The sequence below is a fragment of the Macrosteles quadrilineatus genome, unplaced genomic scaffold, assembly GCF_028750875.1.
Source record: "Macrosteles quadrilineatus isolate MER2022 unplaced genomic scaffold, UCM_ALF_1.0 Scaffold_1__1_contigs__length_201487025, whole genome shotgun sequence".
Taxonomy (NCBI): domain Eukaryota; kingdom Metazoa; phylum Arthropoda; class Insecta; order Hemiptera; family Cicadellidae; genus Macrosteles; species Macrosteles quadrilineatus.
The window spans coordinates 71763436-72035929 of record NW_026542594.1 but is presented as its reverse complement, the minus strand read 5'-3'; the positions used below and the strand labels follow the sequence as shown (position 1 = coordinate 72035929).

The 272494-nt window shown below is 36.7% G+C and overlaps 1 protein-coding gene across 4 annotated transcripts; it reads left to right on the top strand.

Moving 5' to 3' along the window:
* The first annotated feature begins 38151 nt into the window (after positions 1–38151).
* LOC128983568 (probable phosphorylase b kinase regulatory subunit beta) lies at positions 38152–269835 on the top strand. Of its 4 annotated transcripts, XM_054402887.1 has the most exons (21): positions 38157–38616; positions 64280–64394; positions 65711–65846; positions 78812–79019; positions 80878–81074; positions 122961–123120; positions 149165–149362; positions 156073–156211; positions 170657–170916; positions 179827–180057; positions 183432–183619; positions 186533–186648; positions 218312–218460; positions 229512–229644; positions 242935–243077; positions 244185–244387; positions 252629–252710; positions 261515–261570; positions 266314–266554; positions 267249–267356; positions 269575–269835. In XM_054402887.1, the coding sequence occupies exons 1-21, from the start codon at positions 38614–38616 to the stop codon at positions 269737–269739; spliced, it is 3231 nt and encodes a 1076-aa protein (XP_054258862.1). In that variant the 5' UTR covers positions 38157–38613; the 3' UTR covers positions 269740–269835. The 4 variants fall into 4 exon arrangements, with proteins under 4 accessions (XP_054258865.1, XP_054258863.1, XP_054258862.1 ...); XM_054402888.1 differs by lacking the exon at positions 267249–267356 and having other exon boundaries at positions 38155–38616; XM_054402889.1 differs by lacking the exons at positions 78812–79019; positions 80878–81074.
* Positions 269836–272494: the final 2659 nt, after the last annotated feature.

Genomic DNA, 272494 nt, shown 5'->3' with positions numbered 1-272494 from the left:
CTTGGCACCCTTGGGCAAACGCCACCATATTGGAAAAATGGCGGCCAAAACTGGTTTTTCGATAAATACTCGAAAACGGTTAGTTTTAGAGATATTTATGTTGAGACATAAAATGTAGAGCCTAAAAAACTATACAGAAATTATATCAACACTTTTTTTGGTAAACCTCACGGTTTTAGCACAATTTTGTGAAATTGAAGTTATTATTAACATAAAGTTGTAATTTAGTGCCAATACCTATGACAAATTACATTAATTCTTCAAAAAACTGAATTATATTAAGCAATACACATTTGTACAAGTAACCTTTGTTAAAAATTATTATTATTAGTGCCTTCAAATCGATATTTGTCAATATCGAAGTAACAAAGTTACCTATCACCAAGGAAGGTAGACCAGTTATACCAAGCTCTTTTAAAAATTGCAACAATGTCTTGCTGATATTAGATTCAAGGCTATCATAATTCAATTTGGTTTCATAGCTGTCTCTGTTAACTGTGCGTGATGCAGTTTCTGATTCAATTTTCTTTTTAATTTTCCAAAACTACATTCTTAATCTTCATCAGATAATGCCAGTTTCATCGCAAATGGCATTGGATTTTTAAACGCAACTATGTTAGTATTTCCAGGAGAAGATATCACAATCAAGCTAGGTCCTACTATGTCTAATTTTTTTACCAGAATTTTGCGTGTTATGATTGACCCCCCCTGCGATTTATAAAACTCAAACAGCTCTATTGAGTTCCAAACGCGTGATGGGTCTTCTTTCATTATATTAATAATTGATTTCAAAATAGTATCTTCATTACCAAGATTTGTGTTTGTGTAATTTATAGGTCTTTGTTTTTGGTGCAAAAAAGCATTATGACAATCCCTATAATAACGTGCTTCGGCTGCATGTAGATCTCCAATTACGCCATTGATTCTAACTTTAATTTATTAGAAAACTCATCTTGTCTTAACTCACATTTTTCAAAAATTAATTGTTTTAGAGTGGACTTGTTCGGTCTATCAACAGTTCGGATTTGGGAATGTGGTTGCCATCGGTCGGGATGTTTTAGATCAATTTTTAAACATTTTTCTCCACAGTACAGGCAATTTAGTCTAAAATCAAAGCTCTTTATATCTTTTCAAACGCTTGGATGGTGGAGGAACTACGGACGGGCTAATGTTTTAACTGCACGCTGTATGTGGGTCTTTGATATCTATGAGGAAGAGGAAACACAAGATTTATGAAAATAATCGAGTAAATTTTCATCCAGGTATATGAACAACTCATCTTGTCGTTCAATACTTGCTGATTTAATTGATCGGACTCTTACAGGGCCTCCACTTCCCAAGTAGCAAGAAAATGTACAAACAATATTGTAAAATATATTGAATCGATATTTACCCAATATTAAAAACTATTGATTTAATATTGCAATAACATTTTACAAATATCGATTTGAAACAAAAGACATTTATCGGTAAATATTTGAGTCAATATTGAAATATATTGAAACAAGGCAAAATAAATATTGTTTAAATATTGTTTCTTTAAGTATTTAACATGGTTTCTATATTGTTTCAATATTTCAGCCTAAACACAAAAACACAAAATAATAAAGATTTAGTATGAAAATCATTATTATCAGTTGAGTAAAGTGATGAAATAGGTCATAAAAACAAAATTTGTAAAAAAACTAGAACAAAACTTTTTTGCCCCAGATGGGGCTTGAACCCATGACCTTTGACTTATGAGCCCGATGCCTTACCTCTGAGCTATCTGTGATTGTTGATATTGTGAGTTTTCAAGTGTTATAAGAGCAGCCGACAGTTGCAATGGTCGCAATACTTGAAATATTTTTGATACTACAGTATAATATGATTCTGTTAATCAGTTTAGGCATCAAGTAGTTAAATTGTTTTTCTGTGAGTTGGAGAGGATACTGGTATTTGAATATAGATTATTTAATTACCATTAGATTAGTAATGTTATTATAATTTATTGTTATATGATTAATTAATCTTTTCCCTTAGTTATAAATAAATCAATTTGTTAAAATGCATTTTAGAATGTTTTATACTTAAATCCAACAAAGGCCCAACGATTATTTCCTTTGTAGGGCCAACAAATGTTTCCGTTTTGCCAACGTTGGCAAGGAGTTAAAATTTCCTCCAACCTTTCCCAACCGTGCCGACCATTTCCCAAAGTTGGGCCAACATTGTGTGCTACGTACATACCCCTAGAGGAACCTTTTTGCTTATTTTAACCCAATAAACCATTATGAAGTTTAGTGACGGACTTTACAGACCAGACACCCTGTATTGTAATAATTGACAGTGGCATATGACAACAATTTCTACAATGATGATAGCTGATAAAAAATCTCCTAAAGTGCACAGTAAAATGTTATAGTAGTAGGTTTGTTTATGCCAATGGTGCAAAACTGGTTTGTTAACTACTACATGATATATTGTGTTGCCGATATTTATCGAATATTTCATCAATATTTAAACTAAGTTGATAACAACATTTTTCTATAGATATTGTTCAATATTGAAAAGGAATTAAAACAATATTGTTTGAATATTACCTTAACAATATTGTTTTACAATATTGAACAATATTGGGAACATATTTAAACAATATTGTTTTAATATTGAATTATAATATTTATCGCCAATATTGTGGCAAAATATCAAAACAATATTGTTTTAATATTGAAGAAATCAATATTGTTGTAAATTGGACAATATTGTTTCAATATAATGAAAATATTTTTTTGCTACTAGGGTTATTAACTGTACATTTTCCACAGTTAAAAAGCAAGAATATTTCCTTCCCTTTGTGGTAAGTTTTCATCCTCTAATACACTTCTATTTTCCGCCATTCTCATATTCAATTCATTGTTCCAATCTAGAACAAAACACATCAATTAGAATCTTCATTAACTTTATAAAGACGTTCCACAAACAGCCGGATCTGGGGGTTTTTTCGTCGGGGTGGTGGTATTTGGGGGAAGAGCAATGTAAAGTTTCGCCACACCATGTATGGCTATATATATATATACATATATATATATATTTTTTTATGTAAACTATATATATTTGTTTGGCAGTGATAAACTCAGACACCGCTGAACCGATTGCCACGAAACTTGGTACATACGTGTAGAATTTCATGGATGGAATAGGTTTATACACCATCAATTTCGTAATCCGTCCAATCGGCTCCGCCCCAGTGTCCCATGTTAACCTTATGAGAAATGGAATTAATGAATCTTAACAGCTGTTTCAATTAAACAAGTTGGTTCTGTTCTATGATGTTCAATAGCATTAAAGTGACAAGGATTACCAACAGGGTGCAGCACTATTATTTATTTTACATTTATGACAACAGCTAGTTTGCAACCAAAAGGTGAGTGAGCAAAGCGAACGAACTTCAACCTGGAGGCGAGTTAGCGTAGTGAACGAGCTAACCTGAAGGCAAGTGAGCTTAGCGAACGAACTTCAACCAGGACGTGATTGAGCCATGCGAACGAACTTCAACCAGGACGTGATTGAGCCATGCGAACGAGATCATCTTGAAAATTAAGAAGTTAAACGGGGCAAAGCCCGTGGGTTACAGCTAGTTATACATATAGATAGATAGATAGATAGATCCTACTTTGACAGGTCTGACAGCTGCTTGGTTGAAATTAGCAACTGTTGTCATAAATTTAGACAATTAATAGTGCTGCACCCTGTTGGTACGTTTTGTAACCTTTTAATGCTATTGATAATCACAGAATCAAATTGTTTAGTTGAAACAGCTGTTAAGATTCTTTAATTCCATTTAAATATGAGTACTCATAAGGTAAACATGGAAAACACCAGAGCCACTCGGGCGAAGCCCTTTTGAAGGATCTGCACCAAACTTCACACAAACCGTAATGTATTTAAAGTAATGAATTTATTTTTCTTGTACTGACTTGGCTAATGCAAGTATTGTCAATTTGGCCCCATAAATGACTTATTGACTTCTTATTATTAACAATCCTTGAATAATGACAAGGGTGATCCCAGAGGGGGGTCATGACCCCCCCCCCCCCCCCCCCAAATATTTTATATATATATAAACTATTATACCAGGGGAACTTTAATATTTTTTATTGCAAATCGTTCTGCCAAATTGAAATTCATTGTAGTCTTTACACTTGTGGCGAATGAAAGGACTAATTACAAACTCTAACTCTAACCTTTGATTTTTTTTTTACAGCATTTATTTCTGGTTTAATGTAGACATTATACACAGAAGTGTTAACAAAATTAATAAGAAATTAACTATAATAACATCGTGGGTTCGCCCAAACCTGAGTCACCCTGTAACATAATTAATTTAGAGAATAATTTAATCGTCTTCAGGCTTCATTCATCCAATAGATCTTGAGGGAGCCTTCGACGTAGCCTCCTGTTCTCAGTTGCTTCACCAAGATGAAAAGTTAAAGCACCAGGAACATTGTTTAAAGATTTTAGAAATTTTGAGGTGGTTTTTTCAATAAAGGCCGAGATTGACTCCACTCCTAGTTCTTCATGTATATGCCTGTTTCTAACAAACCAGGGAGCATTCACTGCTATTCTTAGAATTTTGTTTTGAATCACTTGAATTTTGAAGAGTTTGTTTTTTGATATAGCTAATCCCCAGATATGAGATGCATATGTAATCAAGGGCCGAATTATTGATTTGTAGATTAGAACTGTACAAGCTGGCTTCAGAGTAGATTTCCTATTGATTAAAGGGAAAAGCTTTGCAAGGCGTGCATAACCTTGGGACAGTTTTTGATTAACGTGGTAGTTCCAATTAAGTTTTTTGTCCAGCCATACTCCAAGATATTTTATGGCCTGGTCATCAGGGTTCCAAGGTAGTTTTTTTGTACGTTATGAAAAGTAGGGAAGATCGGCAGACGACGGACGCTTTCAGCCATATACAGCAACGGCAGCGATGCTGACATTCGACGTTCGGCCGCATTCTTCTTCTTATTTAATTTTTCGGCATTTAATGTTATCATTCATTTTAACCTAGATGATTGAAAACTTGAATTGGGTTTGGGTATTGGATAAATAAAAGAAGTTGTATCAATAATCAAAGCTTGAAAGGTAGTTGAATATTAATTTATCTGAGTTGAGCGTTAGGAATTTGTAATTACAGTAATGTAATTCAATGATTACCGTAGCAAATTTCAAAACTTTCAATATTAAATAGTATTCATATTTAGAGCACCTGATATCATATTTAAGTATACCACAACCCAATTGGCATGTTGCTAGCCATAAAACAACAACAAAATAGTAGTGTCTCAGACTTAGATGTGGAAGGGACAGATTTAATTCCCAGCACAACCACAAAATCGTTGCACAAAAACTTTATTCTCACGTTGACCCCTTGTAAATTCCACTGGCACTGGCGTAGAAAAAATGAGAACACTGAGAACCAATTCTCCAGGCGGTACCAGTGACGGGACGCCGACGACAACGTTAGTTGGGTAGTGTACTTTGTGTAGGTTAACTGTTGCATACTGGGCAGGTATAATGCAGTCATTTTGGGTCCAAGTTCTTAAACACTTCTTAGATAAAATAAGTTCTCTGGTTCGAAATCTTGGTCTGATTTTGGACATTTTCCGTTTAGCATGCACATTGGCACCAGTTGAAAGCATGGTGGAAGGAAAATACATCCACCATGAGTTGAAAGGGTGTTTTCGTAAATCAATAATGCTTGAATGTGTTGTAATGTTGCGGTATTCCTTTAATATTAAAACCCCAAGTCTCAATATTGCAAAAACATGACATTATACAAGTTTATTTTTAGAAATTTCTTTGACCTTTAAACAAACTGGGAAGCTTGAACACATTAAACTAGGCCCTCAAAATAGCTTCAAAACCACTCGTTTTAGCACGTTATTTCCAATTTTTTTCCCGGGGGGGGGGGGGAACCCCGGACCTTCTATACCCCCCAGGCCCCCCGGTGACCCCCCCCCCCAAATACATGTCTAGGACCGCCCTTGAATAATGATTGATAATGCCTGAATGTCTCATTACAATCTGTCGAGCGGTTTTTGAGTCCATAACGTTCAAATATATACAAACTTCCTCTTTTATAAATATAGATTTTAATCAAATTTATTTCATAAAAAGCTATCAACATTTCAATAAAAGAACACTCTTCAATACCTTTTTTTTAGGGAGAGGAGGGAAAATGCTTTTACGCACACAGGTAGCCAGCCTGTAGTGTGAGACTCCTGAAACTGTCACAGACTACTCACTAAAAAACCCCCTCTACTCTGTTGGACACAGACCTGGAATTGTTTGTCACATTACTTCAAGTCAGGCCAACATGTGACCTAAGCCCTCAGGGCTCTCACTGTTTTTGGCATTTAGATACTTTATGACCTACACCGCATCCCGGTCAAGGTCGAGCTTCTTGGCGCGGAGAATACCCTGGATGTAATGTGACACACAGGTCCAATTGTCCTCACCCTCCGTCATCATCAGTATGACCGTGTCCATTGACAGCAGTCCTACTAACTGTTGAGCCTCCAGGCGGGGCCTTTCCCAACGCTGGTAGTGGAAAAAGGTTTGTTCCACGTCGTCGGGAATGCCTGGACAATATATGCAATCGGGTGACACGGCTTTGCCCATCCTGAACAGGTACGACCCGAAAAAGCCGCGACCCGTCAGAAATTGGGTGAGGTAGAAGTCCACCTCTCTGCACCGCCGATTAACCCAAGGTTGGACTTGCTGTATCAGTCGCCTGGTCCAGCGTCCCCGAGTCTCCTGTTCCCAGCTCTCCTGCCACAGCTGGAGCTGGTAGGTGCGGGTGCGTTCCTCTGTTCGTGCCTGGTCCTCCCCACGGCGCTGATAAATTGCGTTTCTCTCCGCCGCCAAAAGTTTGACGGTGATGACTCCAACAACCACCAGGACAGCGGGTTCGGACACTGTTTGGTAGGCGGATGCAACTCTTAGTGCTGCCTGACGCTGCACTCGGGCAAGCCGCATCCTATATACCTCCTTATTGAGAGCGTCTGCCCACACCTCAGCACCGTACAAGAGTACGGACTGGACAGAAGACATTAACAGCCTTCTATGGCTGGACCGAGGACCTCCGATATTGGCCATCAGCCGGCTAAGAGAGGAGACCACCTTAGCGGCCTTGTCCGCCGTACGGAAAATCTGATCCTGCCAGCTAAGCTTGCTGTCCACCATAACCCCAAGGTACTTGGCAGAACGAACGGTCTGAACTTCGACGGCCCCTACTCTCAACGGCACAATGGTGTCAATCCGTTTTTTTGTTAATATCACGATCTCAGTTTTGCTCAAAGCAAGCGAGAGACCGTGGTCTGTCATCCATGCGTTTATGGTACGCATAACTCGGTTCAGCTTTAGCTGAGCCAGCTCAACGCTACGTGCAGCTATCAAAACTGCAACGTCGTCTGCGTACCCAGCCAAAGCAGTTTCCTCAGGCATTTCAGACCTCAGGAGGCTGTCATACATGACATTCCAGAGGTCTGGGCCGAGTATGGAACCTTGGGCAGTACCGGAAGTGACACTCATCGTCCGTGGGCCCTCTGTAGTTTCATACATAAGGAGGCGGAACCGGAGATAATCCTCCAACGCATGAGGTATGCCGGAACATGGAAGGTGTTCTCCAGAGCATTCAGCATATCGCACAACCTCGCGGAATTAAATGCGTTTCGCACATCGAGAGTTACGAGTGGCACAACCCTAAGAGAGTAGTGGTTAAAATCTTCAGCTCTCATCACGGCTTGCTTCACCTCCTCAACAGCGTCAACCGTAGATCGCCCCATCCTGAATCCATACTGGTGAGGGGACAGGTCCCTTGCAGCGACCACGGCTGAATTCAGTCGGGAACGGATCAACTTCTCGAGGACTTTGCCAGCCGTATCCAACATACACAGAGGTCTGTAAGAGGATGGCAGGTCTGGGTCTCCCTTCCCCTTCCCAACAAGCACAAGCCTAGCAGTTTTCCAGCACGAGGGGAAAACTCCTTCGACTAGGCAGGCGTTGTACATGCGCAAAAGGATCAAGTGGTTAATAGTCAAAACCTTCTTGAGGACTTCGCCGGGTAACCCATCGGGTCCAGGAGCCTTATTGTTCTTCAGGGATAGGACGGCCGCCTCTATCTCTCCAAAACTGAAAAGTGGTACGTCATCCACCCTTCCGAACTCCCTCAGTGGGCGCAACGTGTGAGCCGGGAAAAGGGACTCGACTATCCTCTCCATAGTGGCCCCATCCATGACGGAAGGTGGAGAGCGGGTGCCAAGTTTCTTGGTTACAAGTTTGTAACCCAGGCCCCATGGATTGGAATCGACGTCGTCCCTTAATGTCTCCCAGCAACTGCGTTTACTCCGGTTGATGGCTCGACGAAGAGACCTCCTAGCCACTCTGTAAGCATCCGACTTACGACGTCTGTCTACAGGTTCTCTGGCCCTGGTAGCAAGTCTTCTGGCTCTCAATGCTTACCGACGTAATTCCGCAATCTCGGCAGTCCACCAGTACACAGGTCGCTTATTGCACCGGGATCTCCTGCGAGACATAGACTCATCGCAAGCCGAGACGATCAGTCCCATCATGGATGTAACTACCGCCTCTGCGTGAGCCATGTCAGATGCGGGAGGAACCACCGGCGTTCCTCGTAAGATGGCTTCATTGAATTTTGCCACGTCCAATTTTTTAAAATTCCATCGAACGGGCACTTGACGAAACGCGGCTACTCGTCCCTGATGACCATCCAGGACATCAAAAATTATGTACTGGTGGTCACTGGCCGTGTAATCCTCCAGGACTCTCCAGGCTCTGATCCTTGGCAAAAGAGACTCAGATGCAAGGGTAATGTCTGGGATCATTCCCCGCATCCCAGGGCGCCGGAAAGTTGGCGTGTTGCCCTCGTTGACGACAACGAGTTCGGCTCTGGCAGCAAAGTCCAGAATGTCAGAAAATTATGTGGGAAAAATCAGCTTGTTACAAATTCTTTCCTTCAACCTGTGTTTTACGACTGTAAAGAAAAATAGACCCTTTTACTTCTATTTTTATCTATTTAAATATTATTTAAATATATTTTTCACTCTCCTTGTTATCACCTCAATATTTCTCTAACAATTTAATATTTAAAAATGTTGGTTGCCCCTGGGTTGGAAGAACTTGGAAAGTAATAATATAAGACAGAGCTTTTGGTAGTGGAAGCTTGATGTTAAAAAATATTTGAGTGGGCCCTGTAAAATAAAAAATACTTCCCAGAGATCCTTATGGGACGTCCCTGATACTGTTTGAAGTTCTTCCAGAATAATATGAAGCTTAATAAATAATCTTAAATTTACACTGAATTTAATCTGCTCACTACCACACTAGTAATTAGTGTTGCACTTAAAAGGTGAATCTTTTGTATTGGTCTTTTATTTACTGTACTATACCAAACTTCTATTGAATGACTATTATTGCTAATAACGAATTACCAAGGTTATTGAGAACTAAAAAGTGAGTAACAATCTGATTTATTGAACAGTATTTAAATGAATGATACACTTTAGTGTTGTCTTTGGCAACTACTTATCAAATATTTGTGATTGTTATCACTGCCTCTCTTGGTGCATAAACGGGGCCTTAGTTCAAATCCAATCAGGCAAATGGAAATTCGCTTAGTCTGCAGGTTTGCTGCGGCGGGGGTATTTATCTTTTTAAAGTTTCTCAAATGCTTTACGCATACTCTATCCAAACCAACACTACACACTGGAAACGGAAACTAGGCTACTACCATAGATGAAGTAATATAATTATATTACTTTACTTCATCTATGCTAATATTATATTAATATTATATTACTTCATTAATATATAATATTAATAATATAATAATATTATTATTAGTAATTAATATTATATTACTTCATCTATGCTACTACCTTTACCTCACTCCACTCTCGCACGTACAGTAACTTACGGGCAACATCGGTTCGAGTCTATACGACGCGACGATAACGAAATCGATATTCAGTTGATAACTGTGTTGAGAAACCTACAAAACAGTCGAAACACAACCGAACGATACGGTAGGAACCCAGCTGCCACACTCGACGTTCCGTACCCACGAGCACCTCAGCTTCCACAAACACAGAAGGCCTTCGAACAGTTCCTGGGATAACAGGTATTTGTGTAATAGCTTCACCTTTATACCGTATATCTTTATTGGACCTGTTTCTGATTAAATAGTAGTTTTTTTCAACAGTTACAGTTGCGAACTGTGCAACGTGATTTTGAAAAGGTGTTTATTCTTTAATCTTTACTGTTTGTTTACTTTTGACTTGAGCTGCTTGAAAAGGTGTTTTATATGGGAGCGTTTCATAAACTCCAAATTTCACAAACTCCAACGCTTAAAATATTAAATGAACAGCGCGTTTCATAATGTCCAAATTTCATAAGCTCCAAAACTATAACATTCAAATAATCACTGGTTCACAATGTCCAAGTTTCACAAACTCCAACGTTTAAATATTAAATAAACAGAGCGGTTCATAACCTCCAAATTTCATAAGCTCCAAATCTATAACATTCAAATAATCACCGTTTCACAATGTCCAAGTTTCACAAACTCCAACGTATAGATACCAAATAAACAGAGCGGTTCATAATGTCCAAATTTCATAACCTCCAACGGTACAGTCTGGGCCAGAAGTCTCTCTAGTGGTTGCCACCTTTTTCGTTTTGAGGTCCCTAGAGACCAAAAAACACCATCAGTTCAAATTCATATATATATATATGGTACAAACGTGTAAACCTACGTTTATTTGACCGAGTTCGCGAAGCAGCATGATCGGACTATGGGAACTCTTAAGAATATATACTTATACTCTTAAGAAAGCAATTACGGAGCAACAATGATACTTCGCGTTGCGCCGCTACAACAGTAGAACGTGTAGCGCCTACATACCGAACCACGGCAACCTCTGCAGCGACTTCTGGCAGAGACTGTACCGTTGGAGCTTATGAAACTTGGAGGTTATGAACCGCTCTGTTTATTTGATATTTAAACGTTGGAGTTTGTGAAATTTGGACATTGTGAATCGGTGATTATTTGAAAGTTATATTTTTGGAGTTTATGAAATTTGGAGGTTATGAAACGCACTGTTTATTTAATATATTAACGTTGGACTTTGTGATATACCCGTTGGAGTTTGTGAAATTTGGACATAGTGAAACGGTGCTTATTTGAAAGTTATAGTTTTGGAGTTTATGACATTTGGAGGTTATGAAACGCACTGTTTATTTAATATTTTTGACGTTGGAGTTTGTGAAATTTGGACATTATGAACCTCACCCTTTTATATGTTATTAGGTATTGACAATTAGCCTAAATGTTTTGCGTGCATGAATTAATTATGTAGATTTATTAATGTTTACTTAACCTATATTTTTCGGATTCCTCAAGAGAGATGAGTGATTGTTAGGTTAGGTTAGGTGTTTGTTTGTGTGTGAATTTGTTAGATTGCAGTTTTGGTAGTGGTAGGTCTAAGTTAGCCTCTAAGGTAAACTTAACTTAGGCATACTCTTATTAATAGATAAGTTATTAATTTAACTTTTTAAAAAGGCAATAACTTAGACCTAAACTCCACTGAAAGGCCCAACTAACTTAATCAGACAAAGTTAGTTGCCTAGTTGTTAACTAGGCCTAGCCCTGAACAAAAAATGAATCAAACTATTGCAATGTACGAAGATAAAGTAAAGGAATATGAGCAAATCATTGACATCTTGATGGAAGACATGAAAACCTCAAAAAACAGCCTAGAAGAAAAAAATAATGACATTCTGAAATTATCTGAAACCATAGCTAAAAAAATAGAAATAAATTATAAACTCGAGGCAACCATACATAGTATCCTCAAAACTACAAAGGGCTCCCTACAAGGACACTTGATAGACGATGCAAAAACAGCTTCAGACAGCGATCCTCTTACAAAACAACACGGGAGTGATGACACAAATTTCAAGAAAAACATAGAAACCTACAAAAAAGTGTGCGGTCCACTAGAAAAAACAAATTGCAGTACAAAAACTACAAGCCTTCCCGAAATAAACACCAGACCCAACTCACAAGACCACACCGGTAAAAAACTAGAAAAAACAAATATGCACAAAGCCCTAATCATAGGAGACTCTATCCTCAGAGGAGCCGTCCACAAAATAAACCCAGATATCCGAGATGTCATCGTCAAAATTATACCTGGTGGAAAAATTGCAGACGTCAGCAGACACCTCAGCTCACGAAGCAAACTCCCATCAAAAGTTATAATAAATATAGGATCAAATAACGCAGCGACAGCGACTACTCCTAACCATCTAATGAGACCATACTGGATTGGTGTGAACCTGGCAATAACTCCAGCCATAAGTAGTGCGCGCGGCCAAAAAAATTTATTGCTGGCCGTTTTGCGGCAAAATACGTCCGCGAGCAATATTACCGATGATGCCAACAGATAGAGGACACTTTAACGGACACGACAGTATCAATATCATGTACCTGGGGGATAAGTTAAGGGGGGTAAAACCAGCAATAAGTTGTGCGCGCGCCCGAAAAAATCTATTGCTGGCCGTATTGCGGAAAAATACGTCCGCGAGCAATATTACCGATGATGCCAACAGATAGAGGACACTCTAACGGACACGACAGTATCAACATCATGTACCTGGGGGATAAGTTTAGGGGGGTATAACCAGCAATAAGTAGTGCGCGCGCCCGATAAAATCTATTGCCGGCCGTATTGCGGAAAAATACGTCCGCGAGCAATATTACCGATGATGCCAACAGATAGAGGACACTTTAACGGACACGACAGTATCAACATCATGTACCTGGGGGATAAGTTTAGGGGGGTATAACCAGCAATAAGTAGTGCGCGCGCCGGATAAAATCTATTGCATTTGCAGGCCGTATTGCGGAAAAATACGTCCGCGAGCAATATTACCGATGATGCCAACAGATAGAGGACACTTTAACGGACACGACAGTATCAATATCATGTACCTGGAGGATAAAATAAGGGGGGTATAACCAGGGTATTGTAACAAATTTTGTTACAATTTGTCTTGTCTGTAGTAAATTTAATGTCACAAACCTCATATTTACTTAGTCTATCATCAAGAAACACTTTACAAACTAAATTTTTAGGCTGCATATTTAGAACAAATGAATTATGATTCAATCATGGAATTTTTGGGAAAGATATTTTTGAAATGTTACAGAAAGTTTAGTTAGGATATTAAAGAACAGCAGTTTCCTTTCAGAATGCTGCTATCAAACGGAATTTTAAAATATTGCAGCAAGTTTGGTTTAGGTTTGTTTAGCACAGTTTTATTTCATAATCAATATAGTTGTGGGCAGATAACGTGAAGTTTGTAGGAGAGGCATTGCCGTTCCTAATATATACTGTACTAGGTTTTCTGGTGTTAAACCTCTTCCCACACAGTTATACAAGTAACTAAGTTAGTATTTATAATATTTATAATCAAACTAAAACCATACTAGCAGAATCGCCTCGCCAATTCACCGAAGTTATGTTCCAAAATGTAAACATAACAAATTAGCAGATGACACTAGTTCAGAAACAGCTGATCTTGTGGTTCACCGCCGGGCCGCGCATCAGTCGCCCGCGCCTGCGCAGGGTACAGCCGGGGTACAGCGCTGGATGTGCGCGGCGCTCGCCGAGCCGAGATACTAGACACTAGACTAGACAGTGAGTCTGACAATGAGTCGCAGTTCGCAGTCGGGGTCGGCGACGGCGAGGCGGGAGCATCGATGTATAATAACTACATCGATGGGCGGGAGTCGACAGCAAGGTGGTTTTTCAAATTCGTTTTGTTATCGCGTAGGTCCGTGAGAACACGGTGTTACCTAAAATAATGTGTGGTGTTTAGTTTGTAGTCAATGTTTATTGTAATCTATGTATAAAGTCAAAAGTACCCATGAACTTTTGAGAAAACTACAAGTCACACCCCCATAAACCATATACTTGTTCGTCATGACGAGAAACCTTGCGCAAAATTATTCATTATTTCATAAACTGCCCTATAAGGTCGTAATTGCTTTCCAAAGGGAACTTTCCATTTACCTAATGTTAAAAATACCTCAGCTGTTATTATTTGTTTGCATTACCATTACTGTATTCTGTTTTGTTTATTTCATCTTAACTTAACCAATCAATAGTTTTATTAATACTATTGTAGTAACAGGGGTGGAGCCCGTGGGTAACAGATAGTTACTGTAGCAGCAATTCAGCTGTGAGATATTTGATTTATGGGAGTACATTAAAGAAAATAGTTGATTTATTAGAGTGATTGTAATTTTTTGCTGGCTTCTTTACTAACTAACACGCTTTCATTTGTTTGTATTTCAGAACTGTACTAACAATTGCTATACCATTGCTGCACTAACCATTAATCATTGTCTGTTATACTAGAACCAGTGCACAGTAGCTATGTTCTATGTAGTCGCTTAGCCGCTACTTATTGCAATACTTATTGCTGGTTATACCCCCCTTTACTTATCCCTAAGGTACATGATATTGATACTGTCGTGTCCGTTAAAGTGTCCTCTATCTGTTGACATCATCGGTAATATTGCTCGCGGACGTATTTTTCCGCAATACGGCCAGCAATAGATTTTATCCGGCGCGCGCACTACTTATTGCTGGTTATACCCCCCTTATTTTATCCTCCAGGTACATGATGTTGATACTGTCGTGTCCGTTAAAGTGTCCTCTATCTGTTGGCATCATCGGTAATATTGCTCGCGGACGTATTTTTCCGCAATACGGCCGGCAATAGATTTTATCGGGCGCGCGCACTACTTATTGCTGGTTATACCCCCCTAAACCTATCCCCCAGGTACATGATGTTGATACTGTCGTGTCCGTTAAAGTGTCCTTTATCTGTTGACATCATCGGTAATATTGCTCGCGGACGTATTTTTCCGCAATACGGCCGGCAATAGATTTTATCGGGCGCGCGCACTACTTATTGCTGGTTATACCCCCCTAAACTTATCCCCCAGGTACATGATGTTGATACTGTCGTGTCCGTTTAAGTGTCCTCTATCTGTTGGCATCATCGGTAATATTGCTCGCGGACGTATTTTTCCGCAATACGGCCGGCAATAGATTTTATCGGGAGCGCGCACTACTTATTGCTGGTTTTACCCCCCTTTTTTATCCTCCAGGTACATGATGTTGATACTGTCGTGTCCGTTAAAGTGTCCTCTATCTGTTGGCATCATCGGTAATATTGCTCGCGGACGTATTTCTCCGCAATACGGCCAGCAATAGATTTTTTCGGGCGCGCGCACAACTTATTGCTGGTTTTACCCCCCTTAACTTATCCCCCAGGTACATGATATTGATACTGTCGTGTCCGTTAAAGTGTCCTCTATCTGTTGGCATCATCGGTAATATTGCTCGCGGACGTATTTTGCCGCAAAACGGCCAGCAATAAATTTTTTTGGCCGCGCGCACTACTTATGGCTGGAGTTATTGCCAGGTTCACACAAGTCCATACTGGCTCACCAATCACCATAGAGGCCTTAAAAAAAGTACACAAAGACACAAGATAGTACATACATAGTCTACTCTACAGAGCGGATGTACCAAACACTTACACCGATCAACTAAACGAAGCACTAAAATTCATGTGCGACCAGTTGAATGTAAACTACATTGATATAACCAGCACATTCGGAGCGGAACTCTATTCAAATGACGGCATCCACCCAAACCCGAAAGGAGACGAAACACTGGCCGGGCAAATAATAAAAACAATGGATTTACCTGAAAGTAACGCATCAAGATCAAACATAGGCCTAATGGGTAACCCCAAATCCCATGGGATGACGCAAAACAAAAGCCCAACAAAACCAAAGTCAAACCAAAAAAACCTGACCACAAACAGAGACACACCAGAAAAAGATGAACAGAAAACCCATCAAATGGATACAAATGAAAGTCCCAAACGCAACGAAATCGAAAGCCAAAAAACAATCTCAAAAAACCAAAATATCCAGATGACCGAATCCCTGACCTAAACATAACTCAAACTCCAACAGCAATCCCACCCACAATTCGAAAAAATGATAAAACCAAAATACAAGATCAAAGACTGAAAATCCTCTCACTAAATATTCAAAGAGGCTTACAAGGCAAACTAGATAGACTACAAGTTGAAATACTGCAACATGAACCAGATCGGAGCATGGACACAAAAAAGAGGAACTACTTCAAATAAAAATCCCGAACTATCAACTGCATACAAATTTCTGTCGCAATATACACATGTGGGGAGGAATAGCACTATACAAAAATAATAAATTAAAAACCACCATAGATGAAATATCACTAATACAACCATATGAACAAGAAGAACAAACATTTGAAACCTTAGCAGTTAAAATAAAATTCAAGCGCCACAACCTAATACTGATTGGAGTATACAGATCCCCAAACCCAAATACAGAAATTATCTTCCTTGAAAAACTTAGTAAACTACTACAGCCATACTCATCAAATAAAAAAAACCAAATCATTGTGGTGGGAGATGCAAATTTTGATATCTTAAAGCCACAAGACCCGAAGACCCTAGTATAAAAAATCTTAACCACACACTCATAGAACATGGATGCCACATCTACGACATCCCAGCTACCCGAATAACACCAACAACAAAAACGAGCATTGACGGATGCTATACTAACATCCAATCTGAAAAAATCAAAACTGTAGCCTGTCAAACCACCATATCAGACCACCACTTCTTAATCTGCAATGTACAACAGAAACCAGATCGCGTCAAAGCCACATACAAATACTCAAGAAATTTCTCCGTAAAAAAACTGGATGAACTAAAAACAAAACTCAGCAATATAAATTGGAATAATGTATACAAGGCCAAAAGAATTAATGATAAATACAACACCTTTTTAACCCTAATAACAGACAAAATCAATGAAGTGATGCCAAGGGAACAAAAAAAGCTAACACAAAAGAAAACTCAGGACTTATGGGATGAAAACATAGCGGCTTCAAAAAGGAAACTAGACGAAACACTGAATAAATATCATTCAAGCGGCCTAGACAAGGACAAAGACATCTATACCCAAGCTAACAAAGATTATGATCAAAACATAAAAAAGAAAAAATCAAGCACAACCATGAAAAAGATAAACTCGTCAGATAATAAGACGAAGGCAATCTGGAATGTAATAAACCAAGAAAGGACCAGTCAACAAAAGACTCATGAACAGATATCCTTACTGAACAACAACAAAATGGTGACTGACCCATACCACATAACAAATATCTTCAATAAATTCTTCGCCCAACAACCTCTAATAGAAACCCAAAACAAAACCAACTTGAACAATACCCAAGGAAAGAACGTCCCACCGCTATGCAAATTTAACAAGATCACAAAAAAAGAACTAGTGCTCCTCATACAAAGGTTAAAATCCAAGAACTCTGCAGGCTTCGACGACATAACAGGAAAAATCATAAAACACTGCAAAGAAGAATTAGTAAATCCCATCCTACACATAATAAACAACTCAATTGAACAACAAGATATCCCAAAAAGAATTAAAGTCTCAAAAATATATCCAAAATTCAAGAAAGGCGATAAAAATAACCCAACAAATTACAGACCGATCGCAAACCTACCAGTCCTATCAAAACTCCTCGAAAGAGTCATCTACAACCAAATCACAGACCACATAGAGAAACATAACTTAATTACAGCAAACCAACACGGATTCAGGAAAAAACTAAGTACCAACACAGCTATAGCTCAACTATGTAATGACATAACCAAAATTTGGGAACATAAAGAATCAGCATCAGGCATATTCATAGATCTGCAAAAGGCTTTTGACATGCTCGATTGGAACATACTTATTCAAAAAATGCAGCAGTTAAATATACAAAATGAAGCTTTAAACTGGATGAAAAATTACCTGACAGACAGACAACAATTCGTAGAATTAAACAACCAAAATAAAAACATGATAACCACAGTCAAATCCTCACTAAAAACAACAGCTAGGGGAATACCACAAGGATCGATCCTGGGGCCCCTATTCTTCATAATATACATAAACGAACTTCCAAATCAACTTCAAAATGACCAAAAATGTATCCTGTTTGCAGACGACACCACGCTAATTATCCCCACAAAATCAAATTCAAGTGTAAACAATTGCCAACAGATAAATAACACGCTCAACCATATAACATCTTACTGCAACAACCTAAAGCTGAGCATAAATAAAACAAAAACCGTCCATATCAACTTCACAACCAACAATACAAAAACTAATGACGACTGGTCACAGCTAGAGATCCCAACTGCAGAAACCACCAAATTCCTCGGCATCACAATAGACAACAAATTAAACTGGAACAAACATACTGATCAACTCTGCAAAAAACTGGCATCAGCAATATTTGTAATAAGAAGAATAAGAAGTATAACCAACCAAGAAACAGCCCTCATAGCATACCATTCATTATTCACTTCACATCTACGCTACGGAATTGCAGCTTGGGGATCCACAGCTCAAAAAAATATGGAAAAACTTTTCACATTGCAAAAAAAAGCAATCAGAATAATAACAAGATCAGAAGAATCAACCAATCACAAGCCCCTTTTCATCCAACTCAACATAATGACATTAATCTCACTCTATATCTGCGAAACCATAATCCTTACCATCCGACCCAATCCCAACCTAAGACAATCGCAGCACAACCACAACACCAGAAGTAAAACAAACATAGACATACCTCAACACAGACTTCAAAAAACAAACAACACACCCACATACTCTGGATCAATGTTCTACAATCAATTACCCCAACACCTAAAATAGAACACACCCAATTTTGAAAAAAAATTAAAATTGTATCTAACTGCAAGGCCGTACGACTCAATAAAAGAATACATAGAGGAGCACGCATACACAAAACATAAAACATAAATACATAAATACACGAAACCTGAACACAGAAAACCCCGAAAAAGGAAGAAAGTTGACGACTCCCCGATCAAACGATTGTGGCGAGGACACCGGAAGTAAGAAGTAAGAAGTAAGTAAGAATCAAAATAAACCTAGACCTACCACAACCTAAACTCCAATCTAACAAATTCACACACAAACGCAACTCAACCTATAGTCAGGTTGGGTAGCAGGAAAATATTTCAGTTCTGGCAGAGAGGCTGCATTTTTAGGTGGTTATAGTATACAAGTTTCTGAACCTAAAACCGCCCAGACCCCAATTTTTAAGGAATTCGGTCGTCCGTAATGACGTCATCAAAATGGCGGCCGTAAGAGGATGCTGGGTCCCCATGAATTGGCTATAACGACCGAATGCCTTAACCGATTTTCATGAAATTTGGCACACAAGTGCTTGAATACATTATCTCGGCCTGGGTTGAAAATGGTCAAGTATCATCAAGTCATTTCAAAATGGCGGCTGTTCAAAACTAAAAAAATTATGAGGAAAATAATTGTGAATTGTTTTATACAGGTTGAGTTTTAAATGAGTTCCCCCCCTAATTTGTTATACATTTCTTAAGATATCAACTCCGAATCACGTCAGATCATTGTAGAGTAGCAAGTACTTCATTTTGACTGGGTTTAAATTTTTGGCCGCCATCTTGGATCCGCCATATTTGATACAAAGTTATTTTTTCGAATGCAAAGGTAGGGTTGTCAAACAAGGCTTTTACGCTGAATAAGATGCTGCAATCCGTTTTAAAAAATGTTGATCCATTCTAAAGTTATGAGAACTTTTTATAACTTTATTTTTAGTCCATTATAACATTGTGCATTTACAAACTAAGGCCATAATATCAAAACCTAATCATACTCATACTGATTATTCTACATATTGTATATTACCTTTAGAATACCTCAAAATTGATGTGATGGGCTTAGGAAAAAGATTTTTCACTTTTTCTGATGCAAATTCCTATCAACCATATACATTTTGCCTTATAACTTCGTAATTTACTGGACTGCCTCATACTGATTATTCTACACATTGTATATTACCATTAGAATACATCAAAGTCGATGTGATGGACTTAGGAAAAAGATTGTGCACTTTTTCCTGATGTCAGTTCCTATCAACCATATAGATTTTGCCTTATAGCTTCGTAATATACTGGACTGCCTCAATCATATTTATACTGAGTATTCTAAACATAGTATATTACCATTAGAATACCTCAAATTTTGATGTGATGGGCTTAGGGTCAACATTGTGCACTTTTTCCTGACGCAAATTCCTATCAACCATATAGATTTTGCCATATAACTTCGTAATTTAGGGGACTGCCCCAATCATATTTATACTGATTATTCTACACATTGTATATTACCATTAGAATACCTCAAAGTTGATGTGATGGGCTTAGGAAAAAGATTGTTCACTTTTTCCTGACGCAAATTCCTATCAACCATATAGATTTTGCCTTATAGCTTCGTAATTTACTGGACTGCCTCAATCATATTTATACTGAGTATTCTACACATTATATATTACCATTAGAATAGCTCAAAATTGATGTGATGGGCTTAGGAAAAAACGTATGCACTTTTTTATGTTCGGAGTTTTAATTGATCGCGTTATGTTAAGCCATAGCTACGTATAATGTACAGTACGGTCTCAAATATGCCTTTTAAAATACTCCTATTAATTAGTTTTAACTTGTATACACGTTTTATCAAGGTATAATTGACATTATATAAATGTAATACCCCCGCCGCAGCAAACCTGCAGACTAAGCGAATTTCAACTTGTCTGATTACATATTTACTAAAATACTTCCATAAAAAAGACATATTTATTCCCAATTTAAATAACATTAGATATAACGAGTGCTTAGGTTTGCTGCAACGGGGAAGGTAAACAGTGTTTTTTGACCAAGCAACAATAGTATAGGATGAAATAAATAAGTTTGCCAAATTTGATCAACATATATCCATAAACAAGTAAACTATAACAGTTTTCATTTTCTCCATAAGAATAACATGGGAATTTTAAATTTGCATTATTTTTATTTTCTCCGTGACCGTTAAGCATACAACAATGCTTCAATATACTAAATTATTTCTTTTTTTAAGCTCTACAATTAATTGGTTGGGAAAGAAATTCTAAAATTTTATGTTTTTAGGGTCAAAAATGGGAAAACCCCATTTTTACCCCATAAAACCCCCCATAAACCCCTGTTCCCATGGTCCGATTATGCTGGATTGCGAACTCGTTCGAATAAATGTAGGTTTACGTGTTTGTACCAAATTTCATCAAAATCGGATCATTATTGCTCGAGTTATCGCGCTAACGGACACATATATATATATAAATATATATATATAAATATATATATATAAATATATATATATAAATATATATATATAAATATATATATATATATAAATATATATATATATCAATTTGAACGGATGGTGTTTTTGGCATCTAGGGACCTCAAAACGAAAAAAAATCGGTCCCGCGTCCAGGTCTTACCATGAGTACTACGGTAATAGCTTATTCCCTATATGGGAAATTCGCTAAAAACATCATTTCACACCGTATTGTCATTGAATTGCGTTTCCGACATCCCTGCAAAACACGTTTGTGGCGTCCGCAGGCGTACCAACCCATCTATTACAATCCGAAAAAGTGCCGATGAAAAGAGCCGCTATAAATAAAGTTGTCAGCACAAATGATCACGACATTTATCTCGAACTAAACAAATTCCTTCATTCTATCGGTCGAAAGATCTAGAAACAAACACATAACTTTCACTCAAATTTCACATGAATGTTTGTCCAATCCTGGGTTTCTTCATCCAAGGCCCACCTTTTTCGGGTTAGGACATTGCCTGATCGGCCCAGGCAGGGAAGACTAAACCTTTTCCCTCCCTCCCAGATACCCATCTACATCAATTTTCCTTAAAGAGATCCTTTCTTTATTATAAACAAAAATATCAGAACAAATCATAGCTCATTGTCAACATTTATGTATGTAAATAACAAAATTAAAGTGTCAACACCATTCTCCTGATTAATATCAAATAAACTAAGAAAAAGACGGATAACCACAAAAAGTGAACATTGGGGCCTCATGAATTTTAATCAAGGCCGTCACATTTGTGACATTTGAAAAAAAAAAAACTTCACGACGGTGTCAGCAGCACTCGACGTTCTGTACCCACGAGCACCTCAGCTTCCACAAGCACAGAGAAGGAGAGAAGGCCTTCGAACAGTTCCTGGGATAACAGCTATTTGTGTATTAGTTACAGTTAGTTGCGAACTGTGCATTGTGATTGTGATTTTGTAAAGGTGTTTATTCTTTACTGTTTGTTTACTTTTGACTTGAGCTGCTTGAAAAGGTGTTTTATGATTATGGAAATTAAAGTTTTGTGAGTGTGCTGAAGCTGATTTGTTATTAGGAATTGACAATTAGCCTAAATGTTTTGCGTGAATGAATTATTTATGAAGTTTTAAATGTTTACTTAACACGACCGTGAAGACAGCTATCGCCAGCTGTCGACCCTACATTTTTTCCCCTCCCACAACGACTTCCCCTCTTCTCCCTCTAAACCAATCAGATACCGCCTAGCTTAGAGTAGTACAGTTGATGTTAAAAAAAAGACCTCGCATATGCAACTACCTACTACGGATAATTTACAGATTTCCAAACCAAAACTAATTCGCTATACTTATTTATTAAGTAGAGAATATACTTAAATAATATACAGGGTGAATTTCAAATGAGTTCCCCCCCTACTTTTTTCTACATTTCTTAAGATATTAACTTCGGACCACGTCAGATCATTGTGGTGTAATAAGTACTTCATTTTGACTGGATAAACATTTTTGGCCGCCATCTTGGATCCGCCATATTGGATACAAAATTTGTTTTTCAAATGTAAAGGTAGGGTTGTGACCCATTGTTTCAAACTAGAATTTTACGCTGATTACAATGCCGCAATTAGTTTAAAAAATCTTAATCCATTCTAAAGTTATGAGGACTTTTTATAACTTTATTTTTAGCCCATTTTAACATTGTGCATTTACAAACTAAGGCCATAATCTCAAAATAGTGCTAGATAAAGTATACACCACCATTTATTATCGACCTATTATCACTTGGTTATGACGGATGTATTTTTTTTCCGCCATCTTGGATCTGCCATTTTGAAATATGATAAATTAATTTAAATATGAAGGTGATGTTGTGACCCATCATTTCAGACTACTTTTTTATGCTGAATTCAATGCCGCAATCCGTTTTTGTTTCTCAGGCTTTCTTGATGAAATATTAAAATTATCTTACTTAAATTTCCAATATTTCAAAAAACAAATAAGAAAATGCAAAACGGAGTGCGGCATTAAACTTAATTAAATTATAATATATTATTATATATTATAATTAATATACATCTATAGATGTATATTAATTATATAATTATATTAATTATATTCATGAATTATATACATATATATAGAGGTAGGTCTATATGTAAGCTTTAATTGTAAATATGTAAATTGTAACCTAAAAGTGTACATATGTTATAACAAAATAAAAAGTGGTGGAAAATAGGTCAAAGTTCCCCTAATCTCTTCCATACCGCTTATGCTGAAAAATCCAGTCAACCTTCGACGGGTAATACAATTATGTTCCTTAACAATTCCCAAACTTTTTATTGCTGAAATTAGTTAAAGTACATGTAACCTTAAGGTGGACATATGTGATAAGACAATAAAAGTGGTGGAAAATAGGTTAAAGTTCCCCTAACCATTTCCATACCGCGTACGCTGAAAAATCCAGTCAACTTTCGACGGGTTATAAAATTATGTTCCTTACCAATTCCCAAACTGTTTATTGCTGAAATTAGTTGAGGTACATATACCCTAAAAGTGTACATATGTTATGACAAAATAAAAGTGGTGGAAAATAGGTTAAAGTTACCCCAACCATTTACTTACCATTCCATCTGTAGAACTCACTCAACTTTCGACGGATAATAAAATTATGTTCCTAATCTATTCCCAAATTTTTTATTGCTGAAATTAGTAAAGGTACATGTAACCTAAAAGTGTACATATGTTATAACAAAATAAAAGTGGTGGAAAATAGGTTAAAGTTACCCTAATCATTTATATACCGCTCACTCTGGAAAAACGAGAAAACTTTCGACGGATAATAAAATTATGTTACATATCAATTCCCAAACTTTTTATTGCTGAAATTAGTTGCATTACATGTAATCTAAAAGTGTACATATGTTATAACGAAATAAAAGTGGTGGAAAATAGGTTAAAGTTACCCTAACCATTTTCATACTGCATACGCTGAAAAATCCAGTCAACCTTCGACGGATAATAAAATTATGTTCCTTATCAATTCCCAAACTTTTTATTTCTGAAATTAGTAGAGGGACATGTAAACTAAAAGTGTACATATGTTATAACAAAATAAAAGTGGTGGAAAATAGGTTAAAGTTCCCCTAACCATTTACTTACCATTCAAACTGTAGAACTCACTCAACTTTCGACGGATAATAAAATTATGTTCCTATTTAATTCCCAAACTTTTTATTACTGAAATTAGTAGAGGTACATGTAACCTTAAAGTGGACATATGTTAAAAGAAAAGAAAAGTGGTGGAAAATAGGTTAAAGTTACCCTAACCATTTCCATACCGCGTACGCTAAAAATCCAGTCAACTTTCGACGGATAATAAAATTATGTTCCTTATCAATTCCTAAACTTTTTATTGCTGAAATTAGTTTAGGTACCTGTAACCTAAAAGTATACATATAATATAACAAAATAAAGTGGTGGAAAATAGGTTAAAGTTCCCCTAACCATTTCCATACCACTTACGCTGAAAAATCTAGTCAACTTTCGACGGATAATAAAATTATGTTCCTTATCAATTCCCAAACTTTTTATTGCTGAAATTAGTTGAGGTACATGTACCCTAAACGTGTACATATGTTATAACAAAATAAAAGTGGTGGAAAATAGGTTAAAGTTACCCTAATCATTTATATACCGCTCACTTTGGAAAAACGAGAAAACTTTCGACGGATAATAAAATTATGTTACATATCAATTCCCAAACTTTTTATTGCTGAAATTAGTTGAGTTACATGTAATCTAAAAGTGTACATTTGTTATAAAAAATTAAAAGTGGTGGAAAATAGGTTAAAGTTACCCTAACCATTTCCATACCACGTACGCTGAAAAATCTAGTCAACTTTCGACGGATAATAAAATTATGTTCCTTATCAATTCCCAAACTTTTTATTGCTGAAATTAGTTGAGTTACATGTAATCTAAAAGTGTACATATGTTATAACAAAATAAAAGTGGTGGAAAATAGGTTAAAGTTACCCTAATCATTTATATACCGCTCACTCTGGAAAAACGAGAAAACTTTCGACGGATAATAAAATTATGTTCCTGATCAATTCCCAAACTTTTTATTGTTGAAATTAGTTTAGATACATGTAACCTAAAAGTGTACATATGTTATAACAAAATAAAAGTGGTGGAAAATAGGTTAAAGTTACCCTAACCATTTTCATACTGCGTACGCTAAAAAATCTAGTCAACTTTCGACGGAAAATAATTATGTTCCTTATCAATTTCCCAAACTTTTTATTGCTGAAATTAGTTGAGGTACATGTAACCTAAAAGTGTACATATGTTATAACAAAATAAAAGTGGTGAAAATAGGTTAAAGTTCCCTAACCATTTACTTACCATTCAATCTGTAGAACTCACTCAACTTTCGACGGGTAATAAAATAATGTTCCTTATCAATTCCCAAACTTTTTATTGCTGAAATTAGTTGAGTTACATATAATCTAAAAGTGTAAATATGTTATAACAAAATAAAAGTGGTGGAAAATAGGTTAAAGTTACCCTAATCATTTATATACCGCTCACTCTGGAAAAACGAGAAAACTTTCGACGGATAATAAAATTATGTTCCTGATCAATTCCCAAACTTTTTATTGTTGAAATTAGTTTAGATACATGTAACCTAAAAATGTACATATGTTATAACAAAATAAAAGTGGTGGAAAATAGGTTAAAGTTACCCTAACCATTTCCATACCACGTACGCTGAAAAATCTAGTCAACTTTCGACGGGTAATAAAATAATGTTCCTTATCAATTCCCAAACTTTTTATTGCTGAAATTAGTTGAGGTACATGTAACCTAAAAGTGTACATATGTTATAACAAAATAAAAGTGGTGGAAAATAGGTTAAAGTTACCCTAACCATTTACATACCGCGTACGCTGAAAAATCCAGTCAACTTTCGACGGATAATAAAATTACATTACAAATCAATTCCCAAAGTTTTTTTGCTGAAACATTGTTGGTATGCAAAAAAGTGGTGAGAAATTATCTAAAGTCACCTAAACCATCGAAATACTGGTCACCCGGTGGAGACCAGTAAACTTTCGACGGATAATAAAATTATTTCAGTAAGGACCAGGCAACTTTCGACGGGGTGGGGACCGTGATCTGTTGTTAAAATAATCAACACAACAGAACCCTGCATTACAGCCCAAATACAATTATAAATTTTAAAAATGGTATATATTATATAAAAAAATTCACTTATTATGATGTCAGTGTATATTTTTAAAGGAAATTTGAACTGGTTTTACATTTCGACAAATAAAATAAACTTTCTAGTGCTAGAAAGTAAATTGTAAACAATTATATGTGGGCTACCCTCTGCATTAATCAGAAAGGGAAATTATTTACAACGAAAATTACAGCTTCTTACTATATAATGAGTAGTTAAGGTGCACTCGCTACTTGACTACACTACACTCCGGCGGCATACGCCAGAACTTACGCTAACCAAACCGCAGCACAGCTGTCGGTCTATACTGAATTTAATTCTATTCGTCCTAAACCAAACTGTCCAATAGATATCGGCCGACTATTTCCATCCCTCTGCTGTTCCAGTGGATCAGGTCTGGTCGTCGGCGATGTCCGGATCCCATTACTCTACAAAATAAATTAGAAACCAATATTGTAGATAATAAGAGTATTGCTATATAAGTTCCAATTTGGATAAACTATCACTATACATTCCTCACCAAAAAGGATCGATTAGTTATAAACTATACAGAACTAAATAAGAAACTCGTAAAAATGGATTACCCGATAGGTGACCTAAATAACCTATACCAACATCTACAAGGAGCCCGATATTTTTCTGTTATAGACCTGAACAAAGCATTTTTACAATGCCCTTTAGGCCTAACAAAGGACAGCCGCCATTTAACAGCTTTTTGCACATCATTTGGTAAATACCAATACAAGCGAGTCAGCTTTGGACTTCAAGTAGGTAGCAGCGTATTATCGAGTTATCTTGATGGTTTATTTCACGACATAAACTTTGTGGTATTTAATAAAATTCCTGGATGACATTGTAATATATAGCAAGGACAAAGAAGATCATCTAAAGCATTTAAAGGAAGTAATAAACCGCTTATCTCAAAACAATCTTACCATAAATGTAGAAAAAGCCAAATTTTTCTGCAGGGAGATAAATTTTCTTGGCCATCGCATAAAAGATAACACTATATGCATTGATCCCGAGCGCACCGTGGCCATTAAAGATTTTCCCGTACCGAACACAGTAAAACAGGTACGCAGATTCGTAGGTATGTGCGGATACTGGAGCCGATATATCCCGAGATACTCAGATATATGCGCGCCATTGCATCGACTAAAGAGAAAGGGTGTTAAATTTAAATGGGATAATGAATGTCAGGAAGCATTTGAAAAACTAAAGCAACACATAAGTAACCCACCGTGATTGCAACTGGCAGATTTTTACAAACCATTTGTACTACAAACGGATGCTTCTAGCATAGGTGCTGGTGTTGTACTCTTACAAGCCAATGACTTAGAAGATTTATTACCGATAGGATATTTTTCCCGAAAATTTACAGATGCAGAATTAAAATATTCCATCTATGAGAAGGAAGCCTTAAGCGCTATATATGCCATGGAACATTTTCACCAATATTTGGAAGTGAGAAAATTTAAACTGATTACTGACAATCAAGCTTTAAGTTATGTCCTAAACACAAAACGCAAGATTGGACGTTTAGCTCGTTGGGTAGAGCGATTAATAAATCTAGATTACAGTGTTGAATTTCGTCATGGTTCCGAAAATATACTGGCGGATTGTTTATCAAGATTATATGCGGAAACTCCTAATGAAGATGATCAAATAACTTCGGAGTCACATCAAGAAATAAATATGATATTAAATAAGTGCAAAACTGATAAGAAGAATGCAACCCAAAATCGCACTAGAACAAAGTCTATGAATGAAGGAGATAACAGATCACCGAAGTCATCCATTGAAGATAAACATTTTTGCAATTTAGTAGATGAAATTCCCTTAGCATTCACACAATTGGAATACCAACAGAATAATGACGCGGACTGTACTAAGATAAAAGCTAGTATAACAAAAGGAGAACATAGTAACTGTTATTTCATGAAGAACAATATTTTTATGTACAAAAATAGCAAAGATAAACCACGGATCTACTTGCCTGAAAAGTTATTTAATCTAATATTTACATTTTACCACAACACCATTTTTGGAGCTCACTTTGGAATTGCAAGAACTACTGCCAGAATAAATGAATATTTTTACCATCCTCAGTTAAATAACTTCATAGCACAAAAAGTAAAAGGTTGTAACATTTGCATGATGTCAAAAAGTACACAAAGAAAATATGAGGGAAAATTAATTTCAATTACTGCTGAAAATGCTATGGATACAATATACATGGATGTATTAGGACCTCTAGTACGTTCCAAAAAAGGGAACAAATATATATTAGCATTACACGATGCATTCACGAGATATACTTGGCTATATACATTGAAGGAATGCAATTCAAAATCCATTATTGAAGAATTGAAATGGACATTTGCCAACTTTTCTATACCAAAAACAATTGTTACAGATAATGCTAGTTATTTCGTATCAAACCAATTTAAGTCATATTTATTTAAACATTTTATCAGCCAAAGATGTACTCCTGCATATAAAAGTAGTGGAAACAAAACGGAACGCATTTTTAGAGACCTAGGAGCCGTATTAAGAAGTTTTTTTTTCATGATAAACAAACTGAATGGGATACAGAGCTGGATTTAATTCAGATTAGTCTCGACACAGCTGTAAACTCTTCAACAAAATCCAGTAGCTTCAAACTGATGTTTAACCACGAGCCTAGGCCTAGCTGCGCCTTGACTAACCTATGGGACATCAAGAGCCTAATTTCATCGGAATTAACCTTAGAAGAAAGAAAAGAAAATCTGAAGAAAGCTATAATGAATGCAAGAAAAAGTATCCAATTCAACCGAAACCGTCAGAGATTCTCCGCTTCAAGAACTAAACATCCATTTAAGCTAAATTGTTTAGTATATGTCAGAACGCATTATTTAAGTAGCAAAGTTAACAAGTTTTGTAAGAAACTAGCCCCCAGATACATAGGAATTTTTCGCATAATACATTGGTTAACTGATGTAACATGTTTGATACAACGAACAAGTGACCCACTTGATGTTAGGAAGGTACATATAATAGATTTGAAATTATATGAACCAGGTTAATTGAAACGAGTCTAAGAATTGTACTTTGTATTATAGTCGCATTACTAGAAAATGTAAATAAGAAAAAAGGATAAGATGCAAAACATTACTGGGAATACTTGGAATTTTAACTTGTTAAGTCATGTAGGGAAAAGTTAACATGAGATAACATGATGAGATTCAGAGATTGAGAAGGGAATTAATTATTTTATGTATGTTATTTAGGGATGATTTAAGGTCGTAATACAATAATTGTGTAACGTAACGATTTGGATTAGAGTTTACAACGCGAAAGATTTCGGATATTAAAAGGTTAAATCACAAGAGGGATGCATGACTTGAGTTAATGTGTTGTATGCTAGATGATGAATGTGATGCGAAAGTTGTATATTTGTGTATAAATGTAGAGAGAGAATGAGAATTAGTATTAGGAGACATTAATTGCTGTACATAACACTTCACTACACTGAACGATTGTATATAAATGAAGTTTAAACACTAAAAACACACGATTTAACACAAACACAACACGACACACGCACACGTTAAACAGATACATAATGAAAAAGAAGAATGTGTAGCTAGGAATAAAATAATATCTGAAATCACGCGACCAGTATTGCCAACGCAACTTGTTTCCTTGTTTGAGAAATACAGAAATGTTGTATTTAAATAAATGTATTACGATTTTAAACTCACAGACATGGTTTGGTTTATATTATAATAATGAAATTTCTTGTAAATATAGGTCGTTTAGTAATTTGAAGGGCAAAATGTATCAGTTATGAAACTCATATCGGTGAAATGGATGCAATTAAATAAGTTGTATGTAAAACATGAGGTTGGTATTACAGTAATAATGCAATGACCCGCCGCCTGGTCAGTGCTGCGCTCAGACAGCAAAGATGTGTACTATTGCAGGTTATCAGCTGTGCAGTACGTTGTCTTAGCATTGTTGATAAAAAGGCACGAATTCAAATGGTAAATGAAGAGAAGGAAATATTATTTTAAGTTATAATAGTTCATAAGTGAAAGTGTTTAGTTTTAAAATAGCTGAAAATTGAGAAGCGTGGGGATATTTTGTACTACTATGTAAATATTTTAATTTTCATCATTTTAAAACAAAGTAAATTAAATGAGCACTTAGGATAAAATACAGTATATGATATAATTTGTTGTTTGGTTAAGAAGAGCAAATCACTCTAACCTGTTGGCTATCCTGCAAATCAGCTGTTATCATCCTTGGTCAAAGATGAGATTCATGGTAAAGTCATTAGTTCAGTTCTAGTTCATGTCTGGGCCCCATAGCAAACACACACTCGTTGTCATGTAAGTTACAAATTATTTAATTATAATATTAAGTTGAACAAATGTATAATGTATTGTATTTCAGGTATCAAGACTCTTATATGGTCAAAAATAATGAATTCATATTTTTGCAAGTCATCACAAAGTGTAATATTGTAATGTAAATACAAAGTCAATTTCCTGTTACAGATTGTATAAAAAGCACATGTTTCACAAATATTGAAAATTAATTAAATATTATTCAAGCTATGCTAATTAATGTTAATATGTTTGAATTAATAATTATGTGATGATTTTATATAACTTCACCTTGAGAAACTGTTAAATTAAAATGTAAAGTAACAATTGTCACAGTACTATTCATGATTGTTTTGGTCAGAAAATCACATGCTGTGAAAGGTATGAATTTATTTTAAAATTCTCTAATATTAAAATAATGATTACCTTTTACTAGTATTTTCTGGACATATTTCCAGAACGAGTTTCAAGTGTGCTGTGGCTATCAATTTGACAACTCGAATCCGAGCCCTGGGGTACCAGTCCGGTGCTATATTTGCAAGTCTACTGACTAAAGTAAGACTGTTCTTATTTATATTAGAAGTAATTAGTTACAAGAAGTAATGTACTTAGAAGGGAAGAATTTGATTTAATTAAATGTCATGTATATTACTATGAAGATCGTTGATTGCTCACCATTTAACCAATTGTAGTATAGCATATGAATATCTGAAGAAGAAAATAATATTTAATATTTAAAAAGGCTAGACAAGGGGAAAATCAAATAGTAAAGTACTGTTTGTCCCAAAATTGGCATATAATTGGGCAAAGTGATACATGGGGAACCAACACTGCTGCTATCTAAAACATCTTGTAAATTACCCTATATCATCAAGTGTTTGAACAAAAAGTGCAAATTATGCAATTAATCATTTTACCATCAAATGCAAGCACTTGGTTCAAGGCTTGCGGTACAACAGTTTATTTTGTTACAGGTTACTTACAAAAACGAAGTGAAGCTGTATGTGTGTGTGTGTAGTTGTAAATAATTTTCCTTTGTGTACAATGCAGAGGGCAGCTCAAATACAATTGTCTGTACAATTTTCCTTCTAGAACTAGAGACTATAAGCTTATTTCATTTGTCAGAATTTTAAATTTGATCAAAGTTTCTTTATCAAATAACAGCCTAATAAACAACAAATTTTCAATTTTAATAATACAATTTTTTCCTATTATTCATAATTGTATTTGGGATGTAATGCAGGGTTCTGTCGTGTTAATTATTTTAACAACAGATCGCGGTCCCCACCCCGTCAAAAATTGCCTGTTCGAATAACTGATTAAGTGGTGTATCGATGGTTCAAGTGAGTTTTGATCATTTTCCACCACATATTTTTTTTTAATACATATGTACACTTTAAGGTTACGTGTACCTCTACTAATTTCAGCAATACAAAGTTTAGGAATTGATAAGGAACATTATTTTATTATCCGTCGAAAGTTGAGTGAGTACTATAGATTGAATGGTAAGTAAATGGTTAGGGGAACTTTAACCTATTTTCCACCACTTTTATTTTGTTATAACATATGTACACGTTTAGATTACATGTAACTCAACTAATTTCAGCAATAAAAAGTTTGGGAATTGATAAGGAACATAATTTTATTATCCGTTGAAAGTTGACTAGATTTTTCAGCGTACGTGGTATGGAAATGGTTAGGGTAACTTTAACCTATTTTCCACCACTTTTATTTTGTTATAACATATGTACACTTTAAGGTTTCATGTACCTCTACTATTCAGCAATAAAAAGTTTGGGAATTGATAAGGAACATAATTTTATTACCCGTCGAAAGTTGAGTGAGTTCTACAGATTGAGTGGTAAGTAAATGGTTAGGGGAACTTTAACCTATTTTCCACCACTTTTATTTTCTTTAAACATATGTCCACTTTTAGGTTACATGTACCTCTACTTATTTCAGCAATAAAAAGTTTGGGAATTGATAAGGAACATAATTTATTATCCGTCGAAAGTTGACTAGATTTTTCAGCGTAAGTGGTATGGAAATGGTTAGGGGAACTTTAACCTATTTTCCACCACTTTATTTTGTTATATTATATGTATACTTTTAGGTTACAGGTACCTAAACTAATTTCAGCAATAAAAAGTTTAGGAATTGATAAGGAACATAATTTTATTATCCGTCGAAAGTTGACTGGATTTTTAGCGTACGCGGTATGGAAATGGTTAGGGTAACTTTAACCTAATTTCCACCACTTTTCTTTTCTTTTAACATATGTACACTTTAAGGTTACGTGTACCTCTACTAATTTCAGCAATAAAAGGTATGGGAATTGATAAGGAAGATTATTTTATTACCCGTCGAAAGTTGAGTGAGTTCTACAGATTGAGTGGTAAGTAAATGGTTAGGGGAACTTTAACCTATTTTCCACCACTTTTATTTTCTTTTAACATATGTCCACTTTAAGGTTACATGTACCTCTACTAATTTCAGTAATAAAAAGTTTGGGAATTAATTAGGAACATAATTTTATTATCCGTCGAAAGTTGAGTGAGTTCTACAGTTTGAATGGTAAGTAAATGGTTAGGGGAACTTTAACCTATTTTCCACCACTTTTATTTTGTTATAACATATGTACACGTTTAGATTACATGTAACTCAACTAATTTCAGCAATAAAAAGTTTGGGAATTGATAAGGAACATAATTTTATTATCCGTTGAAAGTTGACTAGATTTTTCAGCGTACGTGGTATGGAAATGGTTAGGGTAACTTTAACCTATTTTCCACCACTTTTATTTTGTTATAACATATGTACACTTTAAGGTTTCATGTACCTCTACTATTCAGCAATAAAAAGTTTGGGAATTGATAAGGAACATAATTTTATTACCCGTCGAAAGTTGAGTGAGTTCTACAGATTGAGTGGTAAGTAAATGGTTAGGGGAACTTTAACCTATTTTCCACCACTTTTATTTTCTTTAAACATATGTCCACTTTTAGGTTACATGTACCTCTACTTATTTCAGCAATAAAAAGTTTGGGAATTGATAAGGAACATCATTTTATTATCCGTCGAAAGTTGACTGGATTTTTCAGCGTACGCGGTATGGAAATGATTAGGTGGACTTTAACCTATTTTCCACCACTTTTATTTTATTTTAACATATGTCCACTTTAAGGTTACATGTACCTCTACTAATATCAGCAATAAAAAATTTGGGAATTGATAAGGAACATAATTTTATTACCCGTCGAAAGTTGACTGGATTTTTCAGCGTACGCTGTATGGAAATGGTTAGGGGAACTTTAACCTATTTTCCACCACTTTTATTTTGTTATAACATATGTACACTTTTAGGTTACATGTACCTTTACTAATTTCAGCAATAAAAGGTTTGGGAATTGATAAGGAACATAATTTTATTATCCGTCGAAAGTTGACTAGATTTTGCAGCGTACGTGGTATGGAAATGGTTAGGGGAACTTTAACCTATTTTCCACCACTTTTATTTTCTTTTAACATATGTCCACTTTTAGGTTACATGTACCTCTACTTATTTCAGCAATAAAAAGTTTGGGAATTGATAAGGAACATAATTTTATTATCCGTCGAAAGTTGACTGGATTTTTCAGCGTACGCGGTATGGAAATGATTAGGTGGACTTTAACCTATTTTCCACCACTTTTATTTTATTTTAACATATCATATGCATAAACTTGCATTTATCTTTGTTCAATTGGAATCCGAACTCTTTAATTTTATTGAAAGTATTCTCTAGATTTTTGTAGTGTTCTTCATCATTGTGCCCTGTAACAATTATATCATCTAGATAGTTTGCTACGCCTGGCAACCCATTCAACATGTTGTACATAACTTTAGAAAATATAGCTGGAGCGGATGCGATTCCAAAACAAAGTCGCTTGTATCTGTAAAGTCCTTTGATGGTATTAATCACTAGTAAGTCTTGCGAATCTCTATCTACTGGTATTGACAAGTAGGCATCAGATAAATCTATGACTGAGAATTTTTCTCCTCCATTCAACTTAGCAAATATTTCCTCAGGTGTAGGTAGAGGAAATTTCTGAATCTTTAAAGCCTGATTCAATCCTGTTGAAAAATCTGCACAAATTCTTATTTGACCAGAAGGTTTTTTAACAACTACACAAGGTGCAGCCCAATCAGAATAGTCAATTGGTTCTATCAGATCAGCTTCTACAAGCCTGTCGATTTCCTCGCACACTTTGTCCTTTATTGCAAATGGAACTGGCCTTGCCTTCTTGTAAATAGGAGAAGCGTCTTCCTTTAAAATTAAGTGTGCCGTGAATTTTGTACAATGGCCACTTTTGTTACAAAAGAGTTCCTTATTAGAATCAATTAATTTACTTAAGCTCATTCTTGGAAGTGAACTTTGAAACCCTGACCTTGAAATGTCATCAACTTCCTTGGAAACCCATAAAGAATCACTTTGTAATGAATTAAGTGGCAATTCGTTGATTTTAAGCTCCTCGATCCAGTCTCTACCTAAAAGATCCTGAGTGCCACCTTCAGCAACGTACAGCTTTAGCTCTCTTTTAGTTTTCCTGAATGCCACTTTAACTGTTTGTTCACCAATCAAGTTTATGCAATGGCCACTATAAGATGTCAGTTTTGTATTTGAATGTAACAAAGGAAATTTTCCCAATCTTTCCCAAGTTCGTTGACATATAACAGAAACACAACTTCCTGTATCTAGTTGCATATTAATTAAAATACTATTGATACAGATAGAAACCCAAATTGGAGAAAATACACTGACGTTATGACACTGAAGACCAAGAGAAAAAATATCTTCATTTGTCAACTTAGGTGAACAATCAAGTATGTTAGAGTCGATAAAGGTCCTAGAATCTCTTCCTTTTTCATTGTCAGTGAAATTTACTTGTCGGTTGTACGTTCCTTTTCCATGTCCACCAATTTTTTTGTTTTGAAAATCTGTTCTCCTTTTAATTTTGCAAACTTTTGCTAAGTGACCTTTTGTATCACAATTATTACATATTGCATTTCTAAATCTACATTGGTTCCTAAAATGGTTACCACCACAAGAATAGCATAAATAGTTTGAATTTGTATTTAGAACCTCTCCATTGCTCTCATTATCGGAAAATGAAATCAGATTTTTCTTTGCTGAAGTAGTAAAAACTGAACTTAATGTTCTAGCAAATTCAAGTACAGTATTGAAATCTGTGTAATCTTTCTGAAGTAAATTAGCTCTAATAGAATCTTCATTAATACCCATTATGAAGGATGTAATGAGAGCATCTTGATAAAAGTCACCAGGGAAATCACAACTGCTGGCTAATTCTTTTAAGTTACTTGCAAAGGTGGACAAAGATTCAACACATTGCTTTAGTGAAAAGAATTTTACTCTTTCGGCAACTTTAAACTTTACTGGTTTGAAATGTTTTACCAGAAGTTCATAAAGTTGTTCATAAGTGAATTCACTAATTTCTTTTGGCTTGCAAATAGTTACCAATGTTTTAAGAACTGTACTATCTAGGCAGTCAATGAATAAACATCTTTTAATATCATCATTTGTAATATTGCCCAAACATAAATTTGCCTTGAATTTAATATTCCAAACATCAATGTCGCATGAATTAGGGTTAAATTTTTCACATCTAGGTTGACTTACCAGCATAGGATTATTAAGAGTTGCTGGTAATGTATCTTCAGACATTATAATGAATTAGACTGTGGAATTGAATAAACTATCTTGCACTCTAAGTTTTCCATAAAATCATCCTCGTCGCCAGTTTTATGTTTGAAGTAAATACATAAATTGATAGGTAAATTAGTTTAATAAAATAGAACTGAACTTATTCATGAGTCAAAAACTAGAAAACAAAAACAATAATAAAAACAAGTTAAAAGCAACGATATAAACAACTCATGGATCGCTGGCTCAGTGTTGGCCGCGCGGTCGAGCTTCCCCCACCATCTACTGGCAGAAGCCGACGCAGCCCATACATTCACCATTATAAAACACACTTTTTATTTGCTGCACTGTTGAAATTTATAGGGATAAAATATTGCTAACGCTTGTCAAACTCTTTTTACTAGTTAAACCTTTTATGTCTGTTTTGTTTCTTGCAGAAAATAACCCATTTGAATTCTTTAAAACTACAAATTCACTAAACCCGTTTTGTAGAGTTTTTTAGACAACTGATATTGCTAGTTCCAAATTGTACATGGTAAAATAATAAGTGATTACAAAGGAGAAATATAAAGTACAATATTTGTGTTTGAAATTCTATTTTATTAATCGAAAAACTATTACATAAACATTTAGAATAATTTTGCTAAGTTTTTGCCGCAGTGGTAACGTAAATGTTTGACGTAAACGCGATATTTTTTTCTTTCAATGTTTAATGACAATGTATCTTACAAAATAGGTCATAAAAAAGTATGCCTATCACGTTAGTGTCAAGCATAGATTTGCGGTAAAAACTGGACAAATGTAGTAGGGTTTTTAAGAGTTCAAATGTGTTATTTTTTGCACGAAAAGAAGAAGACATAAAGATTAGAATAGTAAAAGTTTTTGGCATGTATTAGCAATATTTTATATCTATATATTTAAACAGAGCAGCAACATAAAAAGGCGCGTTTTACAATGGTAAGTGTATGGGCTGCGTCGGCTACTGCCAGTAGATGGTGGGGGGGAGCTAGACCGAAAACAGCGCCCGCAGTGCTACTGAGAGCGCAATCCAGTAGTTTTTACATCGTTGGTTAAAAGTCAGCTGCAATTTAAACAATGTTAAAACATATCAATAAAACACCTTTTCAAGCAGCTCAAGTAAAAAATAAACACCTTAAAATCACAATGCACAGTTCGCAACTGCAACTGTTGAAACAACTATCTAAACAGGTCCAATAAAGATATACAGTGAAGCTATTACACAAATAGCTGTTATCCCAGGAACTGCTCCAAGGCCTTCTGTGCATGTGGAAGCTGAGGTGCTCGTGGGTACAGAACGTCGAGTGTCAGCAGCCACTAGCCAAGCCAGGCACGACACGATCCGGGGGGGGGGGGGATAGATAACAATAACATAACCTCTCTTGAGTTTGTACTGTGCACGAACGGAACTATTAGAATACTACAGTTAGAGTATTCGTGGTACTGTATATCAGATAATAAATAGATTCTATTATCTAGTGAGTGCGAGTGCGGACTTGGTTGAGTACCCTAGTCCCTAGTGCTTGTTAGGGTCCTTATGTGCCCTAGTGTTAGTGTTAGGTGGTTAGGTTCATGTAATACAAAAAAAAAAACTGCACTGTAGTGGGTAAAGTACTAAAGTAGTGTGAGCACGACAGTACGACGTACGCAACTCGCGTTAATAATAGAATAGACCTAGTCTTAATTTAACCTTAACGTCACTGTATAAACTACAATAAATCTACAGTAGGCTACTTAGGCTAAATGGCCTAAACGACTGCATACTGCTGGAAGAATATATTCTCCCCAAGAACCAGATTAATTTGTTTTATCAAATAATAAATTGCATAACATGGTAAGTTATGTAACCTAAATTGTAGTATAGGCTAAGTTTATTTATTTTATTTGTTGGCTAATCCCCTTTGGGGCTATGCTAATATCGATTGAAACTATCAAATTGAAAATATTAAATTGGTGTAAATAGGCTACCTGCTTCGAGTGTAGGAGTTTTGCCAACGGGTATCAGGTAGAAAGGGTCCCCACCCGTGAATTCCTCATACTGCAGAGTTTTGCCATCGGTTGTGGGTTGCGCGAGAGGGGGAGGGGGAGAGAGAGAGATTACACGTGACCGTGAGGGTGGCTTCCGCTAGGGGTGGACCAGGCAGGATGCTGACTGTGTTCAAAGTAATGCAGTTATGCACCTCTGACTGTGAAAGGAAATGTATTGAATTTTTAACCTAACCTAACGTAACCCACTGCAACAAGCGCATAACTGCTAAGCTTTGACAACCCTGACAATCGCTCTCCCTCCCTCCCTCACACTCTTTCTCCCACCGCCACCGTTGGCAAATCTCCGCAACAAGAGGTGGCCGAAGGCATCTCCCCCATCTACCTGACACCCGTTGGCAAAACTCCGATTCCAGCCTGCTTCGTGGTAATCCTATTGTTGCTAGTGTCGCAACTAGTTTAGACTTTCTACAAAGTCATCTTCTTCCTTGCATCCATCCCGGTCGTGTCACATCATTCCTTAACAGTTACCGTTGTTCGTTTAATCGTGTTAAATGTGCCGTTTTTATGTGTTAATGTCTGTGTTCGTGTTCATGTTTTTATGTACTTTACGTGTAATGACGACCTTCATATGAAGTGACCACCCTTTGACATCCTTGACGCCTTCGCCTGAAGATGACTTTGTAGAAAAAGTCTAAACTAGTTGCGACACTAGCAACAATAGGTGATTACCACGAAGCAGGTATTTACACCAATTTAATACAATCAACGTATTCCGGAGGCTAGCTTCTATATTGAAAATATTGATTGATAATAAATATGTTTAACTCTAGGCCTATCCATTATAAAATTAAACTGTCATAACCTAACCTAACTAACCAAACTTGCTGATACAGTAGAGTCCCGCAAACTCGACACTCGATAACCCGGCAGTCTGGATAACTCGGGCATCACCTGGCTCAGAAAATTTGTGATTTTTTGAGTCCGAGTAAAACATGAACTCAAGCCAGCTCAAGTCAAATAATTCGTAACTCGTACCAAGGATTTGTTGAACTATATCTGAGGACTTAATACTGACTTGTAATATAAATATAAATATAAATAAAAAAAGGCGGTTAAAAAGCTTAAAAACAGTATTGTTCTTATGTTTAACCTTAGTTCCTGATAACCCGGCATTTCACAAACTCGGCACCCTGCCAGTCCACATTACACCGAGTTTGCAGGACTCTACTGTAATAAAATAATTACCCCCGCCGCAGCAAACCTGCAGACTAAGCGAATTTCCATTTGTCTTGAACTTCCATTGGATTTACACTAAAAATCCTCCTTAAAAATATCACATTTATTCCCTATTGAAATAAAATACAATTAGGCCTAGTTTTTAACGAGTACTTATGTTTGCTGCGACAGGGAGGGAAAAAAGTGTTTTTTGTTGTAAAATGTTAATAGTTTAGTAATAAATTAATGTAACTTATTTTCCAAATTTGATAAAAATATGTTCATAAACAAGCAAAGTACAACAGTTGACTTATTCTCCAGAAGAATAACATGGAAATTTTAAATTTACAATTTTTTAGAATTTTCTCTGTAACCATTAGGCGCATAATGACGCTTCAATATACTAAATTATTTGCTTTTTTAAGCTCTAAAAATGGTTTGGAAAAAAATTGTAAATTTTTTTGTTTTTAGGGCCAAAAATGGGAAAACCCTCTTTTTACCCCATAAAACCCCCCATTAACCCCTGTTCCCATAGTCCGATCATGCTGGTTCGCAAACTTGTTAGAATAAATGTAGATTTACACGTTAATACCAAATTTCATCAAAATCGGATCATTTTTGCTCGAGTTATCGTGCTAACAGACATAAGCCTATAGGGTTAGTAAAAAGTGTGGAGACCCCCTGTTATTTTTTTAACGGCCCATACTAGAAAAACTAAACTCGGCACACCATTATGGCATGTTATTAAGTACTTTTTGGGCACAACCGCCACTTGGTGTTCATCCCCAAAATGGGAAATTTTGGGGTAAACTAAAAAATTTCAAATACAAAGACCCATCGAGTGACCCCTCATTTTGAAGGTCCTGGTAAAAGAAAACCAACAACGCAAACTAGAGGTCTCTATCTCAGCTCAGTACAAAATGGCAGCCAATTGAAATTCTCATAAGTTCCCAAACCCAAAATGGGGGATTTTGGGGGGAAACTCAAAAATTTTTAATGATAAGCCCCATCAAGTGACCCCTCATTTTGAAGGCCATAATAAAAGAAAACTAACAACGCAAACTATAGGTCTCTATCTTAACACAGTAAAATATGGCAGCCAATTGAATATAAAAATGCAAGTTATTTCCAATTTCTAAAGATTTCAATCAGCTTCCATTTTTTACTGGATTGAGATAGAAACCTCTAGTTTGCGTTGTAAGTTTTCTTTTACCAGGACCTTCAAAATGAGGGATCACTTGATGGGGCTTATCATTTAAAACTTTTGAGTTTCCCCCAAAATCCCCCATTTTGGGTTTGGTAAGCAAGTGGCTATTATGCTTAAAAAGTACTTCATAACATGCCAAAAAGGTGTGTAGAGTTCAGTTTTCCTAGTGTGAGCCGCTACAAAATTTACAGGGGGTCTCCAGACTTGGAAAGCTGCAAGTTAAATTCAATTTCTGAGAATTTCAATTGGCTGCCATTTGTTACTGGATTGAGATAAATACCTCTAGTTTGCGTTTTTGGTTTTCTTTTACCAGGACCTTCAAAATGAGGGGTTACTCGGTAGGTCTTTGTATTTGAAATTTTTGAGTTTCCCCCAAAATCCCCCATTTTGGGGATGTAGGTACACCAAGTGACGGTTATGCCCAAAAAGTACTTCATAACATGCCATAAAGGTGTGCCGAGTTAAGTTTTTCTAGTATGGGCCGTTAAAAAAATAACAGGGGGTCTCCACACTTTTTACTAACCCTGTATATATATATATATATATATATGAATTTGAACGGATAGTGGTTTTTGCCTCTAGGGACCTCAAAAAAAAAAAAAAAATAAAAATAAATCGGTCCCGGGTCCAAGGTCTTACCATGAGTACTACGGTAATAGCTTATTCCCTATATGGGAAATTCGCTAAAAATCGGATGAATGTTTACTAAGTTAATCAATCTATAGTTGTAATTGATATTAGCATAGCCCAGTTAAGAAACTGTACCCGTAAAGCATGTAGGTAAGTTTAACTTAAATTCATAAATAAATAGGTCCTACTGTAGACTTAATTTTAAAGTAATCATACTTTAATTCTGTATGTACTAGGCCTAGAGGCCGGTAAGTTAGGAGTATGATGGCTCTGGGGAGTGGGAACTTTTGGCAGGGATCTTCTCCCTAATCCTTGTATTTCTCCTAGTATTGGGATAAGACATATCAAACCTCATATACCTCCTCTTTTTGGGATAAAGAAGTCAATGGAATAATCGCCATCCCCCTAACAACCCCTCTATTAGCGAATTTCCCTATAGGGTAAAGCAAAGCCTAGTTAAAAATAGACATTAGGCTTTGTACATTACACTAAATGTATAAATGTTTATTGAATTAAATTAACAAAATAAATAAATGTGATGTGGAAAGCGAAAAGGGACCTCTTGTCGGCGATGCAAAATTTTCAGTACGGCCAATATAAGTAATTAAGGTCAAAAATATCAAAATTCGGGTTTTTATCGATTGTTATACCTCATTTCATAGAACAGGACAGCATCAGTTAAAATATTGAATTGAAGACGTAAAAAGTCGACATAAATCATTTTGTTAGCCTCTGCACGGTCAGCGAAAAGGTACCTCTTGTCGCTCAATGTTATTTCGCCATAACGACAAGAGGTCCCATTTCTAATAGGCCTATTCACTTTATAAACAGACTTTAGTCCAAAAAATTAATTGTCCTGCATTCTAGAGGACATTTAAAGAACTACCGTACAACAAAGTTCAGTGTACAGAGAACAAAATATCGCTCAAATTTTGCGGTCCCGACAAGAGGTACCTTTTCTTAACTTATGGAGAAAAAACATAGGGCTGACAAGGGGTCCGTTTTCTGAAATGCGATTTTTACGACCTGCTTCAATAAAACAATTATATAAATTAAAACTACCGGGAGTTAAGACAAAAATTGGTTTTGACTCCAAAGAGGACATTATAAGCTTTCTTTTGATACCAAAATCATTTTTTAAATACGAAAAAAACTGTTTTTTTTATGCGTATTTGAAATTTTCAAAATGGTTTTTCTCAAAACGACCCTTTTCCAAAATAAAATTTCAAAGTCCTATAACTTTAACAAAAAAAAAAAAACGTAGATGCATGCCAAGGCGTATGAAAGAAGGTGTGTGCATAGTGACGTCAGTGCGAGTAAAACATGTTTTATTTTACCAAATCATATGTTTTCTTGTAATTTTCCAAAGACTTTCGAATGACAATCATTACGAATTAGCATTGAATATATAACACCACGAATACTAGACAAATGTTTTTTTTTCTAGTATTCGTGTATAACACTATTTAGCTATATATATAACACGAAATAATTGCGACGATATTAAGTATACATTTAGTTTTAAAATAATAGACAGTTTTCGTGTCGTGGTATGCTTAATATCATAGCAATTATTTCGTGTTAGGGCTCAATGTTCTTGTTATTTGATGCAGGTTACAAAAATGACGTTATTTAATACACATTATGGTGATATACAAACATTTTACCAACTATGCATTGAGCCCAGTGGGTGACTCATTGCCAAAGCCCCGAGCAGCCGAGCGAGGGCTAATTTTGGGGCTGGGACACCACCCGACCGTCCTAATCCTTCAGCCGCCACGAATCTTGTGTTGGCTGAAGAGGACTAAGTCCTAAAACAGCCTCAGTCCAGTAGGGTTTCAGCTCTCTGGATTGGAACGTCACGAAGAACGAACGAATCTTTGCGGAAGGTATAACTACTCACTCACCCCTACCCCACTCACTATATCACTATGTCACTGCAAATAACCGGTATCCGTAAGTTTTAGTTGGGCTAGCGACCTGTCCGCGCGCACAGAAGTTTTGGCCGAACTGTATGTTTAGTGTATGTCATTAAAATGTTATAAAATCCCTACAACTTAAGCTATATGCCATTTTGTGCTGTTTTTGTTAAATATATGTAAATACAATCTTGCCGATTTATTTGTAGGCCTAACTATTTATTTTCCACTAAGGCTACTTAAATGAGAGATTTTCAATTATATAAAACATAAGTAGGAGCTGAAAAAGGTATTATACTTAAAACTATTTGTATATTGTCACCTAAAAATATGTTGCCTGTTAAGGCAGCCACAGTTACAATATTTACTGCTTTACTGTTTTTAGATTAAAAGGTACTCACTATCAAAATGCTATATACTAATACTACCACCATTGAATATACTGTATAACACTATGACTATATTCAATATTGAATACAACACTATATTGGATATAAAACGCTAAATAGTGTTATATATTCAATGCTAATTCGTAATGATTGTCATTCGAAAGTCTTTGAAAAGTTAGCCTACAAGAAAACATATGATTTGGTAAAATAAAACAAGTTTTACTCGCACTGACGTCACTATGCACACACCTTCTTTCATACGCCTTGGATGCATGCATGGTGGAAGTAAATATTTACTTCCACCTCCACCATGGATGCATGGAATTTGCAATAAGTGATTCGGAATTTAATAAGGAATTCAAATATATATACATACCCTAACTCAAAATATAAAATTCCCGACAAAAGGTCCTTATTCTCTTTCCACATCACAAATAAATAATGATTTTTTTAATATTTGCACATGTACCAGTAGTTGACACATGAATTTTTGGATTTTTTACCAATAGTTTACCAGTGTTCCAGTGGTTGACACTTTGATTCTTTTAACCATTCTTATGAAGGCTACAATATATTTCCAGATATTTAGTTTTAGATACAGAAACCATACTTAACATTTAAAATTTATTAGAAAGTATAAATAAGTAGCCTAGGCCTAATCTGATTTTGTTTTGCGGTAGGCTACTAACACTGGATAAGTTATTTTCCCTACTACTGTAAATTCTTCAACAACCTTCTTTTTTGATCTTGGCTATAGAACGGCATACTCCACTTTTGTAGGTGGCATTTTATTGTACGTAACATCATAAAACTGTAATACAAACAATAGCCTATAATGTAGATATTTTGGGTTTAGTTTGGTTGTTACCTACTTAAATTAAATTACATTAAATGACAAAAATAACTTTAATTAGAAAATAAGAGTTCAGGCCTATGCACCGAAAGTTGGCAGGGTATGTTCCAGTAGTTGACACCCCTGACAAGCATCTTAGAATCAAACATTATAACTGTACTAAAATCTAGGCCTAATATAGGCTATATACAGCCGCTTGTGTAACTGACTCACTAGGGAATACAAATGTTTACCCACTTCTAGATTGGATTAGCTAGAGATCTGAAATTTAGTAGGCTACGATTGTCAGTCTTGGTCCCTAACAACCCAGAAAAATCTCAAAAAGTTGCATTTTCCATTACAACCCCCCCCCCAAATTTAAGAATTCCCCCCCCCCAAGTTATACTCATGGGAAATAACATTGAAAATTGCTAACTTTGATACAATCATCTGAACCATTTAAAAAATTCCAAAGAGACTTGAAACTTGAAGAGGGCGTGGAACGTCTAATTAAATTATCCAGAAAATAACCATTAGTCCCATTTTCAAATTTTAACCCTCCCAAGAATCCAAAATGGCGGACATTTAAAAACGATAAAACAGGTTTTTTTTTAACGGCTATAACTCAAAAACGGTTAGAGCTAGCAAAGATTTGAAAACATTTTCATGGTCAGGAATTAAATTTTCTACAAAATACTCTTTGGCAAGGTACATAAATTGTGATGACAAGCTTTTTACACTTCACCAATTACTCTGCCACCGTGGTATCACTAGGATGTAACACCATTACTCGGTTGAGGATGTAAAAACAATGACAAACAAATGCCCAATGTGTACAAAGATTAAACCTAGTTTCTATAAAGCTACAAATGCTCACCTTATCAAGGCAAAACTATATTTTCCAAAATTGATCTTGTTCGAGGGCTTTTCATCACATTCCAGTAGCTCCTGATGACATTCCAAAAACTGCTGTCATAACGCCTTTTGGATTATTTGAATTTCTAAAAATGCCATTTGGATTAAGGAATGCTGCACAAACTTTCCAGAGATATATTAATTCTCTTTTGCATGATCTAGAGTTTACCTTTTGTTACTTAGATTATATCCTGGTAGCATTCTCCTCAGAAGATGAACATATTAATCACTTGCAAACCGTTTTTGATAGACTTAATAAGCATCACATTAATATTAATACGTCAAAGAGTGTATTTGGTGTGACTGAGATCTCTTTTCTTGGCTACACAGTTTCTAAACAAGGAATTTCTCCTCTTCCGGATAAAGTTGAAGCTATTGTTAGTTGCAAACGTCCTGAAACCATTCTTGAGCTTCGTAGATTCCTTGGACTTATAAACTTTTAATAGTTTTTTCTGACACTTTACAATAGTTTGCGGCACGTTCTGTTGCCTTTTCTCACTTTTTGTTAGTTCACTTCCTAACGCAGCTGCTATTCAGCAACAACTATTTGATTTGTGTAAAGGGTACACATAAATCTGATAAACGAAAAATAAGTTGGATTACAGAATCTAAGAAAGCTTTTGAGGATGCAAAAGGTCAGCTAGTCAATGCCACACTTATAGCACACCCATCTCCTGATGCTCCTTTGGCTCTCATGGTCGATGCATCGAACTTCGCTATAGGTTCGTCTCTCCACCAGATTTGTAATGGGAACTTTGAATCTCTTGGGTTTTTCTCTAAATCCTTTACAACAACTTAAAAAAAAAATACAGTACCTATGACAGGGAACTCCTGGCTGCATACCTATCTGTGAAGCACTTCCGCTATCTCCTTGAAGGGCGAAGTTTTGTTATATATACAGATCACAAACCTCTATCTTTTGCCTTCAATAAACCCTCTGATACATCTAGTCCAAGGCAATTGCGTCATCTAGACTTCATTGGACAGTTCACTACCGACATAAGGTATCTACCAGGAAAACAAAACATTCCTGCTGATTTCATGTCGAGAATACTGTCCGTGAGAGTAAAGAAGTCCCTTGAGCCAGAGCGATACGCAGCTATGTTTGGAGGGTATCGCGCACTATTTGCAGGCGCTAAGCATCTGGGCGCCTCGCCTCGATGTCTGTCTGTAAACAACTGTTGTAAACATATTTACTCATATCTTTGTTTTGGTAAGTGGATTATCATCATGTGGTCACGTCATTTGATTCGGTGCAGTCTCTTGTGTTCGCGTAGTGAGTTCGTTTTGTTTTGGACGGTCCTTATAGCTATGGATTTAAGAAAACGTGGTGCTACTATACATAGTGGAGAGAGGGATTTAATTAGACGGGTGATCGAGTGTTGTGACAACGAATGTTAAGACTAAAAGTTATTAGTGCCGATAGAAAAGGCAACAGAACGTGCCGCAAACTATTGTAAAGTGTCAGAAAAAACTATTAAACGAATTAGAAAAGCTGGCAAACAAACTTCGGATGAAAAACTCTGTACACCCGGGAAAAAACGCAAGATGGCTGACCACCATAAAGTACAAATAAATAGCTTTGATAGGCGTGTAATCGTAGATGTAATACGCGATTTTTACACGAACAAAAAAATTGTCCCTACTTGTAAAAAACTATTACCTGTTTTGAGAGAAAGAATACATTTTAAATGGAGCGAATGGGCACTTCGGCGTTTCTTAAAAGATATGGGGTTCAAACAGAAGAAATGTGGTTCCAAAAGAAAATGTTTGATTGAAAGGCCTGAAATTGTTAATTGGAGGTTTAGGTAATTGCAAGGGATAAGAAAGCTAAGGGAACAAAAAAGAAAAATTGTCTATCTGGACAAACTTGGATAAACAGTAATTTAACGTTTCAGAAATGTTGGCAAAGTGTAGACGTCGATGGTTTGTTACCTGATATGAACGCGTCAAACCGCGTGATTGTCGTAGACATTGGGTCAAACGAAGGGTTTTTGCAGGGTGTCGGCTTATTTATAAGGCAAACAGTGCCAAAGGAGACTACCATGCACTACGCATTAACTGACATGGCAAACGAGGCACTTAACTCTGTTACCCCTACCTTGTGGAAAACATATTCCGAACATGTAGAACATACAGAAAATGAGTACTGGACGACGGAAGGCATAGTGGAAAACGCGGTCGATGAACATGTCATCAATTTGGGAGGCGGAAATGATTCATCGACTGAGGATTCCGACTCTGAACCCCATGATACAGACGAAGAAGATTTGGAGTTAGCCCAACCTTTGCCAATGAACTTCGATTAAACTCTTGCAATATCAGCATTTGTAAGTAACATACTATATTAGCAATTATTTTCTTGATTTGTTGCTTAGGTTTATGGTAATAGGATTAAGAACTTTAATAATAAGTTGTTTATTGATGAATGCTATTGATACTGCTGTACTCGTGTACTTATGTACCGGTAATATGCATTCACCGTAAGTATATTCATGGATCGGCTAATTATGTGGGATTAATGCTTTCAAACTCGGATTTAAAAAGGATTTTATTGTATTGTATTTTAGTGGTATTGTTACATTTAACTAAACAGAAATCATAAAGTAGAAAGGCTATTAATTTGCCTTAGTAACACTAGAAAATGGGTTTCCTTCGATTGTATGACTATGCAAAAAAATATTATGACATAGATTTATAAAAATCATACAGATATTACATACAAAAATTAAGCCTAACAACTAGCAGAGCTGAGGGAAGACAGGTCTAATTGTCTTGCGAAACGTTCAAGCGTAACGCCTGCAAACTACGAATAGGCCGGAGCTCAGGGGACTTCTTTACTCTCGCGGACATTAAGAGCTATTGACCTACCTTCATCTGTATCATCTATATATATAATTCCGTAAGTCAAATTTTTGTAAAGATATTGTGAGTGACTGGATGGCCGTAGAAGGATGGGAGGGGTCTTATTTTAAAGGTCTTGACGTGAATTTTGAGGGAAAACTATTCATTTTTCTTATTTTTCCACCATAAATTCGCAACAGAATAAAACTTTTCCCATTAAAACAACATGGGGTTTAATTTGTTTAATTCTTTTGAAATTAAAACAGCTGTGCCACAGATTTGTATTAGTTGTATCAAAGATTACATATGCTACGCAAAATAGATATTGCAGCCAAGCCATTTTTGTGATATCAATTTCCATGCGAAGCCTAGCGAATGTCTTCACAACCTAAGACTTCATTGCCGACATGACCAGCTGTTATTTACGTATTTTTTGTTGTTGTTTATTGTTATGGTTAACCTTTATTTGTGGTTGTTTGCTTTTGTAAGTAACAGGAGGTTTAATAGAAGATGGATTAGCAAGAGTGAAGAAGTGTTAGTATTATGTGTACTGAATAACAATTATTATGATGTGGATATTATGTACTAACAAACTATGGATGTACACCAGTTGTCACTCAGCAGTCTGCACTCGTTACTGCCTCTACAGACGATCACCCACCGTCTCGCGGCAGCCCCTTCATCACATAGCGATAAATTCACCAGTATTTCTATTGGCAATGTCTCATTATCTTTAGAGTCTGCCTAAAACAGTTACAATAGAGTTCCGAAATATATTATTAACTACCTTCATCATAGTATTATGCAATTTATTGTCAATCGAAAATAGACGTTAAACGTTTTGGTTTAAGTGTTTATCAACGAAGACCACTAAGAGGGAAATAAAGTATCCTAGCCTATATATTTATGGGGCTCAATTTTGGAGAGGGGTGGTTAGGCAATTTCTGCTCCAGTGCGCTCGAATCCAAACCTGGCTACGCCAATACAATGCCTTAATGTTGATTCAGGAACTTACCATGAATATACTGGGTTGGCGAATGAAATGCCTGTTGTAAAATGTAGTTACAAGCTTCCGGTACAAAGTATTCGACCTATTGTTTAATATAATGTTTAAAACTGGCCATACCAGTAAATTGGGATGTCGGGTCACTCGGGTTAGTTCACTTTTGTTTGATCGCGAGTGTGTGACTGACCTCCAATTTCCAACCTATAAACTTATTTCGTTTTTACGTGGTAAAGATAACCTCTTAGTCGTCAGTTGAAAGATTTGTTATATGACACAATCCAAATCTATATTGTATATCTTTACATTTTCTTCAAAGCTCAGTTGCAAACGGCACTTACTAAACACCAATAATGTGACGAGATAATACGTAGTTTGAAAACAAAGTGAACAATGAACAAAGTGAATCTGTGTAGATAAATGTTCTTCCTACAAACTATGTACAAACTATATTGCTATGATTAAAAAGGTCAAGTAGCTAGTGAGTGGTTAGGTAGTAGTTAAATTACCATACATTCCTCATTGCGAGTTATTTTTTTTTTATAGTAGCAAGATATTGTGTGGGTCTAGAAATCCGGAAGTAAACTTTGTGGATAAAAATTCCGAAAACAGAAAAGTTGACGAACTCACAAATAGTCACTAATTATTAAAACTTGTAAGATTTATAAGTTTCTAAATTGTTAAGGGTTCTCTAAATGTACGTTAAAATTTAATACAGAAAAACTAGTATAACATTGTAAGCTTATTATATCACTGTGACTGCAATTTTTTAAGATTTTTATTAATTCATGTTTATATAAGTAAACCTTAAGCTCTTTGTTACGTGGTCACTTTAATTTTAAATTAAATAACGGCCAAGTAAAAACGTGTATGGGGGGCCTTGAAAGGATAAAGTTATGGTACATTTATGACAACAGTGCGCTTTCAAACTAGGGATACGATGACGACGGGTCGGCGAGCGCGTTGCGTACAGGCAAGTTAATCCCGAGCACGCGAACATTACCGAACTCACCCGAATTTGAATGGTAATGCAGATCGAAACTTGATAACAGCGCCTCTGTTGAGGGACCACCCAACTACGTGAAGGTGGCCCCATCCAAAAACGACTTGGCACAAAATTGCCATAAGGTGCAATATCTATTTTGCGTAGCATATGTAATCTTTGGTTGTATTTTTGAAAATCTGTGTACTCATAGTCTATATATACAGGGTGTTCATTTGAAAACTTTCCATATCTGTTGTGTGCAAAGGTAAGGCTTTTAACACTTGTTTGTTCTCATTTCCCCCTAATTTGGACATGCCAAATCCAATAAAATTATTTTCAATTTCGAAAAATGCCCCAAAAGGGCCCAATTTGGGGGGTAGGGGTGCTTTTTGAGAAATTTTCAAATGTAAACATGGGTTGTGTGATACATCAATTTAAAGGTCTAATCACCCCGACTATTTTGGTGCAATAAAAATGTAATTATCTTTAACCATATTTACAGGGTGGGTCAAAACGTTTTTAAAAAGGACTTTGAAGTTAAGTGCCATATTACCCAAACTACTGAACGGAACAGCGCCAAATTTCTTTCCAAGCTTATTCTTGATCTACTCTTTAAGATAACTTGTAATAAGGGCATTTTCCATGTTATCTTCTAATTTTTAAAAAATCTCAAATTTTAAGAATAAAAGAAAGGTGAAAACTCAAAATTCTTAAATAGCAAGGTATAACAAATTTCATACCACGTGAAAGGTCCTTTTTTAACAAACATTTTACGTATTTAAGTTTTCTTTCTATCTCTTACCGTTTAAAAATTGCAGTAGAAAAACTGAATTTTCTATGGTAAAATTATGACTAGTTTTCTAACAAAACACATTGCACTTTGCTCAACGATGTATTATGATTAATTACAAATTGATCAACTACTTTTACTTGTGTCAGTTCATCTTGGACCCTTCATCCTGTTTTTTTCTCATTGGGAACTGAGCCAGTTTCAGAAATTTCTTAACCAAATCATTTAGAGCTTTATGACTTAAGGTCTTACCTGGATATTTATTGTTAAACACTTTGCAGTTATCCTGAAACACTTTTGTTCTGCCCAATAAGTAAACATAAAGTCTATTTTTTAAGTGTACACCATATTTGATTAGATGCTACAGAAAATAGTACTTTTTAAAAATTAGTACTACCGTTGACTAGTCAATGGTACTACAGAAAACAGCCCACATTTAGGTTGTCCTCATCAGCTATAAGACTTGTTTTTCACAAAGTAAAACGTAACGACTAGTTTGTCAATCAGGGTATCAATAATTATGAATTGTTTCCTTCAGTTAATGCACCATTAAATGTGTCTAGAGACGAATTTTGGCTGTTTTATTAGAAAACTAGTTACAATATTACTATGGAAAATTCAGTTTTTCTACTGCAATTTTTAAACGGTAAGAGATAGAAAGAAAACTTAAATACGTAAAATGTTTGTTAAAAAAGGACCTTTCATGTGGTATGAAATTTGTCATACCTTGCTATTTAAGAATTTTGAGTTTTCACCTTTCTTTTATTCTTAAAATTTGAGATTTTTTTAAAATTAGAAGATAACATGGAAAATGCCCTTATTACAAGTTATCTTAAAGAGTAGATCAAGAATAAGCTTGGAAAGAAATTTGGCGCTGTTCCGTTCAGTAGTTTGGGTAATACGGCACTTAACTTCAAAGTCCTTTTTAAAAACGTTTTGACCCACCCTGTAAATACGGTTAAAGATAATTACATTTTTATTGCACCAAAATAGTCGGGGTGATTAGACCTTTAAATTGATGTATCACACAACCCATGTTTACATTTGAAAATTTCTCAAAAAGCACCCCTACCCCCCAAATTGGGCCCTTTTGGGGCATTTTTCGAAATTGAAAATAATTTTATTGGATTTGGCATGTCCAAATTAGGGGGAAATAAGAACAAACAAGTGTTAAAAGCCTTACCTTTGCACACAACAGATATGGAAAGTTTTCAAATGAACACCCTGTATAATTCTGTAAGACCAAATTTTTACCAGAAAATTGTGGACGTCTGGTAAGTCGCAGAAAAGTGGGAGGGATCTTAAATTAAAGGTCTTGACCCCAGGGACTCGGGAAAAATAGCAGAATTCCCATAAAGTTATCAGAAAACGAGATATAACGTAAAATATCCACCATAAGAAATGCATGGGGACTGAAAAACGTCTGCATTCTATCAGCTGTTACATATTTATTTGCAATGTTTACATTTATTCCTAAAGTCAATGTTGGTAAATAATGTTTCAAAATGAATTGTGTTTAATTTTTTTGTTTTCCGTTTTTATAATAAGTGACGTAACTAGACAGGGTAGGGGAAGACCTGCAAGACGTGGAAGAGTGTCCAGGAATTCAACTGACTTAAGAAATGCAAAAGAGAACGTCGTGTAGGGCCTAAATGTGAAAGAAATCCAGAAGCTGTTTTACAACCTGTCTTTAGAAGAACGCTGGAAAATGAGTTGAGTTGTTTCTCACAATCTAGGTCATCTTAAAGCGCTTGCATGCATTGTGGTGCATTTCACTTCGCAGAGAAGGCCACAAATGGACATTTCAACGCATGTTGCCACAATGGACATGCCACAACCATAAGTAAATGACGAACTAACTGTTTTTACATGATTCGAACTTCATAAAAAACACAAGGCAATACAAAAGTGCAATGGAATATAAAAGAGATTCCGGGAAATGGGCCCTACTGTTTTAAAATTCAGGGACAAATTCATAGATATATTTCTGACTTACCACCGCCAAATGGGGAGTTGCCTTCATAATAATTAATAATAATTTTAATCTCTACATTTGGTTCTCAAAGTGGAAACTATAACAGAATTCGTAAGATTACAAAACAAATCTTCAATTTTAAACTAAAAAAGATGTGCAATGTTTGGCTGTATGATTTCAGCTCTGATTCGTCGCTCTCCGGGCTCAGGCCAACCGTGTGCACGTTTCCGTTTGTAATATGTTGTGTTATTGATTTAATCATTATTTTACAATTGTAGGCTATTTCACTGACACATTAGAAGCAACTAATATATGACTCCAACGGAAGGAAAACCAAGATATAAAACAAGAAACACTGTTAATTTTAAGTAACATAAAATTGATAATTTAGAAACATATTTAGAGTATTTGTCTTTTTATATATGGGTTTTTTATTGAAGTCTAAATTAGGGGCTATGGCCCCTACAGGCCACTAGTTTGAACAAGTTTCTGAAACTCAATCTAAAGGTGCTGAACTTAAAAACCTGAAATACTCAAACACAACTTCATTGTTATTCAAAAATATTTTACTTTCTAATGGCTCAGAGCTGTGTTGTGACACCAGTACTGGAAGACTACGGCCATTTATTCCTCAGCAGTTCAGAAAGCAGTTATTTGACTCCCTTCACAACCTGGCACATCCTGGAATCAAAGGATCTCTGGACCTTATTAAACAACGTTTTGTTTGGCCTTCCATGAATAAAGTTGTCAGACTTTGGGCCAAAGCATGTGTAGCTTGTCAGAAATCAGAGGTTTGGAAACATACTACTACTGATATAATATTCTTGTTTTTTGAAACTAATATTCCAACACCACCTCGTAGGCTATATGATGTTTACGGCAGTACATTGATAAAGGTGTGTAACCTTCAACTTGTAAGTATCTGACCTCTTCTTCATGTAGCCAATGTTCACTAACACATAATATAATATATCATATTTGTGCTCTTGGGCTTGAAAGCTCAATATATTTTCTTTGCCCCTCAGTCCCTGAAGATTAATGTGCAATAATTTGAGGACATTTACTTCAACTGGGTTCAACCCACTATTGCACTGAGTCAGAAAACTGTTGTTAACACTACATGTTGATGTACTCAGGCATTTATTAGCTACTAGAAAAGATGTGCAATGTTTGGCTGTATGATTTCAGCTCTGATTCGTCGTTCTCCTCGGGCTCAGGCCAAACCGTGTGCACGTTTCCATTTGTTAATATGATGTGTTATTGATTTAATTTACAATTGTATTTCATTGACACATCAGAAGCAACTAATATACGACTCCAACGGAAGGAAAACCAAGATATAAATCAAGAAACACTGTAAATTTTAAGTAACATAAAATTGATAATTTTAAAAACATATTTCGAAGAATGTGGAAATAATATATTTTACTGTGAAACTTTTAGAATTTGTGTATTTTTACACACTCAGTCTTCAATAAAGTTTCAAATACAGCTGTGATAGTTGCTTGTAAATGGTGTACAAGTGATATTTAGTTGGAACTAGCTGTAACCCGCGGGCTTTGCCCCGTTTAACTTCTTAATTTTCAAGATGATCTCGTTCGCATGGCTCAATCACGTCCTGGTTGAAGTTCGTTCGCTACGCTCACTCACCTTTAGGTTGGAGCTTGTTCGCTACGCTCACTCACCTTAAGGTTGGAGCTCGTTCGCTGCGCTCACTTGCCTTCAGGTTAGCTCGTTCGCTACGCTCACTTGCCTTCAGGTTAGCTAGCTCGTTCACTACGCTAACCCGCCTCCAGGTTGAAGTTCGTTCGCTATGTTCACTCACCTTTTGGTTGCAAATTAGCTGTTGTCATAAATGTAAAAGCAATAATAGTGCTGCACCCTGTTGGTAATCCTTGTAACTTTAATGCTATTGAACATCATAGAACAGAACCAACTTGTTTAATTGAAACAGCTGTTAAGATTCATTATTTCCATTTCTCATAAGGTTAACATGGGAAACTCCAGAGCCACTGGGGCGGAGCCGATTGGATGGATCACGAAATTGATGGTGTATAAACCTATTCCATGAAATTCTACACGTATGTACCAAGTTTCGTGGCAATCGGTTCAGCGGTGTCTGAGTTTATCACTGCCAAACAAATATATATATATATATACAAACATCCTCTTTTATACTTAAAGACTTTTTTGTTTGAGCTACTGGCTTCTTCCGTAAAAAATATCTAGATTTTTCAGAGGGCTCATATCTACCATTACAGGATTTGATAGTCCCTAAAGATCCATTATTCATGTTTGATTCTTCTGCTACTTTCTCGCTTTCATTTTTATTTTCGAGATGGTATATGACTTTCTGTAAAGAATTTATTTGACTTATTTTAGGGGTGCTAAATCCTGAAAAGGGTGTAGTGTCATTTACTGATGGAGAGTCAATTTCATATGGGGTGTCACAGAGCATCGTTTGGCTTGATAAAGTTGAAGGAATGTCCAACTCTTGGAGAGGTTGAGTTGTTCCTTGGGTCTTTGGGGTCTCTGTTTGGTTCTCACTCAGTGTTGAAGATGTGGGTATCGGTAATGTGTGATAGATGTTAACTTGAGTATTACTGGGCTGCAATGTAGGAGTCAACTGTAGAGGAGTAGGTTTTACATAATCACCATGGTGGCTTCTGATAATTTTGACTACTACCTTGGAGATGGCCTTTTTTCCTTTCCGGTTTAAATGTAACCCATGTCTTGTATGGTAACGCCTTTCAAGTGTCCAAAGATCTAGAAGTTTAATGTGTGACTGATTGCTGTAGGTGATTTGTCTGATAATAAAATTAGCCTCTTTGATTAATTGATTTTCTATGCTAGATGCACTCAGATCGTATCGGTATGGCAGTGTAGACAGGATGAGGTTGGTATGTTTGAATGACATTTGTATTTCATTAAGGTTCTCTTCCAACAATTTCAAGAATTGTGTTGGAATTGCTGCAGACTGCTTTGTGATGTTATTTGTCCCTCCAATCAAGATAACAAAGTCATTGGTCGTTAATTCTTTCACCTTTGCTGATTGTCTGATAGGTTTAGTTATAAATTCTAATCTAACAAAAAACCACTAAGTGGTAACACTTTCCCCGCCAAGTCAGCAATCCAAAAAAGATAATAAATCATTACTTTTTCCGCCAAGAAAAACAATGTAATGTATGTAAGTTTGGCAACTTGGCGGCAGACTTTTGATTGGTTTTTTTTTTTCATTAAAGTTATGTTCGTGGATAATTTTACAAATCAACTTCTCTAATTAATTAGTCCAACTAAGTATAATAATTTCGAGGTAATCAGTACACTAACTTATTATGATTTTATGAAATGTGGCACAAATAAGGTCAAATTTTGTAAAATAAGCTCTCACCTAGCAATGTACTAATGGGAGAGATGTTTGCTCAATGAAACTTGTTTTATGGTATTTTTTAAAGTGATCGTGCAAAAGTCTGCCGCCAAGTTGCCAAACTTACATACATTACATTGTTTTTCTTGGCAGAAAAAGTAATGATTTATTATCTTTTTTGGATTGCTGACTTGGCGGGGAAAGTGTTACCACTTAGTGGTTTTTTGTTAGATTTTATTTATTTTTGTAGAAAATTAACATTTAAAATAAAAATCCTCTTTCTCTAATATACAGGGTGATCAACTCAAGGAGGCCACCATTGGGATGTCGGAAACGGTAAGAATTAGAGAAAACTTTAAATGGGGGACATTCCTTTATTTTTTGTGGCAGTTATAAATATGATTTTATTTTTTCAAAATTCAGCCGCCATTTTCCAAAATGGCGGCCAACTTTGAAATTTCTTACGGAACACCCTATATTTTATCATGTTTTCGGATAGAACAGGCAATTTAAAAACTTTTTTATTCTTGACATTTTTTCGATAAACCCACTCGTTTAGGAGTTACAGCCTATGGAAAAATGACTTCCGGTGTACATTTTACATCATGTTGCTCCTAAACAAGTAGGTTTATAGCGAAAATGCGAAGAGTGAATAAGTCAAAGAAGTCTTAATATTGCATCCACATTCCATAAAAACCATAAAATACACAGTTTTCCACTTTTCAAGTTTGCCGCCATTTTTAAAATAATAGATTTAATAGTTTTAACGAATTTTATGGTCTTTTTCTTGTTTTACTGCATCCTGCTGCCCAATTAATTGAACACCTGTTCTGAAAATACCAAAATTCCTCTTCACTGTCACTATACAAAGAGTCCCAATAACATTCTTCTAATGTAGCTGAAGCTTCCAAGTCACTCATTATTTTCTTAGTCATACATAGCAGCAAAAAATCTTTAAAACAGCTGTACATTTTTTTCTTCTTAACATGAATTGGTATTTTCAATCCACTAGCATTTAGAGTTGTTTCATCACGTGAAACACTATATCTCTTATTTCCAATGCAGTAATACAAAACTGGAGGCTTAATAAGCATTTGTATCCATTCTTTACTATGCTTTTGTAAATGCTGAGCTTTATTTTTGAAATAATACAGTTCTCCTCTTGGCATTTTCAGATTGATCACATTAGTTGTATTATTACTGTAGTGTTGCCAACGTATATTAATAAGCTTCTCATTTTTTAACTCATTATTGAGTTTCTCACTCAATTTTTGAATGTTAGAACCAATTATATAACCAATATATGTGTTAGCATAAAGAAAGTCATTTCCCAATTTAACATCTTTGGGCACTTTAGTAAAGATTTCCTCACAAAACTTCAGATATTGATTCTTACTTGTTTTTAGCTCTAAATAATTGCATGGTCTTCTTTTCATAACATTACTTGTAACCACTCGTAACTTATAACCACGAGCTATCTTGTCCATTTCAAATAAATATGATTCTAAATCATTAAACTTATTCTTTTGTACTTTAGAAAAATTTGTTTTTAGATCAGAAAGAATCTTCAATTTGCAGTTCCGCAATTTCTCTAAAACCTCACTTTGTGACATAATAAATAAAATAACAACTTACAGATTCACCACACAATGTCTGCTGAATACAACTGGAATCCCAGACAATGGAGGCCCTTATATGGTATCATTCAATGTGTAATCTATTGTTTTGTTTTGATATCATAGTGGTATCAAGTGTATAGTCTGATAACAGGTTCAAATACTATCTAACAAACTGAATACCTTGAGATCTCATGACAATGACAAAAGAATTTTGCATAACACTAGCATGAAGCTTTCACTAGAGTAGTCTCCATTGCAGTAATTCTTGAGTTTTGTACATATGTTTAAAAAGACACTGTTTATACTTATCAAAACTAATTACAATTGAACTATATTATGTAGATATATTAACATCATTTACAAGTAAATAGGCTTCCAAAACCTTTCTACCCATATGTCTAACCAATAACATTTACATTTCAATTCCTTGAAACCATTAGATGTCCCAAACTAGTTGATTGTTGTAGACTAGTAATTTAAACTGATAAAGTACTTACTTAAGTCAGATTAGTACCACAAATAACCAATCAATTACATGCAATAACAGTCCTGTACTAGCTGATGCCAGATAACAGAGAAAACTCTTGAATCATGAAAGAGCTCTAGGGCAACAGTTATCACTAATCAGTTAATCAATCAATCGATAAAACCAATAATAAACCAATCAGATAATCAATCAATCAGATAAAACCAATAACAAACAGTAAATTCGCCCGATCAACCACTTGAAGCCACAACCCCATCTAGTAGTGGGTGTGCATGGACAGCACATCCACTCTGTAAAGAAGAGATTTTTCCATAGGCTGTAACTCCTAAACGAGTGGGTTTATCAAAAAAATGTCAAGAATAAAAAAGTTTTTAAATTGCCTGTTCTATCCGAAAACATGATAAAATATAGGGTGTTCTGTAAGAAATTTCAAAGTTGGCCGCCATTTTGGAAAATGGCGGCTGAATTTTGAAAAAATAAAATCATATTTTTAACTGCCACAAAAAATAAAGGAATGTCCCCCATTTAAAGTTTTCTCTAATTCTTACAGTTTCCGACATCCCAATGGTGGCCTCCTTGAGTTGATCACCCTGTATAGACCAAGTCACAACAACATCTCATTTAATTTCAATAATATTGTTTGTATAGAACTAAATTCTACATTTTAGGTCTTATCTGCTCTAAACCGATTAAAAACTTGTTGACACACGTACCAAAATTACTATTTAACAAACCCCCTGGGCTTAAACTCAGTTTCAAATTTCATCAATGGTCATCTTGAACAACATAAAATGTGTTGGTGTTACATAAGTGTTCTGATAATTAAACCTGTATATCTAAAGACTAGTGTAAATTGAGCCCTTATTAGAGAAGTAAAAATGTAACCAAACAGATTAGGTTTTTTAGAAATAGCATAAGGCAAAACAAATATTGAAAAACTCATTTATCCTAAATTTACATACCACTTTTTAATTGCTTGTTTAACATACGTAGAGTGATTTTCCCGATTGTTTTATTTGTTTTAGTGTATCAAAACATAAAACAAACCTTAGTACTAGTACTAAGTTTCAAGTTCCTAGGTTTCATATGTTTTGTTAAGTAGTATTAAACTGTTAAAAATGACGAGCTGCTGTACCAGTGTACCATCAGTACACTGCATTTTTCAATGGAAAGTATCGGGGAATATCACTGCTCTAAGTAGTTTTATATAGTAAGTAGTTCAAATCATTCGGTATACCTGAAAAAAATACTTCATAAAAGTTTTAAAATAATTTGTCAGCCGTTCCTATGAATTCCTCTAACATTGAAATTAATTGAGATTTAATCGCAGCTGGTCCTTTTGTTTCGATTTTAATCCCATGTTATTTAAATGGGCCAAAATCGTACTTTGAGGGCTTGCCAAGGGTGTATGGGTCAACGCACCGACTTGAGACCCTCAAAAGGCACATCTACACGTTAAGGGCTTTCAAACAACATAAAAAACATTAAAATTGAGCCAGTGGTTTGGGCTGTAGGTCCGTCAACATTCAAGGGGGAGGAGAAGGAGAACACGGAAAATTTGTGAATTTTCAAACTAGTTTTTCTTGGGTCAAACACAACCGTTTTTTAAATTCTTTTTTTATTTTGTTGAGAATGAGTGCCCCTATCCAGTAGATGAATAATTATTTTAATAGCTTTTGTTTCTTCAGAGCTATAGACGAGTAAAAAAGCCACTTTGTCACGTCATGTATATATACACTGCAGCAGCTGTGTACCGCTGGGGGACTTGGCGGGGCGGAACGCTGCTGCGTTCCTTAATGGAGCACCGGGTTGGCAATGGTTTGTAATATTATAACAGCTGCCACTTGCTTGATTTAGGGAGTAAGCTATATCTTTCCCATGACTGTCACTTGCAATCATAATATTATGTTTGTTGAGTGGCTGCTTTCTTGGAGCATTTACTGAGCTGTTTCCATGGGAGTTCTTACTTAGAGGCTTAGTAAAGCTCTTGTAGGCTATGGAGGATGTGCTGGTAAAGTTTGAAGGTTCTTTGCTGTTCTCCTTTTGAGTTATTTGATCTAGGACTTCAAATCTATTTTTTGTTGTTATTGGCAAATTAGTGAGCTTATGGGGCTTTTTTCCTTTGACTTGTCTGACTTTCTTTTGATTAATTACACTTTTCCTACTGGAAGAGGTGGACTGTTTACCGTTGATACAAGGTCCCGTCTTAAGCTGTTTATTAGAAACTAATTCACTGTTTTTCTTGATAGCCGGTGTTCCTGCATACCAATCTTCAAAGGGAATGCTCAATCCAGTGCCTGCATAGTAGTGATATGCTACATATTTAGCATATGCTAATACATGTATTCCGCATTCAAATAATGTTTCTGTTGTAAACTAGGCATTTCCATGAAACTAGTTTTGTTAATACCTAGATTATTGGCCACATTTTGAGCTGGGTAATTATTTACTGGGCTCAAAGAGTCAAGATGATAAGCCTTACTATTAGTCTTGTCTAAGAATAACAAGCTCCAATGGGAGCCAGAGTCATCGTTTTCACAGTCAGTGCTATTACTGACGCATAGAAATACATATTTACATGTGTGGTAGGAGGTTAATTTAAGACTCTCCAATACTGTCTCTGGGGAACCAAATTTGATTAAAGAAGTAGCAGATGGGCCTAAAAATAAAATTTCCTTATTTACCATGTTACTTTCCATAGCAGAGAAATAGTCATTTAGGACAGAAGAGACCTTAATGTCCTTAATTTTCTTAAACCGTGTCTTGTCACATTGCAAACGCAAAGATCGAGTATAACTGCATTCAGGGCCGGTTCTAGGAATTTTTCAGAGTTAAGCGAACACCCGAATCAGCGCCACTTAGAATTCCCCCCCCCCCCAAACCCATGAACATATAACTTAACCGTATTTGTGAATTTTTTCCCAATGATTTTGGGAAGAATTTTTTTTATAAGTTTAGGTAGAAGAAGTAACTTGCAATAAAAGGCTGTTTATTATTCGCAGAAATGTGACATTTATACACTTTTACTCATCATATAAAAACTATAGCAAAACCAAGGACACACTAAAAAAAACAGGCCGTAATGTAATGCTCGTCAAGCATGACGTCACGATAGAAGACGGCAATGACGTAATGTTTGCCGTTTGTGATCAGCTGCTTGTTTTAATCTTTCCTTGGCAAATAAATAAATAAATACCTACGTCATTGCCGTCTTCTATCGTGACTTCTTTGGGCTGACTGGACTCGTCACCAGGGGCCCATTTCATAATAAACTACATGTTACAAGTTACAACTTGTAACTTGTAATTTCCATTAGATTTGCATTGGGCGATCAGCTGATTTACTAATAATATTAGTTTGTACTTTATTATGAAATGGGCCCCAGATGATTTCTACAAAAGTCTACTCATTGATTTGGCTTTTTTTCTTCCTCTTCCAAATTTGCCTTACGCTTTCTATGATAAGTGCCAGACGGTTTCTTTTTTTCTGCCATTGTTTTCATAGTTTCGGCTCGCAATATGTTTTACTCACTCATTCAGTTTATACTTTATTTTTATTTAATGCGCAAATTATAAATTAAACACTCGTAATAATTCGCTTATCAACAATCATGAATCAAAACAATGCCAATACGATACCGATACGGTGTAGGCCTACGCACGATTACTAGAAAAATACCGGTATGGATCATAAACAAATGACGTTTTTGGCCCGAAAATAAACATTATTTAACATTGCTTAAATGGAACTGCCAAAACATATGTTCAATGCTATTAGTATAGGATTCGGGCCAACAACGTCATTTGTTTATGTTTATGATCCATACCGGTATTTTTCTAGTAATCGTGGGCCTACGTATACAACTAAAAGAGTGCAATACAACGTAGTGCTCTGTTCTAGGATCAGAGGCAGAAAGGAGTGAAAGAAAGGGGAAGTTTCTTGTTGTGACAAGTGGCGCTGCGCGCTTGCTTATCTCGAGCATGAGTGAGGCTGGTACTATACGGACGCTAAATGCGTCGCGTTTAATGCGTCGCGTTAACGCCAAAGTTTGGCGCATAAGTAGTCCAGACTATACGGACGCAAAATGCGTCGCGCTGTTTTTGCTTGACATTTTCAGAAACATTCATATTTGGTAGATCCATTTGGAAATGGGGACCCTATTTGTTTTGCCCGCTAGCTGTTTTCGCCTTTGCAAGCATCCCCCCAAATATACATACATTTCAAACATACAAACATACAAACAACAAACATACATTTCAATATTTAAACCTTTTACGTCAAATAACCACACAATTAAACAAATAACCATTGACTTGAAATAACCATTCATCCTTCATTTGGGGAGTCATTTCCTCCCAGTTGTCGTGCACAGCTGCTCCTACCTCCATCCAGCACTGAGCTTTAACATTTCTGTTTGAATATTCTTTTGACTGAACGTCATAAAGTGGAGGCCGCTTCTCTACTTCTAAGATGAACTTCTCAGTATCAAACATGTTGATGACTCTCACACAGAAGCACAATAACTACTCACTCAAGACTGCGACTGCGGGCCACGCATCTAGCGTCCGTATAGTCCGGCCCTAGCGTTGCGCAGCGCTATCTACGTCGCGCTGCTAACGTTTTTCCAGGGCTGGTGGCGTAAAATGCGTCGACGCCGAGTTTGGAGGGCAGCGTGCCGCGTAGACTGCGCTCGTATAGTCGCTCAAATTGACTTGCATTGCCATCCAAAATTAAAAATAGCGCAGAGTATTTAACGCTAAGTGCTGTTGGTACAAACAGAATAAATGCCTTTATTGTGGTGCTTTGAATACTTGAACTCTGAGCAAAAATAAACAAAATTACGTTGTTCACGTAAAAAAATGTTTCGTTGGCGCCACGGCGCCACTTTTTCGTGGCGCCATATGCGGCCGCGTAGTTCGCGTATGGGTTAAACCGGCCCTGACTGCATTTATACTTATTTTCCAACCCCGTAGGAAGGACAGGTACTCTGCTAGTAAACAATAAAAGAAATGGAAATTAATATTTTTATCTTTTGTTCAATTCCCAAACAATCTAACATAAATTATTAAGTGAATAATAACCCACTGGCAATTAAGTAAAATATTCTATTTTTATTTTTGGTATACGGTAGGGCCTACACTTTTATTATTAATCGTAAAGAACAAAATACCATTTAAAATAGGTAATAGTTGTTAAGCGCAACAACGCGCGCCGGGTAACTGCTAGTAAATAAATAAATAAAATATAAAATTTAAACAGCTTTTTTTTACATTACCTTTGGTATTCTTTGATATTATTGGTCCAGTATAATGTTGTATATTATTTTTCCAGGTCCACTCTACAGTGAGCCATAACCCAAGCATGGGTGATATTGATGTAGATATTAACTTAAAAGCATCAAGTTACGAAGACACAATTAGACAACTAGACATTTACTATGGACTTGGTATGAGTTAATTAACTTTTTTAACAATAGCTTATAGTCCGTCTTTGCCTCTTAAATAAAGACATTTTCCATTTAATTTAATTTCATAGTTTAATTTAGGGAGAAGTACCAGAGAACTGATCATTGATGGTAGTGTCAAATTTATTTGAGAAGTTGACCAAGCCACCACCGTATAGTGTTAGGCCTACAGAAAATGTAATTTTTATTAAAAACCAATCAATTTCAATGATAATTCTATTCTTATAGTAACATAAGAGGGGACCAGTCTGCATATTGCACATTTTAAGTTAACAAGACTCCAAATTTGTCTTAGAGGCATAAAAAATAAAGCAATACCCGTTTACATTTCAAACTAACTAAAACTAAGACTAAAACTAATAACTGAAAAATTTTAATCCAAGAAACAAATAATACCAAGAAAATTATAATAATATATAAATGTTTGTTTGACATCGGTCCTATATGTGCAGGTTTTATTTGTATTTTGGAATATATTTATTTTATTGGGTCAAAAATGTAAATTAAACTTTTCTGTTGGAGATTTAACATGGGGCCAAATTTTAAAGGTTACGACAGCCACCCTGACCATACTAGACCGATTTACATGCAGGTTGTACCAAAAGAAAGTTTATCGGTCCTATATGTGCAGGTTTTATTTGTATTTTGAAAATATTTATGATAATTGGGTCAAAAATGGAAATTAAACTTTTCTTATGGAGATTTAACATGGGGCCAAATTTTTAAGTTTACGACAGCCACCCTGACCATACTACTGGACCGATTTACATGCGGGTTGTACCAGAAGAAAGGTTATCGGTCCTGTATTTGCAGGTTTTATTTGTGTTTTGAGAATAGTTATGTTAATTGTGTCAAAAATTGAAATTCAACTTTTCCTATGGAGATTTAACATGAGGCTAATTCTATATATATTAATAGACAAGTATGTTTATTGAAAACCTTAGAAAAACCTTAAAAACTTAAATTCACTTAAATTACAATACACAATAAATATTTCCTCCCGGAGGGAAAAAGGCATGTACTTTATTTAATTGTAACATTGCAGGAGCCGGAGTGAGAACACTCCAGTCATGTCATAAGTCATACAAAACAAATAAATAGGCTATCTAGAATTATTTTTAGTGAGGCAATGAAAGTAAACTTTGTAATGTTAATTCTAGATATTTTATCCTGTTCAAATGTGATTATTTAAGAAAATTTAAATTATTTTTATAAAGCTAAACACCAACCTGATAATCATGATTTCTTTTGAAGTAGAAATGAAATGCAAATAAATACCGTACCTATCCTGTTTTCAGTAAAGCGCCAGCTACTTCGTTATCAAAGTCCTATCACGGGACTTTTTCCCACACTGTCAAATGAAGAAAAAGTTGCTAGTGTTAGGGAGAGTATTTACTGCGCTGCTGCCATTTGGAGTCTATTTCAAGCCTATAGGTAAGTAGCCTATAAACAATTATTGGCTTTTCAATAATCCTCAGACAATAAATTTGATATTTATCATTCTCGATTAACTGTCAATTAGATATACTACACTGTATGTATACTACTGCAATGCAACCAATTTAGAGTAATCTGGCTCAGAAAATGTTATGTACAACAGTTATGTACAACAGGCAATAGTTTTATTGGCATATTCTTTTAGGGTAGTAGCCTAGCATGTGTTGTATTATAATGTGTTTATTTCTTACAAGTTCTTTCTTTGTTTAATCTATATATTAAATACGTAAGCCCATTCTTTGCATCAAAATTGTGGGCGACGGGGAAGTCGTAGGACGGAAAAGGGCTCGATACCATGACGGCAGGAAAATTAGTGAAATTCCCTAAATTTTAACACAAAATTAAATATAACGTAAAAAGTTCTCCATAAGAATAGCATTAGAAGCCATTTACTGCTGGTTTTTGTTTAATTCAATACAGCTGATCGTGATTTATCATCAAGCCAGTAAGCAATATTACATTGGGATTATTCATTTGCCAGTCAATTCTGCAATGTACTGTATACTATATAAAACCAGGGGAAGTTTTTTCTTTTAATTTGAAGGTTATTGTTGTGTTGAAGGAATGTTTAACATGAAATAACCACCTTGACTAAGTAATAAACTATTCAAGATTATTAAATGGAAACTTTCTGCTTTGTTTTGATAAAAAAACACACTTTATTAACCTCCCCGTAGCAGCAAACCTAGGTACTAATTTAACCTAATGTTATTGAAATAGATTTAATTGAAAATAAAATCAAGCAAACAAGTTACAAGTTTGCATTTTGGTGAGTTAAATGAAACTCACTTAATCTGCAGGTTTGCTGCGGTGCTGGTATTTTGCCTATTCCATGAAATACAGAGACGGCATCACAACCTGTGATTGCAAAGAAAATGAAAAGATTGCTGCAGATCTCTGGAGAGAGTTAAGAAAACAAAACAATGACAAATTTTAATTTTTTAGTTAATAACGGCCACCATTTTTAAATGACTTAATCAAACTCGACCATTGACAACCTGGGATAAGATATCGTATTCAAGCACTTGTATGCCAAATTTCATTAAAATCGGTTCAGACTTTTTGGTACTATAACCAATTAATGGCAACCCAACATCCTCTTACGGCCGCCATATTGATGACGTCATTACGGGCGACCGAGGTCCTTAAGAACCGGCTGGAGCCAGCGAAAATTTCGCCTTTTGGCAGCGCCTGCAATACGTGAGATGCGGTAGCGCCACTATCGGTGGCCACTAGGGGAGTTACGTGCTCTAGCTTTATTGACAGAACTAAACCTAGGCTTCGAGAACAACACACAGTGTAAACAAAACACTGAATAACCGCAAGATAGTAACGTAGCCCTTCCTCGACTCCATATCCATTATAAATCATAACAGCTGAATGTTTGTCGGGTTTGGTGGTTTGGTCGGGTCTGACCTGACCTTCACTACAGCTTGCTATGCCACTTTGAAACAATTGTAGTACAAGTCATTGATATAACTTTGATACAAGATTGAATTATTTTAAACCATTTTTAACAATGCTTCTTAGATATAAGTTTTATTACAGTTATCATTATTTAAAAATCAGTTTGAAGCTTTTTCCTAAGAATGTTTGAGCGATTAAAATTTTATAAAAGATCCTAATAATTATTTCAACCATTTTTAAAATCTAAGATTTGACTAACATACGTTTCAAAACAGTTTTAACAAAATAATCTTTCTAAACAACATATGGACAGTTTTAACATTTGGTTAGTAGCTAGACTTTCAATTGCTTTAAAGAATTTTAAAAATAATTTCCAAAAATGTAAATACGACTAAACCGATATTTACTAACGTAAGTTACAACAAGTTTGACTAATCTTTAAACTAATTTTTAAATATAATTGATATTAAACGACTTGTATGTCTAAGATTGTATAAAAGAACAGTTCATGTAATAAAAACTGTATGTACGTTGAACGATTTCAACACGTGTTGTTTAGTAAATTGTATTGTATTAAAGTGGGTAAGTATTTTTTTTATCCATGAGTTAAATGTTATTTTAATCAAATTCATTACAAATAGGCCCTAATGTGAGGCATACTTGTATAATTGTCTTAAATGCAATTAGGTGATCTTCCCTTTTTAATGTAAAAAGTACTGTTGATTTTTCTCAACTCCATAAATTTTTTTAGGGAGTATATTTTACGTTGTATATTTTTTGTTTTCTCTGTGAATGTTTATTAATACGCAAGCAGTTTTCTTTTCACAGTCATAACTCAATAACGGCTTGATGGATTTTAAAGTTTGAGGTGTCAAATTAAAGGTATTTTCACGTAGATGTGCAAATACGACTCAGAATATTTAGAAAGGGCACCATTTAAGTACACTTAAGGGCTAAAGTTTGGAAGGTGGCGCTATCTGTTGACATTTGATCAAACTCATTTCCCTTTGTTTACCAATAACATATGGGCGTAGTTTGAAATATTTTTTAAGGTTAATCACAGACTGCAGGACTTCAAACTTCCAGAGCAAAGCTGGAATTTATATTTTGTTTCAATCTGTTAACTAAGTCTGGTTCATAATGAAACAAAGTGTTTAAGAATAAATATTTAATTCTTTTTGTCTATGGTTAAATTGATTTACCTTACATCGTATTTTACTGATTATCATGTTACAGTTCGATGAGATGAAGTGAATGTTTAAAAGTGATTATTCACAGGGCAGTTATCCGTTACATTACCATATTATCATCTAATTTACAATGTGTATCAAAATTCCAATTCCTTTTTCATTTTGTTTTCTGTTGTTTGGTTAACTTTCCTCTTTCATTTCAATTTAAAATCAAATGCCGCCAGTACGACGAAGAACTGTCAGTGGCTGGAGGGAATGCGAACATGACCGCTTGCATCAACCTCTCAATTGAAAATTTGATGGGGACATAGTGGAAGTACCACCGTTGTGATAGTCCAATCTCGGACGAATGAACGTAAATGTTTACATTGTAGTGGCTTACATATTATTAAGCAAGAAAAGCCTGGCCGAGACAGTTAAGTTTGTAGGCTACTCTTTGTTGCCATAAATGGAAGGTTCGTTTACCTCATTTGTCCACCAATCATTTCGTTTACCAATCTGAAAATAGGACTGCGAGACTTATATCCAGAAATTATTTGGATAAAGTTTGTCAATTCAGTTCTGCCTTTACCATGGTCAGCTCCAAAGCTCATTAAGATGAGAAAGTTCCACAGGGGATCTACAATTTTAAGATCTGTGACACGTTTTACCACCGAGTGGGTCCTCTAATTCCTCAAGAAGGTGATGATCCTGAATACGCACAGACATTTAAGTAAGTACGACAATGTCACTAGAACCCAAAGGAGAAATAAGCACAATTAAAAAAAAAAATGCGATGAAAAAATATGCGGGAAATAGGGTCACAATGCCAACCCATTTGCAAATCTTTGAAGACCTTGGCAGACATTATGTAGGGACGAGAGCTCCGAGGAGTCAAGTGAGATTCTTAAAATGTACATAATAAGAGACAGAAGAAGTGTCTTCCCTCGCTACAATGGTGCTACCTGTGTAGATTTCGCAGCAATTTTCAAAGCTGAAAACAAAGCACCACCTGGCCAAATAAATCGTATAGTTTTTTCCAATACTAATAATATTAAACGCGTATCCATTATAGATCTGTCGTTGTATCCACTTGCTTACCCTCTTATGTTCCCAACCGGAGACTTGGGTTGGGGCCCCTAATTTAAATACGCCTAAAACAGAACACATCAAAGAAATAATTTAAAAATGCTAGAATAAGAGTAGCGATGGTTGGCGTCAAGAGAGGAATTGAGCTACATTAGGTCAAAAGCTCACTTTACAGTGTGTGGTTGACATCTACGTGCTTATAGAGTGCACCAGCCTACTATACATAAGAGATAACCAAAGCAGTATGATGAGAGTGGTGAATGTAAATTTAAATATTGTAGATTGCTTTTATATTTTTTTACATCATAATATTTTTATATTTCAATAATCAGTCATATAAATTATTTTAGAGTGACTCTTTGATTAAGGTCTTGCTGTTTATTTTTTTATTCAAGTTACAGTTTTGCTCGATTTCGAGCAACAGGTTATCTAGTGTTTATTCATTTTCATAACATTATCACGTATCAAACGTTATAAACAACAAGTATTCGTAGTTTTAATTTTAGTACACCACATTATCATTCGTCACTAACGGCAATTGATAGGGCAGGCCCAGCAGGTAGTCCCATTGTGTCCGTGCGAGTGAGTGGGTAAAGGGTCGCCTATTTTCTAACTTTCACATTTTTGTAGGGATGGACGAGATTGAATTTTTAGTTCGAGACGAGATGAGACGAGATTTTTTATTTCTCATAAAATTTCGAGACGAGATCGAGACGGGATTTCCCTTCTCATACACAACGGGAAATGCACGTTCAAAATTTTTACCTGATTTTGTAACATTGTTAGATGACTGTTTAAATACAACAATAATGATAATAGGCAAGAATATTTACAATCTTTTATTAAAAAACATCAGCATAACATTTTTTTATTAATCACGCCTAACTTATTAAAAATGTCTACGATTAAGAAACATAGTGATATCAGTTAGGATAGAGTTCAACTTATCCTAAAATAAAATAAATCATAAAATAAAAGCAATATTAATTTTTATAAAATAGTTACTTGTTTTGACTTTTTATAGTAATAAAACATTCCTCACACTGCTTACACTTAACAAAACTTCTCAAATGTTATTAAAGTAATATTATTAAAATAATTAAAGTAATATTTACATTTATAGAATTAATTAAATAAGAACGCCTTCGCAAAGGAAACACAACTACAACACGCTCCTGTATTGCGGGTATTGCATTGACTTTCTGCAGGCGTTTTTAATTTTTTTTTTTTTTTTTTTTTTTAATTCTCGTCTCGATAAAAATCTCGGTCAAAAAGAAATCTTGTCTCGTGTAACGAGATTTAAAATTTCCCGAAATTTCGAGACTTGACCATCCCTACATTTTTGCCAAACTGTACAGGCGTGTCTAGGAATCGAACGCTTCCTCTATTCGCATTGTACTAAAGCGTGCGCGGTCCAAGTATGACAAAATATTTGTAGAACCCCATACAGGCAATAATGTCAGTAAATTTGTCTTGTACAGTAAAAAAATATCAACATATTCAAATCCTTCGAAGAACCATCTCGCAAGGCATAGGCCTACTGCTGAAACTATAACATTGTTGTCTGTTTACACAACTAATTTTTATTTTTAAAGTATACGAAAAATGCCACATCAGCCTAAAAAAATGCATTGCGAATCACCCTAAAATAAGTTAGTAGGCTCTCTGTTTAGGTGCAATACATCAAAAAATTGATGTGTTATATTTAAAATTGGCCAGCTACCTGCACAGTTATGTTTGATTTGAAACTATACCATCAATAATAATAAAAACACCGATAGAACTTAATTATAAAATATTATATAATAATGTGCATTGTAGGAATATATAATAAAACATCGTTGGGTTATATTAATCCATTTATAATCAGGAAAGTGATTTTAGTTTCAAATCCAATTTTATCATTCGGAAACATTACAATAACGAATAAAACATATATGAGCCAGTTGAGTAAAAACCAGTTTGATATTTTACAGTTATTTAAAACATAATTTTTAAAAGTTGAAAACGCACACTTAATGTAATGTTTATATGTACATTTTATTAAATATCAGTAACACAACTACAGGAGGGCAGTTCAGTTCTAATAAATGTATATCTGTAGTTAATTAATTAATTATACTCGTACCGGTATGTTTGAAATTAAATAAAAACATTTTGAAACATTGCATAATGAATGAAAAATATATGGGTCAGTAGAGTAAAAACCTGTTTCATATTCTATAGCTATTTACAACATAATTTTAAAAATGAATATGTACACTTAATTGAATATACAGTATAAGTAAAAATAAAACGGTAAGGCAAATCTATTAAATAAATAATATATCTGTAACTGAATATTTAAAAAGTACGAGTAAAACTGTATTAATCAGTTTACTTAATTCACACAAAAGAAAATGAATATAGCAATTATATCAATATGATTTAAAGTATTGCAACCAACATATAGTTTTATATAATTTTACAACATGAATAAACACTTATGTACAATATATTATTTTGAATACAAAGTAAACCAATAACTAATAAGCCTAAAAGTTTAAAAATTGCTTTAAAACAAAATTAATATTATAGATTACAAAAAAAATATTTGAAATTATATTACAATGCTTTCTCGACGTGCTTTGTACAACTATTTACAAACTTCTTTCTTTTGTTCTTTTGTCTGTTCTCTTCTTGGCTTTTTCTTGAGCCTCCAAAATGTATCCAGGATTTCTATATTTTTTAATAATATTTATATTATATTATAATATTTATATTATATTATTATATTATAATTTTTATAATCGGCATAGTCCTACTGTTTTGAGGCTCTATTATTTCTGGGAGGACGCAGTTCTAGACTAAACAATGCTGCCTGCTAACAACCACAAAGACAATCGCCGAGATAGGGTGAGGAAATCTATAAACAAATACAGATATTCTCTTGCACCTTTCCTGGAACTCCTCGCCCAAGAATTTTCTAAAACATGATTTATGGCTAGTGTTTTTTTTTTTTGATGAAATGGAGTCGTCGTTGTATATATTTCTAGACTATACATCAATGCATAGAATTCTTCATTTATATAGGCTAAGGAAACATATTTTCAATATAAACATGAAACAACTTTATAAGGTGTTATATAAGGATACGTGTTATAGTTAAAATTGAGAACTTTTTTAAAAAGATAATGAAACATACAATAGGCTTATAAAAATTAACTGCAATACGTTCTATTCAATTGGTTATTACAATAACGCGGGAAAAGATAGATTTATATCACAATGTTGCAGGGCAGATGTAGTTTTACAATTTCATTACATCTAGTAACAATTTAGGTAGTTAAAAAATATAAAAATAGGGGTTTTTTGCATGAGATAAAACGCAATAATAAAATTAAACTATTCACACATAGTATTGACTAAGATATGGAGGTAAAAAGTATAATTATTTTTAATTATAGTTCAATTATACTTTATACTTTTATTCTTTCTTATGAAATGGCGACCAGTTTTGCCCTATAGACCTAGAGACAAATTGAACTGAACTTGTACAATTTCAGTTTGCGTTAAGATTCTTAACAATTTATTAGGCTTGCATCTGCTTCAGCGAAAGCAATTGGAATATCTGTCATGCTTGGGGTGTTTAGTTTCTCAAGACTGTGCGACGCTAGTGCACCCTAGCGTAGGACCGCTGAACTATAAATAATAATAATTTGTTAAACATTTATTCTCTTAAAATTTTACAAGTTTTTCACGATAAAAGTGTTTAAATTTAAATAGTTTATTTTTATAATATATGAACTGAAGACATAGATGAGGAACTCAATTTACCCATAGTAAGTTTGCAACTCTCAGTAAATTAATAGATTTCAAAGTTTGAAGATTGTCCAAGGTACATTAACCAAACTTTTTTGTGAATAGTATTTGGTTTCTTTTGTTTTGTTTGGTTTTAATACCAAAACATATGGTTCTTATGAACATTGTTATAATCAAGAGGATACAAAATTAATAGTAATTTGAAATCAAATATAAAATGAAACAAAAAAGTATCATTCCAATATTATTAATGTTTTTATTGCTAAAAATGACCCTGGTTTGTCAAGCAAGAGGAAAATTTCTGAAAAAGCAAGCAATGGATCATCATATCTTTGAAATGGATAGAGTAACGTTTAACTATCTTTCCTTTATCTATACACACACAAAATCAAAAACTAAAATTCAGCTAAGTAAACTTAAGTACAAAACAAATAAAAAGTACTGGACATTGCTGCTTAAGAACGAATCATTTGAAGCAATACACTTAGTCAACACAATTGTGCTTCTTATGCTTTTATGTGGTGATATACACCAAAATCCAGGTCCTACAGGAGAAAATATTACAAAAGAACAATGTCCTTTCTGTCTTAAATCATTTACTAGATTAGACTCACACATTAAAGCCTCACATAAGGACCAAGCATCAACTGACAAATCAAAGGTATCTTTGCAAAATGGGTCTATACAAAAAGTCACTTACAGTTACAGTCAAGAACCTGGCCCTTCATCTACAAATGAATTTGCTGTAGTGATACCTCCTTCGCGTGATCCTAAGTACACCAGACCTTGTTTGAAATATTACGATGATAATGATAGTGACTCAGAGTCAGATTTTCACACGTCACTTAAACCTAATAACCAATTGACTGATAACCTTAACAATACAAATAATAATATAAATGGCATGAAAAGCATTGAAAACTTTGCACAAAATACTGACATTGTTCCAAGTAAAAAGAAAAGTATAACATGCCCCCATTGTGGAAAATCGGTAAAAAGTCTAGTTATTCACATAAGCAGAGCCCATGCAACAGTACATAGAGATAAAATAATTAAAAAATACGTTGATGACTTTCAAGAAAAGGTTAGGCCTACCCACAAAGTTGAAACCAAATCAAAAGACACTAACTTTCAAAAAATGTTGTATGATTGGGAAGAAAAATTCGATAAAATAACAGATCTAGATAACATTGAACAGTTGAATAAAAAATGAACGAGTTTACTACATTTTTAGCTTCAGCTGTAAACTATTTGCCTGGACCTAAACACCCTGCAATGAAGTATTACAACTTAAGAAAATCAAACCTAAGTCTGAATAATGGTAAAACCTATCAAACCTCAAGCAATCCAATGCGAACTTCAAAAAGAGAAAAGTCTAAAAGAAAAGAAAAATATTTGTACGAAAAAGCACAATATCTGTATTATAATCAAAGGCAAAAAGCTTGCAGGATGGTTATGGGATCTGGCGATGTATCTTGTAAGATATCTACAAATGATTTGTACAAGGAGTTCCACAATCGTTTTGCTAAGCAAAATACATCAGTTAGAGATCACTACGAAAACACACATTCCACTACTTTTAATGAAGAAGAAGACTTTGAAGAAATAATTGTCACTGCTGAAGAAATGATGAATGCTATGAAATCAATTGCTGTTGACACTTCTCCTGGTGTAGACAAAGTGCTAATGAGAGTTATAAAATGTAAGAAAATGTCGGTTATTTTGGCAAAGATATGTACAATCATGATGCTAAAAGGTTGGGTCCCTGATTGTTTTAAACTTGCAAGAACAGTTTTAATTTACAAAGGAGGTGACGTTAAAGATGCTAAAAACTGGAGACCTATATCTATTTGCTCTGTCTTACGAAGAAGTGTTGAAAGAGTTCTAGACAAAAGACTGAGAGGTCATATACGTTTTAACCCAAACCAAAGAGGTTTTACTAGTACACCAGGAACAACAATCAATGTAGAAATAGTGAACTCAATTTTAACAAAAGCTAAGACAGAGGAAAAAGAAGTTTCATTGGTTTTTCTAGATATTAACAAAGCTTATGATTGTGTTGGGCACGAACACCTGGTTAAAACACTAGAATCACATAACATTCCTAGGAAGTTAAAAACTTTGATAGCAAATCTTCAGTTAGACAACCAAACTATTATTGAAACTGGTGGAAGTAAAACAAAAGCGATTCCCTTCAAACGAGGGTTACTACAAGGAGCACCTTTATCCCCTACACTGTATAATTTGTGCACAGATTTCATTTTAAATGAACTAATTGAACAAGAAGTTCAAATGGCTTACGGATACGAACTTCTGCCGGATTTAGATAGACTAACCATAATGGGATTTGCTGATGATTTAGTTATTATTGGTAAAGACAAACAAAGTGTTGCTACCCTTACTTCAATGGCCATTAATTTACTTAATTCGATCGGACTAGAAATAAACCCCAACAAATGTCAGTCTATCGTGATTGAAAAAGGGCTTCTAGTTGAAAGTAATATCTGGTTAGATGAAAACTTATTCATAAACAGTATTTCAGATAGTGAAAACATAAAGTATTTAGGTGTTAACATTTCCCAAGGGATCGTTTTTAATAAAGAGAGAATAATTAAACAATTCAAATCCCAATTAGAAAGACTAACATCGACTACATTACTTTTATCAAGCCAAAAGTTTAATATAATTAATCAATGTATATGGCCAACGTTAATATATCCATTTCAAAATGCTCCACTCCATAAATTACCAGTAACATTTTTAACTGACTTAGACAAACTGGTTAAAAGTAGTGTTAAAGAAATATTAAGCTTACCAACTGACACTCCAGATTTTATGTTATACTAGCTAGCCCGACAGACTTCGTCCTGTCCTAATGTGGTTTTATGTCAAATGCTCGTTCATTTTCAAGATGAGCTTGTTCGCATGGCTCAATCACGTCCTGGTTGAAGTTTGGTCGCTACGGTCACTCACCTTTTGGTTGCAAATTAGCTGTTGTCATATATTAAAAAAATAATAGTGCTGCACCCTGTTGGTAAACCTATTAAATTTTTAATGCTATTGAACATCACAGAATCAAATTCTTTAGTTGAACCAGCTGTTAAGATTCTTTGATTCCATTTAAATATGAATACTCATAAGGTTAACATGGGAAACTCCAGAGCCACTGGGGCGGAGCCCTTTTGACGGATCTACACCAAACTTCACACAAACCATCCTTAAATAATGCTTAATAATACCTGAAAGTTTCATTACAATCCGTCAAGCGGTTTCGGAGTCCATAAAGGACAAACATACAAACAAACATACATTGGATTTTATATAGAAGAAGAAGATAGCCCAAAAAAATATAAAGGACTTGGATTAATCAAGGCTCAATGGGAAGCATATATTCAACAACTTAATTCTATACAAATACTCAGACGGGTTAAAAATTGTTATACAATAAATGAAGACAAATTTAAACGGATAGAAACAATTTGTTTAAAAAAATTACACCTAGAAGAAATTGATCGTAACCAAACAATAAATACCCAAAAATTAAGAAATGACTTAAGAGAAAAAGAGTTTGAAAATTGGAAAAGTTTAAAACAGAAGGGTAAAGGTGTTGAACTTTTCAAGGACTATACTCCGGGAAATAAAAGTATTATTAATAAAGAAGGCTTGTCGGAATCTGAGTGGAAAGACAGTATAAAAATGATTGCAAATGTGGTGCCAGTGCGTGTTCTCCACGGCAGAAGTCAGGGCAATAACCGCTGCAGGCATGCCTGTGGTGAGATTGAAACCCTTGCACATGCCCTTGGCTTCTGTCCGTTTGGTGAACTTCTAAGAAACACAAGGCACCACAAAATAAGAAGTATCATAGCAAATGCCTTCCGAAAAAGGTATAATACATGGGAAGTGCAAGGAGAAGTACACTGTCTTTCTTCTAACGGAAGCACCAGAAGAGTAGATATTTTATTAATCGAAAGAGATACTAACAAAGGCATAATTCTCGATCCTACAATTTGATTTGAAACAAACATAAATCAAGCTAACGAAGTAAATGAAGAAAAGAAAAAAAATTATGATTCTACCTTTGAATATTTCAAGCAAAATTTTAAAATTTCAAAAATTGAGGTGATTGGATTGTTTATTGGTTCTAGAGGAACATTATAAAAATTTTTTGTGAACTTTTGGAAACAATATGATTTGGACAGATCCTTTTTGAAAATTATTATTCATGAAACATTAAGAGGTTCATTGACCATAATGAGAAATCATCTATATGGCAAACATCAAAATTAATCAGTCTTATAGCTGTATAATCCTTCGATATTTTATGTGTACTATTTTTCTGTGTCATTGGCAACCTTATTTTTTAAGGCAGAGGTATTTATTTGTATAAATAAATTCTTTTCTCTCGCTTGTCCGTGAACCCTTGCGGGACCCTTGATGACAAAGGTTTTTTAAAACGATCAAATTAATTACTCAGAGATTTTATTTTTTAGATGTGGTACACTCAAACAAAAACTGAAATATTGTAGTTTGTGATGGTACCAATTTCAATTACAAATATTAAAATATATGTTAGTTACAGTTGAACTAATTTACCAAAATCCTTATGGGAAATCAAATTACGTATTTCATGTATATAAAATTAAAAAACAACTTTATAATGGTTTATTATACTTTATATAGTAGGATATGTAGTGACAAACATTACTAGTGTTCCTTTTTTTTTAGTAAATGTCTATATATTTCCTGAAATAAGTAAAATGTGTCGCCGCTCCATGTTAAACTAGCAGGCAGCGCTGAGCTCGGGCGAGCTGGCTCCCGCCGCCTCTTAAAAATTGGGGTCTGGGTGGTTTTACATTCTTGGTCTTATATATTATCACCACCCTAAGTTGCAGGATCCCCGCTAGAACTGAAATATTCTGCCACCTTATACAACTATACAACCCCACTATATGGTTATTTGTTGCAGAGAAAATTAAAAAAATGTTAATTTTAAAATTCCCATGATATTTTTATAGAGAATATTGTAAAATGTTGTAGTTTGCTTGTTAATGGATATATGTTTGTCAAACTTGGTAAATTTATTTATTTTATACTAAGCTATTTATATTTTACTAAAAAAACACACTTAATTAGTTTCCTTGTAGCAGCAAACCTAGGTACTCGTTAAACCTAGTGTTATTTAAATAGATTTAATTGAAAATCAATTCGGACAAATGAAAATTCGCTTAGACGGTTGGTATGCTGCTGTGGGGGTATTTGATGATGTTTAGTTTTTGCTATTATGTCATTTTTTTATGGACTTGCAAAAACCTAACTTTTTTATCAAATACAGTTTTTGAATTAAACATGTTAAATTCAAACAGGTGTGTCTTTTTTTCCAAAATACAGCTAGAATATATATCTTAATACATTTAATTTATATTGCCCATTGTCAAGACGTATAGATGATGATCGAGGGAAGTCGTATGAGTTAGGACAGTCAGCAGTGAAATGCATGCGTGGGGTTCTTGAATGTTGGATCAAGCAAGCTCCCCGCATTGAGCAGTTCAAGAAGAACCAAAGCAGTCGTTATGCCCTTCACTGCAAGTTTCACCTCACCACCGGTGAAGCTGTCTTTTCTGACGAGGAATATAATCATCTGCAGGTATACTAGAGAAACATTAGTTATCAATTTTCATTAGAGAGGAGATTGTACATGAATGGGTGTCTGGGTATATATAAATGAGTGTCTAGGTATACATAAAGTTAGTAGACAAATAAAAAATAAAAACATTTTTTCAAATTTCATCATTTTCTATTAGAGTTAACAATCAATTATAAAAAAAAAAATCGTTTCTCTAAGATAAAACCTTTTCAAAGGTACCTATGTTAAACATTATAAAACATTTATAATGTTGTCAAAATTTAAGGAAATAAATAAGAAATTGAGTTTTTATATGGAATATTTATATTAAAAATATGGCTGAAAATTGCGTTTTTGAACACCAGAAAGTCAAATTTTCTCTCAAATTTCATACCCCCCTGGCGCCCCGGTGTTTCATGGGAATGGGCTAGGTGGCGCCCCCCAAACTAAATTCCTGGACCCGCTCCTGAAAAGGGCCACCGTTTTGTACAGTGGGAGGGCCCTCTATGCACATCCCCTTATCTATATAAACATCACTGCCCCAAAAAATACAGGATATAAGGTTTTTTATAACTTGTTTCGAACCTATATCACTTTTTATATTCATAAATATTATAATACACTAGTTATCTTGGGATTAATCCTTTGATCCCAAAACCGTTGGATTGAAAAAAAGACTTCCAGTAGTGAATTAGCTAGTCATGAAAACCAATATTTAGAGAATAATACATGTTTATATTTTTTACTTGAAAAAATATTTTGGCTCATTACAAAATATTAATCAAAATTCATGTTTTCGGCCCCTGGACTATATTGTTAAGACAATAATAAGTTTTTTACATACCTCAGTCAAAAAGTCCAAAAATGATATTGCTCAACAGCTTACATGTTTCGTTGCGAAGACAACATTATCAAAGCTTGCAACTCGTCAAAAACACATTTAAAACACGAACACGAGCACAGAAAACATTAATACGGTACGAATACACGATTGACATTTAGATAGCGCTATCATAATACTGATTTGGTCCGGCGTGGCGCGGGGCTGGTAAGCCACTCTGTAGAAAACAGCCTTAAAAAAGAACTAAATAGGCAAGGCATTGACTTAACGTTCCGAACCACCAACCGCACTAGGAACATCTTGCATAATAAAGGGTCCAGCAATAAATTAAACAACACCGGTGTTTACCAGATCAGTTGCCCAGATTGCCCATGCAAATATATAGGCCAGACGGGTCGGGCATTTCAAACCCGCTACAGAGAACATAGGCCAACTCCAAAAATGGTCAAACAAAAATCAGCCTTTGCACAACACCTGGTTGATTCAAATCACTCAATGAGTAGCATTGACGATGGTTTAAAAATTCTTCATGTCTGTGGGAAAGGTAGCAAACTTGACACCTTGGAGGAGTTCGAGATTTATAAAATTTATAATGACGAACAGTGTAAGGACCACATCCTTAACGAAAAATTACAGTTCCAGTCTCACTCGATTTTTAATACAATATTAAACTCAGGAACAGCTGATCGAAGATCTGATAACATCAGTGATAACAGTAGAGGAGACGACGTGACGTAGACCTCCAGTCTGCTACCAGCCCCGCGCCGCGCCGGACCAAATCAGTATTATGATAGCGCTATCTAAATGTCAATCGTGTATTCGTACCGTATTAATGTTTTCTGTGTTCGTGTTCGTGTTTTAAATGTGTTTTTGACGAGTTGCAAGCTTTGATAATGTTGTCTTCACAACGAAACATGTAAGCTGTTGAGCAATATCATTTTTTGACTATTTGACTGAGGTATGTAAAAAACCTATTATTGACAAAATATTACTTGATTGTCCTACTGTTCCAATAATGAATTGTTATTTTTTTGACAGATTGATGTGGTTTCATTATACCTTCTCTTCCTTGTGGAAATGATCACCTCTGGAATGCAAATAATATACACTCAAGATGAAGTGGCTTTTATACAAAATTTGGTGTACTATGTGGAAAGAGCCTATAGAACACCAGACTTTGGAATGTGGGAACGGGGAACTAAATATAATAATGGAGTTCCTGAAATTCATGCCAGGTAGTATTTTTGGGAATTATTTGCCTAGATCCGGGACCAATTTACTTTTTCATTTTCAAGTCCCCAGAGGCCAATAACACTATTCATTCAAATGTATGTGTGTGTGTCCGTGAATATGATAGCTCGAGTCATTTTGGATTGACTTTAATTAAACAAGGTCAAACCCGTCAAAAACGACGGTTACACTTGAGGTTTAACGCAAATTCAGCTAACACAAAATGTGGTTGAAGAAATCATTGAATAGAATATTACCCGTTCTTTCATCTGCAACAGGTCGTCCAAAAGGATTTGCTGAATCTTACGTTTTCGTGTTCATGAACTTTGTTCATGTTAAATTTCACCATGCAGGAAAAGGAGATGATATGAAATCATTGGGTCTGTTGTCACGTAGACGGAGTTAATATCACTGATAAATAGAGGTGTGTGAGTACTCGAGATTTCGAGTTCGAGTCGAGTACGGCCTTGAAACTCGAGCTTATCTTTGAACTCGGCAGTTTCGAGTCGAGTTTGGTTAAAAATTGTAAAAATCAATATTTGTTCAAATGTAACTTGTGTTTACAAATTACATAAAATGCTTTATAATTTGTATTACTGTAGATTCTACAGTAATACAAATATTTCTACAGTGTAGAAATAAGCAAGAGGCAGCTGTCCTAACCTATTTTCTAGCTGTCACAACATAATAGGTCAACTCAAAGCAGTCGCCAGCGACTGACTGGCAATGTCATAATCTGGACTTGACACAGAATGACATGATCGGTAGTGATTTTGTTTTAAAGTACTGTTTCACAATAGAAAATTCCATTCCACTACTGAACTGTTACGTAAGCAATAAATCTATGTTTAAAAAAGTCAGAATAGAAAAACTAGAAAGGCAAAACATTAGAATGGAGGGATGGGTTGTGCAATGGCCTTGAAAGGAGCGGGCACAGCAACAGCATGGCAACAGTTGAGTGGAGTAGAGGTTGGGGGAAGGGGAGGGTGAGACCTTGGAGCTATATTTAGACTAGACTTTCACCACTTCCCAAATGGCTGGGTAGGGGCAGGGGGATTACAATAGCAGGCCTTTTCCTTGCCTGGTTTGACTTTTGTCTTTTTGTGTAGGAGATTTAAATCATCAAAAATATAATTTGAATTGACCACAATTATTTAGCATTGATAATACAATCGGCAAGGGACCAGGAGAAATATTATTCAAATTAGAGTTAATGCCATGATTTGCATTCTTACGTCAAAATACAACATTGCCCAATCATGATGTTTTGGGTCATTGACCTTAATAACGCATCTGTTATAAGTTTATAATTATAAATTAATGTTCCCGTGGTTGAAAATAATTATTCTGTTAACTTGTAAAACATTAGATAACTCACAAATAAGTATAAAATCATTCATAAAGACAAAAGTAGCAATGCTAAAAAGGATGTACATGGAATACAATAATTGATTACAGTGAGTTAGGCCTAAAGGCTCGTCCAAACCGAAGCGGGAAAGTGGCGGGAGCGGGAAGGGGGTGAGTGACCGGCGGGAACCAGCGGCAGCGATACGTGGCGGGAAAGAGGTAGCCCACACCGAAGCTGCAAGCAGCGGGAACGGGACGACTCCTCAGTTCATTTTTATCTTAGCTACGTTGCCATTCCTACAAATTTGTGCCGGGCACATCAAAACTCCGAATTTGTAGGAATGGAAACAGCCTGGCACAAGTCGCGGCACAAGTGCCCGGCACAAATTTGTGCCCGCCGACTGCGCGACAAAACATGTGCCTGAGTCGCGGGCACATGTGCCCAGTTGGAATGGATACGGCCGGGCACATGTGCCTGCCACTCGCGCATTCGCAGTTCCTCCGAACTACCGCATGTTCATAGATGACAGGTAATCATAACTTCGAATTTCGTTGGAGGAAATAATGATGCCACTTTGTACGCGCAAATCTCTCATTAATGAATTAAATGCGCCTTCCAATGGTCATTTAGCCAAAAAATTCTTATCCACTATCTAGTTAGTTTTCGTCTTTTTCTTCTAAGTTCATTGTATCATTGTATGCACCAGCCATAAATAAAAAAAAACAGAGGCTGTTATGTCATCCATGGCGATTTGTAGAACACAATATAATCAAAATCAGCTACCGAACCTCACCACATCACAAAAAGAGAGAGGTATGGTGGTATTTCGCCAAATCCTTATATATAATACGTGAAGGCGATTTCTACGAAACACTACTCCTCCGTTAATAATGGACGGATTTTTACAAACGACGTGTCAAAATAAAGTATTTTTTGTGTAGACGCCCCCTTTCACCAATTCATGTAATAAAAATCCTCGGGCTTTGCCCCACAGGCCATCAAAGTTGGAGTTTCTCCCATAAGATTTACATGGGGTAATCTAAATATTTAATTGGAAACTTTGACCCCACTAATTTGTGAGAACGGCTGGGTGTAGAAACTTGGTAGAGGTGTCCAAAGAAAGGTCTTGGTCTGTAGACGAGTTATCAAAAGAAAAACTAAGCAAAATTCCTTAGGACTCTGCCCCAGAAGCCTTTAAAGATCCCTCCACAGAGTTTTTTACATTTTGGTCATGTGAATAATACTTTTTAATGAAACAGCTGTTCATTTTTATTAGGGAATTTCCCATAGGGAATAAGCTATTTAAATTGTATTTCAAACAACACACATTTATTTGGAGTTACTGAATTCTACAAAATAAGTATTTGCAATGTTATTTTCTTTGTCGATTTGTTGATTTTAAAATTGATTTTCTTCTTTATCATGTCATGTTTTGCAATATAACGTTCCATTACGAAATCAGTGGAAAATCCTTTTATCAGCAATTCTTAAATCATTTCTCATTGAACTATCTTATATCTATTGTACGGGTTGGTGTCTGCCTTTTTCACCACTTTTGCCTACATTTTATCATATTATTCTACACATATCAAATATTTATGTAGAAATATCTGCTCTTATCGTGTCTAATAAAATTCAAACATAGAAACCTTGCCTAAAATGGTACCCATCTTGACAAATTATTTGCACCTGCCTATATTAAGGACTTTGGCGCACTGGGTTGGTAACATTATTGAAAATAACACGACATTTTGGCTGTAAAATATGGTACAAAGAGAAAATACTATTTAAGCAGCTACTGTCATGACAGAAAGGTCATACTGTATTCCTTTTAAACTAGATCACATAATCCTTTATAAGATACGTTGATTTACAATATGTAAACGTCAATATATACGTAACAGCCAATTTACAGTATTTTTGCTTTTTGGAAATGTCCCATTGCTGCTATGTAATTTGCATTATTTGTTGCCAATGAAGCTGCAAGACCATATGAACCAGGAGGCCCCTATCAGTTCAAGAATAAAAGCCAACTTCGTTTCAAGTATTTTACTACACCTAACATTCCGTAGAAAGATTATATTGACAACTTTATGTTATTGATAAGGCTGAGACAACTAACTGACATCCCCCATGTCAAGGAATTCCAGCTTTAAAAGTAACCCCACAGTCAATTTCTCAAAACTATGCTAGAGGGTTATTCATTGGCACATAAGTACGATATGAACTGACTCTGTAGCTAAGATGAAAATGAACTGAGGAGTCGTCCCGCTTCCCGCTGCCTGCAGCTTCGGTGTGGGCTACCTCTTTCCCGCCCCGTATCGCTGCCGCTGGTTCCCGCCGGTCACTCACCCCCTTCCCGCTCAAGCCACTTTCCCGCTTCGGTTTGGACGGGCCTTAAGTCTAGATTTCATTTGATTTCTATAACTACTATTGTATGAGCCTACTACATTATTCAGTACAATGTTCAATCTACAATTGTTTTGTTTAACAGTAAGGTGGCTACTTGTAGGCCTATTTAAGTACTTTATTTTTAACATACATTTTTGAGTATTTTGACACGATGTTTGTTTAAAATTAACATACAAGATTAAAAAATTTAATTTTCTTATATTAAAAATTTATTTTTCCTTTAACCACTGTCAAACCATTGGAAATTTTGTAGGCCTACTGTTACAAAAACCACACCAACTAAGAATAGTGGTAATATTAAACTTACAAAACTAAAGGTGAAAAGGTAGGAAATAAAATTTCAAGTTTTAGAATAAATCTCTTTATTAAACTTTATATTGTAATTGCAACCTTAATAACTAATAGATGCAAGTATTAAGTAATTTTAGCCATGTATATTATGCAATATTACTTATCAATAGGGATTAATGTAGTTAATTTTTAGATAAATAAATATATGCTCACTTACCTATTTTTCACAGAAGTCGAAGTTCATTTATGAGCTCTATTGTTGTTGTTTTAATATTATTCTCTATGCATTATATTGACATCTTAATCTTACTGCACAAATATTAACAATTAATTAATTTATAATCGTACTTCAGCTTGTAACAAGGTTGTTTTACAAGTTACATGCTCTAGACCTAAGGGGTTACTTAAACTTACTTTACAGGTTAAGTGTAAGAGAGGGCCATGTGGCCCTAACTTTGCCTGACTAAATAAATCATTTTTCATTTCATTTCAAACTTACTCATCCTTCGATCTTTTTGGTTTAAACTCGACTCAAACTCGAGAATCGAATCTTTTGCCAATTACTTGACTCGAACTCAACTCAACCTGAAAAACCTGTGCTCGCACATCTCTACTGATAAACCATACAAACATTTAATCATTGGGAGGTAGATTAATTTTTTTTTATTTCGATAAAAATATATGTTTGTAATATTGTTCTACTCTCACACTGTGCAATTTCGATTCCTTCCCTTACCAAGTCATCATCATCATGTACTTAACTAAATACATGAGCTTAAGGTTGATGTAAAATCTTGAAATTTATTAACATGCGAATGGGGGTCCATTGCTTTACCGTATAGATCACTTAAGAGTCTTCATCACCTTTGCCTTTTGAGCGATCTGGGAGGGGGAAGGAAGGGAGTGATGGTGGGTAGGACGGCGGGCGGTGCGGGTTCAATGTTTGTGCCTTCCTAAAAACATGGTCTTTGTTGACGCTGTGGAGTCGCGTTCCCACACGCACAGTCAAGATACTCGCTACCACCGGGTCAAGTCGTACTAGCTTGGACCGTCACTGGCGTTTGGAGCATGACGACACGCTGTCCCTAACAGGATTTTACATGTTGATATAATATTAATTGTTGCTACAACCGTCAAAACTGGAATCCCATCTTCAGTGAACCTCCCTTCGTCGATAGCTTGCTGCATCTCTTCTATGGCCACCCTTTCCATTTCTGAGAGAGCAGCAGTTTCCCAACCATCTGAGACCGTGAAATCCCGTCTGGCAATGCTTTTGTCCCGTTTTCGGGGATTTTCTCTATTCCAGCCATATAACAAAGACTCTGGTTATTGATTCAGGCAGTGCTGCTACCTTTGGGTGTTTCAGTGAACTACGTCCACTTTTGGGGTAACGCAGAACAATCACCACTGCTCTTTTGTGATTAGTCTTACTGAGATATTTCAATGCCAATAGCGACCGCTGATTCAGTAGCGTGCCGGGGCTCTCCATCGGGCCTCGCCGTAGTTTAGGAGCGCCTGTGTAAAAGTTGTCAGCTGGGAACAAGTTAATATAAGTTATACTTGTACCTTGTACCATTTTAAAATGCCAAAACGCAATGAAATGAAAACATAATTAAAATATAATTAATAATGATAAAATTAATAGTAAAATTATTTTCTTTAATTGTACAGTATTACTATCTTTATAATGTTAGGAACCAATTTACACCAAAACGAACACTAAACCGGGAAGTTTCAGACCTAGACTATTCATTCAAGTATTTTAAATTTATAATAATCATATAATAATAATATTTATTTATTCCCATTTGTTATATATACATCATTACTGTTGGTAATGTTCATATGTTAAATAACATATTGTCTTTAATTGTATTGATTTTGTTGTTTATTTATGTTTTGATTCTGTTTTGTCTTGAATTGTGATGAAGACACTTTTATGATATTACAGTACAATATTAAATTAGTTTTATGAAAACTGTGTTACTTTATATAAGTTAAGTTATCAACATGGTGTCAGGTATGCAACTTTGAGAATATGAATAATATACAACCTCCTGAACCATTTGATTTTACTGAAAAACGTGATGCAACAGAAAACTGGAAGTTATTCAAATGCTAATGGAAGAATTATGTTACTTTGGCAGAAGCTTTCAGCTCAAAGTCAACAAACTTGTCGAATAAGAAGATTCGGCTTGCGCTATTCCTTTCAGTAATAGGAGGTAAGGCTGTAAGATTAATAAACAAGCTATGCAATGAACCATCTGATGTGGATGAAATTATCTCAAGACTTGATGAATATTTTCAGGAAGCAAAGAATGTTACTTACGAACGATACAATTTCAATAGTGCCAAACAAGATGCTCAAGAATCTTGCAAGGATTACATTAACCGACTTCATGAACTTGTTGGTAAATGTGATTTTGAAGCCTTGGCTAATCTTTCAAAAAAGGAGATTGAGGAGCAGCTGATATGCGATCGTTTGGTCGCTGGGATTGCTAATGTTCGGTTACGGAAACGGTTATTGACTAAATCAGATTTGAGCTTAAACAAAGCCACACAGTTGTGTATTGCTGATGAGCACTCGGAGAGCTTAGCATTGAAAATTAATTCTAGGAACACAGAAGAAGATTTAGAGGAGAATAAAGACAATAGTTTTAGAGTTGAAAGAGACACTAACATGCGGACTTGCAAATTTTGTGGCAAGAATCATATTTGGGGTGCCAAGAACTGTGCTGCATATGGAAAAGTCTGTAGTAAGTGTAAACAAAAGAATCATTTTGCAAATGTGTGCAAGCAAAATATACGCAAGGTTTGTCATGTTGAAGCGGCTAGTAGACCCAAGGATGACACATCCGCATATGAAGATCGTTCGAACTCGGATGATGACATATACCATGTCAAAGAAGAAATACCGAAGAAACGCTTATTCATTGATCTTCCACTCTGCATGAAAGACAGTGAACCTTTTATCAAATGCCAGCTAGACAGTGGATCATCATGCAACGTCATTGGCTACGAGACGCTAAAGAAGTTAGTGGGAATCCCAAGATTGAAGGAGAGCAGTACAAGACTTACTTTCTATGGTAGTGAATTTTAGTTTTCCCTTGGAAAAGTCCAGTTGAATGTTAAGTGGAAAAATAAGAAACACAAATTGATTTTTGAGGTCATCGAGACACCTCACAATCCACTACTTGGTGCGCAAGATTGTATTAACCTTGGTTTGATTTCGTTTGATGAATTGGTCTATCAAATCCAAAGTTGTAAAGTCTCAGAGAAAATGCTATCTTCTTTTCCAGATATTGGAAATGGTTTAGGGTGTTTTGAAGGACACTGTGAATTTAAGCTAGATACATCTGTACGTCCGATTGTCGTTCCTCCACGGCGATATCCTGTGGCTCTAAAGAAAGAGATACAAGATGAAATAAAACGTTTGGAAGATCTGCAAGTGATAAAAAAAGTGACAGAGCCTACCGATTGGGTTAGTGCCATGGTAGTTGTGAAGAAACCAAACAAATTACGAATATGCATTGATCCTCATCAACTCAATAAAGCAATAAAATGCCCGAACTACCAAGCACTGACTATCGAAGAGATTGCTCCCCAGTTGAGTAAAGCCAAAATATTCAGCAAACTAGATCTCAAAGACGGATTTTGGCATGTCAAATTGACAGAAGATTCTAGTAAATTAACAACATTTTGGACACCGTATGGAAGATACTGATGGTTAAGGCTACCTTTTGGTATATGTTCCGCTCCAGAAGAATTCCAGCGGCGTGTGAATGAACAGTTTGAAGATCTGGAAGGGGTCATAGTAATAGCAGATGATGTTGTTGTGTTTGGCAGTGGAGATACTGAAGAAGAAGCTCGCATGGACCATAACAATAATTTAAAATCACTACTTCAAAGGGCTCATGAGAAAAATGTTAAGTTTAACTTATCAAAATGTATGATTGGTATGAAGGAAATTAAATATATGGGTCATGTAGTCAGTGCAGATGGATTGAAGCCTGACCCCGAAAAGATTTCAACAATAAGAAATATGAAAGCACCACAAAACAAAGAAGAACTGCAAAGATTTCTAGGATTCGTGAATTATTTGGGAAAATTTGTTTCTAAACTCTCAGATGTATCAGCACCATTACGATCACTTTTGAAGGAAGGTAATTTGTGGATATGGGAAAAAACTCATGATGAAACATTTAAAAAGCTAGTCCATTTGGTAACATCATCTCCAACCTTAAAATACTTTGACATAGAAAAGCCAGCAACTGTGCAGTGTGATGCTAGCCAATTTGGATTGGGAGCTTCCCTGATGCAAGATGCTCCAGGACTCTTAGTAAGGCAGAATCGTCATATGCACAAATTGAAAAAGAATGCTTAGCAGTAGTTTATGCTCTTGAACGATTTGAACAGTACTTGTTTGGAAAACATGATATAACAGTTGAAACTGATCATAAACCATTAGAGACCATCTTCAAAAAACCATTGAATTCGGCCCCAAAGCGGTTGCAGCGAATGCTTCTCAGACTGCAAAGATTTAATTTCAATATAATATATAGACCAGGAAGAACAATGTTCATCGCAGACTTTTTGTCCCGAACACCCATTACAGGAGATAAATCACATGAAGATAAAAGTATTCAAATCTTTTCAACAGACAGTCTTAAGTGTTTTGAAAACTCCAGTTCAAGAATGTACTTAAACGTGACAGACGAAAGACTAGACCAGATTAAGAATATCAACAAATCAGATCCAACTATGAAAAGACTAATTAACACGATTTACAATGGGTGGCCTATAAGTAGCAAGCAACTATCCGAGGATCTCAGACAATATTGGCCATTTCGTGATGAACTAAGTGTAGAGGATGGGATCGTTCTCAAAGGAGAAAGAATTGTGATTCCAGTTTCATTACGAAAAGAATTAATTCAAATAATACATTCCTCTCATCAGGGATCAGATGCATGTATCAGACGTGCACGAGATGTGTTTTTTTGGCCCTGTTTGAGTAGAGACATAAAAAATGATATAAGTTCCTGCAAGATATGCAAAATGTATGCACCAGACCAACGAAGAGAACCTTTGACACTTGAGAAAACTCCGGAGAGACCCTGGCAAAAAGTAGCCATTGATTTTGCCCAGGAAGGTTCGATTCACTATTTGATTGTCTGTGACTATTTTTCGTCATTTTTTTAAGTGAAAAAGGTAACAAAATGCACAAGTGAAACCCTGATAACATTTTGCAAAGAACTGTTTGCAAGGTATGGAATACCAGAGGTGGTTGTTTCAGACAGTGGAACGCCCCTCATGACTCAAAGTTTTCACGATTTTGCCAAAAATTGGAATTTTAAGATAGTTCTATCCCCACCGTACCATCACCAAGCAAACGGTAAAGCAGAGTCGGCAGTAAAAGTTTTCAAGAATCTTTTGAAGAAATTGCGTCAAGATGGAGTGGACTTCCAACAAGCGTTATTAGAACTTAGGAACACCCCATTGCAAGGAATTGGCTTTAGCCCCGCTCAACTCCTCATGAGCCGAAGAACACAAAGCAAACTGCCAATAAATAAGAGCTTACTGAAGCCACAAGTTCCACAAAATGTTCAGAATCTATGGGAACGTAAAAAGAGACAGTACAAAAGTCAGTATGACCATGGAACCACAGAGCTGCCTCCATTATCGATTGGCCAAAGCGTGTGGTTAAAGAAACAACCCCAACTGAAGAATGCGACATGGCTTGAGGGTAAAGTTGTTCAAAAGGAAGGGAGGAGAAAGTACATTGTGCGCGTGGAAGGAAAAGACTACATTCGAAATAGACAATTTTTAAGAACTTTAAAACATTTTGGAAAAAGGAAGATGTTGGTAATGTTCATATGTTAAATAACATATGTTCTTTAATTGTATTGATTTTGTTGTTTATTTATGTTTTGATTCTGTTTTGTCTTGAATTGTGATGAAGACACTTTTATGATATTACAGTACAATATTAAATTAGTTTTATGAAAACTGTGTTACTTTATATAAGTTAAGTTATCAACAATTACATTGTATTTTTTTTACTTAAAAATTATACAGCAAATATTACTATCTAGAAATCAAAACAAAAGTTTTATACTGTAGAAATAAATCAAACAAAAGTGTATAAAAAAATACCTTCTATAAAAAAAGGAATACGTCTACATAGGCAGGGCCTGTGCGTAGACTCTAGTTGCGAAAAAGTTAATTTAAATGGGAAAGAAAAATTTATAGGAAAACAAAAACTTTTGTATAGTTTTTAAAATTTGTCTTGCTTCAAACTGAGTTTTCAGTCTTCTGAAATGAAATTGAGGATAAACACTCTTTGTGCAAACTGAGGTAATTTATACAAATCTGGTGAATATTGAAGAGGAGAAGTGCGAGTGAGGTGTACGAGTCAGTCAGTGAAAGTACTAGAAGTGATCACCACAAAAGCCAAGACTATACTCTTTAGTACTATCAGTGATTGTGTAGTGAAGTGTAGGGTCAACGTCAGGTCTACCCAACGCGATATTGGCCTCGGTATCCTCTGAACTCAGTCCTACAAGCCACCCTACAACATGCTTCTTAAATAGAGAGATGGTGGGTGAATTTAGAATGTTGACATTTTGATATCTGTCACACATGTCAATTATTAAATCGTGTTCAACGTCATACACAGCATTCTATTTATTGTCAGAAAAAGAATGGTGGTGGCTTTACCTGTTGATTTGGTTACCCAAAAAGTATAGAAGAAGAGTCTCATCTTGAGAAAAACGAGAATGGTGATTGGGTGTACACTCCAAAGAGAAATGATGAATTCATGAATTTACAATCCATTTGGGGCACATGTCTGGCGCGCCAATACTGACTGTAAGGTGGTTACTTCACTTCAGATGGTAGTCAACTACTTGGCTAAATATGCTTCCAAAAGTGAGCCAACTTCCCAATCTTTCGTGATATTTTCTCTGAATTATTGCAGACATCTGAGCCTACAAACTACGCGACCACTGCTCTTCAACGTACATTAATTAAATTAATTGGACAAAGAGATATATCTGCTTGTGAGGTTATGCGATTGCTGACAGGAAAAGCATTGTATCATTCTTCACGCCAGTTCATCACATTGTACAATGTACATATCAAAAGAAGAATTTGTAGTCCTGAATGAAAATGGTGATCACGGATCGTCAACTTTTTCAAAATATCAGAATCGACCTCGCCTTGCTGAAAATATGACACTATATCAGTTCACTAGCTCATGTAACACGAATAGTAGAGTGGAAAGACTAACTTACTACCGACAGCCACGCATTGTTCTAAGTCCTACCCAAAGTCACGCTTGGAATTTCTGAAGAACATGATGAATTGTACTATATGCAAAAAGTGCTAGTTGTGTCTGCGTTCAGAGAAATTATCGAAGCAAAAACGCACAGTACTTGGAAAGAAACGTATGAACATCTTGATGTAGAATTGTTGGATTTCGATGGTGTTGCTGATGACGATGATGAAGTCGAGGTGGTTAATCCAGAAATTGATTGAATTCCTTGGATGGAAGCAGCTGCAGTTCCTCATAATGTGGTAGCCGAACACGTCCAGAGAAGTTGATCGGGACTATGATTGGTTTGAGCGTATTTCTGCTTATGACAATATACATGACAATTTAAATTTGGTTAAACATGTAAGTAAAGCTACTCAGCTAGGAAGAGTACGGGCTAATAGTTCTGCAGTTTTGTTGAATCAAGAACAACAACAAATAATTGATCAATTGAAACAGCAACTGAATGGCCAATCAAATATAAAAAGAAGCTTGATTATAGGACCCGCTAGTGTTGGAAAGTCTGTAGTTATAAATGAGATTGTCAAAACAACGGAATCGACCTATGGTGACGGTAGTGTTCTCATATTAGCACCAACTGGTTGTGCTGCTTCAAATGTTAATGGCCAAACAATTCACTCAGCACTAAGACTAAATATACAAAATTTTAATGAGCTACAGGGGGAAAATGAACAAAATCTTCAGATTTTGTTCGAAAACGTCCGTGTCGTAGTTTGCCATGAAATATCCATGTGTGGGCAGAAGCTACTAGCAATGATCGACAAACGCTTACGTCAAGCGAAACCTGAAGACCAAGATGAAGTGTTTGGTGGTCTTATTGTGTATCTATGTGATGATATGGCGTAATTACTACCGCTGCAAGATCGAGCTTTATTCATGCCAGCTGATCTTTGTAACGTGCCTATTTTGAGGGGGGGTCAAACTAGCCTACTCCTAGGTCTAGCCTATCCCTAGGCATAGCCTACCAGCCCTAACTAAGGTTATAGGTTAGAAGGCTAACCTTAGTTATAACATCTTCAGTAAAGTATAGGCATGATACACTGTTGTGTTTGGTGTTAAATAAGTGTAGAACGAGAGTTATTAATACTGTATGAGCGTGGCATAAACCTTATACAGTGTTTTATAGCTTATTTACTCACCAGCGATGTGTTTCGCAAGCTAGGGCTCAACCCGGCTTGGTACTTTGAAGAAACTTTCTACACTTAGTAAACCCGCAGATCATGGCCTTAGGCCAATGATCCGTCTCAAAGACGTGAGGAAATGCGGTGTGAGTAATATAAACCGACAACTTGAAGTTAAAACTCATTGTCGTGTGAAACAAACACAACATAACCTACAGTCAACAACAACAAAAAGCTCGAGCGACTGACAATTTAGCGGCTGCAGACGACGGCGGCCGGCTAGCTTTTTTCGGGTTAGCAAACAGCAAGCAAACGTTCCGGATCAGCTGAGCCCCCTACTTTGCTAGAGACTAGAGAGGGGAGCGAGAGGGATGAACCGAGGAACCCTCAGACGGCAAGCAGGAAAGTTAGTTCCTCACCAGCAACTACCACGACAAGTTCGAGTTAGTCCCGACATCGTTATTGGTGAAGTAATAGTTAGCTCGTGTGGCTTTTCAAGTAAAATTGTAAGTCTTATATTTCAATAGATATAAGGTAAACCGAGTTAATTATTGCCAGGGTGTAAAATACTAGTTTTTAAAATCAGTTTTACTAGATTTTATATTTTCACTCCTGATAAACCAATGAACTTAGGCAAAGCTGACTTGATTATGATGGTGTGTTAAACCCATAACGTAACGAATAAATATTACGAGGCCAGTGTATTTTTAATCCATTTTTAGTAAGCCCAAAACAATTTAATCTCATCATATACGAAATTATTAGTAGTAGTCAGTGACTACTAAGATTAGTTGTGCTAGTTGAGCACGTCCCGGCCGGCACGCATGGCGTGTTGGTAGTAGTGGCCTTAGGCCTGTTTACGATGTTTTATGGTTTTAACAACGTGTTTGCCATAAAGCCTTTGAGATTGATGTGAACCAGAAGTGGATGGATAGTTCGTTCGGCCTTGGTTACTTGTTTTTAATTTTCGTTTTAAGTAACAAGGCATTTTTATATTTCCTTCTGTCTGGTAATTTAATCTCTGATTATTTAACGATGTTTGGTTAGTGTCATGTGAGATCATCCGTGACTAACCCTTTGAGTATTATTTCATGTTTAACGATTTATCTGTGTTTTAATATTTTGTGTTATGAGTTTACGACAGGTGATGAGATTGTTTTGGTGCGAATTGGATAACGTTGGCCTATGGTCTGGGACTGGCGAGTCGGCGTGGACTCAGCGTGTCTTCGGCAGCTGTGGTAGCGTGTTGAACCTACCTTTGGTGACGACCATGGAGTTCATCGACGCTTCAGCAGCTGCGGTAGCGTGTTAAACCTACCTGGAGTGACGAGCAACTCACGACACTGGAACCATCGACTCGTTAGCGGACGGAAGATTGACGTAGAACAGTCAGCTAGCCTACTACGATTCTCGAACGGCTGGGGTTGTGTGATAAACCAACCAGAGGAACTCACATCACGCTGTTGGCCAGCTTCGGTGGTCTTCGATTGATTATCCAGCGGCAGTGGTTGCGTGATAAACCAACCATTGCAACGGAGAACAACGGTCAGCCAGACAACCGGGGCTTGGTCAACGTGTACCCAACGAGTGTTGAACCGTTGTGGTGGATCTTGGCGTGGTGTAAACCCAAGGACTATCCGCATCGGGGGTGGCACTCAACAACGATGAACGGACGGCCACCACGGGACTCACTGCGGCGGACGGGGCAGTGACACGGGACCGTGTGATAAACCGGATCCCCGAGGACTACCTGCGAGGGGCGCAAGTAGCTCACATCGGGGGTGGCAAACGACAACTACGAACGGACGGCCACCACGGGACTCACTGCGGCGGACGGGGCAGTGACACGGGACCGTGTGATAAACCGGATCCCCGATGACTACATGCGAAGGGTGCAAGTAGCTCGCATCGGGGGTGGCACTCAACAACGACGAACGGGCGGCCACCACGCAGATCACTGCGGCGGACGGGGCAGTGACACATGTCCGTGTGAGAAACCGGACACTCAGGACGTCAGCGACGAAAACGTACGAGTAGGCTCCCCGGCTGTAGTACCGATATGGGGCATGCGGGCTGGAAAACCCAGGATTGGTAAGGGGGGCATGCAGGGGGTCTCGATGGGGGCCACGATGGACGCCCAGCCTGCAGTGAAGGCGTAGTAGCTGCGACGTTAGGTGGGCGATCCGAACCCCGACTACAGCGGCAGGCGGAGCTCCCCAGGTACCGCTACGACGCTGGGATCTGTGTGTTGAACCAGATTCTCCTGGGGCTACATGCGGACATGTAGACGATTCGGGGATGACGACTAACGACAATGGAAGGTCATCACGTCTCACTGCGTTGGAAGGGGCAGTGACAGGGGTCCGTGCGGTGAGCCGGATTCCCATACGACGACGAGAAAGATAGGGGTCCGTGCGGTGAGCCGGATTCCCATACGACGACGACAACGACAGGGGTCCGTGCGATGAGCCGGATCCCCACGATTAGACAACATCGACGAAGTGTCCCCGCAACGAGCAGGACACTCATACGACGACGACAACGACAGGGGTCCGTGCGGTGAGCCGGATTCCCATACGACGACAAGCACGAGCAACGGGCAGGGGACCAATGCCCCCACGTAGTACGTCACATCTATGGCGCCCGAACGAACGACGGCAACGATAGGTATTCCTGCAACGAGCAGGATACCTATACGACGGCAGAGACAGGGATCTGTGTGAGAAACCAGATGCCCAGACGACAGCGGCGACGGATGGGAAGTATGACCCGAGTCTGCGGTAGCATCGACGGTGGTCACAACAGACCCAGCCTGCAACGACGGCCAGGTGAGGCCGGATGAGCCCCAGCCTACTACGACGAGTGGGGGGGCGGAATGTGCCTCAGCCTGCGGCTGTGACGACAGGAGGGCGACAGTGGACCTGTAGCGTCAGCTGATGACGTTGTCATAGCAACGCATTAAGTTAGTCTGATCTTTGTTTTTCTACAGGAATGTACACACAATTTAACTCTTATTAAAATACTTTTTTTATTACTTATTTGGTCGTAATTTTATTCTATGTACACGAACAACCACGACCAAAATGGTGACCCCGACTACAACCGTTATCTAAAGACTTATTTTCTTTGAAGAGTTTAAATCTTTTGTGTTTCCTCCTTCGAACGATGTCATTAGAAGACCTGCAGACTCAACTCGCCGAACTTAGAACTGCGAATGAAGAACTGCGTCAACGGATTGGACAACCCAGCACTTCTCAAAACATGTCGGTGAACAGAGTAGCCGTCAAACTTCCGCCCTTTTGGCCTGAAAGACCAAGTCTGTGGTTCTGTCAAGTTGACTCGCAATTTCTTATATCTGGAATTACCAACGACGACACCAAGTTTCACTACGTGGTCTCGCAATTGGACACAGGAATTGCTGCTGAAGTCGAAGACATCATAACAAACCCTCCTCAAGGCGACAAATACGGACATCTAAAAAAGAAACTGATTGAACGCCTCTCTGCATCCGAAGAGCAACGTGTGCGGCGGCTGCTGAGTGAAGAGGACCTTGGAGACCGCAAGCCTTCTCAGTTTTTGAGGCATCTTAGGTCTCTTGCGGGCTCGACTCCCCTTCAAGACAACATGCTTCGTCAACTGTGGCTCAGACGACTCCCTCCTCATTCACAAGCCATATTGACTACGCAACTTGAGCTCTCCTTGGACAAACTGGCAGAACTGGCTGATAAGATCATGGAGGTAGCTGACATTCCTTCAACACCTGGTATTTGTGAAGTCTCTTCAGGTAACACTTCTTTATTAAATGCAATAGAATCCCTCTCTAAACAAGTTCAAGCATTATCAGAAACCAGAGTACGAGATACACAGGTGAGACCTAGGGGTCGTTCCCAGTCTCGTGGTGGATCAGGAAACGAGTGCTGGTACCATAGAAAATTCAAAAACAATGCTACCAAATGTCTTTCTCCGTGCTCTTTTCAGGGAAACCTCAGCAACAATCCGTAGAGGCCGCAACAAATTGTTCAAATGCTGGCGGCCGTCTCTTTGTGATGGACAGAAATTCACGAACTAGGTTCCTTATCGACACCGGGTCTGATGTGTCGTGTTTTCCTAAACGCCTTATCAAATATAAACGTTTTCCTACTAGCTATTCACTAAGTGCTGCCAATAACAGTGAAATAAAGACTTATGGTACCATGCCTCTCACCCTTAATTTAGGCCTTAGACGTAATTTCCCTTGGAGTCTAGTGGTAGCGGATGTTTCAATACCTATATTAGGTTCAGACTTCCTTTCACACTATCACTTATTACCCGATTGCAAAATGAAATGTTTGGTTGACAAGAAAACGGGATTGAATGCCGAGGGAATAGTTTCTAACAACAATCAAACTAGTATTAAAGTTATATCTTTCTCTTCGCCATTGGCAGAAGTTTTTTCTGAATTCCCTGATATTATTCGTCCTCCAGGCTTACCTCGTGCTGTGAAACATAAAACAGTTCATCATATAAATGTTACACCTGGTCCTCCTGTTCACTGTCGACCACGTCGCTTACATCCTCAAAAATTGAAAGCTGCCCGGAAAGAATTTGAGGAGATGGTTAAGCTTGGTATTGCTCGACCCTCTGAAAGCCCCTGGTCCTCACCTTTGCACATGGTGCCTAAAGGTGAAAATGGATGGCGTCCTTGCGGTGATTACCGCGCTTTAAATGCTCGTACTGTTCCTGACAGATACCCTGTACCACATATTCAGGATTTCTCGTTCAATTTAGCAGGCTGTACGCATTTCTCTGCCATTGATTTGACCAAGGCTTACCACCAAATTCCCGTCCACGAAGATGACATCCAAAAAACAGCAATCACCACTCCATTTGGTTTGTTTGAATTTCCATTCATGACTTTTGGCTTACGCAACGCGGGTCAAACATTTCAAAGATTCATAGATGAAGTTATTCACGGCCTTGATTTTTGTTATGCATATATTGACGACATTTTAGTATTTTCCCAGTCTGAAGAAATACATAAAGAACACCTAAGAATGTTGTTTGAACGACTTTCTGACTATGGAGTAGTTGTAAATCCATCTAAATGTGTAATTGGTGTACCAGAAGTTAAATTTTTAGGTTACTTAGTCTCATCTGCTGGGACACGTCCACCTCAGGAGAGAGTCACTGCTCTACAAGACTACCAGTTACCTCAGACAATGCGTGGTCTTCGCAGATTCTTGGGAATTATGAACTTTTATCGTAGGTTTCTGCCAAAGGCCGCTGAATTTCAAGCACCTCTGCACTCCCTACTTAGTGACGCTGATTCAAAAGGTTCCCTCCCTGTGCCCTGGACTCCAGAGACAGAAGAAGCTTTCCAAGCATGCAAGGCTAGCTTATCATCAGCAACACTATTGTTTCATCCTAAACCTGATGCTCCTCTTGGTCTCTTTACAGACGCCTCTGGAGTAAGTGTAGGTGCTTGCCTCCAACAGTTTGTCGATGACTCTTGGCAACCACTAGGTTTTTTCTCCAAGAAACTATCATCCAAACAGTGCATCTGGCCTGCATACTACAGAGAACTCCTCGCTATTTATGAAGCTGTGCAGCATTTCCGTCATCTCTTGGAAACAACTTCTTTCACTATATTCACAGATCATAAACCACTTATTTATGCCTTTCAACAGCGCCGTGACAAGTTGCCTCCAGCTCAGTTACGCCAACTTTCATTTATCTCTGAGTTTTCGACAGACATAAAGCACATCAGTGGTTCACAAAATATAGTTGCTGATGCTTTGTCACGTGTTGAAGCCATTTCAACTGTTTTGGATCATGAATCCTTAGCCAAGTCACAAGAGTCAGACGAAGAACTTCAAAATCTCATTTCAGAAAGTACTACATCTCTTAGATTGGAGAAAGTTCCGATTCCTGGAACCCATTTGAGCCTTATCTGTGACACCTCAACAGGAACTCCTAGACCCTTTGTGCCATCAGAACTGCGACGTAGAGTTTTCGACCAGTTCCACAAGCTGAGTCATCCTGGAATACGTGCCACAACAAAACTTATCTGCGATCGTTTTGTCTGGCCTTCCGTTCGTAAGGATTGCCACAAATGGACTCAATCTTGCCTCTCATGCCAAAGATCTAAGATAACTAGACATGTTTCTACTCCCCTTGGTGATTTTCATACACCTACAGAACGTTTTTCTCATGTCCACATTGACCTAATTGGCCCACTTCCCTTATCAAAATCTTCTAGGTACTGTCTAACTATCATAGATAGATTTACTCGTTGGCCTGAAATTTGTCCTATTGATCAAATAACTGCCGAATCTGTTACTGGAGCGTTTGTCTCTACTTGGATAGCTCGATTTGGATGCCCACAAAAGTTGACATGTGATCGCGGATCCCAGTTCACATCGACTTTGTTTAAAGACCTAGCACGACAGTTGGGCATAAAGCTCCAGTTCACTACCAGCTGGCATCCACAAGCCAACGGTATGATTGAAAGACTCCACCGCCAGTTGAAAGCTGCTATAATGGCTCACAGCAAATCAGACTGGACCGAAGTACTGCCGTTTGTCCTTCTCGGAATAAGATCTGCCTTCAAGGAGGACATCACTGCTTCATCAGCTGAACTGGTGTACGGAGAACCACTGCGTCTTCCGGGAGAGTTTTTCGTAATACCTTCCCACGAGAGCAACGAGCCACAAGAATTGGTATCAGGGCTGCGTAAGCATATGAATCGACTAAGACCTACACCCGCATCACGCCACATTAAACCAGGGTCGTTTGTGTTCAAGAACCTCAATACTTGTGACTTTGTATTCCTCCGACAAGACAGCTTAAGAAAATCTTTACAGGCTCCATATTCTGGTCCTTACAAGGTCATATGCCGTGACGAAAAGACAATTACCATCATTGTAAGAGGCCAAGAAACTAAGGTATCTTTGGACAGGGTCAAGCCAGCCTATATTATTGCAGATGAAAGTCCTATTCCTGAGCCCACGAAACGTTTGGTGCCGACTGGACAAGCAGAGGAATCCTCAAAACTACCACCATCTTGTCAAACTCCATCTACGAATTCTTATACAACTCGTTCTGGAAGACAAATCCGACCACGGGTTACTTTTCAAAATGATGTATAGATTCCTTTTCTCCGTGGGGGGCTGGTGTAGCGTCAGCTGATGACGTTGTCATAGCAACGCATTAAGTTAGTCTGATCTTTGTTTTTCTACAGGAATGTACACACAATTTAACTCTTATTAAAATACTTTTTTTATTACTTATTTGGTCGTAATTTTATTCTATGTACACGAACAACCACGACCAAAGACCCCAGGCTACAACGGCAGACGGAGTCAACCCATACTTGGTGTGCAGAACCCAAGTTCCTGGCTGGATGTCGTGTGCTGAACAGGATAACGATTTCGGGGGGTGGCGACTAGCTTCCATGGAAGGCCACCACGTCTCACTGCGGTGGAAGGGGCAGTGACCGGTCCGTGAGGATTAATCCGGACTACGGTGACATCTGTGTGATGAACCAGATGCTCGAGATCTCCGACGCGGTAAACCTCAGCCAAGGCGACGGCACGGCTGAGCGTGAAAGTAACATCTTGACGCGAACCCTGGAAGGCCAACCCAAATCTCCGTACTGAGGCCTATCCGGAAACTAAATGTGCTGTATAGCACGTGGTACTTAAACCTGGCATGTAAACTAGTGTTATATGTTTCAGTGTGGAAAAGTACGTCACATCTTTCAAACCAGTGGTATACACATGGACGTTTTGTATACGAGCACATCCAAAAAGTTGTTCAATTAAAAACTATCATGCGTCAAGCTGGCGAAGAACAAAGTCATTTTCGTAATGCTCTTAATAACATTGCTCATGTAAGAATAACAGAGGAAGATTACAAGTTCTTATCTTCAAGATTCATATCGAAAAATACCGAAAAAATCGCTGACTTTTGCAACGCTGTTCGTATCATGGCAAGAAAAGAAGACGTGGCTACTTATAACCTTAAGGAATTGGCTAAGCTACAAAGTCCTGTGGCATTCATTTGTGCCATAAACAAACCTTTAATAGCCGCAACAGCGAGTTCCGATTAATGTCAATCTCTGGAAAACATCCTCAGATTAGCCAAAGGATGTAAAGTCATGCTACGCCACAACTTATGGACCGATACAGGCTTAGTAAATGGTGCTGTTGGCACTGTTCAAGATATTGTATACGAACGTGAAGATGGCCTATCACATTTGGAAATGCAGCCTTTATGTGTATTAGTTGAGTTTAGTAATTATAGAGGACCCACATTATACAATAATGTGGTACCGATTGTCCCTGTTGTAACCAAGTTTGTAAAACGAGGCATAAAATGTACCCGAAAACAATTTCCTTTGACACTTGCCTATTCTCTCACAATCCATAAATCTCAAGGCATGACCCTGGACCAAGCAGTTGTTGATATTGGGCCAAGGGAATTTAGTGCCGGGTTAACATACGTTGCAGTGAGCCGCGTCCGAACGATTGATGGGCTGCTTTTCGACCCAGGATTTACCAAAGAACGTCTTATAAGCATTAACAAAAGCTCGGTCTGGATAAAGAATCAAGTCGAAGATCAACGTTTAGAATCACTTTTATAACAATGTTTTAGTATTATTTTTAAATGTTCGCTTTATTGAAATTAGTTTTCAAATCAATCAAATTCATATTATATTTAATCCATGTTAAATTGTTTAACTAAATATATTCATCTAATTGCGGGCTGGTTATTGTTGTTTTTTTTTCTGAAGGTTTTTAAGAGAATGCTGCTTATTTTGTGTTTTCATTCATACTTATCATCACATTAAGTTAAACTGTTATGTAGTTATCAGTCAGCAAAATGGTAGAAGCCGAAACGTTTTGGGTTGAATTCTGTTATCACTAGCTAGCTGGAACTGTACCACCTTGTTTGAGAACAAGTAAATATCCCAGAGGTTTTACTAAGATCTATTTTTTAAATGTTTTAATCACTCTAAAAATGTATCCCTACAACAATTGTTCTTTATTTGAAATTGTTGGCAAAAATAATGCTGAAGCTTGATGGAGAGGGACTTAGGCAATATGCACTGATGACTCCGCTCAATTTTGTGGAAGCGTCTGCGAACGCCACCCAGTTATTTTATTTGCATAGCAAGTGTATAGTAAAATACAAAATATAAGTCAAACATTACAGAAAAATATTGAAATATAAATATATATATTTTTTTTCTAAATATTGATTAACTGTTGTGCCGATATCAGCAGCATTGCGCTCCATTTTAACGCAACCTACGGACGAAACCCCAAGTACTATACGGAGTTTGGTGGCTGTGTTTTACATTTTAAACCATATGGATTCGTAATAATAGATTTTTCCTTATACAAAAATGCATCTAGTTAATCGTTAGTCAAGTAATTTACAAATTACACTATTATTTATCAACAATTCATATGATAATTTTAAAAATAGCTGTATAATGTAGATTTAGTGAAAGTTTTTTTTGTTATAACTTTTTTATTACTTAAGATACAACTTTGTACCTATTAACCTTTTCTATTGGCCATATTTTTTTGATGAAAACAACGTTTTGACCGATGTCCCATCTCGTACCGTTATCAAGATATAGTCGTTTCATTGCATAGCACGTTCCGCCATCTTTGTCCCACTCCCCCCCAAGTTCTCGACCACCTGAAAAGTAGACTTTGTACCTAATAACCTTTTCTATTGGCCATATTTTTTTATGAAAACGACGTTTTTTGACTATTGTCCCATCTTGTACCGTTATTAAGATATAGTCGTTTAAAAGCATAGGGTCCCCCGCCATGTTTGCCCCCTCCCACCAACCTTGTCGACCACTTTTGAAATAGGCGACATACGTAATTTTGATCACCATAGTCCATATTACAATAATCAGCAATACTATTGCGCACTACTTTCATGCATGATCAAACCCCCTCAGCTCCTGGACTAATAATAGTATTACACATCTACCATAGCCATAATGTTCTGCTACTTCACCTAAACAATAGAGAAAAATAAGTTATTAAATTCGCAAAATATCAAAAATAATTCGTGAAATTAAAAACATAAACATAACTGTAAACAATCCTAATTTGATAGTTCTCATTGCGTATCACGTATTCTTTATCGTTGCTGCTCAGTTCAAATTAGCTGTTTTCATAAATGAAAAAAAAAAAACAATAGTGCTTCACCATGTAGGTAAATTTTATACCTTTTAATGCTTTTGCATACCATAGAACCAACTATTTAGTTGAAACAGCTGACTAAACTCTTTAATCATCTATAATATTAAAACATGACAGGGTTTTTTTATTTCTCGATTCTGAATCAACCACTTGACGGATTTTCATGATATTTGTGTTGAAAGAAAGATAATTTTGAGAACTAGGGAATGTCAAAGCCATAATTTTAGTTTAGGGTCCCAGTTTTTTAGAAATTTAGTTTTAATTTTTTTTAAGTCTAGCAGCCGACGCTAACATTATAAACTAGCTTTTGGTATGATATAATTTGCTTAACATAACAGCTGTAAACATTCAGCGTTTGTGACACAAATTCAGCATTTGGATAAAAATGAAAAGACATACTAAGGGTTGACTTATTTATACTTTGTGTGTGTAATGCTGATCATTGATACGCTCAATTCTTTGGTAAGAGGATGACAGATTAATTAAATATACATAGTAAAATACTAGGATGTTCAAATTATTTTGTAAAGCAATCTTTGATTTGTTTTAGTGACAATATAATTTGTTTTAACTAACAGCTGGTTAAATATAAAAATATTCTATAGAACTATTAGGTTATTTTATTTACTCAGATTTTGTCATTGATTATAGGAAATAAGTAAGATTAGTAGATATAATTAGACCACAGAGTTAATTAACAGTAAAACCATTGCTGTATACAAATCTAGGCTCTGTACACAAGTCTTAAAAGAAAAGGATATAAACAAATTCTTTAGAACTGTCAGGTTAGTTTATTATTCTGTGATTTTCCCATTGATTAAAAGAAAATAAGTAAGATACTAAAACCACTGATGTATACAAATCGAGGCTCTGCTCCCGAGTCTTCAAAGGAAAGCTTATGCAAATTATTTTTCTGTTTGACTTTTTGAGGAAAGAATAGGAAAATAGCAATGTGTATATGTTTTAATTCATCTTGGCAGCTTTTTGTTTACAGTAAATGTTTAACTGCTTGAAATTTGCTTGGATTAGAAATGGAAATGCTATTGATATAACTTCAGTTTTAGTTGACTTCTCAATACCGTACGTAGGACGGGCCAACAGCTCGTTTCTCTAAATATGAATACTCATAAGGTTAACATAGGGAACTACAGAACTTTAAGATTTATAATATTATTAAGATAATCAATGGCAAAATCACAGAATAATAAACTAAACTGATAGTTCTATAGAATATTTTCATATTCAACCAGCTGTTAGTTAACAAAATTATATTGCACTAAAACAAACTAAAAATTTTAAAGACTGCTCTAAAAAATAAGTTTAATCATCCTAGTATTTTACCATGTATATTTAAATAGTATCTCATCCTCTTACCAAATAAATGAACGTATCAATGAGTATAGCATTACAAACAACTGAAACCCTAAACTAAAATTATGGCTTCGACATTCCCTAGTTCTCAAAATTATCTTTCTTACAACACAAAAATCATTAAAATCCGTCAAGTTGTTGATTCAGAATCGTGAAATAAAAAAAAACCCTGTCACGTTTATACAGGGTGATTGATATAAGTGTGCCAGCCGTTTTATTCGAAAACTATAAGAGATATCAAAAAAAGTTAAATGGTAAGTGCCTTGGATTTTTTATTTAAAAAATTGTAGTCAAGTCAAAAAATTATTTTAGCCGCCATTTTTCCAATATGGCCGCCAACTTTGATTTTCTTATGGAACACCCTGTATTTTATGATGTATTCTGGTAGAAAATGTAATTTAAAGACGATTTTAATTCTTGTAATTTTTTTCATAAACCTAACCGTTTCAAAGATAATAATGGTTAAAGTTTTGAAATTTCTGCATGAGAAAGAGTTTCGATAAAGGCCTTAGCAAGCATCCCAGCTGTTTTATTCCAAAACCATTCAAAATTTCACAACTTAAACCATTATTATCTTTGAAACGGCGGTTAGGTTTATGAAACAAATTACAAGAATAAAATCGTCTTAAAATTACATTTTCTACCAAAATACCAAAATACTAACCACCACCATGCATAACCAAGAATAACTAAGCATCGGTTCTTTCATGGTAGGTCTTAAGGTCCTTAACATGGACGACGTGGGTCTCTCTCCTACCCTCGTCCTTTACCTCATACATATTAGGGGCCACTCGCTTGACTACGGTACAAGGACCCTGAAACTTAGGGGCCAGTTTGCCCACTATAGCTTCAGCCGCTGAGGACAAGACATGTAGTCTTCTCATGACTTGATCACCTCGATGGTATTGCACCTCACGTCGTCTAAGATTATAATATTTAGACTGGCGCTGGAAAGCCCTCCTCAGGAGAGTCATGGTTCTCTACCAACACATCCTTAACCTTAGATGGTGGTACACAAGTCCTCCATACCACTCCGCCTTCATCATTCTTATCTTTCCCAAGACGCCTGTATAACTCCCCATCCCTAATACAATAACTCGGGACACGTCTGGGATTGGACAACACACACTCTTTAGTGCGCTGGTACCATGTGACATCTTCTGGCTGCATACCCTCGGTCTCTAATGCGGCCTCTCGTGGGTCTCCTCCCATCACAGCTACGTCAGCCGGGGTGTCGCCATCTTCACCACCCACGGGCTGACGGGAGAGAGCATCTGCAACACGATTCAACGTACCCTTACGGTACCGGATCTCGAAATTATGCTGTTGCAACTCCATAACCCAACGAGCAAGCCGACCGGACGGTTCCTGCAGCTTCATCAACCATCTTAATGCCACATGGTCCGTTATGGCCACGAAGCGATAACCCTCCAGATATGGTCGGAACTTCCGCACCGCCCAGACCAGAGCCAAACACTCCTTCTCGGTAGTCGTATATTTCCGCTCTTGGTCTGTCAACAGACGGCTCGCGTATGCCACTACGGCCTCTTTACCGGCCTGGTCTTGCGTCAAAGCCGCACCAAGGCCATCGTTTGAGGCATCTACCTGCAGCACGAACGTCTTCGAGAAATCTGGGCATGCCAAAACTGGTGTTGAGCTCAGGCGGTTCTTCATTGCTTCGAAAGCAATCTCCTGATCTGAGCCCCACTGCCATTTCTCCCCCTTCTTTAGCAACTTGGTCAAAGGCCTGACCAACGACGCAAATCCGTCAACAAATCTCCTGTACCAGCTGGCCAGCCCAAGAAAACTTCGAAGATTCCTCACGCTTCGCGGTGTAGGAAAGTCATTGATTGCCCTGACCTTCTCTGGATCGGTCGCGATTCCAGCATCACTGACTACGTGACCCAGGTATTTTAACCGGGTCTTACAAAAATGACACTTGTCAGGATTCAGGCGCAATCCCGCCCCTCTCAATCTGGCGAAGACGGTCCTCAACAATTCCAGATGTTTCTCAAAAGTTTCAGAAACCAAGACCAAGTCATCCAGATACGCAAATGCCGATGGTTCTAGGTCCGGGCCGATCACCTTGTCCAGCAAACGCTGAAACGTGGCCCCCGCCGAATGCAAACCAAAAGGCATCACTTTAAACTGAAATAAGCCAATCCCGGGCACCGTGAAGGCGGTAACCGGGCGACTCCGTTCATTGAGAGGCACCTGCCAATAGCCACGGTACAAATCGAGAGTACTTATGTACCGGGCCCGCCGAAGCTTTTCTAAAATGGCGTTTATCCTCGGCAGGGGGTAAGCGTCCGGCACGCTGGCCTCATTAACCTTTTGCAAATCAAGGCACATCCTAAATTTGCCCGAGGCCTTTTTTACCAGCACGATCGGTGAGCTCCATGGAGACGAAGAAGGTTCTATAATCCCATCCTTCAACATAACATCCACCTCCCCATTAACCACAGCTTTCATAGCTGGATTTCTCGGGTAATGCCTCTGCTTCACCGGAACCACTCCCTCTGAGGTCGTTCGTTTTGGGTGGCCTTGCCCAGTTGACCTCCTGATGTCTGAGCTGGCCTGCCGTTTCCCGCCCGACATCCACACTGACTCTCCGTCAAACCAGGTTTGCCACACCCATAACAGGAGACGGTCCTTGGTTTACCACATTCTCGGGCAAAGTGACCAATCTCCTGGCACCTAAAACATTTCACCGTCCCCTTTGGGAGAGCACCCCTTTAGGCGCTCTAGCTGCTGTCACGGGCCGTTGACCGTAGACCCGATCCGACTTCAAAGCTACCCGCCCACGCGACTCGGCTTCCGGAGATGGTCTCTCGAAACTCCGCTTCTCGACGGCGGCAGTTTCAGCGCGCTTCCCCACCTTCTTTTTGGGTGTGTAGGCGGTTTCCAAAACCAGCGCTACGTTCGGAGAAGGAGGAGGTCTAAAGGCCGCCTTCTCTCGCAGATAGGCCTCGTAGTCTTCGGCCAACTCAACCATCTCGGCCAGATTGCGGAAGTCCCGCCGTCGCACCATGAGTTTGTACTCAGGTCGCATGTTGTTGTAGATTAAGTCCAATCTACCATGCTCTGACAACGTACCGCTACGCCTAAGCAAGGTACTTATGGCAACAACGTAGTCCCGGAAGTGCTCGCCTTCACCCTGTGTCCTTTTCCGGATCTCCTCATCCAAGTTCCTCCAATATCCTGGTGGGAAGAACTGGATTTCAAACTGACGCCGGAAAGCTTCAAAGGAATACAGGAGCTCCTTGCAATTCCTGTGCCATAGAAGCGCTGAGCCTTGCAACAGCTCCGGCAGCGCTCTGAGCAGGTCCTCTGATGTTATAGAGTACGAGACCATCAGCTCTTCAAGGCGCTCCAGGAACGACACAGGGTCTCGTCGGCCATCAAACCTTAAACCCCACTTCCGTACCGTGTTGCATACTTTGGAGCAATCCTTTGGCTCCACCCTGCTGGCCTCATTTGGGAGCATATCCGAGCCTCGAGGCAGCTCCAAGCTAGAAGGCCGGGCTGGTCTCTCAGAACTATCATTGGGCCGCTGCCATCCCTCGGGTCTACTAGGTAACCCAAAGGTAGGCATTGGAGCAGCCACAACAGGGGACGTAGGGTTGGCGGGTCTTTCGAACCCATAGCCGACCTCATTACTCGGCGAGCCCCTCGCCTGTCGCACCACCGATGCCAGATGTTCTCTAAGAGTCCGGGTATCGGTCTCCAAAGACAACCCAAGGATCTCTTTAACCGCCTCTAACTCACTGCTAAGTCCCACTATCTCCGCTTGATTCGATCCCGAATTACCCAGTACCTGGGGTACGGTTCTAAGGGGGTCAGAAAACCCCACCGTTGTAGTAGCTGGCGGTAAAAATGTCGGTGCAGCAGCCCCAGCCGTACACATCCTATCATCACTGTACCGACGGGCATTCCGCTGCTTCCAAAACGATGAAAATCTCTGCCGTAATTCCGCAGAAGTACCAGTGGTCACCAAACCATACTGGTCCATCGTTCTCATGAGCTCCCCTTTCGAGAGGTCATAGATCCAACCCACGCGACCGTCCCGGGGCTGCGACCCCAAGGACATAGTCGCTGGCGCGGAATAAGTCAGAGACGTTGTCACCGTCGTACCCACGACCGATGAAATAGTCGGCCAAACGGGCGAAGACGCAAGCCACAATGACGACGTCGTCATCACCGACAGTTCGGAGCTAACCCCAGAACTAGTTGTAACAACAGCAGACGTGATAGGCGTACCGCCTAGCACAGACGTCGTACTCGTAGTCACAACCATATTTAAAATCCAAATACCACGACTAATCCGCAAAAATAAGAGCGAAACCAATTAAAATATATTTAACACCGTTATAATAAATCAAACCAATTATAGGTGCGAAAGTCAAACCACAAATACACAATAAGGGTTCTCACTCAAATAATATTCAATGATAAAGCTCAATTAATTAGCAAAATTAAAATTACTAACTAATATCTATGTATACAACCACTAAATAAATTAGGGTTCACAACACACCACGCTGTAACAGAAAACAGGTTAGGCCTACCCAACCGACTATAAAATCACAGCAGGTCTGCCTAAAACTCTGCTCAACAGCTCAGGTCCGCAGCCAATCTGCACAAGTCCGCAGCAAATCTGCACAAATAAAATTATTTTGTTCGGGCGCCGTTAATACGTCAGCAACTCAGCACCACTGCCAACCTCAGTCCCTGTTCGGGCGCCATCTTGCGACGAAATTTTCTGCACTGGGAAAATAAATATTAAAAGTGCAGTCGCCACCGTTTGCCGGGGATAGCTCAGCCTACAATGGCTGGGTAAAGTTCCAGGGTCTGCGATAAGGTCAGGGAAACCACTAGGCCAAAAGCCGGGTCTAACCGGTATAGGACTGGCTCATACACGGGCACTGTGAACAAGTCAAAAACCAGTCACCAAAACAAACGTGCAATAATCACTACCAGGCCTACGCCGATTCTCCACACTCCTAGGGGGTCGTTGCTGACTACGCAACTCGGGCTTCGTCCTAACTATCCAATAGTTAAGCCCAGAGTGCCTAAAACACGGTGAGTTACACGACGACTTGCCAATAAAAACCACAACGCGTGTTATCACCAGGCGGGGTCTACTAGGCCACTATAATCCAATACACAGCACTAATGCCCAAGCTAAGAATCAAACAGTTCACTCAATAATCGTACCACATAATAATATACAAGTACACTATAGGTAGAGTGACTACACCACTAGTAGCTGGTCTCAATAAATACCAAGCCAAACAAGCAAAACTAAATGGCAATTGCACTATTAAAATATTGAGCTACTTAGTAGCAGATAAATAAATATTAAATACGTTCCAAACACTAGATAAATATATTATCTGATAGCCGGTACTCCGCTATCCAAGCTACCAAGCTAACGTGTTGGTTTACTAAGCAAGCTGTTCAGGTTAAATTACAATAATTAAATGATTAATCAATACCAACCCTACTGCTACTACCACTACTGCTACTATATCAACGTTATATTGCTTAGCCGGGCTTCTGTTAATAGGCTAATAATATTAACTACTAGCCTACTGGCCTCGTGCTTCCAACTACGCACGCTAAATCGTGCAGCCTAGGTTTGTCGGGCCTCAGAGTTATTAGTAATATAACTAACTCTAGGTACAATGCAAAATAATATCTACTACCGTCAATTAAATTATATTATTTGCGCTCTAGCACCTGCCCAGAACCGTCAGGAATATACCTTGATATTATCTCTGACTAATAAATAAATCAATGATAATAAATATCAATATATAATAAATATCAAGTCGTCCACTCACCTCAAGTGGGTCACTGACTTACTACCCAACTTGCCACCAACACGCCTTGAGCACCAATATCACACCGATGTCACCAAAGCACTACAACACGTCTCACTCGACAATCACGAACCAGCTGTTCACTGCACGGGATCCACGACTAGAATCTCCTGCTCGGCTATCCGGTAGTCCCAGGATACCCAAGCTTATCCGAACTGATAAGCCGGGTCAAAGGGTGCTAGCCAGGTTCGCCGCCACCGCTTGCTCACCTCAACAATCGGTACGCGGCCAAATAGCAAATAATTACCCCCCTAGGGAAAATAACTCGTTACATCATCATGAAATACAGGGTGTTCCATAAGAAAAATCAAAGTTGGCGGCCATATTGGAAAAATGGCAGCTAAAATAATTTTTTTGACTTGACTATAATTTTTTTAATAAAAAATCCAAGGCACTTACCATTTAACTTTTTTTTATATCTCTTATGGTTTTCGAATAAAACGGCTGGCACACTTATATCAATCACCCTGTATATATGATATATATTTATATATATGATATATAAATATTTATGTATAATTAAATCTATCATTATAAAATCCAAATACCATTGACTGACTGACTGACTGACTGACTCACTGACCACAGTTTCTCAAAAACTACATGGTGCTGGACTGTGAAAGTTGGCACACACATTCTTTATAGGCTCTAGATGCGTACTCAGAAAGGATATGTAAATATTTTCTCGTAAACAGCTAAAATAAGGTAGATAATCAAACTCAAAATGTTACCACCTCACCTGACCATATGTCTTTCTTGTCGCCATTTTAGTAGTCCTGTGTTTATAACTGGCTTTTTCTGTTTCACACTTAAAAACAACTTGGATTTCTTAGCACGTCTCTTTGCCATTTTCTTATTATAAAATCATTACAGTATATGTACAAGTATTGCAAACGATGCGATTTTTGATGTAGTTACAGACAAACATTCACATCATACAAATGCTACAGGTCCAACAGAACAGGCGCACACGATGGTTACATCATTTCCCGAAAATCACAAATCACAGTACTGTGGTTCAAATTCTTGTGCTAAACACAACACGTGGATGACTGCCTATGAGAAGATAGTATGTGCGCACGCTTGACAGGGGAGACTTCAAGACGCGTCCGTCCGTCCGCCCGCCCGCTGCCGTGCCATCTTTAGTGAGTCGGTGGCTCAGTCGGTAGTGTCGCGGACTTCGGGCCCAAGGCAGCGATGTCGTGGGTTCGGATCCTGGTCACTGCCGATAACATTTTATCAGTACAGTTCACCTTTGTACTGTACCGGCTCACTCCTTGCTTTGCTGTAAACGATCCACGCACGGGCGCTTAGTCTATGTGGACGGGTAAATGCAAGGTTAAAAGAGGCCGCCAACCTCTTTAAAAAAAAAAAAAAAAAAAAAAAAAAAAATCTGCAGACCTGGCCAAGTTTTGGAAATGGGTAGTAGCAAAAATGGGCTCCGTCAGCCAATGCAATTTTTGGGCAAAACATGGTTTTGTATTCCCCTGTTTGTGTCGCTATTTTCAACCGATTGTCTTGGAAATCTTTTAGTTGGATAGGTACATTATGGCCAACACACCTCAAAATTTTAATATCATCCGCAGAAAATTCTCACTGACGTTACAAAGTAATTGAATTTCCCATACTTTTAAGATTTTTTTTTATAATACTAAAATTATGTTTTACCAATATATAAGGTACCAGGGCTGTAGTACTAGCCTTATCTGATACAAAATGATTTTGGTTTTGTAAAATCTTTGAAAATAGCTTGAATACCTAGACATGTTTTTAGCATTTTTTCTGGGGTGAAGAAGACTCTTTGTATATACTCTCTCTTTGCCATTTCGTGCATGTTGTAGACCATAACTGTAGTGAATCTGGCCATTGATCTTCAACAGTAGAGGACCACCACTTCCATAGTTGTTAAATCATAGTAACAAATCAAGCAGATGACATGCGATGGCACTTTATTATGTCTGTAGTGAGGTTAAGATGTGTTAGTACAGGTAAAACTCACCTAAGAAAACATAAAAATTAGTCCATTCATGAAACTTGCAGGAAACGTAGTAATTACCATTAGGTATTGGAATCTGAAGAGTCCCTAGTGATTGTAGGGGTGGAAGTACCATTTTATGGGATTTTAAGTTTATGGGGGTAGTGATTTTGAGAAAATTTTTATTTGTGGGATCCAATCAAGTGGGGTGTTGTTTTCTATGTTTCTTAGGATGCAGAATCGAAAAAGAACATAATAAAAGCCATAAAACCGACAGTTTATCAGAAAAAGACTAATTTATTAATGAAAAACTGAATATGACAAATTAATTAAGGTACAGGGTGCGGCAGAAAGAACTCCCCGATTTCTAAGGCTAGCGGTAGCGAGCAGCGGCGAGGTAGAGTGGTGGGGGTTGTGTCCTTGAATAGATGCGTACGTGCCGTTTCAGTGTACGCCATGGCTTGGTCAGGGCAGCATCGCGCGTTTGTGGTGGAGCAGTTCATTCAAAATGGCGGATCGCCTGTAGCCACTCAACGCGCCTTTCGTGTTCACTTCGCGCTTGGTCGACGGGACCCTGTTCCCGATAAAAAGACTATTTACTCGTAGGTTACCAATTTTCGACAGACTGGTTCTGCTCTGAAACGTAAACCTCAAGGACGACCGAGAACTGTTACCGGCCTAGAAAATGTTGCTGCTGTTCGGGACTCAGTTGAACAATCCCCTCGACTTTCCGCGAGAAAACACGCAGCGGCATTACGAATGTCTGATCGTAGTGTCAGAAGAATTCTTCATCGAGATTTGAAGATGCATCTCTACAAGATCGTCGAGGTACAGGAGCTGAGTGATCGAGACTTAGATATGCGTACAGCATTGTGTCAGGATGTTCTTCGACTCATTCAGGAAGAAGATGTTGTAATCTTTTCAGATGAGGCACATTTCTATCTCTCTGGTACGGTAAACAAACAAAATTGTAGGTATTGGGCTTAAAACAACCCCCGTGAACTTCACCAACGACCACTTCATAGTCCAAAGGTTACAGTGTGGTGCGGTGTGTTTAACAGGGGTATAATTGGGCCGTACTTTTTTGAAGAAAATGGCGCGACTGAGACTGTGAACAGCGATCGTTATTGTGCGATGCTCCGTACTTTTTTGCAGCCAAAACTCGCTGATATCTTTCCTGATCTGGCCAATGTATGGTTCCAGCAGGATGATGCTACTTCACACACGTCCCGTCAATCATTGACATTGGTCAAGGAAATGTTTCCTGGCCATGTCATTTCAATGCGCGGTGACATCGGATGGCCACCGCTATCGCCAGACTTGAGCCCGTGTGACTTTTTTTTGTGGGGATATCTAAAGTCTAAGGTATACGAACATCGCCCTCAAAGTTTGGAAGCCCTCAAGGAAAGAATAAGGCATGAAGTTGCAGCCATCTCACCCGACATGACCCGAAAGGTAATGGACAACAACCGGGATGGTTTGAACCAATGTGTTAACACTGGAGGCCGCCATTTAAATGACATTTTATTTAAAACACGATAATTTTACATTATCAATTATTAAAACGACATTTTATTTAACGCACTATAATTTTATATTTTTTTAAATGGCATAATGTGTGTTTTTGGTTAATAGCAATAAAAATGTCATATCTTACTTGGTTTTGTTTTTATTAGCTTTCCTAATAGGGGAGTTCTTTCTGCCGCACCCTGTAAAATAATCCAGTTAATTAATATCAATCACCTATTACAAAATTGATCATGAGTCTGTGTCACATGTTAAAGTTGTGAGGAAAATTAACCAAGAAACTGCTAGTTACGCCTCTTTAACCACCACGAGTCATATTGTTCATCAGCTACTGATGCATCATCACCTTCCATGGAATCGTCAGGGTCTCTAACTCGTTCTTCTCCATCATCGTCTTGCCTTAACACTGACAGCTTACTAGTGGGGATGGGTAGCAGAAAAATATTTCAGTTCTGGCGGTGATCCTGCAACTTAGGGCGAAGATAAAATATAAGACCAAGAATGTAAAACCGCCCAGAACCCCAATTTTTAAGGACCTTGGTCGCCCGTAATGACGTCATTAATATGGCGCTCGTAAGAGGATGCTGGGTCGCTATGAATTGGTTATTATACCAAAATGCCTGAACCGATTTTAATGAAATTTGGCATACAAGTGCTTGAATACTATATCTAATCCCAGTTTGTCAATAGTCGAGTTTGATTAGGTCATTTCAAAATGGCGGCCGTTAATAATTAAAATAATTAAAATAATTAAAAATTGTTTAATGTTTTGTTTTTTCAACTCTCTCCAGAAATCTACAGCGATATTTCATTTTCCTTGCAATAACAGATTGTGATGCCATCTCTGCATTTCATGGAATAGGCAAAATACCCCCACCGCAGCAAACCTGCAGATTAAGTGAGTTTCCATTTGCCTGATTTGATTTTCAATTAAATCTATTTCAATAACATTAAGTTTAATTAGTACCTAGGTTTGCTGCTACGGAGAGGATAATAAAGTGTTTTTTTTTTTATTAAAACATTAATAGCTTAGGCCAAAATAAATAAATTTGCCAAGTTTTATCAAAATATATCCATAAACGAGTAAACTACAACAGTTTACTTATTCTCCATAAGAATAAAATGTGAATTATAAATTTACAATTTTTGAATTTTCTCGGTAGGTAACCAATATCCGTACAAAAACACTTCAATAAACAAAATTATTTGGTTTTAAGGTATTCAAATTCATCATGGTATCCAAAATGGTTTAGAGAGAAATCGGAAAATGTTATAGAGGGTTAAACATGACAAAACCCAATTTTGACCCCATAAATCCCCCCAAAAACCCCGTTCCCATTGTCTGATCATGCTGGATTGCGAACTCGTTAGAATCAATCCAAAGATTTGTTGTACTTTTCTTTATGACATAACATCAAACATTAACAGCCTTAATGACTGTAGATGTGTACTTTTTAAAGAACGTTAGCACAACTCAAGTAATAACTCAAGCAAAAATTACCCAATGTTGACGAAATTTAGTAAAAATGTGTAAACCTACGTTTACTTGAACGAGTTCGCGAACCAGCATGATCGGACCATGAGAATGGGGTGTTCTGGGGGATTTATGGGGCAATAATTGGGTTTTCTCATGTTTGCCCCTCTAAACGTAAAATTTTCGAATTCCTCTCTAAACTATTTTGAATACCCTGATTAGTTATTTTGCTAGTTTATGGTTATATTTTGATAAAACTTGGCGAATTTATTTAACCTATTCATATATAATAAAAATAAAAAAACACTTTATTACCCTCCCTGTAGCAGCAAACCTAGTTAACACTAAACTTAATATTATTGAAATGGATTTAATTGAAAATCAAATCAGGCAAATGGAAACTCACTTAATCTGCAGGTTTGCTGCTGTGGGGGTATTTTGCCTAATCCATGAAATGCAGGGACGGCATTGCAAGGAAAATGAAAGATTGCTGCAGATTTCTGGAGAGAGTTGAAAAACAAAACATTAAACAATTTTTAATTATTTTAATTATTAATGGCCGCCATTTTAAAAAGACCTAATCAAACTCGACCATTGACAAACTGGGATTAGATATCGTATTCAAGCCCTTGTATGCCAAATTTCATTAAAATCGGTTCAGGCATTTCGGTATAATAACCAATTCATAGCGACCCAGCATCCTCTACAAGCGCCATATTGATGACGTCATTACGGGCGACCAAGGTCCTTAAAAATTGGGGTTCTGGGCGGTTTTACATTCTTGGTCTTATATATTATCTTCACCCTAAGTTGCAGGATCACCGCCAGAACTGAAATATTTTTCTGCTACCCATCCCCACTAGTAAGCTGTCAGTGTTAAGGTAAGACGATGATGGAGAAGAACAAGTTAGAGACCCTGACGATTCCATGGAAGGTGATGATGCATTAGTAGCTGATGAACAATATGACTCGTGGTGGTTAAAGAGGCGTAACTACCAGTTTCTTGGTTAATTTTCCTCACAACTTTAACATGTGACACAGACTCATGATCAATTTTGTAATAGGTGATTGATATTAATTAACTGGATTATTTTACCTTAATTAATTTATCATATTTAGTTTTTCATTAATAAATTAGTCTTTTTCTAAAAAACTGTCAGTTGTATTCCTTTTATTATGTTCTTTTTCGATTCTGCATCCTAAGAAACATAGAAAACGACAACCCACTTGCTTGGATTCCATAAATAAACATTTTCTCAAAATCACTACCCCCATAAACTTAAAACCCCATAAAATGGTACTTCCACCCCTACAATCACTAGGGACTCTTCAGATTCCAATACCTAATGGTAATTACTACGTTTCCTGAAAGTTTCATGAATGGACTAATTTTTATGTTTCTACTGGTTTTTTAGTATAATTTTACCTGTACTATGTTGTTATCGTTCATCAAAATATTATATGCATGATGAGATCTGATTTGAAGGAGCTCAGCCTTCCTATTAAGCCATCATCTGCTGAAAATGTAATTTAATTACCCTTGTGCAAATAACCTCACAGCTGAATTGTAGTGCTTTACAAAACATTTTGACCTGGGCCCTGTTTCATAAAGATACTAGTCTAGTAATTACTAGTCTAGTAAATACTAGTCCCATATTTACCTGTCCTACTAATTTGTGTTTCATAAACGTTTTTATGCCGCTTGTAAATACTAGTGAATTTTACTAGTCACGTGACCGAAACTACTAGTCACGTGACCAACTTTACAAGTGAACTCTCAAAACAAATTTCTAACCTCAATCACAAGTTTTCTGACGCTTCATAAAGCGTTTTAATTTTTTCTTTTATTTGATACTAAAAGTAAATAGTTGTAGAAACGCAGTGTTTTCTTTTAATTAATAACTATATAGACACATTGGTAAAACAATCACACATTATTTATCAAACCGCTATTATTTATGTTCATCAATGAGCCTGCCGACGCGCCGGCGCGGCGCGGCGTCGCGTCACTGCAATCAACACGGTGATTGTAGGCCTAGTTGCGGCGCTCAACAGAGTTGGGTAAAAAGTTGATCTGTTGCTGCCGCATTCGCTGTGATTTGTATAGTTTTTGTTTTATTCTGACATATAAAATTATGCTTACTATGAGTAAAGAAAAGAATGCTCGGATTTTGAATGTAATTAAATCGTGTAAGGACATTTTTTTGGAACGTTTTCAAGTACCCTAACCTATGTTTTCAAATATTCGAATGCATAAGAATATTTGGGTTAAAAACCATTTGGTGATATTATAGTTTTGAGTCTACAAACCATGCCTAAACGTTTATTGATGTAACAAATAATTGCAACGCTGTTAACAAGCAATGGATAAGTAGGTTTTCAAGTATAGTAAAACATGGCATATGCGCTGTTGCAGGGCGTAGCTCAGAGGTAAAGTTTTCGCTTCTCATGTGGTAGGGTCCCTGGTTCAAATCCGCACCACTCACTATACTTTTTGTTCCATTAAAAAAACTTTTACATGTTTTTACATTAAAATAACAGCTCTAATCAACATCTAATTTTTTTATTACTTTGAATAACACATTCAGAATACCAAAATGGATTAAAAGTAATGTTTTTATGATAAGCAGTTCAGTCCAACGCCCAAAAATCAAATATAGGCCTACAAAATTGTTAGTACATCACAGGGTTTTAGCTATTTAGGGAAGCAAATAATAAGCACCTCAAAACATAATGAAACTCCTCTTTAAAATTGTTTTACTATTATTTCATATTAAAATGTCTTTAAATAAAACCGAGGGCCTTGGGTGTAAAATATCTGATTAATGTTGCAATGTTGGATACATTTTTGTACGTCTTTGTACGCAATACGGTATGCGGTTTTAATTTGGTTTCTCTCAAAGATTAAAAATCTTTTATCTGTGTTAACTAAATAGTTGATATAACCATGAAATTTAACTCAAGTAAATTTAGACTAAAATTTCACAGAAATTGATAACTTATAATTATAATTATTATAATAGGGCGATTGTACATACATTATAAAATTCAATTTCACTCATTTTGTACTACGCCACATTTATTGATTGTAGGTAATTTACATCTAATAATTATCATTTTAAGAACACTCACAGATCTACTTTTATCTTAAATTGCAAACTTGAGCCAATTCACACTTGAAAAAAGAATTCACTAATTCATTTTTTTAAATGATGTGAGTATTGAAATAAGTCTCTTCCCAAAAATACTAGTCTACTTCAAATAATACGGGTGTAGAGAGGTTGTTAGAAAATGGCAAGTATTTACCAGTGTAATTTACAAGAGTAAAACTTTATGAAACACATTGCTGTCTACACTAGTAAAAACCACTAGTAATACTAGTCCCTACACTAGTAACTAGTATTTTACACTAGTAGGTTTTTGAAACGTAGACTTGTAAAATACACTAGTATTACTAGTCCGTGGACTAGTAAATACTAGACTAGTATTTTTATGAAACAGGGCCCTGATCTGATTTAAAATTCTCCCTGTAAAATCCTCTCAGTATAAGTCTATACAACAGGGCCCTGTTTCATAAAACTACTAGTCTAGTATTTACTAGTCCATGGACTAGTAATACAAGTGTATTTTAATAGGAAGACATTTTAATAGGAAATAATAGTAAGACAATTTTAAAGAGGAGTTGCATTGTATTTTTTTATGTGCTTATTATTTGTTTCCCTAAATAGCTAAAACCCTGTAATGTACTAACAATTTTGTAGGCCTATATTTGATTTTTGGGCGTTGGACTGAACTGCTTACCATAAAAACATTACTTTTAATCCATTTTGGTATTCTGAATTTGTTATTCAAAGTAATAAAAAAAATAGATGTTGATTAGAGCTGTTATTTAAATGTAAAACATGTAAAAGTTTAATAAATGGAACTAAAGTATAGTGAGTGACCGGATTTGAACAAGGTACCCACCACATGAGAAGCGAAAACTCCACCTCTGAGCTACGCCCTGCAATAGCGCATATGCCATGTTTTACTATACTTGAAAACCTACTTCTCCATTGCTTGTAACGGCGTTGCAATTATTTGTTACATCAATAAACGTTTAGGCTTATTATTCATGGATTGTAGACTCAAAATTAGAATATCACAGAATGGTTTTCAACCCAAATATTCTTATGCATTCGAATATTTGAAAACATAGGTTAGGGTACTTGAAAACATTCCTAATAAAATGTCCTTAGACGATTTAATTACATTCAAAATTTGAGCCTTCTTTTCTTTACTCATAGCAAGCTCAATTTTATATGTCAGAATAAAACAACAACTATACAAATCACAGCGAATGCGGCAGACACAGATCACAACTTCCACCCAACAGTTGAGCGCCGCAACTAGGCCTATAACCGGCTACTACAATCACCGTGTTGATTACAGCGACGCGACGCCGCGCCGCCGCATCGGCGGGCTCATTGATGAACATAAATAATAGAGGTTTGATAAATAATGTGTGATTGTTTTACTTATGTGTCTATATATTTATTAATTAAAAGAAAACACTGCGTTTCTACAACTATTTACTTTTTGTATCAAATGAAAACAAAATTAAAACCCTTTATAAAGGGTTTGAAAACCCGTGATTGAGGTTAGAAATTTGTTTTGAAAGTTTAGCTTGTAAAGTTGGTCACGTGACTAGTAGTTTTGGTCATGTGACTAGTAAAATACACTAGTATTTACTAGCGGTATAAAAACGTTTATGAAACACAAATTAGTAGGACAGGTAAATACGGGACTAGTATTTACTAGACTAGTAATTACTAGACTAGTATCTATATGAAACAGGGCCCAGGTTGATAAAAAATATATATGAACCCCTTCTTTGCTTTATAATGAATAGGGTACCATCAATAAACTATCGTTCTATCCATAACAGTTCCATCCAAAATTTTCATTGAGTTTTTTGTTTGCATAAACATTGTACCTCTTTATGTAATGTGGGTGCTTAATATGAAATTTAACTATGCTCCATCTAAATCAAATCAAATCAAATCATTTTATTGAGCTAAGTTGACAATACATTGCATTAGCTAAGCCAAACATAAATAATACAGTTTTCCTTCTGGGTTTTAAGCTAATCTATATATTAATACGCAAGCAGTTTTCTTTTCACAGTCATAACTCGATAACGGCTTGGCGGATTTTAACGTTTGAGGTATCAAATTAAAGGTATTTCACGAAGATGTGCAAATACGTATCAGAATATTAAGAAAGGACATCACTTAAGTACAGCTAAGGGCTAAAGTTTAGGAACGGCGGCGCTATCTGTTGGCATTATATCAAACCATCAACCTCAATTCCCTTTGTTTACAACTAAACATATGGACGTAGTTTGAAATAGTTTAACCACAGACTGCATGACTTAATTACTTCCAGAGCAAAGCCGGAATTTTATATTTTTATTTAAACATCTGTTAACTAAGTCTGGTTCATAAATAAAGAGTTTCCTAGCAGGACCTGACAACAAATAGTTTGTAATAGTAGAATTTATTTACCTTACATCGTATTTTACTGAATTATCATGTAGTTTTAGTTACGGTTACAGTTTGGTGTGATTAAGTGAATGTTTGGAAGTGATTATTCACAGTGCAGTTACCCGTTACATTACCATATTATCATGTTATTTACAATGTGTATCAAAATTCCTTTGTAGTGTTTTCTGTTGATTGGTTAAATTTTGTATTTTATCTAAATTTAAAATTAAATTCCACTAGTAAGACGAAGAACTTTGAGTGGCTGGAGGGAACGCAAACGTGACCGCTATCAACCTCCCAATTTGACGGATACAGAGTGGCAGTACCGCCGTGGTGATTCATCCAATCTCGGACAAATGAACGTTAAATGTTTACATTGTAGTGGCTAAACATTTTAAGCAAGAAAAGACTGGCCGAGACAATTCAATTTTTACTCTTTGTTGCCATAAATGAAAGGTTCGTTTACCTCATTTGCCATACTTTCAGGAACTTATTGGAAACTCCAAATCTGAAAACAGGGCTGTGAGGCTTGGATCCAGAAATTATCTATATAAAATTTGTTAATTCAATTCTGCCTTTGCCATGGTTATCTCTGAAGCTTATTTTGACGAGAGGGTTACACAGGGGCTACAATTTCAAGATCCATGACAAGTTTTACCACCGAGTAGGTAATATAATGCCTCAAGAAGGTCATGATCCTGTTTACGCACAGATCTATAAGTACGATGTTGGCACTGGAACCCAACAGCGCATGTAAAAAAATTCAAACAAAAAATGCAATGAACAAATTTGCGGGAAATAGGGTCACAATGCCAACCCATTTGCCCAATCTTTTAAAACTGTGGCAGAAATTTGTAGGGACGAGAGCTCCGAGGAGTCAAGTTAGATTCTTATGTGCATTGTAAAAGAGACAAAAGAAATGACTTCCCTCGCTACAATGATGCTATTTACCATCATTGTATTTTGATTATTTATTATGAGTACCTGTTTAATTGTCGCAGCTATTTTAAAGCTGAAAACGGAGCACCACCTGGTGAGTGTTTATTTATTTTTATTTTCAAAAACTAATAGTGTTAGAAGTGAATCCGTTCTAGATACGTCGTTAAATCCACTCTTATGTTCCCAACCGAAGACTTTGATGGAGGCACAGAATTTAAACACGCCTAAAACTTAACATATCGTAAAAATTATTTAACAATGCTATAGTACGTGTCGTACTGGTAATCAGTCATAGAAATTACTTTGGAGTGACTTTAAGATTGAGGTTTTGCTGTTTATGTTTTTTGTCCTTCATTATTTTATTACAAGTTGCAGTTTTGCTCGATTTCGAGCAACAGGTTCTCTAGTGTAAGATTAAGGTATTTACAACAATTTGAATCTAGAAGTCATGATACACTACACTACCTAATATATTATTACAGTTCTATTGGAATGGCCAAAAGTGCTTTGGAAGCTATCAATGGTTGTAATCTGTTTGGTGAGAAGGGAGCTTCTTGGTCAGTGATTTACGTCGACATTGATGCTCACAACAGAAACCGCAGTATCTTTGAAACTCTTCTGCCCCGTGAATCTAGCTCCAAGGCAAGTATTATTTAACATAAAATCATAATGCTTAACCAATGTAACGTTCCATTCAGCCTGTGCTGAGACCCAATGGTTGTGTACTGTTGAAAGACTAATTTTCAAAAGCATACTAAAACTTTGAATTTTTATAAACAAATTAAATAGGTTTTAGTAGGTGGTGATGCTATTAATTTAGTCGCCCAAGAATTCACAATAAATTCCTAATGACACTAAACTGTGTAGGAAACAATATATGTCAGCTGATCAGGGGCGTGCACCCGTGCTTCACTATAGAGAGGACACTGAAGCGAAAAATTTGATCTTTAAATCTGTTGTATAAATTAGTTACACATTCCCCTTTGGTTTTAGAAACAAAATCCCAATAGGACCCCTTTGTTTAAAAAAATATCTTTCTTTAAGGCTAGGCCAACTTATAAGGCTACTTAGTACGAATTGCATGAGGCGCTGTTCAACATAAGGTATTGTAGTAAAGCAAAAATATTATATACCCCCGCCGCAGCTAACCTGCAGACTAAGGGAATTTCCATTTACCTGGCTGGATTTCCATTAAAATACTCCCTAAAAATTGTTTGAATTATTTCCTATTTAAATAACAATAATTTTAGTGAGTAGGCCTACTTAGCTTAGCTGCTACAAGGAAGATATTAAGGTGTGTTTTTTTATAGTATAAAATATAAAAAAAAATTCAAATTTTGGTTTAAATATATCCATAAACAAGCAAACTATAACAGTTTATTTATTCTCCTAAGAATAACATGGGAATTTTAAATGATCAATTTTTAAAATTATCTACGTAACCGTTGGGCATACAACGCTTCAATATACAAAATTATTTATTTTTTTAAACTCTACAAAATGGTTTGGAAAGAAATGATTAAATTGTATGTTTACGCTACCGGATATATACACAGTAGAGAGTCAAAAATCATATGAGTACATTCATCTTCTGAAAATTACACGATTTCTTCTACAGAGGGGATTTTCTGAGTGTCTTCCCTACCATCAAATTTTTTGCGTAGCTCTCCATCTAGCTTGCACAACAACATAGTAGACAAAATTATATTGTTTTTTCTTACCTCATGCTTAAGAGCTTCCAAAAACTGAGTGATTTCCTGAAATTTGGATAAAAAGGTTCTGATGGCTTTACTATTACCACTAGTTATGTTAGAGTGGTCAATTAGGTTATTAACATAATGAATGATCATCCTCCTGTTATTTTGGTACCTATTTTTTAGCAACTCCCAGACGACCATGTAATTCTCTGCTGTAATTGGAAGATTTTTAATCAAATTCAATGGTTCCCCTTCAAGTGAGGTAATCAAATACTGGAACTTTTCAGTATCATTTAATTTCTCATTTTTGTGAATAGAAGCTTCAAACAAACCTTGAAATCCATTGGTTGGGTAACCCACTAAAAGCTTTTAAAGTGAGCGGAGGTAACTTTAGAGCCTTAGAAGGAGAAGTATTCACATGAGCAGGTGTAGGAGTAGACTCCTTCTTATATGGTTTCACAATCACTTTAATCTGAATAAATAAGTCACTGATATCATCCTGAACTTTCTCAACTGCCTCAGCATCAAAATCAGGTATATAGTGTTACAAGTCAGGAGCCCCGCGCAACAATAGCCAGGCGCCGTCCCAAAGGGTTGTTTGTCAACACGGGATTCTCCGAGCGCACCAGTGATAGACAATAGACCCATGTTAACGGACTACGTCAATAGGGCCTTTGACATCTACCAGAAGCTTCCACGGCGATCTGTAAACAGCTTTGTTTGGGCTCTCCAGAATGTTCTACGGCAAACTTATATAAGGGACCGTCTTCCGGCACACGGCAGTTGAGTTGAGTCCTGCAAGTCGAGTCCGAGGATAATCGCAGCGACCGCCCGCCGGTGTGAATGCCCAGTGACAGTGACAGTGTAGTGACGGTGTAGTGAGAGTGTAGTGTCAGTGTAGTGACAGAGTAGTGATAAATCCTGTAAAGGCTAGCTGTAAGTAGAAGCTTTGTAAATTATAATAGGCATTAGCTAGGTTTAGGTAGGGTTAGTTAGGTTTTAGGTAATTGTAATCTTTGTAAATAAAGAACTAGGTGGCGTTCGCAGAGGCATCCACAAAATTGAGCGGAGTCATCAAGGGTTCATATTATATTGTTTTTGTCATACTGCAGTAAAAACAGTCGTTTTTAATGCATGCGTTAAAGTAGCATTTTTACTCTTTAGGGAGTAAAAATCGTTTTTAGCCTCTATGGAGTAAAAATCAGCAGTTGTCAACTCAGTTGTAAATTTTGATTGTAAACGATTGCATGTATCGAAAATATGTATCGATTCGCGTGCTTCATAATCACTTTTAACCTACAGTTTTAAGTGAAGACAACATTTGTGTGAATACAAATAATAGGGTACAGTCCAACCTCAGTATAACGAATCTGAAGGGACCGAACTGAATATTCGTTATATCAAGGATTTCGTTAAAAAGAGGTTCGTTATATAGAGGTTAGGTTTGCAGAAAATTCGCTAAGTCGAGTTTCAGAACCAGCGTTGGTCAATATAGGTCGGGGTTTGACATCATTAAAACACAATTAAAGTAGCGTAGGCTACAATACTTTACAGTACAGTGTTTACATTGTACAGTAGAACCTAAATTATCCGGCATAATAAAGCGGAGGGATCTTGAATATTGCGCAATCATGAAAATGGCATTGACCTTGGTACAGGTTAACAACTGTAAGTTTGAAATCACAGCTTGTTCTAACCCTCCTAAAACCTAGCCAGACACTGTATTGCGTAGTCTTAAACCATGTAAAGAACAAAACAAACAGTAGAAAGTTTTGTAACCTACTGCTCGTGATAGGCCGGTAGGCTACTTACAGTACAGTACTGATTTATCACAACAGAGGAATGTCAATAATAATCATTAACTATAGCATTGGTGTTGCTAGTTTAAACAAATCGTATTGAAAACAATAAATTATTAGATAAGTCATAAAAGTGTATAATCATAGCCAACTTAAAGATAATAAAAACACTCGTAAAAGGAATGTTAAAATAACAATGTTGCTATTCTTTCTCTTTGCTCTTGTTTTTATATCCTTTCTTAGGTTTCTCTTTATCAAAAAATTGTACAATTCACCATAGTTACTTATCGCCCAATCATAGCTTACTAAACATTACGTCGTCATCAGTCCTCAGTGAATGAAATCAGTTCTCAGTTGCAACATAGCATGCGCAGCGACAGCAGACAGAGATGTGTTAAAACGGAGCAGACGAATGTTAGCGCAAGCTGCAAGCGATGACGTCACCTTTCCATTTCATTTGATAAAGAAAAAGATTTTTTTTAAATAATGGGGTGGGGGATTTGTTATATCGAGGGAAAGACGTAGACTATTCGTTATGCAGAGGTTAAATTCGCAATGTAGAGGTTCTGACAATCATAAATTCGTTATATTAAGGTGTCTTATTTTAGCCGAAATCACGAAAAATTTGTTAAATCAAGGTCGTTGTTATGGTTAATTCGTTATGAAGAGGTAAAATATACATTGTGTCTTATGGAGAGTTCTAGGGGATTTAAAAAAAATTCGTTATATCAAGGAATTTGTTATATCGAGGTTCGTTATATCAAGGTTAGACTGTAATTAGTTTGGCTACATATTTTTTTGTAGTGAAGGGGAGTAAAAACACAGAGATGTCATTTAATACATAATGTACATTACATACATTATTTAATTTAATACATAATTTAATGTCATTTAGGACTTTTCGGAACCCTGCATTCACATTTCAAGTTTAAAACCTCTGGTATGGTCATTAGATTTTTCTCAAATAGGGCGTTACAGTTGCAGCTAGTGTTAATCTAGAAACCAACCCTTACAGTTTGGGATTCTACCATTTTGGCTGATTCAGTAACTGCTTAAGAGGACTTCATGTGCTGGTGATTATATAAGCGAAAACACAAAATATATGGTATTCTCTCAAACCTGAGACCTTCATAACTACTAAAACATAACTAACCAGCCAACTATCTTAATATACTCAGTAAAACAATTATTTTTTTTTACAATATAAAATATATAGATTGACTTAAAAGAACTGTAATTTGAATTTATTTACCAGTGAAATTGATATGTAAATGAATGTGAACATTTCAAAATAAAAAATGGTTACAAAAGTTATATTACATTCACATTCGCATTGATTCCAGCGTTTAAACCATAACCCATCAGTTATACGTAATAACAGTTATTATATTTTTTATAATATAATCAATCGAAAAGTGATCGAAGACGAATATTAAGCCGTCAATTTGGCTTCAATTAATTGTGCTTCCTAGTTGTCCTTGTTGATCTTGACAAGATCAAACTATTTGCATTTCAAAACATTTTTGAAGAAACCGGTGAATGGTTGATATGTAAACTTTGTTAACCTCAATGGGTTTCATTCAAACTAATTCATCAGGTTTTTTATGAAAGCTAATATTAAAAATTTAGTTTTTCTCAAGTCAGACTATTTCATTAAAAACACAATATCAACCAAGACAATTTTATTTAAAAAGCTCTATGTATTACCATGTATACACATCAACTTTGTTCGCATTAGAACACGTGGTTCTGTTTTTTTAATACACCACACAATTCATACTATCTACAAACCAATTCATCCCTAATACACGGGCTTCTAAAAAAATCACATAAGCTTTTCTCAAGTAAACTTAGACAATTTCAAACACAACTTCAAATGTTAATTTAGTTGGATGGTGTAATATATTTATATAAGTAATATAACAGTTTTTACTATTTAATAATTTACAAGGCTATGTTGGCAATATTTAAATATGTACGTTGAACTGTAACCGTTTGTATTTCCCACTACCAGTTAATAATATTTGAATAAACGAATGCTATTGGACGATCGGGTCACGCCACTTCCCCAACCCATGAGTCCATGTTAACCGACACCTCTACACCTCAGTTATAGCCAGCTTCCATCCTGAGTAACTCCGGCCCGTTCGGTCGTTAGCAGTTTTACAGTGTTAAACCGTAGTGCTTATTAACTTCCCGATTTCCGTAGTGTAAGACGTCAGGGTGACGTAGTGACTTAGTTACAGTGTATAAGGATAGCACCGTGTCAACGAAGGTACGTCAGGGTGACGACACTTCAGTGGCGACGAGGACAATTGGAGCAGTTTTTAACGTTCGGGAGTGAAGCGACGGTCTACGTCCGGTACTGTACGCGTGGTGTAAATGGCTTGTTTTAGCGCCATAAAAAGATTTTCGTTAGTTTGTGTGGGGAAGGAATGAACATAGAGAAGCTATTTAGTGAAGGATTTAAGTTCGGACATAAAATGGCGGGAATTATAGGAAGTGTCGGGGAGTTCGACCAACACGAGGAAACGTGGGACTCGTATATTGAACGTTTCGAGCTATTTTTAAGTTGTAATGAGGTCAGTGAAACGAAAAAGGTTAGTACGTTACTCACAGTAGTTGGTGTAAAGACGTTTAAACTTTTGCGAGATTTGTGTACACCGGACAAACCGTCTAGTAAATCGTACGCTGAATTAGTGAAATTAATTAAAGACCATTTGTACCCGACCCCATCTTTCATTGCGGAACGATATAGATTCAGCTTGAGAAATCAGTTAGAAAACGAGAGTGTTTCCCAGTATATCGCGCAATTAAAGCATTTGTCGACACATTGCGAATTTGGCGCGAATTTAAATGACTATCTACGAGATCGCCTGGTTAGCGGCATTAGAAGTGATTCAATGAAGCAGAGACTTTTATCGGAATCAAATTTAACATTCGAGAAGGCAGTGCAGATGACGTCACAGTTTGAGATGGCGGAGAAGAGCGCGGCGTCACTTTCGGCGGGAAGCAGCGATGGTCACGGCGGGAGGATCCAACGCATGGCGGCGGCGTCAGCTTCAGCTTCACCACGCCCATCAGGTCAGCAACCCCGCCCACGAGGTTCAGCGCATCACAACACCGGAAGAGGTAGACAACAGCAACAGCCAACATCGTCTGCAGCGGCGTCGGCGTCAACGTCAAATGATAGAGTGCAGTGGCAGTGTTTTTGTTGTGGTGACTTCGGTCACATCGGCAGGAATTGCCGTTTTAAGGGTTCAACATGTCACAAGTGCGGTAAGAAAAATCATTTAGCAAAAGTGTGTCGATCTCAGCAAAACAGTAAGTCACAGTTTCAGTTCCGTAGTAATAAGAGTGATTTTAGATATAATAGAAATAAGCAGCATAACTATGTAGATGAGGTATCTGATGATGTAAGCGTAAATGATGATATTGAGGAGAGTATAGGTAATCTGTTTGAAATTAGTGAAGGGTCCAGTAAAATAACTAAGGTTGATCCTTTTAAAACAGAGGTTATTCTTGAGAACAAATCAGTAACTTTTGAAGTTGACACGGGTGCCTCGGTAACTGTAGTAAGCGAGGCTTATTACAAAGATAATTTGAGTGCTTTGAAATTGTTTCCTACTGACATAAAGTTAAGCTCCTACACTAATGTGCCAATTTACCCTGTGGGTAAGCTAGAGGTAAATGTTCAGTTCAGAGATAAAAGTAGGACCTTAAACTTGTACGTAATTAAGAACGGAGCTCATCCCCTTATGGGACGAGACTGGATAAGGGAGTTAGGGGTAGAAATTTCTTTCAAAAATAATGAAGAATTATTTGTCGCTACAAGTAGTTGTGAATCAAAGAGTAAACATGAAAGTTTAGTTAAAGAACTAGTAAAAGAGTTTCCTGAAGTTTTTTCAGATCAATTAGGGCAATGTAACTGTAAGCCAGTAAGGCTGGTTGTAAAAGAAAAAGCCATTGCTAAATATCATCGACCCAGATCACTACCCTACACCCTTAAGGCTAAGGTCGAAAAAGAACTAGAACGTTTGGTGGAGTCTGATATTTTAGTCCCAGTTTGCAGTTCAGAGTATGGATCACCTATTGTGCCAGTTCCTAAAAAGGATGGTAGCATTAGGATTTGTGGGGATTTTAGGCATGTTAACGCACAATTAGAAATTGATAGGTACCCCATTCCTAGGGTCGAAGATTTGTTTACAGAACTATAAAAAGGGGAATTTTTCAGTAAGATCGATCTAAGTCAAGCCTATATGCAGTTAAGATTAGATGAGTCATCACAAAAGTTGTGCACAATCAGTACACACAAGGGGTTGTTTGCATACAAAAGGTTGCCTTATGGCATAGCATCAGCAGTAGGTATCTTTCAAAGAGTCATCGAACAAGCTTTGCAAGGGTTGCAAGGTGTGAAATGTTTTTTGGACGATATAATTGTATCAGGGCCTAATGACGAAGTACATTTAAATAGACTAAGGGAAGTTTGTTCACGCCTCAAGGCTGTAGGTTTCACAGTGAAACAAGATAAGTGTAAATTTTTTGCATCAAAATTGGAGTTTTTGGGGTTTACTATAGACAAACATGGGCTTCACACCTCGCAAGCCAAGATAAAAGCGATTGTCGATGCTCCTGTACCGAGAAATGTGACAGAAGTAAAATCATTTGTGGGTCTAGTCAACTATTACTCTAAGTTTGTCCCTAATATTGCGGGTGTTTTGAGACCTTTGTATGACCTTTTGAAGAAAGATGTAGAATTTTGTTTTGATGACGAGTGTATGAAATCGTTTAAGAAAGTTAAAGAGCTATTGTGTACGGCTCCTGTGCTAGCACACTATGACCCCCAAGCACCAGTAATACTTACAGTAGATGCAAGTAACTATGGTCTAGGTTGTATTCTTAGTATAATAGACAAAGATGGTACTGAAAAACCAGTAAGTTTTGCATCACGTACATTGAACCAAGCAGAGCAAAACTATTCACAAATTGATAAGGAGGCATTAGCTGTAGTTTATGGTGTTAAGAAATTCCACCAGTATTTGTACGGGAAGCATTTTACCCTTAAGAGTGAACACAAACCCCTTATTAGTATTTTTGGACCTAAGAAAGGCTTGCCTGTGTTCGCAGCCAGTAGATTACAGAGATACGCCCTGTTCCTGTCAGGGTATGATTTTGACATAAAATATGTTAGGTCAGACAACAATAGCGCCGATGCGTTGTCTAGGTTACCGCTTAAAGTGTCCCCAGCAGACGAGGAACCCGAATTGTTGTGGTTAGGTACTTATTTACACTTTGTTAAAGAGAGCTCAGTACCAGTGACATGTGATCAAATTAGAGTAGAAACACAAAAAGACCCGTTATTACGGAGAGTGTTAGGCTATGTCATGTTTGGGTGGCCAAATTTTGTCCCTAAAGAGGAATTTGAATTGTTCCCATTTTATCAGAGGAGGGAGGAACTAGCTGTCGAGCAAGGTGTTTTGATGTGGGGGTACAAGGTAATTGTTCCTAGTAGTTTGAGAAGTTATGTTTTGAATGAACTTCATGCGTCTCATCTGGGCATAACTAAAATGAAGTCTGTTGCGCGTTCTTATTTTTGGTATCCAAGTCTAGACAAAGACATAGAGAACCTTGCTAACAGCTGTTCGTCCTGTCTTCTTGAAAGACCAAATCCTAGTAAAGCCGAATTGCATCATTGGCATTACCCGAGTAGACCATGGGCTAGGTTACATGTAGATCACTTAGGCCCATTCAAGGGAAAGTTGTATCTGATAGTAGTTGACGCACATTCAAAGTGGCTGGAAGTTTTCGAAACTAGTTCGACTTCAGCCAATCACACTATAAATCACCTTCGTGATTTGTTTGCACGGTTTGGTTTGCCAGAGTCAATCCATAGTGACAACGGTCCTCCATTTAGTTCAATGGAGTTTGCCTCATTCTTGAAACATAACGGTATCAAGCACACAACATCGGCTCCGTACCATGCTCAAAGTAACGGACAGGCCGAGAACTCGGTTAAGTATGCTAAGTCAAAGTTAAAATGTGCATTTAGGGAAAATGTAAATACTTCTGTAGCCTTAAGTAGAATTCTTTTTGACTATCGCAATTCTGTGCACATGACCACTAATGAGACACCTGCTATGTTAATGTTTAATAGACCTTTGAGAACCCGATTAGACCTACTCAGACCTAATTTGTCTGAGACTGTAAATAGACAACAACAAGCTCAAAAGATGTATGCTAGGGGTAGTAAGACTCGATATCTGTTTGAAAACCAAAATGTATTGATTAGAGATTATAGATCTAAGGATAAGTGGATTGAAGGATGTGTGGTTAGGCAGATAAGTCCAACTATGTATATAGTTAAGTTAAGTTCGGGTGTTACGTGGAAAAGACACATTGATCAGCTGATAGCTATCGACAGTGGCCCAGTGTTGACATCAGGTGCAGACAACAGGCCCACGGCAACTACAGTCATCGCGCGCCCAGCTGTTCAGAGTACTCCAGCTGAGCGTGACGTCAGTCCTATGACTCGCGAGCTTCCGGGACATAGTACGCGCTCGTCCCTCTCTCCCACCACTCCGCGGCGCTCTATGGTTTCACAAACAGCTGATCGCAACTCACCACCAGCTGTACACCGTACACCTGTACAACACCGTACGTCCACTACACCACAGAGACGTTATCCCATGAGAGCTAGGAAACCAGTCGAGAGAATAGATTTATAATTAGTTTGTTTTGTTGTCATATAACGGTTGTTGTGTTTGTGTGTTGTTAGGTTGTTTTATTTATGTATTTGTTTGTCAGCGTTTATAATCTATCTGTTTACTGATACTGAAATTGAAAAATAATTATTGGTCACATTTTATGGTCAGATTTAAAGGGGAGGAATGTAATATATTTATATAAGTAATATAACAGTTTTTACTATTTAATAATTTACAAGGCTATGTTGGCAATATTTAAATATGTACGTTGAACTGTAACCGTTTGTATTTCCCACTACCAGTTAATAATATTTGAATAAACGAATGCTATTGGACGATCGGGTCACGCCACTTCCCCAACCCATGAGTCCATGTTAACCGACACCTCTACACCTCAGTTATAGCCAGCTTCCATCCTGAGTAACTCCGGCCCGTTCGGTCGTTAGCAGTTTTACAGTGTTAAACCGTAGTGCTTATTAACTTCCCGATTCCCGTAGTGTAAGACGTCAGGGTGACGTAGTGACTTAGTTACAGTGTATAAGGATAGCACCGTGTCAACGAAGGTACGTCAGGGACGACACTTCAGATGGACCAAAAGCAAACAATTTTGTTTTATTACTCAACATCATGGAACTGTCAATAAACATCCAAACAAGATATTAATGCTATTAGTATAAGAGTACCTGGGGACCGAGCTTTGCTCAGGGAAAATCATTAGTTTACTCTGAAAGCAGTCTTAGCATTGAAAATACATTAATCCATTCCCACACTCAACACTACTCACCTTTACTACTTCCTTCACCACTCCCTACATTGGGGACCTGTTTCCCTCTCTTCCCATAGCATTTTAGGATTGCAGATACATTAATGTAATTGCCACAGACAGTTCCTACACTCTGCACTGCTAGCCTTACTACTTCCTTCACCATTTCCTATGTCATAGACCTGTTTCCTTCCCTTCTCATTGCATTTAAGTATTACAGATACATTTATATAACTGCCCAAACCATTGCCCCACTCTGCACTGCCAGCCGTTACTACTTCCTTCACCACTTCCTACGTTGTGGGGCCTGTTTCCTTCCCTTCTCATAGCATAATAGGGTTGAAGATACATTAATCTAACTGACACAGACGGTTCTCACACTATGCTCATACTTTACTCCTTCCTAAGCCACTTCCTACGTCGTGGACTTGTTTTCATAACTTTCCATAGCATTTTAGTATTTTAGATACGTTAATCTAATTGCCACAAACATTCTCCTCACTCCGCACTGCTAGCCTTTACTACTTCTTTCACCATTTCCTATGTCGTGGGCATGCTTCCATCCCTTCTCATAGCATTTTAGCATTGCAGATACATTAATCTAACTGCTACAAACGGTTTCCAGTTCCCACACACCACACTGCTCACCTTACTACTTCCTTCACCTCTTCCTACGTCGCGGACCTGTTTCCCTCTCTTCCCATTTAAGATTCTCTTCATTTAAGATCTCTTTGCATTTTAAGATTGTAGATACCGTAATCTAACTGTCATAAACAGTTCCCACATTTCGGACAGCTCACCTTGACTTCTTCCTTCACCACTTCCTACGTCTCGGGCCTGTTTTCCTCCCTTCCCATGCATTTTAGGATTGCAGGCCCCTTAAACTAATCATCATAAACAGTTCCCACACTCCGGACTGTTCGCCTTTACTACTTCTTCACCACTTCCTACGTCACGGACCGGTTTCCTTCCCTTCCCTTAGCATTATTGGATTGCAAATACCTTAATCTATTGGTCATAAACAGATCCCACACTCCGGACAGCTCGCCTTGACTACTTCCTTCCTTACTTCCTACGTCGCGGGCCTGTTTTCTCCCTAACCATAACATTTTAGGATTGCATATACCTTAATTGAATCGTCATAAACAGTTCCCACACTCCAGACTGCACGCCTTTACTACTTCCTTTACCACTTCCTATATCACGGACCCGTTTCCCTCCCTTCCCTTAGCATTTTAGGAATGCAGATACCGTACCTTAATCTAATCGTCATAAACAGTTCCAACACTCCGGACAGCTCGCCTTGTCTACTTCCTTCACCACTTCTTACGTCGCAGACTTATTTTCCTCCTTTTCCATAGCATTTTAGGATTGCAGATACTTTAATCTAATCGTCACAAACGGTTCCCACAGTCCGGACTGCTCGCCTTTACTACTTCCTTCACCACTTCCTACGTCACGGACCTTTTCCCTCTCTTCCCATAGCATCATAAGATTTCAAATACCTTAAAATCTAATGGTCATAAACAGATCCCACACTTCGAACAGCTCGCCTTTACTACTTCCTTCACCACTTCCTACGTCGCGGATCTGTTTCCTTCCCTTCCAATAGTTTTTTTAGGATTGCAGATACCTACCTTAATCTAATCGTCATAATCAGTTCCCACACTCCGGGCAGCTCGTCTTGACTACTTCCTTCACCACTTCCTACGTCGCGGAACTGTTTTCCTCCCTTCCCATAGAATTTTAGGATTGCAGATACCTTAATCTAATCGCCATAAACAGTTTCCACATTCCAGACTGCGCACCTTTACCACTTCCTTCACCACTTCCTAAGTCATGGACCTCAAGCTAGTGCGTCATTTGATTATATTTATGATCCATACCGTTTCTGTTCTAATATCTGTGGAATAATGCTATCAGCTACAGTATTTCTTTATATACTGCATTCCAAAGTCAACAGCTGATCATATGTCTTTGTTTATGTGTCAAATCCTTCTTCCATAAGGATTACATTGAAACTTTGAGACCCAGTGGGGCGGATTCCTGAGAGACTTTTTTATCACCATATAGATGTTGGCACTCACCGATATGGTCTTAATCGACATGCAAAATTTGAAAACGATTGATTCAGCCGTCTAGGAGGAGTATGCGTATTACGAAATGCATAAGAGTCGACGTATAAGAGCTTCGCTCGCTCCGCTCAATTATTAGTGTTAATTTAATAAATAGCTATCATAAAATCGCCAAGTTTTTATTGTAAAGAACCTGTCAAGCCCGCAACAATTGGTGTCAGAAAGCGGCATTATTTTGGCGATTTTAATTGTAAAGTATTGAGTTACATTTTAGTTGTATTAAATATTAGTAATTTGTGTCATAAATTTGTTTAAAAAGTAATAGTTAATTAATTTCTTTTGTTAAACTTGCGTTGTCAAAAATAGAAATAATTTATTGTAAAATTATTTTAATTGTTTGGCATAAAAATGGCTTTCAAAGGTGTAAAACTTGATGAATTAAAAGTATCTGATCTTAGGAGAGAACTAGAAGAACGAGATCTTGATACTAGTGGAACTAAATCAGCCCTTCAGGCACGCCTGAAACGTGATGCGGCGCCGGTGAAGGGTAAGTCGAGACCATAGAACTATAAACATGGAACGCTGACTCAATGCAGCGAAAACGAGCCGGCCGCGGACGAGCTCTCCCCACCCCAAGTCAGTGTACGTAGCGGCACTGTCCCATGTACAGTTGAACCTCTATAAGACGAATTTCAAGGGGTACGGGAAAAATTCGTACTATAGAGGTATTCTTAATAAAGAGGATCGTTTTATCGAGGTTTAATGCTGCTGTTATTCTTCTTATAGAGGTTTCTCCTCGCTCCAAGGTTTCTCCAAACAATGACTGAGGAAGGAGGAGGGATGGGTGGGGGTTTCATGTTGAGACAAGCTTCTGTTTGTTTTGAAAACTACGTACTATGGAGGTTAAGATTATGACAAATTCGTCTTATAGAGGTCACGTTCGTCTTGTTGTATCTGGACACATTTAAGGTGTGACAGAATTTCAGGTGAGACGACAATAACGCACTTTAAAATCTGATTTTGTCTCTCAACCCGAAATTTCGTCATATGTTTTTTAATATAAAATTTGACGGAAACAATGGTTTTGTGCTAAGAATATTCGTTGTATAGAGGTTAATCAGTCCTAGCCCATGTCACACAAAAATTTGTCTTATGGAGGTTTTAAACTGAATTACTACGTTGTATAGAGGTGTTTTTAGCATTGACCTATATGAAAGTGTCAAGGGGATTTAAAAAAATTCGTCTTATCGAGGAATTCGTTTTATCGAGGTTCGTACAAACGAGGTTCAACTGTATTACAATGGGCGCGTTACGTATTCCTACACATTCCGTCAGGTTTTCAGGCTTTATCATCATTATTAAGAACTTGATTGTGGTGTGATGATTCCTTTATCACACTATTGAAAATACACTTAGTTTTTACGAGTAGGTTTTATTGTTTGTTGTGCATTGAATGCCACACAGAACATTTCGCTTCATTATTCACTCAAACTTACTCACACCACTCGTATATTCGGGATAAAATACGCACCTAGGTGGAATCCTCATCTTAATAATTGATATTGATATTAATGATAATGGATTTACTTGTTTCTTAAACATTAACTGCATAAATGCCAATCTAATTTACTATGTTTTAGTTTTTATTACACCTGGCTCGTATACAAGAGAAAATAGCTCCAACTGGTCTTACGAAACTTTTTTTGCTAAGATGAAATTATAATTTAAGTTACTAAATTAGCCTTTTACTTAACAATTTGGTAGGTTAAAGTGTGTTAAAAACAGGTTTGAAGGTTTTTTAGTATATTATAAAATATTTATCCCTTAAATTACCCGTTTACTTACAGTACCTACTCATAAGACTCAACCAACTTCCCTAATCTTAGCATACTGACTCTTACATATTTGTTCATCATTCAAGTATTTCTTGTTAAAGAAAAGAACATTGAAATGCTTAATACAAACTCATCCGTGCATTTTTTTACAGTAACTCCAAACAAAGGGAACACATAGCTAGGCCTAGTATTACACAAATATTTCAATAGCCATTGTTTCCGTCAAATTTTATATTAAAAAACATATGACGAAATTTCGGGTTGAGAGACAAAATCAGATTTTAAAGTGCGTTATTGTCGTCTCACCTGAAATTCTGTCACACCTTAAATGTGTCCAGATAGCTTAGCCTACTATGAGATAGTCCAGGACTCTAACGTGTTCGTTAATTAATTATCGTTTCGAGTGTATTGGCTCAGAATATTAATTACAACAATAATGCTTACAATGTTAAGCTTACCTTTAACTAGTGCTCATCATAGCCACTCGAAAAATATGTGAAGTTAAATTTAAAATTGTGAATAACCTATCGTGAATGTGAAAAAGCCTAATTAATTAGAAACATAACTAAAACGTGATTCGTGCGTTATACTTGGTAATCACCAAAGTAAACGTGTCGGGGAAAATTTAACTCGGTCGATCACCAGAGTCGGTCCGGGGTTTCTTAAACAAACTTAAGCAGGACGTTCAGGGTAACGGGGTAAGTACTACGGATATCGTCCTGGCAACTTAAATGATTTCCGAAGCTGGTTTAAAACAAAAGGCAGTGTGCTCGTACGTGTCAAAGCGTGCGGGTTGCGCGCGACTGCGGCACAGTAAAATAAAAACAATAAAACTTCTCTAAAAATTAGATTAAACAAAAATAAATTCGGTAGCACACTAACCTGATGCTATAAGATTCTACCAGGAACGGGGGAAATCTTTAATTGACCAGAATCTCGTAAGTTAGGACTGTTGGATTTATCTCCAAACAGCTGGTGTACTGACGGTTCGGTAGCGGGTGGACAACTGATCATGAGGTCTGCTCTTCTGGTCCTTCTTCGCCATCGCCCCTGGTGGCGGGGTAGGTAACTAGCGTCATCCCCTCTACGATGACGTAGGACCCTTGCCCCTACGATGCCGCTGACAACGCGGGCGCGGCTTACCCCGAACGTAGAAAATTATAATACTTAAAATGAAACTTTTAAAAATCGGATTTTTACCCCTTGACGGGTTTTGGGTCGTTACACCCCCTTCTTACTTCGCAGAGAAAAAAAGAAAAACGGAAAAAAGAAAAAAAGAATACCCAAACCTAGGGTATTGTCGGTGTCTGCCACGAAGCTCACTTGAGCGTAAACAAAACAAAACTGAAACTAAAAACTCTTCTTAACTCTAGCGCTCGACAAACGGCTTCATATCTTTTGTATGGACCGTCACGTATGCTCTGCTCGCGGAGTCTGAGACGGAGTATAGATTTGTCCCAATCCGCCCTCGGATAGTGCATGGCCCTAGGAATTTCGGTGCCAACTTGCCTACGACGGAATCAGCGGCCGAGGAGAGCGTGCACACTCTGCGTAGCACCACGTCTCCTACGTTAAAATTCGCGGGCCTGCGTCGTAGGTTGTAGTAGTTGGCCTGTCGCCGGAAAGCAGCCTCCAGATTCTTACGGCATTTGTCGTAGATTTGCCGGAACCACGCTTGACGCTGGTCGTGGATAACCTCCAACGACTCGTCGACGGACGCTTCGGCTAGACCCAGGTGGGAATCCGCCAGGGCTTGCGGTGGGCGCAGCTGTCTGCCCAGTAATAGGACCGGTATGCCCTATACACCGTAATGTATATCTCAAACCCACGGGTAACGCCCGTGGAAAAAATTCAGCGAGATAAGATGAGTGTGGCCCCGGCCTTACGCTCGTTGGCCACTGCTAGGGTTTAACAATCAATTAAGATAATAAAATCAAACTGTCATAAACTAACCAACCAACCAAACTTGCTGATAATATAAAAAAGATACAAGATAAAATGAAGGTTTACTCATAAAAAAAAAAATAATTCTGTTCATAAAATAAAATTATAAATGCTCCAAATTCTAACAAAAGATGTACAGTTAAGAAATAATCGCATTCTTAGCAAAATCTATGACAAAAAGTTAATGTCACTGGAGGGTATATCAAATCCATGTTATTTGGGTTTAACACTAAAGGCCCCATTTCATTTAGTGTTAAACCACGTCAAACCCAAATAACATGCATTTGATACAGGAAAATTAGGTTTTCTGTTATTTACACAAAAACTAAAAGAGATACGAAGTAAGTGTAAATTACAAAGTTGTTAGGTATTAAAAAACCTATGAAATGATGTACCACTTGACATATGTTGCTATTTGAAATTTTTTTTTAATGAGCATTTGCAAGTTTTTAAAAATGAATTTCTTTTGGATTTTTATTATTTCAAAAACTTGTAGCATATCAAAGTAAAGCTAATTTCAAAACTAGTACGAAAATTCAACCGGAAAAGGGCTAAATGCATTGGTATAAGAAACACAGAGTATTAAAAAAATATTGATTTAAAAAAAACTGCCGCCGTTTTGAAACGAAAAAAGAGAATTAATTTCTGTTTTGGCCAAAATGTTTGTCTATTAAATACCTTTACAATGGTGTATAACATGACATATGTTTACATTTGAAAATTTTGAGATTCAAACTAGTGACCCTCGGTTTTTGGCACACCCTGTACTGGGAAAAAGTTTAAAATATTTTTACGTTATTCCTTGGGGTCGATTAAGCGGGAAATAATTTTATTTAATCCTTTTACGTTAAGCCGTTTTTCCGTAATCAATTTGAGACACCTCTCGTGGGACACCCTGTATAAATCCCAAAGTACCCATGAACTTTTGAGAAAACTAAAAGTCACACTCCCATAAACCGTATGCTTAAAATGTTCGTCATTACGAGAAACCTTGCGTTAAACTATCCATTATTTCATAAATTGCCCTTTAAGGTCGTAACTCCTTTCTAAAGAGGACTTTCCGTATACTTAATGTCAAAAATCCCTCTGCTGTACTTATTTGTATGTTATTCTTTCATTATTAGTTTGTATTACTGTATTCTGTTTTGTTTATTTCAGCTTAACTTAACCAATCAATAGTTTTATTAATACTTATGAACCGCTACCTTGGTATTTTTGTGGTGGCGGATTGACGCCTCTGACCAAAACACCGAGGTGGCGGTTTGACGTCGACCCAATTCAAACTGGTTGAAGCCTGTGGTTAACAGCTAGTTTTCTATAAAAGTTTTTTAAAATAAGAGAAAATATCCCCCACAAAAGATTTACTCCTGTGAGCCTGGGAGAGTCGTTATATTTTTAGAGTTTTTGAAATTATGAAAAAAAGGAATTTCAAACGGATTAAAAGTTGAAAGTTGCGCTGGAGGAATGAGTATGTGATGCCCCCCTTACCCCCCACCCACAACCTTACCCCAAACTGATAACTGGCTGCTTCCCAATACGCACACACATTCACACACACGCGCACACAGACACAAACACAGCCGCACACACACATACATACTGCTGCACTCACTTCGACACCAACGGGCGGCTGGTAGCCCTATGGCTGGCAATGCTCTCTCCCTGTGGCGCAGAATCGAGAACTGTTCACATACAATCGTTCTTTCACCTTATCAGCTAATGTGAGTGTAAATTTGTTGTCTGTAGGTTAAAATCAATAAATTTTGAGCAGTTGATCTTCTTCTTGGTCTACACTATGTAGCCATAGTGTAATATGTTTTTTTTATTTGACCAGCGGTCCAAAATAGTTTTGTAGGGCAGATTGTTGTAGATAGTGTAAGCAACATAGTAACAATTTGTTGTAGAGTAGGTTCTTGCAACCTCAGGGTTTAGGGTTAGTGCTTGGAACTCTCTTTAATTTCCAATTTCCTTGCTAATGATAAGATGGAGATTACCAAGTTTCTTCCAAGTTTCCACATTTCTTCTTGTTTAAACTATTTTGAAATAATTAGACTATTTTGTTTTAGCTTTTCACTTTTTACTAGACAATATTATAATATAAAAATCATACAAACTAGTTTTTAAACTCTCACCCAGGCTAGTTCATGGTAGAAGAAGGAGGAAATCCAGTTGTTACCTCAGCAACAATGTATTCAGGTCTTCTAGATCTTGAAGTTCACTGTTCACTTTTAGTGAGTACTACGACTATCCGCAGTATTATCCTGATAATTAGACCAATTCGTAAATTACAAGGAAAAATGTGGTTCGGATTCCACTATAAACTGTAGGTCCCTTAGTTGCCATTAGCTGTATGGGCTATTAATTAACAGCTGTGTCTAAGGAACATGTCGGCCTAAGTCACTAACAAGACTACAAGATCGCGCCACTCATCCTACACTCATCCTTCACTCATATTTGGGTTAAAATACGCACATAGTGGCGTCCCCATCTTAAATAATTGAATTGAATTGAATAATCTTTTAATTTGAAACTTTTTTTTATGATAATAAAGTTAGCCTTAGATTTTTTTTTTACTAAATAATTTTATATCGAATGTGGATAAGATTGTTCTAAAACTAAAGTCTTTACTTGAATCAAGATTTTAGGCTATATAAATTTTAACAGCTATGAGGCTACTCGATTCACCTCAGAAGTAGGCTAATGTTCTCAAATTGTCCAACACCTAAATAGGATAGTCTGTAATAATAAGATGGAGATTACCAAGTTTCTTCCAAGTTTCCACATTTCTTCTTGTTTAAACTATTTTGAAATAATTAGACTATTTTGTTTTAGCTTTTCACTTTTTACTAGACAATATTATAATATAAAAATCATACAAACTAGTTTTTAAACTCTCACCCAGGCTAGTTCATGGTAGAAGAAGGAGGAAATCCAGTTGTTACCTCAGCAACAATGTATTCAGGTCTTCTAGATCTTGAAGTTCACTGTTCACTTTTAGTCACTCAGGCCAATAAATATTGTATGAAATTTCATTTGTCTAGAATACTTTTTGAGATTTTTTTCTAATTATCTATATATTTATTTTATTTTAGCTTGTGTTTGAAATAGATTGTAAACATAGTATATTTTAAATAGGCTTTTAAGCTTAATTGACTGGTAATAGGCTATTTATATATTATTTAATTATACAAAATTTTATGAACTGTTGCAATATCCCCTCAGAAACTGAATATTACATGTAATATGAGGTTTCGATACACAGTGAAATAAATTTTGGTTTGAAATGTGAACATTTAATAAAAGAAGACTTAACTATTAATGAAGAACGATGGGTGGAACATGGTTATTGAAATACAAATATTTAATCAACACAATTATTGAATCATGAACAATATAACAACAAAATTATAACAATTAATAACATTAAAGATAGGAGAAGGAAGTACTATTGTTTATGTATTGGGGACAATAGGGTAATATGACTTTCTCATCACTATTATTATAGTTCATATGAGTTATTGTTCCTTAACGTCTTTTCTCACTTCACACTTTTCTTAATTAAGATAATATTTCATTATACTGCAGAGCGTCTATTTTATGTTTTTAATTTACATATTTCTTCTGGTATTTAATTCACTTTGTGGAGTGTCTATTTTATTTACATTTAACTATTTACATGGGTTTAAGGTCTCTCTACACACACTTTTCATTTAATTTTCTTCAATTTAAAATTTCCTTTAAATATACTATTATTCTTCAAACATATACTTTTGATTATTAAACTTGTATCTTCGGCTGAGGAGGAATATATCTTTTTAGTGCTGAAATGTGATATGGCCCAAATGTCTTCTTGTCATCTAGAGTGCTTACATTATAAGTTGAATGTCCTAAAATTTTACTGATCTTGAATGCGCCTTCGTAGACTTCCTGCATTTTTACTCATATTTAAGTTAGGATTGTAATTAATATAATGTAGATTGTTGTTTGTTTTCATATCATTATTAATACTATCATAATTTTCTTCATAATATTTATCATCATTATTTTCGTTCTCAATGCTTCGCCTTGGGCTTCGCTCAAATACAAAATTGTAATTTATACCTTCAACAGATACCTCTCCGAACTTCAAAGTAATATTATTATTATTAATCTTCAATTTTATAACTTTTTCTTAAAATTCATCTCAAACTGCCATATATTTAATACATCATTCCCAATTATTAAATTCCTAACTAAGTTTGGTATGAGTAAAACTTGTAGTTGAGTTTCTTCATTTTCTATCATTACAGGTAACATTATGATTTTAGTTATGCGCTTAGATCGATCTCCTGTAGCGGTTTTAGTATGTGTATTTGTAATTGGCAATTCTTCAAAATGACCTATGTGGTGCTTATTTTCTAGGAACCACTTTTCCGATATACATGTTACATTAGAACCGGTGTCAATTAGGGCATTTATCTTTGATTTATTAATTGTAACACTAATTTCTGGAAAATCAATTTGTTTAATCTCGTGGGAATCATTGCTTGATTCATCTTCTTCACTTAATAAAAATTCTCTGTCACAACAGATTACATCGGTTTCATAACAATTATTTAATTCATTATATACATTTGGCCTTATTTTTCTGAAGGGATTTTCTTGCACTGAAGAGACAATTGAGGGAATATTATTTTGAGGGGAAGTGGTGTGTAGGCCATTTTTGTTCCCAGTGCTCTTTAGTTTAAATCCGACTCATGGTCCTTTGACAAAGAGGCCGATGGTCTATGTGGTTGGTCGATCTTATCGATTATGGTGGTACAGACCTGTCGTGGTTCTGGGGTCATATAATTGGGTTCAGTTCGGTTTCCGTTCCTAGTGGGATAATTATTTGAATTTTGTGGAAATCTGCCTTGTGGGTAAGGGAACCAGTTTTGTTGGTTTGGCCGGTTGTTGTATTGTTGGTTGTGGTTATATGGTCGATTGTTTTGTTGATATATCATGTCATATCTTGGTTGGTATGCATTTTGGTTGATGTTATTAGTGCGGTCAGGATATCTGTTTTGTGTTTGAATAGTCAATAGAATAGAATAGTCAATAGAATAGAATAGTCAATAGAATAGTCAATAGAATAACCCCCCCCAACCTAAGCCGACACACAAAACACAAAAACTGAGTTGGTGAGTTGGTATGTGAGTTGGTCAGTCATTTATTCAGTCTTTAAACAATACATTATTGTAATTGACATCGTCATTATTATTGTAAAAGATATAAGATGCAATAATACTTATAATTATTAAAATTTGACATGAAAATTCCAAAATATAGGCTGCCCTTATTGAACATTTAACAGGTTTAAAATAATTTTTTTAAAAATAGGCAAACTTAACAAACTTAAATTATGAATAATAGTGGGTCTTTCTTAAAAAGGCTAATGGTTATCACAGGTGTACAATGAACATAGAGGGACAAAATTACTAACATTATCACAGATGGAATATGGTAAAAAAACATATCAAAATAGTGAACATGAAATATATGAAAATTAATTACAGTAATAAAAATCCTAGCCTAACTTAAAACAAAATTTCTAACATTATCACAGATGGAATATGGTAAAAAACATATCAAAATAGTGAACATGAAAAATATGAAAATTAATTACAGTAATAAAAATCCTAGCCTAACTTAAAAGCATTTAACATTAGCAAAAAATGAGATCACCTTCAAAAAATTCCTCAATTTTGTAAAATGGGTGAGATGAAAGCCACATAGTTAATTTTCTTTTAAAGACACTTAACGGCAAGGACTTGACTTGGGGATGAAGCTTATTAAATAATTTAATACCTAAAACAAAATGACTGTTTGCAGTTTTCTGTAGCCTACAGTGAGGTACATCAACTAGACCCCTATTCCTTGTGTTATAACCATGAATGTCTTGGCGCAAATCATACTCTTTTTCCTTTTTCTTAACATTAATCAGACAATGCAGGATAAAAACATTAATGACAGTTAATATGCCAGTGCCCACAAATAACGGTTTACAATGTGCTCTTCGGCGAGATCTAGTTATGATTCTCACAGCCTTCTTTTGAATTAACAATACATTATTTACATGGGTACTATTACCCCATAACAAAATACCATAACTTAAAATTGAGTGAAAAAAAGCATAATACACAGACTTTAAATAATTCTGAGGCAGACTAGAGCTAAGACATTTAAGAAGATAAATACACCTAGACAACTTACCACTAATGAAATCAATGTGTTGAGACCAGGTCAAACAGTTGTCAATCACTAAACCTAAAATTTTTATGTCATTTGGTTCATTGTAATCATCGACTCTAATTCTAGTCTGACAGAGTAAGTCTTGAGTTTTATTCTCATTAATAATCAAACCATTAGCACTAAACCATTGCTTGGCTTCTAAAATAGTATTTTTGGCAATATTAGACAAGACATTTGTATCATTGCTTATACTAAGAAAGGTTGTGTCGTCTGCAAACATTGTAGTTGAAGAAAGGGACACATTGGCAGGTAGGTCATTAATTGATAAAAGGAATAATAAAGGCCCCAAGATAGAACCCTGTGGTACTCCCATTATTACATCCAGACATCTTGAACGATCACCCTTCAACTCTACAAACTGAGATCTTCCATGCAAGTATGATTCAAAAAACTTCAAACACGAACCCCTAATGCCGTAAAAACTTAATTTATCTAATAACACAGAGTGATCTACAAGATTGAATGCCTTGCTCAGATCACAAGCAGTAATCTGAGCAAAGCTCCCGTCTTCAAAAGCTTTAATAATTTTGTGTGTTATAGTTGGGCCTTGGTTCATTTCGGTTTGTCGCTGGTGTATTGTGTGATGGGGAATGGTTTTGTTTATTCCGGCGATTTCCGTCTTTTATATCTTCACGCTGGAGGATCGATTCAAATGCAAATATTGTGTTGGCATTCTGTACTATGCGGGCATCTTGTATTAGTTCACTGAAGTGATCGCTTAGCAATGTAATAATTTCTTCATCAGTCAAAGGTGGGGACATTGATTTCATCGTTATGACTCTCTCTATGAAGTATTCTGAGCGGGTCAGTTTTCCTCCAGGACGGTACTTCTCGTTTTCCAATCTATGTCGAATTCCACGCTGTACTGATTGGCTCCAAAATTTCATGAGAAACATGCTCTCAAACTCATCCCATGTATTAATATTACTTTTGATAAGAGAAAACCATCGTGAAGCGCTCCCTTCTAAACTCATCTCTATCGTATCGATTAGGAATTCTTTAGGGTCGGTTGTGGGACTCTGGCGAACCAAATTGCGACAGTAATATTTTTGTAGTTTGTTTAAGAACTCTTTGGGGTTGTGTGCTCGTCCAGTGAATTTAGGTACATCTGAGTCAACATTAGTTCCGCTACCACAAGATACATAAATGTTAGGAGTGAATGTACTCTGTTTAACAGTGGCTTCATTTTGTAGAGATTCGATCTTGTTATGATGTTCACTTAGTGTTATTTTCATATTTTCTATTAATACAATGCTTTGTTCGACTTTGTCTTGATTTGCTTTAATCTGTGGTTCTAGTTGTTCTTGAATCCTTTGAGTGTTTTCACTTACTGTGTGTCTGAGTTGTTTATGTTGTGTTTCATATGTTTCCTGAATTTGACTTTTAATATTATTTATTAGTATTCATAGTCTGGCTCATCTCTTCCCTAATAATTTTATTTTGGGTATGGACTATGTCATTTACTTCAGTTTTATGGGCATGTAGATCTGCTTTCGTGTAGATTTTTAGATTATATGAGCTTTCGGCAACTTGGGTAGTTAATTTAGATTCAATTGATTTCATTTCCTCTGATTGTTTTTGTTGATTTTCCTGCACATAGTTTAATTCTAATTGTAGTTAATTTTGTGATTCAGTGATAGATTCAATTTTAGTATCGAGAATTCTATAGTGGGTCTTTATTTCATCTTTAATGCTGGTTTCCAACGATATCATTTTATTATCCAAAGATTAGAATAGCGTTTGAATTTGGGTCATAAAGTCGGGTTTCGGGTCGGGTAGTTGAGTGACGGTGCTTGCATGTTGAGAAGCTCGCTGTGATTGATCGTCATGAAACTGTGTTGTGATTGGCTGTTGTGTTTTTGTTGCCGTCGTAAGGAACGTAGGCCTATCAGCTGTCATATTCATTCCCATCATTCCTTGTTCATCGTTCAGCGGGACGTTGATTTGGTCAGTAAAATTTGTTTGCTTTGCGGCTAGGGCTACAATTTCTGATGACTCGGAACTGTGGAATGATCGCTCGTCGAAGGATTTGTTTTCTGAATGTGTTTGTTGTGATGATGTTTCAGGGCTTCTCGCTGTTAGTGTGCATGATTCATCTTCACTAATATCGCTGGTGTTTGTGTGAATTTCAATGTTGTTGTCGTCTTGACTATTATCGTCACTATCCCCGCTATTTTCGACTAGTTTCCTAGAGGGTTTAGGGTTTGGGTGTAAATTGTATTGACTTGTCATCTTGGATATCTTTAACCAACAGGTGACTGATAGGCTAATTATGAAAGGGGAAACAGGTGGGGAATCATAACTTAGATACCTTTATAATAGTACAACACTCTTATAGGCTATTCTTAGTTTAAGAAGATTAGTTTATATAATTTACCTAAAAATCGCTATTTCAAACACATAAGCTAGGCCTACTTGTATTATTAGCAAGGTTTGGTCAATAAGAGAGCCCCACGTTGGGCGCCAATTGCAACCTCAGGGGTTAGGGTTAGTGCTTGGAACTCTCTTTAATTTCCAATTTCCTTGCTAATCTTTTAATTTGAAACTTTTTTTATGATAATAAAGTTAGCCTTTGATTTTTTTTTTTTTACTAAATAATTTTATATCGAATTTGGATAAGATTGTTCTAAAACTAAAGTCTTTACTTGAATCAAGATTTTAGGCTATATACATTTTAACAGCTATGAGGCTACTCGATTCACCTCAGAAGTAGGCTAATGTTCTCAAATTGTCCAACACCTAAATAGGATAGTCTGTAATAATAAGATGGAGATTACCAAGTTTCTTCCAAGTTTCCACATTTCTTCTTGTTTAAACTATTTTGAAATAATTAGACTTTTTTGTTTTAGCTTTTCACTTTTTACTAGACAATATTATAATATAAAAATCATACAAACTAGTTTTTAAACTCTCACCCAGGCTAGTTCATGGTAGAAGAAGGAGGAAATCCAGTTGTTACCTCAGCAACAATGTATTCAGGTCTTCTAGATCTTGAAGTTCACTGTTCACTTTTAGTCACTCAGGCCAATAAATATTGTATAAAATTTCATTTGTCTAGAATACTTTTTGAGATTTTTTTTTTAATTATCTATATATTTATTTTATTTTAGCTTGTGTTTGAAATAGATTGTAAACATAGTATATTTTAAATAGGCTTTTAAGCTTAATTGACTGATAATAGGCTATTTATATATTATTTAATTATACAAAATTTGATGAACTGTTGCATTCTATTTAGTTCGGTAAGTAAATTCTTCCATGTAATGCATGTCTGGCTCGGTATTCGTGTGTTACTATTTAAAAATGTCATTTGAGTGTTTGAATATGGAAATAGTCATGGTTTGAATAAACAATTGTCTGATGTCGAGAACATTTACTTCATAGAAGAGGGCATCCGAAGGGAAGCTTCTTCACTGAAGTCATACAGCTTAGATCATCGGATTGGGCGAATCTTTAAGCTAAGTGGTTGTTAGTGTATCCTATAAACATGCGAATAAACAAGCACTATGCTAAAATGTGTACAGTATGGACAGTTCATGTTTAGTAATCATAATTAGTGTTATGGAAACCTCATTCAACATTATTAATTTCTATTTCAGGGTGTTGATGCAGCGTTGCTCCCAACAATTTCATTCCCGGCTTTTGCCACACATGAAGAATACCTAAGTACTACCACCAAGGCAAGTGTCGTGGCTCAGCTCAAAGGTCAACATGGCTTCAAGCGGTTCGGCAGAGACGGGTACAAATGTGTGCTTGAAGATCCAAAAAGGAGATTTTATAAAACCGGAGAAACAAAGGTAATAGAATGATGATGGTAAAGAGTAATGAATGACTATCCCTAGGACTGGCAATATAAAGATTTTCGTCAAATGTCTGTGCTTCCAAAATGCTCACATGACGAAAATCGTCACATAGTGTCACTTTCTTTTAAACAGCTTATAACTCATTTAAAATGATTCCAAAACCAAATAATTTTGATACCATTCGAAAGATGAGATTCTAAACCTTCATTTTCATATATAAACAAATCTTATAGCATTAACAGATCAATTTTATTGTCGTTACAATTTAAATGAAAATTTAGGCGTGAGACGATCTCTTGAGTTTGCCGCATCAATTCATTACCCATGTTCAATAAATCGTAGCGCCAATAATCTTGCATGAAACCGCAAGACCAACCGGTTAGTACCAATAGTAAGATTTTGTTCTGGAGTTTATTTTCATATTATGTCAGACAATTTGGGAAATAATATTTAGAAATCAGCTGACATTTGAAATGACGAAAATTGTCATTTAGGCAATGTCTAATAAATCAATAAAGGATTGTGTTAGCGTGATGTAATTTACATTAATCCGTAGCCAGAAATAAAATTGCACAATTTGAAATACACAGTTGTTGTTGACACTGCATAAAATAGCTGTTTATTTGGTGACAGTCGCCATTACTGTTGTACGGCGTTCACGTCTCATGAGTCTTGCATGCGAGCTGTAAATATGTATTTTATTCATGAATATTTGTGTTTTATTGTTACAAATGTGTTGTTTTGTTTGTTTTCTTGAGTGATGTGATAGTAATTTTTATCAATGTTATTATGGGTAATGATAATATGACCCATAATAACATGAATAGTAATAATTCCTATTACATCCACTCACTAAACAAAACAACACATTTGTTACAATAAAACACTAACATTTACTAGTGGATTATCGGTAAACGATTAGTATTTGTGGTAAAATGTATGATTATGAAATGTCGCTTGCTTTTTAGTGATAACGAACCGATCGAGACCAAGTGACTTGTCGGGCTACTACCAAACAGTGCGTCTCTCGTCTAAAATGCTTATGGAACCTTTATTATTTATTATTTCTATATACATAGATATATATTCTTGTTCAGAAATATATATACTATGAATATTTGTACCATTTTGTGACGTACTTTTCCCACACTGAAACATATAACACTAGTTTACATGCCATGTTCAAGTACCACGTGCTATACAGCACATTTAGTTTCCGGATAGGCCTCAGTACGGAGATTTGGGTTGGCCTTCCAGGGTTCGCGTCAAGATGTTGCTTTCACACTCAGCCGTGCCGTCGCCTTGGCTGAGGTTTACCGCGTCGTAGATCTCGAGCATCTGGTTCATCACACAGATGTCGCCGTGGTCCGGATTAATCCTCACGGACCGGTCACTGCCACTTCCACCGCAGTGATACGTGGTGGCCTTCCATGGACACTAGTCGCCACCCCCGAAATCGTCTTTGTGTTCAGCACACAACATTCAGCCGGGCGCTTGGGTTAGACACACCAAGTATGGGTTGACTCCGTCTGCCGTTGTAGCCTGGGGTCCACAGTCGCCCTCCTGTCGTCACAGCCACAGGCTGAGGCTCATTCCGCCCCCCCACTTGTGGTAGTAGGCTGGGGCTCATCCGGCCTCACCTTACCGTCGTTGCAGGCTGGGTCTGTTGTGACCACTGTCGATGCTACTGCAGACTCGGGTCATACTTCCCATCCGTCGCCGCTGTCGGCTGGGCATCTGGTTTCTCACACAGATCCCTGTTGGTGTTGTCGTCTGGGAATCCGGCTCATCGCACGGACCTCTATTGTTGTCGTTGTCGTATGAGTGTCCCGCTCGTTGCAGGGACACCTGTCGTTGTCCGTCGTATATGTGTCCTGCTCGTTGCAGGGACATTTCGTCGATGTTGTCGTATCGTGCCATGGATGTGACGTCTAACGTGGGGCTTTTAACAGTGGATTCCCTGTTCGTTTCTTGGACACTATCGTATGGGAATCCGGCTCATCGCACGGAACCCTGTCACTGCCCCTTCCACTGCAGTGAGACGTGATGACCTTCCATTGTCGTTAGTCGTCATCCCCGAATCGTCTACATGTCCACATGTAGCCCCAGGAGAATCTGGTTCAACACACAGATCCCAGCATCGTAGCGGTACCTAGGGAGCTCCGCCTGCCGCTGTAGTCGGGGTTCGGATCACCCACCTAACGTCGCAGCTACTTCGCCTTCACTGCAGGCTGGACGTCCATCGTGGCCCCAATCGAGACTACAGCCGGTAGTCCTCGGCCCCGTCGGTCTCCGCTACCGTCCTGGGTGTCTGTCTGGTTCTGCACACAGACTCGTGATGTCGCAGTACCTTTAACTTAACCGACTCAACCCGCCACTGTAGCATAGGGTTCAAGCTCACCTGTCGACCACGGCTACAGGCTGAGGTGCGTTCAGTCCCACTTGTCGTCGTAGGCTGGGGCTCAGCCATCCTCACCTGGTCTTCACCGCGGCCTAGGTTTTCCAGCCCGCGCGCCCTATATCGGTACTACAGCCGGGGAGCCTACTCGTCCGTCTTTCGTCGCTGACATCTCGGGTGTCCGGTTCCTCACACGGACATGTGTCACTGCCCCGTCCGCCGCAGTGAGCTGCGTGGTGGCCGTCCGTTCGTAGTTGTCGTTTACCACCCCCGATTTGAGCTACTTGCGCCCTTCGCATGTAGTCCTCGGGGATTCGGTTTATCACACGGTCCCGTGTCACTGCCCCGCCCTCCGCAGTGATGCGCGTGGTGGCTGTCTGTGTGTATGTGTTATGTGCCACCCCCGATGCGGATAGTCCTTGGGTTTACAACACGCCCAGATTTACCACAACGGTTCAACACTCGTTGGGTACACGTTGACCAAGTTCCGGTTGTCTCGCTGACCGTTGTTCTCCGTTGCAATGGTTGGTTTATCACGCAACCACTGCCGCTGGATAATCAATCGAAGAACACCGAAGCTGGCCAACAGTGTTATGTGAGTTCCTCTGGTTGGTTTATCACACAACCTCAGCCGTTCGAGAATCGTAGTAGGCTAGCTGACTTCTCTACGTCAATCTTCTGTCCGCTAACGAGTCGCTGATTCCAGTGTCGTGAGTTGGTCGTTACTCCAGGTAGGTTTAACACGCTACCGCAGCTGCTGAAGCGTCGATGAGTCCCATGGTCGTCACCAAAGGTAGGTTCAACACGCTACCACAGCTTCCGAAGACACGCCGACTCGCCAGTCCCTCTTGTTCACCAGACGTCTAATGGTTCCACAGCATAGGCCAACGCTATCCAATTCGCACCAAAACAACCTGTCGTAAACTTATTACACAACATATTAAAACACATACAAATCATTAAACATGAAATAATACTCAAAGGGTTAGTCACGGATTATCTCACATGACAACCAAAACCGTTAACTAAACAGAGATTAAGGCCCGGTTTTCCAAAAAAACTGGTGTAAACTTTGTTTATAATAAACTAGTTTATTTTACTCCGTTTAAAATGTGTGTTCGGTTTCTCCAACATTTTACTGGTTTCGTTTAAGATAAACGGCAATTTGAGCAGTTGGCAATCCTGAATGTGTATTTGTAAGGAATCTTCGGTGGGCTTTGGGCTAGTGTTTCATACAACGCTCGCTACGCTACGCTACAACTCAGTAGAGCAGACGAGCAAAGTGAGAATGCTGCTAGAATAACTTCACTGTTATGTTATAAAGTTGATTTTTCTTTTACAACAAGAAGAATTCTGTCCCTTATTTTAGTAGGCCCTCTTGTTCTTGGTACCAAAGTGTTATAATCTTTATCTTCAACTTCTTCGAAAATGTCAATTAACTCTTCCATTTGAGTTAAGGCAAATACTACAATTAATAGTAGCCTGACTTGCAAAAAAAATAAATGTACACATAAAAAGAACTTAATTAACAAAATAAATTAAAATATAAATAAAACTTAACTTAATTATAGGCCTTTACAATATAAGCTAGCCCTAAGCCAAGCCTATTTTCGTCCAAATAAATTTGTTGATGCTTCAATCATTAACCTACCTATTGTTTTGGAATTATTTGAGGTTATGTTACTGTTCTAATTTACTAATTTGAACTCAGTTTATTTTATCTCCAGTAGTTAAACCAAGTCGAGAGGTGGTTTAGTTTGAACTTAGATTAATACCTAGTTTAAATTTGGAGAAACACAAATCAAAGTATAACTAAGTTTAAATCGCCGTTTAACTTAAAACTAAGTTTAAATGAGTTGGGGAAACCGGGCCTAAATCACCAGGCAGAATGGATATAAAAATGCCTTGTTATTAAAAACGAAAATTAAAACAAGTAACCAAGGCCAAAACGAATTATCCACTTCTGGTTTACTTTAATCTCAAAAGCTTTATGGCAAACCCGTCGTTAAAACCATAAAACATCGTAACACACAGGCCTAAGGCCACTATTACCAACACGCCATGCGTGCCGATCGGGACGTGCTAATCTCGCACAACTAACTAACCATAGTAGTCACTGACTACTACTAATAAATTTGTATGATGAGATTAAATTGTTTTGGGCTTACTAAATCGGATTCAAAATACACTGGCCTTGTAATATTGTACTCGTTATGGGTTTAACACACCATCGTAATCAAGTAAACTTTGCCTAAGTCCATTGGTTTAACAGGAGTGAAAATATAAAATCTAGTAAAACTGATTTTAAAAACTAGTACTTTACACCCTGGCAATAATTAACTCGGTTTACCTTATATCTATTTTTTTCAACGCCAGTGGCATTTTACAATAGAGTCATGAGAGAATAAATGTCTATTGAAATATTAGACTTACAATTTTACTTGAAGTATCACACGAGCTAACTATGCTCCACCAATAACGATATCAGGACTTGAGAAAACCTCTCGAACTAGTCGTCGTAGTTGCTGGTGAGGAAGAGGAACTAACTTTTCTACCCGCCGTCTGAGGGTTCCTCGGATCATCCCTCTCGCTCCCCTCTCTAGCAAAGTAGGGGGCTCAGCTGATCCGGGACGTCTGCTGTTTGCTAACCCGAAAAAAGCTAGCCAGCCGCCGTCGTCTGCAGCCGCGTAATCGAGCTTGTTGTTGTTGTGTTGACTGTAGGTTATGTTGTGTTTGTTTCACACGACAATGAGTTTTAACTTCAAGTTGTCGGTTTATATTACTCACTCGGCATTTCCTCACGTCTTTGAAACGGATTATTGGCCTAAGGCCATGATCTGCGGGTTTACTAAGTGTAGAAAGTGTCGTCGGAGTACTAAGCCAGGTTGAGCCCTAGCTTCCAAAAAAAACATCGCTGGTGAGTCAATAAGCTATAACACTCTGTATAAGGTTTATATCACGCTCATACAGTAATCACAACTCTCGTTCTACACTTATTTGTTACCAAACACAACAGTGTATCATGCCTATAGTTACTAATGATGTTATAACTAAGGTTAGCCTTCTAACCTATAACCTTAGTTAGGGCTGGTGGGCTATGCCTAGGGCTAGGCTAGACAGATAAATAGCCTAGTTTGATCCCCCCCCCCCCTCAAAATAGGCACGTTACAATTTATTATAATGTCATACAGTAAAAAAATACATACAGCTTTGAATAACTTATTTTCTTTCACAATGAAAATAATGTTTTATTTTTCAACTCATATAAAACTTATAAAACAGTTATTACTGTGCACTAAAGTGTATTATCATATAAATATGTTATTATCACCTTTACTAATATGTATTACACTTTTGGCTTATTACAGTGATATTTGACATTCTTTCTGCGTTTCAAATAATTAGTGTACATTTATAGATATTTTCCTACTTTGTATATTTATTTCTTTAGAGGGGATGAAGAATTTTTGTTCAAAAATCAAACATATTTCCACGCAGGGATATCAAATGTCTACATTTTGTATATCTTGGATTTTTTGTTCATAATTTTGTAGGAAAATACCAGGACTCTACATTTGATTTTTTTTTTTTATTTTACGCACATTTTAGTTTGTCAACTCTAGCAAAAGAATTACCCCTAGGCATTTTCATTTATTTATTCTATTTGAAATCTCCTTTTTCTCTACAAAATGAGTATGTATTTGATTAGGTTATCATTAGTAATTTAGACACTGCAAATTTTTAAAAAGAACTTTGAAATCGCAAAAATGGCAGGGACATTCATCCAAACCATCAGGGCAGTCCTAGGGCTATTCTCCCTTTGTTGGGAATATACCCATAGGTCTGGTATTCAATTCAAAAAGTGTGAACAGACCTTGCCGAAAATCTCCCATTCGTTTGAATGAAATTACCTGATCCCAATTCTTACATTTTAATCACAAATACTCTAATCAATCTAATCAGTCTCATTAATCACACAATTAGACCGCTATTGGAATAATACCAACATTAATTTTTACAATATGAAATCAGCAACTTACTTAAAAGAATTTCATGGTAGTTTTTAGTGAGGTACCAATGGTACTGGTATTGGGAATCGAGAATTAGTTTTGCTCAAGAACCGGTACTGGATCGATTTTGAAAAATTTGTAGGTACCGATACATTACTAAAGTTAACACTACATTCGATATGGTGAAATTTAATCCTTGGATTTGCTGTTTTATAATTTTAACAAGTTTAAATGTTAAATTTTTAGTCGCTATGTTCTAGATATGAGATGTACCATTTTGCAATTATTTTTCACAGGAGTTTGAGAACGTTGAATGTGAGTGGCCTTTGTTGTTAATGTTCATGATCATTGACGGAATGTTCAAGAGTCTACCTGAACAAGTGGAGGAATATCACAGTCTTTTGTCCAATTTGATTTGCAAGGATCTAAATGGAGGTAAAAATATTTAGTGCACAAACTAAACATATTGTATATTGTTGTGTTCTGTTAATCTTACTTATATTATAAATGTAAAAGTTTGTGTGTTTGTTTATTTGTTTGTTTGAAGTTCAATCATGCATTAACTACTGGACGGATGGGGCTGAAATTTGGCATGATGATAGCTCACATTCCCGATTAACATATAGGCATATTCTTATCTCAAAAATCCTTTCGGACTCCGCCCCAGTGGCTCTGTATTTCCCCATGTTAATCTTATGAGTATTTATATATAAAAAGAAATAAAAAATTAGTCAGCTGTTTCAACTAAAAAAGTTGGTTCTATGATATGCAAAAGAATTAAAAAGTTCTAAGATTTACCAACAGGGTGCAGCACTATTATTTTTTTGTATTTATGAAAACAGCTAATTTTAACTAAGCAGCAACAAAAACTGTGACACGCAATGAAAACTATCAAAATAAGATTGTTTACAGTTATGTTTATGTTTTTAATTTCATGAATAATTTGTGATATTTTTTGAATTTTTGATGATTTATTTTTCTCTATTGTTTAGGTGAAGTGATAGAACATTATGGCTATCGTAGATGTGTAATACTATAGAATACTGTAAATATAAAGAAGCAAATTTTATCAAACCGTGTCCTCCCTCATTGCAAACACAAAGCTAGAGTATAACTACAATAAGAATTTTATATTTATATGCCAACCCCGTACGAAGGACGGGTACTCTGCTAGTTAGGAATAAAGCCTGTGATTGAACAATATTAGAGAGCTTTTTGGAAATTGAAAAGTTTGCATCAGCTGGCTGCTTAGGCAAAAAATCTTGTATTAAGGCCATAACGTTTGAGAAGCAGTAACTTAGAACCTGCAATCTAATGACTGTGTGTTCACAAATAGATATCTATCTATATTATCAAAAGAATTTGTTAGATTTTTGTATGCAGCAAATCTACCCCTAAATATTCATTTTTATAGGCATATTGGGTATCAATTTAAACTTCTTATCCTGTAGATGTGCTTTTGCGGGTTTGGATGATATTGATGAAAGCCCTTCGTCCTACAGGCTTTTAAGATTTCATAGTTTGTGCTGAATTCTGTTGTCAATCATCAGATCTTTTTCAAGTTTACATTTGTTTACATCAAAACAGATTGCCATGATTCAATTTTGTATACATGAATATGAAAATTAAGTTATCTGTAGTTGGTGATGTTTCAGTGAATTCAAGTAAAATGTTAAGAAGAAAATCACTTACATTAGACAGGGTCTGATTACCTGTTAAGCTAATTAGGCTGGAGCCTAGGGCGCCAGTCAACCAAGTGTTTTAGGGGGGCGCCAGACAGCTAAGACTTAAAGTTGGGACCGGGGGGGTAAAGCCCCATCTAAAGGCCCTAATAAAATTGTTTTAGGCCAGGTGATTAACAGAGTTAATTTAGAAAGTACGTATATTATCGTTTGGTTTTTTGATATTTTAGGTTAGGTCTACTTTTATTTTAAATCAAAAAGTTTTACATTCCTAGAACAACCGATTTGTTACTATATTTATTTTAAGCCTCGTTCGCACTAGTGCAGCACGACACGGACGGGCGGCCGACATGACATTTGTCTAATATTGAACATAAGGTGAAAAACCGCAGGTTGTCCGGCATTTTCCACCATATGTTCAATGTTAAAAAAATTTCGTGACGGCCGCCCGTCCGTGCAGTGCCACCCTAGGCGAACGAAGCTTTATAAGGCCGTACTGTGAACTTAGTTTAAACAAAGTCTGTACCTTCTGTATCAATACTCAACCAGAATTAATAGTGCCTATGACTATGACATATTGTTTAGCTCTTACATTTTTAAATATTATCTCAAAGTCAAGATTTGCAGTTTTAAAAGTTTCTAATCGAACCATGCATTAATTTATTATAAGTTTTCTTTTGTTTTTAAATAAACGGAATAGTAGTATAATGCCTTTGGCCATTTTTAATTTTTGAATTTTTGAAGTATTAGTATTCATACTTTGAAATTTTGAAAGTGGTGGCAGAGGGGAGTGGCAGTTGTAGGGAGGAGGGGGGGGGGCGAAAAAACTTCAGCCTACTGGCGACTAGACCCTTAATCAGGCCCTGACATTAGATATTGTGTTGTGAGAGAATTTTGTGTCTTCATAGTATGTTTTATGGCTGTTATAAGGAATTAAAGTAAAATTGTAATGTTAATTGTGTAAAGTGTAAAGAATGCAACAGTTCATAAAAGTTTGTATAATTAAATAATATATAAATAGCCTATTACCAGTCAATTAAGCCTAAAAGCCTATTTAAAATATACTATGTTTAAAATCTATTTCAAACACAAGCTAAAGTAAAAATAATTATATATATCCAAACAAAATCTCAAAAAGTAATTTACCCAAATTAAATTTCATATACTATTAATTGGCCTAAGTGACTAAAAAGTAACAGTGAACATCAAGATCTAGAAGACCTGAATACATTGTTGCTGAAAAACATGTGTTAGGTAACAACTGGATTTCCTCCTTCTTCTACCATGAACTAGCCTGATGAAAGTGTAAAAACTAGTTTGTATGATTTTTATATTATAATATTTTCTAGTAAAAAGTGAAAAGCTAAACCAAAACAGTCTCATCATTTCAAATAGTTTAAACAAGAAGAAATGTGGAAACTTGGAAGAAACTTGGTAATCTCCATCTTATTATTACAGACTATCCTATAGGTGTTGGACAATTTGAGAACATTAACCTATCTCTGAGGTGGATCGAGTAGCCTCGTAGCTGTTAAAATTTATATAGCCTAAAATCTTGATTCAAGTAAAGACTTTTGTTTTTAGAACAATCTTATAAAATTCGATATAAAATTATTTAGTAAAAAAAAAAAAAATCAAAGGCTAACTTTATTATCATAAAAAAAAGTTTCAAATTAAAATATTAGCAAGGAAATTGGTAATTAAAGAGAGTTCCAAGCACGAACCTAAAAACCCTGAGGTTGCAATTGGCGCCGCAACGAGTGGGGCTCTCTTATTGACCAAACCTTGCTAATAATACAAGTAGGCCTAGCTCATGTGTTTGAAATAGCGATTTTTAGGTTAAACTAAAGAATAGCCAATAGCCTATAAAGAGTGTTGTACTATTATTAAGGTATCTAAGTTAAGATTCCCCACCCGTTTCCCCTTTTATAATTATAGCCTATCAGTAACCTGTTAGTTAAAGATATCCAAGATGACGAGTCAATACAATTTACGCCCAAACCCTAAACTCTCTAGGAAACTAGTCGAAAATAGCGGGGATAGTGACGATAATAATCAAGACGACAACAACATTGAAATTCACACAAACACTAACACCAGCGATATTAGTGAAGATGAATCATGCACTCTAACAGCGAAAAGCCCTGAAACATCATCACAACAAACACACTTAGAGGACAAATCCTTCGACGAGCGATCATTCCACGGTTCCGAGTCATCAGAAATTGTAGCCCTAACCTCAAAGCAAACAAATTTTACTGACCAAGCCAACGTCCCGGTGAACGATGAACAAGGAATGATGGGAATGAATATGACAGCTGATAGGCCTACACTCCTTACGACGGCAACCGAAACACAGCAGCCAATCACAACACGGTTTCATGACGATTGGAATTAAACTATGTGAAGGAAAATCAACAAAAACAATCAGAGGAAATGAAATCAATTGAATCTAAATTAGCTACCCAAATTGCTGAAAGCTCCTATAATCTAAAAATGGACCTGTTAGCAGATCTAAATGCCCATAAAACTGAAGTAAATGGCTTAGTCCATACCCAAAATCAAATTATTAGGGAAGAGATGAGCCAGACTATGAATACTAATTTAAATAATATTCAAAGTCAAATTCAGGAAACATATGAAACACAACATAAACAACTCAGACACGTAGTAAGTGAAAACACTCAACGGATTCAAGAACAACTAGAACCACAGATTAAAGCAAATCAAGACAGAGTTAAACAAAACATTGAATTAATAGAAAATATGAAGACAACACTAAATGAACATCATAACAAGATTGAATCTCTACAACACGAAGCCACTGTTAAACAAAGTACATTAACCCCTAACATTTATGTATCTTGCGGTAGCGGAACTAATGTTGACTCAGACGTACCTAAATTCACTGGACGAGCACACAACCCCAAAGAGTTCTTAAACAAACTACAAAAATATTACTGTCGCAATTTGGTTCGCCAGAGTCCCACAACCGATCCTAAAGAATTCCTAATCGATACGATAGAGATGGGTTTAGAAGGGAGCGCTTCACGATGGTTTTATCTTATCAAAAGTAATATTAATACATGAGATGAGTTTGAGAGCATGTTTCTCATGAAATTTTGGAGCCAATCAGTACAGCGTGGAATTCGACATAGATTGGAAAACGAGAAGTACCGTCCTGGAAGAAAACTGACCCGCTCAGAATACTTTATAGAGAGAGTCATAACGTTGAAATCAATGTCCCCACCTTTGACTGATGAAGAAATTATTACATTGTTAAGCGATCACTTCAGTGAACTAATACAAGATGCCCGCATAGTACAGAATGCCAACACAATATTTGCATTTGAATCGATCCTCCAGCGTGAAGATATAAAAGACGGAAATCGCCGGAATAAACAAAACCATTCCCCATCACACAATACACCAGTGACAAACCGAAATGAACCAAGGCCTAACTATAACACACAACCACAAAACAGATATCCTGACTTCACTAATAACATCAACCAAAATGCATACCAACCAAGATATGACATGAAGTATCAACAAAACAATCGACCATACAACCACAACCAACAATACAACAACCGGCCAAACCAACAAAACTGGTTCCCTTACCCACAAGGCAGATTTCCACAAAATTCAAATAATTATCCCAGTAGGAACGGAAACCGAACTGAACCCAATTATATGACCCCAGAACAACGACAAGTCTGTACCACCATAATCGATAAAACCGACCAACCACATAAGTCGGATTTAAACTAAAGAGCACTGAGAGCAAAAATGGCCTACACACTACTTCCCCTCAAAATAATATTCCCTCAATTGTCTCTTCAGTGCAAGAAAATCCCCTCGGAAAAATAAGGCCAAATGTATATAATGAATTAAATAATTGTTATGAAACTGATGTTATCTGTTGTGACAGAGAATTTTTATTAAGTGAAGAAGATGAATCAATTAATGGATTCCCACGAGATTAAACAAATTGATTTTCCAGAAATTAGTGTTAAAATTAATAAATCGAAGATAAATGCCCTAATTGACACCGGCTCTAATATAACATGTATATCGGAAAAATGGTTCCTAGAAAATAAGCACCACATAGGTCATTTTGAAGAATTGCCAATGACAAATACACATATTAAAACCGCTACAGGAGATCGATCTAAGCGCATAACTAAAATCATAATGTTACCTGTAATGATAGAAAATGAAGAAACTCAACTACAAGTTTTACTCATACCAAACTTAGTTAGGAATTTAATAATTGGGAATGATGTATTAAATATATGGCAGTTTGAAATGAATTTTAAAGAAAAAGTGATTAAATTGAAGATTAATAATAATAATATTACTTTGAAGTTCGGAGAGGTATCTGTTGAAGGTATAAATTGCAATTTTGTATTTGAGCAAAGCCCAAGGCGAAGCATTGAGAACGAAAATAATGATGATAAATATTATGAAGATAATTATGATAGTGTTAATAATGATATGCAAACAAACTATTATGATCCTAACTTAAATATAATTAAGAATACAGGAAGTCCCTCCCCTAAAATAGTCTCTGAATCTTTAGCAAGCAATAAAGAGCAACAAATCAAGTTAGGCAGTCTTTTGAATAAATACAGCAACACATTTTCTGATGACCCTGGCATTTGCAATAAGTACCAACATGTCTTAAAAGTCAAAAATCCACAGAATTTTAAAAATCAACTGTATACAGTCCCTTTGATACATCAAGATGCGGTCCAAGAGGAAATTGGCGACATTGAAGAAAATTAAATGAAAAGTGTGTGTAGAGACCTTAAATCCATGTAAATAGTTAAATGTAAAAAAAAAAAAATAGACACTCCACAAAGTGAATTAAATACCAGAAGAAATATGTAAATTAAAAACATAAAATAGACGCTCTGCAGTGTAATGAAATATTAACTTAAAAAGTGTGAAGTGAGGAAAGACGTTAAGGAACAATAACTCATATGAACTATAATAATAGTGATGAGAAAGTCATATTACCCCATTGTCCCCAATACATAAACAATAGTACTTCCTTTCTCATATCTTTAATGTTATTAATTGTTATAATTTTGTCGTTATATTGTTCATGATTCAATAATTGTGTTGATTAAGTATTTGTATTTCAATAACCATGTTCCACCCATCGTTCTGCATTAATAGTTAAGTCTTATTTTATTAAATGTTCACATTTCAAACCAAAATTTCTTTCACTGTGTATCGAAACCTCATATTACCTGTAATATTCAGTTTCTGCGGGGATATTGCAACAGTTCATAAAATTTTGTATAATTAAATAATATATAAATAGCCTATTACCAGTCAATTAAGCCTAAAAGCCTATTTAAAATATACTATGTTTAAAATCTATTTCAAACACAAGCTAAAGTAAAAATAATTATATATATCCAAACAAAATCTCAAAAAGTAATTTACCCAAATTAAATTTCATATACTATTAATTGGCCTAAGTGACTAAAAAGTAACAGTGAACATCAAGATCTAGAAGACCTGAATACATTGTTGCTGAAAAACATGTGTTAGGTAACAACTGGATTTCCTCCTTCTTCTACCATGAACTAGCCTGATGAAAGTGTAAAAACTAGTTTGTATGATTTTTATATTATAATATTTTCTAGTAAAAAGTGAAAAGCTAAACCAAAACAGTCTCATCATTTCAAATAGTTTAAACAAGAAGAAATGTGGAAACTTGGAAGAAACTTGGTAATCTCCATCTTATTATTACAGACTATCCTATAGGTGTTGGACAATTTGAGAACATTAGCCTATCTCTGAGGTGGATCGAGTAGCCTCGTAGCTGTTAAAATTTATATAGCCTAAAATCTTGATTCAAGTAAAGACTTTTGTTTTTAGAACAATCTTATCCAAATTCGATATAAAATTATTTAGTAAAAAAAAAAAAAATCAAAGGCTAACTTTATTATCATTAAAAAAAAGTTTCAAATTAAAATATTAGCAAGGAAATTGGTAATTAAAGAGAGTTCCAAGCACGAACCTAAAAACCCTGAGGTTGCAAGAAAAAAATAACTTATGTTAGATTTTGTGTTTCCATAGTTTTAGTCCAGTGCAATTAGGTTATGACCCGGACAAAATTGATAACAGGCTGAAAATTGGTGGAAATGTTCAAAACAATGTCCTGAGTGGCCCACACAAAGTCCCAAGAAATCCCAGTTGGGGAACGGCCGCCATTTTGAAAAAACTGCCGCCATCTTGGAAATTTAGATTTCTTGCTGTATCTTTTGAAGTAATTGTCCGAAAGACCTTATTTATGTCTCAAATTAAACGTTTTGGGCTCATGTATGAGGGTAATATATAGTTTAAAAGTTTATTATGTTCTAAGCATATATTTTAATTATATTAAGCTAAAAAATATCTATATAAATAAAATTAGAGTTTTGTCTGTACATTGCTTAGAATAATGAACTTTTTGGTTATTTTTACATTTCATAGGTCAGAGAAACCGAATCAAACCTTATCTCAATTTCTGTCTGTCTGTCTGTCTGTCTGTCTGTCTGTCTATCTGTCATTCTCTTGGTAACGCTAAAATACGCACTTTATTACAACTACTCCTCAATAACTATAGCACTGTCCCGCCTGAAACTTATTTTCCAAATACTATACATATATGAGATGGTTTTAGACGTATTTCATCGAATATGAGACAGTTAGATATTTAACAGTAAACCCTTGAAAATCAAGTTTTTGTCGATTTTTGACGTGGAATTTCTGGAAGCCCATGTTAACCTTATGAGAAATGAAATTATTGAATCTTAACAGCTGTTTCAATTAAACAAGTTGGTTCTGTTCTGTGATGTTCAATAGCATTAAAGTTACAAGGATTACCAACAGGGTGCAGCACTAGCACTATTATTTCTTTTACATTTATGACAACAGCTAATTTGCAACCTGGAGGCGAGTGAGCGTAGCGAACGAGCTAACCTGAAGGCAAGTGAGCGTAGCGAACGAGCTAACCTGAAGGAAAGTGAGCGCAGCGAACGAGCTCCAACATACAGGTGAGTGAGCGTAGCGAACGAACTTCAACCAGGACGTGATTGAGCCATGCAAACGAGATCAGATAGTAAAAATAAAAGTAAGCCTACCGTTATAGGATTGACCGGCAGACACAGAGGTAATTTAACCTTTTATTGATTGTCATACCGATCCGGAACAACAAAAAACAACATAAAATGAAGCTATGTATAATAGTTTGGCCAGCATATCTTAAAATATGCAAACCAACTGCTGTTCGTTATATAAGAAGGTTTCAACTGAATATTATAAGATCCCCGTGCGTAGAACGGGTACACAGCTAGTCTATAATAACGATATAGATACGGTTATGCCCCCCTTTTATACGAATTGTGGATATTTATAGGCATGCAAGGTGGATGCGATGCTCCCTGGTGTGGATTAACGTCCGCACAAGTGAGTACTATGACTATCCGCAGTACTATCCTGATAATTAGACCAATTCGTTAATTACAAGGAAAAATGTGGTTCGGATTCCACTATAAACTGTAGGTCCCTTAGTTGCCATTAGCTGTATGGGCTATTAATTAACATTTGTGTCTAAGGAACATGTCGTCCTTAGTCACTAACGAGACTACAAGATCGCGCCACTCATCCTTCACTCATATTTTGTTAAAATACGCACATAGTGGCGTCCTCATCTAAAATAATTGATATAAATATACAAAATATATACAAAATAAGCTTTTTCTCTTTTCTTGTAATGGACTTGTTTAAGCCATTAACCCTATTGAAATTTCTTGCACCCCACAATGCTTAGTCTTTGGAATTGGTTAAATATAAATATAATATCCATTTAACTATGATGAAGCTTTAAAGAGGAGACAACTAATACAGCTCATGCAATTATTGCTGCAGCTCGACCACGATCTTTCATATCGCCCCTGCTGCTCGGCCTTCACAGATGGTATGGCTCGTACTTACTGTCAGACATTCTATCGTAGCTCGGAGTTTGCTCGACATACAAGAAGGTCAATTATGAGACTTCGATAGCTGATAATGTCTCACCTTCAATAGATGAACGTTCATTATGTTTTCGACAACGCGGATTACAACGTTTAAAACACTTGATGGACATGGTTCTCTTCACGCCATGGGTGACATTGAGTGCATAACACCAGCCGAAATGTGTCAAGTGCTCCTGTACCACGATCTACAATCCCAAAACAAAATGTGTCCTTCTATCTCATGGCTTTCAGTCAGTGACACCTTACCAACGTCCGCCTAAGCCTGGGACATCTTTAGTAGTATTGGGAGATGTCAGTACCAATTCCAAAGACTAAACATAGTGAATTGCATGAAATGCCAAAAGGGTTAATGGCTTTAACAAGTCCATTAAGAGCGAAAGAAAAAAGCTTCATTTTGTAAATATTTTGTAAATTTATATCATTTTATGGATATATTTTTAGGTTAATATAAATAATATTTATGCTTAGAACGTATTAAACTCTTTAATTATATACTACACTCATACATGAGTTCAAAACGCTTAATTTGAGACTTAAATAATGCCTTTCGGACTATTACTTCAAAAGATACAGCAAAAAAATCTAAATTTCCAAGATGGCGGCAGTTTTTTCAAGATGGCGGCCGTTCCCCAACTGGGATTTCTTGGGACTTTGTGTGGGCCCCTCAGGACATTGTTCTGAACGTTTCCACCAATTTTCAGCCTGTTATCAATTTTGTCCGGGTCAATGTCATTTTTTGTCTAATTGCACTGGACTATTTATGTTTCATTAGTCTTTGTATATTTTCTAAGATGCCTCAAAGAGATCTCGCACGCTATGTAAATAATCGGGCTCGCAATGCAATTATTAGGGATATGATGAGACATAAATGTTTTCACCCTTATCAACTATATATCAAAGGGTGAGGTTCATAATCCCAAGTTTAAATAAAACTTCATGTTGTTAGCCTCCGGATCACTGGTAAAGTAATAAATAATGGTTTAAATACCTTATACTGTCAAAAGTGATCCTTGTAGTCTGTGTAGGCTACTGCAGTTTCATTCCCGGGGGGAACTTCATCAGGCTTAATGACATCAAAACTTCATTCCATAGTCAAATAAATTAGGCAATATCATTAAGAAAAATGCAACTCCCAAAACTGATGAAAATAACATGAACGGCACGGGTATTTACAAACTAAACTGTAACGATTGTCCTAGTTATTACATCGGCCAAACAGCTAGATCATTCAACAGCAGATTCAAAGAACATTTACCAGGCAAACCCACTACTAATCATACATCCTCGTACGCCAATCACTTAATTAATAATAGACATAATTACTCAAAAATTGACGACAACCTCGAAATTCTGCATAAATGTAAAAGCGGCCGTTTCATGGACACAATGGAAGAGTACGAGATTTATAAGGCTGTGAAAAAAGAACCACACAATGTCCTAAATGAACAAAGAGGTTTCAAGTCTAATATTATTTATGAATGGGCAATAAGAATAGGTGAGTCACAAACAAAACATTGGTCAACTCGTGATAAGCAAGTAGGAGGGGGAGGAAATACACTTGGAGATCAAGATAACGCATCAGTCTAGACCTGCCCTCCGTGCGTAACGTGCTTCCCGGTACCGTGTTTCGTAATGTTTATGTGTTATGTTCGTGTGTTCGTCCGTGTTTTATGTATATATGACCTTGATGGATTTTTACCATGACGACTTCCTATGGAATGAAGTTTTGATGTCATTAAGCCTGATGAAGTTCCCCCGGGAATGAAACTGCAGTAGCCTACACAGACTACAAGGATCACTTTTGACAGTATAAGGTATTTAAACCATTATTTATTACTTTAAATAAAACCAAGTACTTTAAAATGCAAAATTTCATAACCCCAAGAATGAAGATTAACAAGTAAAGGGATACAAATTAATACCAAGAAGCCTTTATAACACCAAGGTTCATAACCCCAAGTGTTTGTAACACCAAGGTTCATAACCCCAAGGTTAAATAAAACAAAGTTCTTTAAATTACAAAATTTCATAACCCCAAATATACAGATTAGCAAGGTTCACAAGCCCAAGTTTCATAACCCCATGCTTTTTTAAACCCGAATTTCATAACCCCAAGTGACAATGGGTACAGTCCGTGCAGTAAACGATAACACACGCACGCACACATACATACTTGCATTATAAACTTGTGCTGGAAGCGAGGTTCCGATGTTCGCGAAACTATTCGAAGTGATGCGTTCCCTATAGCGATAGGTGAAGTCACATGTTTGTCTAAATTGTAATAACAATATTTACAGGATGAAATTTATATATTTAAATTCTTTGTGAACTGATGTTTAATTCGGTATACATACAATTTAGTTTGTGCCGATGCAAAATCTATATCTATAAAAGAGGAACTATGTTGTGCTAGTTGTATGTACCTTGTGGACTCCGAAACCACAAGGCAGATTGTAATAAAACTTTCAGGCATTATTAAGCATTATTCAAAAAAAGTTTGTTTGAAGTTTGATGCAGATTAATCAAAAGGGCTCCGTCCCAGAGGCTTTTAAGGGTCCAATGTCACACTTTTGGAACTACAATGTTTACAAATAAACATAATTTAAAAAGCAGATGTTTACTTTCACCATGTTTTGTAGGTTTGAATAATTACAACATTCTGTATTAGTCATGATTTGAAATAGTGCCACACTGTTTCTACAGAATACAGCACAGAAAATTATTTTACTTTTGGATAAGTCTAAATACATTAAGCCCCAATCGAACACACCTGTGCACTCAACAACATTTATTCTCCACTATTAAATATGTAAACATAAAACGGTATTTGGTTTACATTTTTATTATTTATCGTACAGAACAAATTACCATTAAAATAATAGTTGTTAAGCGCAGCAACGCGCGCCAGGTAACTGCTAGTTTTTAATAAAGGAAAATATGAAAAGGTTGCTCTATGTGAACATGAAGAAGTATGTGAGCGATGATTTGTTAACACCTCCTCCTCTATTTACTGTGCTGCGGCACTCTACGAAGAATCAGCTGATCAACATGTCCTCTTATTATTCGTCCATCTTCCAGCTGAACTACGTACATTACATGTCCTTGCTTTTTAGTTATTTAGCAAAATTTGTTGGCCAGATAAATACTTTCAGTAAGAAAAGCGTAGATGATTAGATGTTCTTCAATTTTTGTTCCAACAATTTTTTCGTAAGACTTTTAGTCTGTCCAATAATTGACTTAATGACCCCCATGAGGTCTGGATGAATTAGTTTAGGCGCTCAGTATTTTTGCAATTGCCGTCTTCCAACCACAATATTACGGAAATATAGTATTAGTTCACGTTTTAAAATCGCTAAACGATGAAAACTGTTTAGAATTAATATGACTGCTTCAACTATGTACAAAGTTTTGACATATGTGTACATAATATTCGTGGTGCATAACCCAAGTAAGTCTTTGTGCCTGTTATGTCTATGACAGATTTAAATGCACCGCTTCAAAAGTAATTGGCATAGATAAGACAATTATTGAGCGTTAGAGCGTTTTGGGATGGGACTGGAACAGGGGTTTATGAAACGGGTTTTTTTGCTATGCAACAATATATCGTTGTTTACTAAAATCTTATTCTAAAGGATACAGAGAGGAAGTAGCTAAAAACTACTTATTTGTAAATAGTAGCAAAACGGCCGTTGGTGACCTGCTTCTTTATAGGATACACTAACAACCACTTAGCTTAAAGATTCACCCAATCCGATGATGTGAGGGTATGTCTAAATCTAGGATTATGAATACCTATGCCCCAGTGGTTGCAACGAATTGCCACACAGGACGGGATTCAAACCCAAGCAGACAAAATACCACTGGCCAAGTGACACACTTCCTAGCCACCTCAGCTGTCTGTGCTTGGAGACTATGGAGTAAAAACCGCTAAGCTGACGTCAACAATTGCTAATAGAGGCCGCTATCAAACAACAAGTTGTTCAATGCGTTACTAGGCAGCAGCAATAGTTAGTCATGGACTGTTTATATAATGTAGATGTTTTAGTTGAACCGCAACAGTTTGTTTTATTTTGTTTTTTTTTATTTTTAGGGAGAGGAGGGAAATTGCTTTTACGAACACAGGTAGCCAGCCTGTAGTGTGAGACTCCTGAATTTATCAGACTACTCACTAAAAAACCCCCTTCACTCTGTTTGACACAGACCTGGAATTGTTTGACTGTTTGCGTTATCATCATCGGTATGACTGTGTCTACCTCATAAAGAGTTGCAACAAAACCCATAAACCCCCGTTCCCATAGTCCAAACAGGCTGCTTCGGGAACTCGTTTGAATAAAAGTAGATATACACGTTTGTACCAAATTTCATCAAAATCAGATCATCCTTGCTCAAGTTATCGCGCTTATGGACACACACACACATATACAGAGTGATCAATTCAAGGAGGCCACCATTAGGATATCGGAAACTGTAAAAATTTGAGAAAACTGTAAATGGGGGACATTTATCAATCTTTTGTTACAGTTAAAAATATGAATTTAGTTTTTCAAAATTCAGCCACCATTTTTCAATATGGCGGCCAACTTTGAAATTTCTCATGAAACACCCTATATTTTATCATGTTTTTGGATAGAACATGCAATTTAAAAACTTTTTTATTCTTGACATTTTTCCATAAACCCACTCGTTTAGGAGTGCCACAACCCTATAGGTTATAGGTTTTTCATGCCTATGAAAAAATGACTTGAGGTTTATATTTAACATCAAGTAGCCCCTAACGAGTAAGTTTAGAGCAAAAATGCGAAGAGTAAATAATCCTTTTAACTGCATCTACATTCCAAAAAGACCATAAAATACACAGTTTACCACTTTTTAAGTTTGCTGTAGTTTTGGAAAATAGCCAAATAAAAGAATAATAATAAAATAGAATCAATATTTTTTACGTATTTTATAGTCTTTTTGTACGTTTTGCAACAGGGCTAACGGCTAACTGTATGGCAGCGGTACAACATCTTTTTATTCTTTTTTCCATGCCTTAAACACTTCCTTCATATTTAGTAGTCCAAGGAGCAAAAAATATTTTTTAACAGTTTAGATTACAGTTACTGGATTGTTTCTAGAGATGTAAAGAAACCCACTATAATTGCTCATACACACAGATCCATGCATCCCGATGTACTTCTACGTAGCAGAGGAGGCTGTGGAGGGGGAGAGGGCGGAGGCTGGTAGTCAGCTTAGATGTAATAGTCCTGAGGGCTCTGGAGGTGACGAACCACTGTATCTGTGGAACCAGGCTATGTTTGTCATCTCTCAGCTGCTAACCACTGGACTGCTGCATATCAATGAGCTGGACCCCATCAGACGATATCTGCCCTCTTACAACCGACCTCGCAAGGGTGGCCGCTACTCTGCATTCCAGGTACAACGGTTCTTACCCTTAAAATACTGAATCTTTAATCCTTCCAAAAGAGACCAATCAAAAACTAGTGTTGCAAAATTTTAATTCTCAATCAAATGTAACCTTGTGCTTTTAATAAGTATTTTACAAAGTTAAAATAAAAGGGCCAGGTAAATACCCGGAGGGAAGGTAAATATAAATTGGGTATTCACCCTATGGTCATTTAAATACCCAAAATGAGGGTATTTTTAGTTTTTGAGCGTTAAACAACACCTTTTGATGTTTTGATGAAGTTTTAGGCAAATAAGGGATGAAACACAATAATTTGATTTCTCAAAATTAATACCCCAACCCAACCATAATTATTCTTCAAATGTAAAAATTATATTCTTGGGTATTTATAAATGTTTGCATTGGTATTGCCTTCTATGGTAATTGAAGCGTTTTTCAATGCTAGCCTCTTCTTCAACAACTAATATAAAATGTTAAAGAAAAAACATATTATTTACATTTATCCTGAAATATTGTGCAAGGTTTTCAAATAGTGTAAGTGTATAGTACGTTTGTACCTGTACTGTACGTAAATAGCAAAATTATAAAATTCAATTTAAATATAACATTGAATTTTTTTATGAGATTATTTATGAATTTTATAAAATTAAAAAGGTTAACTTACCCAAACAAAAGCATTGTTTTAATTATTGGGAAATAGCAATAAAAATAAGAGTGGGGTGGTTGCTTGCTTGTTGAGATGTAATAGTGGGTTTAATAATTATTATTTAATATTTAATGTATGTGAGTCAGTAGCCTAAGTGAATTTAATTTTTAACCACAATAGTTTGTCTAAGAAGGCTTACAATTATTTTCAGACAGAATACTGTCAACACTATGGTACTGCATCTGCAATAACTTACTGCAATTAATTTTTTAGTGTACCGTAATGGGTATTTCTGACTGCTCAACAATTTATTTTCTCTATTTTATTACAACCATTCAACCATTAGCTAGAACAAAATCAAATATGTGTTACACCCTGTCTTATCTTATCTAACAGGGGCAGGTCGAGACCTTAAAGCACTTCATCCGAAATCGAATTATTGCGCACCCCTGTACATTACCTACCCTATTTTAATTGCAGAACCTCGAGCTAAATCAACAACCATTGAAGAATTTTTTCTACTTTTATCTTAATTAATTTTAGGGGTGTGCGAATAGTGATTTTCAACCTCCAGCCGAGCCGAGCCGAGCTTTTTAAAAAATTTTCGAGCTCGAGCTTTTTCGAGCCGAGCTTTTCCTAGCGTCACCTTATCTAAGTTATTAAACTTTTTTTTCTTAAAAAAGTGCATAATAATAATAATGTTCTGTCAATTTTTAAATAAACACAATGTTATTTTAATATGTTTAAAAACGTTGAGAATTGTCAAGACATCAAATAGTAGATAATCACGATAAGAACTGAACTGAACTAAATTAAGATGCAAGAAATAAAAGGATATCGATTGAAGGCCTGACGAGATATGCAGTGCAGACTGAGACAATCAGATTGTCTTTCATAACAGTAACGTTCTGTTATTTAATGGCAAATAAATATTCTTGATTCTTCTTGATTCTTGAACAGAACAGCATCGCGACATTGAATGACGACAAAACAACTAGCAACTCGATTACATAATGTATATTGTAACTACTATGAATATTTAATTCTATTTTGTATAAATAAATACAAAATAAATTTTAAAACACGTGATTATTCTTTTTGTTTTCCATGCACAAAATATTTTTGTTTTATGAATCGTATTAATCAAAAAAAGAACATGGTTGGTTTGGATCCAAAAAGGTGGAGAGACAAGTAAAAAGTAAACTTATATATTAAAAAAGATATAATTGACATAGAGGAAATAGACCAAAACACTAAAATTAATAGAATAACACACAAAGTAAACAAGAAATGAAATAAAGTACACGATGATTTAATACTGTCACTCAATTTTGTTATCTAGAAGGGTCAGGGAACTAATCAATAAATAGCCAAAACCAGTTTCCTCCCCTTCACACAGTCTCACCGCCCCCCTCCCCCCCTAAGCCGGGAGGCCCAACACTGTACTTTGTCCTTGAAACACCCTTGCATCTAAAACAATAAACCCTTACACCCGTGTTGCTGTTTTGACAACAGGTTTATGAATGCGATCACTATTTTTAATTTTCCAGAATTAACTATTTCTATTAATTAACGACTTTATAACTGTGTAAAAGGTGTGTATCCCTGAATTTATAAATTGCATTCTACACTTATTCACTGCCAAACATTATTCAGTAGAACCTTGATGAACTGAGAATTACACTAGCCTACATAACTTCATTACCCCAAGTATAATACCAAGATAATTTTTATAATTCTATTTGAATCGTATAATCTTAGTTTGTTAAAAATGGATTGTATGTTTAACAATAATTGCAGTCCATTATTGTTAAGCAGTATGGTCCCAAATTATTGTTTTTGATTTTGAAACATCACAGTTCATTTGACAAAATTATAGTTGAAGCAGCCAAATGTCAAGTCGCTTGTGCAATAGTTTGTTTACAAGCTTTCTCCAGACCACGGGGGAGGGGAGGGTCTGATAAGCCGTCTATTGTTCACCCCCAAGAAGGTCCGACCCTCATTAGTGCCGCTCGGCTGCACTCAGTGGGGAACCCAATACCACAAATCAATCTTTTAAATTAATACAAATATTTGGTAATAATTGTTTTATTAATATTCACCTTGAAATTTCAATAAATTTGGTGTAAAATTTGACAAAAATCGGCCATTTTGACCGATTATTAATACAGTACCAAATACCAATAAAGTAGTACATTCATTGGTAATTAAATAATAGGTAAAAATTAACCGATTTTCGTCAAGTTTTACCCCCCTGCTGTGCGTTATGTCACAAAAGCTGATAACGACATGGGTGATTAGTAACCATGGCAACTTGTTGAATGCGTGATGAAGGGAAACCCAAGAAATAGAAGAACAAAGAGAAAGAATAACGTGTTATCTTTATACCTTTTTTACAATTTCCGTTATTGTTATCTGTATGCAAGATTTTATGATTTTGTTTTATAGATTTATAAAATAATTCTTTTTAACTACGGGAATATCAATTTATAATTTATCAACGTGCTTCTCTTCCGAAACAGCAATACCGGATGCATAATAAAGGTCGATGACCTAAAATATCACGATTGTGCAATATTGTATTTTGATGTTGAAATTAAAATCACGACAAAAGTTTGTATATATCCATGGTCCCTATAGTTTAATCATTTAATATGTACACAATCAATGCTAAATAATCGTGGTTAGTTCTAACTTTATTTTTTATTATTCAAAGTTTCTACACAGTAAGACAATCCAAAGTCAACCCGGGCAATGAATACCTAAAACACAACGTATCTTGTCCTGTGATTGGAATACCACTCGCCGGCCAGTCCTTTAGGTTTAGGGAAGTAGTGCAAGTCTATATATAGCTTCAAGGTCTTACCCACCCCTTCCCCCTCCGGTCCTACTTGACTCACTATACCCGCGCTCCTTTCAATTTCAAGGTCATTGCCCAACCCCTCCCACCCTTCTATTGTGTTGCCTTTCTATTGTTTCTATTCTGACTTTTTTTTGGGAAACATTAAATCTATTGTTTACGTAACTTCACAGTAGTAGGCTAGATTTTTCTACTTTGAATTTGAAACAGTACTGTAAAAAAACTATTACGCAGCGCCCCTAGTATCAGGAGGGAGACAAGCACGAGTTGACTTTCATTTGACCATTGTAGTTCTTTTCTGCTTTATGTCTGTTCGTTCCAGACGAATCTAATCGTAAAGCAAAACAGCCGATAACGACTAAACTAGTTATCAGTATTGCATCATACAAGGCTTCTTTGCCGTTTGCTGTTAGGTCGTTGGAAACGTATTGCTGTAATTTTGTCCTGGGAAACTAATGGTGGCTATGGAGATTTAGTTTTTTGTCCAAAACGTCAAAATATATTGTCTATCCGAAAAGCCGGATATATAACGGATAGTGTCGGATATCGAATTTGGGCCCGGTTACCCGATTTTTCAGATATCCGCACACCCCTACTTTTAAACAAAATAAAATAGGTACAAAATTGTGTGACCAGTCAAACTTTATAAACAAACATTTTATTCTATAAAATATAGATGGTAAATAGGGGTTGGTTTAAAGGGAATAAAATACAAAACAGATTAATTAATTATTTTGATAAACATTAGAAAGGTTATGGGTTTGATTGAACTAAAATAACCGCAGGGAATCTTATAAGTAGAAAAGTCGTCAACCACAATCTGTTTAATCAGTACACTGTTAGAGAGAGAGAGAGAGAGATAGAGAGAGAGAGAGAGAAAGAGAGATAGCAGATAGGGGCGTTTGATAAGGAATCTGAAAATGTAAACAAACAAGGAACAACGGCATGACGATACTCGTTTACAGCCTTATTGTGTCGCCCACTACATTTGCACACGTGACCACTTTTAGTTTCTTCCTTATCTTCCATCGGTCCCAAAATAGAATTCCTGAAATAGTTTGTTGGTATAATCTCCCCTCCCACACAAGGCGCAGTGCTCAGTGCGCACTGTAGGTTGCCACGGCAACCATGTGTCGTCATAGCGACGAGCCAATCACGCACTCACACTGCGTTGTGTATTACGATACGAATAGCTGTGTTAGAAAGACAACGCGATAGGATAGGTGGTAGATTGTCTCTTTACTACTGTATCTCCTCAAAATTACGATCGATAATCATTGCGTCTTGACTGAGCTGAGGTTCGTGTTCGTGCTTATCAAACCTCGAATGCATGAACAACGTAGAATTGTGATAACATTGTTTTCAATTACGACCCAAATTAAGTGTTTTTTTAGTTTTGACTTAGTATTAAAAGCTCGGCTCGAACTTCGAGCTTTTTCAAAATGCCTCGAGCCGAGCCGAATAATGAAAAGCTCGACCAAAAAGCTCGAAGATTCGAGTACTCGCACACCCCTAATTAATTTATATAGTTTACTTAAAATTCGAATTCACATATTCAGATGTTCTGAATGTTTCAAGTAAGAACTACTTGATTTTACTCATTTTCTGTTTATCTAAGCAGGAAAGACCAATTTCTTGTCAATTTTAATAGCCTTCTCAGATCTGAAAAGCAAGTTTACGTATGTTTTAAAAGGTTTAAATAACCCTGTGATGTAATTTTAGTGTAAATTTGAAAATACCTGGGTATTTATGAATATTGTGTATTTACTCCGATTTTTAAATACCTGGTTATTTTACATCACTGCCCGTAGTAGGTAAGTAAAATAAATTGAGGGATAGGTTTAATGGGTAAAAATGAGGGGTGGGTCGGCTCTTAATGTTGGTGGTCCAAAATCGAGAATTGATATAAAAAACATCGGTTTCGATATCGGTTGCTGTGCTATAACTTTTCTGTGATTGTGATAATTGGGTAGGTCTAGAAGCACAGAAAAGGTTTGTCATTTGTTTGTTTGTTGTTTGTTGTCCTAGGGCATTGATGCAATTGCGATCTCACAAATATTTTGTCATGACAATAATAATTTTGTCAGTTTTTACAAGTACTCAAAGCGAAGTTCCAAGTAGTCTTGTTAATATGAATTAAGTAATTGAGCTCATCAAAGTTTTTTTTCACTATGTGATAGTTGTCACTTTATTTGGCTTCCTATGTTAATTGCTCGGGTGATAATGCAATCTCATACCCATTTAACATTTTATGATAGTATAACGTGCCGTTTTTCCCACTCGAAATATATACTCTATTCTGTAGTTATAGCGGGAAAGTCGTCACCAACTCTCGCCAGCGGATCGCTCAAGTCGGCGTGCTGGGAAGTTTCCAGGGTTCGTAAATTATCAATTAAATAACCTATCACCGGTACAGATTTGTATGCTCAAATGTGTAGTGTGAATCAGGTGTGAACTCAGTACCAGTAACCAACAACGCTAATGTACCATCATCATCGTTCACACCTGGGAATACCTAATTAAATTAAATTTAAAAATAATGAAAAAAACGTTCAACGAAATTTTGTTGCAGTTTCGTCATTTCGTCAACCTTAACACTTAATTTCTTAGCTGAATGCTGGCGTGCACGACCTGCAGAGACCGGTTCAACTTTGCCCGCAGCAGTTCAACACCAACTGAATATCTCGGCAAAATATTTGCTAAAACCCCGTCACCCTCAATATTATTTATAAACCCAAATTCTAAACTATGTTTATACGTATTATATCATAAATAAACCCCGTGCTAACCCTAGCATATGCTAATACGGTCTTCAACAGGTTCTAACACCCAATAAAGGATTTTATAGACAAACTAATAAAATGAGGGTTAATCGCTAAATAATAATAGTAAACACTATTAAGAATATCGGTGAGTTACCTGATTAATCTAGGGAGCTTCACTACCCACTTTGGCTACACGCAAAATCACGTTTTCAACTTGGCAAAATCACTAATCAAGGCACACGTCCTAACACTGGAAATTGCAGGCTTAGAATGTCTTGCGCATCCCTAGCCCACTAGGGATCTCCTCTCTTTCCCCCTCCCTAATCCTCTAGGGATGGGGAATCAGCTGATTCAATTCCCAGCTGATTGACGACGTCACGAGTTCAAACTTGGCGCTGTCACGATTCACAACACAACGCCATGACAGCCGACTAGTGGTACAGGTAATGTTGTTATTTACCTGCGACGACTGTGAAATTATACGGCGGAACTTTAATATCGTCGCTGATTTAAACAAAACGTGTAATTTCCACCCGTGATGTGTAACTCAGTGTTCGACAAAGTGTATGCATGTTATGTACGTGATATTGTATTCGTGATCGTGGTTCACCACCCTAGCCTAAACAACTCCCATAAGAAATACATGGGGAGCAAATTTCGTTTACATATAAGCCGAGTGGGATTATAGAAAAATATATGCCAATGCTTGGTGGCTAATCTGTGGGTGCATACCTTCAATTTGAGACCTCAATCATGAAAATTGGTCGGGTAGAGGAGCCAAATGAACTCGGCAAAGAGAAACCAAATTTAACTCCCATGAGAAATACATGGGGAGCAAATTTGGTTTAAACCGAGTGATACTAAGATAATTATATGCCGATGATGCTTAATGGCAAATCTGTGTGTGCATACCTTCAATTTGAGACCTCAATCATGAAAATCAGTCGGGTAGAAGAGCCAAACGTAGTCGGAAAAGAAAAACCAAGTTTTAGCGAATTTCCCATTTTTTAATATATAAGATACTCATAATGTTAAACATGGGGAACTGCAGAAACACTGGGGCGGAGCCCGAAAGGATCATTGAGATAAAAATATGCCTATATGTTATTCGGGAATGTGAGCTATCATCATGCCAAATTTCAGCCCAACCCTCTAGTACTTTATGTGTGATTGAACTTCAAACAAACAAACACACAAACTTTCACATTTATAATATTATAGTAAGATTTTGATTAAATTTGGCAATATTGTTTATTTCATAGTAAGGTATCAACATTTCAATAAAAAACACACACCCCAATACCTTCTCTATAGCAGCAATCCTAGGTACTAATTAAAATTAATGTTATCTAAATAGGAAATAAATCTGACAATTTTCAGGGAATATTTTAGTAGAAATCCAGCCAGGTAAATGGAAAAACTTATTCTGCAGGTTTGCTGCGGCGGGGTAATTTTTTATTTGCCTTCAGCTTTTGATTCAACACTGATAATAAGTAATAATAATTTATATTTGTATTTTAAAACTATTAAAAAATTGCTTGATTTAATTCAATTTTGATTTAATTCAATTACACAGTTACACATTATATTTTTCCTGCAGTCACTATAAACCATATAAATAATTAGTCTTTCAAACACTATACAATACAGTAATAAAAACAGAATAAACAAGTACATTGTTGTGCAAAATATACTAACAAAACATTTTTTGACAATTTTGTAACTTTCTTACTTGCACATCAAGATTGTATGCTCATTCAAACTTCTTTCTTGATTTTTCAGGTAACAGATTTAATGAAACATGTTTTGCAGTTTCTCCTATTTCTTCTGGTCTACACATATATTCCAATCACTTTCACTGATTTCATTATTTTTAAACATGTTAGGCCCACTTATAATTAATCTTTCAAATACTACAGTTTGGGTTATGTTCAAACAAGCGTTGAAGGAAAATGGGATCTAAACAAAAACATGAAATGACAGGTTAAATCGTAGTATAAATAGTCAATCAGCTGATCATAGTAATGATATCTTTAAGTGTTGCCAACCTATTTCCAAGCGTACACGAATTATGTGTATAATAAAACCACGCTGTTTTGTGTTGTTTTGTTGGAATCCTGGTGTGCGCCAAAGTATAAACCGTGCAACAAAGTAAGTAAATGCAGCAATTAGCAGCTTTCTGTACTATAATCAGTGAAAGGAAGCCAACTTTGTCGTGTAACTGTAGAAAAAAAAAACTATTATTACATGTTTGAAGTTTAAGACACAATTTCTTACTTAAAACAAAATTATTATACATTACTATAAATTAACATACATTAAATACCATACATATTCCTGTTAAAACAGGGCTCATAATAAATTATTAGTCCTAAAGCATAACGTATCCAACAAAAACCAATTTAAAACATTCATGAACTGTACCTACTCATTATTATGTGTAGATAATAATATTGTATTGGGTTTTTTTCCAATATTTATTTTAATAAGTTAATCAAAATATTTTGAAATTTCAGTTTTTTTTTTTTACAAAAGTGGTGAAGATTTTTATCTGAGTTCTATGATTTTGTGAAAGAACATAAAAATCTGTCAATATCTGATAACATTCATTACAATAAACATTAACTAATTTAAGTGAAATGTTGAAGGGAACAGCCACAGACTTGGTGGTGCAGATTGTTCTGATAGCAGAGTCGATGCGACTGCAGGCAATGATGGCCACCTACGGCATCCAGACGCAGACACCCCACGAGGTGGAGCCTGTACAGATTTGGTCGTCCAATCAGCTGGTGCAGGTGTACCAACACCTGGGAGTCAACGCCAAGTTGGGCCTCAGCGGACGTCCCATGCGGCCTGTCGGGGCTCTAGGCACAAGCAAGGTGCTTCAACATCTCCCAATATGACCTTGATTTTTTTGTACTCGGAATCAATGATGTAAAGAACTACTGGATTTCGCTGTTTTTGGTCTAGCTTCCCCCACTCTAATAGGCAGAAGCCGACGCAGCCCATACACTCACCATTATCAAACGCAAATTTTTAGTTGTTGATCTGTTGAAATATATTTGGATAAAATATTGCTAATGCAATGTCAAAACTCTTTTTACTAGGGGTGTGGTGATTTTGAACCTCGATTCTGAATCAGCCACTTGACGGGTTTTCATGGTTTTTGTGTTAAAAGAAAGATAAATTTGAGGGATTCAGTTTTTAGAAATTCAGTTTAAATTTTTTTTATCTAGCAGCCGAAGCAAACATTCTAGATTAGCTTTTGGTATAAAACAATTTGCTTAATGTAACAGCTGTAAACATTCAGAGTTTGTGACACAAATTCAGCATTTGGATAGAAATGAAAATACATACGTAGTGTTGACTTCTTTATACTATGTGCAATGTTATAATAATTGATACATTCATTTTATTTGATAAGGGGATGACAGGTTAATTAAATATACATTTTAAAATACTTGATAATCTAATTTATTTTTAGAACAGTCTTTAAACTATTGTTTGTTTTAGTGCAATATAATTTGATTGAACCAAGGCCACACTAAAAAAACAGGCCGTAATTCTCGTCAAGCATGACGTCACGATAGAAGACGGCTATGACGTATAAGTATTTATTTATTTATTTTCCAATGAAAGATTAAAAAACAAGCAGCTGATCACAAACGGCAAAATTACGTCATTGCCGTCTTCTATCGTGACGCCATGCTTGACGAGCATTACGGCCTGTTTTTTTAATGTGGCCTTGATTGAACTAACAGCTGGATGGATATAAAAATATTCTATAGAACTATGAGGTTATTTTATTTAGTCAATGATTATAGGAAATAAGAAATAAGTAAAATTAGTAGAGATAAGTAGACCACAGAGATAGGTAAGACCATTGCCGTATACAAATCGAGAGGCTCTGCCCAGGAGTTTTCAAAGAAAATCCTATGCAAATTGTTTTACTGGTTTTATTCAGAGATAAACAGATGGATGACATGGATGAAACACGATTTTATCATTGACTTAGGATACTGCAAGTAGGCTTACATTTACACCTTTATTTTTCAACTAAATATCTTATAGTTTGAATTAATGAATATGTGAAATTAGGATGTAGGCTACATAAATTCAATAATAGTGGGTAATTGTCACAGATATTAGAACGGATAATGGTATGGATAATAAACATAGAACAATTACGTCACTAAATTACTAGAGTGTTTACATTTTCAAATTCCTTCCACAGAAGACAAGTTCTTTTTTCAAATGAATGTAATTTTATCTAAACATCTGTTTCAAAACAAACTATCTGTTATTGTTTTTACTTTTCTTTGTTTACTAATTTTTTTAGCAGTTAATGCAGTGAAATTGATACAAAGGATAGGCATGGACGATGCATTTAATAATGTCAGGACTATGTTGGCATACCAAATTTTTGGTTGGTAATTCAAATAAAGTCAACCAGTGTAGTAGGTTTCTAGAAAATTTTCCAATAAGCTGCAGGGTGTTAGTAGATACCAAACTGGAATCATATCATCCCAGTAAGTAGTGTATGGGTCAGATTCCTGGGCACTAACCAAAGAACCGAAAAACCTCATTGCTGGGTTTGAGAAATAGAGTGCAGAGGAAATATAAGGACCATAATGAAGCCAGTATTTTTCACTAATACTTACTAAGATGGCGGCTGCTGGCTGTGATGAGCTCTAATAGCGGGCGCAACTAATTAAATGATAGTTTATATCAATGATATCCGTGACAATACGCCTTTGTATTATAAATATTTCTATTACTAACACAATGACCTTCAAAATACGCTTTTAATTTGTTTTTTAGTGTTTACCGTTTCTTAGAAAAAGTTAGTGTACATAATTAACAACAAAAACTTTTTGGCCGAAAGAAAAATTCTGAAAAGCTACAATTTAATTTATAATATATGTATCTATATCGTATTCAAATGTAATAAAGTTCTGGCGTTTGGTTTACAATGTATGAATTTTCATAAGTCACAAGATAGTTTCTGAAACTCACCTTATACAACTCTCCTTTATATTCTGACTGTCATATTAATTTTTGTGAAAGAGCTAAAAAATATTAAATTTTAGATTAATACAACAAATAAAACGAAGAACATTTATATGTACTCCCTGTTTTTCTCATTAGTTTATTAAATTTTCCGTATAGCTCCAAACTTGAGTATCTAAACTGTATTACAAGTGAGGTTGTAGGCAGAATCTGCCCGCATGACGCAACGCGGCGCGGCGGGTAGCCCCTATATTACAATTTAAATTACAACCAAACTACACCAGCTAAAAATTAAAAAAAATATGATCCAAAAGGTTCAACTCTTTAGCTACAAAATCCACCGTTTTTTAATTTACCTGTCCAAAAAATAAAAAAAGTAGCAGCCGACGAACTTTTTCATGTCATATTTTAAAACTCATTTAAAAGGACCGACTTTATTTGAAGATTTAAAATATAAAATATTAACTTTTAAGCTTTTAATTAAAACAAATAGTGTCATAGACTTATTGACTTCACTCATACGAAGTTTCAACCATATAACTTAAGTCTAAGTAGGCTAAATGTCGAGTTATTTTGAAGCGGAACATTGAGTTTTGATGCCGTTTTCATTGACATCTAGCGCTTCTACGCTAAAGTAAGATGGCGGACCTGGCTTCACCTGCTTTAATGTTAGTTAGATAGGTGTGCTCCATCTATTGGTCTTATGTGATCGTTGGTTAACCCCTATGCGCAATCTTACAAAAAAAGCATCAGATGTGTCAGGAGCAAAACCATGACCTGGAAATTCGATTTGTCAAAAATATTTCAATGGATTTATGACGATTCAATAAACCTAGCGCTACTGAAATCACTGCAGTATTTAATTCTACTTATGGGGAACCACCACAAAACTACCATGTAATTGTTCATTACAGGCAAGGTGGACCCAAACTTTTAAATCCGTTTGTAGCAAAAACATATTTCAAGTATTTGTCTTTTTATATATAGTTATTTTTTTAGTCTAAATTAGGGGCTATGGTCCCTACAGGCCACTAGTATGTTTTATTTACTTGTACAGAGTTCCAAAACCTTTTGAATCAATTTACTGTATAGGTTTGTAACAGGATTTCTGTTATCCGTCTATTCACTTAAACACCATGCTCTTGGCCCTGAGAGTGACGGTTAATAGAGGTAGAGGTTCTACTGTAATCCTGCTGCTCACTCATGGATGCTAGCCCTTCTTGAAGTTCCATTGTGTTGTCAGGTGTATCGAGTGTGTGGGATGACAGTGTTGTGCTACCCTCTGATATTTGAGGTGTCAGAGTTCTACCTCTACCGTGACATGGCCTTGCTCATTGATGACATCAAGACGGAACTTGCATTTGTTAGCCGCTACTGGAGGTTATCAGGGAGACCCACTGTTTGCCTTTTGATCCGCGAGGAACACATGAGGTTAGATTGCTATTATTATCTCTCTAAAATAGCTTTGGTATACAAATCAGCTTCTGAGATTACTTCATGTATGTTGTAGCCCACAAAATTAGTTAGAAGTTTTAGTTGATCATCCTCTGCAGCACATAGTTCTTCCATGAAATTCTCGAAAGTGGTTTTCCAATGTTTGCACTGACGATCAGAATGAGGGTCCTTAGGGTCCAAAGATAGACACTTATGCTTAAAATATTTATCCATTTAGATCTTTTTAATACGCTTGAATTACAGAAGAACTTTGAATACTAAAAATTAAAGTTTAAGTTGAATAAAGTGTTAGAACAAGAAATGTTTGCAAACCAAATTTATATGGTTTTATCTATATACTTATTTAAAACGCAAGTAGGATTTTTGTGACAATTACTCCTCCGAAACTACTGAGCCGATTGACATGTTTTTGGTGTCATTGGAAAGAGCGTAACGTGAAGTTGTGCAGGAAACTTTCTTTTTAGGGAAATAATTAGAGAGTGAGGCCCTGGGGCCCTTTAAATGAATAGTTGGTCTCCATGGAAGCATGAGAAAATTCACAATGTTTACATTTGCTTTGACATTTAAATGTAAACAACCAGAACTGTCAAATGCCTATTTCACAATTTTTAGACAGCTGATCCAAAAAAAAAAAAAATAATAAAACAACTAACTATGTGGGAGGTTTATTTAATCTAAAACTTTATGATAGATTATTTACTATAAATCTATTTCAATTATTATGAAACAGATTTTTCCAGTTGCGAAGCAAACATTAATAGTCAGAAGAACATATGTTAATTGTAAACAGTCAATGTGTAAATGATCTATGTTGTATTAAAAATGTGTATAGTTTTGGATGTTGGTTTGTGTTTAACCCTCCGAGTGTTATTTGTCGCTGCAGCGACACATAACACACTTTGTGTAGTGTTTTGTGTCGCTGCAGCGACTCACAAACACTGTTTACGGCGAAGGCTCTATGACTGACAAAATCGGATTGAACTGGATCGAGTTAGGTATCGTTTTATTTGACAGATTCAGAGGTTTCTCCGGAGGTCTGTCTCTAAGCGCTATTCATTTTAGTTCCGAAAATATTGTAGTAGACAGCTGACGTGCGTATTTGTAAACAGCTTAGTTAACCTCGGACCGATGACTGATGTGTTTTATTACGTTTATCATTGTTTTAGTGTTAAAAATCAAAAGTAGTGATATACGTGGTGCATTATAAGAAGATTTAAGTGATTTTGAAGGGCTGGTTGATGATCCTGAAGAAGTAGGTAGTGATATTGATGTAAATTATCAGCCAGATTCCTAGCTATGGTTAGGCTATGCATTCTTAGCTAAACGCTATGTACTGAAATCTGTTTTTTGCATATAACTTATTTATTTGCAAATCTACTTCCTTATATTATTATATATTTGTAATCCTCATAAAATTTAGAACAAAGTGGCTAAAAAAATTTTTTGAAACAAATATTCCTTATTTTCTATGTATAATATTGAAGCCCATGATTTTCCAAACAAAATGGTATATAGAACAGTATAATTAACATTGTTTTCAAGCTTCTCAGATCCGTTTTAATAAAACCTTGCAAATGAGCAAAAAATAGGCAGACATTAATGCCAAAACAAGGGACACTCGGAGGGCTAATGATATAAGTTATTAGTTATTGCATTTTGATTTTAAGGATTTGGCATACGAGCAAGCCTATGATAAATAACACCATTTCAGAGTTCTGCCAGTTTTTGCCTAACTCTGTCCTGTAGAGTCTAAAGTAGCCTACACCTTATTGTCTAAAAATTGGCTAAATAGCTTAGGTACGGTACTTTATATAAGCTGGCAGCCTTTTTATGTTGACTTAAATTGTATGCTTACCTTTTCCCATCCATGGGCAGTTTGATTGTTAAAAATTAACCCTTTAAATTGGAATAGGACTGTTATGTAAATTGTGAGTATTTCCATTAGTTAATAATCTTTTAGTTGACTCTTTTAAAATCATAGGAAATTATGACTGTTATTAGTTTTTAAACAAGTTATTTGTTTATAAATAACTCCTGTACTTCTTTGCACTTGCCCGATTTCGAGCAACATCTACACTATAGTTCAATTTAAAATGTGCTACATTTTTCAGATAAGATAATTGACAGAAAACTAAACATTTCATACATAAACAAAATACAACCTTAGATAGAACATCTGACAATGAAATATTAGACATTCAATAGAATCACATAATATAACAGTTAAATAACAGGTGCTTTTAGAATACTTTTAGTAATGCGGCATTTTCAATAATCCGAACTTGCGAGAGACTACTCATGCTACACATTCTAGTACAATTCTGAGTACCATAGGGTGATTAAAAAAGAATGACCCAATTTCAGTTATATTTATTTCAAAAAACTGTACACACAAACCAATTTTACATCAAATTACTCGCAACAGCATCAAGTTTATGTTGATGTATTACAAGTGTTCTATGTGCCCTCCTTATCAAAATCGGATCATTTTTGCTTGAGTTGTCGTGCTAACGGACATGTATATATATATATATGCATTTGAATGGAGGGTGTTTTTGGCCTCTAGGGACCTCAAAACAAAAAAGTAAATTGGTCCCGGGTCCAGGTCTTACCATGAGTACTACGGTAAAAAAGATCACGGCCCTCTACCCTGAAGATATTATGTCTTATTTTCTGTACTTCCGAATCCAGAAGTCAATGGTTGTACACTAAAAGGTTGCTACTTTGAAATCTCCACAAATTCAAAGCTAGTTGTGTTAACCTCTTTGTTTATTATACCCTAATATAAACTTTTAAAACAAGTATATTTTTTTTTAATCCTCAACTCATCCAACTGAGAAACTTTTTCCAGATAGAACCAAGTTGTTTTTAGAAAATTCTTTTCTCTAGGGATCCCCAGTTTAAAGAGATGCTTGACCTCATGGCTATGCTGAAGAAAGGCTACTGTGATGGAATCAAAGTGCGCATTGGCCGTCTTCAGAATCTTATTTCTTCTTCATGTATTGGTAATCATTTTATGAGTAATAAGGCTTGCAATGTTTCTGTATGCCAAACTAACCTAAGTTCTAAGTGGAGACCCACAAGATTACTGCTGACAATATGCTACTTGGACAAGATCCTTATCATAATATTAAACTAAAGGAACAGAGATTAGACAATTCTTTACTGAATTTCATTTTTCATGCAACCACTTTTTTTCTTTGTTCAAGATTCAAATTATCACATCATATTTATTAAAACATGACAGGGTTTTTTTTATTTCACGATTCTGAATCAACCACTAGACGGATTTTCATAATTTTTGTGTTGAAAGAAAGATAATTTTGAGAACTAGGGAATGTCGAAGCCATAATTTTAGTTTAGGGTTTCAGTTTTTTAGAAAATAAGTTTAACCCTAGCAGTGGCCAATGTTAGAAGTGGGGAATGGCCAACCCATTATGGCGATTTTGTAGACCTTTTTTTGAAAATTCGTAACAATTCAACCGTACAAGTAAACCTAGCCAACCTCATATTCATTTTGTTTGGAAAGAACAGGAGAATCTAGAAATAGTAATATAATAATGATTAAAACAGTGTATTTTTTCGGTAAAGTGAAAAAAATTAAAAAATTTTTTTTTCAAAAGCGGCTTCGGTATTTTTTTACAGACTTTTTATGGGAAATTCATTATATACTTTTTGTAGACAATCTAATTCCCTACATAGAAATATATAACATGTTAGGAAATTTTTTTTTTATAAGTTTTTGGGGCGAAATATAATAACAAACGGAGAACCTGGAAAAATTGAAAACCGTACAGTGTTAGTTTGTGTTGTAAAAAGTTGTATTATATATGTGTATACTAATTATGATATATACATGTTTGCAAAGCTAATGAAGTAAGGAATAAAAAAAAGTCATAAAGTTTATGGTAAAAATATTTTTTTATTTAAAATAATGTTTTTGTATTTTAGCGATTTTATGACAAAAAATTCATAGTATTTAGCATACAACTTTTGTACCAAATGTTTTTACTTCAAACCAACATAAACATCTTGTAGTGTATTCAATTACCTACATAAAAATGTATAACACGTTGGGTAACAATTTTTGTTTTTACGTGCTAGGGGCATAATAATATTGTTGGATAGATAATGATAGAATAATGGGAACAGCCCAAAAAATGAAAGTGAAAGTATAATAAATACCTTTTTGCGAGATTAAATTTGCTTACTGAACTTGTAGTGTAGTGGGGTACCCCATGTGTCCTCTTCAATGGCTAACATGGAACTAGCTTCAGAGATAACGTTGGGGCTGACCTTTGATACTAAGGCAACCCTTACAAAAACTTTGTTATACAGGTTGGGTGACTAAGGGATTGGGAAATTGTTAAACTTGATTGTCAATACCGCCCACAAAAAAAAAATTTAAAATACCTTTTTTTTGTAACACAAAATTGAAAAAACAAAAGCAAACACCTTGTTCAAAAAACAAAAATCTTCTATGAAGTATGTAAATATACTTCTTCTTACTCCATGGGGAGAGGACAGAGCTTTGAGACTGACCTCTTGAAAACTCCATTTGAAGTTTTGACGCTCACAACACGGACAATACCGTCTTCGCCAGGATGAGTTTCAATAATTCTGGCAGTTAACCATGATGCAGGTGGCAAGTTTGAATCCTTTATAAAACTAGTTCGCCAATCTTCAAGTTAGGATTTTGGACGAACCATTTTTGTCGTTGTTGTAAGTATTCTAGATTCCAACGATTCCAGAAGTGCTGTAGAGTTTGTTGAATTAGTTGCCACCGTGACAGTCGATTCATAGGTGTTGAAGTGAAGTCTGCTTGTGGTAAAGCAACCAAGGGTTGGCCAATTAGAAAGTGACCAGGAGTCAGCGGTTCGAGCTCATTAGGGTCAGACGATAGACTGCAGAGGGGTCGTGAGTTGAGAATAGCCTCAATCTGAGTCAAAAGTGTGGAAAATTCTTCAAAGTTTAAAATTTGACTGCCTAGAACTCGTTTTATGTGGTGTTTTGTTGATTTAATGCCAGATTCCCATAATCCGCCAAAATGAGGTGAGGATGGGGGTATAAAATGCCATGTGATTCCTTGATTTGGAAAGAATTTTGGGAAGAATTTAATCAAATTGTTGAGAGAAGAATTGATACAGCTCCGTAAGTTCTCGATTCGCTCCAACAAAAATTGTTCCTTGGTCAGAGAAATGTCACTACATAAACCTCTTCAAGAAATGAATCGCTTGAAAGCGACAAGAAATGCTTCAGTAGAAAGGGATGACACCATTTCCAAGTGCACAGCCTTGGTTGCCATACAGACAAACAGAACTTTAAAGAAGTTGTGGCTTCCTCAACTTATCAGACTTGGTAGAATAAGGACCGCCAAAATCAACACCGACTTTAAGAAAAGGTCGAGTGGAAACTATTCTCTCTTCAGGTAAGTTACCCATAAAAGGTTGTGGAGTTTTACCTTTATCTTGCACAAGTAACACATTTGGCTAATCTATGTCGAATGACAGTGCGGGCAGATATTATCCAAAATTGTCTGCAAAGCAGTTGTTAATGACTAGTTTCATATATATGTATGACCATTGATTAATCTTTATATTTGTGCTATAACTTATTTGTGAAGATTAAATGTCACATGTTTTTAATAATGTAAAATGAGTAAATAAATAGTGATTGAAATGTTGTAATGAAATTGACTATTCTTTTATTTGACTTTGATAATCGACAATTTAATATTGGTGCCGAAACTAAAAAAGAACCATGTCTTACAGAAAAAGTAATAGGGAAGTTAAACCTCCAAAAAGGTATACCCCTGATCAGAATGAAAATCATGATACAGACAAATTATCAAAGAATGTTTCTGAGAATGGAAACAATGACATTCAAAGAGTAGCATTGAGACAACCCAGCTATTACTTCTAGTAGTTCAAGGAAAACAAAAAGTAAATCAGCAACATCAAGCAGCAGGAGACAAATGGAAATAGAACTTGAGAAGTTGGAGGAAATACAAAAACTGGAACGAGAAAATGAAGAAAAGGAGCTGGAAAGACAAAGACTGATGGAGGAGAAGGATATGGAGCTACAAAGACTGGAGATGGAGAAGGAAATGGAGCGACAACGGCTTAGAGACGAGAGGGAGCTAGAGCGACGTAAACAAATGCTGGAAATAAGGGCTTCTATGAAATCACTATCGGCAAATGGTAGTCAAGTCTGCAGATCTGAGGTAAGCATAAGTCAAAGCTTAATATCTCAGAGAGAGGAGAGAGAATCTGAGAGTAAAGTCGTAAAGTGGCTGAATGATAATGAACCGACAGTACCTGCGAGTTCTGTGGTGGGAAGCACGATAATACAAATGCTCTATACTTCGGAAAGCTGATATTTCCGAAAGGTGGAAAATGGTAGGTGAGAAAAAGCTATGCTTTTCTTGTTTCAAACGACATCAACTTAAATTTTGTAAATCTAAAAGAGCTTGTAGTATAAACGGTTGTAAGCTGTACGTTCACCGTCTCTTACATAACCCCAATCTTGAACGACCTCCAATAAAAAGAAATGAGGGAGGGTTAAAATCTAGAGATGAAGTAATCGGTAATCATTTTGAGAATAACATATCAAACCGTGTTTTGCTTCGTGTTTGTCCTGTCACGTTGTACGGTCCCAAGTCCCAGGTAGATTCTTATGCCCTTTTAGACGACGGCTCGACTGTATCACTTCTGGATTCATCAATTGCCGATGAACTTGGTATCAAGGGTGAGATTGTTCCTTTGACAACTTGTTGGTCTAACAACACAAGACACTTTGAATCTCAATCAAAGAGAATAGACCTAAAAATAAAAGGATTTTACGAGGATGAAATCTTAACATTGAAAGGGATTAGAACTCAGTCCACTTTAGAGTTACCAGACCAACAAATAGACAGTGTCAAAGTGAGGAAGAACTGGCCACACCTACACTCGATCAACCAACCTCTTCCATTAGCGAGTGTCAGGCCCACTCTCTTGATAGGCCAAGACAACTGTAACCTAATTCTAACCCGTAAGATTATTGAAGGTCCTACTAACGCCCCAGTACTGTCATGGTGCCTTCTTGGCTGGACTCTACATGGGAAGTGTGCACAATCAGGGCCGCGTTAAGGGTCAGTGGCGCCCTGGGCAAACCCAAAAGCAGCGCCCCCTTATATATATATATATAACTATAAAGGTTTTGACCACAGCAGTGTAGGGAGGGGAAGAGGGAAGGGGGTTGACTCATCAGTTCGCCGAAATTCACAGCAGGTGAGTTGGGGGTTGGGATGAGTGCAATGAACTTGACAGTAGTTGCTATGCGAATGCACCTTTCCCTGCGCCAATAGTTTAATGCACTACGCAGTTATTTGATTATTTTTCGGTATGCAGTTCAGTGTGCAGTTTATTGCATTACACACGTATTGAACGAGATTCTACTAATGGAGATTCTACTGTTTTTCTGTGTTTCTTCTATAGGCCTATGCATATATATCATGCACATTAGCATGTTTTTTTACCAGTTTTGTTTCGGGAGGGAGTTTTCAATTCCGTATCAGTGGAAATACTGGTTAATACATTTCACTTTATCTTTAAAACTGCTTCTTGAGTTTGTTTTATTTCAGCCAACCACTTGCGGCTCTTGGCTCCACTAGGTTTTTTATGCATTTTTCACTGTTTATAGGCCTACTTACTTGTATCAACACTTCTATTTATTTATTACTGGTTTTCTAACTGCAGTGTGAGTGTCAACACTGACTAGTGACTGTCATAGTTTAGGTTGTGTTGTGACTGATTTGACGACTGTGCAGCAGGCACAACACGAACACAACCTACTGACTACTGAGGGAGGAGTACTGTATTACTGTACTGGACTGGCGCCGCGCGGGCTCCCAGTCCCACCCCTATCCCCACAAGTCACAACTACCAACTACCGCGCCGCGCGGTAGTTGGTAGTTGTGACTTGTGGGGATAGGGGTGGGACTGGGAGAGAGAGGAGGGGCACATCAACCATAGGCCTGTAGACTACAGCTGGCCTACGTGCTATTCCCGTAATTTGCTGACGTCACCCAAATTGCAAAAAAATCAGCTGATGTATTGCCATATAAGTATATATTTGTTTTGATTTGATTGTTATTGTTTTAGCGAATTTCCCATATAGGGAATAAGCTATTACCGTAGTACTCATGGTAAGACCTGGACGCGGGACCGATTTTTTTTTTTGTTTTGAGGTCCCTAGAGGCCAAAAACACCATCCGTTCAAATTCATATATATATATATATATTTATATATATATACAGTGGAACCTGGATAATTCGAACTTCTTTAATTCGAAATCTTCTTTAATTCGAATTTTTCCCGTGGTCCCTAGCATTTTGTATTAAAACAATGCTAAAATAACGTGGATAATTCGAATTTTATTTTGGATAATTCGAATTTTTAAGTGCCAAATCATTAAATTATTACTCTAAATATATTCAAAAATAATAAATAAAAAACATATTCCAAGCCACATTTGACGAAATGTTTGCGTTAGAACAAGTGCCAGCCCTCGCGCGCCTGCGTTTAGTCTGATGACTCATACCTCCCCTCCCGCCACCGCCCTACAGGTCATTGTACCCTACACTCCCTTCCCCTTTCTCCTCTCCCACCCACCACCACTGACCTCTTTTCAGTGTCACATTGTGCGTGGTCTGTATCGGTTTGCGTGAAGGCCGTTACCTAACGTAGTTTTGCTGTTGTCTTAGACTTTTAGTTTCAAGTGATTACGTGTACAGTACTGTAGTTTTAACGTACCGTACTGCACTACTGTATACATTAACTTTTAGTGAGTGTAACTGTGTAGTGATCATGGCATCAACCTCATCGAAAAAACCAGGGTCTTATAAAACTTTGACATTAGCTGAAAAAGTCGCTGTGATCAAAGAAGTGGAAAAAGGAGTCAAGAAAAAATCTGAAATCGCGAAAGACTTTGGAATTCCACCCAACACCTTATCAACTTACTTAAAAAATAAACATAAAATTCTCAGCAGTGCAGAGGAATTTGATAAAGACAGGAAACGATCGCGAGAGCCAGGAAATCCGGATGTCGACAATTGTGTGCTTAAATGGTTCAAGCAGACCAGAGACAAGAAAGTTCCTGTGAGCGGTCCTTTGATTAGAATCAAGGCTGAGCAATTTGCTAAAGAATTAGGGAAGCAAAACTTTAAAGCTAGCACTGGGTGGCTGGATGGTTTTAAGGAGCGCAATAAAATTTTGTTTAAGGCAGTGTGTGGTGAAAGTGGGGCGGTGAACCTGCAGGAAGCTAATCAGTGGAAGAACGATCTGGAAGAGATGATCCAGGACAGAGACCCGAAAAATATTTTTAACGTTGACGAAACCGGTCTTTTTTTCAAATGCACGCCCGATAAAACACTTGCATTTAAGGACGAAAAGTGCCACGGGGGGAAATTAAGCAAGGAGAGAATCACGCTATTGGTTGGTGCTAATATGGATGGTTCGCAAAAGCTGCCTTTGTTGATGATTGGAAAATCGGCCAATCCTCGTTGCTTTAAAAATGTCAAGTCTAAGCCAGTAGAATATGTAAGCAGTTCTAAGGCTTGGATGACAAGTGACCTTTTTGCGAAGTGGCTAATGAAGTTGGACAAACGGTTTGTTAAAGAAAATCGACAGGTTCTCCTTTTCATTGACAATTGCACGGCACACAACACCATACCTGTCATGGAAAATGTCAAAGTGGTTTTTTTCCCATCCAACATGACCTCTGTTGTCCAGCCCATGGATCAAGGGATCATAAAAAACTTGAAACACTTTTACAGGGGTTTGTTGGTCGAGAATATCCTGTCCGGGGAAGGAAACGCCCTCAAAATAAAGCTGGACATTTTAGAAGCATCGCGAATGTGCAAACAAGCGTGGGACAAAGTGAAGCCGGAAACAATAAAAAACTGCTTCAAAAAGGCAGGTTTTGTTAAAACCGACGAAGAAAGCGCCGAAGAAACTGTAACGGACGAAACTCTACCAATCGACGGCTGGGAGGATGTGGCACCCAATCAAACCATCTTGTACGAGGACTTTCTTAATGTAGACGAAAATGTCGCTGTGTGCGGTGAATTAACTGACGCCGACATCGTAGCAGAAGTCCTCGACACCGAGGAACAAAATGACGATGGATCGGGGGACGAGATCGTCGGGTCACCGGCCGATGAAGAAGAAACGCCAGTACCGAATGCAGCCGACGCCATGACCTACCTGAGAGAAATTCGGCGATTTGTGGAGAGCAGAAATGATGTCGGTGATGTACAGTTTAAATCATTAGATGTTTTAGAATCATTTATCATGGCCGAGAGATTAAACTCAAAGAAACAAGCCAAAATCTCTTCTTTTTTTGTAAAACAATAAATTAGATTTGATATGTTTTTTGTTTAACAATCAGTCAATACAGTCTCCAAACTTTTAGTTCTCTTTGGCCGATATTTTTCTATTTCTGTCCTGTTGTCCTGTATAGGGCCTATTTTGCTTAATATTTTGCTTTGGACTATTGGTAATCGTGTGAAGTTTGCGTGCAGTTCAGCTATTGCTGAGGACATTTTAAGGTTAGTTAATTTTAGTTTTGTACATAATTTCGTTGTCGTTTGAGCGATTGCAAGTTATTTTTATTGTATACTATTACTGTAATAGGCATTATTCAATAAATTAATGTTCAAATAGTATCAATAAAGTTAATAGTTTGAATTTAAAACGTGTTTTTATTGTTTACGGCCCTGGTTATAAGAACTTATTTAATTCGAATTTTTGGATAATTCGAAGTTTTTAGCTGGTCCCTTGAGGTTCGAATTATCCAAGTTCCACTGTATATATATATATATGTGTGTGTGTCCGTCAGCACGATAACTCAAGCAAAAATGATCCGATTTTGATAAAATTTGGTACAAACGTGTAAACCTACGTTTATTCGAACGAGTTCGCGATCCAGCATGATCGGACCATGGTAACGGGTGTTTACGGGGGGTTTTATGGGGTAAAAATAGGTTTTTCCCATTTTTGACCCAAAAAACTTAAAATTTTGCAATTTATTTCCAAACCATTTTGTAGAGCTTAAAAAAACAAATAATTTAGTATATTGAAGCGTTATTATGCGCCTAACGGTTACGGAGAAAATAAAAAAAAAATTGTAAATTTAAAATTCCCATGTTATTCTTATGGAGAATAAGTAAACGGTTGTAGTTTGCTTGTTTATGAACATATTTTGATCAAATTTGGAAAATGTTTTTATTTCTTACTAACTATTAACATTTTACAAAAAAAAACAATTTTACCCTCCCTAATGCAGCAAACCTAAGTACTTGTTAAACTAATTCTATTTAAATCGGGAATAAATGTTATATTTTTAAGTAGACATTTCAGTGTAAATCCAATCAGTCAAATGGAAATTCGCTTAGTCTGCAGGTTTGCTGCGGCGGGGGTATTTATAATTTTCTCAATGGTAAAATGGTGTTTGCAATCTGAGTGACGTCAGCATATGACGGGAATAGCACACCTATATGTATTTCCTTCCACCATGCAGGCCTCCCTCTCCCTGCCTCTGATAGTATAGTGAGTGTGCCCGGTTCACACTGCTGCCTGCCTTTCCCTGACTACTCGAGGTATATAACCTGAAAGTCGAGTATTTTCAATTTTGTTGTATTTATTTACTTTTTCAATAAGAGAAAATCACTTAATTAAAAGTTGAAATCACCCATTTTATTTTTGAAATCCCGGCTGATAAAACCCTATTTTTCCTAGTGGGGGCGGTGGTTCAGAGCGCCCCTCAGGCGCCCCTCAGGCGCCCCCCAACCACCGGCGCCCCTGGGCATATGCCCAGTCTGCCCGTTTATAAAAGTGGGCCTGTGCACAATTCAGAGATCGTGTGGATGAGAATTTTACCCTACTCTCACATGAAGAATCTTCACTTCATGACATGGTAAAGAAATCCTTTGAATTAGAGAAATATGGAGAAACTAGATCAAATGACCTGAAATTGTCAAAAGAAGAAGAACGTGGAGTATCAATCCTTGAGGATACCATAAAGAAAACAGGAGATCGTTACGAAGTTGGTCTTTTATGGAAAGATGACGAATTTAATTTTCCTCCAAGCTATGACAATGCTCTGAGAAGATTAAATACTCTTGAAAAGAAAATGGAAAAATATCTGGAATTTAAAGAGGCTTACACAACCAAGATTGACGAATATATTGAAAAAGGTTATATTAGAAAACTCAGCCCTGAAAAAGCTGCTATCATAACAGGTCGAACATTCTATCTACCCCACTTTGGAGTATCGAATGCGAACAAACCTAACAAAATAAGATTGGTTTTCGATGCTGCTGCTAAATCTCACAGAGTTTCGTTCAATGATGCACTACTCAGCGGCCCTGACTATTTGAATCCATTGCCATCTGTGCTGTTGAAATTCCGGTTACGAAAATTTGCTATCGTGGGAGATATAAAGGAGATGTTTCACCAAGTAAATATAAGAGATGAAGACGTTGACTCACAAAGATTTCTGTGGCGAAAAGACAAAACCAAACCCCCAGATACCTACATAATGAAAGCGATGACCTTCGGAGCAACATGTTCACCAAGCTCTGCACTGTTTGTTGTAAACCACAATGCAAGACAGTTTCAATCTTTGTATCCTGAAGCTAGCAATTCCATACTGACTAAAGAATATATGGATGATCTGCTGGATTCGACCGACACAGAAGAGAAAGCTAAACAACGTGTTCAAGAAATAATTGAGATACATAGAGCTGGAGGGTTCCAAATTTGTAACTGAATGTCTAATTCAAAACAAGTACTTTTGAAAATTCCTGAAAACCTGAAAGCCAGCCAAGCCAAACACTTGATGCCCGATACTCGACTTCCTACAGAACGAGTACTTGGATTATGGTGGGACGCTGAATCCGACTGCTTTGTGTTTCATCGCAAAAAACGTGAATTTCTCGAATCTGACTATCCGACGAAACGAGAGATTCTTAAAGCAGCTATGTCAATTTTCGATCCTCTAGGTCTCATTGCCCCTACCACAGTAAAAGGGAGACTACTGGTTCAAGATGTATGGAGAACAAAATTAGGTTGGGATGATGTTGTGACTCCTGAACTCAGTCTGAAGTGGAAATAAGCTTGGATGGATGAAGACAAACAAACTATTCCACCTGAAATTAACGACTTGGCAATAATCGTAGACAAAAACAATGCACGTAACACCTGGCCAGAGTTTTTGACATCACAACACCAAAAGGTACTTTTCGGCGTCCGATGACAAAAATTGCCATTCTAGCTGAGGAGGGGAAAGATGTTAATGACTAGTTTCATATATATGTATGACCATTGATTAGTCTTTATATTTGTGCTATAACTTATTTGTGAAGATTAAATGTCACATGTTTTTAATAATGTAAAATGAGTAAATAAATAGTGATTGAAATGTTGTACTGAAATTGACTATTCTTTTATTTGACTTTAATAATTGACAATTTAATAGCAGTGATTGTAGAGTTCTAGGGCCGACATGTAAATAATTCAAATGGTAATGATCAATAAGCAGATAAGTTAGATGTGAATTCTTCGGCAAAAGCATAGGATGTTTTGCGTTGTAAGGAAGCTGGGCTTTCTCTAGACGTCCGCCGACACGTAGAATACCAGATGAATCGATGAAGGGGTCCAGGCGTAGCACTGCAGGAGTACATGTCTTCTGTTTCAGAATACAATCTAAGTGCTCTTGGAGGTATTTTTGCTGAGTAAGCTTCACTAAAGTACCAAGAGAAGTATTCCGTTCAGTCGCTGTCAGGTACTTTGTTTTAGTTAAAGGTTCTACCTTGCGGCAGTTACGAATAAATCTCAAAATCCAACCAAAACAATTCTGGAGTTTAGTTAGATTAGAAAAGTCTTCCAAAATTGAGTACAGTGGCCTTGGTTGAGGGATGGCAACTGAAGCAGTAATTATTTTTGAGGCGGGGCGAAATTCGTTTAAACCCTCCTGATTGTGGTCCTTATCTCCAGAAAATAGAGACTTGCTTACAATATCCTCTAAAAGTTCACGAGAATTACTGGCCCATTTACTTAGTTCAGAACCATCACGCTTTAAGAGCTCAATCAATTCAGATTTGAGTTTGAAGGCTTCATCTAGGGAATCGCTACCAGTGAGACAATGATCAACTTGAGACAATTCAAAATAGTCTTGCTAGCGAGTGGGAAATCAGCACCTTCATCAGCTACGTTGATGTAGCGTTCTAATGGCCAGAAATGGTGATGAACTAACACCATAGGTGACAGTATTCAATGCATAAGTAGCAAGCAGTGAGTTTTGGTTTTCTCTCCAAAGAATGGTTTGGAAAATCCGATCTTCTGGATGTTCGAATATCTGACGATACATCTTACAGATGTCTGATGAGATAACAAAAGGGTGAAGGCAAAAGCGGGTCAAGATTTCAGAAACATCATTTTGTAGTTTCTTGCCCGTTAATAGCTTGTCATTGAGAGAAAATCCATTTGAACTGCGGGCTGAGGCGTTGAATACAACTCTCAATTTTGATTTTGATCTGAGTTCTTGAAAACTCCATGATGCGGAATAACGTAGGTTGAAGTAGTCGAAGTTGAAGAATGAAGCTGAGTCATATGGCCTAAATCCTCATATTCCTTCATGAAATTTACATAGGCCGATTTGAAGTTGAAATCACTCTGGAAACGTCGCTCAAGAGCGTGAAAGTTACGTTCTGCATGGTGGAAAGTGTTTCCTAAGTCAACTGGATTTTCACAGAACAGAAGTCGAACAATATATCTTCCAGAAGGATCCCTGGAATGTGTTTTTTTAACGAATATTCTCTCACATGCTTGATCTTCAGGACTTATTGGCTTAGCTTGTGGTAAATCTTCAACAACAATAATTGAACAATATAACAAATAACAATAAAAAGCAACAATAAATACAAGTTAACAAACAGGAAGAAGTTTCAATAACAATCTCAAATTCAAGAAAATTTTGATAACTAATTTGGGCGCAAAAACAAAAATAACAATATTGCATGGACCAAAACAAGCAAATCACAACCAGCATAGCAGAAAAAGCGAAAAATCTGCCGTGATGTTTACAAAACAAGAAAGGGCAGTTTTGAAATTAACGTATAAGAGAGGCACAGGCACAAAACACAGAGAGATCACCACTTCACCACCTCGAAGACACCACACTTTTCTTGAAGGAAGCAAGCACCCAAACCTGTGGGTCTTCTTGTATTATTCAGAATATAGTCATAACATAACCTCAATGTAAATGGAAATTGGAGAGAATGGTTGTCAACAATGTCAACATTGAATAAAACCAAATAGGCAGAGGCTACTCTCACCATCAGACGTGCGCCGCTATCGCGCACATCTGTTCCAAATGGCGCCATATTACGTTCCTAATCCAGTTACTTTTATAACTGTTTAGGAACAGGTTGCACACAAAGAAAACCTAGTATTAGGAACAGTACCTCTAAACCTCATAAGCCGAAATGGATGGAATAAACTTCACGTTTTCAGCCCGCAATTTAAATACTGATTATGAAATGAGACTGTTCTAAACTTCATATTGATAGTCTGTAGATCCAAAAATTAAGATAAATAATTATAAAATTAATTTAATAATTATAAAAATTCAACTGTCATAACCTAACCAAACTAACCAGACTTGCTGATAATGAAAAAAATCTAATGTTTACTAAACACATCTATGTTTACTAATCGAAAACATAGTTATGTTCCTAAAATACAATTGTAAATGCCTCAAATTAAATTTTATTTTTTTTATAATAAAATCAAACTCTCATAACCTAACCAAACTAACCAAACTTGTTGATAATGAAAAAATTGAATGAAGGTCTAATCGAAAAATAGCTTAGTTCTGTTCCTAAAATAATACTATAAATGGCTTAAATTTAATTTTATAATGTTTTAATTATAAAATTAAACCGTCATAACCTAACCAAACCAACCAAACTTGCTGATAATGAAAAAATCTTAGACAAAAAGTTAGTGTGACCAGCGGGATTCGAACCCGGAATCATCAGATTGTCAGTCCGACACGCTATCCACTAGACCACCGAGGCCGATGTCATATCACCGTATCATTGCGGTGATGGTGTTCGAGAGCCAATAGAGTTGTGGAAAAAAGTAACTGTGTTCCCTTTGCATTATTTTGTAATACTGGAACTGGAACTGCAACGAGAACGGGTTGTGATGTCATTTTGACGTGCGAATAGTCACTTTGAATCAAATAAGTAACTCTGGGAAATCAGGTGTACCAGCAGTGATGCAGGCGTTGACTCACTTTACCCTCTTGATGTAGAAGTAATAGAAAAGTTACCCTCTTCTTTAACAAAAATTCCCTGCTACTCTTCTGGGTAATAAGAAAAATTACCCTCTTCTAGCACAAAAATTCCCTGTAGAGGGACAAAGTAAAATAGGTTGTTGGTGGAACAGTGGACTTGAAAGAATTAATTGAAATACTCTGAGACAGTGGAATTGAAGGAATTTAAAGGTCCAATGGTCCTGTCCATATCACTTGAACTGAACTTGAAATGTTTGAATGTGTGACTTGGCTTGCATGAGTGACTTGGCTTGCATGAAATTACATGAAAACAATCATTCTTTTCCTGAATTGAAAAATCATAAAAATATAATTTAAAATACTTCTTGAGGTTAATGTCTTGAATAAAATTACCAAATAAATTTTGTAATTGAAATATGTGTTACTTTAGTTATTAAAAGAGATTTTCTTGGAATTTATTAACTGTTGTAATTTTATTTCTTGTTGTGGCTTGATGGTGGGTTAAAAATTAAATTGGAAATATTTAAGTTAGGTACTGGATTGCTTATCAGGGTCGTAGGACCAAATGTTGGATAGATAATGATAGAATAATGGGAACAGCCAAAAAAATGAAAGTGAAAGTATAATAAATACCTTTTTGCGAGATTAAATTTGCTTACTGAACTTGTAGTGTAGTGGGGTACCCCATGTGTCTTCTTCAATGGCTAACACGGAACTAGCCAGTGGCGGTTCTAGGACCTTGTAAAGGGGGGGGGCTACCGGGGGGCTTGGGGGGTGTGGAGCAACCACCAATAAGGCAGGGGGTGCGGGGGTCCCCCCCGGGAAAATTTTGAATTTTCAAAGCCGTTTGGTGACTTTCTAAAGCCATTTTTAACACCTTAAACCATGCCCAATTGTCCATAAACTCCCACTTCGGGTGACCCAACGGCTTTTAGGAGAATATGGCCGTAGTCTACAGTGTGTTTTGAAATTCATGTTGGGTGACTTTCTACAGCCAGTTTTAACGTCTAGAACTGTGTGCAAAACCTCCCATTTCCCCATTTATTTGTCATGATTGTAGACATTTTTAAAACTAACTGTGACGATTGCATTTATAAATCTCAAAACATATTGTGGGCTACGGCCATATCCCCCTAAAAGCTGTTTACTGACTTTCTAAAGCCATTATTAATGTCTATATGTGTCCAAATGTCCACAAACCTCCCATTTCACCTGTTATTTGTCTTTGTCATGCTAGACATTACATTAGTCATAGTAGACATTTTAAAAATCAAACTATGACGAACTTGCATTCATGAATTTCAAAACATAGGCCTACTGTAGACTACGAAGCTATATCTCCTAAAAGCAGTTTGGTGACTTTATAAAGCCATTTCTAACGGCTAGAAGTGTACCCACTTGTCCTAAAACCTTCCATTTTACCTGTTAGGCTATATTTCATGCAAGTAAGTAGACACGTTTTTTAACCCTACGTTTTTCTCCATTTCATAGATCTGTCACAATATGTATATTATCGAATTCAGTAATAGCATTGACTATATAAACTGTAACACTAGTGTTTACATATAGTCAATGGTAATAGGCAACTGGTGCTACCGCTGATGGCTGATTGATGCCTGTGTAAAGTTAGTGGCTAGCAGACAATTTAACAACTAACTAACTATGAAACATCATTTTGATTGTGTTAATCATAAAATTCTTATCAAAAAACTTACAGCAATTGGTTTTCATGGACAAATAATTGAACTTTTGAAGTCTTACTTAAGCGATACAAAACAAAGAACAGTAATTAAAACCGCCTCTGGGAACAAATACTCTTCTTGGGCTTGGGCATATAATAACTATGGAGTTCCGCAAGGTTCAATCCTAGGTCCTCTCTTATTCCTCACATATATTAATGATTTACCTTTTCATTTTTCAAGTCAAATCTGTAACTTTACCCTTTATGCAGATGATACAACAGCTCTCATCAGACGAAGTACTGTTAAAATGTTACATGATGATCTCAAAGAAACAATTGGAGAAATAGCAAATTGGTTTTTAAAAAATGGCTTACTTTTGAATGAAGATAAAACTAGTGTTTTAATTTTCAAATTGAGAAATTCAACTACTGGAACAGAAACTACTGCCTCGCCCACAAATGTAGTAAAGTTTTTAGGGATATATTTGGATAGTAAACTACAATGGACAGAACATATTAATTTTCTAAACAAAAAACTTAGTCCAACAAGATATGCTTTAAGTGTTTTAATTCAGGTTACCTCCTTGGAAGTATGTAAAAATGTTTATTATGCTTATGTGTACTCTATTTTAAGCTATGGTATTACATTATGGGGGACAGCCACAGATGTCCACAAAGTTTTTAAAAAACAAAAGTCAATAATCAGAACTCTTGCAAATTGCCCCAAAAAAACATCATGTAGACAATTGTTTCGAAATTTTAAAATTTTAACTCTAACTTCAATATACGTTTTTGAAATTTTAAAAATGGTTCATGGAAATCCTGGTATGTTTCAAAATTATCTTAGTAATCACTCATATAATACCCGAAGACAAGACATTTTTCAATACCCCACTCATAATTTAAAAAAATATGAAACAAGTCCTCTCTATATGGGGTTAAAAATTTACAATAAAATTCCAAACTCCTTAAAGCAATTAAACTTAGCAAAATTTACAGGCAAAATCAAAACAGTTTTAGTAGAAAAAGCATATTACACTCTTGAGGAATTTTTCAACGACTCCTGGTAACAGACACCCAATCTCTCATCAACCTCTCCTAACATAAACAGTTCCACCATGCTGTAGCTTTGTAGGGGTAACTTACTGGCTAAATCCCAGGTTTTTTATATACCTATTTAGATTTCCTTATTTATTAGAAACCTTGACAATGTACCTGTCTGTGTATTACATTTGTAATAACTTTAACAGATGTTATGTGCAATAAAGAATTGTCATTTGTCATCAGGAAATCAGCTGTTTCCCCGTCCTCACTCGCGCGCTCGGCGCTAGCCTTTGCCCTAGCATGTCAATAGCTGACTGTTCTAAAAGATGGATGATGCGTACAACTTTCCATAGCATAATATTGTTTTATTCGTTGTGTTATTGTCCACAAAGTTTATCTATATGGAACTTAATACTACTCCTGCCATCACTTATTAAGTTTAATAAAAATTACATTGATGTCTGTTTAATGACATTGCGTGTTTTAAGGACGAAATGTATGTTTAAATTTATTTTTCCAGGGCCAAGGGGGGGGCTTTAGCCCCTGTAGCCCCCCCCCCCCCTTGGAACCGCTACTGGAACTAGCTTCAGAGATAACGTTGGGGCTGACCTTTGATACTAAGGCTGTTTATACAGGTTGGGTGACTAAGGGATTGGGAAATTGTTAAACTTGATTGTCTAAATATAAATAAACGGAAAACCACAAAATACAACCGCATGAAAAATACAACCTTTTATAAACACAATTTGACACTATTCAGTAAATATTCATGCATAATAAAATGCATGAAGATTACTGTTATATACACATACACATTTCTCTAAAAATACGAAATAATAACGAATTTAGTAATCAATCGCGGATAAAGCGAGAGCAATAACTCACCGGCAACAACACGCAATGGCGAATACAAGGCACTTTGTGTATGAGACCTTGACAATAGTGACACACTTTCGTCGTCTTAGTGAGAGAAAACGGGAATAACCCTGAGCGCAGGGCTGCCACTATCACAAGCTACAATTCTTCCTCTTCAAAATGACATATTATATGACTGGTAATAATAACTTACAATGTATGTAATTCGTACAGTCGTACCGGTTGTCCAATCAATATTTAGTTCTAAATATTACTACCACAATGAAGATAAAATCAATGGCTATCCAGTGGTACCACCCGCAACATCCCAAGACGAAAATTACCCGAGCAGGGTAATGCCAAACAAGACGTGTTCTGCTAGTTCCGAAGTGTCGGCTGCAAAAGTCGTGCCGCGCCAAAAATTTATTTTATTTTTTTACCATCGTCGTGACATTGTTATATTCCTGCTACAGGGTTTGTTTATGTAATAAAATGAAAGTTCAGAATGTGATCTTTCGATTGGTATATATATTGTTCTCATCTGAGTTGATTATAAGTGTTTTTTTTTACCGTTAAAATAATTTCTGCCCATACCGTCACCCGGTGACGGTGGCCATTCTAAGCATCAACGGCAAACCGCTAGGGTTAAAATTGTGGAAAGTCTAGCAGCCGACGCTCACATTCTACACTAGCTTTTGGTTTTGGTATAATACCATTTGCTTAACGTAACAGCTGCCAAACATTAAGCGTGTGTGACACAAATTCAGCATTTGGATAATAATTATATGCATAGGGTTGACTTATTTATACTATGTGTAATGCTATACTCATTGATGCGTTCATTTATTGGGTAAGGGGATGACAGACTATTTAAATATACATGGTAAAATAATAGATATTCTTATTAATTTTTTAGAGAAATCTTTAAAATTATAAATTTGTTTTAGTGCAATATAATTTGTTTTAGCGAATTTCCCTATAGGGAAGTAGCTATTACCGTAGGTCTCATGGTAACACTTAGGCCCGGGACCGATTTACTTTTTCATTTTGATGTCCCCAGAGGCCAAAAACACCATTTGTTCAAATTTTTATATATGTATATTTTATATATTAGATATATATAGATTTATATATATACTAGCTGACCCGGCGAACTTCGTATCGCCTAAGTTATAGGTTTCCCCTAAGACAGACCGATGGAAAGAAAGTACCGTTACGTTTAATTTTCAAGATGATCTTGTTCGCATCGCTCAATCACGTCCTGGTTGAAGTTCGTTCGCTACGCTCACTCACCTTTGGGTTGGAGCTCGTTCGCTACGCTCACTCACCTTTAGGTTGGAGCTCGTTCGCTGCGCTCACTTGCCTTCAGATAGCTCGTTCGCAACGCTCACTCGCCTCCAGGTTGAAGTTCGTTCGCTACGCTCACTCACCTTTTGGTTGCAAATTAGCTGTTGTCATAAATGTAAAAGAAATAATAGTGCTGCACCCTGTTGTTAATCCTTGTAACTTTAATGCTATTGAACATCATAGAACAGAACCAACTTGTTTAATTGAAACAGCTGTTAAGATTCATTAATTCCATTTCTCATAAGGTTAACATGGGAAACTCCAGAGCCACTGGGGCGGAGCCCTTTTAAGAATTTCGAAACGGGAAATAGAAAACGGGAAATAGAAAACGGGAAATTTCACTTTTTTTGGTTCAATTGGGCCCGTAACGTATATTTCCACCCAAAACTCAAACTTGTTGTCAAAAACAATACTTGCCTCATAAACTCTAGGGCAAGAAAGTTAAAATAGTTAATTGACAAAATAAATCATTAAATGAAGGTGAAACACTGAAAACTGATGATAAATCAATACAGTTAATATATAGATTGAGAGAGATTGAGGTTATAAAGGTTATACAGGTGTTTTTTATCAGTCCTCATTTTTCAGTTACTTTCTATTAAATCAAGCAGTTTTGAGTGTAAAAGTGTTTTGTAAATGAATGGTACAGTGTTTCTATATAAAACTATTAAATAAGTGTCGGTTTTTATTAAATCTTTATATATAAATATTTTCAGTATTCTATTTATAACCTACAAGAGAATTTTCACTAGGAAGATATTACCTGAATTTTCCATTAACGGTGTTAATATATGAAGAATATACAACCTGCACATAAACTAAGCACAATTAAAGTTAAATTTTACAGTCAATGGAGATTATACTGGAATCAAGATTAGTAATTGAGACAACTGACTAACCTGGCCTTGGCCAAGGACAAACTGGTACCTAGCTTAAATTGTTATCTCTTATCAGTTGGTTTATTTACCAACTTAAGTTATCTGCTTTAAACTGGAACTATTGCTCTATTCAGAATTACACTAACTAATAATAAATTTTAGTTGTCGAATGTTTTACTAATAAATAAAAAATAGTCCTGTTTATAAAATAAAATTATAAATTCCTCAAATTATAACAAAAGACGTACAGTTAAGAAGTAATCAAATTCTAAGCAAAATATTTATATTATCAGCAAGTTTGGTTGGTTTGGTTAGGTGATGACAGTTTAATTTTATAATTTAAAACTGTAAAATTAGTCTTATGAGAAAAAAATTATTTTATAATAAAAAAATTAATTTAATTTTATAATTTTTATAATTCAATATATTTCTTCAATAAAATATTACATAACCCTAAACAATTTTTCAAAGAAAGACTTTATTCAATAAAGACTGTTCCTCTACCTATTAACACTGAGTGTTTGGTCGTGTTTGTGTATATGAAATGAAATACGACCAAATAAGTAAAAGAAAAGTAGTTTAATAAGAGAGTTAAATTTTGTGTACAATCCTGTAGATAACAAAAACCAGACTAAATCAAATCATAATTGGTTGCTATGACAACATCATCAGCTGACGCTACAAGTGTACACTTTAAAAGTGAGTGTAAATATAACATTCATAAATGAATAAAATAATAACATTTTCAGGCAACAATAAAATCAGCAGATTAGTTTGTAAACAAGTACATTGACTTCACCACAGCTGATACAAAAAATTTGGGTGTTTTGTGTTAGACAGTAAAAAGGTGTGCAACTTCAAATTCAAATTCAAATTCTCTATTCACTCATAAACATCTTAAAAAGTACAACATACAAGGATAGGAGTGTCGTCACTTGTCATATTAGAAATTAAAAAAAATACTATAACTAATAAATTTACACAACTCAAAATCATTACTACTGACATCAAGTAAAAGTTACCATTATAAAAAACAACAAATAAGATAAAAATCCTGCTAAAATTAATGAAACCCATCAGGTATGTATCTTATATATTTAAAACATTTGGTTTTTCTTATCCGAGTTCGTTTGGCTCTTCTACCCGACCGATTTTCATGATTGAGGTCTCAAATTGAAGGTATGCACGCACAGATTTGCCATCAAGCATCGGCATATATTTATCTACAATCCCACTCGGCTTATACGCAAACAAAATTTGCTTCTCATGTATTTCTCATGGGAGTTAAATTTGATTTCTCTTTTCTGAGTTCTTTTGGCTCTTCTACCCAACCGATTTTCATGATTGAGCAGGGTGTCTACCTGTCACGGATGTCACCGAAATCCCGGAAAAGTCACAGATTTTATTAATGTGTCACCGATGTCCCCTATTGTCATGGAATTTGCTTGAAATGTCACCTAAATTAATGTTAACCTACACATTTTCATTTATTTTTGGGACAAAACCCAATCTTTAGACGAAAATTGCCATGACATCAATAATATTTATTATCACACCCAATAGTTCATCTAGAGTAAGCTTTCCAAATAAAGGATCGCAATGCGTAATGCAAACTGCGAAGTTTTAGTTAATACAGTAAGCTTGTCAGGCAACCGACCAAAGTCTTGCCGACCCAAAATGATTGTGCCAGTTCCAATATCAAGACAAATTTTGCAATGTCTCTTATGGAGTCAGGCAACCAGCCTGTGTTTTGCCGGCACAAAAATATCATACAATAATGGTTTTACCGTAACTTACCAGTGTCATGACAATTATTGTTGCAATGTCTCTTATATAGTCAGGCAAACAGCCTGTGTCTTACCAGCACGAAAATATCGTGCAAATTAATGCTAACTTACTACCATAGCCGTAACCTCAATTCCATGTATGTAATGTAAACCAAGTTAAATAACTCATATAAAAGATCGGTTCCAGACACTTAATTTTTTATAAAAATGTATAAAAACGAACACTTACATCTGTGCATTTGTTTTATGTATCTGTAAAGCTATAATTTTTCGATAAACGTCTTTTCACGCCTATTTTTGTTGTAGAGAACCAGTAAGATATAAGTTTATTTAGGCGTGATTCTTCGTTTTATCGGAGAAAAAGCGGGTATGTAAAAATATTAATAATGGATTCAAAGGTATTGAAAGTTGAAACAGATTTAAAAATATTAACACAATTTAAAGAAGATTGTTTTCTCTATACGTTCAGTCTCAGTGTTGTAATATCTGCCCACTGCCGCCCTTTCGCTGGCTAGTGCGCGGCTGCCCGGTGCTGCCATTTACGTTTGCATTGGGATTTTCATCCCAAAAACAGGACTTTTTAGACCATGTGCGGGATTAAAATGGGATGCGGTATAAAACGAGACTATCGGCTCTTACGATCAGCTTCTTTTTATACCGCTTTCCAGATAAAAACTAACACCAATTGCTTAAAATATTCTACCTCAGCATTGTTGAAAGGATTTAGGAGATATTTAGACATGTTACATCATACCGATCACCCTGGACAGATCATAAAATATCATGCGGGATTAAACAGGATTTTTCATTACAGTAAAGCGGGATGGACGGGGATTTTCTCAACCCTGTAAATGGAATTTTTTTTTTTTTTGTGGAGACACTGTGTAGAGAGGTTTTGTTTGAATGTTGTAGTTGTTCTTCCTACGTTTTGTGCAAGGCAAGTGCAGTTAGTTCTGAGAGAAGTAAGAAGACATTAAAAGTTTGCGTTTGTTGAATGCTAAAAATCCTTCCAACTTCCAACAGTGTAGTTGTGTGTTGGATTAAATGTCTACGTTTTAATATGGGGTTAAATTCAATCTTAAATCCCATTGTAAAATATGTTCGTTGTTAGGCATTTGAAAATGAGTTATATAACATTAAAATCCTGAATTTATATTAGGCCTAGTTGTTTGTAACTTATAAAACTGTGTTACTATACTTAATATTTTTTACCTCAACAGCAAATATAAAATGAACGCAAAAATTTACTTAGTTTGACGTCACAGATTTTTGTAGATAAAGCCCCCAAATGTACCCGAAATGACACAGATTTTTCAAATAGCTTACTGGTAGACACCATGTTGGGGTCTCAAATTGAAGGTATGCACGCACAGATTTGCCATCAAGCATCGGCATATAGTTATCCATTTTCCCTCTCGGCTTATACGTAAACAAAATTTGCTTCGAATGTATTTTTTTATGGGAGTTAAATTTGGTTTATCTTTTCCGAGTTCGTTTGGCTCTTCTACCCGAACGATTTTCATGATTGAGGTCTCAAATTGAAGGTATGCACTCACAGATTTGCCATCAAGCATCGTCATATAGTTATCCATATTCGGGTGCAGTATTTTACTCATGGTGTTCTGAGTCCTGTAGGCTATCGAAACTCCGTATTTCTTGAATCTGTTAGCAGTCCTTTGTGTTGTAGTCCCCGTGTAGCTAAATGTGACATATCTGGTGTTTTCCTCTTTTATCTCTTCTAAAGTTATTCTGCTGTGTAGTGTATTCTGTCTATTGAGTTTTCTTTTCGTCTTTCTTGCGATGTCCTCTATTGTCTTGTTTCGAAATCCATTAACTTGAGCGATCTTCTTAATGCTGTTCAGTTCTTTCTTCCTATTGGCTTGGCTAAGTGGGATCTTATAGGCTCGGTACAGCATGGATCTAAAGGCTGCGGTCTTGTGGATTATCAGATGGATAGACTTGCTGTTTATTGAAGTGTCCGTTTGCGTAGGTTTTCTGTAGATGTAGAAGATTGTAACAGATTCTACACATCGGGCATCTATAAAATCAATTTTAACGATTGTGATAGCTTCTACATTGGACAGACTGTGAACTTTGTCAACCGCTTCAAAAACCACATATCTGCATGGAGAAACAACAAACCAGAAAGATCAAACGTCGCACAACACCTGTTACAAAATGGACACTCAATAGGAAAAATGGAGGATAATCTATGTATTTTAAAGAATTGTAAGAAGGGATATGTGATGAACGCTTGGGTAGAATTGTATATTTATAAGGAAAAATGTAGAATAGAAATTAGTTGATTAATGAACAAGTAAATTACGATTCCAGTTGTACTTATAAAAATGTATTGGCCGGTGTTTCCGGTAGCCAATAGGGTATAAGTAGGGACGCCATTCAAGATTCTTGTCATTCGCCTATTGGGTCTGATGATGATTGGAGTGTCCAATCGAAATCGATCACCACTTACCATCTTTTGTATATATACCGTCTTGTGAGTAACAGTATAAGCGTAAATATATGTTTTAAGTGTTATAAGACGTATCTTTATTTACTTTCCGTTTATTTATTTGTTAGCGTACCTTAAAAAGTGATCTGTAATTATTTTAAAAAAATTTAATTTGGACCTTATGTTGGAAGTTCAACCATTTTAAATATGGTTGAGGATAAATTATCCACTTTCAGTGTTTTGAGCGTTATTTTTTGCTACACTACAAAGACTATTTACTTTTTAAATAAAAACATACAACCATATTAAATTTAATGTAATTTTTTTGCTAAACCTTATATTTAATGTTAGCTTTAATAAGTAGCTCGAATGAGCAAGAAAAGAAGTCGGAAGTAGAGCGAGACCCTTTTGGGCGAAGCTCCAAGGTCCAGAGATCGCCAACATTGAAAGGCGTGAAGACGTCCCCTCCACCTGCATCTTTCAGGTGTACAAAAGACTTGACTTTGGGATCTCCCTTGACAAGTGGAGAAGGAAACGGTGGACCACCCTCTAAGTCTGGTGAAGGGATGCCGGAGGAATCCCTAACAGCAGCGTTAGATTTGGAAGTGTCGGGAATGGTACTTCTGCGTCAGCAATATCTCGACGCAGAAAATGACATTGAAAACCGGCTTGGAAACATGGAGCAGACCATAAAGGCAATGCTTGAAACCTTTAAGACGCAGAGAGGAGTTAACCAAGTGGTTAAAAATGGTATGGCTAAGCTCGAGGACGACCTTGGTTTTGTCTTCGCCTGCCGGCTGGTGAGCAAGGCGGCCATGGAAAGGATCGCCCAGAAGGTGGTGTCCCTACCTGACGACAATGCGCGACCTTCCAAGAAACGCAGGAGGCCTACATCAGAAAGCCCTCCAAAAAGAGAAGAGGTTGTTCAGACAGCAAAGCCTAAAGTTAAGGTCAAGGCGACCCAGACTTCTAGGTCCTTCTCTGACGTAGTTGCCGCTCCAGCGAAACCTCAACAGCCACAGCAACCTACGACACCCATTGAGGGTAGCTCCCGAAAGGGGTCAGTCGTAGAAACACCATCTGGGACTGTGTGGGAAAAGCGCCTTACGAAAAAGGAGAAGAGGAAATTGAGGCACGCAGAAGTCGGCTCCAAGACATATGTGGCAGTGAGGGCGCAGTCGACCGGCGTGGCCCAAGCTGTGCCTGGCTCGGCACTCGCTAGAAAGTCGCGGCCCAAAAAGCCCAGGACTGAGGCAATTTTGGTCAAGCCTTTGGAGGGAAGATCATTCGCCGAAGTCTTGGGTGTTATCAAGGCCAAGGCTAAGCCAGAGCAAACCGACACGGTTGTACGGTCGATTAGACAAACCCGGGACGGGGACGTCCTCCTCGAACTGGGTAAGTCTAAAGATAAAGCCGCCTTTGCTGCCGAACTAAAGGCAGCTGTGGAAGGTCAGGGCACCGTTCGTGCTCTCGAACCCAAGACGTCCGTCGAGGTTCGGGATATGGATTGTGTCAACGGAGGATGACGTCATTGATGCCCTAAAAAAAGCTGTCCCCGAGCTTGCCGGACAAACGGCTAGTCTGAGGGTGTGGCTCACGAAACCAAACCGGAGTCAACAGCGGATGGCGGTCGCCGAAATGGCAGACGCAAACGCCAGTAAGGTTTTGGCACTCCAGCATTTGAGGGTTGGATGGGTTAATTGCAGGTTGAGACGGAGGGTGGAAGTAACGAGGTGTTTTAAATGCCTTGATTTCGGCCATTCCTCCCGAAACTGCGAAGGGCCCGACCGAGGCAAGAACTGCCTTCGATGCGGGGAGGTGGGTCACACTCGTAGGGACTGTAAAGTTGAGACCTGTTTCCTCTGTAAGGAGAAAGGCCTCAATGATAAAAACGCTAAACATATAGCTGGGTCTGGGCAGTGCAGTGCATTTAAAGGCGCACTACAACAAGCGAAAGCCCAACCACGAAGATAAGGATCCTCCAGTGCAATGTAGATCGATCCAGGACGGCTGACGCGCTTCTCAGTCAGCTTGCCCTCGAACACGGTGTTGACGCGCTCTTGGTCAGCGAACAGTACCAGTACCGGGACAGGGACCCATCTCTTTGGTTTCCCGATACACTTGGTACTGCTGCGTTCTGGGTTCGTAATACAGCTAAAGTGCAGGTAAGGAGTCACGCGAAGGGCCGAGGATTCGTTTGGGTCCGGTGCGGGGATGTCACTTACTTTAGTGTATACCTCACCCCCAACGAGGCTATCCGTGACTTTCGTGGAAAGATAGACCGCCTGGAAGAGAGCGTGCGCGATACCGCCGGGCACGTTGTCGTGGCGGGGGATTTCAATGCTAGGGCTGTCGCGTGGGGAATGACTCTCACTAATTCCCGGGGGAAGTACATCCTGGACTTTGCTGCCAGGGCTGGACTTGTTGTCATAAACGAGGGCAACACGCCAACTTTCCAGCGTCCCGGAATGAGGGGAACGATCCCAGACATCACGCTTGCATCTGAGTCCCTCTTGCCGAGGATACGAGCCTGGAGAGTCCTAGAGGATTATACGGCCAGTGACCACCAGTACATTATGTTTGATGTCATGGATAGTCATCAGAGACAAGCTACCGTGTCTCGGCAGGTGCCCGTTCGGTGGAACACCAAAAAGCTGGACGTGGCTAAATTCACTGAAGTCATACTACGGGGAGAGCCAGTGGTACCTGCTGCATCTGGCGGGGCTCACGCAGAGACATCAGTTACATCATTGATGAGGCTGATAGTCTCGGCCTGCGAAGAGTCAATGCTTTGCAGGAGATCCCGGTGCGATAAGCGACCTGTGTACTGGTGGACAACCGAGATCGCAGAACTACGACGGGCAGCATTGAGAGCCAGACGTCTTGCTACCAGGGCCAGAGAACCTGAAGATAGACGTCTTAAGTCTGACGCTTACAAGGTGGCTAGGAAGTCTCTTCGCCGGGCCATTAACCGGAGCAAACGCAGTTGCTGGGAGAAATTAAGGGACGATGTCGATTCCGATCCGTGGGGCCTTGGTTACAAGATAGTAACCAAGAAGCTTGGCACCCGCTCTCCACCTTCCGTTATGGACGGGGCCTCTATGGAGAGGATCGTAAAGTCCCTTTTCCCGACTCACACACTGCGCCCATTGCGGGAGTTCGGAAGGGTGGACGACGTACCGCTTTTCAGTCTCGAGGAGTTGGAGGCGGCCGTTCTGTCCCTGAAGAACAACAAGGCTCCTGGACCGGATGGGGTACCTGGTGAGGCCCTGAAGAAAGTCTTTTCAATAAACCCACAAATCCTTTTGAGCACGTACAATGCCTGTCTGGCCGAGGGGAAGTTTCCCTTCTGCTGGAAAACAGCTAGGCTTGTGCTCGTGGGGAAGGGAAAAGGAAACCCAGACCTACCCTCCTCTTACAGACCTCTCTGTATGTTGGACACTGCTGGGAAAGTCTTGGAAAAGTTGATCCGTTCCCGACTGAATTCAGCCGTGGTTGCTGCAGGGAATCTATCCCCTCGTCAGTACGGCTTCAGGAAGGGACGGTCAACGGTTGACGCTATTGAGGAGGTAAAGCGAGCCGTAATGAGAGCTGAGGAGTTTAACAACTATTCTCGTCGGGTTGTGCTGCTTGTAACACTTGATGTGCGAAACGCATTTAATTCCGCGAGGTGGTGCGATATGCTGGACGCACTGGAGAACACTTTCCACGTCCCGGCATACCTCATGCGCATGATAGAGGACTACCTCCGGTACAGCCTCATCATTTACGACACTACAGAAGGCTCCAGGACGATGGATGTAACTTCTGGTGCTGCTCAAGGATCCATACTGGGCCCGGACCTCTGGAACGTCGCCTACGACAGCCTCTTGAGATCCGAGATGCCTGAGGAAACTGTCCTAGTTGGGTATGCAGATGACGTTGCGGCTTTAATAGCTGCACGTAGCATTGAGCTTGCCCAGCTGAAACTTAATCGAGTCATGCGAACCATTAACGCATGGATGGCAGAACATGGTCTCTCGCTCGCTCTGAGCAAAACTGAGATTGTGATTCTGACTAAAAAGAGGATTGACACCATCGTGCCTTTGATGGTGGGGAACGTTGAAGTCCAAACCACTCGTGCCGCAAAGTACCTTGGGGTCATGGTGGACAGCAAGCTCAGCTGGCGAGACCAGATCACCCGTACGGCGGACAAGGCCGCTAAAATGGTTTCTTCCGTTAGTCGGTTAATGGCCAATGTCGGAGGTCCACGGTCCAGCCGCAGAAGGCTGTTGATGTCTGCGGTCCAGTCCGTGCTCCTGTACGGTGCGGAAGTCTGGGCAGACGCTCTCAATAAGGAGGTATATAGGATGCGGCTCGCCCGAGTGCAGCGTCAGGCAGCACTAAGGGTAGCATCTGCCTATCGAACAGTGTCCGAACCCGCCGTCCTGGTGGTTGCTGGAGTCATCCCCGTCAAACTTTTGGCGGCGGAGAGGAAGGCAATTTATCAGCGCCGTGGGGAGGACCAGGCAAGAATTGAGGAACGCACCCGGACCTTCCAGCTGTGGCAGGAGAGCTGGGAACAGGAGACAAGGGGGCTCTGGACCAGGCGACTGATACAACAGGTCCAACCTTGGGTTAATCGGCGGTGCGGAGAGGTGAACTTCTACCTCACCCAATTTCTGACGGGTCACGGCTTTTTCCGGTCGTACTTGTTCAGGATGGGCAAAGCCGTGTCACCCGATTGCATATACTGCCCAGGCATTCCCGATGACGTGGAACACACTTTCTTCCACTGCCAGCATTGGGAAAGGCCCCGCCTAGAGGCTCAACAGTTCGTAGGACTGCTGTCGGTGGACACGGTCATACCGATGATGATGGAGGGTGAGGACAATTGGACCTGTGTGTCACTTTACATCCAGGGTGTTCTCCGCGCCAAGAAGCTTGACCTCGACCGGGATGCGGTGTAGGTCAAAAAATAAATAATGCCAGAAACGGTGCGAGCCCTGTGGGCTTAGGTCACATGTTGGCCTGACTTGAAGTAATGTGACAAACAATTCCAGGTCTGTGTCCAACAGAGTAGAGGGGGTTTTTTAGTGAGTAGTCTGTGATAAACTCAGGAGTATCACACTACAGGCTGGCTACCTGTGTGCGTAAAAGCATTTTCCCTCCTCACCCTAAAAAAAAAAAAAAAAAAAAAAAAAAAAAAATATTTAATGTTCAAGTTTACATTGATTGTACAGTTTTGGTTGTTGCAAGTTGAAACAGTTGATGAAACAATAAAAAATTGTTTGTTTACATTGACAATATAAAAAATTTGATAAGAAACAATAAAGTTTTACTAAAAGCATTATTTTTGCATGGTAAACAAAAATTATTTTTTCTGGTGATTAACATCATACGAAGATAATACAAAACAACATACATCATCAAACAAAAGATACATGATAAATATACTTTCAAACTGTATTAATCTATATTACTTTTAAACTTTATAGCTTGGCCATTCAAGATGCCCCTTTGAGCATGCGCCAGACAAAACTCCCGCCGGGGTAGTCTAAAAAAATCGCTGAGCAGGCAGACGTGGCGGACACACGGGGGCGTGCAGTAGTGCGATGTGACTTGGCACATTTGATAACATGGTGAGCGATTTTTCAAAAAGTTATGGATTCATTTTGAGAATCACATACAGACAAACAGCCAGAAAACAAGGCTCCGGCGACCCATGTTTATGATGTAAAATATTCTTGTATTAACCCAAGGAACAATCCTGTGAAGTTTTTCGAGAGAGTTCACAGACACCCAGTATATTGAAATAAGAATATAATGGGATTACTTAATCTAATTAAACTTTTCCATATTTAACAATTTAAGTACATTTCTCAGAAAAAATATAAAAAATACTCTCACATTCACGCATCAGCAATGGCGCAAAGAAACAGAAGCCCTAGGACACGCCAGCCAAGACCATCTGCTCAAAGTAGAGCTTTTTCAGTGCCGCCACAAACCGGGAATGTTACGATTTTAATGTGCAGGGGGGGTAGGCCACAATAATTGTTTCACAGACGGCAAGTGGTAACAACAAAAGCCCTGTCATAAACTGTGGTCACATGATGAGGTATAAAATATGATCGAAGAAGAACGAAAGACGAGACATACGTGAGCTATCCTGAGATACAAATTTAAAATCGGATTTGAAATATTTTGGGGAGCCAGTTTCCAAATTTGAAAAAAGCAATGACAAAATGTTGATGAATCTTTGATAATTTCATTTCAGAGTGTGCCTCAAGGTAGTAAGGCGTGATATGCTCCATAGTCCACATGTCGCAGACCATAGACAAATCTCAAACAGTAACTTTGAGACCGCTGGAGCATACGCGCCTGAGTCACAGTCATGTCATTGATTAATGAGTTGCAGTAACTGAAGTGGGGTAGTACAAGTAATTTGATCAAATGTGTGTTGTGGTAAAAAAATCTTTTTAATTAATTAATTTTGTAAGCGATTAAAAAAGAAAAAATTGTGAGAGTTTGACAGCTCGCAAGACTATGGGAGTGGGCTCAAATTAAAGGTCTTGGTCCCTGAGGTCGGGAAATATAAGAGGTTAAGTCCAAATCTACCAGAAAATGAGAAATAACTAAAATATATTCTATTTAAAATGCATTGGGATTGAATAAAATGTGTTTACATCATGTGATTACAAATGTATTTTTACTACAGTCACCCGACAAAGTGGGCTTCCTTGCACGCACAGATTATAGTACAGAAAGCCTTACCTTGGGGCACAGTTTTTACTTTGTCGCACACCAGTATTCTAACCAAACAACACAAAACAGCGTGCTTTTATTATGCACGTAATCCTTGTATACTTGAAAATAAGTTGGCAACACCTAAAGATATTACAACTACGATCAGCTGGTGCAGCGTTTCCAATTTCATTCAATGTTTGTATTTAACCTAACCTAACCTAATATGCTGTACAGTGTTTGAATGACTAATTATTTAAATTTATTTAACTGAAGGAAAAATATAATGTGTAATATGAATGCAGACTGCCTTTGCTGCACTTGAGAAACTTTCCACACTTGCCTACGGCTACAGTACATAAACATTTCAACATTGTTGATCCTATTATTGAAAAGTTGTTTGCAAGAATGTTTTAAGGTCATAATTCTAAGTATTCTTTTATTAAGTTTAAAAAGTTTATATGAATCAGAGGTAACGCCCCAAAGCTCTATTCCATACTGTAAAAATGATGAAAATAAAGATTAATTAAGAGTAGACTATTGTTCATTGTCTACTAGGTATTGGTCAAAGCCTTATACAGTAGACCTCCTCTTAACCGATAATCGGATCTTCGATCGTAAAATAATACAGTTTTGTTTTAACCTACCTTGCTTTGAGAGCAGTTCGGTTTAACCGCCACTTTCTAGGAATCTCGGCATTTCCGCTCCCACGCTGGGCGATGAGAACTGAACCATACGCTTATCTCTACAGGATATGACTAAGAATAAGTTATTTTGTATTGATCACAAAAAAAATAGCATATTGTCAGTTTGTCATCATCATCCGTAGCACGAGCACATCTCATCTGTTTTGTTATCTGTGCGGCAAATTTATAACATCGTAAAGTGCGTTACGATTTTGAGAACTGATTATCTTATCGCTGGAGTAAACAAACAACGTAACTTGTGGGAGGGCAGGGAAGGGGGGTAACAACTCCAAAGTGAAGATAGTTTTTGTGCCTCGAGCCTCCAGTGAGAGGCTATAAATAAACATTCTGTCTTGTAACAAAATGGTTGCTTGTATCTTTATTTTCGATAAAAGGTTCTGTACTGTATTAAGATGGATTTGGAAAGCATCAATTAACACATTACAGTACTAAAAATATTAAAATAGGAATTTTTATTGACTCTTGCCTAGTACTATAATATACACTGAAAGTAGGCCTATTTGACTTAACCGTGTTTTGTGTTTATTTGTGACTTTTCTATCAATAGGAAAAACATAAGAGTAGTTTATTTTATAGATAATGCAAGTATTACTTCAAAATAATGATTATATAATTCTAAATGAATATCACTTCATTATGTTATGATTTTAGGGACTGCTTGTTTTAACCGACCTTTTGAGTTATCCGACCTTTTGAGTTATCCGACCTAGGTCCGGTCCGATTAGGGTCGGTTAAGAGGGGGTCTACTGTTTGTTACACTTCTTATTTTAATAACCTTGAGTTTTACTTAAAACACACTTAAATAGTACAAATCCTAATCTCTTAATTGATGTGATTTCACTCATGTAGAACACCTTGACTTCATGAACACTGTGGACACTTCTGAGATGGTGTTCAGTCAGTTCCGGCAGACGGAGCATGATTATATCGGGTATCAGAGTCTCACTGATGTCCCCCGAGCCACTTCTTACTCTGAGGACATGTCTCCCTCCACACTGGTAAGTTTGTCACTAGCTGGCTACTGGCATGAAACATCTTAAAAATAGAAGGTTGGTTCAAAAAGTCCTTGCTCATAGTATTGCAAATGGATTGTTTACAGCCAACTTCACTATTTAATAAACAGCTGATAAAGTTTCTGTCAAATCCCATCAGAATCATATGTTGATTTTGTAAACAAACCTTGGGGAATTTGGAATAAAAGAAAAATCAAGTTCCGAGCGGTTATTAAACATTTACATTTGTTAGGTTTCATACCGAAAGATTGATGAAAATGATTGATGAAATCCATGATATGGTTTTAAATTGCAGAAAATTAAAGTGTGTGAAATAGTTGAGGCCAAAGGTGTGTGCATCACAAGGTACAGTACATAAAAAACTGGGTGTGAAAAAAGTCTGGGCAAGATGGGTGCCATGATTGCTTTCAGAGGAGAATAAGCGTTTTTGCGTGGCTGAGGATAGTAAGTTAATTTGAGTTGTCACTGACATAAGTTAAGGGACGGCTGTTCATAAGACACTTACACTCTCATACTGACGTCATCAGTTCTTCGTAACACAATGATGCTCGTCCTGGATTTTTCTTAAGGTGGTCCTTTAACACCTGATTAACCGCTCCCAATATCCTCCCACCATGCAGCGGGAGCATTAAATTTTCACTTTATTCACTGAATCCTGAATTGCTTTTAGCGAATTTCCCATATAGGGAAAGAGCTATTACCGTAGTACTCGTGGTAAGACCTGGACCCGGGACCGATTTACTTCTTCGTTTTGAGGTCCCTAGAGGTAAAAATACGATCCGTTCAAATTCATTTATATATATATGTGTCCGTTAGCGCGATAACTCAACTAAACTAAACATTTCTTACTAAACTATTAACATTTTACGAAAAAAAAACACACTTTTACCCTCCCTGTTGCAGCAAACCTAAGTACTCGTTAAACTAATTCTATTTAAATAGGAAATAAATGTGATATTTTTATGGAGGCGTTTTAGTGTAAATCCAATCAGGTTAATGGAAATTCGCTTAGTCTGCAGGTTTGCTGTGGCGGGGGTATTCAATTTTGATCCAATCTAAATTATCTAATGCATTGTCAAGTCCAACAAAATTCGTCCCATTATCTGATTGTATAATCTTCGGTCTTCCTCTTTTTGATATGAAGCGTCTGAGCCCTTGTATTAGGGCAGACGTACTCAGAGAAGTCAAGATCTCTAGGTGTACAGCTCGGTACACAGCAAAAGTAAATATAATGATCCAGCACTTTTCACAAGTGTTTAAGAAGAGTGGGCCCATCAGATCAATTCCGGTTGTTTTAAAAACTGGACAACTCTGTGTTCGCTCACGAGGTAATGGTGGTGTTGAAACATTCAAAGGCTGTACTTGCAGTTATTTACAAGTCAAACAACAATGAACAATTGTTTTTATTTCTCTTCTGCATTGCGGAATCCAACTTTTAGTCCAGGACCTGACTAGGGTTCTGTGTGCATGTCGTGTATAGAGATTTTTGCTTTTGCATTTCAATATAGGTGTCTTAGGAAGTGTTTTCCACTCGGGTGTCAAGTTCGTACCTGGTACGTTTTCGAGCTATGACGTCATCAAGATGGCGGCTCGGCAATTTTTAAATTCGTATATTTCGCAAACCGTTTAACGGATCGGGATGATTCTTTTTTTGTTTGAAAGATATTTTTACAAACTATCTTTTTTGTATTTACACATTTGTTGTAAACTTAAATATTCACCGCACAATATTGAAAAACGTCGTTTTTATTGTTATTATATTTATTGTTTTGCTTATAACTTCTTAACCGCTGATAAAATCAAATACCACCCGTTGTAAAAGTTGTAGATAATTCTATACCCTTTCCAATGATACCAAACAATATGTGATTAGACCTAAAATTAAAGCAAAGAGATTGAATAAACCGTAAAAAAAAACACTGAAAGTGGTGTACGGTCCGGGAAATATTAGTCCTGGACATGACTAGGGTTCTGTGTGCATGTCGTGTATAGGGAATTTTGCTTTTGGATTTCAATATAGGTGTCTTAGGAAGTGTTTTCCACTCGGGTGTCAAGTCCGCGCCTGTTTCGTTTTCCAGCTATGACGTCATCAAAATGGCGGCTAGGGCAATTCTTAAATGCGTATAGTTCGCATACCGTTTAACGGATCGGGATGATTCTTTTTTTGTTTGAAAGATAATTTTTAAGCCTATCTTTTCTGTATTTACACTTTTGCTGTCAACTTAATATTTATCTCACTATATTAAAAAACGTGGTTTTTAATATCATTGTTTTTGAATTTTTCCTCATAACTTGTTAAACGCTTATAGAATGAAATAACTACCCATTACAAAAGTTGTAGATAATTTTATGCCCTTTCCAACGATACCAAACAATTAATGTTTGAAACTAAAATTAAAGCCAAGAGATTAAATAAACCGTTAACAAACACTTAACAAGGTAGAAAGTCCGGAAAATATTGCGGCTGGAACAATTCTTTAAATGCGTATATTTCGCATACTAGCTAACGAACCGGGATGATTCTTTTTTTGTTTGTAAAATATTTTTCAAGCCTATCTTTTTTGTATTTACACTTTTGTTGTTAACCTACTATTCATCCCACAATATTAATAAATGTACATTTAATTGTTATTTTTATTTTACTTTTGCTTATAACTTTTTGACAAATAGTAGGTTAACAACAAAGGTGTAAATACAATAAAGATAGGATTGAAAAATATCTTACAAACAAAAAAAGAATCATCCCGGTTCGTTAACCAGTATGCGAAATATACGCATTTAAAGAATTGTTCCAGCCGCAATATTTTCCGGACTTTCTACCTTGTTAAGTGTTTGTTAACGGTTTATTTAATCTCTTGGCTTTAATTTTAGTTTCAAACATTAATTGTTTGATATCGTTGGAAAGGGCATAAAATTATCAACAACTTTTGTAATGGGTAGTTATTTCATTCTATAAGCGTTTAACAAGTTATGAGGAAAAATTCAAAAACAATGATATTAAAAACCACGTTTTTTAATATAGTGAGATAAATATTAAGTTGACAGCAAAAGTGTAAATACAGAAAAGATAGGCTTAAAAATTATCTTTCAAACAAAAAAAGAATCATCCCGATCCGTTAAACGGTATGCGAACTATACGCATTTAAGAATTGCCCTAGCCGCCATTTTGATGACGTCATAGCTGGAAAACGAAACAGGCGCGGACTTGACACCCGAGTGGAAAACACTTCCTAAGACACCTATATTGAAATCCAAAAGCAAAATTCCCTATACACGACATGCACACAGAACCCTAGTCATGTCCAGGACTAATATTTCCCGGACCGTACACCACTTTCAGTGTTTTTTTTACGGTTTATTCAATCTCTTTGCTTTAATTTTAGGTCTTATCACATATTGTTTGGTATCATTGGAAAGGGTATAGAATTATCTACAACTTTTACAACGGGTGGTATTTGATTTTATCAGCGGTTAAGAAGTTATAAGCAAAACAATAAATATAATAACAATAAAAACGACGTTTTTCAATATTGTGCGGTGAATATTTAAGTTTACAACAAATGTGTAAATACAAAAAAGATAGTTTGTAAAAATATCTTTCAAACAAAAAAAGAATCATCCCGATCCGTTAAACGGTTTGCGAAATATACAAATTTAAAAATTGCCGAGCCGCCATCTTGATGACGTCATAGCTCGAAAACGTACTAGGTACGAACTTGACACCCGAGTGGAAAACACTTCCTAAGACACCTATATTGAAATGCAAAAGCAAAAATCTCTATACACGACATGCACACAGAACCCTAGTCAGGTCCTGGACTATTTCTCCTTTAGTATCAAAATCAATGTCAGAACTCCAGCATGATTATTCTTTAAATGCTCTATCACCTATCAACCACGAGATGATAAGATGGGAGAAACACTGGACATACAAAATCCGGGGAGTCTTCTTCCATTAATCGTGTCTTGAGGCGAATAAGACCACGATAATTTTAATCAAAATAGTTTAGAGATTTCAAAGTGTTGATTCCTTTTTCAGTGCAGAAGATATCATTTGGATAGAACACAATAAAATTACTTCAGCTATAATATACTTCTCACTTGTTATAACACGCTCCAAAGCTTTGTTATCAGTTAGACCACAAATCTTAGTGACATTTTGAGCTATTAGACAAATGAAGTCAAGAATTCTAGCTACAGTTCTTACTATCTTGGAATATCGTCCTAAGTCTTAGCCCAAGCATGACAGAAATAATACCCCCGCCGCAGCAAACCTGCAGACTTAGCGAATTTCCATCTGCCTGATTGGATTTAAACTAAAATATCTCCTTAAAAATATCACATTTATTCCCTATTTTAACAGAATTAGTTTAATGAGTACTTAGGTTTTCTGCAACAGGGAGGGTAAAAAAGTTTTTTTTAAATGTAAAATATTAAAAGGTACTGTGGTTAAGTAAGAAATTAATGTATTTTCCAAATTTGATCAAAATATGTTCATAAACAAGTAAACTACAACAGTTGACTTATTCTCCATAAGAATAACATGGGAATTTTAAAATTAAAATTTTTTTGAATTTTCTCCGTAACAATTAGGCGCATAACAACGCTTCAATATACTAAATTATTTGTTTTTTTAAGCTCTACAAAATGGTTTAAAAATAAATTGTGAAATTTTGTGTTTTTAGGGTCGAAAATGGGAAAACCCTATTTTTACCCCATACAACCCCCCATAAACCCCTGTTCCCATAGTCCGATCATGCTGGTTCGCGAACTCATTCAAGTTTATCCCGCCTTACACCTTCAAACCAAAATTTATCAAAATCGGACAAAAATTACTCAAGTTATCGTGCGGATGGACACATATATATATATATATATATATATATATAAATTTGAACGAATGGTGTTTTTGGCCTCTGGGGACATCAAAATGAAAAAGTAAATCGGTCCTGGGCTTAGGTCTTACCATGAGACCTACGGTAATAGCTACTTCCCTATAGGGAAATTCGCTAAAAACTAGTTTTCTTTTGAAACTACAGCTACCGAAGTTCCTGTATTCTTAATTTATTTATCAACTTCATTTGGATCAGGGTTCATTTCAGATTTTTGCCATTCATGTACTGGTAGCAACAACCATGTTGGTACCTCCCACCATCGGGATTTTGTTATCTGGATTTCTCAAATTGCAATAAGCAATAAGCAAGATTGAGATTTGCCTATAAGTATCTGCAATTTGATTTTTATAGTAAGTTTAGAGACCCACATTATTCCCCTAAGTATTCTTGCCCTATTATAACAAGAATATTTTTATCATATTTTAGAAAATGAAAGAGAAGAATAATTTTGTAAAATAATTTAAAATGTAGAAATAACTTCCAGTTTATAACAAATTTTAGCTCATTAATAATAAATGACAGTGTTTGAGGTGAATATGAAATATGGAAAATTTACAAAAGGTGAAATCTGTTGCTGTTTTACTGTATGGAAAACATATGATAATTCAGAGACATTAATCTAACTACACAGTGAGGGGATGACATGCTAGCTGACTGACACGCGACAAATCGCTCCGTAATTAGTTACAATTTGTGCGGGTAATTTGTTAATGCTATATAGTGGATTGTGCATGTATATTAAGTAACTAATGTGGACTTCGTGATAGTGTCTGATTCGCATGCTAAAATATTGTTTACCCGTACAAAATAGTTATCTGTAGCTGTAGTTACAGTTTGAGGTTAGGAGCGCCGTAACCGGTTGGTTGCAGAGCGTGGACAGTTGGTTCGACTGATAAGAAGATCAGCTGAAGGATCAACAATGCCAAACGTATCCAACAGACCTATTACTCACAACAATAGTTCTTCAAGCCAACCTGACAGTTTAACAATGGACGATAAAATAATGGATATAAAAATTAGGCAATGATGAGTGTCTGAACGAGATTACTAGTGTGAAAGACGATATTAAACAGTTCAAGAAAGATATAAGTGATTCTCTCGATATGTGTTTTGGTAAAATAAAAGACTGTGAGGACTCTATTAATAAAAATTCAAATAATATTGTATCCTGCGAAGAGCTTATTGATGCTTTAAAAAGTGAAAATATATCGCTTAATAAATCAGTTAATGATTTAAAGAAAAGAGTTATCGCCAGTGAACAATATTCTAGGAGTAATTGTATTGAAATAAGTGGTGTGCCTGAGACAAAGAATGAGAACATTATTTCCGTGGTGAAGCAGGTAGCTAACGTGCTTAACTTCAAATTAGACGCAAGCATGATCCGTTATGACGCCGTGCACAGACTGTCCAAGAATGACAAGAAGCCCGATCTCCCGTGTGGTAGCATAGTGAAGTTCTGTCGTCGCTTTGACATGGAGGAAATGCGTAAGCGGACCAGGGTGAAGAAATCTATTGCAGCGACGGAGCTCGGATATCACAGCGAGGGGACAATCTATATCAGCTTGTCGCTCGGCAGAGAGACGCGTCAGCTCTGGAGCGATGTGAGGAACTTTAAAGCGGACCATGACTTCAAGTACGCCTGGATCACAAGTGCCGGGAAGATCTTTCTGCGGAAAACAGATAAGGACAATGCCATCCACATCACGGAGAAAGCAGATCTGGAGCAACTCAAGTGAATAGGCATGTATGTTTACCCCTAATTGCACGTTTTAGCATGTTGTCGTTACTTTATTTATTTAATATTTTTACTTATTTATTTTCAACTATTATATTAATATACGGCTTCACGTATTATATATATAGATTTCATCCTACGTCTTATATTAAGTAATGACTAGTCAAATAAGTATTTATTATCAAAACGTAAGGGGTTTAAGATCTAAAGTTGCTCCGTTTAGATTAGGCATGTTTGCCAATAATTGGGATGTGGTAGCATTGACTGAAACATGGTTGAATGAGTCTGTAAAAAGCGCAGAGTTGTTTCCGCCCGGATACCAGGTATTTCGACGGGATAGATGTGAACAGCGTACAGAGTTATCTAGAGGTGGAGGGGTATTGATAGCTGTTGCTTCTAATATTAAAGTGATAAGATTGTCTGATTTGGAAAATGAGGGAGAAAATGTATCAGTATTGCTTGAATTCCGTAACAAAAAACGTTTAATTATTTCTAATGTTTATTTTCAACCAAATTCTCCTTTGCATGTTTATTTAAATTATTACGAACAATTTTACAGCTATAACTTTAGTAATGAAAATATTTTGTTGTTGGGGGATTACAATCTTCAAATTAGTGGTAATAGTTTTGATTTAGCCTTGGGAAATGATGCATGCAAACAGCTATTATTTTTTTGTAGTATTCTAAAACTCAGTCTTAAAAATGATTTTAGAAATGAAAGTGGTAAAACTTTAGATTTAGTGTTGTCAGACATAGATAGTATAGATGTGACTGTTGATAACTGTCCCCTTGTAAATATTGATAAGCACCACCCACCTTTAGTTATCAGTTTTGATTGTAAGGGTATTCATCACGATCTAGAACCTAATAAAAATGGTTATTTCTATAATTTTAAAAAGGCCAATTTTTTTAGTTTATACAATGAAATAAAAAAAATAAACTGGACTGAAATTAGACTTATTGAGGATGTTAATTTATCTGTTGATTTTTTTATACTAAATTATATAATGTATTTGATAAGTTTGTTCAAAAAGCTAAAAAATCAATTTCAAAGTATCCTGTTTGGTTTAATCACAACATAATATCCTTGATCAAAAGAAAAGAAAGGCTAAGGAGAAAGCTAAATGAGTATAACATGATTGAAACATTAAATTAATACAAACTGGTGAGAAGTACTATTAAAGTAAATATTAAATCAGCCTATAAAGAATATATTTCAAATTTAGAAAACAATGTGTTGAGCAATCCTCAGACATTTTGGAGTGTGGTAAAACGTCTTAGAGTTAATGATAACAGTCCAACTGTTATGAAATTGGACGATAGGGTTGTGGAGGGTGGGAGGGCCATAGCGGACGAGTTTGCTACTTACTTTAAGTCTGTGTACGAGCCTTGTCAGCTGGGCATCGACGACCTGTGTCGGCGTGCGCTCCGCTCACCGACCCTGCCTGGCGTCCCGTGCCTCAATGTCTCCTGTTTCTCGTATCATGATATCCTCTCTGCACTCAAAAACCTTAAACCTAAAAGATCTCTTGGTCGACGACCTGTGTCGGCGTGCGCTCCGCTCACCGACCCTGCCTGGCGTCCCGTGCCTCAATGTCTCCTGTGTCTCGTATCATTATGTCCTCTCTGCACTCAAAAACCTCATACCTAAAAGATCTCTTGGTCCAGATGGAATACCGCCATATATTCTCAAAGCCTGTGCAGATTTGTTTGTTGAACCGCTTCTAGCTATTTTTAATCTCGCGATTACCAGCAATGTTTTCCCAACGAAATGGAAGCAAGCTAAAATAATTCCCATTTTCAAAAACGGCCGAAGAGACATCATAAAGAATTATCGTCCAATATCAATTTTGCCTGCTCCTGTTAAAGTATTTGAATCAATTCTTCATCATAAAGTGTTCAGCCATGTCAGTAAATTTCTATCTTCAAAACAGCACGGATTTTTCCCCAGCAGATCCATTAATTCAAATCTGTTAAATTTTTCTGAGTTTTGTATTCTTGTTATTGGTAGTGGTAATCAAGTTGATGTTATCTACACGGACTTCGAGAAGGCCTTCGACAAAGTTGATCATTTGGCTTTGCTTTCGAGATTGAACTACTTCGATTTTTCTGAAGGACTCTTAAAATTCATCTGTTCATATCTCAGGGGTCGAAAACAATTTGTATCTTTTGAGGGACACCTATCAGAACAATTTGATGTAGACTCAGGTGTGCCTCAGGGCTCAAATTTGGGACCTTTGCTATTTATTTTGTACATTGATAGCTTAAAAGATTTGATAATAAACTGCGAGTTTCTTCTATATGCTGACGATCTCAAAATATTCACTATTGTCAACAACCAACAAGATTGTGTTATGCTACAAGATGATATCGATCGATTGTTTCTTTGGAGTCGTGACAATCTAAAATTTCATGTGGATAAATGTTCTGTTGTAACATATTCAAAGAAAACCCCTAGTAACCTCATCATGCGTAGTTATAATATTGGGGGTAGTCTTCTTTCGAGGAAAACTTCAATTAAAGACTTGGGTGTGACATTTGATTCCAGATTTACATATAATGATCATGTGATTTCCATTTGTAAGACTGCCTTCTCAATTGTTGGTCTTATCCGCAGGTTGGGCAACATTTTTACTAATCAGAGAAGTATTAAACTGTTATATTGTTCACTGGTCAGGTCAAGATTAGAATATGCCTCTGTGGTATGGTATCCTAGTGTGAACTATTTATCCGATCTCATAGAGGATGTCCAAAGAAGGTTCTTGAAATTTCTTTATTACAAAACATTTGGTTACTATACGACGCTGGTCCCATACTCAGAACTCACACTGTTTGAAATCGATCAGTTGAGTACTAGGCGTAAAGTGTCAATGATGTTGTATCTGAGGCGGTTGGTGTGTGGTGAGCTCGACGACGCAGCGCTGCTGTCCCGTGTGCGGTTCACGTTGCCCAGACACAATTCACGTTCGCGTTTGCTCTTCTCCCCCCACTTCTCTAGAACGAACGTTGGAATGTGTATGCCGCTCAACTAAATGGTTAGGCTGTTCAACACAATTAATAACGACCAAATAGACATATTTTTTAACTGTCACAGTACGTTCAGGAAATATGTTTTTAGATGTTTAATTACTCCAAATAATTATTGTTATTAAATTAATTACTCTGTTCAGACTTTGTTGTTGTATTTTATTTATTTAATTCGTTATTGTTGTTATAGATATTTAAATAATTGCCAATGTTATTTTTTAGGATATTTATTTGTACGTTATTTATTGATATTTATTCGTTTTTGTCATATATTGTATTGTTGTGAGTGATTACACTAATAATTATAATTTATTCAGCAAGATGAACTTTTACCATATTTATTATTTATAATGCATGTCAATATTTTGTTGTTCGAATATTAATGCTACAACGTAACTGGGTTTATCCGGTTTTGCAGCATTGTAATAAAAGAAATAAAATAAATAAATAAATAAATAAATAAATACAGTAGACTCCCTCTTATCCGGACTCCTCAGGACTGAGGCCAGTCTGGATAACGGTTTTTCCTGTTAAACCGACGTCCCCAAAACCATGTTAAAACAGAACGTTTACTGTGATATTAAACTTAAGTTTAGGAGAGCATTGTATTTAGACATGTGATCACTGGTCTGAAATCTTTCCCACGAGAACAGTCGTTTTAGTACCGCCCAATTCCTGCCGATCTAGTCCAGTTAAACCAATGTGCTGATAAAAATTATCCGGTTAAAGAGATGTCATTTCTGCCGAGTGTAGTCCAGTTAAACCGGTGTCCGGTTAAAAGGTGTCCGGACAAGAGGGAGTCTACTGTAGGTGTTCAGATAGATAACATATGGTTTATAAACAAATGACATACAAATTGAAAAGTAAATAAGGAGCATAATTTTGGAACATCTCAAACTATATCAGGCGAAGTGGACTGGATAGTATATTTAATAGGGTATAGTTGATAAAATTGTACAGTTCAACATAACTGTTACAGTAGCCTTGGTGCAAGTAATGAAATCGTCATCCCCCTTGTAATGAGGGACCTGGGCTTGATGCGAAATAAGAAATGTGACTGCTCTAATGCTATTTTGGCTTCTCAGGTTTATAGCAATGAAAATGCTAATTTTGGTGTTTTGGTTTAAATCTATGTTCCTAAAATGTTAGTCAAGTTAATTGTTTACTAACCTTTAGGTGTACAGTTTCTATTAAACTTGTGCTCTATTTCTCTCTAAATGTTTCTTCTACCAACCAAACCTGATAAATGAGTACAGCAGAAGATTTTGTTAGGAATCCGGCAGTAATTTACCACTGCAACCCTTGTTGTAGTATATCTCCAGTGTTGCTTAGTTATTGTCTCATAAACAATTTTCATTAAAATGTGTGATTTTGTGTAGAACTATGACTCTAAACCTCTTTACGAAGTGTTGGACGGCATCAGAAATGCTACTGGGCTACATGTAAAATGTCAGCTGTTTGGTGTCTTGTTGAAGAGAGAAGGGCCAAACTATGAATTCAAGGGATCCACAGGTAAAACTCTACTTAAGTCTGTCAAGTGCTAACATATTTATACTTTTAATAATAATCTATATATTAATAGGCAAGCATGTTTCTTTAAAACATTTTTTCTCAGCTCGTGTGCATTGCAGGGAAAATCTACGTATACTGTTGGAAAGAGATTTTCCTGTAGATGTGCAGAATCCCTTCATAAATTAAAATAGGAAAAAAATAAGCACAAAAAATGAATTTAAAATAATAATAACAAAATACATTGATCTTATGGGTTGCCATGCTGGTGACGAAATAACAACGCAATATAGGCTTAATAGAAAAACATAACAAAATGGAAGTACAGGTGTAAATAAATAAACCAAAATTTACCTACTCCAAATACTTTAAACTTTACTTTATTCTGAAATGGCAACCATACGAATGTAGGTATTTCTACTATATGAGTATAGTCAAGTATGAATGGAGATGAGTGTAGGATGAGTGGCACGATCTAACAGTCTTGCTAGTGACTAAGGCCGACAAGTTCCTTAGACACAGCTGTTAATTAATAGTACATACAGCCAATGGCAACAAAGGGACCTACAGTGTATAGTGGAATCCGAACCACATTTTTACCTTGTAATTAACGAATTGGTCTAATTATCAGGATAGTACTGCTGCGGATAGTTGTAGTACTCACTAGTGCGTACGGTAATCCACACCAGGGAGTATCACATGCACGCCAATGCATGCCTATAAATATCCACAATTCGTGACCTCCAATTAGCAGGTATATTTTATAGAGGTGACAGTAGTGTAGATTATGTGACAATAAACTATGTGGCAGGATGAATCAACCTCAAGATGGTCTCCAATTTATGGATCTCTAATTTAATTATTATTTCCACACCAATGGGCCGGGTGAATAAAAAGAAGTATGGCAAGTAAATACTTAAAAGTCAAGTAAAAACTAAAATTGAAGTGAATAAAACAAGTATTTACTTTTACTTGCAAGTAAATACTTTCAAGTTAAGTATACCCTCGGAAAACGTCTCAATTGGTGTGAATAAGCGCAAGTAAATACTTCCAGGGCAAGTAAATACTCACACAGTGGCAAGTTTGCCTGACCCCAGACTTGTCAGTCGTACTTGCATGTAAAAACGTGGCTGCATTTATGAATATGCGTGGTGCTAGAGTTTTACATACTGAATAGGTTCTAATATATTTCCTCTGTAGAAATTTAGTGAAGGAGTTAAATGGCATTTGTCATTAATGAATAAGTTAAATTAGTAGACAGTGTATCCATTGTTAATTTGTTTAGTCACACTGAAAAAGCAACAAAGAAAATTTGTTAGATGCAGAAGTTTTATTGGTAATTAGTTGAGTTTCAGTTTAATCACCTTCACATATATAGGGCATGCAGTACTGTACTGCACAGGACAAGCAAAAGTTTTCTTTGATTCTAAATATTTTAAAATTAATATAATGCAATATATTTTAAATTCAACAGATGGACTATCTAAATATTAAAATGACTAAATAGAATGATCCATAGCAATCGATATACTGTTAGTGATAGATTCACGGCTACTCCTTTGACAGCTTCAGAAGCATCACTGTTTTTAAGCTCCTAGTTTTTAAGGGAATTTTTAATTTTGTGCGGTTAAAATGTATTAAATAGTATTTTAGACTTTAAAAGACATATTTTTTTAAAGGAAGAAGACATACATTTTCTATGTAAGTCAATTTATAATCCAAGAAAACCTAAAAATCCATTGAACGTTTTATAGCATAGCATTGACATTGAACTTACCTAACTTGTGTGTTATCCTAAATGCGTTTCTGGATTGGTAAATTTTATCAAAACATTGTTTAACACATTACCGTGTGAATATACAATATCTACAAACTGTTTTATTTCATATTAAACTCAGGACTATTTTATTACGAAACCAACACAAACCAGGTACAGGAAAATTGTCTAAACCTGTAGAGATAGACAAAACCTGTTGTACAGACCAAAGAAAAACCACAGCCCAGCGATAAGATAACAACCTTGACCAGGTGTACTATATGATAACAGACTCAGACCATATTTACATAGTACATTGTATATATGTCTTATCTCACTTTTGTGTTTGGAACTGGTATCTATTTTTAAGACTTCAACTTTGCCCATTTTATTTTCCAAAACAGCAATAATGGTTGATAATAATAACAAATGTAAAAGTGGAAGGTTCGTTTGTCATGGTGCTATATATTGCACAGGGTTCTGTAAAAGTTGGGTGCACTTGCGATGTATTAACTTGACATATTCGGTAGTCAAAGATCTCAAAAAAGAAGAGTTAGAAAACTGGAAATGTCCAGCCTGTCAGCAAGAGTCCACTGAAGAAAATATAAATGATCTTGTAGAAGTTGAAAACACTGACTTAGAAGTTTCTTTGTCCATTGTTGCCGAAATTGGGCCAGCTCTTCTAAACAAAAATGAAGATTTAAAACAAGAATTATACAACACTAAAAACAGTAAATCTTCTCGTGAGTTGGAGCTTGAGGACATAATTATGAATAAAGATGAGGAAATAGAAGAACTGAAACAAAAATTTGATGATATAGAAAAACAACTGAATGAAGAAATTGTTAGTTTAAAAGATAGACTAAAAAAAGAGCAAACTCAATAAGAATACCTTATTCAACTCTGTGACAAAGAAAGGGAGGAATACAGAAAAAATGCTACATACTATCAAAATCATTGCAAGACATGCAAAATTAACAAGGATGAAGTGACCAAAATGTTGTCCTCAATTAGAAGTCTGGAAGAAGTAACGAAAGTGCTGCAGAAAGACAACACAGAGCTACAAACTAAATTAAATTCCAAAGAGCACTTTTTGTCAAAATGTCTGAAATGTTTTCCTGCCCTCACCAACAAGGTTCAGACCACACTGGTCCATACTCCAAAATCAGACACGTTCAGCAACTCTCACTCTGATTTCAGTCAAGTTGTCTACAGAAAAGGTAGTACATCGTCTGAGAGGAAAACTTCAGTGATGAGGAACACTAAAAGGCCCTCATCTGCAACCAAAAATCCCTTTGAAGCTCTCTCTCCCATAGAGGAAGATCTAGGACCTAGCATCACCACTGACACCTCCAACACTGATAATGGAGGTGAGAAAGTTCCAAATGCAAAAATGTTGCTTTGCTCTGACAGCCATGGTAAGGATCTGACATGGTATATTAACAAAAATAAACAACCATATGAACCAGTTGGCTTTGTTAAACCTGGGGGAAGAGCCGATCAGGTTTTAGACCATAAGAACATCGATGGAGAAAACTTGAGAGACAATGATTTTTTAGTAGTTCTCTGTGGCACTAATGATGTATCTTGTAACGAAGCACACTTGGCCATTGACTCCATAACTAAGACTTAAAAAAAATACCATAAACAAAAAGTTATTCTGGTTGATCTTCCTAATCGATATGACTTGGTAGAATGGTCTTGTGTGAATGTGGAAACAAGAAAAACTAATGTGATTCTTAAAGGTATTTGTGAAGAACTTGACAATGTTACTCTGGTGGAAGCCAGCAAAGCTAGTAGAGACCTCCATACAAGACATGGAATGCACTTAAACCAAAAGGGAAAAATTTGGCTAGCAGACAAGATAAGGAGAGCAGCAACCTCAAAGGCAAGACAGACTCCGTCATCGTCACCGGCAACGGAGGATATCAGCATCAGCAAGCAACCAGCACTGATAGACATCATATAAAGCCCTAAGCAGTCATCAGAAGGACCTACATTGGGAAATGCTCCACTGGTAGTGCACCATCCAACAACTTGATGCATTGTGAGGTTGATAGCTTAAGCTCTAATTTTAATTGTAGTTTAAACAGCAGACTTGTATGTAATTTAGCAGGTATCCCAAAGAAAAGTAAACCAAAACCAACTGATTCTGGTGTACGTGTGTTGCATTTAAATGCCCAGTCTATAAGAAATAAATTGAATGAATTAGCTGTTGTTTTAGATGATGCTAAATGTGATATTGTCCTCATTAACAAGCACTGGTTGCACAGATTGGAAGTCTCCTTGTATGTTCCAGTAGGTTTTAAATTGGCTGCTTCATTTTGTAGAGAGAATGCTTATGGGGGTGCCTCTATTCTTGTTAGGGATGACATTTCTTTTGAGGTGATCAATATTGCTCATTTAACGGAAGTTGGTTTCCTTGAAGCTGTTTGTATATATGTAAATATATTTAACGTGGTGTTCATATCTATTTACAGAACTCCCAACTCTAACTGCAAAACATTTCTGGATTATCTTGACAATCTTCTATACTATGTGCAAAGAAAAAAACCTAAATGCAAAATTGTACTTGGGGGAGATTTTAATATTGACATCTTAAAGAGTGTGGACCAAGACACTGTAATGTTTGTTAACCATTTTAAGTCATTTAACCTCAAATGTGTAAATAAATTTCCAACTAGAAACAAAACCGGTACGGTATTGATAATATAGTTACTGATTTAGATGATAGTCTTTATAAAACATGTATATGGAAGGACAGGATCTCAGATCACTCGATTATTTACTTTGAATTTAATGTGCCTACCTTTGTTCCCCAATCTGTATTTCATATAGGAAACTAAATTATGAGACTTTGCATGAGTTTATTGAAGCAACCTCCATTTTAAATTGGGACTTGTTGTATGGTATTGAGGATGTTAATTTCGCATTTGAATACTTTGTAACTAAACTATCAACTGTGTATAATAGCTTTGTCCAACAAAGAGTAAAAAAGTTCAACGAAGAAAACCAATTAGACATAATTCTTCTTGGTTTGACCATAGCTTAAGAAGAATGAGAAGCACAGTAATTTTGTTGCAGGATCTATTAAAGATACCAAATTATAAAAATAACATGACACTGAAGAACTACTACAAAGAAAAAAAGAAATTGTACAGGTCCAAAATCATGCACAATGAAAGCAGAATAACAAGTTCTAAGAATAAGTGTTCAGCTGCATGGCAAGTAATTAAATCAGAAGCTGGTAACTACTATCAGCGGGAAAATCCAATTCCACCTATTTCAGCTAATGAATTTAATGATTACTATATAAGTATTGGGAAAAAGGTGCTTGATAGTAATAAATTAACTAATAAAGGTAATTTGAGTTATTGCACCTTTCTAAACAATGTAGACCAGCCTCCTGATAAATTTAAGTTGCATTATGTTAGTGAGCTTGATGTGCTTAAAATAATGAGATCTCTGAAACCTTCTAAGAGTGAAGATATTTTTGGTTTTAGTAACAGAGTTATCAAACATATTGCAGCTAATATTGTATCATCTTTGACATATTTGATCAATCTTTCTTTTTATTGCTCCTTTTTTTCCTAATCGTTTAAAAATGTCCAAGAGTATACCGCTTTTCAAAAAGGGTGACAGGTCATGTATTGATAACTATAGAACAATATGTATCGTATCTGTATTTTCAAAAATAATAGAATCATGTGTTAAGACCCAACTCTTAGAATTTCTGGATCAACATAATGTTTTAAGTAGTAGCCAATTTGGTTTTCGACCTGGACGTTCCACAACTAAGGCATTAAATGAAGTTGTAACTGGTATTATTAACAGCTTTGAAAATTGTGATTATGTTAATATGACTCTTGTAGACCTCAGCAAGGCCTTTGATAGTATATCACATGAAGCCCTTCTAAACAAACTAACATTTTATGGTATAGATGATAAGCAGATGCAATTCTTAAAAACTTATCTCTGTGGTAGATTGCACAAGGTTTCATCGGCAGGCATTGAGTCCTCTTTTCAGGAGGTCCTTGCAGGGGTTCCACAGGGGTCAGTTCTGGGTCCACTTTTATTTCTTATCTATATAAACGATCTGCCTAGCAATATTCCTTGTAAAACCATTCTATATGCGGATGACACTTCTTTTGTAGTTACCGATAAAGTGTTAAAAAATGTAAAAGCACACAGTGACAGAGTAATGGAATTAGCCAGTTCTTGGTTTAATGCTAACCACCTTACACAATGCCAACAAGACTGAAACAATATGTTTTACTTTGAAAAAATTAGACTCAGAGGAAGATTGTAAGCCTGTTAGATTACTGGGGGTCACTTTAGATCAGAAGCTTACATGGGAATCTCACACCAACTCAGTAGTTTCAAAACTTTCAAGGGCCTGTATTTTGCTACGTAAGCTACAACAATGTGTTGGTAGGAATATGTTATTAAATACTTATTTTAGTGATTATCATTTCCATTTGCTGTATGCCACAATGCTCTGGGGAAATAGTAGAGGTGCTATCCATTTTTTTGCTTGGCAAAGAAAAGCAGTAAGGATTTTGGCCAATTTACCTTATCAAGATGACTGTAAGCAATGTTTTATTGATTACAATATAATGACTGTCCCTTGCATTTTCATATTTCAAAATCTTGTATATGTAAAGGAAAACCAGAGTGATTATGTATGTTTTGACAAAGTTCATAATTACAACACTAGAAGAGCACAAGATATTGTCCCACCCTCTTTTAGATTGCGGAAAACAATAATCAGCCACAAATACCTACAAATCAAGTGCTTCAATAAATTGCCACCAGAGATCAGAAACCTTGAAATCTAACCATTTAAATCAAAACTGTCAAGCTGGTTTATAAATAAAGCGTTTTATTCTCTTGATGAGGTTTTAGCATATAGATTTTAACTTAATATTATTGAGCTTTGATCCAGTGATGCTTTGGTGAATAGTTGTAATTGATTTATTGTTAATTTTCATAGTTTATACTGATTTGTTGCTAATTGTTAATTGTGATGTTTTATCTGTTAGCCTGACAAGTACATTGTACTCATCTCCTTTTATACTGCACTTTAATGTATTTCTTTGACGTTGTCTATAGCAATGTAAATTGACAAATGACAATAAATGGATTCTTATTCTTATTCTTACATTTAAAACAGATGTTTAAAGTGTGTCGTGGGTCTTTAGATAACAGTTGTGATATTGTAGTTAGTAAACAGAGAAAATACATACAATATTAAACCAAAAGAAAGAAATGAATTCAAAACGTTCGCAAACAAAGCCGTTGTCAAAAGTATATGTCAGCGGGCTAAATGCTACTTAAATGCTGTGTGCCACTCAGATGCCGACAGATGGTGGGGGTGGGAGTGGCGCAGCATGCCAGGGCACGATCCAGTTGAATATACATCAATGGTCACAACAAGAAAGACTTAACAACTGGTGTACTTGTGCACCGCTACAAGTGTTTACTAGTTTCTTGAGTTTTTAGTGTACTCGGTTGGCTCGCGAGTAAATACTTGCAAGTATACCTTGGGGTTTGCAAGTAAACGTTCACTAGTAAACTGTACACTTTATTCACATCAGTTTACTTGGGGTATAAATACTTGTTATATGAGTATTGTAAAAAATATTTGTTCTAGATGGATCTCCCATAACCATAATTGCTCAAAAGGAGGCTCAAATAGATACAGACAGCAATTATAGTGCTATAGATTCAGAAACTAATCAAAACAAATGTTCTGAATGTGAGATTATTTTCAAAAGTCATACAAGATTCCTCAATCACTTGAACAAAGGTCATTCTAAAAAATGTAATGATTCATTGATAACTCTTAATCCACCCAAACACACCAAATGCAGACCTCCTGATTATCTTTCAAAATATTTGAAGAGTAAATCCAATACAAACCTCTGAGGATCAATTTATTTATTTTTTTTATTTATTTATTTATTTCCAAAAAAATACAAATTTACAAAACACATACAATTCCAAGCCACAAAAGCCAATATGGCTTGTCTGCAGCAATTATTATAATTTTGTTATTTCACAGTGCTTATTTACAATCAGTCTTTGTTACACAATCAGTCTTTTGTTTCCCTTGTTTTTCTGTAAGAATTCAATAATATACCAAACCAATCATAGAATTTAAAGTAGTCAGATTTTAACAATTATTAATAAACAATGAATTAAGTAACAGTAATAAACAAATTTAAAGCTATTAAAAAAGTAACAATAATAAACATTTGAAACATTGAACAGTGAATAATCTATTAAAAAAGTAACAATAATAAACATTTGGAACAGTGAACAACAATGATGAAATATGAAACACAGTTATCTTTAACTCAGATCTAGATATAAATTCTTTAACTTCTTCTTTAAAACTCCACAGTAACATATATTCCTCAGCTGTACTGGTAAACTGTTTAACAAGAATGGAACTAAATATTCCCTTGTTCTTTTAGAATATTTATTTGTTGTTCTAGGCACAATAAAGAACATTTGCCTTGAGTTGTAACTATGAACATTAAGGTTTTTGAACTCATCTGAAAAATAATAATCTGTTGTAATTAAAAACTTAAACAGCCCATCAACTGGCAAAACGTTGACCAATTGATAACCTAGCATGGGATTTTCAACCAGATCAGCAGAATCAAGCTTAGTCATTGTTTTGATTATCCTGCTTTGCACGGTTTTTAGTTGCATTATGGCTGTGTTTGATGCTGCTCCCCATGACCTTACACCATATCTAAGCAATGATTCACACAGACTTGAGTAAATCAATTTCATTGTTTTTAGTGGCAGGTATTGTCTTATATGGTAAAACTTAAATAAGCATAATCTTAATTTATCAGTTAGTTGTTTCAAGTGCAAGTCCCATTTCATGTTATGATCAATTATGACTCCCAGATATTTATAACTTAAAACATACTCCAAATTCATACACTGACACATATTTTCATAGCTCTTCCGATGCAGACAATCGTGTGAATGAAATTTTACTGCTAGCTCTGTGCATTGGTACGAAGGTGAATGAATATGCATAATCTTTGATTTACTGCCATTTATAATCAATCCATTGTCATGGCACCACATTGTCAGCTTCAAAAAATCTGCTTCAATCTTAGTTTTTGCCACGTTTATATTTTTATCGGATATGGCAAGGGCTGTATCATCTGCGTACATAAAGGTTCTACAGAATTGTATAGCATCTGGCATCTCATTTACATAAATTAGGTACATCAAAGGCCCTAATATACTTCCTTGCGGTACACCGTATTCTAGTTCTTTTTCTTCACTAAATTTATCGTTTAATCTTACTTTAATTTTTCTGTTTTTCAAATAGTTTATAAACCAGTCTTTACATGGACCTCTAATTCCTGCTTTTTCTAAAGCCACTGCAATTTTTTTATGTTCTAGGGTATCAAAAGCTTTACTAAAATCAATAAAAATCACCAATACTTGCTTTCCCTGGCCCAATTGACTGTTTACATAGTCTGAAAATTCTAACAACAGCTCATTTGTCCCTCGTTTTCTTTGATATGCATATTGACTTTCATGTATCACTCCATTATCTTCTAGATGTTTTATTAGTTTATTTGCAACATACCTTTCTAATATCTTACCAAGGGAGGGGAGGATCGATATAGGACGATAATTTGAATAGTCATCATGTCTCTTTGATTTATAGATTGGTCTTATAACTGCAATCTTAAGCATGTCTGGAAAGTTTGAATTTCTAATGGAAGTATTTATCAATAAAACAATAGAATCAATTAAAACATCCAAATTATTTTGTATGTCAATCATTCTAATATTATCGTGGCCGGGTCCTTTTTTTCTCATTCTCTGCAGTAAACTCACAACTTCATTTCTCTTAATTTTAGGTATATACAATGATGCTATGCACTCATTTTGTCCTAAGGTATCTAGTGTTTTATGCTGACAGTTATGTATTATTGAATATATGCCTCTAGTAAATTTATCTGCAAATGCATTACATATTTCAAGTTCTGTTTTATGCTTTCCTAGATATTTAACTATACTTTCATCAATATTATCCACTTTGCCCCTACCTAAAATTGAGTTTATCTGACTCCAGGTTTCCTTAATATTATTTTGATTATTGTAAAATAAACTGTAGAAGTGTCTTTGTTTTGCTTTTTTGATTTCTTTGTCCACCTTATTCCTTGCTACCCTATATTTTTCTTTATAATTATTATTGTTTGGATGTGTTTTGTACAATTTAAATAATTTATCACGCTCTTTAATCTGTTTTACTATTTTAAAAGACATCCATGGTTTTTTAGGAGATTTAACTGGTTTTGATACAATAATTTTACTAATGTCATAGGCTTCATTAAAGTTTACATTTATTTTATTATAGATCTCTGATGCATCCCTTAAACATTTTATAGACAGCCAGTCCTTCTGCCCCAATACCCGTCCCAATATAGCCACATTTATCTTTGAATTTATCTGTTTTGTCTTATCAGTTGGGCAGGAGTTGTCAGGCTGGACATTGATAACACAGGTGTAGTGATCTGCTATCTTAGTCTGAACTACATCTGAGTTGACCTTCGCTCTTTTAACTCTTATGAATGCATGGTCTAAACATGTTTGTGTTAGTTTTCCTCCTCTTACTTCCTCCCTTGTATAACAATTTATGTAAGAATCTAAGCCGTGCCCTGCCATCATAATTTTGTAATCTTGAACATTTTTCTTATGTAAATCTCTTAAATCTAAATTCATATCTCCTATTACTATTATGTTTCCTTTTATACTCTGTAATATTTTATCTAATTCTGTAATAAATCCTGTTTCATCACAAATTGGCTGTCTATATGTAGCTAAAATGCTAGTTTCAAAACTTTTCATTTTAATATCAATGAGCATGCTTTCAAAATTCGTACTGTTGGTTGATACCCCATGCACCAAAATATCTTTTCTGGCAAAGATTAAAATACCTCCACCCCTCTTTTCTTCCCTTAGATTAAAATACTTATTGTAATTTTCTATACTAAACAGATTTAACATATCAGATAACTCATCCTTAATATTAACTTCAGTGAGAACAATTACATCAATCAAATTTAAACAAGTGCCAAAACAAGCAACAAATTGATCCCAATTCTTTCTAATAGATCTAATATTTAAGTGTAGAATTGTCATCCCAAGGTTATATTTTTGTAATTTAGCTGATTTTTCAAACTGGGTAGAATTCAAGTGAATATATGATTTATTCTCCTCAGTAAAAACAATATCCTGATCCATATTTAATCTCATTTTTAATACTATTTATTTTAGTTCTATTTTAACCCTGGAATGAAAACTCTCACTTAATCTTAGCTAAGTCGGACATCTCATTAATTACTATCACATCACTCTCCTTTGTTTTACGAAGCCTAACCGCACCATACTTAAACCAGATGAACTCGTATCCTAGATCCTTTCCTTTTTTCTTCGCTTCTTTTAATAGGTTTCTATAGTAAACAGTAAGGTTTTCACTTACAAAGATCTGGCCGCCTGGTAGTCCTGTCACCTGGTTGTTTGTTACAACCTTCCGCCTAGCTGCCAGCAACGCATCCCTCTTCTTCCTCCCGGCAAACTGGACGATGATGGTCGCAGGCCTGTTGTCCCTCCGAGTTGATGGTAGACGGTGTGCAGCCTCGATGTCATCCTCTGTGATGTCTACTCCCATTTTCTCAGCAAGTTTCACAACTATTTCTTCCACATTTTCCTTCTTGTTTTCAGTTACTTCATTGATTTCTAGATTTTTGTTTCTGCCGTATTGCTCTAATTGGCTTAGACGCATACTCAAATCTTGAATCTCTTCATCCTTCCGCTGAATGACCAACTGTAGTTGCTCCACCTTTTCCTCCAGCTTCGGTAGAAGTTCCAGCTTGTGGATAATATCCTCATACTGTTCACTTATGAAGTGCTGACTTTTAATAACTTCCTTGCTGTCTTCTTTAATTTTATCTAAATCCTCCTTTAGTGTTGGAAGAATTTGTAGCTGCTTGGACACATCTTTCATAAATTTTTTAAATACCTCTGTAATATTTTCATCATTATCTTCAGAAACATCTTTTTTAAAATCACATTTTTTCCCTGACTTGCATTTTAGACATTTCCATTCCTGCTTATGAATAAGTGTCATTTTTCTAAATATTGATTGAGTTATTCCCGCACATGAATAATGATAATTAGATTTACAGTTAAGTACTGAACAAGTAATTAAATCCTTCACATCCAAAATATTATCAGTGCACTGACCACAATCCATCTTGATATAACCTCAAAACTAGTAGTAGCTAATAACAAGGAAAACACAACCTTCCTCTAGCACTGACTGAGACTGACTGAATTACCATCTACATGGATGCCTCGTTGGGAAAAGATCGTTACTCTTAAAAGTTTGCAATATAATTTGCCAAATGGATCCATTGGAGACTAATTTGTACAATTACTAGCAGAAGAAATATTGTTGCTGGCAACTGGAAAAGAAACCTCTGAAAGAGTAATATGTTCAGTTCAACAGCCAAAACCACCATATTACTCTTAAAAACAGGAGTTTTTGCGTATTTTGCTTTTCCCAAGTTTCTGGTGTCAGACAACGCATCCTCCTTTCAGTCAAAAGACTTTTCTGACATGTGCCTAGAATTTGGAATCAAACACATCACAACAACCCTTTGCTACCCAAACCCTAGCCACGCCGAACATGTCAACAAGAACATAAAGATAGTCATTAGAATATATCATGCACAAAACCAAGTACAGTGGGCTTTACTACTGGGTGGCTGTCCGCTACTGTATTTGTCTTGTTGTTACAGTTTAACAGCACCTCAAGTCACTGTACTACACAGCTGGTTGTCTTCACTACTGGGTGGCTGTCCGCTACTGTAGTAGTCTGTATTCGTCTTGTTGTTACAGTTGAAGAGCACCTCAAGTCGCTGTACTACACAGCTGGTTGTCTTTACTACTGGGTGGCTGTCCGCTACTGTATTTGTCTTGTTGTTACAGTTGAAGAGCACCTCAAGTCGCTGTACTACACAGCTGGTTGTCTTCACTACTGGGTGGCTGTCCACTACTGTAGTAGTCTGTATTTGTCTTGTTGTTACAGTTGAAGAGCACCTCAAGTCACTGTACTACACAACTGGTTGTCTTCACTACTGGATGGCTGTCCGCTACTGTAGTAGTCTGTATTCGTCTTGTTGTTACAGTTGAAGAGCACCTCAAGTCGCTGTACTACACAGCTGGTTGTCTTCACTACTGGGTGGCTGTCCACTACTGTAGTAGTCTGTATTTGTCTTGTTGTTACAGTTGAAGAGCACCTCAAGTCGCTGTACTACACAGCTGGTTGTCTTCACTACTGGGTGGCTGTCCACTACTGTAGTAGTCTGTATTTGTCTTGTTGTTACAGTTGAAGAGCACCTCAAGTCGCTGTACTACACAGCTGGTTGTCTTCACTACTGGGTGGCTGTCCACTACTGTAGTAGTCTGTATTTGTCTTGTTGTTACAGTTGAAGAGCACCTCAAGTCCCTGTACTACACAGCTGGATGTCTTCACTACTGGGTGGCTGTCCGCTACTGTAGCAGTCTGTTACATCATACAGTAGACAGCATCAGTCCTTTCATTACCACTGTACTAGTCAACGGCAAAGAGGTAATTATACCTGTTGCAGACAACACATTCTATACCCTGATTTAAAATTTTGGTGTCCATAGGCCCAATAATATCTTTGCCTCCTAAGTTAGTTCGGTTAAAGTTACTTTCCTAATAATCGTTATTAAACAACTTTTTTCAGGCGTAATTTCAATGCAACAGTTTTATTAGCCTACTTCAAGTTTTTTGAACGATTTACTTGTTGCTGGCCTTAACAAAATGCCATATTTAACAATGATTAAATAAAATTAAAATTATGTTTAAAATAGTATGGAGGAGGAGATAGAGTAGTTAATGCGTGATTGAACTTCAAAAAAACAAATACAGAAACTTTCACATTTATAATATTAGTATGATGATAATGTTCGTTTTGCGAAGTAAGGGCATTGGTTAGGGTAGTAACAGCGTCTTGACAATAACATTGTTTGTAATGCACATACGCCCCTAATTACTACTCCGGATGCTAGCGCCCTTCCCCTTGACCTTGCACCCATTGACCTGGGCCTATCGGGTAATCCTGTCCTGCTCGCTAATAAATATTGTAAACCATACAACATTTTAAAAAAAAGCTCTACAAAAATCTGTTATGCGGCTGTCCCGAAGTCCCATCAAAATTTGGCGCTCTAGGCCAGTGCCTATTCAGCCTATTGGTTAATCTGGCCCTGAACACATTATAGACCAAATTAATCTTCCTATTGTTGGACTCAGTTAATTCATGTTTCTTTATAGGAGACGGACACATCTAACACTATTTAATTTATCATTCCTGAGTCCCTGTACTTAATGGAGGGCTGCTGCCTGTTGAGTTATTGCAGAATTTTTTTATTGTTAAGTATAAATACTTGTAGGATGGAGAAAACTTTTAATAAGAAATTCTCTAAAATCAGTTTACCCTTGGCATAATTTACGTAGGCTAACAAGAAACAAAAAAAATGGAATTTTGTTTACAACTTTTATTTCGTACCTATGAAATTTTAAACATTCCTAAACATCTTCCATGATTGTATAGACATCATTATTGTCACCTACCATAGCGACCAATTGTGAACACCCGCGATCATAGTTCTGCCAGTATAAGCTACACTACTCTGATTGGTGTATTTGCAGCTGACTGTTGGTGTGATCGGAAGAGAGGAGACAGTGTTTGACAAGCCTCCAACTCCAGCTGAGATCCGCTCAGTGATCTACTCCACCATCCAGCCTTACGATGTGATCCAAGCAGTGCTGCAGCAAGAGGTGGTGTTATACTGTGGCAGACTCATCGCTACTAACCCTGATATGTTCAAGGGAATTCTGAAAATAAGAGTTGGGTTAGTACTTAAATCAACAATCAATTTTACAGCTTATAAAGTTTGGACATAATATGCTGCAGCCTCTCCTGCAACGGCCAGTTCATTCAGGAGATGGGCGGGGTTATATCGAACATTTAATGGGAGGCAGATATTGTTTCACTTTTGACTCTAGCCAGTTGAGCAACAATTATCTAAGAAGATTCTTTTTAAGGGTGCCTTTCCATTCATAATTAATTAGTAACATATAACCTCAAAATATACATAGTTAAATTCAATCAAAATCGGCCTCATTCAGATACTACTCGCTTGGACTAAATTTGGACATGACGAAACGCTTAGATAAAGATGTTGTTAAGGCAAGGAAAAGACATAAATCCATAAAGGCCTAAAATTTCCTTCTTTTTCATTTTTAATGATAAAAAAAACAAGCATACCCACTTTCCTATGTTAACCTTATAGGGAAAAAATAAAATATGATAGCTCGCATATTTCTGAACACATCTTATCTTATCTAACAGGGGCAGGTCGAGACCTTAAAGCACTTCATCCAAAATCGAATTATTGCGCACCCCAGACAAATGCTTTCTTGTTGACCTACAAGTTAAGGCGCCCAATGAATGCCTGTAGCTTCCCAATTAGTTCATCCTCAGGAAGGTATCTACCTCTAGCCATATTTCCAAGAGTTATCAATCTAGCGTCAGAGAGCTCGTTACAATCAAAGAGTAAGTGATCAGCTGTCTCTTCTGACCTATCACAGTACCTACAGATCGGTTCACCATCATATAAGCCCATCCGTTGTAAATGTTTCCTGAATCTTCCATGACCAGTTATCAGTTCAACAGTTAATTTAATTCTTTGTCTGTCTAGTCTCAAGAGGTCAGAGGCGACCTTTTTAGAAGGCCTAAACAGAGTAAGCTTGCTGACCCTAAGAAGGGGAACATCGACCCAGCGTTTGCGATGCTTTTCCTTGGCCCATGACGCAATCGAAGAACATGCACTGTTTCGTGAGATGCCACAGAAGGGTTGTGGGCCTATCAATGATGTCGCAGAGGCAGTATTTGCCAATCTGTCTGCAGCTTCATTACCTTTAATGCCTGAGTGTCCTGGCACCCAGCAAAGCGTAAGGTCATTTCTCCTACCCAACTCAGACACAGAAGCAAGACAGTCCCACACGAGCCTGGAGTTGAATTCGTAAGAGTTTAATGCTTTTAAGGTCGCTTGACTATCAGTATAGATATTGATTGTTTTGTCTCTGATATCTTTGTTAAGATGTTCTCAAGCACAAACCAGAATGGCAGTGACCTCTGCTTGAAAAACAGTTGGGTACACCTCCATTGGAAGACAAATTCCAGTGCCCCCATTTTTGATCTTAGAACCATCAGTATAGCATTCTAAATCACCTGTGGGTATGGGTCCTTTTCCGCCAGACCAATCCTTCCTATCTGGTATTAGTACTTTGAAAGGCTTTCCAAAGGAGTATTTTTTGGACATGTGATCTGAAGGCAAGTCCAATTCATCATTATGTACCACCTGAACAATTTTGGAGTGCCCTTTATTGTTTCCTGAGGTTATCCATAAGTTTTCGCATCTAAGGCGTTGGGCTGTTTTACTTGCTGCCACCTTGATGTAAATGTCAATAGGTAGCATATCAAGCAGACAGTCTAGAGCCGCTCCAGGACAGCTGCTTACTGCCCCAGTTATCATTATAAGAGCAAGCCTCTGAACTCCTGCTAAAGCTTTGACAGCAATAGTAGATTCCATCTTTGGCCACCACACAAGCAAACCATAAGTAAGGGCGGGTCGAACTACAGATACATACAGCCAGTGCAAAAGTTTAGGCTGTAACCCCTATGTGCCACTTACCATCCGCCTGCATGCCATAAGGGACCATTTGCCACGCTAAGTGACTTTTTGAAGATGTGGTCCCCAGTGAAGTGATCTGTCCAAAATTACACCAAGATACTTCACCTGATTCTGCAGCTCTATTACAGTGCCCTGCAGTCTTAGTGGGCCGATCCCATCCAGTTTCCTCCTTCTTGTGAAGGGTACCATTACAACTTTCCTGGGATTTATTGAGAGCCCAACTTCCTGACACCAACGGTCCACTACCCTTAAAGCTCTATTCATAAGGTTATGGTATAAGTTATGGTTCCGTGGAACTTTCCAACCACAAGGATTGCAACATCATCAGCGTAACCTAAGGCGAAAACCCCACTTTCATTGAGGGTCCTTATTGAGGGTCATCTGCTACCAAATTCCAAAGGAGGGGAGAGAGTACCCCCCCCCCCCCTGAGGGCATCCTCGAGTAGTTCTTGCCTCGATCCTGTCATTATGGAGTGAGAGCCTAACCTTCCTACTGTGAAGCAAGGATTCAATCCATCTACATATTATACCATGAAAACCTCTTGCTCTCACCGCATTAAGAATCGCTGGAGTACCAGTATTATCAAAAGCACCTTGAATATCGAGAAAGGCACCCAGGGCCACTTCACTGCTCTCTAGAGCTTTCTCAATCTTGCTTACAAGTTGGTGCGACGCAGTCTCGCATGATCTTCCTGAGACATACGCATGCTGATTATTATGAATAGGATGTGTCCTGAGAGCTGTATCCATCATATATCTTGAAACCAACTTTTCTAGGATCTTAAGGAAGAAAGAAGATAGAGAAATGGGTCTAAATGACTTAGGATCAGTGTAACTATCCCTCCCTGGTTTAGGAATAAATGCGATACGCGAATTACACCACCCTAAGGAAATGTGTCCTAAGGCTAAGCTGGCTCTGAAAAGTTTACAGAGTGGGTGTATAATTGTGTCAAGACCCTCCTGCAAACAAACAGGTCTTACCTCATCAGGACCCGGCGATTTGAAGGGTTGTAATAAGCCAACAGCCCATCTTACCTTGCTGAAGGTGACTATGCGGCAAGCAATGCTCCACATAGAATGAGTGGCACGATGGCCCAGATTAGGCCGCTCTGGACTCACCTCCTCCTGCTACACTTCAGAAACAATACAACCAGGGAAATGAGTTTTTACCATTACCTTTAGTATTTCGGTAGGTTCAAAAGCCATTACACCATCCGGTCCCTCAACGGCACCAAGAGTAACATGCCTGTCTCTAACAAGTACTTTATGTATTCTAGAAGTATCCTTGATACTTTCTAAATTTCCACAAAAATGTTTCCATGAAAGCCTTTTAGCCTTTCGTACTGCATGGTTATATTCTGTGAGAACAGTATGGTATATATCCCAATTATTAATTTTCTTAGCTCGCCTAAAGTGGGCCCTTACTCTCTTCCTAAGAGAGGTAAGTTCGGGACCCCACCAGCTGGCCCTATTGCTCTTGCCCTTACGCAAAGGACAATTATCCTCAAAGGATGTAACTAAACACCTAGTTAGACGATCTGCCGCCTCGTCAAGCGCATCAATTGTGTTTATAGGAGATGTGTTCAGATTTGAGGCAATCTTGCCCCTAAGATAAGCTCTGAAGGATGCCCAGTCGGTTTTAACTGGGCTCCTGAATAAGCGAACCTCGCCGCAGAAATTCCCCAACCTGAAGACAATGTGCCTATGATCAGACAGGGATGGCTCAAGGGACACTGACCAGTCAATAATCCTGTCAGCCATACCCGCTGAACACAGGGTAAGATCAATTACTGATTGGCCTATCCTGCTTAAAAAAGTTGGTTCTGAGCCTACGTTTGCAACAAGTAGGCCGCAAGAAGCTAGGTACTCTAGAAGTGACCTACCTCGGTTGTTAGTGTCCCTGCATCCCCAGGCTGTATTATGGGCATTGGAGTCGCAGCCTATCACAAGTTCGGATCCAGACTCATGTGCGAGGTCGACCAATCTTCTGACCTCGGCCGATGGGAACAATCCATCGTCGCCCTGTGGCATGTAAACAGAGGCCAGCAGCAGTTTTATGTTAGATTTAGTACATACAGTCTTAATTACTGTTACGTCCCTCGAACAAAGCTCTAGAACTGGATTACATTTTAGCCCCTCTTTAACCCAAATGCAAGTTCTAGGGTGTGGTACAGATGCAGAGATGATGGTTCCCATCCCCGCAATTCTAAAATTATTGACCCAGGGTTCCTGAATCAAGGCAAAATCTAAGGACTGCTTAACCGTGCTCAGACAGAACACAGCCGTGGCAGCCTTACTGTGTTGTAGGTTCACTTGAAGGTCCTGAGTCATCAGAGGGAGCACCAGAGATAACTCTGAGCTGTAGTTTCCCCAGACCCAGATAGATGATCCAGCCACGATCTTTCAGAACCTGCGCATTCATTTCATCAATAGCAAGAACAAGAATCTGATGATCATCCTTCCTCTTCCCACCAATGACGTGCCAGTCCTTTGTCGTGACACCAGGATTTAGCCGCTCAATCTGAACAAACACTTTAGAGGCTTCGACCTTGGCCAAGCGCCTGTCAGTGCGAAGGAGCACTTTAGTCGTGCGCAACAGATCCTTGTAGTCTGCTACAATGACCTCCATACTCCCCTCACTTCCCAGCGCTAGCTTCGGTGCCACCCTCTTTAGCCAGTCAGTTGTTTCAGAATTACCACAAGTTACGACAAGAGCACCCTTCTCATGGTAAATTTTTTCAAACTGATGCGGAATATTGGCACCATCATCACCAAACACCAACTCCATCAGTTTGTCCTGCAACAAGTCACATTCCTCAACAGAGAATCTCGCATCGGGATAGGCCGCTGGAGCTACTGCTAACTTGTGACCCACAAGCTGGTCTCTGTAGCTGACCTTTCCTGCAACGAATCCATCTGCTGATTGATTAGAGTTTTTATTTCTCTTAGGAGGAGGATTTTGAGAAGACCCATGGTTACTATCGGGTCCGGTTCTACGCATCGGTGATACGCCTGAACCTTCCCCAGGAGAACTCAAGGACTCTCGCTTCCTCTTTCTCCACTGTCTGTTAGGGATCCACGTGCCCTCAGCCTTTTTCTTTTCTCTAACAGACATATTATGCTCAGTTCTGGTCTTAACTGTAAAAGCGATCTCAGAGTCGGACGATGCATCCGCCAGAGACGGAGAGTTGCAGCGTTGCTGGTGTTTAGTGGCTTGTTCAGGTCCGCATCTAGCCTGTGACAAAGCTCAAGAACATCAGTTGATGAATTGGGTGGAGTTCTAGCAAGTAGGGAACTTCTCGAGAAGATCTCTGGCGTGTCCAAGATCTCCCCAGGTTCCGTCTCCATTGCGGTGTTCTGCACAGTAACATCATTGTTAAAGGAAAGCTGATTATTGCCCTCCCCAGAATCCATGGGCTTGCCCTCCAAAAAGGAGGAGTGGGATTCCCCGCTTGAGCAGGTACCCATCTGGGGTAATGATTCCGTTTGTTTACTTTCAGCCATTACTAAAACAAGAAAAGCAAAAAGTTAGCAGTTTAGCAGCCGAACCGTGACCCACTCACTACGCCTGCTAATGTCCAAGACTGGACCCTTTCGGGGTAGGACCCCTCATCGTCTCCAGCTCAGTCCTGTCACAGCTGCACACATACCTGTAACAGTTGGCGGTAACATTAGCTATCTGGGCCTTGGCCGGATTGGTGATTGGTGATCCGCCCAAGGCCAGTACTAGAGCAGCCGCTCCCTACCCTAGGGCTGTCTAGTCACGACACAGCCAGCGCTAGATCCGCTGCCTTCAGCGAGTGCAGAGGCACCCCTTGCAGGCTGTGCATAGCACAGTACGACTTTGCTGAACCAAGTCGACTCACAGCGGTCTTGGAGGAGGAGCTGTCATAGACAGCTCCACCTCCCTGAGGAGCTTATGCTTGCCTCTCACCTCCTACACATCTTATTAAAACTTGGTATATCCCTTCTTTTAGTTGAGTACTATATGATTATGGCCTAAAATATCCTTCAGATCAACGCTAGAAAGGTTACAGTATGAATGGCTACTAAAATAGAAACATATTTTTTATCTAGTTTTTTTTTTTTGATCAAGTATTGGTTTTCAAAAGATTTTGATGACAATAAATATTTATGCACAAAGTAGTAATGGCAACTCTTTAAAATTTAATATTTTGTCTAATCACAAACACTTTTTTGAAATGTTATCAACAAGTTGGAAAAACTATTTTTCCCCCTAAAGAATGGGAGTAAGCAGGCTTTGTGCAACAGAAATGTAAAACTAGAGATTTTAGGTTTGGTCCAGAGTGCTTTGGTTTTATCATCAGCTTGCTGTATTTGGTCTGCTGTGGCCTGTCGTCTTAGTGTATTCAGTTTCAGGTCGTAATCTTTTTTCTTGTTTGACATTGTAATTTTGTCCTTTTCTGTTCCACTCAGTAGGTATTTGTTCAGAGCCTGTAGAAATTCTTGCTTTAGTACCTCAGCTTCATGGTTTGCTATAGGACGTTTTCTGGGTTTTTTCCTTGACTTTACCATTGGGCAGGTTTGGTTAATAGCTCCTGCAATAATCTTGCTGAAGTTACGATAGGCGTCCTCTGGTTGATGTTCATTGAAGACACTTTCCCAGGTTTCTTGGGCAAGAATAGATTTAAGTTCATGACATTCCTTTGGTTGAATTTCCTAGAATAGAAGGTTTGATTCTGAGATGGGGCAGAGGTATTTATTTTGCAGAGCTGTGCTGTGTGGTCTGAGAGTCCGGCATTGAGAACATCAACCTGAATATCATCATTGCCTGGGTTTGTCCGTCATTGCTCAAAGGGGAGCCGTATCATATTGTGGCTAAGAAGAACTTCGTTTAGTTTTGTCATTTCACTACATTTCACTGTATTTCAAGGTTTGGCTCCAAGCAGTCTATATTGATATCACCTATGAGAATAACTAGATTTTTCCATGTTTGTGTTTTTTCTAGGGTTTCAGAGATGATATCCAAGGATGAGTCTAGGTTTCCTTGGGTTCTGTAGATGCCAACAACGTGTAAGTTTTTCCGGCCCTGTTTTATTTTCACAGATATTAGCTCACAATGTAGTTCGATGCTGAGGTTTGTTATATCTGTAGGTACAATGGTGTAATTAGCATTGTTATTTTTAAGGTTTTCAATGACCCATTATTTACTAAAATCGGTCTAGTAGAACTCTAGATTTAGTTGTACACAAATTTTTTAAATTGAATTATACATAAGTAAAAAATATTTCTGAAAGATTCTTTAAACTCAAAATTCAGGTTTGTGACACATCATCATAATTTCAAATATACAGGGCTGGTCATCAGTGTTACAAAATTTTTTTGGCGTAAGTACAAAGTAAATGCAGTGTTATGATGCATATAAAAGGTTCCAAGTCCAAAAATTAGCTTCCCAAAGAATTATTTTATGTTTTTCAAAAATAACTATGTTTTCAAACTTAATACAGCTATTTCTCAATTACCGGTAAATGGATTTGAGTAGACAATGTCATTTTCGTGTTCTACATTAAATTTTGAATAAGAATAATAGAAAATGACGGATGATCAGTTGTAAAAACCCCATTGTAAATAGATTTAAAGATAAAAATTAAGATGTTTGATACAAATTAAAAAAACATTTGTCTATTGTATTTGTTCACACCCTGTATACAAGAAAGTGGCCGATTATGTTAAAAACTGCGCCATTTTATAAGCTTTCTAACCATATGCTACACTATTGAGGTTAAGATATTCTGTTGTTTGTTTTAGTGGTTTGAATACCAGAAAACAGGGAACTTTTTTACTGTTTTTACTGTTCAAGCTGAAACAAAAATACAACTTTTGCTTAATACATGCCGGCTTTCTATGTTTTAAATGTTAAAGACACCCTGTTTTCTGGTATTCAAACCACTAAAACAAACAACAGAATATCTAAACCTCAATAGTGTAGCATATGGTTAGAAAGCTTATAAAATGGCGCAGTTTTTAACATAATCTGTCACTTTCTTGTATACAGGGTGTGAACAAATACAATAGACCAATGTTTTTTAAATTTTTATGAAACATCTTAATTTTTATCTTTGAATCTATTTACAATGGGGTTTTTACAACTGATCCTCCGTCATTTTCTATTATTCTTATTCAAAATTTAATGTAGAACACGAAAATGACATTTTCTACTCAAATCCATTTACCGGTAATTGAGAAATAGCTGTATTAAGTTTGAAAACATTGTTATTTTTGAAAAACATTTTTTGAAGCTAATTTTTGGACTTGGAACCTTTTATATGCATCATTACACTGCATTTACTTTGTACTTACGCCAAAAAAATTTTGTAACACTGATGACCAGCCACCCTGTATAAAAAAAATTTCAGATTGGCCTTATTATTTCAGATGGGTGTTAGAAGCAATGAAACTATGCTTGAAAATGGTATACAGCAAACCAAAACCTCTTGAAAATCACAGTCCATACGAAGTGAGTACAGTTGTTTTTGTGAGTTCAATAACTAATTTGATGTTTATTGATTAAGTTACGCTCAAACTCTGAATTTGGACGATATCTGAAATTTTGGACCACTTTGCAATGTGGACAGTGTGAAATACTCAGCATAGAGTAGGCATTTTTAACAAAAATAAAAGCAAAATGCCTAGAAAGTGTTGTGGGTAAACTGATTTACTCAATGGCAATGTTCTAAAGTTCTTCGGAAATTGAGCAAAGTAAAAATACCTACAACATGGCGTGGGCAAAAATGATTGCCCACGTCGGGCTGTGATTAGTTTTGGTAGTGTCAATACCAATTAGCCTGTATAAACTACAGCGTACTATTCTACATTAAGTTTACAATTAACATGTGTTCTTCTTCTCACTTTTAATTTCTGACAACAGCTGGAGTTTCATAACACTATTTGTTTCCCATGTTAATCTTATGGGAAAATAGGAAACTTTAAAGGGCCCCAGGACCTCACCCTCTAATTATCTCTCTTAAAAGAAAGTTTCCTGCACAACTTCACGTAGCGCTCTTTCAAATGACACCAAGAACATGTCAATCGGTTCAGTAGTTTCGGAGGAGTAATTATCACAAAATCCTGCTTGCGTATTAATTAAGTATATAGATTTGTTTCCCATGTTAATCTTATGGGAAAACACGAAACTTTAAAGGGCCCCAGGGCAACACCCTCTAATTATTTCTCTTAAAAGAAAGTTTCCTGCACAACTTCATGTAACGCTCTTTCAAATGACACCAAGAACATGTCAATCGGTTCAGTAGTTTCGGAGGAGTAATAATCACAAAATACCTGTTTGCGTATTAATTAAGTATAGATACCCACGGTGTACCCCGTGTACACGGTGTAGGTTTAAGTGTACCCGCGGGCTTTGCCCCGTTTAACTTCATAAGTATTCGCATGGCTGAATCACGTCCTGGTTGAAGTTCGTTCGCTACGCTCACTCACCTTTAGTTTGGAGCTCGTTCGCTACGCTAACTCGCCTCCAGGTTGAAGTTTGTTTGCTACGCTCAATCACCTTTTGGTTGCAAATTGGCTGTTGTCATAAATAAATAAAAAAAAAACTAATAGTGCTGCACCCTGTTGGTAATCCTTGTAACTTTAAAGCTATTGAACATCATAGAACAGAACCAACTTGTTTGATTGAAACAGCTGTTAAGATTCATTAATTCCTTTTAAAATGAAAAATCATAAGGTTAACATGGGAAACTCCAGAGCCACTGGGGCGGAGCCCGAAAGCCCGATCAGAATAAAAACTACTTAGTTTTCCTATTTAATGCCCAAAGAATCGGTGTACCGAATTTCAGCTTCCTAAGGTAAGGAGTAAGGAGAGTAAGGATTTCTCTCGAGTGAGGCAATTGCACTTTGCAATCGAGTTGCACATTATATTTTTCCTACAGTTACCATAAAACTAGGGATGGTCAAGTCTCGAAATTTCGGGAAATTTTAAATCTTGTTACACGAGACGAGATTTCTTTTTGGCCGAGATTTTTATCGAGACGAGAATTTAAAAAAATTTTAAATTTAAAAACGCCTGCAGAAAGTCAATGCAATACCCGCAATACAGGAGCGTTTTGTAGTTGCGTTTCCTTTGCGAAGGAGTTCTTATTTAATTAATTCTTTAAATGTAAATATTACTTTAATTATTTAAATAATATTACTTTAATAACATTTGAGAAGTTTTGTTAAGTGTAAGCAGTGTGAGGAATGTTTTATTACTATAAAAAGTCAAAACAAGTTACTATTTTATAAAAATTAATATTGCTTTTATTTTATGATTTATTTTATTTTAGGATAAGTTGAACTCTATCCTAACTGATATCACCATGTTTTCTAATCGTAGGCATTTTTAATAAGTTAGGCGTGATTAATAAAAAAATGTTATGCTGATGTTTTTTAATAAAATATTGTAAATATTCTTGCCTATTATCATTTTTTTTTTTGTATTTAAACACAGTCATCTAACAATGTTACAAAATCAGGTAAAAATTTTGAACGTGTATTTCCCGTTGTGTATGAGAAGGGAAATCCCGTCTCGAAATTTTATGAGAAATAAAAAGTCTCGTCTCGAACTAAAAATCCAATCTCGTCCATCCCTACATAAAACAAATAAATTGGTAAAGAACCGTAACATATTTTTACACAGAAGTGAACTTTTAATATGACATTTAATGATACAACAGTACAACAGCTGACCAGCTGATTTACAGCCAGTGCTGCCAACGTATTTCGCGTGCATACGACCTTGTCTGCATGCTACGCGCTCACTATTTCGTGCCTTCACGTTGCAAATCTGGAGTGAGACAAAGTAATTAGAGCAAAAGAGAGCGACAAATGACAAAGTAATCTGCTGATGAGCGAATTGGCCACTTTGCTTTCTCATATCAGTGAGAGAACATGTACAATGTTAGGTAACTGTAGGAAAAGTTTTTTTTTTTTTACCATACATCAATAGCCAATAGGATGAAATAAATAAATTTTCCAAATTTTTTTAAAAAATATATCAATAAACAAGTAAACTACAACAGTTTTCATTTTCTCCATAAGAATAACATGGGAATTTCAATTTGAAATTACACTTTTTTTTATTTTCTTTGTGACCGTTAGGCATACAACAGCGCTTCAATATACTAAATTATTTCTTTTTTTAAGCTCTACAAAATGGTTTGGTAAGAAATTGCAAAATCTTTTGTTTTCAGGGTCAAAAATGGGAAAACCCCTTTTTAATCCATAAACCCCCCATATACCCCCAATCCCATGGTCCGATCATGCTGGTTCACGAACTCGTTTGAATAAATGTAGGTTTACAAGTTTATACCAAATTTCATAAAAATCGGATCATTTTTTCTCGAATTATCATGCTAACGGACACACAAATACAGTAGGATCTCGTTAATTATAGAAAATGCCGGATTGGTGGAAATGCATCAGAAATTGAAGTAGTTTTACAATAAACAAAATTTGTATTGCTTACAAAAACTATGATAACAATCATTTGAATTTCTGTACAGTATAGGCCTAATGAAATGTTCTTTAATGTATTATTGTGAAATAGAAACAGTGCTGAAATAGAAAGAAGCTGTCGACGTACTGGCTCCGCCCACTCCGCCCTCCTCATCCCCCTCCTCCACGTCACTGCCGTCTAGAACATCTTCGATGATCTCATCGTCTGTCATGATTTGACACTGCTCGTGGTCTGCTCCTTCCAACCAGGCGGTGTCATCGGCTGATGTCAGATCTTATGGATCGTGTACTAATTGTTCGGCTATTGCTTCACACTCAAGTCATTTAGCTCAGCATCTGTTGTCACTGTCGTTTGAGGATTTGATTGTCTTCTGTAATCCTCTAATAAATCAAGAGAAGGCCACAACTTCGCCCATGAACAAACAATTATTTTTGTTGCAAGTTTTTCCCATGCGCTTGCAAGATTAAATACCCCCGCCGCAGTAAACCTGCAGACTAAGCGGATTTCAACTTGTCTGATTACATTTTTACTAAAATATTTCCATAAATAAGACATATTTATTTATTCCTAATTTTAATAACATTAGATTTAATGAGTGCTTAGGTTTGCTGCTACGGGGAAGGTAAAAAGTGTTTTTTGACCATACGCCAATAGTATAGGATGAAATAAATAAGTTTGCCAAATTTTATCAATATATCCATAAACAAGTAAACTACAACAGTTTTCATTTTCTCCATAAGAATAACATAGGTTTTTTTTATCACACTATTTTTGAATTTTCTCCGTGACCGTTCAACAGTACAACAGTGCTTCAATATACTAAATTATTTCTTTTTTTAAGCTCTACAAAACGGTTTAAAAAGAAATTGCAAAATTTTTTGTTTTTGGGGTTAAAAATTAGAAAACCCCATTTTTACCCAATAAAACCCCCCATAAACCCCCGGTCCCATGGTCCGATTATGCTGCTTCGCAAACTCGTTTGAATAAACGTAGGTTTACACGTTTGTACCAAATTTAATCAAAATCGGATCATTTTTGCTTGAGTTATCGCGCTAACGGACATATATATATATATATATATATATATATGGATTTGAACGGATGGTGTTTTTGGCCTCTAGGGACCTCAAAACAAAAAGAAAATTATATCGGTCCCGGGTCCAGGTCTTACCATGAGTACTACGGTTATAGCTTATTCCCTATATGGGAAATTTGCTAAAACAACATCTTTCAGGTTGGTTTCCTTCAGAGCTGTAACAACACTCCCCTCTTTTGATTAAACACTGTATAACAGGTTTTTTTTGTAATTTGTTTTTATAGTTTGGATCACATTTTGGTCCATGAGCTGGAGTATCGGAGTTACATTTGGGGGCAAAAATAAAGCAGTGATTTTTCCATTCCAACTTTTTAACTCATCCTCATCTGGATGTCCAAGACAATTATTAATCAACAAAAGGGCTTTTTAAGGCAGTTTCTGTGTTTTCAAAAACTTTTTTACCGATGGAACAAAAGTTTTATGAAACCATTCCAAAAAAAGAGTTTTTGTCATCCATCCCTTTGTCGAGTTTGTGTATGTAACTGGCAACTGTGTGTTTTTGAAAGCCCTTGGCTTGTTGGCTTTCCCAATAACGAGCAATTCTAATTTATGCGTGCCACTAGCATTACAACACGGCATAAAAGTTACTCTATCTTTGGCCAACTTGCGACCTGGGGCACTAGCTTCATCTCTATGAACGAATGTTTGTTTCGGCAAAAGACGCCAAAACAGACCACTCTCGTCAGCATTGTAGATCTGATCCAAGCCTAAGTCCATTTCATCCATGATATCTTTAAATTTTTCAACAAAATGTTCTGCAGCCGCTACATCACACGAAAGCTTCCTCCAGTCATAGTTAGCAATCAAATTCCAAAGCGTCGTTTGAATTTATCCAGCTACCCAACACTTGCACGGAAGTCGTCCTTTTTCATAATTTTGTTATAACAATGTTTTGCTTTTTCCATTATAATATCACCTGAAATTGGCGTGTGTCGGCTCCTTTCTTGCAATTATAAAGTGTGTCTTCTACTTGCGGAAATTCGCCTACTTTTAATGTCTTTCTTACCTTTAAAGATGATTCACTACTCCTCTTAAAGAATTATTCGATTTGCTCCTTCTTCTTCTTTATGTCGTGTATAGTTGCACGGCCGATATTGTATTCCTTAGACAGATGAGCCAACTTTTCACCCTTTTCCAAATGTTTTAAAATCGTATACTTTTGATCTAAAGTCAGCGTTACATGTTTACGTTTTCCCGACATCGCACTACACATTTAGATTGTATAGTATGTACACTGTACTCACAACACTGCCTTCACTCAACTCACACGCCACGCACTGTACGCAAATGCAACTACCCGTAGCAGACGTCAGTCGTCAGTGTACTGCTGTTGTGAAATGTGGACACTCGCGTTTTCAAGTCTAGACATGAAAATTGACTAACTCATCGGCGGAAACACAGTGCCGGTGTAATGAATGGCCGGATTATAGAGACTCTACTGTATATATATATATATGAATTTGAACGGATGATGTTTTCGGCCTCTGGGGGTTCGCCAGAATTTTATCACCCTGGAATTTTACCCCCTGGGCAAAGTTGACGTCACTATGACGTATAAGCTAGATATTATATTATATAAGCAATAAAAACCGGAATTTTACCCCCTGTTGATATAACTAGCATTTAGGCAACTGCAGATGTACGGCCCGGATTTTTGCCCCCCCCCGCAATTTTACCCCCTGATTTTTACCCCCTGAATTTTTGCCCCCTGGCCAGATATAGAAATTATTGAGAATAATTTGTTTTTTCTTTCAGTTTTAAATCAATAGAAAACATATTACTATTGAATGTTTAGAGTAGCCTATCTTAATTTATTTGTAATCTCAACTACCTAAGTAAACAGATTTCGCTGTTTAATTTTGATATTCGGGATTTGGGTTTGGGGCCAACTGTTTGTTAATATGTTTTATAATGAAATGAGTATCTCATTTAAATGATAATAGGGTGAACATTTCTTGAACGATTTATTATACCACAGTGGAAAAAATGTATTTCGTTTCTGTTGTACAGTAACACAATATTCCTTTTTATTTCTTCAGGCACAAACCATGAGCTATTTGTGGTTTGTACACAGAAAGATAATCGAAATACATGTTGTAAAATGTAGTTGAAGGTATCCGGTAAAAAGTATTTGTCCAATTGTTGTGTTGACTACTACAAGGAAACCCAAATGTATATACACATTAACCAACAGTTGGCCCCAAAACTCAAATCCCAAAACTCAAATATTAAAATTAAAATTCAAAACCTGTTTGATTAGGGTTACAAAAAAATTAAGATAAGCTACTTAATATTAAAACTAGTGGCTTGTAGGGACGTAAGTCCCTAAAAAGCTCAAATCTAAAATCAATTATTGTAATCTTGAAACAAACTCAGAATCAAACTTTAATATGGAAAGACAAAAACAGATGTGTTGAGATAAGCTTAGTTCTTGGTCAAAACCGCTAAATTAGCACTCCGAATCAGTTATTATTGCTATGTTTATGCTCATTTTGTAAAGGTTTTGACAAAATTAGTGTAAAGTAAAGGCACCCCATTGACAGAACGTAACCCTAAATTTGTTTCTGATCAACATTAAAAAACTACTATTAGCCTAGTATAAGTATATATGGTGGTAATCCTCTTAAAGGTGCGATTGACTTTACATATCCTATCAAAAAAGGGCCTAATCAACGTCTGGTTACTAACTATTTTGTGACTGGTTAGGGTTCCATTACCCAGTTATTGAAACCAATCACGACATGCAAATTTTTGGTTAGTTTTAAGAAACGGAAATTACCTCTAGGTTTTACTGTTATAAGTAGGTGCTCCCTTTACTACTGTGCATGCTAGGCTATATTATTTGAACATGTACCCGGTTAGTCTCCTCTAAACAATATTGTTTTTTTTCGCCCATTGGAACTTGTCATAGTACTTCCTTAATAAACGAATACCTGTACGAACCCCTATTTCATCATCATTCCAAAATTGTTTTCTAACAGGGGCCATTAAGGTTATTCAACTTCAACTTCATACAAAATATTGATTTAACTCTACAATAAATCTCAAATATAAATGTTAGTAAATTTACAAAAGTGTGTGTCAGAAATCTGTAACACATGTTTTGTAATAAAACCAATGCAGATGTTTTGTAATCAAAAGAACGCAAAAGTTCTTCATTTAATCTTGAATCGTTTCTTTAATCTTGAAAACAATTGATTTCAACTTTGACGTAACTAAAAAGTCTTAATCATTATAGGTAACGTTATCCCTGGTTTTATATAGTATACGGTACATTGCAGAATTGACTGGCAAATGAGTAATCCAAATGTAATATTTCTTACTGGCTTAATGATAATCACGATCAGCTGTATTGAAGTAAACAAAAATCAGCAGTAAATGGCTTCTAATGCTATTCTTATGGAGGACATTTTACGTTAGATCTAATTTTGTGTTAAAATTATGGGGATTTCACTATTTTTCCCGCCGTCACGGGATCGAGACCTTTAATTTGAGCCCTCTCCCATCATTCTACGACTTCCCAGTCGCCCACAATTTTGACGCAAAGAATCGGCTTACATAATTAATAATATAGATAGATGTTTACTATTAAATTAAAACTGAAAGAAGAAATGTAATTATTCTCACTTATTTCTAATCCATTTGTTTTTTGGTGAGATTTGAACCCGTGCTCTGGAACTGTGAAGCCCCATGCTCTACCATTCGACCAGCCAGTGGCGGATCTAGAGCAGTCACAAGGGGGGGGCGAACCAGGGAGTCAGGGGCGGTTCGGGGGTACCCCTCCGAAAAATGTGTGTAAACTAAGTCTCCTAAATCACAGTTTTTTACCATTTCTTTGTCCAAAGTTAGTGTGACAAATTATTTTACGCAATTTGTATGCACTACTGTATTACATGCAGTAAAAAATATATGTATATGTATGCCCGAGGGGGGGGCGGTCGCCCCCCTCGCCCCCCCTCTGGATCCGCCACTGCGACCAGCTCGCTTCCCAGTCTCACCTTCACATCCTAGGACACTAGGTTCTAGCCCAGAACGGTTTTACACATTAAGTTATTTCTGGTTTGTCCTAGAGAGTCGCGGCATTATCACGTAGTTAAAATGTGTTGGTAATTGTGGGATTTGAACCCGTGCTCTAGGACTCCGGAGCCGGCCCATGTTGTACCACTAAACCAGCTCGCTCCCCGAGGTGAGCTAAAACCGTGTTAAAACATGGAAATGACAGCCAAATAACAGCCATCGTGTAGAGCTTTAAAAAAATGTCATTTAAATTCTCATGGTTTTTGGTTGGTAAAAAAACAACCTCCCCCATAGCAGCAAACCTAAGCCCTCTTTCAATCTAATGTTAATTTAAATGGGAAATATGTCTTGTTTATAGAAATAATATTTTTGTAAAAATCCAATCAGACAGATTGAAATTAGCTTATTCTGCAGATTTTCTGCGGACAGTGTATTTTTGTTTATATAAATGGTACATCAAATGTTCTCGTGTTTGTTTTGTTACAGAATTATGTTTATCATATTTTAAAACTTTAATTTAGGATTATATTTATCTATAATATATCAGAGGAACTAAATTTAAGGGTGTTCCAAAGTAAAAAATCTTAAACGGATTGTAATGGTTACTTGGTTGACATGCTATGTGTGCAAGAGTCCATCAAAATTATTAAGATTCAATTTTTCTAAAAACAGTTTCTAAGTGTTTCTTGTTTTCTAGGTTAGGCAACTGCTGTACAAAGTTTTGTCCGTTCGAGATTGGGCCCAAAGAGACAAGTAAGTAAGAGTGAGCCTTGAGCTTATCTAAGTTTAATATCCTTTGGGAACTATCTATTGATTTATCTTTTACTAACTTGAGGCAGCCCAAGGCCGCGCTAGATATACGGTTTGCAGCCTTGGGCTGCCTCAAGTTAGGGTGGCGAGGACTATAAAAGTAAACTTGGTGAGTCCCTACACTGAACTGTTCATAGTAGAACCGTGATAGTAGTATTGTATGGTATTGTTTTGTTCAAACTTTAATGTAGATAAATTCTTTAATTTATAATATTTCAATAAAATGTACCGTTTTTGAGGTATTTGCGAAAAAGTAAAAAAGTCTCATTTTCACACCCTCCCCCCCCCCACCAATCACGACACTCAAATCAGTGTAACTTTTTTTTACATATTGTATTCAACAAATTGGCACTGGTTTGGAACTTTTTTGGATGACCCGGTTTGCTCTTTTTTAAGCTAATTAATTGCACTGTACTATATAGAGCACTTTAAAACACTGAATTTTTCCTCGTATATTTGGTATATTCTGTGGTACCCAAATCTGTTGTTTTTCTTGGACAAAAGAAACAAAAGTTCTTTAAGAAATCTAAATTTTTGGTTAAAGTAAGTGAAGAGCGAAACAAACCGTTATAATTTAGATGTTATGAGTGCAATGAAAAAGGACACCGTAAAGCAGACTTTCCTCAGTTAAAAGGTAAACAGTTTAGATCTCATATAGCAGATAATGACGCATGTTATGTGCCTGAAGATGACGTAGCTCTCAGTAGTATCCATAGTACGACTCTAGTGAATTTTGTACTAGATTCTGGATCAACACATCATCTTGTAGATTGTGGGACTGGTGTTTTTCTTGAAAATGTTAAAGATGTTGACTTTGACATTGAAGTTGCCAAAAATGGTCAAACTCTGAAGGCTACAAGATTGCCACGTTTTTAAAAGTTTAGAAAAGAACTTGGACTTTTCTAAAAAATTATTTAATCAGTTGTGTTTGTTTGGATTTGAATTGGATTGAAGAATTGTGGGGGAGTGTTGAAGATCAATTCTAATGTCCTTGAAAATATTGTTTAAATGTATTTGAATTTTGAACAGGTGGTATTTTCATATTTTAAATAATATTAATAGTAACGAGGTGTTAGTCCGTCCTACGTACGGGAATTCAGTAGTCAGTTAAAACCGTGTACAATTCAGATCAGCTAGTTTACACGTAAAGACAAAGTTTCTTGCAGTTTTAATGTGAAAAATCATCTTGTAAACAAATGCTGTGTGACCAAATATTTTTTTATTCCATCATAGGCCTATACGATATGCATTTTAGATCCGATAATTTTAAACAATAAAACAGCAATTCTACAATTTTTGCTATGTGAAAAGCGTTGAAGTGAGATTTGCAGCCGATTCGCACAGACGCACACTGAGTATAAGTAGCCTACAGTAGAGAGAGTAATAGTCAATAAAGAAGTGTATACGATTACTAAAAGAACTGGTCACATGTAGCAGGAATATAAGAAGCAAACACGCTAGTAAAGCTAATGACGTAATTGTCAATGTTTATTATCCATACCGTTATCAGTTCTATCCTTAATAATTACCCACCCTCATTGAATAAGTGTACATCGTAATTTCCCATATTAGTTAATTTAAACTACAATATATTCATAGTTGAAATAAAAGTGATATTTTCACGTTTGGGAGCGCTGATAGGCACCCCCAAACGTAACCACACTGAACACGATTTCATAAAAGGATGGTTTGTCTAATTGCAGTATCCTAGGTCAATGTTGACGTTGTGTTCAATCTTTGTATAAAACTCGGCTGAGGTTGTGGTGGTAATTTAAAATTGTGATTCCTGATTATTCTTGATCTTCTTTTTATGACATCGATATTTCCGGGCCAAATCCAAACAAAGTTAAAGCAGACAAACATCTGTAAACAAAAAGCGACCATGAAGAATTAAAACATGTAAACATTGTTATTTTTCTATTCTTTCCTCGAAAAGTGGAATAGTAAAATAATTTGCATTTATCCTTTTTTATTAAGACTCGTGTACAGAGCCTCGATTAGTACTGTGGTTTAATTAATTTTGGTCTAAACTATTTTAAACTGTGGTCTAATTATCTCTACTAATCTTACTTATTTCCTATAATCAATGACAAAATAAGAGTAAATAAAATAACCTCATAGTTCCATAGTTTATATTTAACCAGCTGTTAGTTAAAACAAATTATATTACTCTAAAACAAATCGAAGATTACAAAGATTGCTTCAAAAAAATAATTTGAACATCCTAGTATTTTACTATGTATAATTTAATTAATCTGTCATCCTCTTACAGAAGAATTGAACGTATCAATGATTTGCATTACACATAGTATTATAAATAATACCCCCGCCGCAGCAAACCTGCAGACTTAGCGAATTTCCATCTGCCTGATTGGATTTAAACTAAAATATCTCCTTAAAAATATCACATTTATTCCCTATTTTAACAGAATTAGTTTAATGAGTACTTAGGTTTTCTGCAACAGGGAGGGTAAAAAAAGTTTTTTTAAAATGTAAAATATTAAAAGGTACTGTGGTTTAGTAAGAAATTAATGTATTTTCCAAATTTGATCAAAATATGTTCATAAACAAGCAAACTACAACAGTTGACTTATTCTCCATAAGAATAACATGGGAATTTTAAAATTACAATTTTTTTGAATTTTCTCCGTAACAATTAGGCGCATAACAACGCTTCAATATACTAAATTATTTGTTTTTTTAAGCTCTACAAAATGGTTTAAAAATAAATTGTGAAATTTTGTGTTTTTAGGGTCGAAAATGGGAAAACCCTATTTTTACCCCATACAACCCCCCATAAACCCCTGTTCCCATAGTCCGATCATGCTGGTTCGCGAACTCATTCAAGTTTATCCCGCCTTACACCTTCAAACCAAATTTTATCAAAATCGGACAAAAATTACTCAAGTTATCGTGCGGATGGACACACATATATATATATATATATATAGATATATAAAAATTTGAACGAATGGTGTTTTTGGCCTCTGGGGACATCAAAATGAAAAAGTAAATCGGTCCCGGGCTTAGGTCTTACCATGAGACCTACGGTAATAGCTACTTCCCTATAGGGAAATTCGCTAATAAGTCAACCCTAAGGCTAGGATTATACTAGGACGCTGGGGTCCGAGAGGCCAGCGTCCGGGACGCTAACGGGGCATTAAATCAAATGGGGGCGATTATACTATGGATGCTAGCGTCGGATGCTAAAAAGAGCCACCGGACGCTCGAAGCTATTACCGTAGGTCTCATGGTAAGACCTAGGCCCGGGACCGATACTTTTTCATTTTGATGTCCCCAGAGGCCAAAAACACCATCCGTTCGTATAGATTTAAATATTATATATATGTCTGTAAACGCGATAACTGGAGTAACTTTTGTCCTATTTTGAAGAAATTCTGTTTTAAGGTGAGGGGTGGGATGAATGAGTTCGCGAACCAGCATGAACAGACCTTGGGAACGGGGTTTTATGTGCTAAAAAAGGGGGTTTGTCATTTTTGACCCATAAAACTGAAAAATTCCCAATTTCTCTCTAGACAATTTTAATGAGCTTAAAAACAAATAATTTAGTATATTTAAGTGTTTTTGTACTGTTATTAGTTATGGAGAAAATTAAAAAAAGAGTATATTACAAATTGCCATGTTATTCTTATAGAAAATGTTGTTAAGTGTTGGAATTTGCTTGTGTATGGATATATTTTGATTAAACTTGGACGATTTGTTTTATACTAAGCTAATAATACAGTATTTTACTAAAAACACACTTTATTAGCCCCCTTAAAGCATCAAACCTTGGTACTCGTTAAACCTAATGTTATTTAAATAGATATAAACAAAAAGTGACTAAACATTGAAATAAAATGGCAGTCCGAGAGGCTAGCATCCCAACACAAATCACGTCATTTTTCGGCTTGAGGTGGGACGCTAGCCTCTCGGACGCCAGCATCCCGGACGCCAGCGTCCTAGTATAATCCTAGCCTAAGTGTGACTTTACATTTTTATCCAAATGCTGAATTTTTGACACAAAAGCTGAATGTTTACAGCTGTTATGTTAAGCAAATTATTTTATGCCAAAAGCTAGTTTAGAATCTTAGCGTCGGCTGCTAGACTTTTTAAAAATTAAAACTTAATTTCTAAAAATCTGGGACCATAAACTAAACTTATGGCTTCGACATTCCCTAGTTCTCAAAACTATATTTCTTTCAACACAAAAATCATGAAAATCTGTCGAGTGGTTGATTCAGAATCGTGAAATAAAAAAACACTACTGTATTTCGTTTTAATATTATAGATTGTTCCTATGTTGTAAATAGTTGGTTTCAGTCTCCCATTTTTTTAAGTAAATTAAAAACCTTTAATCCAAGTCTAAAGATTCCACTAATTTATCCCTTCCTACTGTAGAGTGTAACAGGTAAATAGTAGGCATAGTTTTAACAGCCAAAGAGTAACTGTTTAAGGTATGGAGAGAGGCCTGTGGGTCAAACGTATCCAGCAAAACAAGGGATGAGCCGGTATAGTACAAGGGTGAAACAAACTGTACTGATAAAAAGTAGTGGGAGGTACCAGGATCCGAACCCACTACATTGCTGCCTTGGGCCCGAAGTCCATGGCGCTACTGACTCACCTCAACCTAATCTGAGCTTTTATCTCTTTTACAACAAATTCCTAATCTTCCACTTTGGCAAGGTTGACTCCTCTGCAGCGCAGACAGCTGGAAGGTTGTCTGTGTCGAGTGCCGTCTCAGTTCTACGTCCAGGTATGGGACATCTTAGTCAGAGTGCCTCAGGGTATCCGCACACAGGGCCACACTCTACCTCACCAACCTACACTCACCAACATGACACGCTCTGAGCTCAACTTTGGACTGCTCGTAGAGGACATACTCAACCACATACAACAACCAGAGTATCGTCAAATCATTGTTGAGGTAATCTTGAATTATTACAAATATTGTGTAGTACCAATATTGGAATCTATATGTTCAGATTTAATCTTCCTTATTTTAATTGATAACTTTAAAATACTTCAACATCAATCTGTATGTATACAAAAACAGCTAATTTCTGTAGAGCTTAGCTTTATTAATTTTTTTAATTTCCAATCTATCAAAACATAGGATTTTGCATGTCCCAAGCAAACAAAGTTCCTGTGTTTTCCTGTGCACTAAGGTATAGTATTCTTTTATAAAATAAATTAGTAGGAACTATAAATTGTAAAACCATACTATGAAAACTAAGAGCATTACTAGACTATGAAGTGATATTTGATTATTCAAAACCACTTAGCTATGTGTGATTATTTGCATTGGGATGAAAAGTATCGTTCCCTACTTGTCATAAAAGTCCCATTTGTACCCTAAAGAGGCCACTTTTGGAACTAGTAGTAAAATATCTATCTTATGAAATCCGTCTAAAGATGTGAGATGTGTTTCTGTATGTTGTAAATACATAAAACCCCTTTTTCATGAGTAATACCTCACATGTATTGTTTCAGTGCTCAATCCAAAATGTTACCCCATAAGGATGTAAAAAAATGTGTACTGAAATCGTGTAATCCACTTGGTTACATTTTTGACTACTTCATTTGATTGCCCTACACTTGACTCATCAAAATATTTTCAGCTTCTGTGTATTGTTTCAACAATACTTCATAGAAATCCTGAATTGACGTTTCGAAACCAGCTGGACTTGGATGAACTAGTGTCAGAAGCCTTCAAAATGTTTTGCAAAGTAAGTCTTGGCAAATATTTTGGTTCTGTACACATTTTCAATAGTGAGACGATCTTCATGCCTGAATGTATTTTTGACACTGTCCATTGTACCACAGAAAACGTACTACTATAACCCAGAATGCCAACCGCATGGTAAAAAGCATTAAGCGGTTTGAGAGAGCTTTGCCTGTCAATCCGTAGGCAGCGCCACCAGCGAGGAAACGTTTTGCTACAGGAACGCTGGTGGCGCTGCCTACGGATTGACAGGCAAAGCCCTCTCAAACCGCTTAATGCTTTTTACCATGCGGTTGGCATTCTGGGTTATAGTAGTACGTTTTCTGTGATTGTACTATTCCTCTTTGAGCTATGGCCCTCTACCTAATGCCATATTAGATGGCTCACTTACACTACACCTCATTTAGCTACTCGTTGCGCTGTTTGTGTGGAGTTGCGGGGGAAACTCAAAAATTTCAAATGGAAAGACCCATCGAGTGACCCCTTATTTTGAAGGTCCTTTTAAAAGAAAACCAATAACGCAAATTAGAGGTCTCTATATCAATCCAGTAAAAGATGGCAGCCAATTGAAATTCTCAGAAGTTAAATTTAACTTAGAGCTTTCCAATCCTGGAGACCCCCTGTAAATTTTGTAACGGCTCACACTAGAAAAACTAAACGCTACATACCTTTTTGGCATTTTATGAAGTACTTTTTAAGCCTAATAGCCACTTGGTTTGCAAACCCAAAATGGGGGATTTTGGGGGAAACTCAAAAATGTTTAATTTTAAACCCCATCGAGTGACCACTTGAAGGTCATAATAAAAGAAAACTAACAACGCAAACTAGAGGCATCTATCTTAACACAGTAACATATGGCAGCAAATTGAATATAAAATTGAAAGTTATTTCTGATTTCTAAAGATTTCAATCGAAAAAAATTTTGAGTTTCCCCCAAAATCCCCCATTTTGGGTTTGGAAACCAAGTGGCTATTAGACTTCAGAAGTACTTCATAACATGCCAAAAAGGTGTGTAGAGTTTAGTTTTCCTAGTGTGAGCCGTTACAAAATTTACAGGGGGTCTCCAGGATTGGAAAGCTCTAAGTTAAATTTAACTTTTGAGAATTTCAATTGGCTGCCATCTTTTTCCTGGATTGAGATAGAGACCTCGAATTTGCGTTGTTGGTTTTCTTTTGCCATGAACTTTAAAATGAGGGGTCATTCAATGGGTCTTTCCATTTGAAATTTTTGAGTTTCCCCCAAAATCCCCCATTTTGGGGATGTTCACCAAGTGGCGGTTATGCCCAAAAAGTACTTCATAACATGCCATAAAGGTGTGCCGAGTTTGGTTTTTCTAGTATGGGCCGTTAATAAAATAACAGGGGGTCTCCACACGTTTTACTAACTTTGTATATCTACTGGGAGTACAATGCAGTTGTCTGCTTGCAATATTGAGTGCAGCCAGCATTATATCCAATACTTTTCTTAAGTCAATACTATACATCTGTTTCTCGTAAATGGGATATATACTTGCAGTATCCAATGTCAATGGTATATTTGGTTCACATTTGCAGTATTTAAAGTCCATTGCCTTTATAAGTCTGGTTCACATAAATGAATTGTCTACTTGCAGGAACCAAAGTCCATGTTTCATCTGGTTCTCTTAAATTAAATGTCTTCTTGCAGTATCCAATGTCAATGATATATTTGGTTCGCATACATAAAATGCCTATTTGCAGTATGTAAAATCAATGGTACACCTGTTGTACTTAAATCGAATGTCCATTTAAAGGTTCTAGTGAATGGTACGTCTGGTTCACAAAACAAATTTTTTACTTGTAGTTTCCAAACTTAATAGTACATTAGGTTCACGTAATGAATTGTCCACTTGCAATTTCCTAAATCAATGGTACACCTGCTTCACATAAATGAGAAATCTGCTTGCAATATCCAAAGTATATTGAGTATGCCAAAGTATGCCTACTTCTGGTTCACTTAAATAGTCTTTTTGCAGTAATCAAAGTAGGGGTGGACGGGTCCCGAAATTTCGGAAAATTATCAGAAAAAAAATTTCCCGATCTTTGGGACAGCATTGTATTTTAAAAAGAAGATTATGTGTTTCATCTTTGTTTCCCTCCGCTCAATAGGCGGGCCTGAGACTACATACATATAGTTAGGTCAATAATTGAAAATCCTTCACATATTACGTTTAGGAATGTCTCCTAAACTTATTGAATGTTCAGGACAGCCAGATGGAGAGCTGTAGAGATGTGACAGTGTTTTTCTCAGCTCCCAACTCCGTCACAACTGGATACCTAGCAAGAGCTGTGGTCAACAATGTTTTGAAAGGAGGACAGTTAGCTCCTGCTTCTGGCTCACAGGATGATGACCATTGCCGCATCTCTTAGTCAACATAACATTTTTACATTGCTATGAGTATTTTGGTTATTTCCTTGCAAGTAGTTATGGTTACAAAATAAATGTGTTTACTACAAAATTGCCAATCATGTTTTATTGGATTATTTATCCCTACAATATGAAGACACCAGGGGAAAAGGGGGTAAGTCCACTATTTTGGGTTTTTGAGTTTAGGACGAAAAACGGTTCTTTGTTGTTAAAATTTGTAAGTCGTAAACTCGAAAGTGGAATAAGGATGTTAGTACGGCTGTAATTTACGTTGGAAAATATGGGGGTGTGGGGAAGAAGGAGGCAAGTCCAGTACATAGTGGGGTAGAAAGAGCCTAGTCTCTACTTGTTGCCTGTAGAACGAGTGACTCACCACCTGACTGCCAAGCCAGGTTTGAAACTTTAGATTGCAACATTCCCCTGAGGTATTCATATACAGTCCAACCTCGGTATAACGAATCTGAAGGGACCGAACTGAATATTCATTATATCAAGGATTTCGTTAAAATGAGGTTCGTTATATTGAGGTTAGGTTTGCAGGAATTTCACTAAGTCGAGGTTCAGAACCAGCATCAGGTCGGGATGGGTCGGGATTTGACCTCATTAAAACACAATTAAAGTAGCATAGGCTACAATACTTTACAGTACTGTGTTTACATTGTAAAGTAGAACCTCGATTATCTGGGGTACTAAAGGGTAGGGATCTTTAATATTACGCAATCATGACATTTCTAGTCTTTGACCTTGGTACAGGTTACAAACTGTCTGTAAGTTTAAAATCACAACTTACTCTAACCCACCTAAAACCTAGCCAAACACTGTATTGTATAGCAATAAAACACGCAAAGAACAAAACAAAACAGTAGATAGTTTTGTAAGCTACTGCTTGTGATAGGCCGGTAGGCTACAGTTCTGTTTTAAATCACAGCAGAGGAATGTCAATACTGTAATAATCATCAACTATAACATTGGTGTTGCCTTAGTTTAAACAAATCGTATTGAAAATAATAAAATACTAGATAAGTCGTTATAAAAGTGTATAATCATAGTCAACTTAAAGATAATAAAAACACTCGTAATAGGAATATAAAGATAACGATATATGTTGCTATTCTTTCTCTTTGGTTTGTTCTTCTATTCTTTTTCTTTCTTAGGTTTCTCTTCATCCAAAAATTGTACAAGTCACCATACTTACTTTTATCACTCAATCACATTTTACTAAACATTAACGTCGGCATCAGTCCTCAGTGAATTAAATCTGTTTTCTTTTAGTTGTAACATAGCGCGCAGCGACGACAGCAGACAGTGATGTGTAAACAGAGCAGACGAATGTTGGCGCAAGCTTTGACGTCACATTTCTATTTCATTTTATGAAGAAACTGATTTTTCAAAAACAATAATGGTGGTGGGGGGTTCGTTGTATCGAGGGAGAGACGCAGACAATTCCTCAAGTACAGGTTAAATTCGCTATGTGGAGGTTCTGACAATGATAAATTCCTTATATTGAGGTGTCTTATTTTAGCCGGGATCATGAAAAATTTGTTAAATCAAGGTCATTGATATGGTTTGTTCGTAATGTAGAGGTAAAACATACATTGTGTCTAATGGAGAGTTCTAGGGGATTACAAAAAAATGTGTTATATCAAGGAATTCTTTATATCGAGGTTCGTTATATCAAGGTTAGACTGTACTCTAAAAAATTTAAACTAATGTGGCTGACGGCTAATTTGTATTTAGACATAGCCCTACACTTTGTCTGCACATTGATGGGCTGCATGCCACAAAAACTCTCTCTCTCTATCAATCCCATACCCATTAAACACGGCGTGCACTGAGTCGACTACGGTTTGGCCTTACTTGCCCGGCTCCGGCGTTTTACCTTGCACTGCACCGGCCTTCTCTGTTCGCCACCGGCCGGAAATACATCACAACCTCGTGTTCACCAGCCTAGCTTTGCTGTCAGTGCACACAGTCTGCTTAAATAACGTATATCATGAAACATCTGTATACCAAATTACATATCTTCAAAAGTAACAAAAGCTTTGTTACACAATTGTCCAGTTTAGGTGGTTAACAATTGAACAATTTTACAATTTCATTATTTTACAACTGGTGGAGTTTTTTAGTGATATAAGGTTCATTAACACCACCCACATTTAAAGTTTCATTAACAGGATTATCAAAACCGTCAATACATTTTCAGTTTGCCGATCTAGGACCTACCGACACAGAAGCCGAATTGCTCCATATAGGGCGCGCCAAGCCCGACCGGTGTAGTGCGCGGCGTCTCATTTAATAACATGTATTTTAACAAACATTTAAAAAAGGCTGTAGTTGACTCAGTGCACGCTGTGCTTTATTCATGTTTTCTTTGTGTGGGCCTATTCTTTCCCCTTCCAGATTCACAACCAGCCCTGACACACCACTGTATGTTAAGTCTCCTGACACCTGGTAGTGAATGTGGTAATTGAGCCAGTTGGAATGAAAGACGAGTCCAGGGTAGTTTGTTTAGACATTTTGAGGCTTTTGTGTTACATACGGGACGGTGGCGTTGTCCTGTAATCCAGCTACCAGGAGGTCACGAATTGTGGATATTTATAGGCATGCACTGATGTAATACTCCCTGGTGTGGATTAACGTCCGCACTAGTGAGAACTATGACTATCCGCAGTACTAACCTGATAATTAGACCAATTCGTTAATACCAAGACAAAAGTGGTTTGGATTGCAATATAAACTGTAGGTCCTTTAGTTTCC

Excerpts from the sequence above, each read along its gene's own strand:
- LOC128983568 (XM_054402887.1), top strand. Across the intron at positions 186,649-218,311 it reads TATTTCTTCTTCATGTATTG|AACACCTTGACTTCATGAAC; the intron begins GTAATCATTTTA and ends TCACTCATGTAG. Across the intron at positions 252,711-261,514 it reads AAAATCACAGTCCATACGAA|GTTAGGCAACTGCTGTACAA; the intron begins GTGAGTACAGTT and ends CTTGTTTTCTAG.